Raw genomic sequence first — 238,695 nt, forward strand, 5'->3', positions numbered from 1 at the left:
CATTTTTCCCAGTCGGGGTGCACGCTGTCTGCATGCCAGTAGTCTTATACAGTAAACTCTGCATATGCTGAATGAGCCTTTAGGACAGCTCTCAGGGCTGACAGTTAGACTGATCAGTTGGGAACTTTTTACTAGTAGGTCAGTAATCAAACTTCAGCTTCATGATAATAATGACGGACCTATTTTATCACCTGGTTTAATACTGTGTACAAAACAGGACAGTTGTCCCATCCCTGTTTCCAGGAGCCAGCAGCTGCCATACCGAATGCACCAGCATAATTGCCACTGGGTTTTTTGTCAGTTTGCTGTATTGAAAGCCTCCAAAGAAAGAAGGATGGAAGGGACTTGACAAAGAAACTCCCCTGTCAAACATAAACATGATAGTTGCTATTCATGACCGAAAGATGCTAGCAGAGTAGTGTGGTGGGCTTCAGCGCGATCCGTAGACCTAAGTATTGTCCAAGGAACCATCATGTCTCTCTCATGTCTGGTAGAAGCTAAATTGCTTCTATGAGGGCCAAGGAAAATCAGATTTTGCTTCTATTATCTCAAAGAAGTGTACAGTGGGAGCTGTACTCCCCCTCTCCCGTCCCATCCCCCCACAACAACAAATGCACCCGGTCTGGCTCATCAGGCCTCTCATCTCCCCTCCCAGATCCCCCTCAAGCTTAGCCCCGTCCCTTCCTCCTTGGAGAAGTAACGGTTTTGCCCTCATTTGGAGAAGCCCTGAGCTGGCTACAGGAGCCTCAGCCTGCCCCTGTGCTTTACCTGTGCCACTGTTAAACGCAGAGCTCTCGTACCTTGTGCTAGGAAACCTCCACGCTATGCAAGCACAGACAATTCCTCTGGGCTGTAACGCAGCACCACCTGATGTCTGGCTGTGTAGGATGTCCTCTGTCAGTCCCTTTGCAAAATTTTCTTTGTAAGAGTTCATAAAGTAATTATTCCAAGATGATAGTTTTCCAGTGTCAAATGCAATTCCCATTCTGTAATGTAACATGAAATGCCATGTCTATAAAAGCAACTGTAAAAGCAACTTCTGATCGTGACTGTAAATTTATTTATAAATTCAGTTTTAAATCCCTTTGACACTTCTTCTGAAGTGATTTTTTTTTAAAATAAAGATTAAATTGCTAGAAATTTTGCTCATGTAGACTTGACCTTGAAGCAAGATTGTACAGTGGAACAAAGTCCTTTCTCTGCAGTTTACTAACTCCAAGATCTCTCAGAGGACTGCAGCAAAAGATAAAGGTATCAGATGACAAGGAGCAGGCAGGCAAATGTGCACACATATGATATTTTCTATTAGATTTTTCCTAGGTGCCCTTGATGAAAATATGGAAATGTCAAGATTCCAAGGCGGTGTGGGCTTTCCAGGACTCTGGGTCTTCTCCTATGAAGTGACTGCTAAGAGATAAGGGCACTCAAGACTTGATTAGGAAATGACCATTTAAAAACAACACTGGATGGCACCCTGCAAAAAATAACCTGCTTCAAAACTGCAATTTGCATAAAAGAGGAGCAAGAACAAGAGCTGGTTTTCAATGCCAGTGCTTTGCCAGTGCCATGCATTTTAAAATGCATGTCATAAGCATTTAAATAAAGAAACCCACTTGACTATATAACAGCTGCAGAAATTTACTTTACAGGCATGTGTTAAGAGACACTGGAAACCCTACTCCCCGTTCCTCCTCACAGTCACATTGAAGCTGGCTGCTTCTGTAGTGCACACACGTGAGACATAAGCACTTGGCTGCAGCATGTGGAAAGCTCAGGTTAAACGTTACCTAGGGTGTCTCTTCCCTGATGCGAGGTTTTCCCCTGACTTTTCTGTGCTTTTGTGAATGTTGATTGCACTTTTTTTAGACTTTTTTTATTTCTCTTATATTGAACTGCAGAATCAATTCTGAAGCTGTTTTTCTCAGCATTAGTATAAAGGCATTTTTGAAAGGAAGAGCTCAGAGGAGCCAGGGTGTGCAGAACAGCAGCTTTAACACCAAGGGATCCTTGGAGCAAAAAATCTTTGCAGAATGCTTCATTAATTAATAATGTGTAAGCATTTAATTGGTACCACTGGATAGTCAGAACATAGAAATCTCAGTCTGAGGAAGCAGATGACAGGGCATCTGTTTCAGGAACATTTTTTTCCTAGGACTATTCATATAACCTAGAGTCTGCCTCCCTATCAACAGAGCTATCTCTTCGATGCAACATCCAGAGCGCTCGCCATGCGATACAGGCTTACAACTCCACAGAGCTGTTTGTGTTCTTTGGGCTGTGGAGCAAGAAGAAACAAAATAAATCCCACCCTGGGGCCTTTTCCAGAGGCCACTGAAGGCAATGGAACAGCTCCCATTGACTTTGGACACAAACCTGCACAAACCTGAACTCTCAGAGTCAGAGGGGGAGTGCTTCATAGGGGCTGGAAGGTCTTCTCCAAATAAAAGTTTAGGCTGCTTCAAAAAGCCTGTACTAGCTAAAGGCCATGACTGTGCTCTTGAGAAATCTCTTTATTAGCTAAGGGTAAAAGTCAGCCTTGCCAAAAGCTGTTTCCAGCACATCAAGGGAGAAGGGTCACCTCCATAGATGCAGGAACATCCCTTCCCACCCTTCCTCTCACTCAATATGTGCACAGTTCAAAAGGAGACATGTACCTTCCCATCTGGAAAAAGAAGTGCCTGGCACAAATTAGGGCCGGCCACCAACAGGAACGAAAAGCCTTTAGGTAAAAGTACATTTAAGTAAATGTTTAAAATGTTCAATGTGTTAAAAATCCATGATTAAGGTACTGCTTTACTTTCCTTAGAAAAGACATATACTTCTGTATTAAGGCAAACTCCCAAAGGAAGGACCACGGGTGTGTGAACACAGCTGGACCTCCAGCATGGGAGAAGAGGATACTGATGATGCGAGAGCTGAGGGCTAGCTCTCAGAGCTACAGAGCTGAGGATGCCAGTCTAACATTTATTAGACCTAACTATTAGGTCTAATAAAGGCCTAACATCTTCCCCAAGGCACTCAATGAGACCAGGAAGGGAGCAAAAGCATAGGAAAAAAACGTGATATTGAAATTTAAAGGTGAGGGAGATGAAAGGAAAGATTCCTGCTGCCTACCAGGTGGTTGCCCGAGACTTCTCAGCTCTTCTCCTCAGAGGGAGACTCTTCCTACACAGCAGGGACAGGGCTCCTTCCTGCCTCCCTTATCTCTGTGCTCACCTGGGAGGACTCAGAGCATCACCTTGCCAGTTTGGAAGTCTGTTGAATCCAAGATCTTTTATATGATACAATTTAGGCTCAGGGACGAGGCGTATTTTGGTTAAACTGCTTTGCCAGAATATTTCCAACTAGCTCTAAACTAATCAGCCCCCTGTTTATGGAGCTGTTCTGCAAATCTGTCTCACAGCCTCTTCTTCAAACTTCTGTTGTGCCGTAGCATCGCTAACACTGTGATCCTCTCTCCCGTCACTGAACTTATACGTTCCCTTTACTATAATTACAAACTTCTCTTCCAGCCAGTTTCTTTCTTTCCCTGTGGCCCGTACGAAACCAAATTCAGCTGCGTCCTCAAATTATTCGGGTTCTTCCTCTCTTACTGAACTGCCTCAAGATTTGCAACCGCTGACTAGCTAATCCACTACTAAACTGCTGTGACCAGCAATTGCTGTGATTAGCATTAAGTGTTTCAGTTCACAGATAATATTTATCAGTAAGTTCAATGTAATAATGTACATATAAGAACCATGGCAAAAGCAGGAGCCATTAACAGTGTGGCATCCTTTGAGCAAAAGTTACCAACTTCTGGAAGTTATGCTGTTGGTAGTTATTTTGCATACTTAATACCTTATAAAGGCTTGTCACCATGGAATCAGAACATAGCCTTGCTTCAGTTTAAGAGCAAATATTATTTTCCTCAACCGCAGTTATTGCTCATTAAAATGTCCTTGCTATTGCACTTGTTCAGCCTAGCTGAGCAGGTACAACGTAGTCTCTCTGAAATGAATTGTGTAAATTCCTTGACCTCTCCTGGGAAAGGTTCAAAGGAATGTCTTTACATCAACCTCTTATTTGCCAGCCATTTTCTGCCAACCAGACAGATTAATCAGATTTCCTGTCACAAACTGCATGTATAACGTGTAAAGGAATACATAGAGTGATGCAGACTGTCTTCTTTAGCACTTAAGGCAGAAATCAGCTGGAAGCTAGCTCAAGAGAGAGCTTGAGCATACCTGCTCTCCACCTCAACCTTTTGATTATGAGCTCTCTTTTGAAGAGCAAAGCTCCCTTCCCGTCTGACACCTCTGAGCCCCCTGCTTGCTTTGGTTTCTGCTAGCCTTGCCGTGGCTTTGGCCTCCCCTTCTCTTGGGGAGCAGCCCTACTCCTGCGGCTCGCTGGCACTCAGGGAGTGAGCTCCAGTTTCCCCCTCCGGCTGTCAGGGACACAAGGTGAAATAAAGATGATTTTACATCACCTCGAAGCTGAGCCATGTCACAGCGGGGAGTGTAAAGCCCCTCGGTGAGAAGGTAAGCAGGCAGTCGAGAGCCAGAGTCCATAGCCCATTAAGCACAGGAAGACTTGCATTGTAGTCCCTGCTCCCAGGAATGGTTCCATATTTTACATTAGATTCTCATTAGACTAAAAAACAAAAACAAACCATGAAAGTTACTTTAGCTTAATCTTAAGCTACTATATGGAAACCTTTGCAACCACTCGCTATTTTTTTTCTTTCTGTTAGAAGAAAATTATAGGCCATAGGACTGTCAGTTAAATATATTTAATAGCACTAAATGCCATGTTTCAAGCAAGAGAACACCTAATAGGTAGACAGTAGAAATGCAGGGTAAAAGCATGTTTTAAGAATACTAGAGTTTTTTTAAATACACTCTTTTTTCACACAATGCCTCTCTCAGATCTTTCTCTGACTGCATTTTAAAGCAATTTACTAAAAGTTTTATCTCTGTTCCTCTTTATGTTGCATACTTCACATGTCACCAGTTCTCAACACCTGCTTAACAGTGTACTGACAGGCTGCAGGTGGCATGGTTTCAGCCTGCAGACACTTGCAAATGCAGTGGAGGGGTTAATTTAAAAATAGCAAACAGGCAAATCAAAAAATATAACCAACAAAAAATCTGTGTGAACTGTCACTGAATAACTTTTTTCACTGAGCCTCTGTTTCCTTGCTCGTGGAGTTTGGCTCAGCGGTAACTCCTTTCCAGTGATAGCAGCTGCAGCGTCTGTCGCACATGGCTAGGTCACACGTGTGTAGCCTCCCTAGCCTGCCTAATTCCCCCGTCGAGCCCTTCTTCCAGCCAGGATGACTTTTTTAAATTGATTCTTTTTTTTTTTTTTTTTTTTTAATTCAGAAGCTCTGCATGCTTTCATTCATCTGAGGATTTAAATCCATCAATCCTTTATCTGTGCTCAGGCTCAGCCCTGCTTAGGATAACCTGATGATACAGCTCTGTTTCTGGTTACACAGACTAGCCTAGTCCATAAAGGTTTCATTCAACTGCAAGTCTCTTAAAATTACCAGCTCTTGAATACTGAGGCTGGCTTTTTTTTTTTTTCCCAAGAGATGCAAAGTCGAAAAGTTGCCAGAGAATTGAATTTCCCAAAACTTTAGAGGCATCTGGATTCAGGTATTTGAAATGGGAAAGTTTCTGACGTGAATTGTGTCTTGAAGTCAATAGTATTACCTACCTCTGCTGATGTATCAGACCAATAAATGTGTCCTCTAGACTTGCTGATCAACACGACTGACTTTGAAGATTCACGTCTCAGTAGACATAAGGTTTTATAGACATGACTCACCCCACCTTCTTCTGTTGTTGTTCCTGTTCAATTGAAATGATGGCAGTCCTCCACAAATAGGGCATTTCTGAGATGTCTGGTTTTTTCACTTCTGAATCTATAGGCCAGTGATTCTTTTCTAACAATAGAAAGTTGACATTCATGTCATGTTTAAGAAAAGCAGCCAAAGGGTAAATTTAAGAGGTAGATACATAGGAGACTTGACTGATTGATAGCCTGTGCTTCTTTGCATTTAAGAAGAAACAAGTTCCCACTTACCATGAGTTGCATTCAGTTAGGTCTATCAAAAGAAGCAACAGGTTCATATTGCTGAATTTCCTGAGCTACATAGTTCATGAAAAAAGGAATGATTCTGACCTGCGGCTAACATTTGCAGTGCTCCTATGCTTGTAATTGAGATAAAGTCTTGGACGATGGCATCTGTCTAATGTAGTATTGTATTTCCTAAAAACGTTGCTGCTAGGTGCACCATTTGCTACAGAGGTGTTCAAGAAGCCTCTAGAGCAGAGCTCATCTGTCAACAGCTACTTCAGTTCCCTGAGCATCTATTATGAGAAATCATTCTGTTGTCATTTGAGCATCCTTAACAACAGGTTTTAAATTGTTCAGCTATCATTAATAATTACTTTCCTAAGATCTGACTCACCGATATTGTACATCTGGTGTTGTGATTCACTGCCCCCCCCCCCCCAAAAGAGGGTAAAGATTATGAAATATGACTCTTCTGATTGGTAACAAGCCAAGGGATTTATTCCATTATTCATCCTTTTTAGAGGTAGTCTTACAAATTAATAAAAGCAAAATGACTGAGCTAATGTCATTGTAGATTTTTTAAAGCTAAACATTTTGACGCTACTTTCACATTTTATGCTATGTTCACATGAGAAAGGAGACCATTAAACAATCATGAAGAGTCTCTTGTTTAAACCAATTGCATTTTCAGACTCTTAGCCCTAGTACAGTGATTTCTTTTAACCCTACTGAAAAAATGTTTACCTGTGTTAGAATTTTTCTGCTACCTGCAAATACCCACTCTGGCCCAGCGGTTGGAGTTTGAGCTCACGGTATAGTGCAGGAAAGCTTAAACTGGAGGCAGCTTGTGACCTGAAGTGTATCATGGAAAGGAATTATTTTCTATACACAAGTTAACTAAAGGTTTTGCAGAGCATTTTTAAGCTTCACACACCTCTACGAATCAGATAGATAAAGGGAAGCGTATGCCTACACTGCCATCACTCGTCTTGCTTCTCAAGTGTGAAAGCTCCATGCTGCCATATCTAGCCTTATCCTAACACCTGCTAATAGGACTGACAAGTAATACAGCATTGGCTAACAAAATGCTGTGAGGAACTAAGCAGCACTGTTGAAGATTGACCAGATTAATGATAGGAAAGTTTAATTTTTCAGCAAAGGAATTAAAAGCTGTCTAGCTTCTAATGATTCATTTAAATTGTGCTGAGTAATTATAATGTTCCTTTAATCCAGGCCCAGACGTTCCCTTGCTTGAGTCCCGTGACACCCACTCACATATCCCCACCTCTTCATCCTGAGCCGGCTTCATTTGCTGCCCTATTGCTCAGCAATCACGGCTAGCACTGCCATTCTCTCATTCCAGGCACTTAACAGGTCTGGATGACCATGTGGCAGATGTCACTTCTTCATACAGGATAGAGATGCACGGAGAGGCTTCCCAATACAAGGAGAAAGGCCAACCAAACATGACCTATGCATGCAGCATCGAAGTACGTTCTTCCTTTCATAAATAACAGACACAGACAGTTACAGTAATCTAAGAAACTAAATGCAACTGGGAAACATTTTCATCATCAGTCTCTGCTCTGATCCTCTTGTGTTATGATCCTCCTTGGGAGTCTTCCAGCTTAATAGAGAACTGCACACTGGTATAAGCACTTTATATAAGCACTTTACAGTGGCATCCACTTCTAGCTTCGGCTGCTATGAAACAGCTTTTGTGAGAGAGTGTTAATTGCAAGGAAAAATCTGAATAACTTCTGCTCTCTCACCTCTCTTCTGACAAAAAGGAGGAATTTTTACTGAAGGAAAGCAGACAGGTATGCCTAAGAGAAAGGCAATCATTTCCACTGTGTGCAGCCTGCCTTAGGGATATATAAAACCAACAGTGGCTATAAGAAACACGGGCAGGAGGGCCACTGCTGTCTAGGCTTGTGTGAAACATTAAAGCCGTTTTTGCGTAAGAGTTTTTCTTTGCATTCTGTCACTAACTTACTTCTCAGTGGTCTGTTTTCCTATAGACAATGCTGGGTAATCCACTGCTTCTCTAGTGTCATATGCAGTCATCTCTGGGATTTGAGAGTATGTTACTTACCATAAATCCCCATCCCTTGCTAATGACCACAGTTATGCATGGCAAGTACGTTGTGTACTTACACAGTTTGCTATGCACGATATTAGGCAGGATCCAAAGTCCAATTGATGCTAATTCCACACACCAGTAATTTCTGCAGCATCTATCAGCATCTATCCTCCAAGGATCTGTCTAAGCCCACCCACATGACCATGCAAGGCCCACAGACAACTGAATAGGGAGACAGAAAGTATCTTATTGCCTGGATAACACACCCTCCCTAGAGAGGGCACATTTTACCATCCGTTTAGAACAGCATAACCGTCTTGATTATGTCTCCTTTGTTACCAGGAAATTATGAAATTGCAGGTAGAGTCGAGGAGGGAGTTCTCCCAGTAATGAGAGAAAAGAGCCTCATCTGCACCATTTCAAGTGAGAAGAGGTGTATCCAAAAGGAGCTGCTTTACCAAAATGTAAATTAGACTGAAAACTTTGAGAAGTCCCCAGTCTCTTGGAGCAGAATTGAGTCTTAGTTCACAACTGCAGTTGTTAGCAGTGCTCATAAAACAGCAAATACCTCTTTTTAAAATAATTCTACAACACAGAGATCTACAACAGCATAAAACTTTACACCATATATCCTTTTGATTAGTCTTGGATACTGCTAGTTTTACTGAAGTAATGATGGAGCCACCTGTATTTCACTTACAGGTAGACACTATAAAAGGCAGACTGAAGAATGAATGCCAGTATGTTTGCACAGGCCAGGTCAAGATTTATTCTACTTATCATGAACATAAAACTGAATTATATAACTCAGAGGAAGGCTTCTAGAGCCTAAAGTTATAAACTGTGTGGGACGAAGGAGTACTTTGCAGCTTGAGGAGTACTCACCAGCTATGTCCTTTCTCTGTATTAGAAAGAGACATACATGGTTGTGACCCCTGTCCACTGCATCTCAGCATCCCTCTGCGGGACGGAAGGGAGCCACGGCATACCCCACCAAGTTTCATCAGTTGGCAAAGGGCACCTATACTGCAAATATAATTGCGAAATGCCTGGGTCTGTTCTTGGGAGATGCCACATCTCTCCAAGGAGATGTCACATCTCTCCAACTTCCACTGAAGTCAGCTGGAGTCAGAAAGACTCTGCAGCTTTCAGTGTTCATCCTTCCATTTTGCGAAAAGTATAATCCATCAGTATATCCTTCAAATGCAAGCATGTGTCTAGTGAAGGAGAGATGTGAGTCCAGATGCTAGTTGCCTTGTGGAGGGACTACATCATTCTATGGAAAATAACAGGGTTTGCATGTACTACTAGAGCATGAGAAAGGTTGCATATGACTGCCCAGGCATAGGATGAGTACATATTGGTTGTATGAAGACCACATTTCTGGTTACATGATTAAGAAGGGTTGCGGCATAATATCACCCCGTATTCTCATCAATAGCTGTAAGGCTGGGCTTCTGCCCTATGGGATTAGTTTCTACTGGACTGTTAAAGCCCAGTACAGGTATGTGGATCATACGCATCTTCCTCTCTTTATTTCATATAATACTGATGTAAACAGCAACTTTATGATAATGCAGACAACAGAAATTCTTTAAAAAACACAGAACAGTTCTCTCAGTAACCTTGTAAAACAAAAACGTGCAATGCAGAGCAGCACTGTAACATTTCTCCACCCATGCATCTAAAAGCCACTTCCTAAGAGCACCCTGTGAGGAGAAATTCAAGTCTCAGGATTGCTTCTGATTCTCATTCTGAAGTTATTATTCCAAGTGCAATCTCTAGCAATGAGGTAACAGAGATACTGTTGTTTCTCTATAGGAGGCCTCACAAGTAAGTGTTTGGGAATATATAAAACTGTTCTTTTGCAAAGCCAACATACTTCTAGTGTTGTTTTTGTATTTAAGATGAGTGCTAAATGACCCTGTCCTTTTCCTTATTTGGGAGAATGAAAAAATTCCAAGGATCAAATCTCAAAAGGAGGAAGGCCTTTACTTCCTTATGATCTTCCCCTCCAACTATTTCCTAGCTTTCTGTCACCAATAAAGAAAGATACAGAGGGATCATACAGATTCCAGGATGGCAAAGAGTTTAACAGGAGTATAATGAAACCAATTAATTTAGTAGGAAATGCTCTCAAGACCTAGGTGCTAAAATCTCACCACAAAACTGAAGGTTATGGAACGAGCCTCTTTTTTCACTGTCACCCCTTTGCTAGATACAAGTGATCAGACTTTTCTGTAAATGGAGAATCTATCAAACTATTGCTGTAAGCCAATTTTTTAGTATTAAGTACTTTACATTAGGAGTTCTTTTCAAATCCATGAAAAGAAGAGCAGAAGCATCTAAAACCACATTCAAAGAGCTCACATTCCTTTACCCCTACTTTTCTCCCAGTTACTCTAGTACAGGAATGGAGTCTTTCTGTAGTGAAAATACACCACTGCCTTTAAAGCTCTAGCTTTTCACCGCTATCTCTGCTGGGAGAAATATTCCCACGTGAGAGTTGAAAAATTCTCCCTAAGGTCCCAGTTTAATAGTTCAGTAATACCGTAGTCCAGGAAATTTGAGTAGGTGGCCGGAATTTTTAAAAACGTATTTTTAAACCAATGCTAGCAAATTAATCAGTGCTAATTCCTAGCCACTGGAACTTAGTTGTCTGTTACTTTGTTAACATCATCCATGGCATGATTTTGGCTACCTAGCACTCTCCCAGTGATTGATCTCCCTGAGAACAATTAGTACAGGCCAGGGACCATTCCCAGAGGCGTATGCAGCCACCCTGCTTTGGAGGGCAGGAGAGTTAAACTTAGACACAAGCCATCCCATGCAAACTGGTCTCACTGCCAGAGAGGCACGTTTAATTTACTAGTACAGATGTTGCTCCTGAGAGGCCAATAGTCCCCACCAAAGTGGAAGAAGCATCACTTTGGGATGCAACAAGGGATGTCTGTTCACATAGGCCAATGCTCAAGTATGCAGTTATGGTGCTTTCCTGGAGCAGCAGCTGTGCAGAGCAGGCTCCATCCCCAGTGTCCTTCTGTTGTCTGTAGGGGAAAATGCTTCCTCCAGGGAGTAAATCAGAGCAGGACCCTCAGCCTTTCTGATTCACCCTCTAAGGCAGCCCGTCTCCCTCCACTGACCACTGGAGAACACAAGGAGATTAGCCTCACATGGCTAAGGTTAGCCTGTACAAACACTGTAATCAAACATCATTTTTGTTTTTGGATCTGCCTTTTCCTGAATGTCATTCAATATTGAATTCCAAAGTCATCTCATTTTCCAAATGTTTTGTTAATCCTGTTGGAAAGGTCTGAAACAGCTTCTCACATTACAATTACAATGCTTAAGTTGGCTTCTGACAGAATTTATTTCCCTAAACACACTTCAGTGTATTTCTTCTGTATTGTTATTTTATGACCAGGGTTATAAATAAAATTAACAAAACCATATCACAGTGTAAAAGAATTTCTGCTACCTCCCTCTGACTCTCCATGGTGGCTGAGATCTATGATGTTCAGTCTTGCAGTATCTGAGTCACGGAAGAGGAGGAAGAGTCCAGTTGCCTCTTTAAAGGACTGATCACATTTACTCTGACAACAACACTGAATAATTTTGTCAAAATTAGTTTACATTTACACCCAAAAGCTGAAGACAGAGTATCAAGCACTGTGATACAAACCCAGATATCTTATGAACATATTTCTGTCTTTTCTTATTACATCAGTGAAAAAGGATCCTTTAGAATAAATTTATTTTGTACTAAGAAAATAAATAAAACTACTAGTCACTTTCAAGAAAAAAAATGCCATTTAGTACAGAGCTAATCCTCACCCCTTAAGAAAAAAAGGTAAAGTTAACCTTTTACCTTGTGTATGTATGTATAGGTTGATATAGGCAATGCTACATGGCATGGTGTGCCGTCGGGTGACTGCTGACAGATAACTGCCTTCCAACAGGTGCCAAGGCAGGAGGTTGCACTCACTGGCAGTGGAGACCCTCAGGTCCCTAAGGGTGTCCCCAGCAGCCTCCGAGCCTGGCTCCTGCTCCCTGCTCGGAGCACAAAGGCCGCTAGCTTTCTGCGCAGGGCTGACTTTCATCAAAGGTTGTCCTTGAAAACAATTAAGAAGCACAAAGATATTTAAGCTGGACATAAGCTGGTCATTGGGCTGTGTTATGGTTAAGCAGGTATTGTAGAAAAGTTTGTCGTTAAATTTTTAGTCTCATAGGAACAACTGAAATTGCACAGATTCTTTTTTTTTTTTTTTTGCATAATGTTTGACTGTGAAAGAGTACTGAAAAGCAAATCAGTTCTGCTTCAGACCGACAAGCTTTCTACACTTTGCCATTATAAATTATTATTACTATCACTGAGGGCACACTGTTTGAAAGAAACTTGCCTTTCTGGAACTGGCTGGTAGTTAAGAAAATCAAGCATAAAACAAAAAATCATAATTACCATTTGGTTCACAAGTCATGCTAAGTAAGAAAATAAGCTTTTGAAATCCTTCGAGACAGATTTACAAAAATAAGGCAATCTTTAGAGACATGACTGACAATTCTGCTTTTTAATCTAAAAACCTGTTTTTCAAATTTTAAATTTTCATGCAGTTAACTGTGCTCACAGAAGGTTGTTTTTGGTGAATCCTGATTAAACTATCAGTAAGGCATTTAAGCCTCTAACATACAGCACAGAGTAATTAGAGTAATTCAGCTAACATGCTTGGTTATTAATTGGGTTATCAGGTGAGCACATGTATAGCTATTAACAGTACTTGGCCTTATGCCAGTATTTTTTTTAAGAACTGTTTAAAGCCATTGATAAATACGTGTGATTCAAGTCTTACCATACTCCTGTAGTCGTGATCCCCACTTTCCTGCTGAAGACACTGTGTCATGGTCTGCCTCTGGCATAGAGGTATATCAGGGCCTTATACCAGCAGCAGGGAAATCTATTATCAAGCTAGAAATAGGCTCAGGGTAACCAGATTCCTTGACATGTATATTAGGTGCAGAAGTTCAGTTTGAGTCTTCCTTCCCCTCATAACATGCACAGACATAAATTTAAACCTACTGACACAGCTGGAATGGTTTAAATGAAAAGCCTTACAAAGTTTAAAACTGTCCCACACTGAGGTACGGTTCTCTCTCCTGGCTGTATTTACTTCCTTCTGGATCTTCACAGATCGTTTGGCTTTTCCTTCCTTCCCCAGCTGGAAACAAATGGCAAAGCTCAACTGTGGCACTATGGTGGCAGCCAGAACACACAAAGCACAAAGTCAGTCCGTTAATGTTAATTGTCTGGACACCTGGTGGCCCATGAAGAATATGCTTGGAATCTCATGGGCAATTCAAGCGATCTAGCCTGCTCCTAGTACCTTTTAATTACCAGTAGGTGCATGGAGAAGGTTTCTACAGTCACCTAGTCCATCTCCTGGCACAATAGCCATTATGAGATGCAAGCTGAAGTCAATAATATTTAATAGGAGAAAGTGTAAAAGTAAGTAGCTGACAATGAACTTCTGAGGGTCTGACTTTTCCAGCTACAGGTTGTCAGTGTACGGACGCAAGTCAAGTAGGTACAGACATTTAACGTTATTTTATCTACCACGTCTACCATAATTCTGCATCTCTGAAGGTATTTCCAAAAACAAGAACCAAAAGCAACTTTATATGGCAAGAAAACGTCATCTGGAAAAGAAGGGACATGTTTTATATTGCAGGAAAGTATACATGTGTAAAACTGTAGACATTCATTTTAAAGCAAAGTAAAACACCTGGGAAAACTAAAGCTTGCACACGATGATCAGTATGAAATCTTTTCATTTACTTCCCACTGTGTAATTTATTCATCTCACAGCATAAGGGTACATCAGAAGAAACAAGCAAAAACGTGTTTTACCAGAGTTCAATCAGTGTTGCGGAAAAAGAAAAAGCCATCTCTATCCTTTAGGCAGTCATGCTTAATTGTAAACACAGTGTAGATCCAACAGTCTTATAAAGCTGCTCACTGCAACTTTTCAGAAATAATTAGTATTGATGATATTCACAGTGATTAATTTTAAAAAAGCCAGAGGAACTGAAATGTCAGAGTGAATCCCAGCTCCCTACCATGCAGCATCTGAAAGGTGCAACAGACCAAGCACGGACCCATCACTAGGCAGGCTGCACCTCCCAGTTCACTGTGGCGATGACGGGCTGGCAGTGTCCACCATACGCTTCTCCTGCAGCCCTGTGGAGTCACCGCATTTGGTGCTCCAACATGAAAAGCTCCAACTTTCTCCAACACAGCTACCCAAGCCAGTGCTACTGATGCTGCTTTCCATTCAGTTTTTAAGCAGAGCTCAGTGACTACTTAAGGTTTAAAATACTGAATTTGAATTTGATTCCCATCTGCCGGGGAGCTGAGAGAGGTTCACAGTGTCTCACCAGACCCCCTGTTTGTCTGGAAAGCACTCCTTGATAGCATGCTTCTTCCGGCCAGTCCACTACTGACTAAACAAGGGCCTGATCTGCAGGTCTTTCTTACCAAAATGTTGGTCTATTTTCATCATGTCAGTCAACATGTTCCTGTTCAGGTAAACGAGAAGTTCAGATACCAAAGTATTCACAAAAATTTTTAAACTACATATTCACAACAAGGCCAGAACTTCTGTACAAATTACAACAGCTCTGCAGCTTCTGTTGGTGGACTTCAGGATGGCCAGTGTCCAAATGAGGCCTGAATGATGTTGGGGAAGAAGGTATGCCCTGAAGCCAGTTCTCCTTTGTTGACTATTACATGGGAGTTGGGGTATCCAGTCATCCTATTTCCTTTTTCTATCTCTAGTGTGATGAAAAGGAACACTAGGGCAGCAGAGAATAATGTCCAAAGAATTTGATTCCTCCATTTCTTTATGCCTGTGAAAAATGTTTAAAACCCTACTGCCTGAGGATAATGCTATTTTCTACCAAAAGTGCATTGCTGCTGACAATGGCAAAGCATTGAGTATTCAGTCCCCGCTTTTATCCAATTCCCTTCTGTAATCTCCCAGATAAGAGCAAGCAAAGCATTTTCCTTCATATCCCTCCTGGGAAATTAAAAGATATCCACCGTGGGATATTATGGGGTTTTAGGGAGAAAGAATGAACACTTGTTAGTGAGAAAGGAAGAAAAATCTGAGGAACCTGAGGACAGAACTGTAAAGAAAGACAGCAATGAATGAATGGCTTTGGAGAATAAGTTATTAGCCAATGCCAATGAATAGATCATTATACATATCGCCTTAGGGGACTCCACCCAGAGGAAAATTTCCAGAAATTGTCTCTGCTATTTCTGCAAAACAAGGGGGAGATATGACGCTTCTGATCCCTTTCTTTCAGGCTGGCAAGGAAAGAGGAACAAAGCACAGTAAGGACAGCTTCACACCGAAGGAAAGCAGTAGTCCATCTGGCCTGCCCAAATGTTGAGGAGGAGAGTCAGACTTTTCGGTTCAACTTCATTTCAAGGAAAGAATTTGTTTTGAAGAATCATACAAATTTGGCACCCCTTCATTTTTATTGTTGCGAGTTATTTGCAGCAGAAATAAAGAACAATGAAATAGAGAGTACATAGAGTTGCTGAAGGAATTCATTATCATAGCTAAGGAAGAACACTAGCATGTTTTAAATTTTCCACATGTGTAAGTCATTTGAAGTCCTGCATTTAATATCCATGCTGCTCACTGCCTCCCACCTGTGGCCTTGGCTGCTCAGAAGCGTTACGTGGAATTTCTCAAGGGTTAAGGTGGCTTAGAGGGGAGTGAGCGGCACGCATGCCCTGCAGATGGGAGTGCTGTTGGTACTCAGCATTGACCTGCTAATGGTATAGCGGGGACTGGAGAATGAGCAGGAAAGAAGAGGGAGGTGTCAATAAGGAAGGATGAGGGAGAATACAGGGAAAAGATATTGAGAAAGGAAGGGTGAAATGAAGAGCTGAAAAATATCAGCTGAGAAACATCACTTTCCGATTCCTTATTTTTAGCATTATCAATTGGTTTTAGTAGCAGTAGTTGTATTGCTCTGAAGTCCAAACACTTTAGCACCAATCCAGGTGGATTTCAAACCATCAGTTATGAATGTCAAACAACACTCTGATATACATAGTCTTAGTGGGGTCCTGCTAAAGGCTGCTGAAACAAGATAAAAAGGGACGTTACTCTTTATGTGCCTGACTGTGAGGATTCAAAGAGTATGTTATTGACAAAAGATTTCTATTTGGGTTGTGTAATCCTAAGACCCCTTACAGCCGTTAGTAAAATATGAGTAGATTTTTCTAAAAATTAGGTGATGGCTTTCTAATGTAACCTGAACACAACCTTTATTGACCTTATTGTAATGATATAGATGTACTCAGCACTGAATCTAGAGATTAACCATTTCCCAGATACAACACAGGTGAATGTTTCACTTACTCCCATACCATTTGTGATTGCTTCATAACTGGGGTCATGATCAAGTTACAGGAAATCAGAGAAAGTCCCAATCAATAGTGTTAATACTTGTGCTTCTAAAGAGCTAATTTCCCTACATTGAGGAAAATCAGGAACAAGCTGATTGATAATGATGAAACACCTCCAGTCGATTTGTAAGAAAGAAGAATATTAAACAATTTTAATTGGAGAGAAATAGTTTTAGATCAGTAAATCAAGATAATTTGTACCAAAGAGCCAAAAAAGAGCTGAGTGAGGTGTTAATAAACTTTCAGATATGGGTAACAATTTCAGAAGACTGTCCAGGCTGTGTTAGTACTAAAAGAAAAAAGTGAGATAACCCATTTAACTATAGCTGACATCGGTTTCAGGCAACATAAGGGCAAAGCTGGAGCAGGAGTTTATTACTAAAGAGTTAAAAGACAGGAATGCAAATGGAAAACAAGCTTTGCCAGACAAACTCGACTCCATGTTTCAATGAGATTTCACATGTGTTTGATAAAGTTACCAACGCTGTTATAATATATTCTGACAAAATCAAGATGGTGGTGGTATAAACTTGTGTTACAGAAAATGTGCCTGTAGCCCTCCGATCCCCAGCAGCAAGCCTGTCAGAGAGGGAATGAGACGGGTGTATTTTTGAATGTGTTGTGAAACTGTACTGCATATTCAGTCAGGTAGTAACTAAGGACCAGATTTAGTGTCTACCACTCTTCATGACACAGATGTTACTTGCTTTCCCACAGACGTAGGATTAAGGGAATCATGGAGTATGGAAATGGACTTTGCTGCCAAAGTTCAGGCTGACACAAGAAGCTCCTGGCAAATTCAGAAGAAAAAGAAAAAGGAGCAGGGAAGGATATGTTGAAATTACTAGTTAAAAGAGATACCTAAAGGAACAGGTTCGGTAGATAAGTGAACTGTGTGAAAGCTTTATAGACTGACAAATTTCTGTCAGCTTCATAAATCCTTCCTGTTTGACTAAAAATCCTGGCTAATAAGCAAAAATCCTAGAGGTGTGTGCACAGCTGGGGAATGAGCTTATGAATGCACAAGCAGCCAAAACCCCCGAGAGCAACGGCCCCATATGTGACTTGGACAGGGAAGCAGGGGGACACGAGGGACCTTGTGGTGCTCCCTGCAGATGGGAATCCGGAAAACCCAAATCAGTGGAGAGCTGCTGCAGCCAGCTGAATTTGAAAGAGACTTGCCAAAGATAAGATTTGAAATGCTGTCACTTTGCCAGGGAAGACACGGCTGGCCTGACTGCAAACCCAGAGGGAACTTAAAACATTTGTGAAGCTGAACTTATACCTGCATTCAGACATGCTTGTACTGCAGCAGTAATGGAGGTTTCCTACCCACCTCAGTGGGTAATTTACTCGGCTTTTGAGGTTTAGATTTAAAAAATGACTGAGGCCATTTTGCCTATACAGCCAGTTGTTCAAGGACTTGACTTCTGCCAGTATTGATCTGTGAAATATGTAACTTCCAGCTTGTATGTACATAGCCACTGAAAGTGAGACAAAAAAGTAACCTTCAGCTTCTATTTACGGTACAAATTTGCCACTGTAATCAGTAAAAGTCTGTTAAATATTAGCAAAGAGACAGCAAAGGGGGAAATAGCACGCTGGAAAAATTCTGCTTAGCTTTCAGTCAGCTGCCAAAAACTTTCTGTCTTTAACCCATGCTCTGCAAGAACCCAGCGTTCTGTTTGATATTGGCATTTTTCTCACATTATTTAAATGCCGACTTTTTGAACGTCTGCAGCAGGCTTATGGGAAACATTAGTGACAGAATAGCTTTCTGGAAAGAGTTTGCTCTATTTGGAAGGTACCAATTCGGTACAGCTATGCAGAAAATGTGATTCAAGAGAGGCACATGCATGCTTATATTTTTATTTGCAATCACAAGCCCAGCAGGGGAAGAAAAAATGGGGTTTTATTTTCCAAAACAAATTTTAGTGGAGAAGTGGGAAATACTGACTGGAACTGGTGAAAAATAGTGTTTCTGACCAGTATTGTCTTCTTGTTACCTCAGGTTCCCTCTTCTGTCTCTATGCTCCCAGCTCTTGCTTGCTACGTTAAATGTAGGCCCAGACTACAGAATGCAGAGCAGCAGTAAGTATCTTCAAACTAACTTTAAAAAGCTACTCCAGGGAGCACAGTAAACCTGTTTTGCTGAGGTCTGTGCTCCCATACTTTCAGCCTCTCTAGCAGTGGGTCACAACGGTTGCTCCCAGGAATCCCTGAGTGAGAGTAGACCTGTCCTGCTGCAATGCAGCCTGCATTGCACACAGGTCATGTCTTTCATGGCACCAATAAAAAAGACAAACTGTGTAACTGTCCCTCCAAAATTCAAGATCTGTAGAAGAGTTAAAACCAATATTGTGATATGCCTCTCTTCTCGCTCAGTTCCTCTGTTTTAGGCTTCTACTGCCTGTTTATAGAGGAGAGTGGAATTTTTCAGCAGGGAATATTCTCCATTTAGTGGGCCTCTGTGATATAACTAAATACTAATATGACAGGGGAGATTAAACCCTGGATAACGCAACCACATACCGCTGCTCATTAACTACCAGCAGCAGCACAGGAAGCAAACCAAAGCCTTACTGGCAGGTTTTTTTAATGTGCAAAATTTGACATTTAACAGCTAGGAAACACATCCTCAGGAAAAAGAAATGTTGTTAGCCAGCGTGGTCACTGGTGAGCCGGATATTAAAAGAAACTGCAAATTGCTCTAGTGCCACTGAAGTTAGCAGAGGTCTAAGAGTCTACATAAGCCACGGATCAGGTTACAGGGCCAGATCTGTCAGGTTTCCAGGCCTAACCAGTCAGCCACACTGCCCACACTCCAATTCCCCATGCTGTCCCACGGGTTTTCCCAATCTATCCGCTCATGCCTAATCCTTTGCCAGTTTGACTTTGCAGGGTGTACATTTAAATGAAATAGAGCTCAGTGCTGATAAAGGGGCTCACTGTGTCACTCTTACTGAGAAGTGGTGCCTTGGTACTGCTTGGTCTAAGTAGGGAAGTAAGGTACGGTTCAAAGAAAACACACGCAATAAATTACAGACATTAAAAGCCTCCTTAAAGAGTCATCTGAACTGATTAGGCAGATCATTGTGTTTGTTGAATGCTGAATACACAGTGAAAAGCTCATTTAACTAGAAAAAAAATGCCACATCTGAAGAATCCACGTGACTAAGAAAAACATGTCCCGAGGAGGCTGTCCCTGCTTCAGCACAAGGAAGAACATTGTGAAACCACCATCATGTGGGTGGGAGAACAAAATTCCAGCATTACTAATGGAATGTGACAGCGTATTGATCACTCACCGACAGGACCGCATAAGCTCTGCATGTGCAATTTGCTCAAAGGAGATATAAAGCAGAAATATCAGTTCTCTTACAACACACGAACTATTCTTCTGAACAGTCAATTCATCTCCTCCGTGAAACTGCCCTTTGCGGTTACAGCTGTTTAGTTTCTTCAAAAGTTCTTCATGCTCTCGGGCTTTCAAACTACAGGAACCAAGAAAAGGACTTTCCAAATCTACTATTGAACATATGTGAAAATGTGGAGTATTTACTTGAGCTCATTCCGTATATATCTGAGCTCTGCTTCTATAGCAGTGTAGATTCTTTTGTTTTTCCTAAAGCACTATGCAAGCTTTTAGCTATCTAACACCAAAACGTCAGTGAATACAGCCTAACACTGAGAAGCTCTCTGCAGTGAATTACCAATGAGTGGAGATGACTCCAAAGTAAGCCATACACCCCCAAACTTTGGAAAGTTTGACCCTATTCTACATACTAAAAATGGACTGCAAGAAACCATCTATACAACCGAAGGTCAATATTTTTAACCCCAGCACCACATTCAGCTGTAAAAACAGCCTTCACACTCCTCTGGAGAGTTATTGAGCAAGTTTAGCAGAAGACTCCTCAGAAAGGAATTGCCTTCATGGCCCACAAACTAGCTCATACAGGGGGAAAAACCTGCAGGGCATTCTTTTAAAGGGGGATCACACTGTATGCGCTCGGAACTGAGGGCAGACTGAAGAGCAGACATAAACTTGCTGCTCCTCATTATTCTGGTTTTTGTCCACATTGCAGACTTTGCTTGACCCACATGGCTCAGGCAACCAGCACTCACAGTCTGAGTTCAAACGTGAGGTGTACCAACTTCCCCCGCTTCAGAGAAAGCAAATTGCATCTAGAAATGATTGCTGTGCCTTCTGGGAGATATATGGTGAGACCGCGGCCTGCCTGTGTTTGTTTGATCCACCCAGACTGCCTAAGTGAACAAGCTTCAATAGTACTCGGTGCTCTGCATATCCTATCTGCATATCAGCAGGATACAGCAAGGCTTTTGACACTGTCTCCCATCACATCCTCCTAGGTAAGCTCAGGAAGTGTGGGCTAGATGAGTGGACGATGAGGTGGACTGAGAACTGGCTGGATGGCCGAGCTCAGAGGGTTGTGGTGAATGGCGCAGAGTCAAGTTGGAGGCAGAGGTCTGTAGCTAGTGGTGTCCCCCAGGGGTCAGTCCTGGGTCCAGTCTTGTTCAATGTATTCATCAGTGACCTGGAGGAAGGGACAGAGCGCACCCTCAGCAAGTTTGCTGATGATACTAAACTGGGGGGAGAGGCTGACACACCAGAAGGCTGTGCTGCCATTCCGAGGGACCTGGACAGGCTGGAGAGCTGGGCGGAGAGGAACCTCCTGAAGTTCAACAAAGGCAAGTGCAGGGTCCTGCACCTAGGCAGGAATAATCCCATGCACCAGTCCAGGCTGGGGGTTGACCTGCTGCAAATCAGCTCTGCAGAGAAAGACCTGGGAGTGCTGGTGGACAACAAGTTCAGCATGAGCCAGCAATGTGCCCTTGTGGCCAAGAAGGCCACTGGGATCCTGGGCTGCACTAGGAAGAGTGTTGCCAGCAGGTGGAGGGAGGTGATCTTGCCCCTCTCCTCAGCCCTGGTGAGGCCACATCTGGAGTACTGTGTCCAGTTCTGGGCTCCCCACTACAAGAGAGACATGGCACTCCTGGAGAGAGTCCAGTGGAGGGCTACAAAGATGATTAGAGGGCTGGAGCACCTCTGCTCTGAAGAAAGACTGCAAGAGCTGGGCCTGTTCAGCCTGGAGAAGAGAAGACTGAGAGAGGATCTCATCAATGTGTACAAGTATCTGAAGGGGGAGTGTCAAGAGGATGAGGCCAGACTCTTCTCCGTGGTGCCTAGCGACAGGACCAGAGGCAATGGGCACAAACGGAAACACAGGAAGTTCCATCTGAACCTGAGAAAAAAACTTCTTCACTGTGAGGGTGACAGAGCATTGGAACAGGTTGCCCAGAGAGGTGGTGGAGTCTCCTTCGCTGGAGATATTCAAAACCCGTCTGGATGTGATCCTGGGCAATATGCTCTAGAGGACCCTGCTTGAGCAGGGGGGTTGGACTAGATGATCTCCAGAGGTCCCTTCCAACCTAAACGATTCTGTGATTGTGTGATTCTGTGATATCCTTTCATGCCCAGCATTTCCAGATGGTGACTGCAAAATATTCTTATTAGTGGACATTAGAAATAGACTTTATTGGTCTAACTGTTCTCACCAAAATATATACCAAAAATAGTGACTGGGAACTTCAAGCACGGTGCTATTAAAAGCCAAAATTCGGCGCTCTAGCAAAACAGAACAACTAGTAGAGGACAATTCCTAAGTCAAACTGGAAGCATCAGTCTTGTTAACATAGACAAAAAGCCTGTGCTACCTTTCCCCCAAGCTCAGTGAAAAGAGGAAGAAATACTATTATTCCTCTCACACCTGGATCAAGCAAGCAAACATTATGCAAAGTTCATTTCATTTTGAAAAAGATCATTTTGAAAAACAACTTTTCTACAGCAGTAGAGATGATGCTTCCTATCAATATATCAGATATATATATGTACCCTGGCACACTTTGTAAGGATATAAATGTAAGCTTTGTGCTAGTCTGTTTGTATTAGGCAATTGGAACAACCGACATAATTATCAGATGCCTTTTATTTGGGTGCCTCAGGATCTGTATGCAAAATTAAGACTTGCTATTGAGATTTTCAGATTTCAGCCACAAGCGTGTGGCAATCTGGCTTTAAACCTCTAGGTAATGTGACCTCTCCGTACCTCCACAAGTACCATGATCTTTTTATGTTTGCTTTAAGTAGTACAAGTAAAGTTGTAGGAGAGGTAGTATGTGTTTTAAACCAGATGATGCAGTTAGGGAGGGGAAAAAAAAAACAAACAAGTAAGGCACATAAGTTTTTTGAAGGGAAAAGAAATACCCTCTATTTGCCTAGTGCTGAGCGCCTGCAGACTGAGTCACATCATAGTGCAGAGCATTATCTTACAGCATGGCTCAAGAAACTCAGTTGTTTGTCAGTTTTACATGACAGCTACTGAGGCCTACTGAGAAACGTTACCCCAGTCTATTAACCTCCTTTCTTTGCTTTAGCCACTGAATAACACTTTCTGTCTTGGAACAGTTTAATGAAGAGTGGGAGAGCTGAAACACAAATACCGAAAGTACGAAGTGGTGGTAATTTCACTGGGAGGAAAAGATATGCACAAATACAAATGTGCTACACTGCTAGAGCAGTTAGAGAACAAATGGAGGCAATCAAGGGTTATGCCCGCTCAAAATGTAGTCATGGCCAGCACAAATGCACTTATAAAGGGCAAGGCAAATCTTTGATTCTTTGCCAGGATTATAGGACATTATATAGCACATACTGTGATCACTCTAAGTACTTCTGATGATAAGTACTGAAGATTTCAATGGTGCAAAACTTAATTATTAAGCACTAGATATCTTCTATGTTTATAGTATGAAAAAAATCTGCTCGTATTTCATGCTACTGTTTGCTAAATTGTAGCAGTATTAATTTAACATATTCCTGTCTAGGCTGTTTTGTAAAGCTCCCTGAAATGAGAATGTTCATATTATGCTGTGATACTGCAGTGTGTGTGTGGTATTCATTACGTCAAAAGCTTCTCACTCAGGCAGTAAAACCAGTTATAGATGGCACAAGATGTCCCAATGCAGTATGGGCTCAGAGGGGATAGAAAATTGCTAGGCAATTGCTTCCTACACTGAGCAGTACCCTGGTTGCTCTGGAAAGTGAGAAGTATTGTTCACAGATTGAAATACACAGAGGAGAAAAAAGCCCTGGGCTGTCAAAGAACTTATTTATGGCTTTCCCTGGAGATCTGTGAGCTGTAAAATGTGCAGTCTAGCCATTCCTCCTGCATATACAACAAACATAAATGCTTTCTTGCAGAAACCAATGACTCAAGAAAAGGTTTGTTTGCTCTCCAAATGATTTTGGAAGTCAGAGAAGAATGCTGTTGGGGAGTTCTTGGCATGAATTCACCGCATGAAGACAACAGTGTGCAATGGAAGCTGGGAAATATTTAGAAAACTTGAAAGCAGCTTGTGTTACATTGTTCCTGTCTCAAATTGTCTGGGGATGGTTTTCACCTCTCTTAGAGGGAATAGGGTGTGTGGCTGAGGAGGGGGCAGTGGAATCTGCACGCTCCAGTCTCACTGTCCTTTGCCTTGTTTTGGTGCGGGGAGAGAACAGAGGGCAAGGAGAGGAAACTGCTGCGTGTTTGCACGCCTTAAAAATACGGAGTTGCTTTAACCAACAGGGATGTACTGTCTTATATTAATGGCTTGCAGGGGGTGCTTTTTACCTAGGCAGCGCAGGAAGTCACACATTTTAAGACAGCCAAAAATGTCTAACTAAATTAAATTTTGCTAAAATATCCTGCTTCATCAAAACTTATCCATTTTGCAAAACACAAGCTGTCGCTGTTTGGACAGGAAGGAGGGAAAAGGGTGGGGTAGGGAAAAAAGTAAAGGGGAGAGGAAGAGAAAGCACATGAGAACAGACACATACAACATTTCCCAAATAGTTCACATTTTGATGAAGAGTGACATTTTGACACCAAACTCCTGCTTGGTGAAAGTATTTGAAAGAATTTGGCTTTGTTTCATCATGTAACCAAAGGATGTTTCAAGACTTCAGTAGCTGCCACAAAATGGGATAGATGCTCTCCAAGAAGATCTAACTAGATTTGCTCCAGTGAACATCAGACACAGCCTGAATATGAGTAAGTTGATAGACATACAATTTACACCCCAGCTTACACCATGCAACAGCCTATGCAGGGCAACATATTGACAGGCTCCTTTGTACGCAGCTGTCCTGATGCAAAGAAATCATTTCAAAACCATTTTCTCATGCGTTTCCTGAAACTGCTGCTTAGAGACGCTGCAGTAACCCACCACTTTGAGTTCTTGGAAAGCTCCGACCAGCACAGGTAGTAGAAAAGCCCATTAGGGCCAAAGTAAAGAGATGAGCAAAAGGCCTACCCAGTTCACAGACACACAGAGACAGTCAGAAAGAACTTTTACACCAGCAAAAGTGCTCACAACCTTTTGACTGCTCTGGGGATGAGCTCTGGTGAACTCTGAGTGTGATCTATCATTTTCCGTGTAACTGATGTAAGCTCCATTCCTTTAAAGAATAGTTTTGTTCACATGTCTGTCTGCCCCAGTGGCTGATACTGGTGCAGCAAGTGCAGATGCATAGAGGAAGGAGAACTGTAAGTGCAACAAAGGGGACTACAGAACAGACTATCTGTACGTGGCCCTTGGCATCTCTACATGACACTGGGTAAAGGGAAAGACACTTTGGTAAAATCTAGGTCAAAAAAGTCAAAGAGAGCCAGATAAGTGCACTACTCTTTCAATGTCCTGTGCTATATAGGCTGAATGGGAGCAGGAACGTGCGTAACTAACATACGTGCAAGTATTCATCATGAACCAGCATATCACACCATTTCATTCCAAGTACATGATCTATGGGAGTCACTAGGGGTGTGTTTGCATGAGCCTGTCTCAAAGAGAGAGCCAGCCAATGCATATCTTCTGAGAAACTGGAAGCCCCATGAGCTGGTAAACACCAGGACATGTTCCCTCTCAAAATCATCACTGTCAGCTGCAAACTAGATCCAGGTCAATAACCTTCAGTGCAGTGTTAGTCTACATCGTAGTCAGACTAGGTTGGACAGCCTTGCTAAATTTGATAAATTGCTTTTCCAGGTCTGCTCTGGCATCTAATTTCCATGTTAACCCCTTGCTCACCACAGTTAAATGTTGCCTGAAACACTTGATTTGACTGAATCCTGTAGCCTCCATCCCTTATCTGTTATAATGACACGTTGTTAAACATGCAGAGACTCAGACCTAATGAAGTTATGGAGATGGGAGTGTTTCCAGGGAGTACATCTGTCTGTTTACAGAACAATAATTGGGTCACTGATATACTAACAATTAGACTGTTATGTATATCATGGACAGGCTAGTGTTCTTCAATGCATGCTCAACCTACAATCTCATTAGGTATATCTGCCGTTATGCCCAATAAGAGCTGTGCAAATCCTGGGGTAAAAAGTCTGAGCATCCTTCAAAAGTGACAAGAGAATTTGGCTTCTGCTGTGTTCACACCTTCTCATGCACTCTTCCTGGAAACAGTGAACCATCTGTTTAATTAGGTCAAAAGATGTGCAGAAGATGAAGTTTATGCTTCCACGTGCAAAGATTTTTTACATTTTATCTTTATAAGCATTCATATCAGGGATCTGGTAGTAGTTGTGCTCCTGCATATGAGTGCAAAGGACCAATATCTTTTACCTGATTAAGATTTTCAGCCCTGAGCTACAGAGCTTTCATTTTGCATTGTCAACTCTGAAAATGTAGCATCAACAAAAGTCAGGATCAAGTTTGTGTAATCATTTTGATTGATGACTATAAGTTTGTTTGCAGTTCATTGCTTCAGAAAGCACACAAAGTATCAGTGGGAGGTGTTTCTAAGGGTATGACTCAATGCTTGTAGCTGGAACTAGATACCTAAGAATGGGTTAATGCAAAATCGAACATAAAGTCTTCACCAAGGATTGAAAATCATGCTACTACTTTCAACAATGAAAAGTGTCAATAGGAAAGAAGCACAGCTATCATTAACAGTGTTCTTGCCACATATCACAGGAAAAATATTTCTCCAGGATAGCACTAGGTATGCAGGATATTCTGAGGAACCTGTTGGCAATCAGGAAACTCAGATGTTTATTTGGGTGTGGTTATTACACGGCTCAGCTCTAATATTCTCTAACATGAGCAGGAGCACACAGAGAGCATCATCCGCCTTTAACTCTTCACATACGAAATGCCACATTGACACTACTCTTTGAGATATATCTGAAAGCAAAAAGTGACATAAGCCGCCATCATCATGAGAAATTAGATGCCTAGAGGTCCATTAAGTTCTGCTCCTAATGGGTTAGTAAGCCTTTAAGAAACAAATAATAAGTCTCCACTCAACTCTTATACTTCCTGAAAAGATCAGCTGAGCAAAATGTCCTATCATCTTCACTGGCTTTCCTTCCAGCTCTTGCTTTCTAATGACCTGGCAGAATTTTTTGGCACAATTGTCTTGGCAAAATTCAGTATTTTCAAATACTTACAACAGATGCACAGTCTTTTCCGGCACATCCACATTTGCACACAGATCCCTTCCATTTTCTCTTAGGGATGGATTGTAGGCGTTATCTTTGTTCATATTTAAAGACTTAAAAGACATTCAAGTGCAACACTTGCCTAGAGGGACTCCCCATCTAAATAAATGCACAGCTTTGAATGAAGCATTGGGCATTACCATATGTTTTATGTGTATATGCCTGCTCAAGACTTCCACCTTCAGCATGGAATATTCCACTGGCTCTGTTACCTTCACCCCTACTTAGCAAATAATTCAGCAGGTAGAAACCTGCACCCTTTACAGTGAAGACTGAGTGGTCCATGTTGGTTCCTGAAGTATCTGTCTTGAGAATGTCCTCATCTGCCTAGGTTTTGAACTAAGACAATCAGACTAAATACAGTACATACTGTACTGGCTCTAAGCCATAGTAGTTCTTTCAGGTGAAATATGATAGCTAGAAAGACTTATCTGCCAAAAAATGGTCCATCTGGAATGATGTATCATCAATTCTAGTCTGCCAGTACCCACCCATATGAAATGTGTGTGTCAACCACCTCTGGATTTACTGAAAGTGGATTGCCACAGCTGTTTATAAAGGATCCACTAAAGGAAAAGCCCATTCATTAAAGTATAGCCTGAATTCATTTCAGGCTCTTTCATGCCCTGTCATGTTATGGATGTTCCTATTTCACAATCCAAGCAAGCAAAACAGAACAGTCCATCCTTTGATTTGCCAAAACATTCACATGAGCTGATGACAAACACCCATCGTGGAAGAAATAAGAGTTTTCATACGGTGCCTAAAAAAGAAATGTTCAAATGGAGGCAAGTTAATAAACAATTTTAACTATGTTGGACAAATATTTGCACTCATCAGGAAATAAAACATCTCTTTTGTTTTTCAGCTACTCATGAGAAACAACAACAAAAAAAGAGTTTATGGGAATTCAGAAACGCCACCAACTCTCTTCTTTCTTCTGAAGTTTGTAAATTGTCTGCAGCAAGTGTCCCACATACACTGTGCAAAAATGCTTATCACTGCCAAAAACAGTTGGAGTGTGGCAAGCATGTCACTCTGTGCTGCTCCCGGATCCATGCAGCAGACTGTCATCGCTCCATGTTGAGTGCCTCAGAAATGCAAGATAGTAAATAGTTAACAAGAGTACTGATGAAAGCCTAAGGTGCTTTTAGAGCCTTTTAAGAAGTGTCTACTCTCATCATGTATCTTCTTTTCCCTTTCTTAATTTCCAGATAGAATGTTCCCTGGTGGTAACAGTTTTGAGGCTTGACTTTTTAAACTCTGCACAGGATGTTTTAAACTTTCCCATCTAAGTTCAGCCAGATCTCTTAAGGGGTTCAGCCATGAGGGCATCACCTCCCTATACAATGCAGTGCAACAACGTATCTGTTGAGAGAGAATATCTGTATTACAAAGCTGTATGCAACAAATCTTTAATTTCATATATATTCCACTGCTGACCTCTCAACATTTTCCTTTAATTTTTTTTCCTTTAATTTGGCTCACAGTTTGCTAATTTGCATTTAAAAGTCATTGACAGCAAAGGAAAATAAAGCAGAAGTACAGTAAACAAATATGAGAACAGCAGAAGTGCCTTGGTACATTTTTTGGTCCTTATCTTGAAGAAGCTTTACAGCATAAATTGAGGTCAGCAGAAGGGTATTTATTAATCAGATTGGACAGTGCTACTTAAGCAAAACAACTGATCTTATATTCATTTTTACTTTGAGTCATAACAACTAATATGGAAACTTTGAAATAAACTCTGCTTGGCCTAACTCTCTCTTTGCATGGACTAAAAAACAGAGCAAAGGACTGCTCTACCACAGAGCAGCACAAAAATCAGATAAGGCATTGCAGAGACAGCAAAATTACCCAGTATTATATGTCCCTTTTGACAACATGCCCTGCTTGTGCTCCACGCTAGAGCCATTTCTGTTGACTTGCCTGCAGAAGATGATGCAGAGGATGCCTGTCTAATGTCCTCGGTCCACACGTGAGTCACAACTTGACACTCTACTCATCAATCAGCTACGGAGTTACATCATGGGAAAGGGACCACACAGTGTGGAAAAGACTGTGCGGCATAAGCAGGATGGAAAGCGCTGTCTTAACAGACTCCAGTTTGAACCTCTAACGGGAGAAGTAGTCTCAGTTTTTCAACTCAGTTCACCAGGGATAAACAAGGAAACGACTTCAACCACTTTTTTGGTAGGGATTTCAGTAATGACCTTAGGCGGGAAGCACTGCACCACAGGGAGCCTAGATCTGTTAAGGGATGGGTATGAATTTAAAACTAGAGGAAAGCAGGAAGAAAAATAGACATGAATTGCACAAACTGAATAAAGATTTTCCAGGAACAGCATCATTCTTTCTCTGTCTCTCGACACCCCTGCTGTCCCTCATCTCTTGTTTCCTTGCTATTAGGTCACCTAGAAATGGAAGCAAAGCGAGCTTACAACACTCCAGAAACCTGTACTGCTGCTGCCAGCAATGAGGTAGGAAGAAAAATGCGGTTATGTAACTTTATGAACATTTTACTTACACAGGAAATTTAATCAGTAAAGACATCGTGTACTTTAGGACTTCCTAAATAGCAGCATTATCTATAAAAGGAATGAATGCTATTACATTAATTCCCCTTCTGAAGGTGGAAGTACCTTTCATGTCCTTTGCCTCTTCTGCATGCCTATAAACACTGCAGTATTTATGGGTAATGAGCTCCAGGGCTACTGGACAGAGAATATTTTATCTGGATAGCTCTTAACCTCTTAAGCTCTTCTGAACACTGAGTGTTGATTGACTCAAGAGGTGAGTTTTAAAGCCTCCTTAAAAGTGGCAGCTCCTTTTTTACTAGTGGGTTCTCAAGTTACTAGCTGTGCTCTAGCTCTGGTAATATATCTGCTGCCTGATTTTCTATCATCTCTTGGAAAGCTCATTTGGCACCTGCAATATCCTAAAATCTTTACCCCTCCCTACTTTCACAACTAAAAATCACACAAGTCTGAAGCAACAAAGTCTTCCACTGTTTTGCTCTCAGTTGCAGCATTCTCAGCATTGCCCAGGCCCCCAACTCCGTTTAGGGCAGAGGAGAGAGGAGGCAAAGCTGTGGCCATCTGTTCTCTGGAAAGATAACTTAGCCAGGATTTAAGTCCATGCTGTTTTCTCAATCTTCTTCCCATTCAGGGGAGTCCTGGGGAAAAAAACTAAAACAAAAGCTGTAATAAGGCAATTTAATCCTGAATTAGATTCTTCTCTGAGGCTTTTCCACAGCTGGTTTCCTGGAGAGTTCCTCAGGCAGCTCCAGGTTTCTTAACATACAGGAACTGAATACCTTAGCATGTCTTATGGCACTGTGCAGGTCCCAGATGCCTATTTTACTATGAAAATTAAGGTATAGGAAAGATAGCTTGTATCACTTCATTGCTAGGCATTTTTTAAAGTATGGCCTAAACCAGCATTTTTGAACTTTCTGCACCTAAAAGACATGAACTGAGAAATGAATCTTCTGAATCTCCTTCGTTAATAAGAGTCAGTCTCCACAGACAGTGCATGTAATGTTTGAACACGAACCTTTGCCACATGCATACCCATATGTGTATAGGGGTATGCATAGAACGTAAAACTCATTTTATGTGTGCAAAATGAGTTTCAGATGGGTAAAAAAAAAAAAAAAAGTCCTTTCTTTCCTGTTCCTGATGATCTACTTTTGGCATTACATGCCTGCTGTCTTCATTTTCACAGTCAATTCCACTTGCTTATCATACATTTCTCTTCACCCAGCTCACTTTATGAGTGAAGGATATGTGAAGGATATTTACATAGACAGATGAGACTTGTTTAGCCCCTTGCATTATTAATTGGTAGATTGTTAAACATCAGGCATTACAGCTAGTTCTGTGACTGGTACCACAGTTGACGTTTTCAGGGGCTCCAGAACAAGGTAAAGGAGAGTCTCTTACTTCAGCTAAAAAGCAAGCTCTGCAGTGGGGCGCTGTAGCATTCTTCCACTCAGTCTGATCCAGAGAGGACAAATAAAATGCTCAGACCTCAGAGAGTGACAGCTGAAATGAGGAATACAATGATGTCACAGGGGACTAGAAGTTCAGCCAGGGACTGAACGGAAAAGCTGATGAACTCATGGGCAAAACCCATTCTGTCTTCATGTGAAAGTTTATGTAATTAAAAAACAAAGAAAATGCAACAGGAAAGACTAGAAAGACATTTGGACAGACTCACTCAGCAGAACTGCAGCCAATGGACTCTGCAACTTCAGTAATAATATTGGCATCCTTCAGGCCATACATCAAACGAATGGCAGTTTGTATGTAGCCTTTTTGAGATGCACTCAGTCCTTTTATCCATTTAGCACGAGTTATTACTGGTTGTCACTAGTTCATATATAACCATGTCAACAATCAATATGGATTTTATTTTACTTCCTTGAGAATTTCCCCAAAACCCAGATTTTTATTGGAAAACCGATTGGTCAAAGCCAAGAAGTTTTGGCCTAAGTCTAGCGTAACACAGTCAGATGTCCATCAGGAATTTGACTAGTTTCCTGACACTTTTCCTACTGGACACCTAAAGATATCAAAGATGTCCAAGTCTCGAACACTGGAGCATTTTACCATAATAAGCATTAACTCACATACCACCAACCCCAGGCTTTCAAGCTTCTTGCCATCAATTTGGGAGCCTAAGGGCTTCTCAGCTCCCACTTCCCTATCATTTTTTCCTTCTTTGTGCATTTTCCTTGTATAGTCCTACACAAAGCTAGCCCAGATGACCAGATCAGCTTATTTTATATTATATTTCACATGCTCAGGTCTCCTTTTCAGTTTTAGGAACAAAGTATGTTTCTAAAAATAATGGAAATGCCACAATACATGTAAAGTAGCAAGCTTTCTACTTGGGAGCAAGTTACCTCCCAAGACAGCAGAGCAGTGAAATTGAGCACTCAACTCATTTTGCCTTATGCCAGTGTAATCATTGTTACAAAGATCAGAGGAGACAAGTTCTTCTTCTCTAGATGAAAATTAATTTGTGATGGGCAATACGCTGGACAACATAAAACCACACAGTCATGTTGCGCACTCTTAAGGCAAACAAGCTCTATTTGTTAAACGTGATGTTGAAAGAAACAGATTTAGAATTAGCTGAAAGTGTTTGAAAAACACCTCGGGGTTAAAAAGAACAAGTTAATTGAATTTAACCTGTGCCATGAAAAATACAGTACCCAGCGTCCTACCAGCAGTTATACCAGCAGAAAGCCAGTAAATGAAAGCAGTACTGTGCTGAGGCACCACAGAAGAAGAACACTAAGTGAAGGTCACATAAATGATATCTACATAATTGATCATTAATCTGAAAAGATAGCAGCAGTATTCATCATCCATCTCCTTCAATGTATGCCATGAAAATAAATCAACACTTTCATGAGCTTGACGTCTCTGGAGAAGAAAATACTGTGTATTTAAATAGAGAAGTCCCACAGATTCCAATCCTACACATGTTAATGAGCTACATAGAACAAACACAAGTCTTTGAGGCCCTAAGAATAAGAATAAATAAAAGTCATGAGGGAGATCACTGGGAAAAGCAGGGATGGCTTGAACAGTCTTAATTGCTTTTAGATTACACTAGGGGGAAAGAAAAGTCCAGATTTTGATCTCGATCAAAATTTGGCAGCTTTGCCCAACTATATATTTTGTATTATTATTATTATTACTATTATTATTCCTGTTCTTGGGTGCTGATATAAAACTGAAAGAGAAGAAAAAAGGAAATAAAAGTAATGGTCCTGGAATCAAGAAGAAAGTTACTCTGTGTTACTACACTTTACTACATAGACAACTGAGACACAATAAAAATCACATCCTTAATAGGTAAGGATATGCAAAACTTTGCAAAATAGAGTGACCATAATCCTTTTGGTGATCCTTCTGAGAAAATTGTAGTAGCTCTTTTAACATCAACTGTTAAGATGTGAAACTGAAAGATACAAGCAAAAGCTCTTAATCAGGCTCCTACTGATTTGTCCAGGGCCATTAAATAAAGAATAAATACCTCAGGTAAATTTCCATTTTAGGAAGGAATATTCGTGTGAAGAAAAATCTATTGGATTTTTTTTTTTTTCAAAAACTGGCCAGTTTTGAAAACTGAGCAGCCAAAAGTCCAAGGGCAGAGTGGTGCCAGCCAGCAAAGGGGCAGGGAAATGTCATGCATGGCTACAGCACTTACCCAGGGTGAGGAAGGCCTGGAGTCTTTGCTCCCTATTAAGCCAAAGGAAGAAATGAATTCCTCTCTCCATCATCCTGGATGTTTTAAACGCAGCTTGTCAACACCTCATGAACCTGGTCTGATACCCCAGCCCTGCATTTGAGCAGTTGAACCATTTCGGAAGGATAGTTCCTGGAACTTGTTCACAGATAAGAATCCTGTGAAATAAGTACTTATCTCTGAGTAAGCATGTTAAGCTGTTCAACTTTCCTGCGCATTTCACTCATGGCTACCTTTCTGTAGATGGCTGCCATTTCCTTCCTGCACCTTGAACTCGGCATTTGGGGTGACCATGCAGGAGGTATGCCTTGCAGTGCTGAGGGGAGTATCTGAGTCCAAGCACCTCTGAGCGTCCTGGCCTGATCAGTTTGCCAATGGTGACAGAAAAAAAGATAGAGAAGATGAAGCAGGGACATAAATTCAGACATTCCTGAATTTATTTATAAATTCTAATGTTCCAGCTGCTGGACTATCCTCACCTCTGGGCCATATCGATTTTTTAAATGGAGATGAGAAACATTCCTGCCCTGACAGTCCAGGACTGTTTCTATCCAGCAATATGTTCAAAGTCTCTTCTCTCAACCATCTGGCAGCAAGATGAGCACACATGGGGTGGGAATATTAATCCATGACATTAGCTTCCTTCACCTCATCCAACTGATATAATCTCAGAGTTTACAGTATGAGGGATGGATTTTTGTGGAAAGATTAAAATCATTCAATGTGTTTAGCTTGGCCAAACAACCCCTAAAATGGGAGGTGTCTGTAAATGTTAAGTAATTTGAGGGGCATAAAAATTGAATAAGGAAATGAACTAAATAGGATAATCTAAATGGATGGAAATTGTCCTGAATAACATTTAGGTACCATAGATTTTTATACTGGACTAACACAGAGATTTTTATTGCAAAAAGCTTTATTTTCACTTAAATCTACCTTAAGGTATGCATTGCTGAAGTGAGGTGAAGTTTTCTCAGGTTCAGTAAATGTCAGGCTCACAAAGTGCATAAACAAAAGGCGAGTGTATGCTGGGGAGGAAGGCTCTTACATACCATTATTCTAAATTAATAAAGACCAAAGTTACTGCTTACATCTTTTCTATCCAAAGGCAAAATGGACTGCATTCATCCTCACTGCCACTTCACTTCCTCTCACAAAGCTGCAACACAGTGCGATCCAACCAAAGCCCAAAGGTATTCCTTTTGCCTTCACCCTGATAAAAAAACATCTTCATGAACAAGCAGCAACATCTTGTAGCTATCTCAATGCCCTATTAATATATTTTCTTTTTCACTTCTTTGATTCTGCATGCCTTTAACTTCCTGTTGTATTTGTACTGCCTAAGACCTTCAATCAGCAGTACAGGAAAGTCGAAAATAAAGCCAATATATATCCTAGGAGGCAAGAGAGTGACACTTTCAGGCACAATGATCATTCGTATTGCAGATGCATTTAGAGGGTCCAGCTGCTTCACACACAGCAATCAACTTTCCAGCTCAAACAAACTTCAGTATTAACTGTGTCATCTAAGCTTGATTCCCATTATGCTCTGTTTAGAAAACAGAGTCCATAAAAGAAGAGCTGCCTCTCTGAGACTCACTTGAAAGCTGAGGTAATCTCAGTGGAATCAACCTCTCTGTCCTGTGGTCTAAGCAGGCAATGCAGACAAAAAGACTAGGAAGAGATATGCCTCGCGTCTTCCAAAAGGACAGTGGCCCAGAGAGGAAGTGAGCCTCAGGTAGCCTGCTCCTAGGTCAATGACTTGTGCATTACCCCAGCTACCTGGATCTCCCCACCTGAACTCTTGGGCTGCCTATCCCAAGCCTTCTTTCTTTCAAACCTGCTAAAAACAATCCTGTCAGCAGGAAAGTAGGAAAGACAAATACTTCTCTCTAAAATACAGCTATAAACAAGCATTCCAGGCACAGATACATCCTCATTATGAAGAGCTTTGTGAATATACACTGAAAGAGCTTTTACAAAGATTGATCTGAAAAATCATGTTTAGTGCATCTGGAGGCCTCTCCATTGAATCTTATGCCACAACAGGCCACAGGTTTCAGTCAGTCCTCTGAATGACACACACTGCTTCGTTTATAAAGGACTGACTAATGAGGGAAGCATGCTTCCCAGGCCTTAGGAGCACATTAGCAGTAAGTTTTATATGTGGGTGCAGGTCTGGGCTGTAAGGAATATAAAAGCCTAACAGAATCAACAGTGATCTCACAATTAATTTGCTATTTATTAAAATATCCACTGATTATTTAATTGACCTATTCTAAGAATAGTCTAATACAAAGACTAACTGATTTTTCAAATGTGGATCAGACTATATTGAACACCTAGACACCTTATTCTTGTTTTTTTCTTCACCAGGGCTAACTTTGTCAAAGCAGTTTAAGCAAGCTGGATGCACAATTGCTAATGAAATTAGGAGCTAGTTACTTGGGATCTGTTAGAAATACCACTATTCTTCAAATATATCAGAAAGGTAAAACATTGTATTAAGAAAATTGGAGAGCAGCTATCTGATAGAGACTAATGCTAACAGAAGGTGATCACTTCAAGCTGCAGGCTCACATACCTGTGAATGGTTAAACTGTCCTTAGTGACAACTTCTTTTGTGCTCCCAGTTAGCTAGTTTCAAGCAGAAGTTCATGGTTCATAGGTAAAATGCAAGGAAATCTTACATAATGTTGGAAACTAGAGGATAAAACATTAGAGTCACTGAAGTACTATGGATGCCCAGTTCTCACTCCTGCAACACATGTACAAACCCTCTTCCTTCCCTTCTCTTTCCCAAGTGCGCACTCTTTCTTAGCACACATAGGCACTCCACAAGGTATACCTGTTCACACCTGCCACCATGTGTGAAGGATACACATGTCCTTCAATTGGCTTGGCAGTCCTGCATAACAGATGTTTAGATCTGAGGTTCCCAATCCATGGTGTGCATGTCACAGGGGGTAAGGAGAACTCCTCCAGACAGGACAAGCAAGGCAAGTGGCAGCAGCGGTTCTTGACAATGGCTGCATGGAGGTTTCCACAGGAGCTACTGGGTAAATCTCTCATGGTTCCCACAGGGGAATCAGGAGCTGACACAATTCATTTCCAACTCAACCATGCCTGTAATTCAAACTCAAAAGGCAGGAACTTGGCAGAATGATGTAAGGAGTCCTAGACTGGGATGGAAGAAAGGCTAGACCTGGGTTCCTGCTACCAAGCAATCAAGAAGGAAGAGGTATAGGATTGGAGGACTTATTGTAGCAGATGAGGGGGTATGATGAGAAAGGAGAGACAGAAGTAAGAACCAAGGAGTCAATCACAGCTTATGAAGGATGTGTAGAAAAAAGGAAGCTGGGAAGGGAAGATGGGTAGGAGTGGAGTCCTGGTTTGGGAAACAAGAAGGTACATGCAACCTGCCCTGAAAGCTAGCAATCACTGCTGCCTTGAGTAGTGCTTCCCAAACAACCAAGCCTGGAAACCTTATTTCCAGCAAGTTCAGCCTGGGTCAAATAAGAATAGAAAGTGAATTTCAGAACAAAGGGATCATCACAGACAACTCCCTACCCACTCTCCCCTCCCTTTTTTTTTTTTTTTTTTTTTAAATTATAGGAAGAGAAGTCGAGAGAAGGGTCCAAATCTGGAAATGTGGCTCAGCTCCCAGTCCATTTAGTGTCAGAACCAACACCCTAAATTGCGCCCACGGGACCTGTGGGAGCCAGAGCAGCTCACAGAACAGAGGTATCGCATGCTCCCTCTCCAGCATGCTGCTTACTGACATGCTGCTTTTAGATTGAAATTGGACTGCTGAAACAGTACCATGGAGGTAGCTTCCTGGTCTCTATATGCAGAGCAATCATTCATTGTAAAAAGGAAAAAAAAAAAAAAACCCACCAACAACAAATACACACAAAACACGGTTCTGTGTATCTACTGGAAATGATGCTAGGAAACAGTGGTCATGAAAAATGTGTATATATAACTTTTTTTTCCATTGACTGCTAATGGACAATATGAGGATTTGGTGTCTCTGAAGAAGAGCTGGCCCCTCATCCCACACTTAGAGGCATTTTGACCTAGTTAAGCAGACAGCTACTAGCCCTGACTTCAATAGAAATCAATACTTAATATTAAGCTCATCCACAAGCATCTGCAGAATTACTATCTGTGTCCCCATAGTTAGCTTATTCCAAAACAGTTCATAATAATGCTAGAGAACTGTGTTTGCAAGTGGTACAGCCAGTCTATCTAACTGGTAACTCCTGCGTCTCAGGATATATAATTGCAACAAACTATTGCTTAAGATTTGTTTTTCTGATTTACAGTTGTCCTGGTCATCTGCTTTCTTTTTTCCAGTTCACTGGTCCCAATTTAATTCATTAAACAGAAGCTACTTTCATTTTCTTTATGTTTACATGCATCAGTCTTGCTTTGCTCAATTGCATATATCTATTATTTATTATATGCATGTTTGGAAACGTATGAGCAATACACTCAGTAAGGAAAGAAATTACCAGCTCCAAAGGTTGTCTACAAAAGCTCCAAATGTGTTACAAAGCTCCAAATGATGTCCAACCCATTATCTGGGTTCATCAACTGAAATCTCATTAATGAACTCTATTCTAATACGCAGCCAAGTAAGCAATCTTATAACAAGATATATTCTCCCCATAACGAGAGCTGATTTTTCCTCATCTAAATCTCCATTACTTCTGTCATGTCATTTTTAAGTTATTTCCCTCTTATAGATATTTTTATGTTAAATTTCTCCAGACAGACAGGAGGACATAATGTTTGTTTGATGTCTGTTGCAAAATCTTTTATCTGGAAGGGAAATAAGCACAGAAAAGCTAGAGTAAGGTTTTGGATTACCATGCACCCAAACTATGAGTTCTACATCGCAGATTCCTTCTAATGAAGGATCAAAAACATTCCAAATTCCACAGGCAGGGATTAGCAAAATAAGATGCAGGGTCAGAAGAACTTTTTATTTGAAATTTTATTATTGCTAATAATAATAACAAAAAAATCAGAAAGGCCTTGCAGATTCTTATCAGCTGAACTGTACTCCACAGACCTGATGTAACATTACCATTCTAGAGTTTTCTCCTACCCTCACGTAGAGATTTGTTGCTCTAACACACCTACGACTCTCAGCTCTGTTTGTGTTCTTGAGATACATTTCCTGGAATCTATTTCCAGTCAGAAGTTTGTTAAAGATGTGATTGTAAAACTAAATCTGGATGAAATGCAAATTGCATTTGGCAAGTGTAGATCAAGCTAAACTAACCCAATCATTTTTCTCTAACTGTCTAAAAAAATGATCATAATTAAGCATAGTGATAAGTGGTACAAAGTCTAGCTGGAGGTCAGTCACTAGTAGTGTACTCCAGGGGTTGATAGTGGGAGTAAAGAAGAAAAACTCTTCTCAGTGGTGCCCAGTGAAAGGACAAGAGACTGTGGGCACAAACTGAAATACAAAAATTTCCATTTAAACATAAGAAAAAAAACTTTCTACTGTGCAGGTGGCCAAGCGCTGGACCAGGTTGCCCAGAGAGGTTGTGGAGTCTCCATCCCTGAAGATATTCAAAACCTGATTGGAATCAACCCTGAGCAACCTGCTCTAGGTGACCCTGCTGTGAGCAGGGGGGTTGGACCAGACTGTCTCCAGAGGTGCCTTCCCATCTCTGTGATTCTGTATAAATGCATTGGATCTAATTTAGCAAAGCATTTGATACAGAAGCACATAAGAAATTAGTGGTTCAGCTGGAGAAGATAAGAATTGCTACAATGATAAGGAACCTGTATGTGCCTGTAGACAGCACAAGAAGAGACATGTTGAGCCAGAGGAGTCTAATTCAATTCCTGATCTTTGAACAAATCTTTCATTACTATTTTTATCATTGATCTTGATAACAAAAAATAAGAATAGCATAATGAAATTAATTGCTGACAAAGTTAGGAGATACTGCTAGTACAGAGGAGGACCAGAATATCTTCAAGGAGAGACTGAGTGCCCTTGAAGAGTGGAGAAATGGAAATAGGATAAGTAATAGTACAAATACATACAAACTAATAATCATACTCTTGCCATCACCGTTGGGAAATGATCATTTGGAAACAACTGACAAAATAAAAGACCTAGATGTTTTAGCTAATCACAGAATGACCATAAAACCTATGCAAAAACAAAAATGCAATCCTGAGCAGCATAAATGCAGATGTTTCCAAAAAAAGGCAGAGATGTATTAATCTGAACAGCACTGCACAAAGGCACTACGATGCTGTGTACAATATTGTGTTCCAGTAACCTACATTCAAAAAAATCCCCTCTGCATCAAATGGGAATTGGGGTCGGGGATGGGGGGCTAAAACTAATCAGGCAAATGGAAAACTCACTTTACAAAAGCAGACGAGGAGAACTTTTAGCCTAACAAAATAAAGGCTAGAAAAAAAATGTTTAAGCTAACGAATAGTGTTGGCAAAGAACAAAGGGCTTTGAATAAATTTAATCTGGAAAACAGAAGGTCTTTAACCAGCAGATCAGCGAGGTCCTGGAAAGTTCAAAGAACTGAGAAGAAATTAAGGAGAAGATATTCACCTAGGTTTAAGATGAAGGCTGAACAGTCTGTGAAAAAGATGATGACACGATGGTCTATGGTAGCGAGGGACCAGAATCAGCAAACCAAGAGCTCCCTTTTAGCCTTCTATTTTTTTAGTTCATGCTCCCAGTTCTAACATCAGGGCTCTGGTCCAGTTCCTACCCTGGACTACAGCACAGGGGCCAGCTCTGAAATGCTATAAATTATACTAGAGACAAGATTAAGTGTATAAAGGATAAAAATCACCAAGTTCCATGTTGTTTCATCCTAGACTGGAAGAATGGATAAATTGTGCTAAGAGAAAGCAGTGAAGTAATTGCTATCTTAAAGCAAGTCTCTGTTACATATAGGTACATAGGTATATATGCGCACAGGGAGTGATCTGAGAAGCTTTTGAGTTAAGGTGACCACCCTGAGCTGAAAATACCAGTATTAATCTGTTCACTAGCTGTTCTTTCTTTCTTCTCTCTTCTCCCATTACCAGCAACAATACGATTTAATTTTTTAACTCAGCCTCAGATTGTGTGGTGGTGGTATTGCTGAATAAAATCAAGAACCATTTCTTTATTTACAGATGTAATTAAAATAAAAAATAAAAAATTAGAGATGCCCAGTTTAGAGTAGTCAGTAATATTCACAAGAGCTAAAACCGTATGGCCACCAGTGCTATGAACAGACTTGGTACTGCTCCACACTCCTCCAAAATCAGCTTCTGGGTCTCTAAGGGTAGGCAAGCAAAGGCAATGAATGCATTTGAAGGCATGGTCAGTTAGCCTTTCTTAAATTAAAGAATAACTCCAATCAATGTACAATGCTGCAGAACAAGAGAGTATGTATGACTCATATAAGCACACCCCTGTGTTCAAAGATTCAAAAGAGAAGGTTTTTTGTGCTAACAGGTTAGAAAAGCAGTCTAAGAAACATCCTGAGGGCACATGAACTAACAATTGTGTCATGACAAGTATTTTAGAAGGAAAAGAAAAGATTAACTGCCATAGTGATCTAAGAGATGATTTAGGCAATATTGCAGACAGACATATTTGTTGCTTGTGGAGTTTTTAATGATTCAAGGACAAAACGGCATGTAGTTAGACACTAGAAGTGTTAGACCCTGACATCCAGCCCTTGCTGTGTTCACCAGAAACAGCCCTGGTTGTGTCTACACTGCCGTTTTGGTTCAGAGCAGCAGTGCCGTTTTAAAGGGAACGTTCCGATCGTTCCGACTTACCATATGTCAGTTGAGTTTGCAGCATGTTTTTAGCACCTTCAAACTGGATGCTCTTAGGAGAGAGATCATCCAGCTCTCCTCCGTCCACACGGGAACCAAATTCACTCTAGTCCATAACATAGACAATAGATGGCTGAATTAGTGATCTTAAGATGACTTTCAGGGACTTTCAGATGGCCTCAAACCACATGTGAGGTGAGGATATCAGGGTGCCTGGTTAAATCTAGTCCGGAGTAAAATACCCAAACCATCAATAGTTTAGATATATTACTTGGGGATTCATCTGCCTCAGTCTACTGATCTGCTCCTTTCATACAGAATTACTTGCTGTTGTAAATATGGCCACAGAGATAAAAACATTATTTCTCCAGGTGAAGGTTATATGTTAACATCTCCATAAAGTTTTTGATTAGCATTGTGGGTTTATTAGACAGTGCTGAATAGACACTCACTTGCACCAAAATGAAGTGATAATCAATGTCCGTTCTTTCCAGCAGACATATACATGACCAAGATTCAATTAATGTGGATTACTGGTCGGACATCGGTTCACTAGCAGAAACGAGTACTAACAGAGAGCACAATGACAACACTGCTTCTTATTCCAGCAGTTGAAATAGACGTTCAGAAGAATTTCTTTGCATTTTATGATCCTGTTGCTCAGTAGATACTGTGCAGAATATGTGAAACATCATGCCTCAGAACAGCAAAAAAATATTCTCACCTCTCAGTGGTTGAGACAGCTGTAGGAATGAAAAGATCCTGTTAACAAGATTTACAGGCACCAGAGATTAGGTTTAGAGTTCCCCCATCCCAGTTTCCACAGTGTTATGACACAGCAAAGCAGATGCTCAGAAGTGTAAATTGCATTTCGGCCTTAAAAATCACCCTCAGTGTCTCTATTACAAAACTCTAATGCACGCTTCCATTTAATCTGTCTAGCACTACTCTAACTTTATGCCTAAACGTGCCCGGTTTTTCTCCCTCAACAATCAGTCTAGAATTACTCTCACTGTATTGCAGACTTGGCTTATTTTCTACTCTTGTTTCATCTTGTCCATTTTAGTTGTAGCACTGAATCATGTGGACTTTCAACCATATAATTGTTTCTCCATATACAAGGTAAGAAGCCTTACAAGCCATATAAAGTGGAACACCAAGTACCTAACACCAAAGTACTCCTGCACCAAGGTACCTGGACATACCTCCTCCTTCACAATGCGCTGCTTCCCAGCATATCTGTACCCACTCTGAGCTCTCCCTGAACCCCGACCTGCTGAAAATGAATTTACTTTACCACTGAACAAAGCCAGTATTTGCTCTGCCTGTATTTGGCCCTCAACCTCCTTCCTCTCTTCCAGACAGTTCAACCTTCTTGCCAGCATCCCCTTTTTCTCCAAAGCACTTCTCTCAGACTGCCTTAACCCAGACTCTCTCAGTCATGGACTTAGAGCATGGCTCAAAACAAACAGGACAAGACAGGCACAAACTGAAACGCAGGCAGTTCCGTCTGCACATGAGGAAAAACTTCTTTACTGTGAGAGTGACAGAGCACTAGAGCAGGTTGCCCAGAGAGGTTGTGGAGTCTCCTTCCCTGGAGATATTCCAAAGCCATCTGGACACAATCCTGTGCAATGTGCTCCAGAGGACCCTGCTAGAGCAGGGGGGTTGGACTAGATGATCTCCAGAGGTCCCTTCCATCCTCAGCCATTCTGTGATTCTGTGAAACTTCATGCTGGTATGGGGAACAACCATAACATACCTGAAATAATTACATGGCCCTGGAACATGGGGCTGGAACATGCCTAAAACCAGGACATCCAAACTGATAGCCTCTAATAAAGCCTGTAACAGATCCAGAGGCTCCTCAAGGTTTAGTAACCACTGAGTAACGTGTTGCACAATACCTCCTGGCTTCAGCACTTAGTACTGTCGTAAAAGGCATCATGCATGGGAGCTCTTCAGGTGAGGATAAAGCACCGTTGTGAGGGCAGTTGCCTTCCTGTAAGTACTCCATGCTAGGTTGCACTGGTATCTGACCCATTTGCAGTTGCTATAGAGAGAACAAAGCATAGTGAAGTATCACATCCTCTAGTTGCAACAAGATCTTGCAGAATTAAATAACTAGTGCATATTTAAAGTGGAAATACAATAAAGCAGTTATGAAAATCTGTGTCTAGTGACTGTTGGTAAACTTGAATTACCTGACAAAGCTACCATCCTTTACTAGCATTTGGCTACAGCTCTGAACTAACCAACCCCCTTAATAAGAGAAGAGAGGACACTGTGCATGGCTCTGGCACTTCTATTTTTATGCTTTCACTTTTAAAGCTAAAATACTTTTAGTTTCAATGATGTTGCAACACAAAAATGGATTAAACCAGCATTAAGCCAAAAGTCATGTATGCACATGAGAGGCAATTTCTCTCAAACCTTATAAGTTTGTCTCTCCCTCCCAGCAATGAAATTTCTACCTGTTGTAACTGTGCTGAAGCTACATCAGCTACTAATCAAAAATGCACAATGGTAAGACTGATTCTCTGACATCGCAAAGAAGAGCTCAAATACCCGCTCCTTCCAAGTGCTACTACTTGGCAATGTTTCCTGAAGACAGAAACAGTAGTACGTTAAAATCTGTTGAACAGATAGTAAAACAAACAAAATTTCCTCAGTTGAGACTCCAACCAAAGTAAACACCTTATCCATTTTCAAATGTTTTTTTTTCAATTGTTTTATTCACCCTTTCTACCAAACTATGAAATTCTAGATCCTGCCTAGGCATAGAAACATTAAATTACTGCAAGCAAATCTGTAGTCATGAGATTTTCAGCCCAATTTTGTAGGCCTGGTGATTGAAATTAATTTTGGTCAAGCATCTGATTAAAGATACTTCTACTGAAAGCTACTTGCAACGCATAACAGCACTAATTTATTGAAATTACTGCTTAGGAAACAATGCTATCTATACTCATATGTCAGTGGATGACTCTTTATTAGTCTTTTACGTGCTTAGTACATCCATTTATTTTTATTTTCATTCATTTTATGAACTTAGAAGCCTAATTCTGGTCCAGGGTTCCCAAACAGCACCCACTTGGGGAATTTAGTCTTAAACTAAACATCCAAACCCACTTCTTCCGCTGTGCCTTCAAAGTATCTTGTATTGGGGACAGCAAGGAGGAGGAAGCCAGCTAGAAGAACGCACTAAAAGATCAGGTCATATAAAGGTCATATTCTAACCACAAAATCCCGTAAACAAATGATTCAGGGTTAGCGTTCCTGAGGCTAGAGAGGGAAACTACACTAAATCACATTTTATTAACACAGACCAAGCCTTCCCCCCACACCCCGGTAAATATTGGAAGCAAACAGCTGAAGAACAAACAGGTAGGCAACGCTGCCTATATCCATCCCAGAGACAGGGGTGAGGTGGTTTGTCCTGCAGTGATGCACTGCCATCTAGTGATTCTTCTAACAGCCAACAGTTTCTTTCATGAAAAAAAAAGAAAAAGATTAAAAAAAAAAAAAAATTACACCTCCTCCAGGTAGGCAGGGGAGAGTCCGGTGGTCAGCCTGTCCCCACAGTGGGGTGTGAACAGCCTCCACCCCTCCCAGGAACCGGCTGCCCATAAGCCACTGACCTGTTGGCCAGGCTCTACGGGGCTGGGCATCCAGTGTGTAACCATGGCCTCAGCCGCCGCTTTGGGGCAAGCCAGCCAGGAGTAGCCCTCCCCAGCACCTCACCAGCTTCAGGCAAGCCAGCAAGTAACTACGCTCTGGTTTTAAAGGTCCCAGGGGCCTGCGCAAAAAGCAGCGCAGCTCTGGCAGATGTAGCTGCAGTTCGCTTAACCAGCACTTTCCTTCCCAGGGTTTAATTAGGTGCCATGGCACTAAATAGCAGTGCCCAAGAGGCAGCGACATGTCAACACGGTTAAAAGCTGGTGTCTGAGAGACCGTGAAGAAAAGCTGCAGGTCAGTGTCAGAAACAGCATTGCCACCCCAAAGCAGCTGAAAGGACCTTCTTTCCCCGCACGCCTGCTTCTCACCCGTGGCTTCGTGGGCTATGAGGGGAGCTTAAAAACATGGGCTCTTTCAAAGAGTAGAATTTGAGGTCTTATTCTTTGCTTTCTAGGCTCCTGGTCCTGGTCCCTTGGTGTGAAATTTGTTCATGTTCTCAGATTTTTTGCTGACAAGTCACAAAGACAGGTTGGTTGGTTTGTTTTTAATAGAAGCAGTGACTCAGATATTACTGCACAATTCCAAAATCTTGGAGAAAAGTATCCGATATTGCCCATGCTTCTGATTTTTACCATGAGCCTTAAATATTGGAAGATCTCTGCCTCAGCTATATATAGCAAAGAGGTATTTTATTCCAAAAGACTTATTTCACAGGTGTGGAAAATTACAGAAATGTGAAAGCTGGCTTTTTTTGTTGTTGTTGTTAATATGGAAAAGGAAAGAAGAAATTTCTAGAAACTTCTCATCATAGAAGACTTCACAAATACCGAGTTATCTCTGGATGCTGGCAGTTGTTCAAAAGCTGATTTATACCAGTCCTTGTAAACTGAGATTCAAGTGTTGGTGAGGGTGCCCTGCAGAAGCCACACATGCCCCACCCTGAATTAAGCACGGAGCTAGGTGCCAGGGAATGCCACATATTTCCATTTCTGCTTCCATCTAGCTTGAAGAAATCCTTCCCTTGGCATGCTGCGCAGCCACCCCAGGCCTGGAGACTGTGAGCAGGGTGCAGCCGTATGGTCTCCCCGCAGGCACATGACCATGTGTGTCCACTGGGGCAGCAGATGGAGACCATTACCTTTCCCTCATCAGTAAATCTACATCTCATCTTCCTTATTCCTACCTGAGAGGAAGACTAGCCAGCCAGTTTGGGATTTAGGAGTGCCAGCACACTGCCTGCCCTGCCATAGACCGTGGTGACTCTGGGTTTCCCCAGGCTTGTGAGGAACAGAAGGGCTGCCCAGCTGCCAGGGCCAAACGTACGCTCCAGCCACATCTCGCATTCACTCTGAGGTACGACCCAGAAGCACATCATTCCCTTCCTTTTCCCCTGCCCATCTTCTACCTCCATTCCCCATTCTCCATGCACTGATTTCCCTACAAAAAAAGTCCAGGGTGCCTAGGAAAGACCAAAGCAAGGGACTAGAAGGTACAAGGAGGCAAATACCCCTGCAGTACTATAGTTCAAGCTTTTATTCTGGGTTCGAGTGCTTAATCTTGAACTTAAAGTAAGTAGAGACGTGATGAGGACCAATGGCAAGGAGAGCAGATAAACTGCAAGGTTGAGTACAAGCCTTGCATGGATGGTCTCAAGGCTGCTACCTCAAGGCAGCATTTGTCTCTGAGATGAGGGAAGTTAATAATATTGTTTCATTTTACAGATGGGAAAAACGAGAACCAGAATTAAAAGCCAGTCATTCAAGTCGATAAGACAACCAAATGGCAATCGAGACCTTCAGGCACTAAGTCTGTTGCAACGCTGGCTCCTGTCTTAAATAAGTGGTACCACTGGCACATCAGGAATAGTTACCTGATGCATAAAAATATATATATAACCTGACATACCTGATATATATTTACTGAGATATATATGTGTGTATATATATATACACACACACACACACATATATGTGCATATGGAAATAATAATAATAACTTAAGGTACAGTCTGTACTTTCAACCAGTGTGTTCGTTCTTGGAATTTCAAAAATATCAAACTATCTCTTCCCTGTGGGTGTCCAGCTGTAAATAACCAAAGACGTTAAGGAGAACTGGTTCTGTCAGTCTTTGCATCCCACGGTGAAGATGTGCTCAGCATGCAGCTGGCATGGGAAGGGAGGCAGTGCACCTGGGTTAGATGTGATCGGGAGCAGCACAGGATTGTTTGTTTTATCTTTGCTCATCTGTGTCCAGCGTACTGTTCCAAATAACGCTATCCCTATCATAGCTTGTCTAATGGCACCATAAAATAAAAAAACCAGTAACAGAAATTTCTTGACAACTCCATGAACTGAAAATTACTGTTTAGAGGAGCAAACAATATCCATGTCAGCAATTTCATGATTCACACAAAAAAGACTAATTTTATGTTTGGAGATAAAAATTAATGGGAGAACACTAAAATGCTGAACATTAAACAATGTATCACCTTTCGAAACCATTAAGAATATTCAAGAATACTAGCAGTACCATTCATTATCACCTCAATAATAATGTTTCATGTCTGGAAAGTACTGAAAGTCAAAGTACTGACTAGAGCATTACTAGGACTTGCTAATATCGCACCAATGTAAATGGAGGAGGAAGGAATTCTTACAAATGCAAAGACTGTATTTGAGAAAAATGTTCCAGCAAGGCTGACATATTTTTACTGCCCGTGTGAGTATTTCAAGATTAATCCAATACTGGGGGCTTGGGGCAGGGTGGGGAGGTCCTCCCACAGAGGCGTGGTTTTCTTTCTCAACATCGTAAGGTGCTGGTGAGGAGGGAGTATACTTATGAAAGGATTGCCAGCAACAGTTCTCCTGTGTCCTTTTAGTGAGAAATCGAAACATCACAGCGTAAGTCAAATTCCTGATGCAGAACCAGATAGAAACCAGTGCACATTTTGTGTTTGAGCTAATTTTTCCTCGCTGATAGAGTGTTTACCTTTTCCCATTGCTACCATTTTTCCCTTCCCGTACCATTTCAACCAGAGGTACTTTCCTGAAAAATACATTTTATGTATTGAGCCATAGGAACAGGACTGTCATACAGAACTGGAAAAGGTCTATTGAAAACAATAGGGAAAAGACTTCTCAGAGGAACAGGTCCTAAAGGCTGCAATATATCAGACTGATCTCTGATCAGCAATGCCACGCAATTGCCAAAATGACAAATATCATACTAAGACATACATGCGGGATTGGTTTCCATGAGACACACCAAGAATTCATTTGCCCTATTCTGTACTGGCAAGGCCTCACTTGGATACTGCAGCTGGGATTGGGTACCACCTTCATGAAGGATGTGAAGAAATTCAGTGGAGAGCAGTGAGCAACAAGAGTGATCCAGAAAGTATGACACAATGAAGAATTGCGCATTGCAAAAATTATCTAGCAATACATAAAAAGCTACTGAAAAGAGGAAAGAAGGAATATGATCTTCCCAACCATCACGCATGGGAGGAAGATATAATGACCTTCATTTACAGCAAGGAGAAATCAGGCTGTATATTAGCAAAAAAACATTTTAGCAGTACAGGTAGTGACACACTGGAATAGAGTGCCTGAGTGGAGCCTCCCACCATCAGAGGCTCTAAGGACAAATTTAGTAAATATTCAAGTGTAGTTACTCTGGCCTTAAGCAGGAGCAAAGCCTACACAAGTTCATGAGGTTCTTTGAGCCTCTGATATTAAAACACCAGCCTAGAAAAAATGAGCTTCCAACTGTACACACAGAATCAAATTATAAATACAGCCTGATTTTACACACATCAGTGTAAATCAGGAGTTACTCAGCTAAAGGCAGTGGAACTATACTCCGTAAAGCCCATAAAGATGGCATTCAAGATCGTTAAGCTAATGGATTGTAACAGAACACATGGCAATTTCAATATATTTTTTGCACCCATACGAGTTTCTCTGTTCTGTTCTTTTCTATTGGTTTTTTTTAATAGTAACACTATCATCACCTCATTATCTTGGTATCTGAGTAATTAAGTAGGATGGAAAACAATATTAACCAGGAGAGAAATGAGCTAATTTGATGCACCTACACTAAGTTCAGAAACCTACTGGTGGAAGGTTTGGAGATCAATATATTCCTTAAACAACTCTGTTTAATAAAACAATTAATAAAACAATTTTTTTTAACTGGCTAATTTTGTACATAAGTGTATTCATTAAACACAGAGCCAAACGGCTTAGCTAAATCTCTGATATTCTCTGTGCCTCAGTTTTCCATATCTGTAACATACAGGTCATATTTTTCTCACCCCAGAAGTCGGCTGGATGATTAGTTCATTAACATTTGTGGGGGCTTTGCATATTCACAAGTTATGAAATTAGATTCATAGCAAATATTTCAAATCTATTTGTTGGACTTTTGATGGGAAATTGGGAGATCTGGTTTCTGGTCGTAGATCTGCACTGTCATCCAGTGTGACTGCCCTTGTGTGTCTCCCAATAGCCTCAATGGGAACAGGATCAGCTCACGCTTTCTCACTTTGTCTCCAGGACAGCTGTCTGCTGTAGACACAACTGGCACCCTCCTCTTCCTTTACTTCTGTGCATCCTGTCGTAGGGGAATTCACTTATCCTTCAGTTTCTAAAATGCTGGTCATTGCCTTTGTGCATCTGCAGGCATCTTTCATTGCATACAGCCGCATTTAAATGTAGCTTCTATTTAGTGTAAAGGGCAAGGTAGTCAGTAAAACGTCACAGGTGAGTCACAGATGCGATCACGTTAGTTTTGTTTTTTTTTTTAAGGCAATTCATGCCCGCCTTGTTGCAATTCATGACCAGCCTAGTCATCTAGTGCCCAGCAGAATACACCAATCAAATCTAGATATGACCTAAAGCAAACTATGCAGGAGCAAAGTGGATGCATGACCTGCGTAGCTGTACAAACACCACAGAGTATCAAAAGTAGGAGTTTTATTATATTTTCATAACTCTCCATGTGCGGACACTCTTATCCTGGAAATAACAAGGGCTTTTTCTCGTTTAACCCACTTTTGAAGATAAATTTTGAATGCAAGTTAACTAAGCAGGAAGAAGAATCTTGTGTGTCAGGAGCTAATAGAGGAAAGTTTATCAGGGTCAATGTGAAGACAAGGCAAGGATGAGGTGAGACATATCGGAAGCTGTGGACATCAAGGTATGAACAAATCACCTTACAGGAGTGCACATGTTTGAGTAGACTCTGAACTAGAAAGTAGGTATTTGAAAGTGTGAGGCAATGGCCCTTAATTCACCAACAGTATCTGGGACAAGGTTTCATCACTTTTAACTGTTAATGGTTTAGACGCAGGACAGTTTGACCTGTCATGGGTGAGGTTATTCATACGCCTATGGCTGATAAGATACCAAAAAAGACAACTTCCCACTGAACGCAGCAGTAATGTTATTACTTGAATGGTGCAATAACTTTGTGATTTCATGCATTACTTGGCAAATGTGTGCTTATTTTTCTATTCTAGCACAGCTCCTGATATCCCACTGTTTCTAAATATAAAACTGAAATAAGCACTCATTAACTTCAGGTTATTAACTTTGAATGCTAGATTATAGTTTCCATTGCTTATTGCCACAACAGACTATTAAAGAGGCACTCCTGCTCAGCTAAATTTAAGATTGTCTTCGTGCATAATAATATTTCTGAGACTTGCTTGACTCCAACAAGATATTTAAGCATATACTTAAATTTAAGCATGCAAGTTGCCCTCTGAAATCAGTCAGAATGTTATGTTTAAAAATAAATCTGTGCTTAACTCTGTAATCAGCTTTTTTTTTCAATACAATATAGCTGCTATAGCAACAATCAGTAGCAGAGTGCTTATGGTGAAAGGCAGCGTGTTTGGATTATTAAAGGAAGATTCAAACCTTCAGAAGTAAATTGTTTTACTAACAGCTAATGTCCTTCCTATTTGCTTAACAGACCGCAACAAGTCTTTATTAGCTCTGATAAGCATGCAGCAGGACAATGCTTCTACAACATGCTGTAACAAACAACCTAGTATTGCAGAATAAAAAGGAGAATAACTCCCTGTAAAGCAGCCTGAAGATGACTCTATTGAACAGATATTTACTCCATAAGGGAATTATCTTTGCATTGGTAAGGAAATCCTTTTCCTTCCCCTCCTCAAAACATAACACCTAATGGACTCCATTACACAAATGCTAACCAGAATCAAAGCAGATATAAGAAGGGAGGTCCACTTCACAATCGCAGATCTATAGTTTTATTGTGTATTCAGAATGTGCATTCATTTTCTGTCAAAGCCTTATAGAGCAAAGAACAGGTAAAGAATCAACTTGTCTACTAAATGCAGAGAAACTTCCGCAACTGACAAAAAGAAAAAATAGATATGTGGTAAGAAACATCAAAAGTTAAAAATACCAAATTATGTAAAAAATTAAAATATCGATGAAGATAGAATAAGGAGGAAGAAACTATTGTCTGGCCTGAGGATCACAGAAAAGTTATACAAAGTTCTGGAACTACTTTGCTGTGTCGGAAAACCTCAGACTTCCCAAATGCCTGCTTTTAGGAGATGCTCTCCAAATTGGGCCTGGACTACCTTTTGGGGAGTCCAGGAGGAAAACTCAGTTTCCCAGAGTGCCACCATGACTCTGATAACCGAAACATGGTAGGGCTTTTGCAGCTTCCAGATCCCATCTGTGCTTTCAATGACCATACCTGGTAGAAAATTGTCAGATGTCCTTCCTTCAGTCACCGTAGGGTCATCCCTACCCAGGATGCTAATATCACCTACCAGCAAGGTAGATGGGACTCGTATGCAATCTGAATACAGGTCGCTGCAAAAGACAACATTGACAGTGCCAGTCAGGTCCCATGGATGTCTTGAACCCAGTACGCTTTCATGACCTTTCAAAAAGGTGTAATACAGACATTTTGCCTGAAATTCAACTCAAACACAACTCCAATGGCATTAGGCATACCCTAAGTCTCCATGAGTATAACTGGACAAAAATGGTAAGAGCTTTCCATTGCATATTTCTTAAAGAATCAGTATTTATTCTGACAGTTTACATATAAAGGAATAGTCTTTTGTTAATCAAAGAAAATACATACGAAAATTGAAGAGTGTTAACAAGTTCTACTTCACAGTGGTTGTAAAAAGCCACTTTAACTGTCTCCTCAACTAAGTTAGTTTTGAAATGGAAACACATGGATGGAGAATTCTTTTGGTTCTGCCACCTGTTTTTGGACTTTTCACAAACAGTTGCTCATAGAATTGGTCATATCAGCCAGTCTTTTCCTATTTTCAGCCAATAAAAATATTGATTGCTTTTCCTTACGTACTTCTTTCATATTGCTATACTTCTTCAATCACAGTAACTGAACCTGCCTTACTTCAGCCAAACTGTGCTTTGTAAACCTGGTGCCTATAGTCCAATTCATTAATATTAGAGTCAGATCTTGTCATATAACTGTGAATATCATATAGCCTTCAGCTTAAAAGATACCAGGTAAAGATACCAGCCTAGCCAGAGGAAGCTGAAGAAAAGAATACAACAGAAATATTATCTACCACTAGAGTTGAAGGACTCCTGCATTTACATAGGCACAAGTTCACATCAATTGTAGGCAAATTTCCAAAGATTTGGTATTTCAATGAATATCACATCTGGATTTTCTCTATAATCAATCTAAATCTTTGGGACAAAGGTCCCTCACAGCAGCAACTTTCCTACTTGATTTCCAGTGCTTTTTTCTTTTGCTGCTCAGCACTTCAAATTTGCAGAGGCAAAGGTAAAGCAAACAGGAGCAACGTTGTGATAAAGAGCTAAGAACAAACGTTTGGGTTATCAGAGACAAAGTCTGGTTCGAAAAATTGGTGCACTTCAGGCAGCTACTTATTTCAGTACTTTAATACTTAATACTTTATGACTACTAAATATCATGAGTGTTGTTCACTGTCTTTAACGCTGGACACAGACTTCAGGGTCTGGTAAAGATCAGTGTCCTATGAGATGGAGACCAGTATCGCCTCCTTGTCCTGATGAAAGTCAAAGAGAATTCCTTGTGCCAGAAACCCTCCTTGATAGGGATGTAGGAAAGCCTCAGAACATTGTTCTTCATAAACCCTGAGTCTTCTCAAAACTAGGGAGGCCTTTCGAGCCAGACATTTTGCACATCTTAAATAGTAATATGGGACCACTATGGGAACTTATCTTCCTTTTTTCCTTTTTTTTTTTTTTTTTTTTGGCATTAGTCAGATTTTGCAGAAGCAGCACCATGCTTCATCTTTTTTAATTCATACAGTTGTTAGGTTTATACATATCTAGTATCAGTCATGTTGCATTTTTAAAATTCCAATTGCTACAAGACTGAAATACAATTTTATGCAGGAAACTGAAAAAAACTTGGTGAGAGAGGAAAGGAAAGAACTAAGAGAACTTTCCTCTCCTAGTATAAAGGACCAATCAGGTGAGTTTTCCATAAGCTGTTAACAGTTATGGTTCAAGAAGACTTCACTTTGTAGTTCAACAGCATTAAAATACGTTTTACTTAGTCCTCCTTGCTATTTATTCCCAAAGAGGCTTATAAATATTAGAATATATGCTTGCTCTAGCAAAAGTCGTGAACACAGGTAGTACTGCAAATTATTTTATTGGTAAAATTCCTCAAAGTGCCTGAGAAAAGAGATCCTGAATGGTCTTAATTCTGGAGACTATGGCAAACGGTACATTTAATAAACTGCATCCAGGCAGAAAGGAAAATTCATTTCTTGGCTCAAAAGTTTTTTAATGTTTAGAAAGGGAAGGGATCATTACAGGCAGGGGGAGTTCCTTAGCTTCCTCCCATCCCATACAAATCAGTCAGCACTACAGTCCTACACGCCCTTCTGTGTTGTTTTATATTTAGAACTTAATACAGAATAAAAAATAGCAAGTCATACACCCACTCTGCTTTAGAGAAACAAATGTGCTAGTCAACGGAAGATATAAATAATCACACGGTGACACAATGAAACGCCTCATCCGGTGGCTGCAGTGCAAACTGCTGTCCACTGTCCAGCAGAGCTGCTGAATGTACTTCATTAATCTCTTTTCCCAAGCGGTGGATTCTTTTTTTGGGAGCTAGCCCAGTTCACAGAAGAGTCATTTTTTCCCCCATCAGCCGAGATCAGTCACCAGTAACTTACCACTTTTAATCCAGCCCGGGTTCTTCACTTGTAATGGAGACTCTCCAGCAATGATACTGCGACCCGCTTGCAGGAAACACCTCCAAACTCCCTATTCATAGCCTGGGCAGGGCAGAGGAAGGCGAGAACAGGCAATCAGATTAAAAAGTGATAGGAAAAGTGTGATCTTCCTTTCCCTTAATAATCACACCAGTTTCTTCTCTCAGCTTTAGCCTTTCAAAAATATGCCAGAATCCATGCTAAAGCCATAGCCCCACATCTTGATCTAGGCACAGTAACTCCCAACTTTTATGTGCTTCTTCCCAAAATAAACTCCATAGTCCTGGGCATAGATGAATAGGCCAGAGAAAGTGAACACAACCAGTCAGTGTAGGGAAAGAGCTACTCTGGCTTCCTACTCCAAGAATCGCAAAGACATTTCTGTTAAACACTATGTTTATGTACCATTAGACAAACTGGACACACTGCCCTGGGAGCAAAACATGAAAACGAGTTTTCTGTACCCAGCTTTCCTTCTCTGCCACAAGCAATCTTTAGTGAAAAGTAAAATTTTATCAGGGACATTCACGTCCCTCTCAAAAATACTGGCACGAGGCAGAAGTGCTTATAGGCAGACACATGCAAGGATTTGGGGACCAGGAACACTTTGATGTTGAAAGCAGAGGGGACCACAGACCTTCAGAGATCTCCGGTTAAGGTGGTAGCTAAGCAGGGGCTTGGGAAATTGCAACATGAGAAGTCACTGTTTAAATTTCATTAGAGTCTTGCCATACCCACATAAAGTCTTTTGTGAGTCTAGCTCTACAAGCCTATTCAGCTTCATAGGTGCTTGCAGATACAAGTGACTGTGTCAGGGTGTTAAAATAGACTCCAATATACTTCTGTCTTCCTGGAATACCTTCTTAGCCACCCCGAGGAACAGGGACAAATTGCTAACCAGTGTAAACCAAACTGCCAAAAAGTACCAGCTGATGATCAAATTCTCTCCCTGAACGTGACTGGAGGTGCACAAGGATAAAATAAGAAAAGAAAAAAAAAAACATGCTGGGTTTATAAGGGAGGGAATGGGCATATTTACTGCTCTCCAGCCCACTTACAAAAAAAGAGCACTTGTATGGCTGGCCTGTACTCTTCTTAGGGAGCTCCTCAGAGGGGTGGAAAAAATATGAGTGCACCCCAGTACAATCCTACTGCACAGATCTGGTATGTGTGTGGACACCCGCTGGTCACAGTGGCAATACCACATTTTTATTACATCTTACCAGATACCTCAGAGCCAGCCACAAGCTGCAGGGCACTTTGCTAATCAGGCTGTTGGCTCAGTCCTGGATCAGGTTAGTGTAGTGGCTCAAAAGTTGGTGATGTCTGATGCCTTTTTGACTAGCAGCACAAAGAGAACTGGTTAGACCTAACCCTAGACAATAAAATGATTTCTGCCACCTTCACTGGCAGTTTCTGTGCACACTGAGAACGAGTGTTTTCTCTTCAATCATATCAGGGCAGAGATGGGGCCCTTCAGCAGAAATTTTTGCTGAAGAAGCACACTTAGGTTTTGTGCTAATTCTACCTGCATTTCTTCATAGCACTAAATTTGCCTCAGAACTGGGGGTGGAAGAGACAAGCCCACATAACTCCAATGCAAACATTTTACAGTAGGTAGAAGGTACCACCCTAAAAATGCTGTCGAGCCATAATTTAAAATTACACAGAGCAAGAAGAATGCCCCATTGGAAACTGTAATTTCAAGGTAATGAGGGTGTTGCTGAGGAAGAAGCGTGTGACCTTGCCCATTTTTCTTCTCTAGAATAGATGGGAAGGTGTCACAAACAGGCTGTTACAAGCAGGAGCCACTCCTCATTCCCGGACAGTGCGGTCTGCCTTACAACAATGGGACAAAGCACGGCCCCCGCCGTCAACACTTGCTTTAAGGAGCTCGCAGTCCTTTTATCATCGTGAACCTGTGGCAGGGAGACAGCGGTGCCAAACAGCAGAAATAGAAGCATGCCTTTTATCACCCCAGGCAAAGTGTGCTTCACTCCACACAATGCAGTGGCAAAAGGTTCATGGGTAGGGTGGGAAGATTCCCCTCACCTTTCATACAACTCATCACTTAGTTTTGACGTTTACAAGAAGCGTGGGGAGAGGTTTCTCATTTCCATGTGTGGCAATGTGACCCTAATCTCATAGTTCAGGACACGGTCTTTATAAAGATTACGCTGCCATGGATACATCCTGAGGAAAGGGTGCAGTACCGCTCTTTATGACCGCTGTCTAAGAACATGAACTATATTAACCTTCTAGGGGGCTTAGGGAGGGAAAGGGGGAAAATGAGACAGCCACCAATCACCACCAATCTGTGATATAGAGTCACCTTTTAAACAATACTTCGGTCACACGGTCTAATGACTGTCTCTTTACCTTTGCCCCCATCCCACTCCAGTAGATCTAAGTGGAAAGTTTAGAGCTAGAACAGCAGATTTAACCTGTGCTCGGCCAGACTTCCTATTACAATGACCCAAAGCAAACTAATCTCAATGGGCTGACTCCTCTCAGTTCTGCAAAGCTAGTCTGAACACCAGAACTGTGCTCCCCTGACCAGACCACAACTGCTGCTCGTCATAAACAGACACCCATTTGTGTTGGAAGAACAAAATGCTGCACTCAACATCCTTTCTAGGACTAGAGAGAATTTTCTTCATTCATTCTTTTACATTAGCAAAGTTTAAGGATGGAGCAGTCTCCTCAACAGACAAATAAAAGAACAGCTACTCCCATTCCTGCTTTCTCAAATGGCAGTAATGTTTGGAATGGAGATCTACAGGCTCAGAAACTAGGCCTGTAGCTAGAATATTGTTCAGGACCACATACAAAAAGGTGAGAATTCACAGTTGGTTTGTGAACACTTGGGCAACTCCCAGTTTAGATAAGGCAGCACAATCCTGATTTAGCATGCCTAGTACTCCCACTGCTCTGACCATGGAGGGCTTAGTCCATGCAAGTTCATGGCCTTTATCTTATTTTTTAAATGCAACTGGGAGAATAGCTGAGTGGTCTGTGCATGGAAAGAGAAATAATGCTGTGAGCTAATCACAAAAGTGATCTAACCTAGCTTCAAGGGACGGAACTTTTTTCAAAAGACATCAGTTCTGATAATATCCTAATAGCAGTTCCATGAGGTACAAGTCCAGCCTATAATGACTGCTTCCTTACATCAAAATATGTTAAGCTTCTATACTGCTGTCGGCACCGAAATCCAAATGAAAAATTAGTGTAGCTCAGAATACTGCTGTAGATTTGTAAGATTTTCCTGGCTCGTGCTTAGATGTCAGTCAGCAGTCTCTCTCTCTCTCTCTCTCTCTCTCTCTCTCTCTCTGTGCAGGTAACACCTTATTGCATGATTTTAGTTCTCTCAAAAGCAAGAGCCATCAACACCTGAAAAAACTTTTTTTTCTCCTCAGAGCTTCATGTGAATCTAGCTCTCACTTGTATTCTGGCTTCTTTATATCTCTGAATTGTCTTGTGGTGTAAATACCATCTAGTGGTACTTTAAGGCTTCTTTACAGTTCAGAAGTATATAAATGGACCTACATGAGCCACGCATAGTGAAATAAAAGCTATTCAGATAGGCAGCCTGAATTAACAGCAGTCTGTCCTCCCACTAATGCATAAGGAGAACTTTCTCTCTTAGTTCTCCTGTCTCAGCTCTGCTCCAGCTTATCGATACCAGACACACAACAGCCGACACATTTTACCTGGCGTTCTGGCAGTGAGAGTTTTCTAGGATTCTTGGAGAATCCATGTAAACCACTTTTCTGCCAAAGGAAGGAAGAGACGAGAATAATTTTGCCCAGGAACCTTCTGCCTCCCCCCTCCAAAGCCACTTTCTTCTTTGGCAAGTCTCTGCCTGTCCTTTAGGATATGACTGCACAAGAGAAGAAAAAACATCCTCAACTCCCTTTGAAGAAAATGTCTTGGAGGTATTAGATTATATTCTGTCCATAAGATACCTCAACAGTAAAATGAAAACATGCTTCACACTTCCAGATGTAAGATGTGTGAAGAGGTTTAATTAGCTAAAGGTGACATACTGCTTTGAAGACGGGAAGACTTCTGAATGAAGTACTAAGAACAGATAATCAGAACCTATCTTTTCTATTATAAAACATAAAAAGCAGATTGATGTTGCACAGAAAATGTATACCAGTAAAATTGTCCAATCATAGGATTATTCATCAAAGTTTTACTCAGAGCCCCAGGGATTCTTTAAAAACCTGGTATTTCCAAGTTGTATCTCAATCAGAGATAACGTTTCACAATATAGCTTTGACAGGCAATTCAATGGGACATTAGAGTAAATATTGCTAAAACACTATGACATTCTCTACAACATTCAGGGCTTACAATTTCGATATTTAAATACATTTCTGAGATTTCTGAGAACTCCCTCAAAAGTGATCTTTTTTTTTTTTAATGTCTGTCCAAGTACACAGCAGCCCAGCTACAAATGCTGTTTCTGAAGCACAGTGAATATTTTCACTAAATAATTCATATCACTGATTAACACTAGTCAAAATCGGTACCTAGGAGCAAAACAAAAAGTGAGTCTGAGTGCATGACAGCTCATTTCCAAATATTAATTAGGAGGGAAAGAAAGATTAAACATATTTAAAAACATTCTCATCTTCACGTCCAAACTCCATAAATTCCAATAACCTAGCCAAATCTCCCAAAGAACGACTAGAGATACACTTTTCCCCCCAGTGGTAAAAGACAATGTCTCTCAAACAAAGAAACACAATAATCATTGGTAAACAAAGCTTGTGCCTAACTTCACCACAGCCCATTCAGGATATATGTTTTTTACTAGCTTAGTTCTAAATCCCACTGGATTAAACCCTAGAAGGAAAAGAAAAGTGAGCCCAAGTCAGGATGACAGCAATAACAACAGGACCAAACTACCAGCTGATCAAAAGTAGATATCAATTTGTATCAGCTGAGAGGAATGTCACCTCCCTTGAACCCTTCTTCTTAAGATAAGGAAATGTTGTTATTCAAATGAGTCTACAGTGCTAAACACTACAAATAAATAGCAGTCTGTGCTTTAAAGAGCTCAGAAATCAAAATTATTTTTTCTCTGAAGCTGTATTCTCCCCAACCTCATTCACGGAAAGAAACTAGACTGGGAGGTAAGGTCTCAAAACAGAGTGAAAGTCTCTTTGGAAGCAAATGGACTAATACCTCAGTTTACCCAGCTCCAAGTAATACCTTTTCACTGAGTAAAACTGGAGAATCTCTAGCCACAGACTGACTACAAGGTTTTTTTAAAGTAATTCTTATAACTAGAAAACCAGGCTTTGGAACGAATATTTCTTTGTTAAAGCACCAAATTATGAAATTACATATCTGAATACCAATACATACATATGCATATTTTTTTAAAACATAAAGCAAAGGTTACAAAACATTTCCCCGACAAAGGATGCGGCCTGAAGCTTCTCACAGGAATCAACTGATTTAGAAGAATCTCAGAGCACTGCAACAGCAAAATCCTGTTTTAACTGACAACAAACTTGTGCACAAGGCTGTTGCAGGATGCCATTTTTAACCCTTGTGCCATATGACACAAAGCCACAAACAAGTCCAAAGACACATTTGATACTCAAAAAAATCCAAACTGGGCATTTGAAGAGGCCAAACTGACAGCTCTAAAGTAAATGATTAACCGTAGGAATATAATTATGAGCTACAGAAGTATCCTTTCCATTCTCAAACAGCATAGTTCTGTTCTGGGAGCAGAATAGCACAGGAAGGAGGTAATTTCCTAATCAAATTTCCATGACTATCTTATCATAGCTACTCAATGTCCTGTTCATGGTGAACTGGCTCCAGTATCTCCTTGGAAAAGGGTGACTGAAATATAACCATTAAGCAACAGTGAAATTATCAATTTTCAGCTAACAAGTACTCATGTGAAAACACGGATATTTTAGCACAAGCTCACAAACAGAATCCCAGATTGATGCCCAGTTATTTCCACTAAAAATATTTTGGCATTCCTCCTGAGGACAAAAGCTTGCATTTTCAGCAGGTAAACACAGTTAATTCATTCAAGCCAAGTAACTATAAACAAGTCCATTTTAAAAAATTAAGATAAGATTAAGAAATGTTTCTTTTATTTCCTTTTTTAAACAAACCCTTGCAAATGCTATTTTACAGCTGCAGAAAGTGTGACTTTTGCTTAACTTTCGTGTTGGGTCAGCCAAACTTGGAGAAAAACAAGAAATCTCTCTGTAATGCAGGGTAAACGCTCACTTTAATAGGTACTATTCCCAAAGGAGGAGAAAATTCAGTCACTAAAATGGTAGCACATTCTTTTCTTTATTAATTCAGGAGCACAGAATTAATTGGACATGTTTAGTACTTAGTGAATGAATATGTGTCCTTACTTCTCCGTAATAAATGGTCAATAATTATAACTCTCTTCTGGAACCAGGAGATAGCTCTTAGCATTGTTTTGAGAGAAGCGTTTTGCTCTTATAGCAACTTATACCAACCCCATCATTAGAGTATCTGAGCACTTCACAATGCCTCTGAAATACAGGGAAGCATTTTTATTTCATCCAGCATATAACTGCCCAAAGGCCCTCCTTGCCTACATGTCTGTTTTGCTTGGTGGTAGACTCAGAAATGCCTCTGCATCGGTTCTTGTGTAGCATCTGCCTCACACTTAGCCTTGTCCCACTGCGCCCCTCTCCTTACCTCAGCTGACCTGGGAGGTCCAGTAGATATTCCTAGAGCCAAACACAAAGACTGAGTGGTCGCAGCCACATCTCCCTCTTTCATAAAGAACGTGCTCCTGACCTATAGTGAATTCTAGGGTAAGGGACTCTTCTGCTCCCTTCTTGAGGAGCACTTCCATTTTCTAGGAAGCGATTAAAGATACCCTATGCCAGAGTGGAGCATCATAAGCCAGGCTCTGACCTGGTTAAGTCACTTCCCTAAGTGAGAGGGAGTCTGTTAGATGCACTCCACCCCCTGCCATGCTTTAGAAGACAAAATTTGCTCTTTCAAATGCCAGCCTAACTTTGTGCATCCTCATTGACCTCTGTAATCACTGCTCTCCCAAGTTATCTTAGTAAAGTTGATGCTTCAGAAGCCAAAGGACGTCACAGCAAATGGACTGAGGTCTAAGCCCCACACTAGAACTTTTTTCCAAACTATAACATTTCAATTACTCCTTCCTCTCTCTGCTCCACATCCTTTAAAAGATATCAGAAACAGATGCATGACATGAGAGCAATACTATGTACACAGGTAAAGATTTTTTACAGTTCCAGTACACTTCTGCTCATCTCTTCCAGGATCATACCGGTTCCCTTTGTTGCAATGATGCAGCGGAGCTCTTGTTGAGGTCTCCTCTGTTGATTTGGCTTTAGCTGAGCTGGCATTCTCATAGTGATCGTGCTTTTTCCCTCATGACCTCCAAATCCTTTTTAACTGCTCCTTTTCAAGAGGTGGCAGCACCACACAGTTTCACATGCAGGGTGCATAATTAACTTTCAGCTGCATTAAAATGCAGCCAATTTACCCAGCAATCCAATAACTGTGCAGGACTGTCCTCTTCATCATTATTTAGCAGTCTTCACCTAATCTACAAGCACTACCAGGGAGGATTTTATGTTTTTAAATTAACAAAGCTAGTGCATTGAGGACCCTAAGGACAAGCATCACCACTCAGGTGCAAAAATAGACCTGAGACAGATGTTGAGCAAATATCCTTCCAGACTGCCTTGAGGACAAGACCGACAAAGATCCACATCTCACAAGTCCTAAGTTCCTTTAGGATGTCATCTTCCTTTTTTTATTTTTTTTTTTCTTCTCCTACTGGAAGAGAAAAGTCTTAAAGATGAGAGATCCGACTCAACCTGTGAAGGTGAATCTTAAGGTATAGCTTTTTCACATTTAGAAATTCAAAGTTAAAGTTTTAAAACCATCCTAACTCACATTCTGGTTCTGCATACTTAAGTTAAGCAGGAAATTTTGTTTGACCCAATAAGGCAAGAGCCTGAATTCTGTTTTCATCTCTGGGAGTTAGGCAAAACAAGAAGTATTTGTAAAAGTTACAAACACTGTGGGAACAGGGATGTAATTTGATTTGAATATAAACACTAGAACTGATCCGCCTCCTCGGCAGGCTGTGCCTAGAATCTCCCTAAGCAAAACTGTTTTCAAGCATTATATAATAGTGGGATACAGATGTAAACGTGCTAAGAAAAGATCTGAAAAAAAGAACAAAATACCTATACTAACTAAGGGCTGTAAACTGTGGCAAATATATGACTACCTACCCACGTAAAGTAATCATCTCACGCCAGTGAGATAATCTTCTGGTGTTAAGTAGAACTGTACTTATTCCATCTGTAAGAAATAACAGATGGCGCAACTCTCCAGGGTTTACGTAACAGTAATTAAACAAATCCTCACAATGGCCACGTGATTTCACTCATAAACCAGGGCTGCCTACAAGAAAACCCTTTGCCGCAGGGTTGGAAAATTCCGGGTTGCCCAGCCCAGAGAGCTGCACAAGACCTACCAGCCTGCTGCCTGGGATCCACTTGCCTTATCCTTCAGCATATCCTCTTTGCTGCACACTGAGACTGAGAGCAGAAAATCTAGCAAAAAAAGCAGCCACGGTAGTGACCTTCACTGTTTACAGGAAAAATTCTTTGATTTTAACAACTTAATCTGCACAATAGGAGAGAAAGATATCCATGCACCTTGCTCTACCAGAAGTCAATCTGAATAAAGAAAATATGGGAAGCTTCCTAAAATTTAGGATATAGGGAGAATTCAGTAATCCTGCAGACAGGCCCCTGTTACAAGAAGCAGGCCTCTCATGCAAGCTGCTTTACAGGCCACCACTGCCACAAGCACCAGCTACAATCTTGAGTGCAAGGACCTGACACTGGATGCAAACATGTGCAATACAAGAATTCCCCTTTTCTATAGGCAGAAAAAGAATTCTCCTCATCAGTTAACATGCACAAACACATATACATACACATACGTGTGTGTATACAGACATAAGTAACTCTATTCATCTAAACAGCAAGATAGGAGAATAAATAAGACACTTCAACTGCACTTTAAGTAAAGATCAGAAGGAAAGAATCCATTATAGATGGAAAAATGCAGATAGAGGCAATATTTGGTATCACCACACAGGCTCTCCTCCTGCCCAAATATAAGCATCATCATTAGCGCCAGAGAACCTCCTTTACTTCTCTGAGGCTCTGGACACTACAGATGACTGAATGGGTCACTCCGGGAGATAATCCCCTGAGCCATGCTGGATGAGGAGCCACCACCTCCATACCCGTCAACCAAGAAGCTCAGCAAAGTCCTGTCCTCTCCCCACCTAGTACTCCACCTCTCTATAAAATACCTTAGCTACCTTGGGCCAGAAACACGCAGATGACACATGGACACATTTGCCTCCTAAATGTGGAAGATATATAGATATCTCGCACCTCATCTAATGCCAAGCCAAAATCAACACCTGAAAGAACAGTCAGCTCTTTAAAACTGAGTGCTTGTGGGGGAAGGAATCCTTCAAAACCTATTACTTGTGCAATATCCCATCTGCTGTTGCTGAAAACTCCTGTCCCCAAACTAATGAAGCGCTTCACAGCTTTTGGGTTCTTTGCTGCTCCAAACAGGATTTGTAAAAAAGATTTGGCAGAGTGGAGCCTACACTAATATAGCTGTTCATTTCCCTTGTAGTAAAATGAATGACTGAGAGCTAAAAAACAAAGCAAGTGTTCTGCTGCCACCACATGGTTATAAATAGAGCTGGACAGAATTTTAAGACAAAATGTTTGTGTCTTCAGAAGACACCAAATCATTAAGCCTACCATTTTTTATTTATTTATTTTCTTAGCTCATCTTCAGTTGAGGGTATTCATACCAAATCCATCAAATAACTAGTTCCCAGCCCATCCAGTAGGACTGCCCTGCAACCAAGCTGGAGAAAAAAATGTTGAGGTTCATCATGCTCTCAGATCTCAGTTCTGGGGTACATTCACCAAGAAGCCAGTAATGCCAGAACTGCTCAGCTCCCTGCTGTCAAAGAGGCAGGAAATGCAGATTTGGCTTCTGGCTCCATCCCATGGAGCTTCTTGGCCATGACACCTGGAATTGGAACTGGAAATGATTTTCTTTCTTGGGGTGTAGAGGAGCACCAGAGCAATTTTCTACTGCATTGTTTCACATATCTAATCAGTAAAAATTTTTGTCAGTCTTTTGTGTATTTTAAAAGTGCAGTTTCTTTCTCAACAGCTCTTAAGAAATACCCAAATGACTAGCTAGCCCTTCTCAGAATACAGGCATTTGTAAAACCCCATACAGCTCTGTCCACCATGAAATTCAGCTCAAAACCTGAAAAACAAATCACAGACGGCTGCTCTAAAACCTCAATAGCAACGCAGTTATCTTGGCAGGGGGTGGGGGGAGAAGGGGGAGGCAGGAAGGGGTATCTATTCAAATTTCTTTCTTTTTTCATGGAATGTGAACAAGTTTGTGAGATACTTGCGAAAAAAAAAATCTGTAAATGAATCAGGGAAAGTTTCCAGTATTTTTACATTTTTGTGACAAATATTTCCAATAGTTCGTTCTCTTAGGAGTCACTTCCAGCCTTTATTAATAGAGAATGGCATTGTCTATGCTCTAGCCAAATCATTGTTCGGGGATGTGAAAAATACTATCTTTGAGACGTAGTACCAACAAAAGGCTGTAATTTCAAAATAGTTAAAGAACAAGTCTTGTAATTATTCATCTGCATACCATAAAGCAGGTTATAATTAAAATGTTTATTGTCTCTGTATGTCATGAGAATTTCATGACTCTATAGCTTTATACAACTTAATAGATTAAAAGACACTGCCTCAGGCATTTAGTGGGCAAATGCATTAGTCCTTGTCTGATAGAGAAGTGTAAAATGGATTAGCATGTGGAACTTACTATTTATAGTGGAAATGGGATGATTCCCATTACAATATCTACCTCTCCATGTACTTGCCTCTTTGTCTCTCATAATTCACCAACCACAGATACAGTTGTATATCATCCTGTCTCCAGTCTGCCTTAGAGGGAAAGATTTTTTAGATAGGAATATTGAAAAAACTTTAGGATCTGTGAGACAATCAACTCATCTGGTTTGGGATAGGTTAGCTGTGGAGTCCACACTGAGCTTCCTGTCTAACATGAAAGGCTACATTCAACATTACCATCTGTGGAGACTGTTTTCAGCCATCACTGACACTGCTTGACCAGAGTTTAAGAAAAAGCTGGCCAAAATAGCAGTCTGTTCCAGAAAGACATTCATGGTGACTCAAATAACTGTCATTTATTTCACCTTAAAATACTTTCATTGACACACGTCAGTGCTTTATTGTGATGGTTTTGACCTCAGTGAAAAACTCATAGGAATCCTTTGCTCCCTCCCTTCCTACACCTGAGGCTTTCATCCCACCAAATGGCAAGTTCAGGTCTCTAACAAGCCAGCAGTTGGTCCACACCAATCCAGATTGTAGTCTTTGTGCCACTCGATGAACGCGGCTCACATTGCTGGACCATATAGTGGCTGCCAAGCCATATTTGACACCGTTGGCTCTCTCAATCACTTCTTCTTCTGTATCAAATGCTACCACACATGTTACAGGACCAAAGATCTCTTCTTGCATGCAACAAGATTCATCCTTGACTTCCGTAATAACTGTGGGCAGCATGAAATACCCTTTCTCGTTGCCAGCTGGGAGAGCCAAGGAATCCACTCCCTCTCCACAAAGGATCCTGGCTCCTTCAGCCTGGGCTTTCTTCACGTAGTTCCTTACCTGGGGAAGCAGCAGGAAAACGTCAGTGCTAAGACACAAACTTCTCAGATTTCATCTTTCCAACCCGGGTAAATCAACAGGACTCCAAAAATACATCCGAGTCACACTGCCTTTTCTTCCCTCCTAATGACAGAGTCATTCCCTAGCTTTTGTTGTTATATTTCTGTAAAAGTAAGGCCAGGTCTCTCTCGTTGTAAAAATGATTGTTCTCTCTCTGAATGCTTATTAGCCTAGTAGGCAAAATTATTGCCCCTTCTCTACTACTTCTACATATTCTCAAAAGGGTAGGACCCCTGGTGAAAACAGAAGTGGTTCAGAGCATCCCTTGCTTCTTCCAGGAGCTTGGGCAATTTGCCACATACTCTGGGCCATGGTTCGTTCACTCACTTTAAGGGATCAGTTATATTTTCCTATCTCATAGGAAATATAAATGTTTACATGCCACTAGGATGATGAAGCCATGAATGCTATAGAAGATCCCATTCATAAATAATTAAGGCTGTTTCCATGACTGTTACTTGAACATATAGGAGATGCTATTCATCTACTTCTGCTGTTTTGAAATCATTGTGTAGTTTCTCTCCCTATAGAAACACCACAGAGACATGACCTTTTTTTTTTCCTCCTCTTTTTCTTGTTTTTACTGCCTTTGTAAGTTGGACTCAAAAGTCCTCTGTAGCGCCGCAGAATATGAGGAACTCAAGCAGTGGGTGTTTCTCTACTGCTGTACTCCAAACTAGACCTGGAGGACTACGTTTCATATAAGCCACTAAAGCAAACTCTTATTTAGCTGTGCATTGTCTGAGCTGCCCTCTACATATATGCAATTCTGAATTCCTGCAAGCAGTGCTAAATAACTGTTTTTGCATTCCCCAGCATTTGCTAAGGAATAAGAGATAAAAATAAGAATGTTGGATTAAATTCTCTTATTAGGCAAATAGGTGACCACAGCAAATGCAATATCGAAATTCATGAAAATGCTGCTGTAATATTGGTCAGTTTAAGTTCAGGATTTAGGCTCACCTATGTTAAATTGCTTCACACCAAATAGCAAAAATTGCTGTTTGTCGTTTAAAGTTATTTTCACACATACAGTTGATTCTATCCAGAGTAATCATCTGATACCAGATCACAGGCAATGGAAACTTCACCAACAGGATACCTTATAACACCTTTGAATCATAAACCCTCAAAGCTAACTTTTGAGAATACACGGACCTTGTCCTAGACCTCTGAAATCACCTTTTGTAGCCCTCTAAAAGATGAGGTCAGCTAAACTCCATGTAATTTCACCTTTTCTAGATGCTCTTTACTTATTAGTGCTCCCACGTCAACAGTAGGATCTGAGGGGTTTCCAACCTTCCACTTCTTAGTCTCTGCTACAAACTTCTTCAGAAATTCATTATATATGCCCCTCTGAACAAAGATCCTGGAGGTGCAGAGACAGATCTCACCCTACCAAAAAACAAGAAAAACAACAGTATCTGTTCACATTACCTTATATTATTGACAATTACCAATAGCTACTTCCCAAAAATGAGACTTGTGTCCTACATTCTCAGGAGCGGGTGTCTCTAAACTTAATTCCAGTATACTAACTTGCAGCTAGAATTGTAAAACACCTACTTCCATGAGGGAATATACAGTGTTATCTATATGAGAGGCTAATGACATTTTGTTACCTTCCAATAGCCTAGGAAGAGCATATTCTTTATTATTTTGTTTCTCTGTTTCTAGGAAACTGAAGACAATTTCCTATTTTTCTACTTATGGTTTGCTGACAAGACAGGATCTTGTAAAACATACCTTGACAATTTAGGATGTGGATTCAGAGGCATGTGTGCACACATACAAACACGCACACACACCTTGCTCCTGTGGTAAGCACAGTTCAGAACGGGGAGGTACCTGGTTGGCAAAGCTGGACCTCACGGTGGCAGGGATGCATTGGTTCAAGTCAGCATCATCAAAGACGAGGGCAGGATTCTTGCCTCCCAGTTCCAGGGAAAGCTTTTTACAGTGAGGGGCACTTTTCTCTGTGATGCGCTGGGCCGTGAGCGTGCTTCCCGTGAAGGAGATCAGCGGCACATCGGGATGGCAGACGATAGCTTCTCCTGCCTTGGAGCCCATTCCAAACACCATGTTCACCACCCCATGGGGTATTCCTCATGGGAAGAAAGGCACAAAGAGACCATATACTTTTCTTTGCTCTGGGGTATTCAATTCATTGTCTTTGAAGTTATAAAGTTACTAATAGTTTTAGAGTGACAGAGATTAACGCCTAACTTATATAGTAGCTGAAATACAGGATGTTTAATAACTTTGGAGGGCATATGTTGAGAGATAAAAGCCAATTTCATTGATCAGTCACAGCTGCCTGATATCCGTCATCAGAGGTTCAGTTTTTAGTTATTCTATCTTGGGCCAAAAGCAGTTATCCTCCAAATTTTTCTTAATAGTTCCCATGAACCAAATACAACATTGATACAGCAACCGACAGCTTATTCTCGCTCTCTTATTCTACGGCGGTTCCCTGTGCTGGCACCACGGATGTAGGAAATCCTTATGGGGAACGCAGGAGTGGGGAAGGAGACACACTAGGACTTTTCACAAGACAGTGGAAAAAAATAGGGAATAGCTGGGAATGGAGAGATGGAATCGTATGAAAACAGGGACTGCATTTTTAGTTCTCCAATGCAATATTCAACTACAGTAACCATCTTTTCTCAATTCTTTGCATGCTTTCTGATTTCTACAACAAAAAGAGTGCACAGATAAGCAGGCCCACCCCAACCGCAATCCCTAAACACAAAGGGACTTACCTGCTTTACCAAAGAGCTTGCACATCATCCAAGCTGTGACAGATGTCATCTCGCTTGGCTTGGCAACTACAGTATTTCCACATGCAATGGCAGGAGCTATTTTCCAGGTCAATAAGTATAGTGGCAAATTCCAAGGACTGATTAAACCAGCTACAAAGTAAAAGCACAAAAAACAGTAGGTCAGTCTTATTGCAATAGAAAATCTGGTTCTCTAACCTCAAGCAATCATAAACCAGTTCAGATTTATGAGGGGAATTTGGCTATGGCTTTTACATCCATACAATTGTGCAAGAAATCCACAGCTAAAACTATTTCTCGTGAACAATAATTTAAAAAGATTTGTGCAAATGATCCTGAAGGTGATCAGCTATACCCTCTAAATGAGTTTTGCCACTGTTTTGGAGCAGAATCTTATATCCACAGTCTGCTTTTTAGTGTTTTCTAGGACCATGAACACAAGGCCAGCCACTCAAACGATTTAAAACCTCAGTTAGTCTGTGGTAATATCCTGTGTATACACTCTTAGCCAACAGTAACAGGTAAGGCAGTGTGAGTTAGCTCAGCCCACTCTTTCTTCTGTTGCTTTTCATAGCTTTTTTTTTTCCCAATTTAAATATTACAAGAGTATCCATAACCTACTGTGCGTATTTTCCTGGAAAATTTTAGCCAAACTGATTAATGTACAAATTGCTGTTTCCACAGATTGTTGTATCACTAAAATTTATTTAGTAACTGCCTTTGGGAATATTTTTACCTTACATATTTGTAGCAAATACTGAAACACATGCTGTGACTGACAGGTGTGACTGCTCATAAAACTCAATTTCTTGCTGTTTGACTGAGCAGATACAAGAACAGAGCTTCAGAACTCGAGTGACTTTTTTTTAAATGAGAGCAATTATACCAGAAGTACTCATGTTTTCCATTGCTCACGGAAACTGCTAAAAGGGTCCTCTAGCTTAGACAATTTTATTTTAAAAAATAATTCAAATGTGAATTTGGAATATTTATATACAATTACCTAAAATGTATAACAACATAACCAGGATTCCATCACTTCCGTTGAGCACAGTGACTTTATCTGTGAAGCAACAGCAACATCTAGTGGCTGACTTCAGTAATTCCCCAACTAAAAGACTTTCAAACATCTGTCTACATGCCAGTCAGGCTGAGAAGCCCAATTGCGTACTACTGCTGCTCCCTCAAAGCCAAAAGGGATTTAGCTATCCCAACAGAAGTGGCAGCTAAGAGTTGTGGAAGTCCCATCGATCCAAAGCAGCGACACACACTTATGTACACAGACACATATGCAAAATACAAGAGAAATGTTGAGGGTAGGAGCTACCAGGGAAAAACAGATTTTTTTTCAAGGTGAATTATCCAAGTAGCATAAATGATAGGCATATTTAGTATGAAATCCAGAGACAGTAAAAGTTAGCTTTGGAAAAGTCCCCTTTTATTGTTGAGCTCTCCTCAGGGCAGACAGCCTGCCAAGCTTTTCAGCACTTCAGAAACACCATACCAATTCCCACAGGTGTCCTAGCGGTGTAATGCAGGCAGCCCACGGCTGCCATCTCGGTGCACTCTGTCGTGTGATGAAGGATAGAGGAGGCGAAGAATCGGAAGTTGTACACTGCCCGAGGGACATCCACTGTCCTAGCAAATGTAACAGTTTTGCCTGAAACATAAACAAGCACACTGCTCTATTATCATGGGCAGAAAATAGCTCATCTGAACACCACTGTGAACCGTTCTTTAAACTTTGTGCTGAAAACTATAGCTTACAAGTTTTGAGCGAACTGTCTTGTGTTCTGTGCCCAAGTAATCCCTGGAACAGCGTAGGCATACACCACGACAACATCTTCCCTGTACTACTGTACATAACAATTGAAGTCAACATTTAGCAATTCTGAAAAGCAAGCCGTGGACTGCCACAGGAACACAAAATCAGTGACAACTTCTACAAAATTAATGTACATCAACTTGAAGCTGCACCAACAGTTCACACTATACTAAAATGCGGATCAGACTCTTACAATTCCAATAATCAGCAAAGCACTCATTTTCTCAAAATTTGAGATCAACAGTTCCAGTTTTTACCCTGATCCTTTGACTCTGCTTGTGCAAACGCTTCCAGGTCATGTTCAATCAGGTCTGCCAGTTTGTTTAGGATCTGAGATCTTTCCAATGGACTTTTTGAGGACCAAATTGGGAAGGCATCTTTGGCAGCTCTGACAGCAGCTTCCACCTAAAAAAGTGAAGGAGGGATGGTGGATATTCATGGAAAGCTTTAGAGATAGCATCAAACAATCAGCAGATCAACTGATGTTTGAGAGGTTACTAATGCAAAGCACATTGTTCAGAGGACTAGCTCTTCCGAGTTGTGACTGTTTGTAGTGTCTCCATTTCTTCTTCTCAAGACACTTTCAGCAACGTTTGTTGGGTTATGGGACAGGGTTTCTCCTCTCGATATACTGTATTTCCCTGTAACTCTTGCTTTGCTCTACTTTGCAGTAACTTGTGCGCTGCCCTCTAGGCCTGGAAGAGATGCCAGCAAGTGCTGGCACCAGCAGGCACTACCAGTCTGACCCATTCAGAAACTTATTTCTCACAGAGGGGAGTGCAGGAATCTCCTCCCAGATCGAGTGTCCAACTGCAGTCCAAACAGGCACACTCAGGTCTTGCCATATGGGACTTACTGGGCAGCAATAAAAGTAAGGGGATGGGGAAGGAGTAGACTATGCCCTGCTAACCTTTCATTTCCTCCTCTCCCCTTTTGCCCAGTTAGTTCAAGAAAGGTCTGATAATATGTTTATGGAATAACCATATCAGAAACATTTTTATTTTTTCACAGCTGGAAACCCACTAACTTCCTCATAGAAAAAAAAAAGTTCCTTTCTAAACTCTTGGACTTTAGATGTTTCTCTCACCAGATATCTAACAAAGTCTACGGATATGAAAGATTATCAGATGCGTTCATGTAGACGCATACCAGTCTTGCCAGCATTTCGCCTGAGATGTATGCAGCTTCTGCCTATTGCTGCCATGGTTCTTTAGTCTGCCCTTGCTGAACAGTGGCAGAACATCAGCACTCCTCTGAAGTAGACTAGGCTTTCACGGATTAAAGTTTACCAGAAAGTTCTCTCCCCAACAATCAGTTCTTCTAGGCTCTTAAATGAAAATTATCTGAATCTACTGATTTACATACTGTTCCTTCTAGATATTTACCAGTCTCTCAGATTACTAAAGACGGTTACTAACATCCTTCCATATTTTAATTAACTGCTCTATTTCCCTATTTTTGCTTCTTATGTATCACTTTTTAACAGCTTCCACTGTCTTAACAAATGCATCAAGGTGGGCTTTTAGTTTAAGCTGTTTTCCTACTTGGTTTCTCATCATTTTTACTCATAAATTTCTTCAGCCTCGGTAAATTTTCCCTGGCCAGTAACTAAGAGGACATTGATGTAATATAAATCAGATGATTCTGAGCTGTTACTAACGTTGTCACATCACTGGTTCCTATGCCATCACCAAATATTCCTTTCCATCAGTTCCACAAATCTGAGTTCCGAAATTGCTCCTTCACATTGTGACAGATGTCACAAAAATTACCATAAATATGGACACTCCAGTGATGTTTTTCTAAAGGGGGCACAAAAGCTCAAGTAGGTGGAAATCCTCAATTCCCCCCCCCCCCCCCCCCCCCGCACATCAGACTTTATAGTCTACCTAAAAATAAGAGCCAGAGGTGGAAGGACAGAGATACTGGTATGGAGGCCAGGGCAGGAAATAAACCAACTTGCACAAGGTCACACAGATCACTGGCCAAGCCCAGAAACCTAGGCTCTACTCTCTCAACCACAGTTCATCAACCTACAGCTCAGGTGACAAAGCCTGCAGGCCATCAGCTATTGAACAGCTGGAGCAGGGCCAAAGCCAGTCTGCAGACAGGGACTTGCAGCATGTTGAGTGAGTCAGGTATGAACGGTAGGAGCTTCTGGAGTCTGGTGCCATCCGACTTCTACACACAGCAAGAGGGAGAAGAAGCTCCTACCAGGGAGAGCTTCCCAGCTCTCAAGAGAAACTTAGTGGAACACACACCTATAATCTTGTAAAGAAAAAGAATTCAAAAGAAAAAGAAAATAATTCTATAATAATCTATACTTCCCCTACTAATTAACTTGTTCTTCCACCCTTCTGTCATTAGGTGCCATTGTGGTGCTGCTTCTCATCTGCTTTCTTCTTCACTACCTCTTCCACCTGGTGCTGCATGCTTCAGAAGGAGGCTGATGTGAGGTTAAAGCTATCTGCACTTTTACTCCTCCAGCAAGTTTGGAAGGAGAGGGAAAATGTAGCATTTTCATAGGGAGCAGAAGAGAAAATTAGTAGAGCAAGGAATGAAGTGGCAGTAGATTAATCTAAAAAAGTAAAAGGAGAGATATTTGCACAGAAGGACTCAGAGGGAAGACAAAAGTTAAACAGTTACTTAGTTTGACTAGCAGAAAAAAGCAAAGAAAGTCAAGCCATAAAGAAAACATGCATAAGAATTCAGCTATAAACTTGTGTGTCTGAAACACTTCCTCCTGCTTTCCTCCTCCTTTTGCACATGAAAGACTAGACACCAAAGAACATACAATTCAGAACTATCATAAAAGGTTGATACCAAAATACTAAAAAGCATTCTCAGGGTATTCTATTTTTCTAGTGGATGATGCAAGAGGAGCAAAATTCTTTAAAGGGAAGTTTGGCAGGCCTAATCAGCCATCACAAGCCTGTGTTTTGGAGGTAATAGTGCACCTACTTAGCCTGCTTTGGTGCTGGCTTTTTGGAGCTCAGGACATCTATCTAAGGGATAAAGTAAAACCTTGAAAAATATTGTGTTGAATTCTATCACTGAAATGGTCTGTGCAGCCGATCTAGCGTTAAATTCTGGGGTTAGCAACACATTCTGACTCATTCCTATTTTGCCTTCTACTTTCCACTGAAACCAGCCAAAAAGGCCAACAGGATGCTGAGTCTTGCTAGAAACTAGCAGCCTGAGTGCTTTGTTGAACCTAGCCCTTGATGCTTATTTTGAAATCTCTAGATATCCTCTAAGAAGTATGTGATTGTACTTCAGCATATTCCACCAGGCATCAGTGGATATCAGCTCTGCAGAGCCCTCCCTTTTTGTATGGCTGACTAAAGGTAGGAGTAAAGCCCTCACTGACTTCATGGGCATTTAAACTGGGTTCCAGATCCCATGCACACCACTAGCTTAGAAAGCTTGGGAAAAAAAGAAGTCATTATTCTTTACCTACCTGTTACTTTAGGTATATTTGGCCCAGAATGCCGGTAGCCTGCTTTTGTTAGGCTGTTCTGGCATTCTCACAGATCTCCTGTTTTAATGATTCTATGAATGAATAAGCAGGAAGATTTGCACCTGCACATCAAAGAAAAGCCTCTGCAGGCATAATTAGTATTGGAATGAACTTAACACAAATGTATTCTAACAAAACCAACCTGTTACACTTTAACCCTTGGTCATCAACATCTATCAAATATTTACCCAATTGAAATTACAGTGCAAAGGTTTCTGCTGAAAGGAGCAAAAAAAAAGCGGTCAACAAGATTGAAATGCAAGGGAAGGAAACAAGCACACACAGTAGCAGCTTGTGTAAAAAATATTTTGAAAATGAAACAATGCTGGACACTATTAGTCAACATTTTCCAAGTCTTTTGTATCATCTAACCTTTTCCAATTATTTCTGTGGGGAGCCACAGTGAATCTGAAACACTACCATAGACACATACTTTTTGGCCATTATAAAATAAGTAGCATCAATGAAACTGCAGTTCCCAAAATGAGTGACGTGTTGCCCTACCTCACTTGAGCACATATAAGGTATCTAGAGACATTCATCCTACTAGGGAGCATTGGACTAAAAAAACATTGCATGTCTGCTCCTATCAATTGATGAAGAAGACACGCTACGTTATAGAGGAACGTACGCTCATTGCAACCAATTCCTCATCTGCATTTAATATCCAACTGCTAATATCAAAACGAAAAAGGACTAGAAGGTTTTGACCATGCTTTAAGGAAGAGCCAGCAAGGCAAAATCCTTTTAAACAACAACAGCAAACAATCAAGATACTATGGTAGAACACGTTCACTTGCACACAGTGGCTCTGAGTTTGTTCACAGAAGAAATCAACCCTTTTCTCTCTTCCAGAACTGTTTTATGCTTACTGCCAATAAAAGCGTTGTGGTAATTTACTCATTTGAGCATTAAAGACTTAGGCATTTTTCTGGCCTCTCACCTTCTACTCTCTCCCACTCAAAACATCCACATTATTTGCACTTAACGTTCTCCTTTTACCTTTTTGTACATTTGGATAGTACTCACCTCTTCTTTGCCACTGTCTGGCACCCTGCAGTAGATATCTCCTGTTGACGGATTATAGGAGTCTATGTAGGAGGAACAAGGAACAAATTTGCCAGCTATAAAGTTTTCCAGCACTAAAAGAGCCTTTGAGGAAGACATTGTTAGCAGCTTGCTTTATCTACGATTTTTTTTTCCTAAGAGGCGTCAATTTAGATTAGTAGTTTTTTATGTATTTGCACTGCTGGTTTGAACTCCTCCCCCTCTCTCTCCGTCTTCCCTGCATCGCTCACTCAAAAGTGGGAAGGAACTCCAGCAACAACAGCAGAAACAAAGAGGAAAGGGAGAATAATTACTGTTTCTGTGATACCTGTTTTTTCTCAGAATTTAAGCTCAGAGGCAGAACCAGCTAAGATCTTTAAAACCAGCTCTTTTGCGTGTGTAAAGAAGGGGGGAAAATAATGGTTTGACAAAAAAATTTCTCCCTGTAGCAGTCTTCCAAGGTACAGAAGCAGAAAGTCATTTTGCCACAATTATATCACGGAATTCAATACCCTCAAGCCCAGTTAGGGACCCGCCCCTTACTATCAGACAACATATAGAAGTAGTACTTGGACTGGCATGTCTGTAGCTCACATTTACTGCTTTATCATCAATATTTTTCCTTGTATTGACAAAAATAGTGATTCTGTTAAAAAAAAAATACATTTTAAACATAACAAATTATCTTTTTCAACCAGAATGTCCCCCAAACATCAACCAATACAAAAGGCTGAGCGGCCCCTTCAGTTAAAAAATGCTCAGAAGTCGTGAAGTGCTATCCTACTTGGAACCCTTTCTGGTATGCTGCTTAAATCTAGTTTTTAAAAAGAAACCAAACAGTGACTTTCATACTTATCCTTCCATGGATGTTCCAGTGGAAATCACCTTACTATAGAGCAGCCTGCTACACGTAACTAAGTTTTGCTTTAACTTCCCAAGAACCTGAAGCACCCAGTAACACTGTTGCCTAAAAGACATATATACTCTTTAGACTATCATATATTATTCAAAGGCTGTCCATCATCTCCTTGCACTACCCATTTATTCCAAACACCACATCCATCTTAAAAGAGCAGTATTTTATGCCCAGGAGATTGTGAATATCTAAATCAGCAGCTTACCAAAAAAAAACAAAAAACAAAAAAACACAGACCACTGTCAACCCACAAAACTTCTTGTGAATCAACATGCAACTTTATTCTGCTTGAATAAAGGTGATACAGTTTTATTGCCCAACAAAAAATTTATTCATCAACCAATTGGAGCCTCTGGGTAAAGTTCAGACCAGTGCTGAAAGGTAGCGCAGCCACGTGCTGAAACCAGAATATTGGGAAATATCTCTGTCCCAAGCTACAAACCAAAAAACCATGCAACAGCTTTTCTGCAGCCACAGAATACAGTCTCAAAATTTAATGCATTCATATGTGAAAAGGGTTATTGGAGGTTCATTTTCAGAATTGTGTTCCCCTACACACAAGCAAAAAGGGTTATACTGAAGTCTTAAAATGGAAGACACATTCTTCCACTTGCAGCATTTTAGCTGTGCCCTGACTTAAAATCTACGTAAACATGTTCTCTGTGAAGGCAAGTTCAAGCGGAGCAGGTTCAACACAGCAGCTTGGCAGCATGCTGGAGTCCTACAAACACAGAAGCCTTTATGGCTGGGAAAAAAAAAAAGTATTGGGAAGTATTTAAATGCAATCTAGGGACTATAAGAAGTTGTAATAAATAGTGCATAAATCATAAGACAGCTTCAGTTTTGGCAGTAACAGTTTTCAGATATGCTCATTTGTAAGATTTGACATCAATTAATTTCAGCATAGAGCATCACTGATACTTCATGCAGTCATTGATACTTCATTGATACCTGCACGCAGTCACAGGTACAATTTACATACGTTGACCGCAGTCACAGCACAATTTACATACGTCAGGTGCATGCATGTGATGAATTGAGGCTAAGCATGTGACTGCAAAGAATTACCTCTCACTAGTGTAAGAAGAGTAGATATGGACAAGCACAAGTACATGATTTTACACTAAACATCGATCATAGCTTTCTCTGTTCTTTACTGCTCAAGGCATGGCTTTACTGCAGTTAACCTAAGTGACTGACGCTTTGGAACAGGTACTTTAGTTCTTTCCCTGCACTATAAGCTATGATCAAAATTATAGTCTTCTCCACACTACACTCATGTATATGGCTCCTAAGATACTTGTAGTCCTCTCAGTTCCTATAAAAAAACTTCAAAGCTGTAGTAAAATGTGCCTGTCCTGGGTTTATGCTGAAGATAGCAGAAGGACCCTAAAGAATTCCTCTGCTGGATAATTTAGCCTGCCGTCTTACTGAAACATGGGAAGGAGTTACAGGCTTAAGCAAGAGCAATAATCTGATTTTAGTATACATTCCAAGATTAACCTGCCAACCGGTGTTCAAAAGAGCACTAAATCTGGGTGAGAGAGATGTATATGGACAGTAGGTACACAAAGGAGTAATACATGAAAAGAGCTGAAAATTAATTCCACAGAAACAAGTCACAGGTCAGTTTCCCATCTTAGCTCACAAATTTGCATTGAAACATATGAATTATGGAAATCAATAAATGATTTAACATAATTTAGAAGTATTTAAATAACAAAAGAACAAGGAAGCAAAAATTATGCTCAGACAAAGCTATTTTATTATTATTACATTTTAAAACGTAAAATTAGCCAATGTTGGCACAGCTCCACTACACAGCAAAAGAAACTTTAAATAAACTTTGGGATAGGAAAAACAATCTTGGGAGAATACTACATGCTATATTCTGAAAGTAAATAGTTCTTTTCTCCTTGAATGCATTCAACTCAAACCTCAAAATATATTAGACCAATTAAGTTACTTTACTGAATTAACCTGCAGCAAAAAAAAAGCAAATCAAAGAAAATATGTAAACAATTTATGGCTGGAAGTAAGGTGTTTGTTTCATGATGATTTATCATCTTTTTCTCTAATTCAACTTTCTAAGCATGTTCCCATCAAGCTCTTTAAGGGGTAAATTCCACATGGAGGAATACATGGATTTTTGCAATGGGAAAGTGCAACATTAACAATTTCTTGTCAGTTGGCATCTTGTTCTGCAGTGGGAAAGACTGATGAAGAGCTCCCCAGAAGTCTAATATGATTTGACTCTTGTCATCATATTTTGCTCCCAGTTAATTGCACTTGTTCCTTCAGTTGAAGTAACTGGATTCTTAAAAGTCTGGATACCTGATTGCATTTTGGTTGGATTGTGGAAGTTCTGGCACCGCTGTCATTCTTTAATCTATAAACAAAAGTAAATTGAAAAAAACTCTGGTGAAAAAGAAAGTGCTAACGGTAAAATGGGCATAGATTTTTCAACATGATATTGTGAACTGTGGGAAAAACGTAATTCCTTCTGTTCTCAAATTCTCTGAAACAGTAATTCTGGAACAAAAGCAAGTGCTAAACAGTAATTCCCAGAGACTATTTAAAGAGTTATTTAGTCCCCAGTTCTACAAACATCAGAAATCATAGATGTAAATAAGATCCTGTTCACTTGAAGTTAAATTTAAGCATAAATGGGTGCAGGATTTAAGCCTAATTCTGGATCCTATTTAAGATCAGATAAGCTAAGAGCATTAAAGCACCGTAAGACACAGAGCCTTTGACAGACCTAGCACATTATTCCTATACACATTAGGAGAAGCCAGAAATTGTCAAGCTCTAGTTCCATTTTGACATTAAATGACTCAGCTTTGAGTCTCTGTATAAAAATATGGTTAATGTGACTAAACTTCTCTCCATCAGACCTAAAATTATGACTTAATTTCTAATTCAAAAACGATAACAAGAATTTTAAAATGACAGAAAGACCTTTGTATTTTATTATCCTAATAGAAGGCAAAACATTTGTATATACCTCCACAACCTGTGTTTCCTCCCACTGAAATAGGATCAGAAAATGCCTATAGGCATTGGTAAGAATCAAATGTACAACTACCTTTAGCATCCACATAGTAAAAACACAAACTAGCCACAGTAAAAATGGCCAACATTACCTATTTACAAACGACTTTTGATATATTTATACAGTCACATTTCAGGAAGACTAATGTATGTTAGAATCCTGAAGGATTATTTTTAACTGGAAAGACAGGAAAAAAACATTCAGAAGTTCCTTAACAAATTGAACAGAACTGTAGCAAATTTTCCTGATATCTTGCTGAAGAATTGTCTCTTTTTCAGCAGAAAAAACTCATGTTTTAAGCCAAAGGGCATAAAATCAAATAGGTCTTAATTACAAAAACTTATTGCTACATGAAAGTTAATACCATTCCTTAACAGTACATAAAGTCCATTATAAAAGCATCATACCTCTGTGATAACTCCTGCAGCAATAGTGGAACCACCATAGCGTAACATAAACCTTCCAAGCTCTTTAAAATCTTTATACAACTCTAGAGCTACAGGTCTTTGAGTTTGTAGTTCTATTAAAGCATTCTGTCCTTTAGTCAGAACCCTGCAGGGTTAAATAAGCAGAAAATCCTGTTGCTAATACAATCACGTATTAATCAAAAGAGAAAAATGAGTAAATGTAAAAATCATCCTGTAAAGCCAAAAGAAATTAAAATTACCAAGGCTGATCTCAAATATAACCTAAGCCACAAGACTGAAAACTCACTGGCCTACAGCATACCTTTTAAAAAGGCATTTGTGTTTGTTTTAAAAACTTCCAGAGAAGGGCATCCATCACAACATTTGGCAAATTGTTTCAAAATGTATTATCCCATTTAATATCTACTTTTTACGTCTAGTATAAATCCATCTTGTTTCAAACCCAGTTCCTGTGACTAAAGACGATGTGGGGTTCGTTTACTTCACCAGTTCATTATTCTGTAAAAGTCACGCTTTTTCTTCCCATTACCTTTCAGCGATAATTTTAGCTGTGCACTTTCTGGCAAAGAATCATTCTGATGATGGTATAGCTAACACTAGCAAATAACACTTCAACCCAAACACAGCTTTGAATAACTAGAAGGATGCTCCCATAGTTTAACTTAAGTGTGGGAAGAAACCAGATTCAGAGAAACCTAAATTAGTTGTTCTTCTCTGACCCGCTGTCTAGCAAAGCTTATTTTAGACCGTAACCCACTTCCAGAATTATACTAGGGATCCCATCCTATTTCAGGAAGAAAAGACATAATGTAAGAAATTTCTTTAAGTAGAGGTCTGGTAATCTGGAATTCACTCCTGATTCTGCAAATGACCTTAGGCAAGTCATTTTACTTCTTGGGTGATCATAACTTAATAAGTGGGATTAACTTTGCATAGCACTCTGAAATCTAAATGTGAAACCAATACAAAAATGAAAGCATATTTTTATGTCTTTATAAACACATTATTACTTTACAATAGAACCTACACGATTTCCACAAATTAACCAAAACTCAGCTGCCCATTCCTCATGTAATTATTAACTATTCGATACACTTACTTAGGTTTTTTCTTTGTCACTTCACCAGTGCTTTTGTGCAGGATGCTCAATAATCTTCTGATAGTAGCAGGTTCACTTACGGTTTGATAGTGTAAAAGCACCTAAAACAGTTTCATTTTTTCAGTTATTTAAACTTTCTAAAATAAACAGAAATCCTAGTTGTCAATACTTGAAAATAGTTCTTTTCAGGCTGATTTAGTAAACAAACGTTTATAAAACTTCTCACAGGAGTCTGCACGTCACATTCAATAACCTTTCCTACGACCTAATCTCTTTGTTTTCTGCAAAAACAGACACGGCAAAAAGGACATGCATTTTTTAATTACAAATACATTTTTCATTCTTAAGCATTTTGTTTGTGCCATGTCAGTATACTTCTGTAGCATGAACCAAATTTTTCAGGCGTCTTGCAATCTGGTGCACCATTACATTGAGTGCCTTCTTAATGCATAGACTACCCTGACTCTGTGGTGGAATATCATGTTCTTTGAAATTGCTTAGCTACATCACAAAAGCCAGTACAAGCACACATGAGCAGCCAGAATAGCACCTTACATCCTTTTCAAAATACAGAAGAATTAGGTATTTCAGCCAGTGGGAAAAAATAAATTTGGATGCTAAATGTGTCTTTTAAAAGGGTAAGGGGGAAAAAACCCTGAGTCACATACAATGAAAATAAGAGCTTTCAAAGAGACTCACAGGAAATCCTTTAGTAATTGGAACTTCAATATTAAAGATGAGAATCCGAGCTCTGAAACGAGTACAAACTTTAATGGGTTCCTTGGGATCACAAAATACAGAGCCAACACTGCAAGAGGGCAGAACAAAAGATACCGATGCATATCATGACATAAAACTGTTAAATCACTGCACTGAAAAAAGATAAATGCTTAGGAGCAGAGACAGCAACACTTCAATATAATTTTAAAAAAATTCAAAACACTTCACTAAAACCCATAGCCAAATTAATTCCTAGATAACATCGATGGTATTTTGTGGGTATGCATGAAGAGGTCTGTCTAGTTCAATGAACAATTACATCCATTGCTAACTAGCGTCTAAAAATGTCATTATTTCCTGGGACTTGGGTGCTTTGAAGAATTAGACTTTTGTTAGAGATTAACTGTTCCAGATCAACAGCACAAAATGCAGTGAGTTGCCCAAAACTGCAGTGCTACTGCCCACAATTCAACTGTTTGCTGGACAGGGGAACATAGGAATCAGGACTGCCAAAACTGAGGCTCTCTCATCAGTACTCACTTCCAAAAATCTCTACCTCTAATAAATCACGTCACAAGAAAGCTACTGCCAGTTACAAGTCAATAAGGCAGACTAGACACAGCTTTTTGAGAGCCGCTAATGTCCATCATCCAAAACTACAGGAAAATTAACCCCATCCAGAAAAACACGACCAAAGAGAATGAACAGCACAAACCTGTAAGTCAGATGAAATGGAATTTCAAAGACTTAAAACTTAGTACCTCTTGTTCCCCCAAGAAGACAAATGATATCAAAATAAAAAATGGATCCAAGCCTCCATTCAACAAGTAGAAGAGTGTTTATTTTCCTCACTTACCACAGAGAAACACACACCATTATGAAAAGGAAACACAGAAAAAATCCTATACTTTCCCCCAGAAAAGAGAGTATAACTTTGCAGAAACACCAAGGCAACCAGTTTTTCAAGAAGCAGCTTCAAAGCTTGATGTTTGAAGTCCAACTAAAACATACAAGAACTATCCAACTTATGAATCCAGCTACCTAGCCTAAACAACAATTGACAGACAGTAAATACACACCCCTAAAGGCTTGAGGCTATGCTTAGCATGAAACCTACATACTGAAATATACACTGAAAGCTATCTACTATATGTCTCATTGAATACATTAAAAAAGGGTCAGCAAAACATTTACAAAACAAAAATAAACTAAGTGTGCTAACCAACAGCTTCCCATCAATTAATTTATCCAATTTTAAATACTGGTATGCAATGGCAGTTGTATGGATAACTTTTGTTAGAAAGGTTTATGATTTAATAAGCTCTTCAGAAATCCTTTATTTCATTTAGCAACTAAGATCTACCTAACTAAGCAATTAAGATATCCAAGCAGAAGTCTAAAGGAAAAGTTTTTAAAGGTTACAAATGGGAGCACTAGGGCCAAATATGAACACTAACAGTATTCTTCTGAAGTTGCCGTTGTACATATAGCAGATGTTTCCAACGTTTGTACATGCAAGCCAGGTGATATGCATCACTTTGGTTTTAAATATCCTGGTAGCCAAATCATTCTTCAAGTAAACCGCTGATTGTTGAAGTGTAATAGTTATAAAGCTTTTCATTAAAAACAAACCGTTACTTAGACTGAAACTCAGTTTTGCTCACTTGATTTTGATGATATCCATGCCGGTCAAAGTGAGACTAACGTGATCTCCTGCTGCAGCCCAATCAACTGGTTCATCATGCAGTGTAATTCCTGGAAATGAGTAAGAACAGAACCTCACAGTGAAGTACCTAGGTTCTGAGCCACAAACAAACAGCTCTGTTTGGGCCATTTGTGCTTCATCAACCATTACTCATCAATTTTCAATATGAATGGGTTGAGAGTAAAAGCTTTTTAACTGAGAACACTGAGGAAGCATTTTTTTTTTCCTTGGTGAGGACTCACTATTCTCTCACCCCACCCTGCACAATAACATGGCTTTATTTAAGCCAGAAGAGGGGACTTGGCACTTGTCACACAGAGCGGATGACGGATGACGCAGTCTCGAAAATACCATAGTACTAATATCTCTGTCTGCCCCACCCATCCTTTGATGCACAAGCACGCCCTAGACCGCATCTTTCATATACTTTAATAGTATTGTGTCAACTTTCATTTACCTTAAGCTGGTTTGCTGACTCTTTCATAAAAAAGTGTAACAGATGCCTTTCGTTCACAACGACATTGTATCTATGAGAAAGCATCTTTAAAAGTAATCTTATTCTGATTTTTGATGCACTTTAAATGCTTTAAAGACAACTTGGCTGGTAGGTGAAGATAAAACTAATTACTCATGACATTGACTTAACATTCTGAGGTTTCTGGTAGACACCAAGACAGTCATTTCTCAGCAAAAATAAATAAATAAATCACTTTTTTATAAATCCCGCACACCTTTATAGGATCTGATTCTATTTCATTACAGATTGTATTTACTGATTTGCAAATCTGTTCCCAAAATCACTTGTCAAGGCATGCCAGAAAACCTCATTCAAACGTAAGCATGTTAAGCACTGCTTTTTAAACAGTGTGGATAATTACTTCATATATATGTATCATTCTCACAGAAAGATAAATGAAATTCAGCTTCTTGAAAGGAAAAACTGGAATCCTAATGTGCACACCACCTTTAGTCAATATGGTGTGATAAACTAGATTATCTCTTCTTTACATTACCTAAAAGTACGTGCTTAATGAACTAACGCTCCTAACCTCCATCGACATTTCAGCCACATGAGATGCAATACACATAAGAAAATTCACAGAACTGTATCATCAGGGGATTCTCAGACAAAATACATCTTCTTCCATGCCACTTCCCCCACTCCCACAGCTGACTACGGGGTGTGACTACAGCAGTTCGATACCCATAGTCTCGTTATTGTAATATTCCCCTACACTGTGAGTAATGTTTACAAAGGTATAATCCAGCATACTGAAGAGCTTCCCAAATTAGCACTGAACAAGCTGGTTTTCAAATCAGAACAGGACAGCTGCATCAGCACATTGCTGAACCTAGGCTAAACAGCTAGATGCATAAGTCCATTGATTTATTTTGAAGGCTTAACTGTTAATTCATTGGTCAATGTTGTAGGAAAAATTTCATCATTTTACCTTTGATTTTGTAATTTTGTATAAGAAATAAAAACACTCTGTGGTACAAAGACAGTAAGCTGAATTATGAAACAGTTAAACATTTAATATCTTAACTATTCCTCTTTCCATAAATCAAATGTATTGATAGTATTTTAAAACCAATTTTCTACTCCTTTGTAGCCGCCCAAGACAATTACATCCAAAAAGTTTGCATATTATGAAAGGTTCAATGGCAAATCTTATGAACAGCAGCACAAACTTAATTCTCAAGTTTTTGCATCTCGTTTGCAAGATTAATTTCTGAACGTTGTTCAACATCCTCACACTTCCTAATAGTGGTAACACTCCACAGCAAAGCTGAATATTAATGATTCTTGTATTGCATATTTTTCTAACTGTAAACTGTGGAGCTCAGATGTTTTCATGGATTCTTCGTGAAGTAAAGTAAAAAGTCATGAGGCTATAACATTAAGAATATTTGATGCTGTAAAAAAGATAAAAAGCACGCAACATTTCACATACTCTTCAGACATATTTATACAGACACAGTCACATCTAAAGAAATTCGTTTTATGCTTTCACATTTTATGTTTGACAGTTAGTATCAGTTTGACAATCTGTTACCATTTCAGTAACTGCTTCTAGCCCAGTATTGACCTGAGAGTAAACAAGCTTCTGAAGACTGTACCTTTTGCAGTGCAAGTTTCATTGGGAGGCATTGCCAGAAGTCGTTCACCAACCTGAATATAGCCTGCTTCTATTTTACCAGTCACACAAAATCCTGATCCTTGGTCTGTAATAAACACAGTAATAATTTCAAATAACTTCATAGTCAATTTCCCATCATGAGTTAGCCCTTCAGCAGTTTTTAATATAATAAGGCTTTTCCCCCAGTACAGAGTTCAGCATTTGCAAGTTAGCCAGCTGTGCCTCATAATGAAAATGAAACATTACATTCAAAACCTCTAGATCTTATATTTTTCAGAAGTAATATCCTTCTTTAAACAAATGTAGGTGCATGAAGAAGCATGTTTTAGTTTTTCAGTATTAGATTAAGTCTCTTATTTTCTAGCAATTTTACTTAATTCAGCTCTTTCTCATTACAACTACAGACAAAAACATTTCACAGACAGCTTACAAAAATTCTCTCACAGATGGACCCAAATTCCTATGCTCTTTACTGTTTAACTGATTCAGAATTCTGGAAGCTCCAACTGCAAACTTCTTTTACTCCTAGAAAGTCAAAGATTGATTCTGTCCTATCTAATATGAGAAGTTATTGTAATAATGGATGACTTACTATTTCCAAGTAAAAAATTTACATACATTTTTCTTCTTGAAAGTCCATACACTTAACTAATACCCTATCCATTATGTTAATGATAAATTGATTATTTTTAAAAAATGTGCAATACAGACTCGCTGTGTACTTCTAGTGCTACACACACCCACTTATATGTACACAGCTAAAAAAATGCCTCATCTCTCGTCTGCAGGTATGTTTATACAGAATCCTCTGAAGTAATTTTACCAAGACTGTCATTATCATTCCAGACAGCAAATAGACCTTTTGCTGAATATTAGAATCCAGTGATAAGCACGCATCTTAGTATTTTGTGTGTCATATTAATCTTGAGCCACATACTACCAATTCCTTCCTCTGCATTCATTACAATTATTGATGAATGCTTCCGTCTATCTAGCTGGAAAAGTATTACCAGTATACCTTATAAGCTAATTTTCATCTATAAATTCCAGCAAATGAATGACTATAGTTAATTAACATATGACATACGACATCAAAAGAATAGAAAACTGGAGAAACAGAGACATGCTAGAGAAAAAAAAACTGCAAATCACGGTACAAATACCACCTGGATATTGTGCATAGAAGAACCTGAAGCTGGCTCTGCAAGCATTTGCAGACAACCAAAGTCATTAACCAGTTGCAGCCTCCCAACCTTGCCCTGCTCTCCCCCAGAAAGAATCAAAAAATAATTCTTCTTCCTTTAACACCACCAGTTCTGGCTTGGTAAAGCAGTATGTTGTCTAGGACCTCACTTTGCCACATGCTGACTGCTTCCTGCAAAGTACAAAGTTCCTTCAGCTCCCATAGCAAATCAATGCAAGCACAAAATCTATAGGGGTAGACAGAACCAGGCCATAACAAAGGGCCTGATTTTATATCCATCTTAATACTTAGGTTCTGCCAGGACATGGGGTTTTTGTCCATGGTTTTTCGCTGCTGGACAAGGCTGTTCTAAAGTTAAGTCAAGTAATACCCTTGATTGCATTATATTGTAAGTGGAGACTGATGCAGAGGTGAAGATGCATGAATTCAGAGGGACCTCTTGGGTCAGGAGACAGTGTGATTGGAGAGAGTATTAGGAGCGCTAAGGGGTACAGCAGCTAAAATAAGGCTGAGGTAGATGAATCACATGCAAGATAACCTTAATAAAGGAAAGGCTACACAAGAGTAAGCTCAGCACTCTCACATTTTACATACTTCTATGAACAGCTCCTCCTGCGTATGCATGCAGGTCGGTATAGGGCTGAGCGTAACTGTTGCTTCATGTAATGGTACCTGCAGCTACTTCCTCTGGTGGCACCTAAGTTAGTTAAGCTTGAAGTCACAAGCTGGGGAGGGCACAAAACTGAAAAAACACATTTAAAGTGATAAACCTGATATTTGTAAATTGATTTCCCTTCCAAAGCCATTATTTATTTGTTTACTTTGGCATATCAGATCTTTTTCCCAGAGGAGGTTTGGTAAAAAATGCTCATTTTGTGAAATTAAACTCAACACAGAAATGATTATTGCAACAAAAAAGTTGTAATATTATTTTGAAAGATCTTAATCAATAGTCTCAATATAGTTTCCCACAGATCACAGGACTGAAAAAAAAAATACAGTGACAGCCTTAATGAAGGAATTAGTGGTAACACACTGGGGCAAGTTCTCACATAAGAGAGTCCTCACATAAGTTCTCATACCCAATACATAAAGTAAAATTTCTATTAAAATAGTAATTTCAAGTAACAAATATTTAATTACAAACATGCATAACATTTCAAATAAGCTCTCATGTAGCTTGCAATGTTTCTTGAGGGAGCTGCAGAAAGTTTAAAACAAGGTAAGTGTTCCAAACCTTGTTTTTATTGTTTTTTTCTAAATTAAATGTAAATGCATTTAGCTGAAAAAATATCAAATTTACCTCAAAAATCTTAATTGCTGACAGCAGTCTATTTCCTCCAGACAATGGGAATAAAAACCAATTATAGTTACTGGTTGCTGCTATTTACAAAATTAGTGCTAGAGAACAGCTAGCTACCTTTAATTACTTCCTTAGCTGCTTATAAGAGCCTCAGCACCACCACACTTTTCTTCATCCCTCCCACAAAGGTGTAATATGAAAATGGGGGAATTTATCATCACCAACAACTACAACAATGAACATAAAAGGACTAAGTCAAACTGCCTAAATCTAGGAGTGGAATATAAACGAGCTCAAAGATACACTTCGAAAAAGTTTGAGAAACGTTCATCTACAGAACAAGAACCAATTTTAAAAAGAGGAAGTCCCAAAGTCTGTCCCACAGAACTACCAACTCATTATACAGTCACCTAGCAAGCCATCTAGATTTTCTTCTTCCTCAATATCTTTTTCAGCGTGTTTCTTCAGTAGTACTACCTAAAATGTCACGAAGAACAGTGTATGAAAACTTACTATTCCTGTTCAAGTATCCTGACGCAAATAAAGCTCTTGTTTTAAAAAATCATATTTTAAATAATTTTTCAATGTACATCTGTGCATACATGTATTAAATAACAGTGCAAGGATGGTAAAAATATTATAAAAACAACCCACCTTTAAAAACATCAGCGACACACAACCTAAATGGTTTATCCACTGATCTTTGTGGTGGCTTGAAAGAATCTGCAAATAAATTGATAACATGTTTTAGAATTTCTGTACTCAATGACCATCACACAGAATCACAGAATGGCCAAGGTTGGAAGGGACATAAGGAGATCATCTAGGGCAACCCCCCTGCTCAGACAGGGTCTTCTACAGCACATTGCACAGGATCACGTCCAGACGGGTTTGGAATATCTCCAAGGAAGGAGACTCCACAACTTCTCTGGGCAACCTGTGCCAGCGCTCTGTCACCCTCACAGTCAAGAAGTTTCTCCTCAGGTTCAGATAGAACTGCCTGTGTTTCCGTTTGTGCCCATTGCCCCTTGTCCTGTCGCTGGGCACCACGGAGAAGAGGCTGGCCCCATCCTCTGGACACCCTCCCTTCAGATACCTGTACATATTGATTAGATCTCCCTTCAGTCTTCTCTTCTCCAGGCTGAACAGGCCCAGCTCTCTCAGCCTTTCTTCAGAGCAGAGGTGCTCCAGTCCCCTCATCATCTTTGTAGCCCTCCACTGGACTCTCTCCAGTAGTGCCATGTCTCTCCTGTAGTGGGGAGCCCAGAACTGGACACAGTACTCCAGGTGAGGCCTCACCAGGGCTGAGGAGAGGGGCAGGATCACCTCCCTCCACCTGCTGGCAACACTCTTCCTAATGCAGCCCAGGATACCAGTGGCCTTCTTGGCCACAAGGGCACATTGCTGGCTCATGCTTAACTTGTTGCCCACCAGCACTCCCAGGTCCTTCTCGGCAGAGCGACTTTCTAGCGGGTCAACCCCCAGCCTGGACTGGTGCATGGGATTATTCCTGCCTAGGTGCAGGACCCTGCACTTCCCTTGGCTGAACTTCAGGAGGTTCCTCTCCGCCCAACTCTCCAGCCTGTCCAGGTCCCTCTGAATGGCAGCACAGTCTTCTGGTGCGTTAGCCTCTCCCCCCAGTTTAGTATCATCAGCAAACTTGCTGAGGGTGCACTCTGTCCCTTCCTCCAGGTCATTGATGAATACATTGAACAAGACTGGACCCAGGACTGACCCCTGGGGGACACCACTAGCCACAGGCCTCCAACTAGACTCTGTGCCACTGACCACAACCCTCTGAGCTCGGCCATCCAGCCAGTTTGCGATCCACCTCACTGTCCACTCATCTAGCCCACACTTCCTGACTTTATCTATGAGGATGTGATGGGAGACAGTGTCAAAAGCCTTGCTGAAGTCCAGAAAGACAACATCCACTGCTCTGCCCTCATCTACCCAGCCAGTCATTCCGTCATAGAAGGCTATCAGATTGGTCAAGCATGATTTCCCTTGGGTGAATCCATGCTGACTACTCCTGATCACCTTCTTGTCCTCCACATGCTTAGTGATGACCTCCAGGATGAGCTGTTCCATCACCTTGCCAGGGATGGAGGTGAGGCTGACAGGCCTGTAGTTTCCTGGCTCCTCCTTCTTGCCATTTTGGAAGACTGGGGTGACGCTGGCTTTCTTCCAGTCCTCAGCCCTCTCTCCTGATCTCCAGGACCTTTCCAAGATGATCGAGAGTGGCCTAGCAATAACATCCGCCAGCTCCTTCAGCACTTGTGGGTGCATCCCATCAGGGCCCATGGACTTGTGGGTGTCAAGTTTGCCTAAACAATCTCTAACCCGATCCTCCTCAACCAAGGGAAAGTCTTCCTTTGTCCAGACTCTCTCCTTGGCCTTCTGGGTCAGGGATTCCTGAGGGCTGGCCTTAGCAGTGAACACTGAAGCACTATCTCGACAATTTCTCATTTAAGGGCAAATCAACTATACTGCATTCCAAAGTCGTTGTCTCACTTCTTCCCCAAAAGTTTTGACATGCGCATACACACAACTACAATATCATGCTAGTTTTTAAATTAGAAAAACTGCACTCACCAATTTGCTCTAACAAACACTTTCCTTTATACCACTTAGCGAGTTCATCTGACTGACCCCTTGTGACTAGATTTTCTCCACCAAGACCACTCGTTGGGATATAAGCCACATCAGACTCCTAATTAAGAAAGTAAATAGAAGTTAAACATACATTATAACAACATCTTAAGAAAAATAAGGGATGCATTTTTCAACATTATGCTTCCAAGGTATGAAAGAACAGTTAGCACATTTATATTCTCCCTTATGTATTTCCCCTTATGGAGAAGGCAAATTCTTTGGTTGATCCATCTCCATTCCGTTTATCTCTTTGCTGATCCTAGTGCTCTGCTCTTTACCAAAGCAAGGAGTCAGGTATATCTAAAAATGGTGATAACAACATTATTCACTAGAAGCTGAATTTGAGCGAGAAACTCCCACTCTGTATTTGACAGGCACATTCCAGTTTGAATTGCTAGTTCAAGCATAACAACTTCAGGAAGGCCACAACTTTTTGAAATAGATAATTTGAACTGAGGAAACATGAAAAGAACACTCAAGAACGGCAAATAAATAATATTCTTACTGGTGCATAATTCACAAAGAAACTTGCTCTGATAAAACCATCTACGGTAATTCATGTAATTCTGAACATTAAGATAGTCTGTTCTACTTTGGAGAAAACAATCCTAACAGGCTACAAAAAAGGCAAATACCCAAAAGATTTAGCAGATCTAAACAAAGAAGAGGAAACATTACCGAAGAGTGTCAAGAACTGACTGACCTTATCCAAGGCTTAATAAACACCCTACCAATAAGATGGTAATCTACTATACTACGTGCACATACCACCAGCAGGGAAGTGACACAAAATAATAACCTGGCTGAAACAATACAAAAACCTCATTCTACCCTCACCTCAAAGCCTGAGCGAAACAAAGATCTCAGAAATTTACATTACCTTAAAGCCAGCTTGCTTAAGAAATTGGCCAAGTTTGCCAATAATTTCCTGAAATCTTTCCTGTTGCCAATTGACCTAAAATAGAACAAAGATTATGAGGAAAAAAAATCTAGGTTTTTAAAAATGCAGTGTTACAGTGAGCTTGAGACCTGAACAAACAGATGCATGTCATCAAATCTACAGTTCCCGGTGGTGTTCTTTACCCACAGCACCTAAGCATATTATAAATGCCATTCTTCCAGGTATATCAACAGTTCAATGGAGTGAGACCATACCTATTAACACCTAGTGACAGAAAACATCCCAAACATTAATTTCAAAGCCCATTCGTTCATTTGGCCATGAATAGCACCTTTTTTTTTTTTAATTCACACAAAATTCAGATTTAGCAAGATCATACATGACAAAGCAATAATCTAAAATGTAGTAGTATTTAATATTGTTTACATGTTTGAAGAAAGCTCTTGGGGCCTTGATTTGGATGACCAACCTTGCAGATGCCACACAGTTAGTTGCTTCTCTGAAATCCAGAGGGACACTCACACACATAGGAGGGAGTCCCCCTGCTCATTTTAGCATCCAAACTACCCTACCATGTGCTTTGAAAATATATTGATAAAACAGAAAGAAAAATACTGTAAAGGTTAAATACGGGGAGGGGAGGGGAGGGGAGGGGAGGGGGAGAACTTTTTTTTTTTTTTTTTAAAAGCTTCACAAGTACTGATCTTTAAACTTAAGAGAGTACAATCCTGGAAGGAAATCTTTCCATTAAATAGAAAAATTAAGCTCCTACCTGGTCCATTTTATTGACTGCAACAGCTAGCTGTGTCACTCCAAGAGAACGCACTAATAATCCATGTTCTCGAGTTTGTCCACCAGTCTCAAACCCTGCTTCAAACTCTCCTCTGCTAGCATCCACAACCAAAATAGCCACATCAGCCTAGATTTAAAAAATAAAAAAAACAAAAAAAACCACACAATTAAAACTAGTTAAGAGGTGGAAATAATCCAGGGAAGTAGGTCAGTCATCAACATTTCACACAAAATGTACTTTACACCAAAGGAATACTGATATGCTTCAAATGTAATTGCAACTGCTTATTTCTATCTCCCTTTTCATGCTCACATAAGTGAGATATTATGGCATATTACATTATCTCATGCCATAAACCACAATTTTACATTAAATACTAGCCATCTCTTAGTTTAGGGAACCTACCTTCTTCAAACTACGCACCATAGATGTCCGCTACAGATTTCAAGTTAACATAAGCGGCCTATACTCCACAAGCTTAAGAACAGATATGAGAAAAATTGTTTGTTCTACCTGCTGGCCATGCTCAGGACTCTGCCTAGAAGCCTGAGTCTGGACACATTCGTACTGAGAAGCAGCAAAAATGACAGATAAACCACCTCACTGTATAGTTGGGACAATCAGCCCACTGCATATTAGATGTGGACGTTTCCATCTACTCAACGCATTGGAGCATGCCAAGCTCATGAGGCGGTAATTGTGGTTCAGACCCCAAAGCTTTCAAGAACACTAGATGGAAGGTAGAAAACCCTAACTAGCCTATTACATATTTTACCATCTAGGATAAACCTCTGCCAGGATATTAGCAGATAGGTATCAAGCTGTCTGCAGCATCGTACGAAAGCTGGCATGTAAGCATAGGAAAAAAACAGAGATTGCGCAGACAGCCTTAAACGCTGCTAATACTTCTTTCAGTTTTTCTACTTCAGTAGATAACAGCTAGTTATATCATCACCTACCATACAATGGCAACCAATATGAACAAGAAAAGCACTGGTGTTAAAAGAGAGATTCAAGATGCTCAGTTTCACAGGATGGATAAGGTGTACAGAACGGAAAGAGGAGAAAAAGCAGTGCTTTCTCCATCTGCTTATATACACACGTTTCTGGATACCAGGAGAAGAAACTCAAGAGAGCATGTTGCCTACTTCTGAATTCCCCTCACCTCATTCAGAGAGGCTGCGCAAGTGTGAGAATGGCAAAAGGATGAGGGATGAATTTCCCCACAACTCTCAACCTCAAAAGTCCACTGTGGTAAACCCCTCCCTCAAAAAAAAAAAAAAAAAAAAAAAGAGAGAGAGAGAGAGACATCTGCAATTTCCAAAATTGTAAAAACTTTACCTAAAAACTAAAATGAATTAGCCATTTATTAATGCTATGTACCAGAGGCCAGATCCTGGCCCTGATAAGGCTGATTTGCATTTTGTATAACAGCAGTTGGGGATTCACCTTGCAGTGGTGGAATTCCCACTGATACAAAGGCATCAGGGTCATTTTCACGTTTGCTTTCTTCCACCCCTTTCCTCAGAGTGCTCAGGCTACTCTAATAGGCATCAGAGGACTTGCAAAGCTCCACTGATTCCCCTAACAGATATCAGAATAGACTGGCCCTTCGCAATCCTGAGAATTGAGGGAAAACAGAGATACGACAAGTCCTATTTGGCCAGCCTCATCTTCTGTTGAGCTGATACAACTGCTGGCAGATCTTTTCTTACGCATGCTCTCTGTATTACTTACTTCAAAAGACAAATCAGTTTGAATTAAAATTGTAATGAAAACAGTATGTCAGAGTCAACATTTTCCAGTGTTCTGAAACTAGAAATCCACTTCTAATTAAAAAAATCATGAGCTTCCTGTAACATATGCTTCACAGTGTAGATGATTATACAAGCCCTACACCACAATTTGAGAACCTCTGACTCTTCTGTGGCCTAACCACTGAGCCACGAGATCTTGAATTCTTACCCAGGCTCCGCTACAGACCTAGAGTACAATTTTGGGCAAATTGGTCTTCCTATAGCATAATTTCTCTATCTGTAAAACTGATAACAATACTCATCCACCTCTGCAAGGCATATTGAGCTCTTAAGATAAAACTCTCATTTGAGACTGTGATAACAGCACACACAAAAAAACACCTCTAAGCAGTAGCTTACCGTGGGGGAGGGAGGAAAATCTTTCATTACACCAGTCTTTCTACTTCTGAGAATCAATTTCACTCTTTAAAAAAGGGTGCCTTTTTAAATGGGAAAGATATTGCTCATTTTATTTCACGTAACCAGATGGATTACTCTCTCCATTTGATTCATTTTCTGCATAAATTATATAAGTGACCTACATGAGGATGGTAAACGTCATAGTGAATTCAGTAGATAGTGCCCAGTCCTGTAGACTTTACCCATAGTTCCCAAAGCAAAAGGGGCACGTAGTCACTGCATATGCCCTATTGAGGAATATATATGCACTCTGTATGAGCTGCATCTACATGATTTGTAGTCAACCCCATACAAAATACTTGCTTAAATCTGAGAAAGTCTTGTGTTTGACCTAGGCCAACCTTTTTTCCTTTAAGTTGAAAGCCACTTAAAATCTCTACTTAAAAAAAATTTTCACAGAACTTCTTGTTGAGTAGAACTACCACATTTGAATAGCTTTAAGAACTCAACTCTTTGATTTATCTAACTGTAACTTAGTATTCAAATTACTTCCCTAGTAAGTGTGAAACTCTCCACCAAGAAGCTAACTTACCAAAAAAAAGAGAAGTGATTGCCTTTAAAAAGTTAAAAAAAAAAAAGTTTTTCTAAAAACTCATGAAAACTTCAAAGCTATGTTAGTGACATCAATGATTCTATTTCATCTTAGATTTAAAAGGAAGAAGAAAACTGTTGGTTTTCGGGTTTTTTTTTTTTGTTTTTTTAAAAGTTACACATAATAAAGCTATTGTAAAGAGAGTTATAAAAAAGCTATTGTAAAAAGAGTTTTAGAACATATCTACCTGTGCAGCTCCTGTGATCATATTTGGAATGAAGTCTTTATGGCCTGGAGCATCCATCAACGTAATTACTTTAGTCTTTGTCTCAAATTTGGTCATACCCACATCCATTGTTACTCCCCTTAAATAAAACACACATGTAACATACCATTACAACTGTTCTGAAAGCTTCATAGAAATGCAAAGAAAGGTAATGCAGTCACAAAATCACACGCATTACAGATTTAATCTCATTTGGGCTGCACCAAGAAATTGAAAGAAATCTACTTGCATGAGAAGTAGACTTCTAGAGTTATCTTTGGGTGATTCTAACTAGGAAGGAAACAAACACCTAGAATTCACAATACTAACTCCACACCAATGGACTATGGTGCACAAGCACAGCAAGAATATGAACAGAAAACTTTGCTGAGTTTTTGAATCATTATTACTTTTACTTTTAATACTTTGTTCCTCAGAAATAGGCACCATGCAGTAGCAGAAGCATAGCCAAGAATAAATAAAAACAGAAGGTAGGGGACTACAGGAATAAGGTAACAATATTTGCAAAGATCCACGTTTAGAACTACTTATTTTCAAGAAGGGATCACAGCTTTTTGACTCAGTTCCACATCACACTAACAACCATGTTTTCTGCGTGGCACAAAGTATAGATTCACCTGATCAAATGCAGACATCTATCATGCACGTGTCTGTATCTGAGCTAGTCTTCTGCATCTCCATTTATAGCCAGTGAAGAAAAGCAGGCACTTTTAAGGTGCAAAACTTTTCATTTTACCATAGACACTTAAAATATTCCACTTCAAATGACAAGAAACATTTACAGATGGTTCCAGAAAACTTTATACAAAATTCCAGTAAGGAGAAAATAAAAACAAGCAAAAATATAAATTCAGAATCCTTTTTTCCTTAATAATTACAAATTATCTTCAGAAGAAAGGTGGGGTACCTAAACGCGTAACTCCTTTGGATACTAAAAAGTCCCTAAGGGATAATAATTTCATGCTCATTACAATTTTTCACAAAGCTTACCTTCTGTTAATATTTTTTTTTTCCCCACAAGCACTAAGTATTTGTCTGTCGCTGGTTTCACATATTAACTACACCTTATCACAGGTAGCTTGTGTTAATAAAATAACATGTACTTAATTGGGTGCTTAATTATTCTATTTCAGACCTGTGAAAAGAACTGAACTTCAAATCTTGTCCATTTTACACCAAGCTACATCTACTGGTATAATAAAAATAGTTACATCTCCCCATCAGTTTTTCCTCTTTAACATCCTTAGACTATGTGGTTACAACAACACTACTACTGCAATACCATAAAGCCTTATCTTGATGTAAGGCCACTCCTAAATTTTTGTGTTTAGTTGCTTCTGGATTGTTCTCCCCCTTGCTCTGCAAACACAGGTTTGTATGTTCATGGCATAAATGAAAGTAATGGCACATGCAAAAGTTTAGTTATAAACATGGACTCTGCAAAATTGCATCTGCCTTTAAAAGCAGCAGTAAAAAGTTACACTCTCTACAGGCACTGCCTCACTCCATGTTCTTCACCATCACTTGACATTGCCAAGGTTATCTTCAACCAGAGAGCTTATATGCTATGAAAATGTGGGTGATGAGAGATTGTAAAAAAATTATATTTTTCCCTATGGCAAACATACACAAAACATACACAAGATAAAGAATTAGAAATACGATGGTAAGACAGAAGAAAATGTGTGTGGTTTTTTATTATTTTGTGAACAAAGAATGTCATGTCTGTAAGTATATATGATTTTCTTAAAAGTCCTAGAGCATTTTTTTGAAAGAGCTTCACTGCATCCCCCCTTATATACTTCTTCAGTATGATACAAGTTAATTTTAAATTTGCTATTTCAAGTGAATAAGTTACAGGCAGTGATCAAAGAGTACCAATATAGTTAATTTATTAGGAATAGATTTGATATTTAATGTAATGTAAGTCACACGTGACAAATCCAAATTTCACAGTGCTCAGTTTACAATCCTGACACTCCTCATACAAAGGATGTAACCAAGTATTTTTATTTTTATTTTTTTTTAAATAGAGAGATAATCCACCAGAAAGAAGCTTGGCAGCAATGAATCAGTAAGACAGCTTTAAATGTACTAACCTGGGTACTGGAAGTATTCTATTTTGCAGCGCTACACTGCAGTCTCCAGCACAGAAACATTCAGAGAAATACTCAACTTCTGAATTACATTCTTATAACCAAACCAGGATACTACTTTTTTGGATAATATATGCTTATATACATTAATATTAAAATATTTGCTAATAAGTAATAAAGCAAATATAATTAAACATTTAGCATACTTCTACCAAAGCATGATTAGTAGAATTATATTTACTAACAAATGCTCTTCTTTCAAAAAAAAAATTTTCTTCCATTAAAAGGTAATATTTTTACCTTTCTCTCTCTTCCCCAGTTTCATCCAAGACCCATGCATAGGCAAATGAAGCTTTGCCAGCCTTCTTAGATTCCTGCTCATACTTGTGCATAGTTCTTTTGTTCACATTTCCCAAAAGGTAGAGCAGATGACCCATTAAAGTACTTTTACCTGCATCAACATGTCCTAAGGAGGGAAACAACATTGTATTAATCTTACTAATTTACAGATTTTAGACAGAGTGCGACCTGAAATATACTGAAAATCACATGTACTAAAAGTGCTTATTCAAACCACAGAATTTTATAATCATATAAGGTAGAGATGCAGAGAGATGGTTTATTGAAATAGGCAATCAGTGTGACAGTCACATACACCTCCAAATTCATACTAAAAAAAAGTTGCAAGAATGAAACCAACTCAAATTGCATTTTACTCTACTTTCAAGACTCAATCTCATATTCCACTCAATGAAGTCTGAATGTGACTCTCTCCAAAGAATAATGGTCAAGTAGACGTGCTTGAGAACAGTATGAGATCTCTCTTCCCTAAACAGAAGACAGTTTTGTATCACTTCCAGATTCAATCAACAGTTTTTAATCCCTACACTTGCCTAAAATGTAATTACGTAATTAACAGTATTACCTATTACCACCAAATTAAGCAGTTGCTTTCCTCCTTGTCGCTTCTCCAGCTCTGCTTTCACATCTATCTGTGGTTTTGTCTTGCTTGACTTTTTCACTGGAGTAGGCACCACATTTTGCTCTTCTGAAACTTGCACTACTTGGGGTGAAAGAGCAGATTTTGAGGCTGTCTCAGGTACCCCAGAAGTTACACTGGCATCTTCAGTTAACAGTACTTTCTGAGATGTGTTAACGTGGCCATTTTCTTCAGTAATACCACTAGGAAAAACAAAGAAAACATACAGAATAGAAATGTCACAGAAGCTGAACAAATACAGGAGAAAAAAAGGGGAGTTTTCTCTCTACTATCATGAAAGTCCCAGACAGAAAGTATTTCATAAGTAACAACAAGCCTATTAAGGTGCAAATGATAAGCGACTGCACACAAACTACACAGGTACCAGGCTCTGAACTTTTGTCTGAAAAGTGCTGTGTACAAAAGCAAGATAAGAAAGAATCCTGTATAATACATGAAATTCAGATAAACAAGAGCTTCTCACAGACCCTTCTTCTAACAGGGGAAAAGGATAGTTGTAAAGAACAGCTACAGAGAACTGGTCCTCTCTGAAGTAAGAGGCCCATATCAACTTGGAAATATCAATCCTAAAACAGCCTTCATTTACCCTAGAAGTAATGCAGCTGAATGTGGTGATGTTCTATTGTGAGAACACCAGCAATATAGTATAAAGAATAGATACTAAGCATATCTGCGTTGCAATTTAGGGTGCAGTGTTTATACAGAGCTATAACAGGCATGTTATGCTCATCAGGACAGAAAATTTCTTTTATGCATAAAGTAATAAGGCATCTAGGACTAAGGAGATTTGGATTTCCCAAATCATCTCCACTTCCACCTCATTCTACCACAGATCTTCTGTACTAATCCTAACACCGAATAATCCTAAACATATTATTCTCTTACACTCCCTCTCACTCTTTCCCTCTGATTTTTAAATGAGGGTATTTTCCTAATTCACAAAAACGTTCTGAGAATAGACATGTGATACAACTGTTCATCTGTTGTGGCAAAGGTGACCATTAAAAGCAAACATCTCCAACATCTCCACAGAGGAAAAGCTTTCTTGCTGGCTGCCAGACCTCCAAGGTAAGGCATTAATGTACACAGCAAGACAGGAACAGAAGTAGTCATTACTGGCATAACAACATTATGCTATAGCACACTTAAATATACAAACCATTGACCATTACAGTATTTTGAGAATCCCTACAAAATATAATATCTAAAACTTTTTCCAATAAGAGGAGGTTCCTTCCTTGGAAAATTGGAAATCCCTTCCAACTGCAGCACCACTGTGCTATGGCCTTCTTTCCATGAAACTCATTCAAGCAGCCTCTTACTTAAGTGCTACAAAAGGAAACAGAATTGTCTTCTGTCCACAGAGAATTTTTCTGCCTCCACTTTTCATTAACTTACCAGAGTTTACTTCCCAGTTTTCCTCTCTAGCTTTTATAATCAAAGCTACTTATTTTGATACTTCAGAATTTCATGTCATAACATCTCTGCTTTTACTTGATAACATTATGAAACATTACTTCTCATTTTCTATCTGTTTCAGTCCTAGTAGGAGTATTTCCTTTGTTTTGGTCCCTTCCCATTACACATGCTTCAAGAAACAATACAGCTCAAGCACGTTAGTCTAACAAACAAAGAAATTTAATTGTTATGATCTGAAAACTTAAAACCTAGGAAACTGTCAGACCAAATACAAAATTAGCCCGTTATTGCAGCAGTAAGCAACGCTGGTGATTTAATAGGTCTCATTTTTTTCCTCAATTTCAGAGCCTATCTAAATATTTAGTACTGTAGAAGCATGATGCGTTGCTGACTGCTCCACCCTTCTCATAAGACCCAGAGTCAAGCTTTTGCTTGACTGTCAGCAAGACCCCAAAGCAGAAATGCGAGTATCTGTTTTTGGACTGCAGTTCCACAACCCAAGACTGGCTCTTTCATCAAGGTTGGATACAAAACTCATCTCTCCCAAATTAGTAAAGCATATAGCTTAGTTTGTGCCAACCATGCTGGTTCTGCACAATCAATAGACAACGCTAGATAAAATCCATTCACAAAAGGTAAACCTATCAACACTTTCAAAATCATTTGAAGGAATGAATTAGTTGATATCAAAATGACTGCACCGAGTTACAAAATCATTGATGCTAGGAAAGCAGCCTTATTGCATCATCAAATACAGCCCTAGGCAAGCTCCAGTAGACAAAGTAAATTCCCTTTAAAGAAGTTACATTTTATTTCCTATACTCCAAAAATTAATGGCTCATCATCACTGTAGATGTAATAACACATGAACCATTCCACAAAAAGAATTAGTTATTTTTGCTTTTACAGAAAACTTAAGTACCTTCCTATTATAATGAACATAAGTCTCTAGTTTTAAACTTCTTTAAACAGCGTATTAAGTTTAAGCTGAAAACCTATTCTGGAATTGTGCAAGAATTATCTTCTCCAGTATCTCTTTAGAGGCATTTTATTTCATAGAAACTGAATGAAAACAATCAAGGTAACAGAAAGCAAATATGCACAGAACTGCAGTGACAAACTTTTCTACATATTCTAACAACATATTTAAAAGCATCTGAATGATATAAAATACACTAGACCAGTTTGGCCTGAAGCCACGTATTGAGAGTCATATGTATTTACAGTTTATTTGCATTAGACATCTTCTATCAAGATTAAGACTCTCTTCCGTTCTTCCAAGTCACTTTTGTCAGATAAATTTCAGTTCAGTGTTAGTATAACATCTGTCACTTTCACACTGAAGTATTATGACTACTGCTAATATGCGAAAGTCATACCATAATGCAGATACAATATTTTACACTGGTATCAAAAGTTTTTCCTTGAAATTCTGATATTTTGAGTTCTAGAAAGAAGTATTTGTATAATGATATTTGTATTTCTATAGTGATATCAAAACAGCCTTTGTAGTAGGTAATCAAGTTCTCACTCCTTTTCAATGTCTGCAGTATTTCCCAAACCAAATGTTCACAACCCGCCTCGCCCCCCCCACCACCCCCCCAAAAAAAAAACACCTTTGAAAAGACATTAGATGAAACTGGAATTAATGTAAACCAAAAACCTAACTCATGGTTTCTACAGCTTTCTAAAACCCATTCAAAGACTGCCACATCAAGCCTTTCAAAAGACAAAAAGCTATCTTGAAAGATAGACCATAAGTAAGCTTCTAAATTCTATTTGCTTGGATAGGTAATGATTTTTTCCTAGTCTTAGATTTTCTTGCAAGTCAAAGTATGCTTCAATAAGGATTCCAAAAAGCAGGACGGATGTGGAGTTGCAGAATCCACACAGATTACAGCATCTCTGCGAATCAAGGTTATTGCCAGATAAAGTAACTGTTCTCTCACTTGGGAGTAACTTTTATTGTGAATACCACCATTTACGGCTGCCAAGTAGTTTCTATTTTGGGCAACGCAAAGAAAAAGTGCTAGATACACTAGTGAAACAATGACTGAAACCTAAGTCTAGCAATCATAATATTAGGCCTCACCACTATTTCAAGGGTACAACATCTGAAAAGCTGCATTGCTCCATTTAGAGTTTCCCAGGTTTCAAGTACTACCTCATTTTGGAAGCCTAAAAAAAGTCTGTGCCATGATAAAGCAAGACTTGCTGTTTCACAGCAGAAACATCAACATTATGGAGAGAATATATGACCTATTCATAGATCCTCTCTGATGAGACGATTCAACTTTTTTGTGAGCCATATTAGGGGAAAGAGAGGGAGTGTACTGGTAAGTACAATTATACAATTGTACTCTCTTCTAGAGAGTACAATTCATCTCTCTTCTAGATAGGAAAACTGGCTGGTGAAACACACAATTCAGGTCTCGCAAAAGGATACATAGAGAGATCTAGCAATAAGACCCTGACAGTTATGTAACCCTCATGGCAACCAGATGAGTAATTTATTGAATAGCTTGGTAACAAGTCAGAGAAGTTCAAAAGGATGTTAAGGAGCTTCATCTTCAAGAGTTGGTGAAAAATGAATGACATTGAAAATAGTTTTCAGTAAATCTTTTCCACTAAGATTTTTCAAAATTACTCAATGCTACTGAAAAATTTGCCAGAAGATAGAGCATACAGGAGAGCATGCTAGTACCTACTATGTTTCTACTGTACTTCCTAATCAACTTTTTTCTTTATAAGAGAACTCATAAGTGGAACTGCCACGCTCCACTGTCTTAGTGAGCATGTTCTATTAGCCAGCATTTGTGCCTAGCACGTCTGCCAAGTCACTGCTAGCTGCTGCTGCACTGCCACTGAATTCATCAACTCCTGACTTCTCTGAAAAGACAGAATTATTAAGCACCTTGTATGCGCTTTGAGGTCAGGTACCAAGAAAGCTTGACCACCAGCTACTCAGTCACAAGAGGACAAAAAAGCTTACCGTTGCTTTTTGTTAGCAAATCAGAAAAGACATACAAAAGTCTGGCAACGACCAAGACTTTGTCAGAACAAGAACTGCCATATCAGACACTTCCTACGTTCTGTCTTGCTGACAAGGATAAGAGTAAATTCAGTAGAGTATTATGGTTACATCACCATTTTCTGGGAGCACCAGGAGACAGAGGAATAAAGCATATCCTGTTAAAAGACATGTTAAAAGTCACTCATCCTCACACGAGTGTGCTCACTGCAGTTCACGCTAGCATGCATTCAAAGAAGAACCTGAAAAGTTTATCTGCTGAAGACTAACTGCATAACTTAGCTTTTAAACATTATTTTCAAGCTTCTAGTCTGCATGCTTAGAGAATTATTTTTATACAACTGACTCTTTCGGAGTACTTACAGTCATTACAGAAATGTCTACATTTATTTCCCCTTTCAAAATTATTAATTCCACAATATTGGTCAGGCTGGTTAAAATAATCACCATTTTTTGCTAATATCTTTTCCTGTCTTCCTTCATGACTAAACAGGAAGAAGAAGCCTGGTCATTAATTTTGCTAGAGTATCAGAAAAACAGTTTGTCAGAGTCGAACAAACCACATTTTCCATAGACAACCCTATTAAGGATATCCAGCATCGGCATCAAAGGCAATCAATGCTCACAGCAACTCATGACACCTAATAATCCATTCACATTTTAAGTAAGATCCACAAAAGGAAGGGTCATGCCTCATTACAAGATTGAATTGTACAGATCGTACAGCTAGTCAAAGAAGGTTTATTTTTGTTTTTAAAACAGTGACCTAGCATTAACATTGCCCATGAATCTCATATTCTTCTTTTACAAACTGTCCCACTTCATTTCCACCTAGCCTGAAGCTAACATCAACTCCCATGACAACTCCTCTTCCATAATTTTCCACTCATCTTACCCCTCTAAATCTACTCCCGCATGTGGCTAACATGACATTGGCTATCATCATGCTGTTCACGTCACACCACCCTCCTCCTGTACTTTTTCCCTATTTTATCTATTCCAACTGAAAATTGTATAGGATAAGGACTGCTGCTATGTTCATCCAATTTCTAGAGCAACAGGGGCTTGGCAATAGCACTAAGGGAGTCTAGCTACCTTTACAACAATGAGGATTCATACTCAGAGCGAATACTAGCAAGTCCTCAAGAGTTAATCTTGTCTGTCACAGAAAACCATATGTCACTAAAATGGAAGCAAGCACAATGTGAACTATACGACAGGGTCCCTGAAGAGAAGCAGAGTGACTGAGAATCGTGTTAGAACCAACCATTTTTCTCAAAGACTAAGTTATCACCCTAGTCTATCTGGGAATTACAATAGCCTTCAGATGGGGAAGTATTCTTCTTACTTCCTCCTTCCCTAAGGAGTAGGCACATATACACAAGATGCAATTTTTTTTTTTTTAATATTTTTAAATGGTGATTAATACAGCCAAAAAATTCTATCACTACCATCCTCACTGCACTTTTGAAGGCCTAGCCTACACATCCTTTTCGCTCATCTGAGATTCCTTTTTATGAACTTTTATTCAAATATTTTTATTCCACGGAGAACCCCGTGATAAACTCCACCTTATAAAAGATTTAACAGAAACATTAGGGATGAAATTTCAGGAATTTAGTGATCAAGTCCTGTTGTCCCTTCCAGAGTCACTAATGGAAGGAAGAGAACGGGGAATCTACGTTCCCTCTTACACACCACAACTCTCAAATAGCACGGAAGGCAGATTCTGAAAGGCTGAGGAACTTCTCATTTGGAGTTTATTCCATCTAAATAGCTAAGAGACATCACTTTCATTCAGCAATTGCATTTAGCAGGTTTAAGGAAATAAACATCAGCCTCACACCTATTAAATGTACTTAGATACTAAGTAGATATAACTGCTTACCTTCCACAAAGCTTCATCAAGGATGCACAAAACACAGTAAAATAAAGACCACTAAACCCTCTTACTCCTAAAAATGCTTTCCAGATCATAACTGCAACTATTGTGGGACTAGATGGGGAAGTATGCACTGTCTATGCTTGCTAATCTTTTCTCTGTGGATGAACTCTGGAATTTTGACACAGACATGCCGGCTATTACAAGACTGGGTTCAAAACAAAGAAGCACATCCAAGTAAGAAAAATCCATTAGCTGTTATGAGTAGAAACAGTCTAATCCAGAAGAAAGAGGGTGTATGAGCCACAGAATGCCTCATGTAATGGTGTTTTACAGAATGTATCCCCAGCACTCTTGAGCTGTCCTTTTTTATTTCTCTAACCACTCACTGTTGGCTACTGGTGAAGGTAGACCCTCATCTAGCATGTCTTTTCTTATCCTCTTACAAGATACACCATAAACTTGGAACTGTTGAGTAGTATTTCTAATTTTCCCCCAACCATCCTATTTTAGCCAAAGCATAGGGAGGATCAATTTCTTCTCTACAACAGTTTTACCCTGGACACCTGTTAAAGTTAATAAAAGCTGTAGAGGAAAGCAAAATTTAGCCTTAAGTGATCATTTTCCCCGTAAATTATTCTTAAATGTATTACTTCCTTTGAAGAACAAGCAATTACAGTTAAGATTTATTGATTTCATAATTCCACTTAGAGAACTAAATTTAAAATAAACGAACCCCAAGAAAGTTCAGTATTCTATGAAGCGGATGTTTAAACAATCTGACTAGCTGATATCTTTCTGCACTATTCATAGTGAAAGGATTTGTTAAACTCAAAACGTGAGGTACCATCTTCTGAAAGTAATTATGAGTCAAACAAGAAGCTGAGATGGTTAGCTCTGGAGAGTGACACTAAAACTGCTGTAAAAATAGAAAAAAAGAAGAAGAAAACTTGCTACAGGTGCATCAGTCTGAAAGAAGAGCTGCTGATGTACCTTGATGTATGAGGCCTTGGCTTACCATGGAACTTCAAATCCCATAGATTGTTTCTTCCCAGACACTGTCATTTTGGTAACTTTTGGCACAATTTCAGATTCCATTCTGGCTGACTGGGAATCCCTTGATTTTCCTAGTAATAGACAAAAAGCGAGTTTGAACTTAAGGTTGTGACTAAATATAAAATTTAACAAGTTACATTACTTCTCTTCAACCCAATGATACCAGTCTGTGATAATGGTGAACACTCAGAGTTAGTTTTAATACTTGCCCTTATTACATATTTATTCAAATTGATCTACAAACATTTATTGTGAAGTCTCATCTGTTTCTCCAATCATTCAGATGAAGGCTACACTATTTGACAGCAGTTCTGTAGAATGCCAGTAGCACTTCATGCAAGATAAGGAAGATGAAGAAAGGTTTTGCATCCGCTCACTAGCCGATTAGGTTAATTTATTTAGAGTTTTGCTTGTGCCTTAACATTGCTGAGCCTTTAGGCTACTCCATGGTAAAACGTCCAGCTCAGGTACTGCTAACAGAGCTAAGCGTGGGCTACCAACCTCCCCTTGAAAGCTGGGAACAAATAGTTGTCTCATACTGAATTATGTCAAAGTAACCAAGCAATTCCCAAGCTGGCTAATAGAAAGGCAATTTCGAAGTAATTATCAGAGTTTAATAACTTAATTCCCTTACAGGTACAAATTTTTATTGCACATTAAATGAAAATACAGTTACAGTAAGGTACAGTAAGGTTCTTTTTTTTTTTTTTTTTTTTTTGAAATTACATTCAACAGACCTAATAGTGCAGTTTCTGGAAATCTGTAAAAAAGTGATTTACCCAGGGGTGGGGGAGGGCGTGAGCAGATAAACTAGCTCTTATCTTTCCACAATTCCCTCTTTAATATGTTATGATCCCTCCTCCATTTAAGAAAAAAAACTTCCAGCTTTACAGTATGAATGACAACAACTTTGCCTTGTGTTCTAAATGATGATATGTACACAGGACCGCAAAACAGAATAATCTGAATTCAGAATTAAAATTGCAATTTTTAAGCATTCTTTACCTATAATGTTTCTAAAAAGAAAATTGAAAAAATGCAGCTACTCTTCAAATCATGCAGCAATTACGATAGTCATAGTCAAGTGAACATTTATGTTGAATACCAAATTAATATTTTAAGTGTTTTACATTACTAAGGGAAGATGAGCTGTTGCAGTCATTTGATCCTACTCATGTAGGCTAACTCCTTGTTGTGATCTAAAATATGAGAGCTATACCTTAAAAACCACATAATGATATTGCTAGACAGGTTATGTATAAAGTTGTGGTAAAGACTGTTGAAGATATGTTTCAGGTAAGGAAACAGAATACCACAGACAGGTCTATAATAGACAGCACACCAGAACAGGTTTTTTTGCTGTTGTCTTTTTTTTTTTTTTTTAAAAAGAATCTCACAATACATTGAAATACTGTTACTGAACTGACTAGTCTTCATCTTCCTCATTTGTCTCATCTACTGTTTCTCATTTTATTTGTAAGCCACCTGGAGATCCATGGAAGAAATAATCTGTATGGCTATTTTTAACAATTGCATACAAAGTACGCTGTAAATAAAGAATGAAAGTAACAAAAAATATAAGGCAATAGCACAAATCATGTTTTACAAAATCACAGATTATGTAACTGACAAATAGTAAGGATTAAAAAAATTCAGGTCATGGGACAAGGACCACCAGTCAAATATAAAGCTTTCACTTCATGTTCAAGCTCCTATACAGGTCACCTACAGCATTCCTTGACTGAGGAGTTAATCATTTGAGTTGCATTACAAATTACACTGTTTTTGTTGCCAACTTGGCTCGTTTCTTTTCACTTCAGTTCTAACAACTTGCAAGCAGCCATCTCCTTCAGCTGCTAGTTAAACATGAATGCTTTAGATGTCGTTTGAAAGCTAAATTATAGATAATTCTCTGAAAATGTGCTGTTTGAAATCTGGCTGCTTGAAACTAAAAATGACAAAAACAATCATGAAATTGAAATGAGATTAGCTGAAAGAAACCAAGATAACAATTGGTATCATATAACTTGGAATCTACTAGCAATATTTCACAGAATCACAGAATGGCCAAGGTTGGAAGGGACATAAGGAGATCATCTAGGGCAACCCCCCTGCTCAGACAGGGTCTTCTACAGCACATTGCACAGGATCACGTCCAGACGGGTTTGGAATATCTCCAAGGAAGGAGACTCCACAACTTCTCTGGGCAACCTGTGCCAGCGCTCTGTCACCCTCACAGTCAAGAAGTTTCTCCTCAGGTTCAGATAGAACTGCCTGTGTTTCTGTTTGTGCCCATTGCCCCTTGTCCTGTCGCTGGGCACCACGGAGAAGAGGCTGGCCCCATCCTCTGGACACCCTCCCTTCAGATACTTGTACATATTGATTAGATCTCCCTTCAGTCTTCTCTTCTCTAGGCTGAACAGGCCCAGCTCTCTCAGCCTTTCTTCAGAGCAGAGGTGCTCCAGTCCCCTCATCATCTTTGTAGCCCTCCGCTGGACTCTCTCCAGGAGTGCCACGTCTCTCCTGTACTGGGGAGCCCATAATTGGGCACAATTTGTTACATAGGATCCAAAATCAAAAGCTACAGGTTTTGCAAAACACATTTTCTCTAAATGAACTTCAGCTTCACTTTATACAGAAACCATTGAGAGTTAAATGTACAAGGAGACTGAAATACATTCAACGAATCAAGTATTTGACATCTGTTCAAAGGAAGGCCAAATAATCATCTTCAAAAGTGTTACACTTCTCACTTTCTAAATAGAATCTGTAAGAACAGACAATTCATTAAAACTACATCACTGAGACAGAAACATTTATTTCTGTAGTATGCAGGGCTTGAAAAACAAACAGAAAACAAAAAAACCCTTGAAGCCCAGAACATTCACACTACGTAACACAAAACAGTGCAGAAATCTAAACCTAGAGATTAGAAAAATAGTAAAAGTTGTCAGAAGGTGCAAAAAATAAAATTACATAAAGCTCAAGACAAAATAAAATTGTCCACTGACAGCGCTGAGTGGTTTTGTTTGTTTGTTTTTAAGCACTAACACTTCAATACAGGTGGAGCAGAGGGCAGACCAGGAACATAAAACGGCAAACCCAATCACTAGAAGACACCCCCAGAATGGTAGCATTCAAGTAGATGCAAAGACAACACAAGAATTATTAGTAAACCTACTGACAGAAGGAAGGGCCTAACAGCACTTTCTGACTTCTGTGTTTTTTATAACCAAATGCAATGAAATCAAGCAACGCTTGAGATAAGGATCAAGCCTGTTTTTTGAAGAACTTTGTGCACTGAAGACAACATTACAGATTATCAATATTATCAACATAAGACAAGAAAATGTTATTCCATATAAATAAAGTCTTCGGATTCACAATCCTTTTCAAAGGCAAGACGGTATGAGGGACAGAAGCCCAGAAAGAGAGTGTACTTTAATCCATAGGGCACTGCAGAGAATCGCACAATAAATTCTTATCTGCTTTAGCAGACAAGACCAAAACTATTTAACACCTAACAGATCAAACGCAAATCCTTAAATTGTACCTCAGAACCCAAAGGAAATCACAGCACAGTAGTGGCACAATTCTTAACAGAAATACTTCTTAATCATCAAATATGCTATGCTATGGCAACTAAAGTGTGTTGTACCCCTGGAAAAAACCTGGTAGCAGTAAACCCAATATGATTAGGACAAGAGCAGCTGTGAGAATACCAGCTTCTGAAGGGAAAGGTTAAGCTTTTTGTGAAGAAAGTCTTTATAAACATCCTTCAGACCTATTGCCATTTGGGCACTCTTAGGTACAAACCTAAGTAACTAAATAACAGCATGTTTCCTAAATTAATGGAATATATGAAATAAAGATGCAACTGTCAGTATGCCTCTTTGTTTTTAATAAACTCTTCATACCTTTCTTTGATTGCCTCCTAAGCAAGCCCCAACGCCTCCTTGCTACATTTTGCTGTGCCAAGCATTACAAAAAGCAAACATAAGAGAGGATCACATACATATAAAATACACTAATTTGCCAATAGTGTCAAATTCCAGAGCAACAGATTTTACTGAAAAGGAGATTCCATCAAAATGCTGTCAATTAACTAACTTAATACTAGAAAAATTAAAGAAAGGTTCCATCTGTGAAAATAAAAAGCATACATTTGTAAATTATAAAAATGCAAATTCTTGTTGGTATGAGTTATCACAGTTCAAAATGCTTAAAATCCAAACTTCTAGCCCATCCTATTTCAAACACAGTAGTTTCCAGATAGATACTTACTATTGAGACTATATTGACATCAGTGTAGCTGGACTACAGCATATTTTATCTACAAGATAACCACTACTACAAAACAAAATATCCACTGGTACACTTTCCTCATTATTACATTAGGATGAGTCTAATATCAAAGGGAATAAATAGACCTGTGTTGACTTTACTCCAGTAGAACTACGGCAGTACCTGACAATTTGACAGTCAAGGAACTTTTCCCCTTATTAACCTTCTCTTTGTTTGCTTTTACCTTTCCTGTGACTGCCCTTTGGTCTTCCGATTGAACAGCTTTTTGATTTGGTCAAACATCATCACAAAACTGTACCAGCTCTAACTCCAATATTCTTACAACTACAATCGTAAATTCTGACAAGCCAAAGAAAATATTTGCAAAATACTTGGAAAATTGGAAGTTTCATGCAGACATACATGCACAGGAAGCAAGCAAAACATACGAACTGTGCTTAAAAATGAACACCCAGGGAAACTGTTTTCAAGCTAGAATGGCAGAAATATATGGATACAGTTAACCATATTCCTTTACCATAAGCAAGTCCCTATCTCATTCTGAATTTCCTTTGTAAAAATGGTTTTAAGGATTACCTGCAAAAACTTTTACCAAAATAAATATATATGTGCATACGTATGTGTGTGTCTGTGTCTGTGTCTGTGTCTGTGTGTGTGTGTGTGTGTGTATATAGGTCTCTTTATTACACATAACAGGCTTAAAATATTCTCTTCATGTTTTTATACACACACACATATATACACACACACACTCTTTGAAAACAACAGATAGGTAAAAATTGATCTTTCCTCTAATGGTGTTGGAGCTAGGAGATATAGCTATTTTTTCAGTGCTCAGAACAGTCAATCACTAGTCAGTTTTGTTCCCAGGTAGTTTAGAGGTATATACAAATAACAGGAGTCTGCTGAATAACGACCATCTCAGGTAACAAATTTTGATACCAAGTAAAGTAAAGAGCAAAAAGGGGGGTTGCTGGTATATTTGGAGAAACATGTACTAGTACTGAGTATTCATATCCACTCTGGCTTAGTTCAGATGGCTACATCTTTCAACAAGAAAATCAAAATGCCACTGTTTTCCATTCATGCCCTTAACACAGCAAATTCTCATATATCTCCTTCCAATTTGTATTTCTCTTGGCAAATTGTATAATGGCACTGCTCAACTTCACCATTACATAGAGAGGCTGCTTCTGACAAGACAAACCAGAATTTTTATCATGCCAGAGTTCAACATGCAAAATAAGAAGGGAAAAATATCAAGGTTTTAGGCATGTCTCAAATCTATGCTTTCTCAGATGGCAAATTCACTTTAAGTCCCATCTACTCTCTACAGGCCACCTTTCTGCAGTTAAAAAAAAATCTTGCTGTTTTTGGTTTGTTTGGGGAGGCGGGGGGAGTTACTTTATTTCAGCAACTCTTTTTCAGTACATTTCCAAACAGCTGCATTGCTACAACTGGGAGGGTAGGAAAGCACCAAGGGATAGATAGGAACCTCTGAACCTAGTTTTGCCAGGGAAAGACAGCGTATCAAAAAAAGGCACCCACACAAAATAACTACTAGCAGTGTATTAGCACTAGCAAAGCAGTGCATCTCCAAGGGAATTATGTGCTAAGTATCTGTAGCCAGTTTGCAGTCTCAGATTGTTCAGGCAGATCAAAGAAACTGTAACATAACACAAAATCTGCAGATAGTTATTAGCTCCTTTAGTTCTACTGATAACCAAAAATTTCCACTGACAGACAATTCTGTACTGAAAACTAAACATTCCTAAGAATATGAATTCAATGGGCATTCATTTCTGTGACAAAGACTAATACATATTCTAATACTAGTGATAATCCAATTATCTTTCTGTACAGCACAATCTCATTGTTGGAATGACAGTCTGATTTTTCAGTACAAAGTCTTTTTCCAATACATTTTTATAGCATTGTTTAATTGTAAAAATTTGTATTTAACACTAATACTTACCCTCAAACTAAAAGCTCTATTTAATAAGCTTCCTAATGAATTGCAGTAAACTGCATTATTGTATATCCAGTCAAGACAAATCACAGTTAAAAGCAAAATAATCAAAACAACAACAACAAACTATAAAACAACCTTATGGGGGGTGAGTTAGGAGCTATGTAAACCAGCACCACCATGAAAAATGTACACTTGTAACCACGCCTCTTGATCGAGAAAACATTGTTTGCGTCCCTTGCTCTGCTAAACACTTTCTATATAACCACAAGCAAGTCACTTACACCTTTGTCTACCCATTATGCAGCAACATCGACCAACTGAATAGAAGATAAAAGACGGGGCACTCGTTTTGTCTTTATACCACTGTGTCATGAGCTTGTTCCAAAGCATGTTTTGTGACTCTGTTATTAAAAAACATACTCTATGTTTTGCTTACACTACTGGCAGTGTTCAACTGTTGACTGTATTAGTAATAATGGAAACAGACAAGACAGTTCTGGATGAAAAGCAGATTTAATAACAAAAGCCTATGTCAAGATAATACTTCCCTTGCTATGTACTGTACTGTCATTTAAAAGTAATTTTAAGGCGTTAAACTTGAGAAAGTCTCTCAAATATGGACAATGCATGAGATAACAGATGTGGAGATGCCAGCCTGTTCGTGCTCAGAAGCATGTATCTATCACCTGTTTGCCCACATGTATGGTAAACATTTTTACATTAACATCGAATTACATACATCCATCATTGTAACCAGCTCTTTTGACATGTTGACCAAAACCTATCCAGCTGACATGCTTCAAACTGTTTACATCCTTCCATATTTGCCATAAAACTCAAGAGCTCCTAACCTAAACAAAACCTTTAATCCTCCTTAATAACAGTACAGTAGTATCTTTCCCCTTCAAAATTTCACAGCACACAGGAAAAAGAGTAACACTACGATATATGAAGTATGTCGAATTAAAGGGAAATACAGTATTGAATGTGATAATTTTTTCATATAATTTAACCAAATTATTTGAAACTGTCCACAGAGCACCGGGATGTTCAGTGGCATTTACCTGTAGTAGAAACTCACAGCATACAAATATCTTGGCAAGACACTCTCATAGTACAGAGAATTAGTAATATCGACGCATATCAGTGCTGGGAATATAGTTTAGAAGTTCAGGATTCTCATCCACATGCTATCACCACAGAACTTAGAGCATTCCAAATTTCCTGAATTCACAGTTTGCTAACCTCTAAAAGATTCTGCCTACATGTAACTTGCAATGTACTCATCCCTATATCCCAGCATTGATAAAAATAAAAGCTTAGTGGCAGTCTGCTGCACACATGAGAAATAAGAAGTAAGTTCAAAACAAAAAAATCTCTTTTCATGTAAATATATACAGCAGGACAGGATAACGGGGAAAGAAAAACTTAAATTACTTTTAAAAGCCTCTGTCATTCTTTTATTATCCCAGAAACATCAGCAGCTCTCTAAAGAGCACCTCAGATAGCAAAGAAACAACACTTAGCTCTAATCAATATGCTAATTTCAAAAAAAAAAAAAACAAACTATTATTCTCTTTATTTAAATTCTACCAACTCAAAAAACTTATTTTTAGGAAGAAACAAGACAACCAAATATATTATTAGGAACTGCGCCATTCAATTAATGCTACTGAATATCCAGTACTTTTAAATGTAACATAACAGTCCAAAGTAAAAAGGCAGCATGCTAAGTCACCTCCATCGTATTGAGACACAATCACTCAAAAGATATTATTAAAAACAATTCCCCAAACAAGAACATTGAACTTTTTCTTTTTAAAAGAAAGGTTATTTCCTCATAGAAACCACAGTCAGGGGTTTTCCAGGTAACTCTGTCTTGTTATAAGTATTACCTTCTCTGTAAAGTTTCAGGTGGTGAATATCTTTTTCATGAAAATGGGAGTGTGCAGTTTCACTGAAAAAATGCTGGAAATAAAAACATTTACTTGCACCTGATTGTAAGTTTTTTTTTTTTTTTAAAGGTTTTGCTAAATTGAGGTGATACAGCAGACTAATGAGTGGTTTTACTGAGTATCACCAACATGGGCCAAATCCTCTTGTGGAACACAAACACCACGACAATTACCACTCCAAGACTGGAGTTCCAAAAAAAAGTTTCCTTCACCATAACCAGCTGCAAAAACTGAATATGCAGTAGGCACAGTCAGAAGGGCCAGCAGCCTAGCCTGTTACAGTTAGCCAGCACTTTTCGTTGCTTGCATGGCTTTGCTTTCGACACTTCTAACGTTTGGTAAGTTAGTCCACACGTTCATTTGTCCAAGTGATATGCCTATCTGAGGCTGAATTTTCTTTTTTCAGAAAGAGAGAATAGGAAAATTGCCATCAGAATGGTTCATTTTCAAAAATGGAACCTGGAAACAATATAATTTGCATAAATTAAATCCTTCTAGTGAACTTTCCACCTTCTGAGAATCCGCCCAAATTTGGCCTTAGAAAACAGTCTGCATATGCTCATATGACTTCCTAAAATTTAACAGTTAAATTCCCAAAACACTTCATTGATATTAAGTATGTAGCTTCTGCACAGACTTGGGGGTTAGGTTTTGCAAGAGCAGCTACTCTTGGCCAGGCTGCACTAAGTCCTGTTACCTAAACTGAGAGCAGATCCTACTTTTCCTGTGGTCTCAGTAATTTCTTAGTGCATCAGAAAATTGAAGGTGAGAATCTGCCTGGGGTAAACGAAAAGTAAACAAGACTGGGGGGCAAGGAGGGGTGGTATGCAGGGGCACAAACTGGATGCTTGATTCAAACACAACTAAATAAGAAAGTGAAGTGAGAAGAGAAAGATACTGGAAGCTAGCAAGAAGAAACCAACATTAAAGTAAATGTTGGCAAGGAGTAAGACAAACAGATTAGAGCAAGGACAGACAAAGACTACAGGAACCAATAAAGCAGAGAAGACAGGACGAGAGGAAAAAAACCTTGATCATATCAGTCAGACCAACACATGAAGCCTGGGGAAAAAAACACATGGAAGGAAAAGCAGAGAGCAAGAGGACCCATACTAAAGTAACAAATTATCACAGAAGCTAAACATGAGCAAAGGAAGTAGAAGAGTATCAGAGCTGAAGATGAATGCAGACTATGGGTGGAAGAAAGTGAACAGGCAAAAAAAAAATCATGGTCAATGACTGGAAAATAGAGAGGAAATTTGGAATGGCTAAGCAAGGAGTTTGGAATAATAAAGTGGAAAAAAATGGAACTGCAATGAAAACTTTGGAGTAACATGATGGAATGTTGTGTTTAGGGCACAAATAGGAACTAAATGAAAAATTCAGAACATAAGTAAATAAATTAGGGAATAGGCTTGTCAATGACGAGGAGATGAGAAAGACAGAGGTACTGACATGAGCTCAACTTGAAGTGGAAGGGGTAGAATGAGTTATAACTAGGCAACAGCACATTTTCTTTCCTGTCTAGAATTTAGCCCAAGTTTTCACAGTCTTACCATTCTTGCCATTAACATTTCCTCTCCAACCAAAGCCAGATGAGGTAGAAAATAGTAGTCGGCTACTGCAACTTTTTCTCGCTCTTGTTAGCTGAAGCAAAGACTTTTCAACGGAACTGTTTAGGCCATCAGGGCTTTTTTTTTTTTTTTTTTTTTTTTAAATCAATCTAATTATATGTATTCAAGTACTCAAACATTACAGAATTAAGGTTGCCTATGAAACCCAATTTTCTCTATGACCCTTTATTATAACCGTTGCATTGAGTGGTGATCTTCTAATGAGCTACCAGCATTTCCTGTTTTCTCATTTAATACTCCAATCCCATTTCTCTATCATTACATAGTAGCCAGTCCTTCCATCTAGAATACCAAAAAGTTCATTTTTTCATGGATTTTTCTTTTCTACTCATCACTACAGTATCCGCAGGCTTTACAATCATCTTATTTTCACCAGTTTATCTTCTCACATAAAGTAAAGACATTGTGATAAAAAAAATACTAATTTGGGATATCTGATATCCTACAAGAACATCATGTCTCAGAATAGCATAATACTTTTTTACATCAAATTTCTTACTGACCTCTGTTACAGTTGTAAGCATTCAGTTCCTGAGCAAATTATACTTTGTTACATCTCAATTTCTGCTTAATATGACACTCCAGTCAGCAACTATCTTTAAGAATTTATATTGAAACAATATATGTCAATAAAGGAACTCATATCTTAGCTTTATATATATACCACTTGTATGGTCTATCCACAAACATGGACAGTCTGTTACATTCACAGTCAATATATTAGAGGAAAGAAAGATACTGTTACTGGAGTAAAACTCTCATTTCACAATTTCCAGTTTCATCACAGCAACACCTAGTGCGAAAGAACGGAGGTCTACTGTACAGAAAGATGGACTGTGGGGTGTTTGTTTTCTTCTAGAGATTACACAAATATCAGCTGTCCCCCTTTGATGTTTCCGATACGTAATAATTTAAAGGTCCAATAGGAATACAGAACAATCAAAACAGTGACTTTCTCATCCGTCAATTTTGTGCCAAGAATGTCCCTGTGGTATTTCTCATGCCTACTGCTTATAGTTAATGGACTAAAATCCAATCTTTCACATAATCATAATTCAGTATAACTCATTTGGTAACTACTGAAACCTTATTTGTGGGAGGTGTACCTTGCGCTACTCTCTAGCAATGCCAACAATGTCCCTTCTCAATCCGTTACTAAGTTATGATTTGTTGTAAAAATAACTTAGGTATTAGACACGTGCAGTCGTTCTGTAACAGTGCCCTTACTCTCCCACAGACGTACAACCGTGAGTCGTTGGTGGTGTTTTCTAATTCAACGAATTTTTCTTAAATGACTGTGAATTGTCTTTCACTGAGATTTAGAAAAAGCTCAGTCTGATATTGCTGAAGTGCAACTTCCTACCATAAATGGTCATGTAAAGAGCAGAGTCAGCACCGAGTGCAGGATCGCCCTAAAAAGATATATCCATTAACTAGTCATTTAATTGAATGCAAATTAACAGAATTTCTGTTAAGACTTTGGCCCAAAATGAGTATGTAAAACTGAAAGTACAATATGTACATTCTATTACAATTCTATTCAACTTCCAAAAATAACAGACAGCAATTTCGGGTTTAATCTTTAACTGGTATTATAATGCCAGAGGATGGTGCTATTTGCCTGCACACCATCCAGGTAATTTAGAAACAAAAACACGAGTTTTATACGCATACTGACCTTAACTATGCAAGCATATTCCAAGCATATATGCAGACTGTATTACAGGAGTGCAAGGCATTTTCAGCTTCCTAATCCGCAAATTCTACTTAAGTACCAAAATCTTTCAGTAAGAAAGATTTAAAGCAAATTTAAAGTAAAAAGGACAGTGAACAATAAAAGCATACTAGCTGTTAATAAACAAAAAGTAAAATCATCTCGGATCTGTTCAACTCTTCCAAATTTATTAAATAAAGTTTCTTTAGAAACACAATGAGGTGGCCGTTCACAGTTGCAGAAGAGTAAATGCATTTACTAGTCCTACACAAATAAGTATGTTGAAGCTGTAAGTAAACAGCCAGTAATTTCAGCTTTTATATGTTCAGGAAAATTGTATTTTGCCAGCTTCTAGTGTAGTGAGAACCCTAATGTAAGATTAGTTTAAACCTCATTTAATTTAATTTAGGTGCTCTGAATTCTCAACTCCCCCACTCTGCTTGTGACACTTTAACCACTCTAGACCCTGACTGGGTCTGAGAGCTAACATCTGTGGGGGAATTCATCAGTGTTTTCTTAAAGACAGCCAAATTTGACAGTTTTTACTTCCACATATTCACTTTTCTGTTTCTCTGCAAGGTAGCTCTCTCTAAAAAATACATTGATCTGATGCTCCTCTATGTTTTCCATGATTTAAAGAATGACAGTAGACTGCAATGTCACAGCATAGGTATTTCAGAGCGGAAGATTTGTGACTTCAGAGGACCAAAAGAATAACCTAATCATACGTCAAGAATTCATTAACCACCGAGAGCAGTGTCAGGTCTTATCATATAAGGCATTATTGCAAAGAACCAGTAATCTTCATGAACAGATGGGAGTATGGTTAGAAAAGGTTAAGGTCAAGCAGTACAGTAATAATTGAAAACACTACATACAGATATATATAAAATGTGTGTGTTTATAAAAGCAATGTATTTAATGTATTTAATCATAAAAACAGGAATCATACACAAGCACAAGGGAGAGAGGCTCGCTAACTGGCATTGACTTTGCATTGTCTGCTTGCAAGGTTATGCTAATTTAACAGCAAAGTCTCAGCAGCGCCCGCCCCCACCCCCACTTTTAGCTTGTGTATTTTTCTTTAAAAAGACAAAGATAAACATACTCTACTTACATATTTTATAAAGAGCCAGCAAGAGACTCCAATTTTGAAAGCTTTACCTATAATGAAGATGAAAGGAAATGACAGTATGCATTAGAATTTCATTAGCGGTGAAGACAGAGATGGTAGGAATGGTGGTATGGTTTTGGCCAACAGAAATGGTCTTGATGAGAAGGGAGCACATTATATGGAATATAAGTTCATACTTCGGGGTTTTACTTCGTATCATTACAAAACTGTCTTCTTAATTATCCTCACCACCCCTCCCACCCACGAGACATAGAAAGAGGCATCTTCCCAAGCCATTATTTAAGGCATTTCTCTGGAATCTGGTAAAACTAGGCATAAAAAGTCCTTACCATATCTGATAAGCACTCTTGACATTTTTTTTTTTTTGTGCATGCATGCTTTAGTAAACTATCATCTTCCAATAAAGAATTATTTCACCATAGACTCCTAACAACCACCTCTGTGTGGAAAGTTCAGTGTTTGTTCATATTAATAACTTAAAGTAGACTGATGCTGCATTTTTGATACAAATTTTTAAATGCTAATTAAATTGCTCAGTCCATAATCATACTAGAGACATGAAGAACTCCAAATAACTGTGTTAGGCTTCAGTTAACACAGAAAATTGCTGTTGTAGAGAAAGGTAACTATGGCACAGCAAAGACCGATAAAGTTACAGAATCGTGTCTATATGAACCAAAAGTATTCCTACAAAAACCAGCAATATCAAAGACGACAGCAACTCTCTATATTGCAAACTATGCTTGGATACAGAAATGCAAACAAAAAGTACTTACTGACAAATAACTGTGATACGATGAAAGCTATTACACTATTATAAATCCCAACATAAAAATTAAAGACACCAAATTAACTAGAGACAGTGATTGTCCAAGTTATTGCAAAATATAGTTAGAAGTGAAGTATGTTCAGTTCATGTCCTTCTTTGCCATGAGCGATTTTAATAAATTGAGGAAACTGCCAGGGAAAAAGTTGGCAGTATTTACCAGAGCGAAAATAATTACACTGGGAGATATGGTCAAATGAAGACAAAACCAGTAAAAGGCAAAACTGATATTCTAAAAGATTGCCTACTTTGCAAAAAACGACAGTGTTATATGCAAGGCCTCTAGCTTATTATATTCAGTGCATAAACAATGCCTTACAATCTGGATGAAAAAAAGCCTCCAAAGAAACAAGAATGAGCAGTGAAAAACAAACTACAGTAGCACACATGACAGGGCTCTCACAACTAAGGTAGTCTCACAGAATAGAGCGTCCTTGCATGCACCCCCAAAACAGTAGGAATTCTTTTCAGAGCAAGTATTCATAGTTGGGCATATGGATTCCTTTTACTTACATAGCTACCTACTGTAAACAGAATTTTTAAAGAAAAAACAACATACCTGCTCACATGAACTAATAATACAGCTGATGAAATGTAAATAGCATTTCTTATGTAGCTTATACAGCTCACACTATAGAACTGCCAGATCTACCACCTGACAAGCCCCTGATTAAGTACAGTGGAAAGAGCTGTACTACAAAAGTAATGACAGAGTAAAAGTATTTTAGATATGATATTTGACAGCGTTTTACAAAACAACATAGCTCAGAGGTGACACTATAACTTGAAATTCCTGCCTCTTTTACTTGTTCCAACAGATCTCTTAAATAGTCAAATCTTAAAAATTATTGGAAATGCACAACTCTGGAAAAAGCTAAAAAATAGAGTTGATTTTTTAAAGTTCTGAATCTTAAACAGTTCTTAATACACTCATGTAAAAGGTATTTTGCAATTGTTATGAAGCGAAAAACGTTGAAACAGGATCAGCTTTTTATCATGCTTAATGTATCAAAAAGAGTAGAAGTTAAGAAAGGATATGTGAGAAATGAAAAGAATTAAACATGCATTGTTCTCATTTGCACATGTAAATCAGGTAAAGTTAAACATTTCACACAAAATCCAATCAAATGAAATTTGCTGAGTGAATCGACACCTTTTACAGTATTTGTTTTACTAGGCTTAAGTTGAAAATAATGAAGCGAAACATACATTTATCCAGCTAAACAAAACAACTAATGAGGTACTTCCCTCCCCCCCAAAAAAATGACAGAATGATATTGATCAAGCATCTGCTCTACCCCTTAACTATCCCATGGTTTTACATTAAGAGGAGGTGTTTTATACTGTTAGATCAATGTTACATTATTCCTCAACTACAAAATATTAAGTAGATTTAAAAAAAAAATTAATAGAAATTTCAGCAAAGCTACCCTAAAAAAATTTTAAAATTTTCTTTTCCTACATGCAACTCAACTTAAAAATTAAAAAGAAATGAGATTTACAAATGATTTATTTGAAGATGAGACAGTTTAAGTAGTCTGTGATGACACTCAACATCAACTCAACCAAAGATAACACTAGGAGAAAATCCTTAAGACTAGCTAAATTCTGTTTCAACATGCACCACATCACGATACCAAAGGTCAGAGGTATAGCATCAGAAAAGAAGCTTTTACACTATGCCCATAACCTTCCACTTCCAGTACTACAGTGTACATTCTACACTGTGCTATTATTCAGGGATGCGCTCCCTCTATTTCTACATTAGGAACCACTTCTCAAGTCAGAACCTTTTCCCAACATTATCCAAAGGGTCTTGCACCTTTCCTTAATGCTATTTGCCACTTGTGGTGGAACAGCTGGGGCGGGGGGGCGGGGGGGGAAATGAGGCTAAAGTCTCATCATGTTCACATCTACCAGCTTTTATTAGACCATCTGTATCAGTTGGGGACCTGAGGATGGGTTATTCCTTATGTTTCAGCTCTCCACAGGAAGAGCCCTTAATACGGTCCTCATCATGGTAGCAAATTGCATTTTTATTCCATCTTACTACTGGAGTTTAAAGTTCAAACCACAGCTTTTCTGATCTAGGCAGCTACATCACACTAGTAGCTCCTTGCAGCTAAACTTTACAGATAATCTTGTGTTGTAAAGAACTTTTCCTGTACACACCTCCTTAAACCCTAGCAATTCCTACCATTCAAGAAAGAGTATAATCCAGTTTTGTCCTCAATACTACACCAAAGAAAGTTCAATAAACCAAACACACCTACTGAACAGCAACCACCTTTAACCAAAGTCCTAAAGATATCATTAAATATCATTAAACAAATCTCTAGGAGGACCACCAATGGAGGTCTACATAACAAGGGCCACATAACAAGGAGGACCACGTTCTCAAAGCGTGGCTTGACAGGCAAGCTGTTAGATAAAGCAGTTTGAAACAATCAAGGCATACTTTACTGCCACATTATTTTCCTCTAATTAGTTTTTGCTAATTTTTCAGTTCTCTTGTCTGTCAAGTCAATAGGTTTCAACATCTACTTTAGCTATTTATTTTAAATCTAATTTTAGAATTTAAGGCAGCCTGCTCATTTCCAAAATAAACAGAATTAGCTTGCCACTCTGCTATTTTGCCCTCTATATAGAGAGCATATCTGAAAGGTAAAATGCCTTGGAAGGCAGAGGAAGCAATGGCTATTAAAAAATAACAAGAATATTGGGAAAGAAAAGCTTCAGCGTTCTTTGTTATATAAAACCATTAGTGGCAACACATTTACAAAGGATCTTTGAAACCTGGGTGTGAAACTGCTAAAGATCTTTGAATCTAACTTGCAAAACATAAACCCAAACTGCATCAATGCAGCAGGCTCATTAAGCGTACTGAAATTATCTACATTCCAGAACTTCTACAGTATTGAAAACAATATATTAGAAGTAAAAAGGCACACAGAGTTCACATATCTATTACTATAACTATAGTGACAAATCTATTCAAAAAAAGCTAAGAAGGCAGTTTTCATGGATCACCATTGTTTTTACAAGCAGCTACAACAGATTATGGAGAAGGAAGACATCATTCCAAAAGAAACACACTACCGAAGCTACCAGAAACAATGGACATCGTTAGGGATTTGGTGAATCTAACATTAACTAGATGATTAAGCTGACTGTAATGGCTTTCACTAACAGATATGAAGCTCTAGTATTAAGCTCTGGTTGCACGTATAGGGGAAACTGTTGCAAGGAGAAGTGGAGATAACAGGCAACCCACAAGATAAAAGTAGCTTCTTCACATATATGGCACCAGATATTTGAGAAACAAAAGATGCACACAAAATGCCAGTCCTGCATTAAAAAGTTAGAAAAAGTTTATAAGAACCGCTCTATTCTTCATCATAACTCTATGCAAATGAATACATTCTTTAAGTCTACCCTTTGAATTGAAGCTTGTTCTGCATTATGTACATTATTTATCTACATTTTTTCTCTGAGAATTTAACTAATTCTTCCAGTTTCCTATAAACGTAAGAAATCTGGCTCAAACCAAAATACCTGAATTCCAGAGTTACCAAAGATGAACTTGCCTAATTAAGTCTACAAAAAAATGACTCACCATACCCTGAACGAATAAGGAAGCCTCAAATCTAGAAAACAACACCCTGTGCATAGATGTGAAACACAGCATTAGAAGCTGTGTTCTTCGTTGTTAAAACTACCTAGAGCAGCAAACTGATTTATAAAAGGCCATGTATCTACTAAGACTAGAAAAAGACTGGACATAGTAAAATACAAAATAGTTTTAAGTAAGCTTTGTAGAGTTATATCAGATAAAAGCCAGAAAGAAATGGTTCATTTGTCAATCTCAAGAAATACACCTCACCTCTAACTTGACTTCAGAGAGGTAGCTGCGCAGACTCAAGTACATTTTTAATGTTTTCTTCTTCCCCACTGAAGAGGAAGAAGAATAAGACACTTCACAAAGCAGCAACTGCCTGAACAGAGAGTATCCCCAACCTTACAACACTTAAGGAGAAACAGCATTAAAAGCGTGTAAGTCAAATAACGTTTTTGCCCGAAAAATGTTTACTTAAAAAAATGTTTTAGCTTTCTTCACTGTTTGCAACTATATTTTAAGTGGCAATTTTCCTCCTTTTTTCAACTTAAAAATTCAGTAGCACTTTGTGTATGCTCAGTTTCATCATTTCACCCAGTTGATAAGCAAAGTTAGTCATTTTCCTGTTTATGTGGGCCAACAACAGGGAAGAGGAAAACATTAGAAAAATAGGAAAATGTGATTATAAAACCACAAGAAGTGGTAGCAAGCACTCAGGCAGGAGGAGTAACAAAAACAACTTCAATTCATATTTTGAAATCAGTTAGATATAAAATTTCCATTTATACTGAGTTTTTAAATGCAGTGAAGATACAAGTTATTCCCTGCCTCTACTAGCTGGTCATCACCGGTTCAGCAAGCCCAGATACGTCCCATATTAAAGTTACTGGCAATCCAGGTTTTCCAAAACTTTTCGCATTTTAACCAATGAACACCTACCAAGGCTCTAACAGTAAACTTGGAATTTATGTTTAATGGCCATAAAGATACACATTTCAAATGTCACAGGTATAACAGAGTAAGTGAGGAATCTGGGACTTAGAGCTATCTACTCTGTGGACTGAAATGCTAGTTTTATGAAGGAATAACATAAGAAAGCTGAGATGATAAAAAATTGTTATTTTGTCACCCAAGAGTAAACTGATCTGGGTGCAAGAAGAGGCACAGAAGTAATGAGTGGGTGGCATTTCTGTTGCTACATCATATGTGATAAAATAAAAGAGCATGCAACTAATATATTTTATAACAATGTTGAACCATATAGAATACAAAACTTAACGATACAGTGAAACTGTCCAGAAGAGAGTAAACAGACAAGGTGAGTTCTGTTAATGTAAGTTTTACAGAGGAGGAACAATTGTATTTGTACTGAGAGATGCCTAGCATGAATGAATATCGTAAATTCCATGTGTTAAGTTTGCATTTTTCTATCTTACTGGATTTTAGATTTTAACTTAATTTCTGAATGTTTACATCAATTTTCTAAGCTATATGTTCTATTAGTATTCCAGCTCCTTTGCCATTGGTAGCTGGCATATTCTAAATTTTCTCTTGCTCACACATTCTTGGATTTGATATTCCTCTACATCTGATGTCTACATTTCTTACTAGCTTCTAAAGCTGAAATGTACTTGTGTACAACTGTGTAATACTACAGTCTCTGTCAACATCCTTATAATTATAACATCTGCATCTGATAGCTTTGAGTAGGCAGGCGCAAACTGTAGGTAAAAGTTTCAGCTTTTAAATTGACACAACAGCTCCACAGCAGCAATCACTTTTCCTTAAGAACGCTAAATGGTACAAGCTTGCAAATAGCTGGTCCAGTCTCCAGAGAACAGTATCTAACCTCAGAAAATGAATAGATAAAATGCCCACTTTCTGCCTTAAGCTGCTTTTAAGTGAAACGATCTCTACAGCAAGTCTAAGTGAACATGTGCTTCCTACTAGGCAGGGTTTTGGCTGGGATTGGGGAAGATAAAGAGGACATTCATTATTTGAGAACTCAGTCTACCAGTTTAGTAATTCAGAAAAACATCAACTTCTCTCACAGATAAAACCCACAAAAGACTGGTATGTAGATGACCTGAGAAAAATACTACAAAATGAAATGATTAAATAAGCTTATTATGAGAAGTCTTGCTACAATCTTAATTATAGGTGTATTTCTTTATTTACCATATGGTTCTCTTAAGAGAATGCACATAATTCTACAATTATCTTGGAATAGATAGTTCAGAGCTTGGAAATCTTATGATGAAAAGAACTTCTTCCTTCATTTCCCTTGGAATTGTTTAACGTCCTCTATCCATTATAATATGAATTCCTCCTAGCACCTTGCATAATACTTCAGTAATTATTCAAAATGCTGATATTGAACCAGGGCTAGATTGACTGGTGCTCTGAGCACTGTTTTTACCCAAGCATGAGAAAGTCAAATACTATGAAAACTAAATATTTAACATCTAGATGTTTTGAAATATTGAAAATGGGCATTTAACTCTGGCTGTAACTCTTGAATTAAGCAACTTCAGTCACTCGGTTTATCCAGAGAAAAGGAAATGCAAGGATGGAAGCAGTAAAAGCTTCCTTTTCTTACAGCGTCTATTTTTTTTATCAGTTTTCCAATGAACATCTTAAGGGAAGAAAGCTGCTCTTCAATACCCATGGTGAATCTTGATGTGGTTAAATTATTTTCCTGACCTACAGACAACTCTCACGTTAGCAAAAAATGATTCACATACATAAGAATCTCCCATACGTACACATGGTAGAAAAAGGTATGCCTTACCAAAACCAGAACTGAAGAGTAGTATGTTACCTTGGACACCTTTGATTTAACAGCATTTAAAAGAAACATGACTCCAACCATTCCTTCCTGGCACTCCAGCAATCATATTTGAAAATTTAGTAAATTCTTCCATTATCTTCTAAAGACACACAGGAAACTAAATGATAGCCGATCTTTATCATGACTTGAACGGACTGAGATAGAAGGTCACTGTAAGCACGGGAAGCAGAGCACCTGTTTTCCCAGGATCTCCAGTTCTTGTGGAAACCCTTGAGGAAGCTCTAAAAAGGATATAATCATTTTTTGTTTTATCTAAGCTCTCTTAGCTTCCAAGCCAAACACCCAACATACGTGATACAGTTACCTATGAAAATGATTGACCTACTTTATATTGCTTTATATTCTTTGTTTGAAAAGTAAACTATATTAGTGCAAAAGGACCATAAAAGAAAACTCGGAAAAAGCCTGGAGTGTCACTTTTTCCAGTGTAGGTGTACAATATGTATGAGGAGAATCTCAAAAAGATATCTCAAAGGATTTTAAAAAGCTTTTCATTGCTGATGACACATTTTTCCCTGAAATAAGCCACTTCCTTTCTAAAACCCACACAGTACCTCAGCATCAAGATTCAGTAACTTCTCAAAGTCTGTGTATATATTTTTCTTACATAAAACACCAAAGTCTTAAATTCTCATTACTTTCCATGATTTAAGATATAACTAAATCACCAGTCTTGTCAGATTTCAAACATTTCCATTCAGTAAAGAACACATTCTCTCTGGCACAGACTGAATTTATGCCATATCTGAAAAGCATTAAGCACAATGGGCTTTCAGCACTACAGCGGGCATGTGAGAACTGTCATGTTACTGAATAATTAGCATAGCCAATAAAAGGTGGGGAAAAAAATTCTTCTGAGTTATCTGAGTGCAAATAACTGATTTTCAGACTCACAAAAATCAAAGCACTACAACCCAGTACGGTAACTAGAACTAAAATAAGTGGATTGCTAGGCTAATGAATATATATTGTACATCACCATTAAACTTCAGAATGCTTTCTCCTCCAGGATTTCTTTGGAATCCTAAAAACAATATCCAAAAATATTAGTTTGTGAGTTCTTTTTCCCGTCAGGCTCCCCACTTCAGCTGTCCATTACAATAAAACAGAATTGCCAAAAGTTATCTGTTAAAGCATACTCATCTGAATTTTGATACTGTGCACTAGGAAACATTGGCTACCACACAATCTTCTTCTAATATAAAAAGACAAAAGACCAAAATGTATTCGTTCATGGATTAAGAAACCTGCATCACCACAAACCAAAAGCAAATCCAGCTGCATTCAACTGAGTAAAGAGAAATAGCCAGTTACATGAACTCACATCTAGGCTAACATGTTGTGGAAATATTCATGAGGTTTTTGTTCGTTCGTCATGTAAAAACAAGGTGAAGGGAGGTATTTATACAGGAGAGGCAAAAACAGAATTCTGTAAAATTGAAAGATAAACAGCATTAACAAAATGCAGTCCAAGCATCTGCTCACGGGTAGTATTCTGTAAAACCTCTCAGACTGTCTTCATAAATACCTGAAAAACTTGAATACATGCATTATTAGTAAAAATCATAAACGAACAACAAATGCCAACAAATAAATATCTACTCCTCTATTACAGCTGCAAAGAAACAGCATAGAACAACAAACATTCAGAAAACCGGACTTGAGCTTCTGACACCAGCGCTCTATCTGTAACATAAATTAGCCGTTGCCCCCACAAAGATAGTTCAACTATGAAAATGACTTAAAAAAAAAAATCCTTGTTACCCCAACAACTATTAAACTGAACATGCTCTGTTCACAGTACTTTTTTTCCTGCAAGGACTGCACATTTATAGAGATCTGACCTCCTTCTTGCTTATGCATCACTAAAACCAAAAATCTTAGTGTCATAAAGTGGTTAACAATTCCGTTAAAGGTGCCTGAAAATGGAATAGAATCTAGCTCACTCACCAGTATCTGTATTTGTTCTATAAAACTAACGAGTAAAAAGAAATGAAAATGTAATCTAGCTAGAAAAAGCAAGTCGAAATGAAATGAATACTTGCAGAATGCAGATCCTTTTGACCAAGAGGGTACCATTTTTAAATAAGCATTTTTCAGAAGTATGACTTTTAAAAAGATTTCTCAGAGAAGCCATAAATAACAGCTAAATTCCATCCAAAACAAAATCTATTTGCCTTGCTTATCCAATTATAGTGAAAGCAAACATACTACAGCAATGCAGTCCAAATTGCAATCTCTAAACATCACCAGTATCTGTTGTCGAGACAAAGGTGAAGGACACCTGAGCAACGCTACGTACATGAAGAAACATAACATAAACCAAAACAAGCTACCAGTTAAGTTTCAAAATTTCATTCTTTGATTGTATGGACAGAGGAGACTCAAACTAGCCACTTTAAATATTAAAATAACCTCTATCTTCATCGACTATTAATTCCATACATTGACAAGATAATGAATAAATACTTCACCAGTAAAATTGTTCTTTTTCATCATCTATATTATCCACACTCTCATTTCGAAAAGAGCAAAAAAAGTAAGACAATTTTCACTATGTCTTTATAAGTCTGAAATTCTTAAATTATTCATGAATTCTCCTTTACAATGTATAATTGTAATCTTTGCAGTTCTAGTCATCTTCTGCTCATTTTATCGCCAGAAAGATCTAGAGAAGGGCAATGAGTTACTTCCTAAGGTAATCCTACCATGACTAAGCATCCAAACCAACTACAGATTTTTTGACCAGGACACCATTGGTATATCTAAGAAGCCACAGATTACTGTTTTTAACAAGCGTGCAGTGTAACGTTTCCACAAACCAGATGAAGACCGCTTTCATGGCCCCACAACTACCAGAAACTTATCAATCACTGCATAAAAACCATTCTTCTCAACAATCACCAAAAAAATCACAAACTGTAAATAGCTTTTAATTTCTGTTAAAATAGCTACTTTAACAAACATTAGTCTGGACACAAAAGCAACTGGCAATACAGCAATATTAATTTAAAAGCCCATTCCTATTGAATTGCCCCATTAAGATAGCGTTTGGAAAGAACAACAGACCTTGCTGCAAGAAACGTTCATCATTTGGCTTTTTGTTTTTGCCTCCCCTGTCCCCCCCCAGCTCCTCTTCCTTCCCCATAGAAGGAAGGCCCTATGAGGTCAAAACCATTAGCACACAGAGTAGTATATGTGTCTCGAACTAATGAACATTGCCTCATCATCTAAGCAGAAGCTTGGACATAATGAAATGATTCTGAGAACTGTCTGAACAGTTCAATGAGAAATTATTCATACAGGTATTTTTGAATAAAAATCAATAACCAGGTATGTCAACTTTTAATATCGTGTGCCTCTAAATTTGAGGCATAGATTCCTCATAACATTCTCTGCTTTTCTCAACAAAAAAAAAAAAGTGGCTTTTGCCTGAAAGAGAAAAATGGAAGAGACATTTATAAACACTTTTAAAACAATCAGCTATAGTAGCTCTTGAAATGATCAATTTTTTACTGTAGCAAAGAGCTTGAGAATTAGTACTAGACAGTTAATTGTTTCTTATTTCACTGATACGCTGTCCTTTTTAAGGCTCTAATAAATCTTATAAACTCTATCGAAGGATCTGTAAACACTTCTAGCCAAAAGTAAACTGGAACCCTGATGTAGTATTGGAAGACAGTGGCAGATGCCAGTTTTTGCCTTACTTCCTCCAAAGGAATCTTCCACAGAAGAGAGAAGTATGCCTGTGTAAATCTATCCAAGAATTGGAGTCTGCTCGCACAACAGAAGCAATCATTATAGTCCATTCAGTCACCATTCTGTTGTATAAGTTAAAAAGAAACTGTAATTAAATCAGGCCTTTAAAAATATACATTTTATTTAGGTACATAAAGCAACATCCGCAAGACAATTTTATATTAAATATATTCTGCAGTCACTTAAAAATTATGTACAATATAAATTTAATGTACAAAATACCTTGAGGGTATACAGTCTGAGCACTAGAAGTAATATGTCTATGTAGTTTAATATCTTCCTTTGTACATACACATGCGGACACAGACACAAGTACTTTGACAATATTAATATATGAATTCTAAAGCAAATAGAGCTAACCCCTATTAAACACAAAGATATACACTAACTGCAAAATGGGAAAAAGTCATTGTTTTAAGCACAAAAATAGACAGATTTAGTTAACAAAAACTTTAACATTCATTAGGCAGAAGCACTTCAGTGCAAAGACCATATACACAGATCTTATACAAAAACACCATATACCATAATATTATGCAGCAATCTTGGAAAAATTAAAACTGCCACTGATCACACAAATCTCATTCTCATCAAGGAAATTAACATACCTGTTTCATTTAAAAAAGCAGATACAGTAACACATTACCTTTTGTTTGTAAAACCAAAACTGTGAAATTCTCCACACATTGAAATCACCCCTGTTGAAAATTAATTGGAATTCAGGCTTATCCATCACTTACGTACTTTTGCAGTCTTCAGCCTGCAGGTTTGTACTAATTCAAGGTTTACTTCAGGATTCAGGACTGCACATTGAAGAAAATCCCTCCCCCCTCCCCCCCAACAATGCCATCAAATATTTATATAGGAAAATCCAGCTACCTAACAAGACCCAAAGTTGTTTGTTAAGAGACCGATCCTCCAGTAAAATCCATGCAAAACATACTATGCTGATGACCTCTGGCTTCAGCCGCTTGTTCAACACTTTATCTACATGAATCCCATGGCAAAACACAGTTCCAAATAGTACTTGTATATACTTTCCAATTGCATTCACAGGATATAATTTAGGTGTATGTTCAGCATTTGGCTCTAAAATTGTTAGACGCGCTAAGAAGTTTTGGGCCAAGAAGAACAGTCAGGGGAATGAGAAAACAGACCAAAACAATGAAAAAGTTAAATAAGAAGAATACAAGAAAAGATTTGGGAGGGAAAAAAAGCTATTCCATGAAAATTTAAAAGAAGTTTGTATTAGAAATCTCTGTCTCCAGAAACATTAAGGAGGGCCCCAAGAGTATTTGGAACATAAGAAAATCAAAACATCTAACAGCATAGCAAGGCAGGACTGTTATCAAACTTTGCACTTTAACAAATCAGAATTTCGCTACCAGAAGAATACACCTCATTTTGAAAAACTAAGCATTAATTTTATACACTCCAAATAGGACCTCTCATCTAGATGGGGAAAAACAGACTTGCGCTTTTAAGCGGAGGAAAGTTCGTACTTAGACCAACTGCAGAAAATGGGTTGCTGAAAATTATTACGTATTGTTCAAAAAGTAGAACTAGCTATGAAGACTTATTAATTATACAACCAATATACAATCAGTATCAGCCAGACTTCCCCAAAGTTCCATATTCTCTCAAATCTTAAACAGGAATATGACATTCTATCCGAGAAGGCTTGAGAAACTACTTGGATACTGGTTTATGGAGGAAAGGGAGGTCCTCAGGCAAAGGGAGAAGTAAATCAATTCTGCTCTTGAACTCATCAGAACACAGTATGTACATCAGACTATATTTACACTTCAATCTTTTAAGGCACTTAAAATATGCAAGAATACGGATGGCTAGATTTAAAAATATGTCATCTAGAACATAAACACTGCAACACTGTCATTATACAAAACTTTTATTAGTAAGGATAAGAAACATGAAGTCCATTCAAGAGGTCCGAGGTCAACCTACTATAAAAAACTAAAAGTCTATGCTATTCATAGTCCTTAAATGAGACTACAGCGAAGTGTCAACCAGACAAACAAGCACAACGTACAGAACAGGAAATTTGTACCTGAGAGCACTGGAACATGTTTTGTTTTTATTTAAAAATAAAATCATAGTGCAACCTGAAGTCAGGAATAAATCTAAGCTTCTGTCACTTTTTGACACACCATGCTGAACTAAAATGAGATTTAAAATCGAACCTGCTGCTCCATATTAGCTGCCAACTTTAGGATGGATAAACATATGGCAATATATGAACAAATGTATTCCTTTACTTTACTGCACATCATGGAAATTGGAGACATTGAAGGTTTATTAAAAATAATTAACATGTACTAACACTTAAGTTGAAACATTCATGCAGTTACTATTTTGCCTAACTAGAGGCAGAATCTGGTAAGTGTCAACTAAAAAATTAAGTCTAAAATGGCCTGACTCTGATCTTCAATCTCAAGTTTCAAAGCAAGAGTCACAGACGTCAACAATAGAAGAGAATACATTTCCATTACTAAGGGAGCTTTCTCCAAAATAGACGAGACAAAGACAAAGAGCACCTCAGCTTTGCCTGAAATTGTTTTCTTTTCCCATTAAGCAAAGACTCTCATGCCAAAACTGAAAGAATTGTTATGTCAACGCTTCTCTGGAGTCTCCAGACTCCAGAATAAATCACAGAATCCTACTGAAATTTCTCGTAAAACATATGTTACACGGAACACCTACAAAACAGGTGTTCTAAAATTCTCAACATCCCATTTTGACACCTGACAGCAAAGTGAAGGGTTGGGAACACACAATTTTAGCTAAGTGCTGCCCGGCGAATTTGGTCCTATCAAAAGCTATACACATCCTATCGCAAGCACAACATTAAAAACTGAGGTTAGTGAGGCTTTTAAAAATTGAAGGTAATTGTGTGCAACACTGTAATCATAATAAGCACAAAAGAGAACAGTGACATCAAGTGAACACATCAACTTTGAGACTGATAGTTTAACATCAGATCTTACCAGGAAATTTAGCTTTAAGAATAATTAATAAAATAAATCTTTAACATAAACAGAGCTTCCCTCTCCCCAAAATATACACCAGATAGTAAAACTAATGATTTTTAAAAATAAAAATTCCGTGTTCTTCCCAATGAAGTGTATTTTGAACACTAAGAAAGGTGTTTAAAGTCTACTGGTGTTTATAGAAGTTTATACAAGCAATTTCTATATACTGATGTTCAAGACTTTATAAAAGTTAAAAATGTTAAATTGTCAGTGAAAATTAGGCAAAAATAAAGAAATCCAGTGCAGCAGCTTAAAAGTTCACATACAAATTTGTTACCAAACAGTAAGAACTGGCTTATGGATAATTAAAAAAATAAACAATTTTAATTCTGGACTATAAATAGATCCCATATAAAATTTATTTCTTAAATTTTTTAAGATACCAAGATATAAACACTGATTCTTTCCCATGCTTTGTACTACTCTCTTGTAAAGGCTCTTTTTTGGTTAGCTTTCACAATATCATCAGGAGATGCTGATTTGAAGTCAAACGGTGTTATGGCTATTACAGGACCGATTTCCTTGGGTTTTACTTCTTGCACTTGTCTACTGTATAAGAAAGTTTTATGCATAGCAACCGTGCGCCGCTTGTAACCTTTCGGAGGATAACGGAGACACAAGGTTAAAGCAAAAGGTGAAGGTCTTGCACGCAGTGCCTTCATCCACGAAAGGGATAAATCATGCCTCTTGGGAATAAGCCCTCTTTTTGGTTTTTTATTTGTTTTAGCAAAAATAGAACATTTCCCTTGCTTCACATTTAAAAGTTTAGTTTCTGGCATTAAGGTGTTTGATTGTCCTACTACATTTTGTTCTGCTGATACATCTGCTTTTTTCATAATACCACTTAAGTCAATGTTTGTTCTTTTAGAGGGCCTCATCTCAGTTGCACTGAGCATGGAGAAGTCGTTTCCGTGTTGAGTTTTATCTACTTCAATAGTCTCTGCAATTAAATCTGACAGTGACAAATTCTCAACTTCCTTTACTGGAGAAACTTTGGAGAGGGCCAGAGAAGACAAAGATCCTGTTAGCTCTGGCATCGCACCTGAAGTCTGAGGTTGACTTACTAGTTGTGAGGTTCCCAATTTCACATCTGGAAGACTTGCTGTTGACTGAGTATAAAGATCAGCCAAAGAATAACATCGACTTGCACTGCTTCCCTGATGCTCCTGAAGCAAGTCTGCCAGTGATGTACTTCCAGACTTTGACACCGGCAAAGCAGCCATCTCTAAAGAGGGGCTTTCTTGTTTTCTACCTTGTACAAGTGAAGAAAAATTTTCAAGAAGTTCATTCTTTCTACTTACAGTATGACTGACTTCATTATCAAGAGCCAATTTTCCTAAAGCACTCGTTAAACAAGGAGGACTATGAGAATTTGCATTACTATCACAGTCAGAAGTACTTGAAGAAACAAAAGGCATGCTGTCCTCAAGACTCAGAGACTCACAAATCACATTCTGCATCAGCAAGGATTTTAAGTCCTGTGTTTCCTTGCGTTCTGGCTTCTTAAAAGAAGAACTTCCAGATTTGTTACTTCCTATACTAAAGTAAGCGTTTTCACTGTCAAGAATCAAACTTACTGCGTTAGCACTTTCTGGTAGTTGAAACTCTGCCTGTTTATTCAGAGGTTCATATAATGATCCTTTAACCAAACCATCACAGAAAGAAGATGACAGAACAAGTGAAGAGGATTTCAATTTTTTCTTTTCAGATAAAGGTATATTGGATGTTTTAGCATTAAGGAGCATTTTGTCATTTGTAACTAAAGAGTAACCACTTTTGGCTCTCAGGTTTCCAAGCCTAGATGTGTTGGTGTTGTCAGCAACATTTTCTGATGCACAAGAGACATTGTCTGTATTAATAAATATTTCTGGACAATAAAGTAAGTCTCCTTACCTTACAATAGCCAGTAATTTTCAGATGGAAGCATGGTCACAACGAAATATCCATTTTTTTTTTAAAGTAGACAGCAGCAGCAAAATCAAGAAGAAACAGGGAAAGGCATTTAATTACTAAATGTTACTGAAAGATACGCATTATTCTACAATTACAGAATCACAGAATAGTTGAGGGTGGAAAGGACCTCTGAAGATCATCTGGTCCAACCTCCCTGCTGAAGCAAGGTCAGCCAGAGGAGGTTGCCCAGGACCCTGTCCAGTAGGGCTTTGAATATCTCCAGGATAGAGACTCCACTGTCTCTCTGGGCAACATGTTCCACTGTTCAATTAAATGATGGATATCTACTCAAATACCATGGAAGTTTAAAAAAAAAAAAAAAATCAGCAAAGAAATGCCAGTACAGATTACCAAGGTTTACATATGAATCAAAACAAGAAATTTACTGTATAAACACTATCAAAAAAGGAGAGGTATCAGGGGGAGGAAGGGGGAAGGAGGGGTCTCGGCTCACCAAAGAAACAATAGAAGTGCATAAAGCTTTAAAACATGTTGACCAAATTCTGGGACATGCATTTACACAGCTGAAGTCACATTTCAGAAGACTTTTAGAAGAAATTTACTGTGAACTGCAGACGGTTGCTTACAGTTTGCATTTAAGATGAGATTAAGGTTTTATTCTGACTTCCAGCTCAAGAAAAACTGCTTCCTTTAAATGTTTTTAGAACACAAGCATTTAGAAATAGAATAAGATGGTCCTACTTAATTTTCTCATAAATGACTAATGCAACGAGCATCTTCACAGCTTTTAAAGCCGAAATTCAACTGTACATAGAAATGAATCATCCTGAAGCCAAACATAATTAAATAGAAGTGTACCTTTTGTCATCTTTCCTATAATCACGGCGTCCTCATTCTTGGTCTTCATATTTTGCTTACTGTCTTGTGAGAGCACAAGATCCAAAGCCTTCTGTACATCAAATTGACTATCCAGTACTGCTTGCACCATTGTTCGCTCTGGTACGGACTCTCCCAAAACTTCTCTCATTTGATCAAGGCATGAATTAAGACGGGCTAAAAGAGATATATTACTGTTATAAGCTACAAAAAAAAAATGTTTTAATAAAGTGGTCTAACCACTAACACCATATATCTGATAACAGAAACTGGAGAGAAATATCATGTCAGGAGATAAAACCTTTATAAAGTAATTTCAATTTCACATCTTTCCATAATAGGCTTTACCCCCAAAACCTGGAGAACATTGGATTCATTTAAAATATTGCTATATGGAACATATCATTAACTACCATAAATTGATCACTAAAGTCTCAACAACGAAATAATATGATGCTGTAAAATTAACTAGCTTTACTGCTGAGAAGCGGTGCAAGTCATCTCTTTAAAATTTTTTTGAATGATTTAGTAATTCAATGTGGAATTCAATTTAACAGCAAAATTTAAGTGTTTTCCGATGCTATAATTAACATCCAAAGTAAACAGCACTTTTTCAGGCCTCACGTCTTAACAACAGAAAAACTCTAAATATTAGTGACTCTGGATCAACACTAGCTCCCAAATTACCTGCAGTCTTTACCTCTCCTAGAACTGTAATACATTTTTGAGGTCATAAAATCCATTTTTCTTTGTAGCAGGTTTCTGTAATCCTATCAAAAACATTATTGAATGTAAATGGAAATGAAAATTTCAAAAATCTTAGACAATCAAATCCTACCATGAAGATATATACCAAAATTGTTTTCAGAATTTGAGCAAAGCTTACTTAAGGAAAAAGAGATTACACTAAAAATAAGCTCTCAATAGTTTTGATAAAGAAGTTTTCTCAAACATCTTTCATTTTTCGATTTAAGTCTTGTGAGATAAACAGTAAATTAATGCTTAATTTCTCTTCAATTGTCCCTCTGACAACCTCTTTTTTTAAAGCAAATATTTATACAGTTCAGTAAATAAACTTCCTTATCTTAAAGTAGCCAGGAAGAACTAGTATAAATCTTGACTAAGATTGGTTTCTCAATATTCTTGACTTTTCACACAGCCAGAGACTGAAAATTCACCAGGCTGCCATTCACGGAAGTAGGGTCCTGATCAGACATATAAATGCTACAACAGAAGAGAAGAAACCCCCCTTGAATGTCAGTTTCTGACAGTTCAGATTTCAGGAAGGTTACTCAACGCCACAAAGACAGATTCTTTATTTGAAAACTTTGTCAATGATGGTAAGTTTTAAAGAATGTTGCTAAGTGACTTCAATACCAATTCCCACTTCCACAAAGTTACTTAAACCAGCACCCTCGGTCCATACCCAAACAGCAAGTGAATTTTCCCCAGACATTTCCTCTGCAAAACAAGTCCTGGCAGAGCATACCACAGAATGAGCTGGTCAGCCATTTTATTATCCAGCACTCAGTATGAACACACTTGTCAAACTCTTTGCAGCTAGATTGATTACAGTCAATAATTTTGTATTAATGGTCAGCTCTGCCACACTGTTTCCCAATAACCTGCAACTATACTGAACAAAGCACATATGTTGGCACCACTGCCATTAAGACAGCTTTTGCAGCAGATATGGTTGTCTTTAGGTTTCTCTTCTATCTTTCCAAGTCCAGAATACAACTTTCCTTCTTGTTCCAATACCATTTAACTCCTTAAATAGCTGGTGGATCTTGTCAAAAGCATTCTGAAAACCCGGTATGCTATAATACAGTCGTATTTACCACCTGCTTGCTGACTCTTTCAAATCGGCTTCTGCAGCACTATTTCCTGCTACAAAAACATGTGGATTACACTGCAATTTATCACGTTTTTTACGTGTCTACGCATTGTCATAGCTTCTACCAATACACTAGATACTGAATCTAGAATTGTGTGCTGTTTCAGAACTTCCTGAAAGTTCTAAATATTAAATTTGATTCGTCTATTTTATTGCCTAGTCATTCAGCAACATACTTTATTCTGTGCTTATTAACATGGTAACAATAATCCTGATTCTTCCCACAAAAATCACAAACTAAGTTAGCTATTACTACTTAGGAAAGAGAGTTGGGCATCTTCTTCATGAAGTATGTAATCAAGCAGTCAGTCAGTAAGTTTAAAAAACAAGTATTATCCCCTCCATATAGAATTCAGCTTGTAATATGGAATTCATGGCTGCACGACTGAATGGAAACCAAAGTCTAATGGGTTCAAAACAGGATTAGACAAGATTGTAAAGGATACAGTTATCCAGAGCTACTGAGTAGTGACTCAAGGAAGCGTCTGACTTTGGAACCCTGACAAACACTGCCAAGAACTGCCATAACCTGGAAGGCCTTACAGCCAAAAAATCATTATTCAAATACTCTGTTTCTTATACTCTTCCTGAGGCATCCATTTGTGGAGTCAGGTTATTGAGCTACACGGACACCTGTTCTAAGCCTGTACACAGGTGTTCTTATGTTTGAATTTCTTATCACATCTCATTTCCAGAGAGAAACTCAGAACATATTCCAGACTGTGCAAGCAAAATGAAGTAATATACGAAGAGGTAGTTAACAGCTTGAAGAGTCATTACTGAAGAGGTGTTTCTTAGAGTACTCCACCAACTATACTCATGGTGTTGTTCTAGTATGAGATTTCAAAACGGTGAGCAGTTTAAGTCAGTCAAGTAACAAACACTAATTTAAGACTATTTCAGTAAGTCTTTACAATGTAAGAGAAAATGCTCTCAGGAGAATTATTACTCTTCTGTAGTTACCTTTATCAACTCCAGCCAACTGATGATTGGTTGTAAAGTAACCAGCAGTATCTTCTGTACCCTCATAGCCATATTCCTCTTCTAAAGGCTCAGCAAATGCTGGTTTGTCTCGTCTTGAGTAGATAAATTGAGCTGCTACATTAGGAAAAAAACAAAGTATTAAATACATTTCTAATATTTTCCTTCCTTTAAAAACAAAAGCTATCTACAGACAAAAAGTTAGGATGCTAGCCTGTTGCAATGATTTGGGGGTTGGGAGTGGGAAGCAGGAAGGGATAACATCACTGTATAGTGACGGCGACCTGAAGACCGCACAGAGCATATAACACTTCACGACAGAATATTAATACCAGTAGGTCATCACTAGAGTGAAAACACCACAGGCTGAGCAATATCCTTGTATGTTTGTAGTCAGGTTAAATTCAGCTGGGCTGAGCCACTCCACTTAACGTCTGACCTGAACACACAGCGTCACTATTTGTGCACCTGCTTCATAACGTTCCAAATGACCATCCGTTATCCACGGTAACACACTTGCATGACTAAAGACACAGATAGTTACGTAACGTGTCTTTCAAAAGCACAAAGATCCCGAGCGCTACTTAACCAACTTTAACAGGAGTTAGAAAGCTAGGCACTTTTGAAAGTTGCACTAGCTGCCTTTAGATAGTACTTTCCTCTAGAAATAAATAATAATTTTATTGCAGTTCTTCAACCTAAAAATCTCTCTGCGCTACTTAGTCAGCTGTGCATCAGTTAATATTTTAGTTATTTTCCTCATCAGCAAACTGAAGTGGTATGTATATATTCTTCCAGGTTAATCAAAGTAGGAATCAATGGACAATGCCAATATGTAATCATTTGAACTAACCTGTTGACGGAGAAATGCAGTAATCATCTTCTACTGATTGGCCATACACATCATCATCTTCAAAATCTAAGAAGTAGAGAGAGTAAGATTAATCCATGCAAATTTTAAATACTTAGAAAGCCAAAGGATGTTTTCTATGTAAGGTTTTAAGAAAGTTATTATGTATCTGCAGTATTCCAGAAGTGTTTATTTACCTAGGTAAGAAATTCTAGGTTACAATAATAGAACTTAAAGGTTCAATAATCTACTCACTATGAAAGCAGAAAAAGTTCAAGAGTTGCAATGTTTCACCATCCTCCTTCAGCATCTCCTTTGGAGACCTCCCTCACAATCCAAACCCAACTTTTTCCAGTCCATCCATGGACCTGTACTTCTCTTGATATTTCCACTTGATCTCTCAATACTCTTAAGCACAGACAGTTCAATTACAAACTTTACTCTACCAGTAAAGATCACCATTTCTGCTCCATACCTGTCTACCCCTCAACTTTTCTTTCTGATCTACCTTCAAGGCCAGCTACATGAACTCAAGTTCAACAAGGCAAAAAGCCATTCATAATGCCCTCTGCCTACGTCAAATTGCTTCAGGCAAAAAGGAAGAATCTTATCCGGTTACTTAAATATAGCCATCATCTTTCCTCAATTCAAAAAGAAAAAACACAGCATCTTGACAAAATGACTTGTCAAATCTACGCTGTAGACGTCAATAATCAATTGCCAAAGAATAAATATGTACTTTTCCCTAGTAGGCAGAACTTTGATAATGCTACATAATAAAGTTTTGCTTTTGGCCTTTACTTTTAAAATCCATTTCCTATTTCTTTAAAGCTGTCACAGTATTTAATTTACTAGCTCTCCAGACCATTCTGGTCTGCTTTTCTTAATTTCAGTTTTTTCTTTTGTCTTTATGATTTCTTTGCATGTCATGCCTGAAATGTAAACAAAGACGGTACCTGTAGTCTCTCTTTTTTCTTCTTCTGTATGCTGCAGCTTTTCCTTTTTATTCCCTCATACAAGGCTTGTCCTCCTCTGACTAACAGATATTGTCACACCTGGCCTTTAAGTTCACCATAACCTTATACTACTACTTTTATGAGAATAAGAATTTTCTGAATTTCAGGAAAGAAAGAAATGAAGATGTTACCTTTAAAAGGTAACTCTCCAACAATTGCTGTCTACTGAATTGAAATTTTTCTTTTTTTTTTTCCCTGAATAAATAAGATTTAAAATGTCTTCATTGTCATAGTAACAACTAAATCCTCAGTAGAAAACAGTTTTTGGTCTTCTTTAAATGAATCACAATCTATGCACAAAGAAATGGACAAAGAACCGTAAGCCAAGACTTTTTGATTTTTTTTCTAATGACACTCATCTCCCGGTTCAATTTTCCATCTGTAAAATGGTAAAATATTACGGCCACTGATTAAAATAACAACATTTTGGATATGTGAGAGCTATAAAAACTTATTTAGCTAAGGGCACTACTATTAGGAATCACAATTACAAAGTAAATTATTCTCAATTAAAAAGTTATTCTAATATTATATCACCCTTAAAAATAATTTATTATGATGTTATGCAAACCTTGAAAATAAATTTACACATTTGTACTAATAATGAAAAATAAAAAAAAAAATCAAATATTTTTAAAGATGCTATTGCGATCTCACAAATACTCTTGGTGATCTCACAAATAATATACACTGTTATTTTAGAAGAATCAGAGGAACGAGTAGCTAAAATGCTAAAAAAAAGCCACACTCTGATATCCACTTTTAGACCACAGAACTGGGATGTTACAAACACTGCATCCATCTACAAAAAGCTCAGACTTAGCTGAGAAATGAAAGCTTCATTTGTCTCTCAATGTGAAATGAGAAAAATCAAAGTAAACTTGACTCTCTAATCCACTGTAATTTACCAAGAATAGTCTATAAAAAACAGTGACTAAAAGGACTGACACATTGTATGAGAAGTTTAGTGAAAGACCAGAGACCCAGGAAACTACTGTGGAAATTAAGTATGGGGGGCAAAAAGTATCCTAGATTGGGGGGGAAATCAACCTACTTTTTGACCATGTTGAAATGAATACATTGCCTCCTGGTTCCATAGGAGAATCACTTACTCTAGAAAGCAGTCTAAAGAAGATCAGCACAACTTTTTCAGGTAAGGACACCTTTCGCAGTTTGGCCAGGACTTGGAGAGCATCAAGAACTCCAGGAGGACTTTAGTGCACGGTTAAGAGAGTAACGAGTGAAATCAGAGCAAGTCTTTTGTCAACGCACATCATTTGAATCACTTGTACATCTCATACAATTTTAATTTCTAGACTAAGAAAAAGATTAATCTCTAAAAACTGTTCAGCTTGCAGCAACCATAAAAATAATTATTAGGTAATGGTACAAATCACAGATTAGAAAACAGAGAAGCGTTCCGCAATATCAACATCTACATCATGCCCTCAAGTGGAATACCATACTCAGTTCTGATCATACTGTCTGGAGGAGACAACAGAAACAGAATAATGTCAAATGTCAACAGAATAATGTCAAATGAAGCCCACAAAGAACTAAGATCTCAGAAGCCTTCCTATGGAAGGAGACCAAAAATAGTGCAAATATTTACTTTAGGAAGGAAAAAACTGAGCCAGACAAAGCAATACAGAATCAGAAGCGGCATTACAAGAACATCTGGCATTATATTAAATAAAAAAGAAGGCAAAAGTGGTTTTTGATAGACCTCATTTTGAACAGAAATTTTATTACAGAAGTGTAAAGAACACACATACACATCAAGGTTAACACAAAGTTTAATGCAATAATAGTTTCAGACAGCAACAGCAATTTAATACTCAAATGGTTGCAGCAAGATACTATGCATCTCAGCAATCTCAATAAAAAGTTTCTGATGAGTGTACAAGCGTTGAAATGAATTCTACAGGTTGGGCACTCAACTTCACAGTGGATAGAGGACATTCAGTTAAAATTGGCATTTCCGCCAACAGAGCAAATCTCAAGAGGGTGAAAGAATCAAGCAGTAAAATCCCCAAGCCAGTCTTAATACTGGCTGTATTAAGTAAACTTGCACGACCAAACTTGCAAGGTAGGCCAACTCCACAGATGCAACAAATGGTTTGCATGCGTTCAACTTATTCCCAAATAAGCTGTGAGAACACGGTGTACAACCCAGTTCGTGCAATTACAATACACGTACACACTTTGCACCTGTCCACTCAAGAGCAAAAGGCCAGAAGCAGACAGAAGTACATCTCTTATTTTTTATCCAACCTGACAAAGCCAGTCAACAAAATACCTGCACCCATACTAAAGGGTTCTTTAAAATCGTAGTACCAGCTAGAAATGCATTCATTTTTCCACATCCCAAGCCAGCACAAATAAAATATTTTCAAAAAAGGGGCAATTAACAGTTTGCCTAAGTTAATGGCACAGTGCACTAAAGAAAGCTGCAGCGGTGCATGTATTAGGTCAGTTCGTATTCAAGAGCTCGTTCATTCCATGTAAGCTTAAGTAAAATAAGACAGCAACATGTCTGAAAAACAGGTTTTTCACTAGACACCGACCTCCATCCTCAAGAGCTACATTCCTTCTATAAGGAATGGCCGTTGCCTCTTACCCATATCACAGCTAAACATCAGCAACAACCTGCTAAAGCGAGAGCGGGATCACAACCGCTTAAAAGACTAAAGAGGGACAGGACCCTTTTGCACTGGGGCTAGCTTTCCAGTCGTTCCCCCCCCCCCCAAAGGATCCCACCTCAGCAGCTTAAGGCAACGTGGGCAAACCCCGCCGCGCCTTCGCCGGGGCGCCAGGGCCGCGTCTCCCCCGGGCGGGGCGGGGCCTAGCGCCGCCGCTCGTCCAACCCCCGCCGAGCGGAGGGAGAGCGCTGCCTCGCTCCCCTCCCACCGCCGCCCGCGGCCTCCTCCCGCCCCGCGGCCGCGCATCCCGGCGGAGCTGGAAGGGCCCAGAGGCGGCGGCGAGGGGAAGGGGAGAGAGGCGGGTCGGGAGGGAGGGAGGAAGGGAAGGTGGCTGGGAAGGACTGCTAAGCGGGGGAGGGGTCCGAGGCGGGGGGCGGCTGTCGCAGCTCTGCTTTCTCTACCTTCGTCGTAGTTATAGCCTCGGACGTTCCTGTGCCGGGACATGATGGCGGCGGCTGCGTCGCTCCCCCGCGGTGGCGCTGGCACCGGCGGACCTAGGGCGCCATGTTGGTGTTCGCCGGGGCCTCGCGAGATGCTCGTGCGCAGGCGCGCGGCGCCCCGCTTTCCGCCCTCGGTGCGCCGGTGCGCAGGCGCGGCGGTGCCCGCCGGCCCGACTGCTTCCTGATTGACGGGTCAAGGCGGGCGGCGCCAGGCGGGCCCGGCGCGGGGCTTCTCGCGCCCGGACTGGCTCCGCCCCTCGAGCGGGGCCGGGGGGGGAGGGGGGGCAGCGGCCACGTCACGAGCGCGGGCTCGAGACGCGCCGTTGGCTACGTCAGCGGGGCTGGGCCCCGGCCGCCTGGTGTTGGCTTAGTGCGGCTGCGCGAGCGCCTGAGGGGCTTTGGAGTGAGGCGCGTTGTCGGCGGTGGGTCTAAAACGCGGCTCAGCTTTGATGTGGCTTGTTGGTGGCAGTGCCCGTTGCTATCTGATGGCTGTCTGGTGGCCGAGTTAAAATGAGTTGGCGGTGTTCGTTGGCATATTTCTGTTTGTGGTGTCGAACAGCAAAGCCTTGACGTAGTAGGCTCCTTGGAGGCCTTGATTTGATTTCGTTGGCTCACCTCCAGCTGTAGGCACCCTTTAAAACTGAGTCTCAGCCTGCACGTGCTGTTGCGATCTCTAGGGATCGGGTAATCAAGGAATGTGCTGACAACTCTGTCTCACTGGGTCTGAGAGAGAGGAGAGCGAGCGGAGAAGACGCTAAGCTTCAGTGGCAGAGAGAGGGGGGAGAGGATCCAGCTCCCCGTTCCCAGGCTGCACAGGGCTCCCAGGCGGTGGCCTGTGTAAAGGCCCCAGCCGCTGAGTTCCAGCTCTGACAAGCTCGGTTGCTTCAAACTCAGCTGGTCGTCAGATACCTGAGGATCATCTGTTTTCTCAGGAGCTTCTGGGCAAATCATCTTGTTACTATTTCTAAAGCAGATGTCTTCATCTTCTAGTCAAGACCTTAAATTTTATTTCACTTGCTTTTCCAACTTTTTGTCCTGTCTTGACAAAACCACAAATCAGTCTCCTCCACCTGCCTGCATAACCTGGGTGTCCTCCGATATCCCACCTTCTAGCCACATACCCCTACAAATCCGCATACCCAGGTTTTCTAACCAGCACGTAACTACTGTCTCATCCTGGCCCACGTGCCGGAACTGCCAATACCTGCGACTCCACATCTTTCCTGGTCACTGCCAGAGGCAGGGTATGTTAAACATAAGCCAAAGTTTATGTTCATATACAAATTGTATGCAAATGTGCAGGTAGTTTCCTTATGTTATTTGCATATTTCTAATTAATTTGTACAGAACAGCACATACAGCTGCACAAACCTACCATCTATACAATGGCTTTCACGTGGTGCTACCTATTAAAATAGACTTGGAAAATAAGCTTTCTAATTAACACTGGTATACTGTTGACCTTTAGTGACCCAGTGTTCTCTACAGAGGTTTGACGGACATTGTGTTGATCTTTATCTGTCCCGATCTCTTGATATAGGTCAAAGATACATAAAGTGAAGAATAGTGTCATATATTATGATTCAAAATTACAGACTGCTGTTGTATGGTCAGTTACGTATTGTAAACATTTTCTGAGAAGTCTTGAATGTTTCCAAATCCTGTTTTTAAAGTGTTAAACTGTTGACAAAAAATTTCCAAAACCTTTTGTAAGAGGGGTGATTCCCTGCAGAAATTTGTGACGTTTCTAAATTGCTGTTTCCCATTGCTGCTGTCAGCAGAAGTGAGTAAGTAAATGAGCAAATTGATAAGTTCAGAATAAGTTCACAATAGGAACATTTGTAGAAAATTCTAAAATGTGATGCCAAACAGGTCACTGTTTGTGTAACAGCATGTAGTGCTAAGCAGTATGCTGGGCAGCATAGCACACCTCTAAATTCAAAAGCTCATTCCAGCATGTACTGCTTCCAGTTGTGCCTTTACTGACGTAACTTAAGATACTGTAGCACTACACCCTCACTGCTTCCTGCCAATCTGCCTCTAACAGCTTTGGGCTGGCAATGGCACTTTCTGGCTTTTCCGGCCCCCAGAATTACTTAGTTCCCAATCATTTTTCAAATGTTAAAATCTCCAGAAAATCTGAATCCTGCAAATATAGTATATTTTCTCTTTCAAGCAGTGGCATTTCTCCTTTCAAACCTGATCATCATACTGCAAATAGGTTTCTTTTATACTTACTAATCATGCTTTTAATACAAATCATCAGCTGCTCATAATTTTTTTTTCACATTTGAATTTTATGTTCAGATTCACTAACTTATCAGTCCTTGATTTTCAATGACTGTGACCTTGGCAGATATGACCCACAATTCATTTTATTTGATATTCAAATATAGCACTGTTTTCAAGATTTAAGAATTAGTACTTAAAAAAAAAAGAAAAGAAAAATAATAGTAATAAAAATATAAAGATGGTCTCAGCCCTGGTAGGAGACAATACACATCTCTGCATGACATTAACAGTAAACTTGGAAGGCTGCTATTTTTCTTAGTTTAAAGCATATCTTCAAAGAGTCATAAATACACTGTGATAATTCCTTTGGCCCTGCTAACTCTGCGATCTGTATAAATATTTTTGGGAAGGTGACCAGTTAACAAAGTGTTTAAGAAATAATAAGCTTTGGTTCCCAAGCTCTGCTTATAGCTCAGTATAGCTATAAGCTATTAGCTATAAGCTATATAATAGCTATTTTTTAATGAAAGCAAAGTTCATGAAAGGTATTTATCTGATAGCAAAGCAGCCTAAGTATTACTTTCAGCAGCAACTGAAGCTCTGTCAGAGAACCATGTCAGCCTGCCTCCAACAGTTCTACCCTAGGAATAACTAAATAGGTCACTTCTGCTGGAAAATACCATGATTGCTTCCTTCTTGCCCACTGAGATTACAAGTTGCTTTAAGATGTGTTCATTAGGAAGTGGACTAAGACCACCAGTCTCAATCCAGGTGTCGGAGGGTAATAATGAGTAAAGCTGTCATTGACAGACTTGATCTATAAGCAGTTAGCAGTACTGGTAGTCTGCCTTTTTATCAGTCCCTTGAGTGTTCCCAGCACTACTAATGTTTTGAAAACAGAAAGAATCAGTTAATAAAATATTTCATAAAAATTTATTTTAGCTAAGCAGAAAATCTCTTGGATGGTGTTGTTTCTTCTTAACGTGAAGTTACCGAGCTGTTTAGTAGTTTTACAGTTCTATAGGTAAAAAGCATTATCTACTTCAATATTGTTTCCTTTTAAACCACAGTTAAACGGGACACGGTTTGGAAAAAACAGCACAATTCCAGATGTCATACCTCACTATGCAGTGTGTGAGTTAAGTTTTAAAATATAGATATTATCAATGTCACTAAGTACTTTTCCAGCTGATAAATGATCTGACTAGATCAAAAGAACTGCAGCCAATAAGTAAATGTCTATTTTTATTTCAAATGACACCATCTAGATCAGAAGCTGATGAAGAGTCAGAAAGCAAAGAGTATTAATAAATGATCATTTTGTACATATGGTAAATAGCAAGTTTCTGCAATTTTCCACATTATGAATGAGACTGTTTAATATATTTATTATTTGCTTGAGAACGGGGAATCTGCAGAACAGCAAATTGTGCACGTGAGTTAGAATGAGTTATATTAGTCAAGACCCTATACAATTTCAATGGGATCCAGCTAAGCTAGATGAATAAGGCATATAATGGCAATTTGATCTGAGAAAGTTGTGTATTCAGATAGTTTAATATGGATCATTTGCGTTCATCACAGTTTATAAAGTCACTGTTTCAATTTGAGCAGCCTCAGCTATGTCTGTCCTTTAGCTGTTTCTACTCTGGAACGAGCCAAAATGTCATCCGGAAAGGGAAACTCAGTCACTAGGTACAAGGATGGAGACCTTTGGCCCACACGACTGCAAGAGTCCAAATTCAAGCGCAGTTACCAAGAACAGTGGAGATATAGCCACTGTGAACCACGCACTGAAAATCTCTGATCAGTTGTTTTTGCCATTGAATGCAATTAAAAAATTAAGATATGGTGTAATTAAAAGAGTAATCTGGCAATAATATTGTGCCATTACTTATGTCAGCACTGTGCCCTTCCTGGAACAATGCATTTGGTTCTAATTGGTCTATAAAGTGTGCTATTGATATGGGGTGAGAGATGAGTGATGAGAATCATTAGGGACCTCGAAAATTTATTACATGAAGAAAGATTAAAAGGATTAAGACTTTGTCTTACCAAGGAGATGAATAAAATGCAACATGACCAAAATATATGCTATGAATGGTTCAGAAAGAGCCATTACTTTTTTTCCTCATAAGAAAAGAAGTAATTCCTTGAACCTGAATGGAGGAAAATTTTAAACTGATAAAAGTAAACAGTTTTAATTCAGCACAGAATTAGATTCACTGCCAGAAGAAATGACTGAGGCCACTGAACTTAGCAGGATTCAAACCCTTTAGGTACTTGTGTAGATGACAAGAATACTTAAACTTGATTACAGTAAATATTTAAAGTTTGTGTAAAAGTTCTGAAAGGGATAAAAATCTCCATGTTAAAGATTCAATTCACTTTTAATTATTACAGATGACTGACAGGATAAATTAGTGGGAGCTACAGACATAAGGAAGAGGCAATTAAAACATAAGGCTGTCATTTTGACTCGGGTAAATATGATGCACATATCCATGCTAAAGCATATTATAATGACTCACATACATATGTAAAAGCAGCATTCTGTTGTGTATGATTGTGTACGTTACTTTAGCAAGCACTAAAACTAAGCTAAAAATTTTTGTCGTGGATCCTAGCAAACAGCAAACTGTATGTCCTCACCAACATGTCTGTGATGCAGTGTATTCCTGTAGGGACCCAGTCAAGCTTTCAGTAAAGCCAGTGGAATCTTATTCTATTACTTCAGTAGAAAAAAAAAAAACTTAGATTCTGGAAGATATCCTTTAAGAAGCATTACGCAAGCACCCACAGGCTTAAATCAAGTTACGATGAGTACAGTTTGAAAAATCCCTCACCTATCTGGATAAAGTCATTGCTCACATAAATCTCAATGGGACATTTCCCTACCAATCTATTCGTGCAAATCTTGATTTAAAAAATACACTAATGCTTTCAGGGGAGAGGGGCTTGGTTTGGTGGGAAGGCAGCTTATTAAACTCTAGAGCATTAGCTTGTAATTACTCTGGTTTTGTTTTCTCTGTTTTGCACTTTTAAATTTTGGGGACCTGCCATTGGCAATCCCAGCTATATATGCTGGGCAGAACAGACTGAATGTGTTGTCAAGGAAACTCCATATACTAGTCTCTCTGAGACTTTATTTTTGCACTTTCTTAGTTATCGCCCTAAAGAAAAGCTGTCCGAGAAGAAAAAAAGTTTGCCTAACATATGGAAACATAATAAAGACTTCTGGCAGAAGAAGAAATTCAGATTTTCAGAAGAAATACTATTTGATATTCATATATGACTTGTGGCTCTGGCGAACTCATTGAATCTGTATCCATGTCATTTGAAGTGCAGACTCACACAATGGCTCTAGGCAAGTCCTAGGATATCCTGAAAGATATGTGGTACTTATTAGCCTCATACCGATACATCCTTCCTGGCAGCGTGAATTGACAAGCACGCCAGGGCTCGCACAATCTGCTGCCCTCTGCTATGCCATTCTGGGGAGTGGGTGGTATTATCAGGTACCAACATGGCAGGCTGTAAAGCTGTCTGCAGTTTTTAAGGAGCCTGAGCTTTGGCTACGTTTACATCATGTAGAAGGGTCAAATGACAGGCATCTTAACGGCAGTAATGGCACAGCCACTGAGTCAAGGAAACCCTAAATACTCCCCTCTTTTGGAGATCTGCCGCATGCAGGGTTTTACTGAATCACACTTATTTGCACATGAGACTCATAACTGAACCCGTAGAATTAGGGTGTATCAGGCTGAAAAGAGATACATGGTATTATGAAGTGTGATGGGGAGCATCATTAGATAAATAAGATATGTGGCTTCATTCAGACTGATACTATACTTCAGTCTTTGACTAGAGTATTTGTTTTCTTCAAAAAAATCTTTATTTTAAAGGGGTAATTCTACAAGAAATTAGCAAGCCCCCTTTTCTCTCTCTCAATTAATTCTCATTTACTGTAGACTTTGACACAGCAGACATTGCTAATTCATCCTGCAATCACAGGAAACAATGCACTTCAGATGTTCTTTTATTTTGCTTTCCTTGTTTTGTGATCTGGTTATGTTTTATACGTCTTAGACTCAAATGGTGTAGTCCCGGAGCATAAAAGAGTGACACTAGCAGGGAATGGAAACTTGGCCTAATCTTGCACACTATCCTTTTAGTTTAGTTTTGGTTACTGTATCTGATAACCAGGAACTACTTAACAAGATGCTAATTTACTATCTAGTTTGCTTCACATGTTCACATGTTCGAAGTGTAAAATTCTATCAGTCGCTATTAGAACGAATGTCCTATCTTCCGTGGGCTAATCTTGTATGGCAGATGCACTTTCTTAAATTTATAAATCTACTTAAAAACCAATCTGATAAAATTGTATGCCTGCAAAATGATGATTCACTTATATCAATGTACTTGTCACTCAGACCTTTAGAAAATACTTATAATACCACAGAGTTGGGTGGGTGCTGAAAATATGCAAGACCTTGATAATAGGAAAACATTAGCCACAAAGTGTAAAGGAGAAACACTAATTAAAAAAAAAAAAGTCAAAAGTTTCCTAGCCTGCACATTTTATATTACAAAAAGGAACATGTAAACTTTTGATCCTATGATGCTGCAACAACTACCTTGTATTTTACCTGGAAATATCTTACTCACCTCCTTCTTTCTTATTTATAAGATTATAAGATTTTCTTATCTGTATCATTTACAAAAAGAAACAAGACCTAGCCTTTATGAATGAATATTTTAATACTGGCGTCAAGAGCTTAACTGAGGTAGCTGTTCCAGTTAAACATTGTTCTACCTCCCAGAGTCAATCCCCTATTCTTAAAAGGCCACTATCCCACTTTCTAAGCCATCTCTGACTGTAGATTAATTACATACAAATTTCACTTAATACAATTAAAATTATAATTTGCTTTATGTGAATTTATTGCTGATTGGAGATGCGCTGAACTTCCATCTTGCATTCAAGCCTACGTATTTTTTATGTTTGTGTTTGCGTAGGGAATTCCCTGAAAGGCACAGCAGCGTTGCAGTTGTTAAATTCAGTTAGCGTTGAAGTCACTTTCCCCAAAACATGCACGAACACAATGGAAGAATGGTTCTTCCTATCCCTCTATTACACAGAAAACAATCTCCCACAACAGTTCATGCTGAATGTGTACCGTGTACCGATCATTCTTGCAGATAACCTCTGAAGAGACTACCGCATTTGAGTCCTAGTAACAACTACCTGTTTGAACCGAGCAACAAAGTCTCTTTCTCCTTTGTACTCATGGAATTCAAGAATTAAGGTCATTTTCTTTCTACATGCAGTAATCTGAGTAGATTTTTTCACAAACTTCTGTAGAAACAAGGCTTATGGAAAAAGCAGTTCTATGTTCCTTCAATTCTCATAAAATTCAATGGGAAGATACAAGAGAGGGACTCAAATTAGTGCTGACACAGATGGAAAAACATGAAAAACTGAACCATTACACCTTCTTCATGCACACAGTTTCCAATTAGCCATAGCATGTGCTCTCTTGTGCCCAGCGACAGTGTCACAGAGATATGGCGAGAGCTACGGTTACTGCCATGAAGGGTAGTTAGGGGACAACAAAGGCAGTGCAGAAGAATCCAGGTCTCATCACTTTGCTGTTTGCTGAATGGCTTGTTTTATTTGGCAGAAACTGTTACTGGTGTCTTAAGTATTTAATATATCTAGTCACAGTCTATCCCCATTAGTTAAGTTGATGGTAGGACATTCAGGAGATAATGAAATGACTTCTATTCTGTGTTTAATAATTGATACTCAGCAGTATTAAGCATGGATGAATTAAATCAGTATAATTTATTTGGCAAGGCAGGTAAAAGTGACTTCAGTGAAATTTAATCAGGAATGGATTTAACCCCATCGCCGTAAATTTTAGCGTCTACTGGCCCTTCAAAAACCGTATTCTGGTGAAACCTCAGATGGATGCATCAGTGCTTTGCTGGTTTTCAGGCCATAACTGCGAGATCATAATGTACAGTTATGATGCAATGCCAGCATTCCATCTTGGTCACTTAACTTTGTTAAAAGAAAGTTTGCAATGACTGGAAATGTTACAAGCAGGATCAGTATTCTAATTCAGCTACGCTCATGTGAAAATTTACATTTTACTCTTAGTAAATACCACAGCAGAAGTGCACTAATACACTGCATCTAAAAGATTCCAGTCTTCTTTTTTTATACTAATTCATTTAGGGCCTGGTCCCAAGCTTACCAAAGTGCGTACAGAAAATTGCATTGGCTTTAATGAATCAATTTCACATTAACCGTACCAACAACACATACAAAGGGGAGAATTTTGGTGGAATAAAACTGCAAAACTGCACATCAGGTTCCACCGGAGGAATTTGTTTTAGGGAGACACCCTATCACTGCTAGAGGAACCATGAGCTGAGTGACAAAAGATAATAATAGGTATTGCAAATTTCTTATCTGTGTTCTCAGGCAGTGAGAAAATGTCAATGGATGTTATCTGTGAAAACACAAGATCGAGTTAGAAAAAAAAAGTGAAACAAACCAAAGAGGAGGCAAGTAACTGAGCAGACTGCCCCTTTGAGGTCTGCCCGGTCTGGGAGAGGAGCTCTGGGACCAGCCAGTCCTGGCAATTGCTTGGCCAGCCGGGGAAGGCATCGAGTGAGTCCTGCTAAGGACCGGGAACTCAGCTGGATCGGTCGGCTCCTGCCTGCGGGGGCCCTGGTAGGTAGTTTTAGTCAGGGGAAATAACCCTGTGTTGTGCTGCTTAGTAAAGTTTGCATTTGAGATAATAAACTGTGCCTGAGGGAAGGGCCTTAAAGAGGCTTGGGTGTGGTACCGGATTTTTTTCCCTAGCTGGTGAGGGAGCCTGCCACTTTACCAAAATAGAGAGGCTTAGCAAATACCGTGTGCTTGTCCAAGTCTTCCTTTGCGGGAAAGACACGAAGCTTTCCAGTATTTTAAAGCAGACGTGACACATTATCTCTGAGTGCACCTCAAGGAAAATGATCACTTCTCAAACAAAAAAGAAAAAGAAGATTGTTTGTGATCCGTTGATTTGAATTTTTAGAAGCAGAACTTCTTTTATGTTGAAAGGTAACTCGTCCTTAACCAGAGAGAATGCTTGTCTCAGGTCATAAGCCCTTTGGAACGAGGATCATCAGGTTTTCCCCTGAATTTGTACCTGAGTACAGATGGGCTCACAAAAGCAGCACTGGTAGAACAGTGGCATCTCAAATATTAATATAAACACACATGTATTTATGACCACAAAAGGCTGTCAATACATTGTATTGCAAGTCCAATTCTAATCTTACAGTATTTTGCATTTGTACTAGTTATATAACTTATGTAAGTTCCCAAAATAAATTACTGTTGTTTACATGAGACTCAGACCTTGATTAATGCATATGCAGGCACAGATTAATTATAGTTTCACAGGATTTAAAGTTTCCATTTCATAATCTGGATGCAAGCAGCATGATCTTTTTAAGAAACTTCTGCTTGGATATTGACCTAGGAAAACTGATTTTCCTGTCCTTTACCTCATGCAGTCATTTTGAGCAGAAACCAAAGCTTTGTGCACAATAGCAGAAAAGCACATTACTTACCAATGTAAGGTAAAGAAGCCTTATTTACTGACACTGGTTACCATCTACTCCCAGGTACTATAACGAGCCCTTTGGGGGATATTTTCTATTGAAAATAACTTGGGGAGGATCGAACAAATGAGAATGGATGGCAAAACTGTATCCCTGAAAAAGGTATATAAATCAAGAAAGAAAAATAATAATTGAGGGAGGTCTAAATGGTTGCGTATTTTTTCTTCAAAAATGACAAAATGTGTAAAATTGCGTCTACATTCAATCTTACCCAACTTGATCACTAGTCTTTATGCTATCTTGTCTCTTTTTTTTTTTTTTTTGAGAGCTAGACTTGTCTCTTACAGTGCTCTATAGCAGTAGGAAAAGGTAAAACTTGAACAGATTTTTAGTATTGTTTAAATTTGATCTCTTTGCATCACCAAGATTGAAGGGAAAGTTACACTATTTTAGCTAGTGAATGGGTGAAAGTGTTGCTTAAATGTAACAAGTTTTATTTCTGTGAGAATGCTCAAACAAACAATCTATTCAAGGTATAAGTAGATGTGATTATTTATAGTCTAAGCCTAATACAAACCTAACACACTTAACTGCGTGAACAGTAAATACTTTGTGAGGTTAAGAAAGTGAAAATAGTGTTGTTTGCAAGCACTGCCACATGGTGTGCAGCATTTGCTGAGAAAGATAACACGACATCTCCGAATCCTTACAAGATACATATTCTTATATAAGATATATATTCTTGTTATTTAAAGGTGTCACCGAAATTTAGCATTATTGTAAGACTCGCATAAAATTCAATGGAGTCTGATCCTTACCTGTCATGTAAAATACTGGACCAATACAGAGTTTATATTGGGAGAGGTGAAATAAATCCTTCCTATTCCCACACCCTGAATAAGCACTTTCACCCCGTTTAAGAACGTTCCAAAAATAACAGGAAGCAGGCAGGTAATAGGTACTATCTGGCCTAACATTATAATTGCAGCCCCAGGGAAGGAGGGAATAATGGATTCTTCTATATTCATTTTCCCCATGACTGAATCTTCAAGGAAAAGGGACATTTGTAATAATAAAGATTCCAAATCTTTAAATAATTGCCTTTTTAAAGTCAACTGATTAAATCATTAGTTAAAAATCAATCATTTCTACCAGTTCTATACAGTACGTATGTAGCCTGTGTTTGCTTACTATTCTGTTTCCCTGCTTGTCCTGAGCAGAGGGATAAATGTTTAATGAAAAATAAAATACAAAGAGATTTATATAACCATAGCTCAGCAGATCAGTAGAGCAAAGTGGCTATATATATTTTCTTCTGCATGTGGAGTTCTCTTGTCAGAGTGTGCAAATGTTAGCTTGTAACTACCATTTACTAGGCTTTCTGCCAGTAGGAGTTAGAAGTCATCAACAGGGAGAAGGACCCTGCTTTGTTAAGGGCTGTAAAGACATTTTCTGGAGGCAATGACAGCCTGACTGCACTATTCACTCTTTGTAATGCATTGTACTGTCTGAAGACGTAAAATCCATCTTCTCTGAATATAACCAGCTACAGGTACATTCCCAAATTTTGAATAGCTCTTACATTAGTGAAGTTTGCTCCTTTAGCTGGCAATTTCCTGCTGTTTGTCAGTGCCCTTGGCTTCACCTTTAACAGCTGTGGTGAACCCCGGCTCCATGTTACCTGTTTATAGTTGCTCAGCAGCCTCTCATGAGCTAAACTTAGCCCAGAAAACCAGGAAGTGAAGCCAGAGCATACCTTTTCAAGTGGTAAGGTGGTTGGAGGCAGAACAAAAATGTCGCTGCGGCTCACTGACAGAAGAGTCAAACTGGATCACAGGAAGAATCACGGGTCAGACGCGGGGCTTCGTATGCCTGTGTGTAAGAAACAGGGAGCCATGGGGATGGTCTGCGTGCAGCTATTTAAAATCATACTCTGAACTGTGCAATCACAACTTATGACGTTCCCTTCTGATAAAGAATTACAGCTAAACCACCATAAATCAGAACAAATTAGCTGCAAATGTACCTTAAGAAACATTTTTCTTAGCTATTTGATTCATTGCTGTGAGAATTCACGTAATTTCTCAAAGAGTCTCCCCATTCATTAGTGTAAATTTGTTCTGCTGAAGACTGAATGCTTGGTTGTGCAATTTTAGTGTGACGATTCTTGGGGCGTTTGTACATCACCAACAATAAGGGCTCTATGCTCATCAAATACATGGCCTGCAGATGATCAGAGAATATGTTTCAACCCTCACCTCACATTATCTTCTTAAACTTGTCTGGGCTGAGGAAACTTGTTTTTGCTGTTCCCTATGGGCCTCCCACTGAGAAACAAAAATGAGATGATTTCAGTGTTTCCATCCCTGCTCTCACAACCCACCTGATTCTGAAAAATCGAAAGTTCTACCCTCAGTAAAAAAAACAGAATAAAACAGTGATCTCCACAAAAGCCAGAAAACACTTACAAAAAGATGAGTTAAATAACTGGTCTTAATTGTGTGATATGTTTAACTAGAAATATGGCACTTCTTTATGCTTCATTCAACAGCCATTTAAGACTGTGAGACTTTTTTCTGGTAACATCAGTGAGAGTTGGAAGAGATTATTTTATGTCCATTTATGACCCACACCTAGCTTCCCACTGATTTTCTACTTAGTTCCTGCATTCAGTAATAATAAAACTATCTTTAAACGTCAGGTAGCTACCATCTGTACATATTTTTTTCCTCAAGGTTGTTATTCCTTTCCGACAAGCTTTCTTTTCTGCCTTGGCCAGGAATTCTGATCCTTTTCAGACCACTGTTATCACATAATCTGACCACCTATTTGAATTACCTGAATCAAGTTTTATTTGAATTAGTGCAAGGCTTTTAGCCGTATCTCACACCATAAGCATTTCAAAGGCAGACAAAAAGGTCAAGACTGGCACCCAAAAATTCCTGGCCGCTCTGTTCTGTCTTCTTTCCTAAGACAGGTCTTTCATGCTGCTTCAGTACTACTAATTAAGACAGATCAGAGACTGTTCTTTGGCCCAGAAGACAAGGGACGTGACATAGCTTTAATCCAGGTACTAAACTGCACCTTCCCCCCTCCCCCACACTTCCAGAGTAATTTTATCCAAATCTCCTAATGGGAATGGCTCATGAAATATACCCTGCCATTAGTGATGCTCACACATTTTTCAGGGTAGTCCTAGTTAGCCGGGGCCAGAAACATGCTAGGAAGTGTGCTAAAACTGTAAAAGTATTGGCTATTGCAGAACGGTGCGTTAGAGTGAGCCCTGGCCCTGTTTAATTTACAAGTATAAAAATAGCTCCATGACCTTTATCTAAGCTTGCAGTCGTTCTTCTCTTAGGTTTCTCCATCTGCAATTTGCTTCTTTGTCATTTATGCAACTCTCTGTGTACATACTCCCTTCTCTCCTCCCTTCTATTTGTCTGGACTACTGTTTGTCTAATAAACTTGTCTAATACACAGAGTCTGGGTGCCTCAGGACCTCCAAGATGATTACTCTTACAGTTTCAACCTACATCCTGATTCTTGCATATACTGTTTCTTCTTTATCCCCTAAATAAAAATGTGATGTGAAAGCTGTCCTTGAAAGTAGGCTAGCTGCTAGCTGAAAGCGGTGGGATGAAGCAGTTACCTTACCTATGGAAATCTGGCTCTCAGTTCAGAGAAGATGGGCAGGTGGTAGCAGTCTTCGCTGAAGGTAGGTTGGCTTTACTTCAAGTGAAAACAGTGTATAAGGGAAAAGTCACAACTTTGATGCATACAATCATGAGATCATGGTAAATGTCATAAATCCACAAAATAGTACAGAAGTCTTCATAAAACTGTGAGATTTGGAAATTCTGAGGACTTGCAGAAAGATGAATAATTCTGAAGGAGACAAACTGGTCACAACTCTCTACAGCTGTCTTCTGAAACTGTCTTAAAATGAACTATATTTCTGGACTGTGATGGAGACGTCAAGATTTACCTTGTAGATGACCTTCCAGTATGAGTTTGAATATAGCGTTAATGCTTATGGCACTGAATTTTCTTCATAGGTTCAGGTTGGCAGCAGGAACTATCCATTGTTCACATTCATTTTCGAGGATAATAGGAAGTATTTGAAAGTTTTATCTAGACATCAAAGCACCTCTTGTTTTTCATCACTATTTCTCATGGTTTAGGGGGGTGGGGAATGGCAGTATCTATCTTTCAAATAGTGTTGTATATTCCAGTAAAAACTAAGGATGTATGGAAACCCAACCCTACAAGCTGAGGTAGCTGAACACTGAGAGGCACCTACTGATACCATCCTAGGTTTATCTGGCTGCTTGAGGAAGAAGGAGGGAGCTCTTGACAGTTGCTATCCAATCATAACTCTGTCATGCTGATGGTAAGTCCTCTTCTCAGGTAGGCAGAAGCTGTCACAGGAAAGAGGATGTCCACAGCCCTCAAATGAGGAGCAGCTCCAAGCGAAAAGACCCATAGCGGATAACAATGCGGACAGAGCTGATCCCAGCCTAAAACCACTCCACAGTCAACCCAAGGTAGGACTGTAATGTGCTAAAGAGATTGCAGCCATAGTTTGGGGGGAAAAGATAAGAAATAGGGGTCATGGCACGTCAGGAGATGGCTAGGGCCTCAAATTACCTTAACTGAGGCAACTAACCTCCTTGCTTAAAATGTATTCCTTTTTGCTAGCTAATAACTAGCTTCTTTAAAGCTAATTACTTTTATTTTCAAGGCCCTATACTGGACTTGTGGGTCTCATACAAAGTCAAATATGATTCACATTACTTTAGAGACTACTTCAACCATATATGCAGGTGCTATCACAACACTGTTGGATGTCACCCTCTGCAAGATGTGCCTTTCTCAAAACCACAGTCTGCTTCTGTGGTTGTTGTTTTAGAAGAAGTCCTTCAGCTGGTGTTATCACATGATGACACAAAGTGTGGGAAATGAGACAACCAACAGGTGCTAAAAGACCTTGAATACTAGAAGTAAGAAAAAAAAGAGAAAAGAAAGACTGAAGTCAGCCAAGGGGATACAAAAACACCAAAAGTTTTGAAAACTATTTTCAAGGTAAAAAGAATTCAAGCCAAGAGATGTATAGGTCATTCTGGTTAGACCAGAGAAAAAACACTATATGAGAAGACAGTATTTATAACCTGTATTCATGTGATTGTAAAATTTGCTTTCTCTATTTTTTCGGTTGTTTTTAGGATTACACAGAAAATACATTATTTTCTACTTTTTATTTGGAAGGTTTTGCTTGCAACAGTAAAGTCATGTAACACCGTTGCTGCTGCTGCTGCTGCTGCTGCTGTTGCTGTGTCAGTGAAAACATAATTTCACGGCCTGAATTTCAGGGCAACTGTAGGGGATGTGCCAAATGCAGTCCTGGAATTCTTGAAAAGTTGGGGAAATACTGTAAGTCAGATGTCATAAATCTTCTCTGTTTATTTTTTAGCCTGGTTTCCTAGGGAAATGATTTTATTAGATTGTGCTATTTTTCTGGAGGTCTATCTGTCCCTTCCTTTGTATGTGTCCTGGCCAGTATGTTCTGAATTTATTGGCCAGTTTCTACAAATTTCAAAGTGTGGTAATAAGTATCTCAGTGATAATTATGATCCTAAATCTTTCATGGAACTCAGCTGCTAGGTAGAATACTGTCCCAAAATAGCACTCCAATAGAGCAAAAGGCAAGGGGAACTCAGCAACTGCACTAAACATTTGCCTAGCTGGCCAGTCAACGTAGTGCAGCCACCACAGCTTGCCACCAAGCACATCGATATCTCCAGGTCAACGACAATGCCAGTGACTCCTTCCCAACCAAGGTGCTGAGGGAATTACTGTTGAGCAGGTGCTGTTGTAGCGGAAAGAGTTAGGGAACAAAGGATTCAAACTTGTAGAAAGCCAGCAATTCCTCTGCTTATGGCATCACACAATTAATTGAACATATGGAAACTCTTTGCAATCACCAAAAATATTCAGCATCGAGTAGGCTTTTCAGTAAACATGTGCGTGAAGAATTACCCCAAATACATCTTTAAATGCTATTAAATATGTACAAAAAGACTAAGGAATATTTTGGATGTATTTATGCATCTATTCCAAACATTCAAGACTTATTTGAATATACAAATATAGAATACTGAGCACTTAAATACTTCAGGTGTAACACAGGCATCCAGAAAATTTGATTATCTTTTCAATTTGATTAACATTATCAGTTTTCTCCAAAGACTACTAACAAAAAATCTCAAGTTAAATTTAAAAAGAACAGCTGTCCCAGAAGCATTTATATATATATATTTATATATAGGTATATTTACCAAAGCAGCACTTTCAAAATTAGTATAAGACAAAATTTTACTTAATTAATTGAAAGAATTTATGTTTCAAAGCAAAGACTGATAACAAAAAGGTATCTTCTGAAACAAAGGCTGAAACAAACTTTCAGTCCAAGACATTGTTTTTTTATTGCTATCATCAGTGGGGCACATGGCCCATCGTGGCTTCTCTGCCAACTCTTTTTTTTATGAGTCAGCAGGGGATCAAAAGTCTGTCAAACAACAGAAAGGAGATAACACATTCTCAGACCACACTGTTTCATACATGCCTCCACAGCTTTATTCTAATACGCGAGAAGAAGAGAATCAAAATGACTGCTTCCTCAAATCCAGCCACGTGCCACTCAGTGCAAGACCCGGTGAGACAGACAAGAGGGCAAAACTGTCTGAAAACCAGATTAGTATTAGCAAAGACTGTGGGGAGTCAGCTTGGTCAGCAGGTTAGCATGTGCTCCCAGCTGGGCCACCCTGCAGAGACCACTGTGGTGCCGCAGGAGCTATTTGCCAAGATGCTTTTATTTCACCTACGGTAAACCCTTGGATTTCACTTCAAGAATGCCAGGAGGGAGAAGTTGGAGGCAGCTACTAGAAAAGCTACATTACAGCTTTAATCTTATTGATATTAAATTGAGCTTGCATAAAGGATCAGGCCCTATATGTAAAAGAAGGTATTGTACTGGTGAAGATTGTTTCCCTCAGATCAAGAAGCCAGAAATGAATTACTTTAAAATGAAGTAGTTACTTTAAAATTAATCAACAATGAATTTATTTAAAAATATCCACAGCAACTTTAAAAATACTTCTTTAAATTTTAGTTTCTAAAGTAATAAATGTCCAGAGAAACTCTCCGGCACATTTATTTCATATATTCATATCTTCCAGGTGCATAAATTCCAGTTACACATATTCACATCTTCCAACTGCAGTTATAAGGAACAACATTTATAAATCATTTATTAGGTACAGTTCTGCACTAATAGTTTAAAAAATGAAAAACTCCAAAGATAAGTATATCATGTACAATGTAGAAAGTAAGATAAAAAAGCAGCCAAATGAAAAATCATCTTTAAAATCAGTAATAAGAGTCTCTTCCCCAGAGATTGAGTACAGTCAAAATAGAAAATTCTACCAATTAATTAACAGGTGTTATTGAAAACACGGTGGAGTGGTTTTAGGCTAATATCCTGAAGGAAGTAGCATGGTACCACACTAAATCATGCATTATAGGAAAATGAAATCCTACCCACCTAGCTGCTGCTGAACCTCTAAGAACTGTCACTGCACAGGTGCTTCACATGGCAGGAGTTAAGAAGGATGTCTGGGACACAACTGCATTCCTTTACTTAAAGGTCTTTAAGTAAACTGATCCAACAGACAGCTAAAAGCATCCTGGCAGTGTCAGAGGCAGTAATGTCAATGCATAATAATGCTGCTGCAGTCTACACAAGGACCCACATCTCAAGCCCAGTAAAGTCAAACGTGAGTCACTTCACTGGCCTCAACGGTCTCCGGATTAGATGCAGGTTGCATGAGGCAAAGAGCTGCACTAACGGTCTGTGAAGGGAAGAAGCCCACAGTGCATCTTACAGCAATCAGCAAGAGTGCTTCTTGGGTACCAACACATAGATTTCTCTCCTAAATCACTGTAATCCAAAGGTGAGTTCAGCTGTCTTTGTTTTGACTATTCAGAGCTTATAAAGGGGTACACAATATTCCTTTATAATTTATAATTTAATCATGCAGAATAGTCTGACAACCTGAACCATATGAACCACTGTAAAAGTCTCAAGACTAAGTAATAACCTGAATAGCTGAAAGTAAAAAAAAAAAAAAAAGAAACACTAAAAGGTATTCTTTGAGAAAAATACCTGCTTCATATATGAAAACTCTGACCACAGTATGACTCATTGCAAGTGACTTTTGATGATTCATTGCCTTTTTTTTTCACTCTGATAATAATCTCTACTTATTTCCAAAAACATTACTTCAAACAAATGGCTTGGGCAGCTTTCCCTATCAAAAGCCTATAATTCAGTTTTATTCTTTCTGACCCCCAAATCAGCCATATTAGTGGGCTGTAGTAGGTTAAGATTGCTCATGTTTCTTCCTCCTTGTATCCTGAGAGGCCATTCCTAGTGTGATCCTTAAGATCTTGACTACTCCAATTCAAACTGTAATTTGCACCGCCAATTCTGCTGGCGGTGGTCATCTTCCAGGAGCTGGACCAAGGCAACAGAGCTCATGCTGGTAGTCCTCTGGAATACCATCTGGTTGTATCTTCTGGGTACTAACATGGTGTCTGTTTGAGCCAGTGACTCATACGTTATTTATGCAGGAATGTTTAATCACTTACTTACACCAGTATCATTACACACATAAAAATAGATCAGTGGACGTTCTTTCAGGTATGAGAACGTTTCTTCCAGTCAAGCATGAATCCCTTTCCAAATGACATAATATAAACTGAAAAAAAAATTGTTTTTCCATCTCAGAAAAAGACAGTTGTGGGTTGTTTTAGTCGAGCTAAATCAAAGTAAATTCACAGTTTCAGCAATGCCCATGTAGACAGAGTTTAGCAATGAAATACTCAGCCCTATTATTACTAGCCCTATTAACAACACAGTTTCCACACTGTTCTGTCCTAAACCTTTTTTTGTCACTTTCTCTGAGTTTAGGCATGGTAAAAACAGCAGTCTCAAAGTATCCAGGCAAATTTTGCAGGGCCACGGGTTTGAAAATTGCCGTTATACGGTTTTGGAATAGCTTTGAATAATTTTGGAAAGTCATTCCTCAGGCTTAATCTCCTTTGCAGATAAGTTATTTGAGTAAAATACATGATATACGTCTAAGTTTAGACAGCAGCAACAATTTCTTCAGTCTATTCAGTCTACTGCATCTTATTACACAGAAGCAGTGTGAAAATTCTGGGGGGAAAGCACCAATAGCAGATAATTCTTCCAGTAATTCTGCTCCAAGTCTTTGTTCTTCTCCAACACATACATCAGTGATTGCAACCGCATGAAAAAAAGGCTTAGTTGAGTCTTGGGTTATTTGTTGAACACTGTGTTGAGACATAGTTGCTGACCATTTGGACCCTCCTATATCCATATCGAAGAGATCAACTAATCCATTGTCAGCCTGGTGTGAGCTAATCTCTTTGACTTTACAAAGGACCGCTTACACATCACTTACCAAGTCTCAGCTGGGAGCCAGTAAAAGCTTTGTCCTAAATTGCTCCTTAGAAAAGTACTTCAGAGCATGAGCAGGTCATAGGAATGCAAGACTAAACTGCAAGAACATTCAGACTGGGTCAGACTTAAGACTGATCTAGCTCAGTATTCAGCATCTGCATTGGCTCCCAGCAAAAATAAGAAGGGGAGAACAGGAGCAGGTACTAAGCGATGCTGGTATGCATCAGCAGTCAACAGCAGCAGTCTGGGATCTCTTAATCTGAAAAATCCTGATGGACATATCCTATATTGATTTGTCTGACCTGTTACAATTCAGTTATACTTTGGCCTTCCTGCTATCACGTGGCATGGGTTTTGCTGCAATACACATGTGCATCAGATGGAAAAAATATTGCCCTTCAGGTTTCCCCCCAAGCCTACTGCCTTATAATTTTATGGGGTGCCTCAAGTCCTTGTGTTCTAAGAAACAGACAGAAAAGCCAAGAAAAGCTTTTCATGAAAGTAAAAATAGTTTATTGTGTCATGTTTAAGTACTAAACGTTATTGTTTACTTATAAATCAATATAATTGTGCAAGTTCTTACTGCATTTTTGGTTTTAATGCATGTGGAGCTGGCAGCTTACTCCATTTCAGTTACAGTATGAAGAGCTACGCTTTTCTGATTCCTATGGGGACATCTGTTCATCAGCACACAGGGTGGCCAATATCCCTTTAGGTAAAGATCAGCTAGTTCCTCTGTTCTACACACTTGGGAAGAATAACCTTGCTTATAAAATGTAACAAATGTTTCCTGGCCTCTAGCCAATATATTTTTGATCCTTTCTTGATCTTCATTTTCACTAATCCTTTTCTTTTTGTATTCCTGCCTTTTGCTGACATGCCAAAATTCTGTCAGTTTTGTTTCCTCTTTCAAAAAACGTATTTTTGTTAAGTTGAATTAAGCATTCTACCCTGTTGCCAAGAGCAAATTAAGTCCCCCCCACGCTGCAATCAAATTTCGTAAACTGTCCGGGCAATTAGCTCTAATATGTGGTTGCTGTAACTCTTAATTTTCCCCTTTCAAGGGTTTTCATTTTCCTCTATCTTTGTCTCTGAACAGAAGATGTGGCATTCCTTCTCTTCCCTCTGGTTGTGGCCTTTTAGTTCCCCAGCATCTAGCAACCATCCACTGATCTTTCGCCAAACCTCACTTTTAATCTATAACCCAAAGGTATTTGAAGTAACAAATTGTTCATTCTTCAACCAGAAAGCTGAGCTGGTGGACCAGCCTGCTGGAACTGGAACCAAACTTGAAGAACAGACTTCTGAAGAGCTCTCCCAAGCAACACATTTAAACACTTCATATGCACACAGAGATATTTCCCATGACAACTGAAAACTGGCACAGTTCACCAACATAACAACAGAAGCCTTTCAGATCAGAAGCTATTTTCTGTGCATTTGTTGTCAGGGCTTTGATTCCAACAGGTTCAAGGAAAACAAAATAAGAGCACAGAATTATTCCAAGTAGATTGAAAGGGAAAGGCCTCATTTGAGAAAGTTCATAACAAAATCCTGCCTATTGTAATGCAGTGGAATAGCCCAGCTCTAGCTTAATCTTCTAGGAACGCTTCTGCATTCCCACAACTAAATTAGCCTATTGCAGGCTTTTCTCTCCTGGTGGCCTTCTGTGAAGAGTTTTTCCTTATGCCCTTCCCCAAACCCTTCAAATTGATGCACATGTGGGATGCATAAGACAAGGAATACAACTTCTCTCTGCTAGCCATACCAAGCACTCTGAGATGAGGAAGGATGTAATCAGAGCCAGGATAGCAGTTGTTTCAGTTCCAATAAAAAGTCATCTTGTATCAAAAAAAAAAAATACTGGATGGTTTCCCAATGTCAACTAGATTAGGATCAGCTAATTTGTTCATAAGGTATTTGACAGTTTGAACATCACTCAGTCAACCACCATCCCTCTCCTTCCTTTACATCCCTGTTTATTTTGGCAAACTTAAATAGTGCATAGGATAAAGCTGTGTTATGATAACAATTGTAGTGCTATTCTAGACATAACATTAGAAGTCAGAGAAAAGCTGCTTGGACTCCATCACAAAGGGTATCTGTACAAGTTTACAAATTACAGTCACTGACCAGCCACACTGCAAATGTTCTAATGAAGCAACAACTGGTTTTAACACATAAAACCTGTAATTACATGAAATATCCTTTTGTTAAAAAAATTACTTCTATCTGCAGCTGCGTACAGATGTGTTTTCCTGCTTCATATACTTCCCATTGCTGATTGCCAGTCCCTGTCTATGCACTACTCCTTTAAATTCCAAGATGTGGTAAGTTTTAGCGTTCATCTCCTCCCCCGTTTTATTTCTACTCTCCTCTGCAACATTCCTTCAGCTGCCTTTTCCTTAATTTTCTCTTGTCCCTTTAAGTGATTCAGAAGGGAGTGCAGCTGAGTGTCAGATGCGTAGCCCTCATCTATTTTCATTAGGGCTTAGGCATTAACTGCCCTTTAGTGTTTTGAAAATCCCCTCATGAACTGTAACATATTAATAACTTAGTCTCTATTTGAAATTAAGGTGGCCACAGCAGTATTCAAAAATTCAAAGCTAGTCTTCTTGCTGGCTTGTCTGATAATCCTGTTGCAGCCAATTCTCCTGCTCCTCCAAGGCACTTAAAATAATCTGCACGCGGTGTGGCCAAGAGCAAGACTCATAGTATGCATCTCCAGAGACTAGATGGAGAGATCCTGGGAGAGGAAGTGGTGACAGCTGGGACATGAAGCAACTTTTCCTTCACGTGCTCCACCACTGCCCTGTGGAAAGGGTGGGAAGGGGCTTGGAGCAAGGTCATAGCAGAGCTTGGAAACGTGTGCGTCTGGAGCTCCTCTTCTTTCTGCACTAGGCTTTCTGGAGTACTTAGCAATTCAAACACCAACACAGACTCATATCGCATAATCTTACTGTAGCAGCCACATGTGAACTGCTCACAACTTCATGCAGTTTGAGAACGATATGTTAACCACCTTTCTGTGTTGTAGTCAGTATCACAGCTGTAGCGCTTATAATCATAGTGCCTCTAAGAAAAAGCCAATCTGATAGCCTGTGAATTCCTACAAAGCCTAAAATTTCACAGTAACGCTCAGCTCCCCAGTGTCCTCTTTTTCATGAGCCTCCCCTACTCCTCTCTCCTCATGTTTTCCATCCAGCAAACCTGATTCACACTCTCCTCTATCCCATGCATTTCAGCTTCTTAATCCGCCTTGATCCTCACTCCCAATAAGAGTGACTTCTTTTTTATTAATGTTATCAAAAGGATGAATTAAAATTAATGTGAGTCTTGTAATTCAGGTGCATTGCTGAAGTAAGAAGTCAAGCCAGTCAAAACAGCAAATGAAACTCGCTCAAAGGCATATCACAAGAGCTTTTGAAAGAAAGCATAGTCTCTTTAAAAATGCCTGGGGTCCTAGACAGAAGAGAGAAAGGTGCATGATCATGCACGAAGCAGTAAGCATTCACAGAAGCTATTTGTGAAGCACGTGATATTTTCCAAATATTTTAGGCCGGTTGTATGCTTAAGGTAACCCTTATCATGACATAGCTATGGTATTCCTTTGTCAAACCTATAACTGTGATCTTCCAGTGAAAAAAATAATAGATTTTATGTACTCTTAACACTATTTTTCCTAAAAATATCAATCGCTTTATTTTTCCTGTAATTTCATTATATTAAAAGACAAAGATTGAAGACAGAGGAAGTTTATGTGATGTTTCTGAGGTAGTTCATAATGCCACATAACAGATAGTTACTGAATTGTTGGTTTCCAGCTCTGAGTCAGATGAAGAGGTCACTTTTTGAACAATGATCATAATCTGTTTCCCATTTGCTTTACTTCTCATTGCTTTGGAAATGTTATTTTTAAGTCTTTATTTTTGCAGGTCTAAGTAATAATTAAAATTATATCTCTTGGCCTTTGAGTTAGGATTTCCACAGTTACAGCAAGCACTTTTGAAAGGCATATTACTTTGTAAGCATTATTTCCAAGCATGATCATGTGAAGAAAAATCAGAAAACCTCTGGCAGAAAACAGCTTTAAATTCTCATAGGGCATAAAAGGCAAGAAAAAACGTTGCTATGACTGTATAAGAAAGAAGAGGAAAACAAGGTATAGATCGATTGCTTATGGTAAGAGAGTAAACATGCCTAAACACACACACACACAAAATTTCGACCGGCCACTTGAAAGGAAATATTTTTTAACAAGGACAGAAGAGTGTAGGATACAGCACAGAAATAGCAGGTTAAAAAACATTCAGTTAAGTGAGATGTGCTCTAGCTGGCTGAGCTAGGTGAAATTTACTCTAGATTAAGGAACTAGCCAAAATAATTTCCCAAATACTAGCCTTTTAGAACCTGAGGAGGACAAAGGAAGCTCTAGTAAACAGAAAAGGGCAGATACTTTTAAAGAGGGAGAAGAAGATGCAAAGCTGCAGAACATTATAGACCAGTCAGTCCACAAAGACTCTGGAACAAATTACTGGACAATCCTTTTTAAGTGCCTTAAGATAACAAAGTGATAAAAACAGGCAACAAGGGTTTGTCAAGAATAGCTCACTTCAAACCAGTCTAATTTATTTTTTTGATAGGTAGCAGACCTAGCAGATAAGGGAGAAGCAGAAAACGTATTATATTTTGACTGCAGTACAGTTTTGACATTGTCCGCACGGCTTTCTCATATGGAAGCAGAACCTAAATAAAATTGCTATCCAGCAGATACATTTGGCTGAAAAATAAGTGTCAGATGTAGCTATCAGTAATTCCCTGCTGAACTAAGAAGGTATCTCAAGTAGATTACTCCATGGGTCTTCTGAATCCAGTTATATTTAATATTTCCATAATGACTTGCACAGTACAAGAGAAATAATACTTAGAAAACTTGTGGGCAGCTGAAAGTGAAAAGGATCACAGTTTACACTAATTTTGTTAAATGGGAAGAATGGTCCAAATGTAGTGAGCTGAAAGGCAAGAAAGAAATTTGCAAAATGCTACACTTGGGAGAAACGCCACAAATGCAGAAGGGGCAACTGGCTGGCCAAAAGTCAGCATGGCAGACAAAGAACTGGAGTGGCTCGCAAACTGGATGAGAGACAATAATACCACATGGCTAGGAAAAAAAAGCAAATCTTGATTTACTCTGTGCTAGGGAGCTTTCTGACAGTGGTCGACCTGTGTCCACACCGTTGAGTCCCCCAGAGTCACAGTATCCTGGTGACATCCACATTGCATACCAGATGTATTCTGCTTCTCAACCCTTTTTCAAATACTGGGAGCCATCTTGGTTCTCCTGTTAAATAAGAGGTTGAAGGATATTGCCGGTATCATGAACAAAAAATGCAGAGTTTTGGAAAAGACATATTTTATTGTGAAGTTGAAAATGCTACAGGTCTGATTCAAAGACCACTGAAGCTAATACAAGCGATACTGTGCTGGTATTAAGGCAGGTGATAACATCTCTTGGACATATTGTGGAAGATTTTAGTCACTTCACTAGCAGAGCAACTGAAGTATTTTAAGAAGAGGCTGGACAATAACTGGACTATTACACTTGATTTTACCTCAGTGGTGATAGTCTCTTGGGGGTGGCTCCATGCTTCCATGATTAACTTATGCTCAGGTAATTTAAATGCAGCAGTGTGGAGGCTCAGCAAGGGAAAATGAGCTATAGCTCCACTTGAAAAAAATAAGCTTACCTGATTTATCAGAGGTTATGATCTGGCCCCAACTGTTATTACGTTAATCTGTATTATTTGAATGCATTTTTGGTGCTATTTTAATTGGGGGGAGGAAGGTTGAATTTTATCGCAGTCTTTTAAAAAAGAGAAAAGGAAAGAAAATATAGTTCTCACTTACACAGCATCTTTATTGAAAAAAAAACACATCAATAGAGTTGTTTTTGGCTTTTGTTTTAACCTGCCATTTGTACGTATCGCATACTCAGGCCTTTATATCACAGAGCAAAATACACTGAAATAAAGTGTAGATGCAGGATTTCCACTAGTCACTGAACCAGATCCATAGCTTTTCTTAACTTCACAGTCAAATCATCTTTAGCTCTGAATCTCCTTATTTTCCTATCACAGACTGCACAGAGACGGACTAGGCTTATTCATGGAAACCAAGGTACAAAAAGGATTGATCAAACATATCAAACTGAAATAGCAAGCTAAAGGTTTCTGCATCCAGGGCTCAAAAGCCCGCTCAAACAAAACAGCACTACATCTCAGCTGAGTATAAAACTTCCCCAACTGCAAGATATTTGCTCTGTGTTCAAGGATGGATAAACTGAATCTTAAAAATTAGTCTCATGTTCTATTTGGCCCAAAGCCAAGGCAACCAAACAGAATAAGAGAAGCTAGATTAACTTCCAGGCTGAGTATTGTGGGGACTCGGCCTCTGTGGATATCACTTCAGTAAATGTTATTTATTTTTCATAGCAATCACAGCTTGTAGGTGCAAGAACAGAATAAAAGAGAGGAAAAAGAAAGCAATATTTACAGTTGATCTTTTTTTCACTTAATTCTCACATACACAAGTGATTCATTTTTACCAACAGGGAAAGTAAGGGCATCCCTTTCATGAGTCAGATTCTTTCTTGTGGATTTCTGTTTTCAGTGGTTTTTTTTTCTTGATTTTGCTTTTAAATTTGTGTGACAGTGATAAAGCTTAGCAGTTTAAAAAGACGACCACCAAATATGCTTCCGCTTCTTCATATTATTCTTAATATTTTGAACTAACCTACAGTGCAGGACTTCTTGTTGCTAGTAACAGTTTGAAGTGTGGGGTTCAGTTCACTCTTAAGCTTAACTGTCTAAAGTTATGGAAGCTAGCAAATAAGCATCTGGTTCATCTCTGGTCAACAGAGCCACAGAACTTCATCAAAGAAGGCCGTATGTTTAATAGATCAATAGACAAGCAGATCTGAAGACTTACCTTTAGTCCCTAAAGTTTGAAAGTGCTGATCATCTCTTCTGAAAAAAATTGCAACAAATGTTATAAATATTAACTTAAAGTTCACAATTCAGCCCTAATGTAACTCATTTGGGCCTCCCGAATCATACCAGAAATTATTCAGCCATATAGAGGTAAGGCTGAAAGGGCTCAAAAGTATTCACTGATTTTGCATGCTTCTGTTTACGGTTGTCTGGCTTTAAACACTTACCAGCAGGTGTCTAAATTAGGCTAGCTAAAAAAAGAAGAACCCAAAAATGTGGGGGACTTTTTAGAAAAGATTTCCCCAAGTGACTTGTTCAAGGATTTTGAGAGAGCCAGTGATCAGTTCAGAAAAGGAAACCAATGGCCTGATCCAAAATTTACTGCAGGATATGGTAGACTTGTTTAACTCTCAGGTCTCTGGAACTGACAATCACAACTGTGTAATATAATGTACAGGGTTCTGGGGCAAAGAGAGATGGTCATTTTCATATTGAAACTATATATTGCTTTTCTATGCACCTGGCTAGATACTTAGTATACAGACCTTGTCTTCTCTAAAAAGGAAAAGGCAAAAAAAAAAAAATAGTAGAGCCTGTTTTTAATCCAGTTTATTCATCTTCTATGTTATAATCCTGAAAATATGGAAAGTATAAGCTTTAATCTTTCTCACCTAGCCAGGGAGTGCCTAGGAACCTACCATAATCATTTTGACTGGTATCAAAAAAGCATACCTAGCCTTTTTGAGCTTTCTTGGATTTTTTGGAGCTAAAAAAGATCCTGAAAATTAGTATCACTTGGATATCAGCCCTTCAAGTATTCTGATGCCAGTCTTCAACCTCACCTTCATCCTGCTCAAAGATATATTTCATAAGGTTTAAAAACTCAAAACAGCATGAACTTTTAATATTTATTATGTATTATTTCACCTTTTTATTTATAAGGATTTGTTAAAATTCTTACTCCCTCCTCACTGGCTAACATGGGTTAAAAACTACAATTGTCTTGTCTTCCTCAAGATTTTATCAAAGATTAATTAACATGGGCTGAAATGCATCCCTTTTCCCAATAAAAGAAAGGCTGTGTTTTTTTAAGCTATCACCAGGAGAGTCAGGATATGAAAATAAAAGATTTTAAAGATACAGACAGAAGGACAGTTCTGCAGAAGTTAGACTCACCACTCACTAGTGGCAGAGTGCAAACAGAGGTAAGAGAGGAGTCAAATACACCTGTGAAAAAGGAAGTGTGGAGAATAGTTCATTAAAGAAACACCAGGGAAACGTGCAAGTTTGTAAAACACTCTTGGATTGTTTAATTCCTATATTCTCCCAGCCATCTTGTTGCAAAAAAATGGATAATATTTGGCTGCCTTTAGTCATCAGGGGCAAGATTTAATCAAGGGCAAGTTTAACAAATGTTCTGACTCTTTTTACAAAGGTTTAAGTAGAAGAAAACTTCAAGACCTTGGTTATTACATGTATTTAACTAAGCGCAGAATTTGGCCTAACATTTATCTTTGCAAGAGAAAAAGTATTTATTTACTTTCATGAAAACTTTACTCAAGCAGGATAATACATGACTTACAATCACAGGGTGAAATCCAGTAACTACATGTAGGAAAGGCAGAAAAATACTATCATCCCCATTCCTAGACGGGGAACTGAGATAAAGAGTAACTGAAGGTTAGGTACAAAAAAGGACATAGTCATGGGGTTGAGTACCTAACTCCTATGCTGTGTCTACATTAGCAACTGGAGTAGCTCAACAAGAATGGAGTTGTTGCATGAAAAGGTCGATGCAGCATGCCCACCCTGCAAGCATTTCAGCAGGTTTTAACTGAGACTAGCTGCAGTCTGGTGCCACATCCTTGAAGCTCATTAGCCACAGCAGGACGTCCAGTGTGCTCCTAGTGTGCCCTTCCAGCCTAGTTCCCCCTGAAAAAAATCCACTTTGTGCACTCCCAGGCCACTCTGCACCATGAACCCAAGTGGAGTAGGTGGGGATAGACGACTAGGGGATTCACTTCAAAAGCACACCCTCAATCTACACTAAAGACACTACGGTAGAAACGCTTGTGATTACACAGCAGTGGAAGAGAGACCCTCCTGCTGGGTCCCAGCTGCCCCGTAAAGAACAGGGCCCTCTAAGGGACTCGCGGGAAACCAGCAGCCAATGCAAGACGCCATCTGGAGCTCACCAGGTAAAAAAGGCTGAGGTCAAGAAGCATAACTCCAATTTCTCTCCTTACCATGCTGCCACAGGCTTATGTACCTGACTGTGGACTTCAGGAAGGTATTTTTCAGCAATCAGGATATACAGCCTGAAGTGTAGATAAATGCCTTATGCCTCTAAAACCCAAACATACGGGTAAGGCATCATGCTTTAATTTCAATGCACAACTGCCAGAGAAAGCAATGCCTAAGAGCCATTTAGTGGTCATCAAAACACATAGGCCAGGAACGGGCCTCAAATTCAGTTTTTCCAAAGCTTGAAGGAGTGCTTTAGGCATGGGGTTACCAAATAAAAATCTCTCCAAAGCAGCAACAGGCACTCCCGGTGTGAGATGCAGTCTGGTGGGCAGGCAGCGCATGAGCATACCAGCCAGACCAAATCCCTGTTGGGAGGTAGGTGGAGAAGCGCCAAAGATTTTTTTGTTCCAGGCAAGCTTAGGCATGAGCACGGTACTGAGCTGTTCAGTCATGTCCGCACTGAAACTTCTTTTTCTTTTTTTTTGGTTTTTTGTTTTTTTAAGCACAGGGCAGGCAGAAAAAAAATGTTAGAAGCAGGGCTTTGGGGACCATGATTTTTAAAGTGAGTATTTATTCCTGCCTAAGTAACATTTTAGGGACTTGCACCCTCTTTTGGATAGCGTTTTAAGTAATTTGCCTGAGGTCACTTCAGACGTTTGTGGTAGAGCAGGGAAATATATCTTCATCCCCAGAGGCTCTGGCTAACACCATAACCACATGAACCTCCTTCCTCTTTTGTCCTTCCTCCCAGCTAGTCAACATCAGCTTAAATTCAGATAGCAAGTACATTTGTTGATTACAGAGAGCTAGGACCCCAAGAAGCATCACAATAAGACAGCTCTTATTGAGAGAGAGATACTTTGATCATAAGAGAAAAATCTATGTGGCATATAACACGCTGCATATACCACAGTGGTCTATGAAGTATGAAGCAGTCATGGCAGTATGAAATAAGAAACGTCTCTGGAGGCACAAAGGGAAAGGAGATGGTAAGGTAAAAAGAAAAGATAAGAAGGATATATATTTATTCACAAGCAAAGCAAAATAAACTTCCCAACTGTAATTGTGTTTCACTCAATGGAAAAACTTCCATTGACTTCAGTGAGACAACTTGTTGACCAGGCATGTATATGACTAGAGAATGTGGGACACCTCTGTGAGACTTAGAATTGTCACCCCATATGAGACTCTGAGATTGCACCATCATGTTTCATCCCAAATCAGGATGAAAATTTAAATATTAGGGTTTTTTTTCCCCAAATTGAAGTACACGCTAAATACTTATTTTGATTAACTCAAACTATTTATTTTAAGCCTTCAGATTTTGGCTCACATGATGATAGAAAAAGTTAAAGCATGTAATACATATATATCTAGTACAATATCCATATGCAGATTAGGAAAATTGAAATAATAAAACATTTGATAATTTCTTGCAAAATTTTGACAAAATCAGTACATTAACGTAAAAATGTTTTTATATAATTGATCAAGCAGTTGAGGATTTACACCAAATTTTCCCTTTTTTATCAGCTGTAATTGCATGAACAGGAATTTAAATTGCAAAATATAAATCTGGAATTTCCAAAAGTCAGAAGGGTTTCCCTAGTTCAAAATCTTACTGCTCCTGTTGAAAGAGCCTTGCTAATTAGTTTTAATAGAACTGTGACATCACCTGTTACCTTTCACAAGCTTTAGATCAGGCCTTGTGTCTTTCATCACTGTAATAATCTAAAGAGATGGAAATTAATAAAAAATGGGTAATAGATTTTTTCTTAAGCATGTTCTGTCTTGTTGTTTAGTTCACTTTATTCTAGCAATTTAATCATAATAGTTTATTTACTGGTATAACTAAAATAACAATAATAATGAAAGATGCATTAAAATTCATGGAATATTTTTCTCTGTACTTATAATAAGCTTGTCAACAATTTATGTTTTCTAATTACAGTGATAGAGGAACAAGTTGCATGTTTTCATTGCACACACAGAAGTAGCAATGTATGTATGACTTGCTATCAAATCTTGTGACCATTTTCTCATGGTATGTTTACATATTTACTGCAAGAGCTCACTGAATTATTCATTCTCCATTCTGTCCCTTATACTAATCAGCCTTAAAAAAAAAAAAAAAAAAAAAGATAGTATCTCACCAAAACAAAACAGAATGAGATGTGGCCTTCTTTTTGTTCCAGCTGTCTAGGTTTTATATCAGGCTTGCGGCATCCAAGCTTCTACAAGAAGGAAAAAGGTCACGTTTTTACCGTGTTGTATCCTGGGCTGCTGGCCGAGTTTGCTCCTGTTGCATCACTTTGCTGTGAAGAGCTGCGCATTCAGTCATAGGTGTAACAGGTTACACTGATCACTGTGTTTAGACAGCAGAGAAATTTAATGCCGTAGCCTTTGGAAGTGATGTTCGTTATCCTAGAGATGCATTAACGTGCATTTATTTTAAAAAGCTGCAGGTATAATTAAGGGAGTGATAAAACATCTGCTGAGAAACTTCCTAGTAAGAAGAAATAAGAAACTTTTTAGCTTCTTCTGTCAGGGCTGGGGTAAGATCCAAGTGAAACGAGATTCAAGCTTCTCCTTGAAAAATGGGTTAAGGACAAGAGCAGTCTGTGTGATAGAGTGCCTATCCCACACCATTCGAGTGTAGGTTGCAAGGGGAAGAGTACTGGGCTGGTACTGCTTTATGGCCATAGTGTTAGGATGGGAATAAGAGGGTAAGAGGAATGAAAACAAGAGACAGGAATAATGTCTGATCTCATAGGCACCACATGAAAAACGAGAGGAAAACGGTGTTGATAATTATCTTAACGCCAGTTAAAAAGAAATCGCGTTTCCAAATGTGGGGCAAAGAGTCAAAATATTAGGATCTGCTGTATAACACAAATCCCAAAATGGTTCTGTGGAAATATCAAAACAACTATATCAAAACACAAAATTTTACAAGATGTTAGGGTACACAAAGTTGTTGTAATTCTTTCTAAGCTTAAACAGAAGGCACATATGATATTGCAATTAATGTAAAAGTTCTAAAGATAAAAATATAAATGAAATAAAAATGAAATAGCATGAGAAAACTGAAATAACATACAGAAGCTGAAATTGTATGTTCCAGCAATATTCAAACTAGTTAGAAATTAGATAAAGTATCTTATAAGATATTTCTGTTTTGATAGGATAAGATAGTATACAGTTGTAAGGTTTTTTTCCTGTGAATCATCTGTATTCTAAAATAATAAAAAATAAATGCCGGTCCTGCTTACAGGCAACACTTCACTACTAAAATGCAACAACATGTAACAATTCTTACTTTGAGGGCAAAGCAAGCTCTCTTGAGAAGAGCGGGTGAAAGCATTCAGAGAAAAGACCACGCTGTAGCAAACAGCTTAAGGTAGACTCTCCTCCGCTAAATGTTTCCTTATATAGGGCTATCTGTGTCCCTCCAGAACCCCATTATCAGTTAGTTGTGGTGTGTGAGTTCATAAGATTTCATCCCTGTGTAGTAACCTGCAGGGTCTTAATTCCTGTTTTCTCACCGCAGCTCAAAAATCTGAAGAAAAGGACACCGGGTAGGAAGTCGCTTACAATCGTCCTGCTATATTTTATGAGATTAAATGAGGGGGATTTCCCATCAAGGTCAGAGAGAAAGCACACCTGTAAAGGCTGAACATCAGCAATAATTTGGCATAGCCTGTTTCCTGTTCTGAAACTTGCTGGAACGTTTTTCACTTTTTTTAAACTCTCTTTTGTGTACAGCTGAAAAACGATATAAAATTTTAAAGCTACGAAGCTGTACTTTCCTACCCGCTCAGGTCTTAACATGACTGGACTATTTTTGTTTTAGATAAACTGTAGAAGTGCTTTTATACCTCTCTACCTCTTTACCTTCCAGTCTTACTCCGTGATTTATTTTCTCTCATTCATTCTTTCTCTCCTCCCTTGCTCTCTCATGTGTCATGGTGTTGATGCTCTTTAAAAACCGTCACACCCTCTGTGCTGTACTACTGGAACAGTTTTGACTTTTCTTGTATTCGGATCGCTTATGTGGATGTCATTCTGTTGATAGAAGCCCAGAGTGCAAAAAGGAGATAAACGCCATTTCTCTTTTATGAAATAACGGTTGGACAAGAGTTGACCAAAGCACATTCTGAAAGGGCCTGATCTAATATCCTTTGCAATCAATGGAAGTCCTTTAACTGACTTCAGTAGGTTGCAGATAAGGAGCCACCTAAATATTATTACTATTATAATTCATAAATGAGGCTCTGAATATTGTCATGTGATATGTTTTGTAAAAATAAAAACAAATATAGGAGAATATGTTACTGTTTGCTCTTTATAGTGAATACTTTTTTTATCCAAATTTTTGCTTACTTTGTTTTCTTTTTGGCTTTTACGTGTCAGATGCTTGTTAGAAATTCTGCCTGTGTTTTGAGATCTCTCAAATCTCATTAGAAAGATCAGAATATTAAAAATGAATGAGGACAATTTTTCTAACGAATAGTTCAGGCATTTGCGGTGATTAAGTGTTAAAGAAAAAACAGTTTGGAACAATTTAGATGAAAAAGAAGTGCCACTTATTTAATCGGGTTTCACTTGTATGGGTGTCTCTGATACCATTATCCTGCATGTTGTGTTGTGTTCCAGGAAGAAACAGACCTGAATATCTGATATAAAACCCAAGCTGAACTTTCTCAGGCCAAAGATGTTGAAGGCTTAAAAAAGACATAAATATTGCTCCCCTTTTAGAAAATTGCCTAGATTCTCTTCAGTAAAAATCTGTAGTGATCAGAAAAGTCACAACAGCTGTCTCTGCCCCTGTTGACCTCAACGGGGTGGAAAGAAGGAAGTGGAGCAGGAGAAACTGTTCTGCAAGAAAACTAGCTCTCAGAGATTTTTTTTGCTTCAGTAACTTTCCATCTGATTTATATCACCATAGTTGCAGTGACTTTCATGAACTTTAATGGATTAATTTTTACAACGTCCTCTAAGGAAGAGAAATTTTATTACCCCTTGTACCAGTCCCTAAGCTGGACACACTGAAGCTAAACGATTTGCTTTGGGTCACGCGACAGGTCTATGGCGGCTCACAGTCCTCTTCTCTTACACTCTTAGTCTGGCGAGTGACTTCAGCATCTTCAAGACTATGCTTGAGCACTTGCAGAAGTTATAGCTGTATGATTTGCAGCTCTGGAAATCATCCTGTCTAAGACTGACCTTCGTGCATTTTGTTCTGGGCTTTGTCCTACTCTCATTTGGATTAGAAAATTCCTGTTGACTCTACTATAAACAGAAGCAGACACATGACATCACGAAAGAAGTCTGTAAAGGGACTAAGAAATAAATTCAGGATGGCATCTGAGCCTTAATTCCATCTGTCTAAATTGATATATATGCTTATATATGCACATATATACATATGTGCACATATTTTTCTATCTGTTCTAACAACCTGTTCCTTAAACCACTTTAATCTTTCACCTCCTCTCTGCCACTTATTACATAGCCTCACCCAGCATCTCTGAAACTGCCCTACTAAGATTATTGGAGCTTTTAAAATTATTTTTTGTGCGCCCAAACCTCAGTACAGGAGTGAAGCAACTAATCAGTGAAAGTAAGCTTAAGTCCGCAACTTGTTATCCCTACATCCCATGCTGTCTCACAGTACTATGGCTTGTAGGTTTTATTATTAAATTAATAAGAGAAGTGGGTCTAAGTAAAGAATTTGACTGATTTTAAATTATATTACTTATATATCACCAGTGAGGCCTTGTCTATACTAAAAGTTACCTAATTTTAAAACTACACCTTCAGTTAAGCTGATGCAATAGAATTAATTTAAATACTATGGGATCTAAATCTATTTCATATAACTTTTATCCCAAACTGATAGCTAAGCTAAATTACTACAAGTTAGGCTGGATCAAAGTAAGGTGATTTACACCACGTTTGTACTGTTTTCACTGACTTGTTTTCTAGCGTTGTTTCAAGCTAAATAGCTTTGACTTTGGTAAAGCAAAAACTTAACTCTGGTCTTAGTCCGCTGGAGCACTGAAATATTGGCAAAGTTATAGAATAATCAGAATGGAAGGAATTCTCACACATAGCTATCAAGTTGTAACACAAGGGTGGTGAAAGGCAGGGCAGATCCCTTAATCTGTAATGGGTTAGGAAGTGGAGAACATGGCTTTGCCGACGAGAGCTTTCCTAATCAAGGAGAAAGAAAAAAATGAAAGCCTTCGAAAGTCTCAGGAAACTTAACTGTAACTTTATGTCCAAATGAATCTCTATGAGATGGTAATACACCAAAGGGAGACTCTACAAAGTACTTGCCAAGTTGTAACTCTACGACTTTGAGAATGATTAAATTCGAGATGTCCTTGTAATTGGTATTCCTGAAAAGGATTGATGGATGGCTCTCTAGTCATACACCACTGGCACCGTAAAGAACACCACTGCGATGACCCTAAGAAATAAGAAGTCGGTCATTGACAAAGTACTTGGGGCAGACGTTACAGAAGTATTTCCAACCAATGAAAGGATGCAGAAAATGCAAGCGTATGCAATCAGAGCGAGTAGGCAGTACTTACAGAGTGATCTCGGTCACAAACGTGCTAGAAACGCAAAACATAGGAAATGCTAAGGGAAAGGTCATTTTTCAGTCGTGCGCTGAACAAAAGGCATTAAGAAGGAACACGCAGAGCCATTCTTCTTCGTCTCTATTACTTGTGCGGATAACTGATGAAGCCTAGAAAGTGGATTTCCTAATTCATGGCAAGTCTATGAGCTTCAAAACAGGCCTGGTGTTTCTATTGTCAGGGCTGGTATACAATGGTCTTCATTACCGATCCAGGCTGAAACGCGCTAATGTTATCCAAGATAGCTCAGTGGGAGAACCAGACACGAAAGGGCAGTTTACAGATGAGACAACACACAATGACTGTTTGTCAAGACCTTGTGTATAGGAAGGTCATAGGTTAACAATCTGTTGAGCTGTAACATTATAACAACAGAAGTGATACAGAAGTTTGAAGGGACCATTTAAAGAATGTGAGTCTCTTGAACTGTGAGCCAAGAAGAATAAAAAGCTGGAGAGGCAATTCCTTATAGCAGTGATGCAGAGTGGCATCAACTCTCATTTCTCAGCAAGGTCTGGAAGTACTAGCCAAGGGATCAAAGTACAGCAATAACAGAACCTGCAGGGTGAAACAACACAGCGTACATGTAGATCAAAAACAAACTGAAAAAAAGCAGAGACGACAGCAACGTGTTCAGCTAACCACTCTCCCAAAGCCGTCAGGCAGTTAGATATGTTCCCCCAAGATGTGATATTTCAAGAGAACTTGCGCATACCTTACTTCTTGCTAATAGTGCTTGTTTTCAGATTTCTCCATTTGGCCAATACTTTTAATTTTGAAGTTACTCTTTTTGTATTGGCAGTATTTGCCAAGCTTTTCAGCAAAGGAGGCCAATTCAGGAGGGCTGACTGTACTCAGTACAGTTCTCAGGCATGTGCTTGATTAAAATGAGGTCAGGGAGGTTTGAGTGTTTCCTTAAGGTTATTAGGCGCAAAAATATTTCCTTGAATCAGGGTCTACATCACCATTACTAATTCAGAGAGAGCAGGAGATAACTGCAAGCGGAGAATATCTTCCTCGTGCAAAGGGAAGTAGCTTGTGTTTTTCATGCTCTTCTCCTCTGAAATGACACAAGATGAAGACACGTACTCTACAAATGAATCTTCTGGGAGTTTCACTGTTGTCTACAGCAATGCTGAGGTCATTCTCCGCAGTCAGCTTATCTGTATCATAAAGGAAAGGAATACAGAATGGTGGGTCTTTTCTAATACCCTGCAAGAAGATGATAGCTTAATGTACTCCACAGCCTAAACATTTTTCTTATAACACAGAGTATCCCCTTTCTTTCCTCTCACATGTGAAATCATGTAAAGCGTGTGGGACCAATTCTTTTCACAAGATTTCTGCTAATAGAATACTGGGGTCAAATACTCCAAAGTCATGTGCAACATTGCCCCATGGAAAGCTTTCATAACAATCAGTGTACCAACGTGCCATCCAATTACAGAAACACAACCCTAAATACATTTATTTTGCGGAAGAAAGCAAAGCCATTGTTCTTCGGGAAAAAGTTGTAACAAAGGAAATCACATTTGGCTGACCAAAACCTTGCAGAGTAAATAGTCAAAAAATACTTTACCTTTCTAAACAGCAGTTAATCACTAAATACAAGCTAAATTCATATTCATCTATAGGGTTAGGGTAATCCCTAAAACCTGGAGAGGAAACTGAAAATAGTACACAGGATGGCCCTGAGGGTTTTAGAAACTGTTGAAAAGAACCACAGTATTTCCATAGTTGCCTGGAACAAGTGAAAAAAAAGCCTGAGAATCGCTGAATTCTGACATATTACTAAGGCAGCACAAAAGGGGTGATTTTCTGATAATGCCACCTTTGTCTGAGGAACGCTGGGAGAAGAGTGGATATCAGTCTTTGTGCACTAGATGGAGAGAAATAGCCACCTGGGCTAGAATATTGCACAAAATACTTATTAACTGTACGGATGCCAAGTACAACTAAAGTGTCACTGGAAAGGTTAAGAGTTTTCTTACTGGGGAATTCCAGAGGAAATATTATTTAAAAAAAAAAAAAAAGAGAGAGAGAAAGAACTACAGTTTATAGGGCAAGGTTTCAAAGCTTTGCTGGCAAGATATATTTTCTACCACATTATCACCAGCCCTCAATATTCTCAAGCAAAGGCAGAGACTGGAAGAAATGTGCAGACAAGATGATCCTTCCTTGGCACAGTTACTTACAGATCATCCCCTATTATGTCAGCTAAATAAAACAGACTTCACAGAAAAGCACCTGCCATCTCAGTGACCAATGTTTGAAAAAAAACTATTTGCAGAAGATAGAAGTTGTACAGACTTTATTATGACAATGTCCAGTTGCCTCTGAACCTTTATAAGACATGGAGCATTTGCATGCGGAGCAAAGATGGACAGTATCTGCAAAAATCACAGGAAAATGTGTCTCAGCAAAATCATGCGAGTACTTTTCTACAGAAAATGCTGAAGCATTAACAGGAGTACCTAGCATCACACATTTAAACAGAAACAGCAACATTGCTTCAATCGCTCACAAGGCAAGCAGAGGTATTTGAGGTAAAAAAAAAATCACATGATTTGCCACAGAGCCAAACTCCAGTAAAGACTGCTAGTGTGAAATGTACAAAAATGGTTACTGCATGTTTCAGCAAAATATGTTTTTTATCCCTTGCAGCCGCATAGTCAAAGGAGCCTGTGAACAGGTGAACTAATTGCGAACTGACAGAAGATTTCTTCCCAACTTTAAAGCAGCCTGAAGCAACAGCTCTAAGCAGAGTAATGAGCTCATGACATTCATTTGGCTAAGGCTGAAAACTAGAAATGGACAATATGATATCAAACGTTGACATTGCTCGCTATTGCACCATTTATATTAGAAATATTTAAAATGTTTCTCCGGACTCCTCAACAACTAGGAGTCTTTTTTCTAACCAAGAATAAAAGCCTTCCATAAGGGCACTTAGCTGGTGTGTGGCCACAGCAAACTTTTAGTTCCTCACTCTGAGAACTGAGTCCTCCTATCCAGTTATATTTGGGCAGAGGCTGGGGGTATAAACAGCCATTGGCCTCCTCATCAAATTAAAGCAACATCTGCCAAGTGATAGATCAGTAGGGACAGACACTTTATTTATTCATATGCACCCCCCAGCAGTTTAGCTGGTTCCCTGATTGTCTTCTTTAAGATGAGTGAGCTGCCACCGCTTGCCCTATATTTCTACTCACTAACTACTACAGATCCATTTCACTTTACCATTCTCAGAACTTTTAAAGGTACTTTTACTGCCTCTCTGTTAGTGACCAATTTAAAGATAAGTAGATACTTACTCAGGAAGATGGACTTGTTCTGTAATTTTGCTTATGTAAAGTAGGTATATTTAAAAAAAAAAAAACACTCCCTAGAGAGACTGCCATCATACCTGAATTTCTAACTGAGAAAAGGGAATATCCCTGAAAACTCTAGTTTACCTAAAATCAGAATAAACGCTTTTAGTGAACGTTCCATATGAAAACATAAAGGGATTGCAAGTGAACAAAACAATGAACTGAGTATAATAAAGATAGTATACTCGTGCTTTATTTTTAAGAGACAGAGTAGTAAATACTTTATTGCAGACTTAAGACTAATAGGTGACTAAGTAAAGGAAGCTTTTTCCCAATAATAATGTTGCATGGCAAGTCACAGTCACTTGACCAATTTTCACAGGAAGAAATGGAAGAAATATCCAACTTTGACCTAAATGTATAGCTATGGCCAGAAAAGCTGTATCTGGCTGTATCTGATCCTTATCGAGAAATAATAACCTCATTAAACTGAAGTCCAAACAAGTGCCCCTACAGCAAGTTCACCTCAGAAAAGTTAAGCACTCTTGATGCTCAGTTTCTGTAGCATCTCCAAAAATAACTGAGGAATCAGAACCCAACTGCTGACCTGGTGGTACAACGGGCAGACGATGGTCCGGCTCCCTTTTCGCAGCTCTGAACACTTTACAGTGCTGACAACACTAGAGTTGTTTTTGTCAATATACTATCCAGATATGACTCAGAAGACATATGGAGAATAGATATGTATAGTACTAAGATTCAATTTTTAAAGTCACTTTTCTGTTCATAACCACACTTTAAAAACAAAAAAACAAAAAAAAAAGTGCTAAACTGACAAAACCTGACACTAGCACTTGTCTGAATTGTTAGCTGGTCATCTCTCCCCTCCTGTAACTTCAGTGGGGGTGGGACAGGGGAGAAGGGCTTCAGGTAGAACTCTGAAAAACTTCCGTTTTGGGAAGACTTTTAGGTGAACAAACCTGACCACTCTCTATTTTACACAATCACAAATTGTAAGATAAGGGGAGCTGTACATATAACCCAAATATATTTTTTACCCTTAAAAAAGAAAGAAAGAAAAGAAGAAAACAAATAGGTAAGATTTCAGTGTGCTATGGGGACTTTTTCATCACAACACTTCTGGGAAGTAACATGTCCTATAAATAGAAGAATATGCTTTGCACTTGTGAAGCACATCTTGGAAGCTATATGCATAATATGGCCATTTGTTGCGTGATCTATAATCCATACTAGAAAGCAACAGTAGATGGCCTACTTTTCACAGAAAGTGAGAGCTAGAGAAAACCACATTGTGCCATAGGGAGGGGAAGCACACACATAGTCTTCATTATTAATTGGCATACACAAAAAGAGCGAGCAGAAACAAGACTAGTAAAAGAAAGAAGGGAATTCTCCCCGGAAACATATGGGAAGCACAAAACAGAAGTAATAAAACATTAAAGAATAGGGATACAAACACGACCCTGTCCAGAAAGTGCAATCGTTATTAATGAGTATAACGAAAGCACTGGAAGTGTGAATACAAAAGTTAATGGCTTCTTTCATGTGTGTGAGTTAGTGCACAGCAACAGTCTAAGGTATCTAAATAAGAAATGTAAGGAGGAGTCTTCCAAGTATCGTTTTCTATATAACTAATCAGTCTTCACTGAAGGGAGAAGTAAAGGAAAGCACAGAAAATTCCAGTTTGACACCTGTCTTTTAAAGCTGTTTTCATTTTCACAATTTATCTTTGTAGTTCCTACACAACAGAGCTACAAAAAACCAAGCATTTTCAGCAAGTCAGTCTTGCACTAGACGTGGTTTTTGATTCACCTATGTCACTGGTTTTCTGGAGAAACCCCATCTTTAAATTAGCTAGGAAGGCCCAAATCCCTAAAGATAAATAAGCACGTAGGCTTTATTTAGGTGCCCATGTATCTTTAGGAATCTGGGGATAAGGCTTTTCAATACTTTTGACCATCCTTTTTCTTTTCAGTTGAGCCCTCAAACCACAAGCTTCTGAATGTTGTCAATCAATATTTACTCAGGAAATATTATTGCAGGCGCTCTAAGCATTTACAACACTGGAAAACCAGTGAATGTAAATGAATGCAGATGCAATGTTACATGCAATTTGAAAAGTTATTGCCGAAAAACATACTGTGAATGTGCTTTCAAACACACTACACAACCTTTGTTGGAATTAATGCTCAATAATAACATAGTGACTGTTTTGAAGTTGTCTAAGTAAGAGCAATCAGCTATTAACTACCTAGTCCACCTATTTAATTCCTTCGTCTTACTTGTACCTAGATCAAGCAAACTTCTTTCAGAACTAGTGATGTGAGATAGGAATAGCTTAATTGAATTAAATGGAAATGTTTATGGGCACAAAGACGACTGGAACAAACACAATAGTATTTGTATACACAATGTTACTGAAAGCATAATTTGACAAGCTCTTAAACAGCGGTGGATAACGAGGGTTGCAAGCTATAAAATGGAGGTGATTAATTCTGTCTTGGCCTGAAAAAATTGCTTTTCCTGCCAATCTTTTGCCATCTCCTGCCGACTAATACAGAAAGGGGTGACATAGGGCCTGAGGTTGTAAAACAAATATAGTGAGAAATGAAAAGCTTTACCATCTAGCCTACGTTAGGCTACCAAAGTGGTAGGGTAAGTGTGAAGCAAAATACAAAAAGAAGAGAGGAACTGATTGCACTTCACAGTATTCAGTTAGTCCAATGTTTGCAGAAAGTTTGACAGGAGGAGGATTACAAGTCAATAAAACATTGCATTATAGTAAAATGATAGTGGGATATAGGGTTTTGTGTGTGAAGTGTTACATATCCATGACAGGATGGGGTTAATAGCAGGTTACCCTACAAAAAGAGAGAGAATACCATGGGTAAGTTAGGACCATAGAGGGACGCACACCTCCTTTACATATCTTCCAGTGCAAGAAGAAATTCATTAATGTTATAGACAATGGGCTTGACAAGACAAGAGGCTGTCCGTCCTCTCATTTAAAGCAGTGTAAATCGAGTATATTTCTTTCCAATGTAGCAAAGTCAACAGAACAACAGGGGGGAAAGCCTGCTGTCAGGGGAGAGTCAGGCGTCTCCAGGGCTGTGCGAGTGAAAAAAACGGGTAAACTTAAGCAGTGGGCATCTGTGAGACTCTGATATGTTCTGCATTGCACAAGTAAGTGACTCAACTCATTTACACGTGCTTACCCCCAACTACGCTGCTGTGGCTTATAGGTTAAACGCTGCTTTCCATCACAGCAGGGTAAACCGGAGAACCTCAGAACCACCGACAGAATTACTTTGCACTTACCAAAATGCATTTACCAAAATGCAAAAGCAAAAACGGGCGAAAAAAAGCAGGCCGAATTCTCTGTCGTCCCAGTGCAAAGGTGCAACTCTGTCAGAGGACACGTTTAAAAGCAGCTACCGAACAAAGCCTCTGTGCTTGCCAGCCGAGCATACATTATAGTAACCACACCCTTCTAGGTAAACCATGTACACAGAGCAAATCACTTCTTTTGTGAATAGGGTTTACTTTATCATTTTGAAAGGCATATTGCTATTTCTTGACATATTAGTATGCTTAAATGAATCGCTTGAGAAAATAAACTTATTTACCTGTGTTTACATTTATTTGTCCTATTCTCTATTATTAATCAAATTTGACTAATATTTTTATCACATCAGGTTTTAAATAAATAAATAAATACCACAATTGCCTTTGAAATACTAGCTGCTAGCAATAAAATACAGGCAAGAAAACATATAGTTTCCTGTATTACGACAGTAGGTGAAAGAGCTGTATAGGCAACAAGTGCTTCTTAGTGTTAGCACTGTGCTTTACAAAGAAAAAAGAAAAAAAAAAAGTCATTCTGTGTGATGATGTGTGTTTTTAAGTGGAAGTGGATTCGTTTGCACAGGGGGCCCTGTGCTTGCAGCACCGTCAGCCCACTGTGTTTGGGCAGCCCCAAACCGTCGCGCAGTTCTGCTGAGGTCTAAGGAACTGGCCCCAGGCCTGATTTTGTACCTCTTATACGGTGCTGTTTCAGAACAAATGAAATAACAGCTTTTGTACAACATATGTTCGATTCCTATGGCACTCTATTTCTGCAGTTGGAAAGCCTCAGGCATTGCTCTCCTTCCAAGTCAGGCACAAACAAAGAGGGTTTACCACAAAAAAAGAACCTCTGCTGAAAAGTGGAAGGTTTACCTTTGCTCCTTCACTCAAGGTCCTAATTTCATCCAGTTACGTCCCTTCCCTTCGCTCTAATATTATACATCTATAACCTACAGTTCTCTCCCAATAGCTGCATAAAGCATTCTGCTCCCTGCTGAGTTTCCCTTACCCTTGCAACCAACAGGATCGTCTAAGAGTGTGCCGTCAGGAAAGTCTAGATCTTGTACCAGAAAGGAAATAGCTCTCTCATTCTGTGGTTTATCCTTTTCATATAAAATTTCAATTGGTTCAGTCTAACCTTATCACTGGATTCTTATTACTGCCTGACCTGAGCTAAGGCCAACTGTACTTAAAAAAAATAAATAAATAATGCACTCAGTGGGTAAGCCTGAATCATTACTGTCTCATTCTAGTTTTATACCAGAACGTGCTGTGGATTTCCAGTGTAGTTGCTCTGGTATAATAACAGGATAACACAGTGGTATAGCGGGCTCTAAAGCTGCACACAGTGAAACCGGGAATACCTGTCAACAGGGGTACAAAGCTTAAAATCTAGGCTAGGCCACCCGCAGAGCTGGAGCAGGAGAGGCAGCAGAGCTCCTCGTTCCCTTTTTAAACATATGGATGCACTGCAAAGCGCGACTGGGAGCGGGAATCTAGGCCAGCGATAGTACAGGAGAGATCACGGCCAATGCAATTATCTGCATCCTTCAGCCAGGAAGGGCTCTGCCTAGCTTGGCGGGGGGATCTTGTTTCCAGCTTCCGAGACAGTTTCCTCTCAGCTCACGGCCCTTTCTCTGGATTTCCAGCCTGGTTGCAAGCATGCACGTAGGTACGTTGCTGCGGAGGCGGCCGAAACTCCCGCTGACCCACAGTTCGCCACCCATTTCGGCCCCAACAACTCCCGTGCCACGTCCACTTTTGGCAGGGCGGCTGGAGGCCATTCACACCGCTGTGCTTGCTCGCAGAGTCCCTGCGCACATGCAAACCTGGGTGGGGACGCCCGCGCCACCTCTGCCGCAGGTACCCATCAGGAAGTCAGAGCTCAGTCACTGCGCTTGCACTCCCAACACACTTTACTGGAACAGCCGCGTTGATGCAGATCCTTAGACATAATCTATGTCCACAGGAAAGGGAAGCTGGCTGAATGCATGTCACTGAGTGACTTGATCTATGATACAGCCAGAGTTAAACCCCAGTCTCGTACCTCCCTCCCCAGAGACTTTAATCTTACCTTCTTTCATGAAAAACTATGTTAGGGAGTCCACGTTAAAGGAAAAAGTACATTTGCATTTTGCTTCAAATGTGTTAGCAACGTTTTTTGGAAACATTTCTGGCCAAAATACCAAAAAATATTTGCTTTTCAATGATAAAAACACTACAACTGCATTTGAAACTTTGCAGTCCCGAGTCTAAAAGTGAAACTAAAAAAGTGAAAGTTGCTTATTGATTTTCGTTGTACAGGCTGAGAGAAATGCAGAAAGTAAACAAAAAGCACATATATTAACAAGCATTTATAAAAATTCTTGTAGTATTCTAAGCTGCCATCGGACCAGTGGGAAAGACAGGTGGCTGTTTATAGCATAAGTGATCACATTTATAAAAAAAACGTGTAAGATCACACATGTTATAAGATACTGATTTGACAGCATTCCTTTAAGGTTCTGTAACAAACTCAGAAAATGTAGGAACAACACATACTTAAAGATTGTTGCTGGGATTTTCCAAAGCCTGAGAAGAGGTTATGCAACTACCTCCTATCCATGTGGAAAATCCCAGGGTAAGGGCTTACTACTACTCTTCTCCCAGACAAATTTTCTTTACGATACATCTGGTCATGCCTGGCTGAGGTTGGCAGTACACAGCCCAAATCATGCCAGCTAAACAGTGGATCGCAACAGCAAAATATTAAGGATGAACACAACACGTCCTGGGTTTGCTGTTTAACTATGATAATTTTTGACATTTTCTAAACATGCTTTTAACTCCATTTTGAGGTTTGTGTTTGCAGTGGTGGTGCCGGAAAACAAGTAATTCAGTGTGTATTTACCATTTATATAATTACTTTTATTAAATCGCTTATATAATTTGTGGAAGTAAAAGATCACCAGAACATGTAGTTATACTGTTTACAATTACTCTGTCAGGTAGTGCAATTACTATAAATAGGCTCAGAGACATCACTAATTAATGAAGTTGGAAAGGTAATGTAAGAAGAGGTCTGCTACTGCACATCTAGGGCATATGATCAGATGTAAAAGGGTGGTTTCTTTTTCTTTAGGGCTTTAGGAGGGATACATTAAAAAGAACCCTCACACCCCAGATTGCCTCAAGCTACACATGCTCAGAAAATAAAAGAAAATACAAGAGTTGTGGGTCGTGTTAGCTAAATTTTAAACATTAAGAATGAAGCAAGACCAGCAGTGTGCATGCACACACCTTACTGATTTTAGTGGCTTTTATGTATGCAGACGAGGGGAAAACTGATCTTTAAATCAGGGGAGAAAGTGTTTTTTCCCTATTTATTTTAAACACAGTAAAGCCATGTCTTATTTGTGATTTCATGTCTTTTTATGAACCAAATGTCTTTTTTTTATATTCTGGGAAGAAAAAAGTATTTATTCAAAGTCACTGGAGAAGAAATGTAGTCTTGCACGCAACCTTCAGAAGAAAATTGTGCATATTAACAGTTCTCTTGAGAGCAATAATAGACATTCTTTGCATTTATTTCAGCAAATTTACATCCAAATCGGGAAGATGGCGGATTTGTCTCAGTTAACATTGAAATATTTGCAAAAATCAACAAGGGAAAATGTTTCCCACAGAAGCAGGAAGAGATACAACCTTGCACGCTTCAGATCATACTTCTGTGGGAAATGGTAGGCAGCATGACCATGCCACTTCACCGAATTGTGCATTTTCAGTCACAGAAAGTAGCAGAGATATTCTCCGTAAGTAGAAGGTACTTGTGACAGCAGATCTGATGAATCCTTTCATACCCTTACAGCTGTGTTGACTACAGGCCCAGCTTCAGGCCTATTTACATAAGCCATACCGGCTGAGTGGCACTCAGAAGTCACTCTTGATTTAAACAGCTTTCTGCAAAGAATTCAGGATTAGATCCTAGCAGAGCTCTAGCAGCATCATTCCCGTCATCAGCAATGAAAGAAACATTTCCCAAACAAAACTCCACTCTTGTGGATTTGTCTTAGTTTTGATTTTGCTTGATCAACGTTCTTTTCCAAATGAAGGGAATAAAGCATCCACAACAACCAGCAAGAGTGCCTAGGTACCGGATGGACACCTAGATGTGTTTTGTTAGGTGCCAACATAGTTTTTGTGTATTCTTTGTGGCCCTCTGACTTTCTTTATTCCCTAAATACACCTTTACCAGAAAAAAAAAACAAAAACAAAAACCAAACCTCCAAAATCCAAGGGATCTGTGTAGCGTTGCTCCCTGCTGATACCAGTGCACGCTTTAGAGTAGACTGGGTTTAACACTGAGCTGGATGCATCTTTGGTTTTCCAGTTCTCCCCCGTCATTACCATCACTAAAGCACTCCCTTCCTAGCAGAGTATTTCAGCACGTTTCCCAAAGACGAGGACCCTTTTGGCTGCGCCAAGCTCCCGCACGCTGCGCTGCACCTGCCCACCCGGCGCAGCGGATCCAATTTTACAGGTGGGCGAATAGCGGCAGGGGCGACCGGACGGCAGCTCCCGCCGGAGGCCCCGGTGCGGCACAGCGGGACTGGCGTAAACCCTCGAGCTCATTTGGGATAACGCGAAGCCCCCACGCAGAGAGGCTGGGGGGGGGGGGGGCGGCCCCGGCTGAGCGCCCGCACGGCCGCAGCGCGTTACGAGACCCACGACGGCGCGGAGGGGGGACGGTGCCCGCGCAGCGCCCCGCGCCCGCCCCGACCCAGGCGGGCAGCGGCGCCCGCGCACCTTGCGCGGGCCGCGGCGCTCGGCGGCGCCCACGGCCGCCGTCCGGCCCGCTCCGCGCCGCCACCTCGGGGCGGCCCCGGCGGCGGGAGGCTCTGCCCCGCCCCGGCCCGGCCCGGCGGCGGCGGCGGCGGCCCCTTGAAGAGCCGCGAGCCTTTGAGGAACCGCTGCAAAGCCCCGATGTTTCAAACTGCAGCCTAGCCCTGGGAGCTTTGCATGTTTCGCCATTTTTTCACGTCCTGACTCATTTCTGTATCAAAAATTGTGCTCTTTGGAGCTCATCGGACACCCACCGCCTCTCCCGAGGCGGCGGCGGCGACAGGCACCATCCACGTCCTGCCCGCACCAAGGGGAACTAGAGTAAAAATCCCCCGCCGGACGGCAGCGCTCACTCACTCCAGCACGGGGCAGCGAGCTCCCGCCGCCCCCGCTGCCTTTATTTTATTTTATTTTGCTTTACTTTACTTTAATTTTTCCCTCCCTGGAGGTTGCCGTCCCCGCAGCCAGCGCTGCAGCAGGTGCACGGGCCGCCAGGGCCGCCCCCCCGGGCTGCGGGAGGCACCGCCGAGCCCGGCGGCGCTGCCGAGCCGGGGACGGGCACCCCTCGCCCGCCCCCCCCGGGGGGAGTCCACAGCGGCGCTACCCCCCTCCCCAGTCGCCCCCGTCGGGCGCGCCTCCGTCGTTTGTGTGCCCGTGTGTGTGCCGGAGGGGGGGGTGTTGAGCCCGACGGGCGACCCCCCCCCCACCTCCGACAGCCTCATCACTTGTAGCCTTCACACCACCGCGGGGAAAGGGGGGTCGCGCCTGGCCGCGCCGTCGAGGGGCTGCGGCGCGGCGGGCGCTGCCGGGCGGGGAGGCTTCGCCGCCGCGGGCCGAGCTGGGCCGGGCCGGGCCGGGCCGGGCCGCGGCGGCCGCGCTGCCCCGCGCTGCTCCGCGCCGCCCCGCGCCCCGCCGCCGCGGCACGGGGCCGCCGCGCGGCGCCAGGCGCCTGCGCACTGCAGGGGCGCCAGATTTGGCGGGAGGGGGAGTGTCCAAAAGCCCTTTGTTTGATGGCATCTCTGTTTACAGAGTTTACTCTTTAATCTCAACCTGTTTCCTCCTCCTCCTCCTGCTGCTCCTCAAAACTTCAGTGCGCGGCGGCGGAGCGCCTCGGCGCAGCCCGGAGCAGGGCGCGGCGGCCGGCGCGGCGGCCCCCGACCTGCCCCCCTGCCACCTCCCCCAGCGGCCGGTGCGAGGATGGCCCGGAGACCCCGGCACAGGTAACGCCGGGGGTGGCGGGCGGCCGCCCCGCCGGCGGCGGGGTCTTTGCGCGCAAGGGGGTCTGCCGGCCCCGCGCCGCGCCGCGCCGCGCCCGCCCGACGGGCGCTGGGAAGGGGCCGGGGGAAGGAGCCGGAGCCGGGCTCGGCAGAGGGACTGCGGCGCGGCGCTCCGGCCGCTGCCCCTCACCTGGGCCACTGCGCCCCCCGCCCCGAAAGACGCGGCGGAGCGATCCCGCTTAGGCCGAGGGCCGGCAGCCCCGCGGCTCCTGCCGCGCTGCCCCCGCGGGGCCCTGCACGCGTGGCGGAGCGGGGGGCCGCGCTGCCCGCCTGGACGTGCGCGCCGCGCCGCGGGGCTGCGCGCCGGGCAGCTGTAAGGCAGGAAAATGTCGGACCGGCGCGGCGGCAGGTAGCGCCGTCGCGGCTCATTCATTCATTGCCGGCGGGGGTGGGATGTCAGGTGGGCGGCGGGCAGGGAGCGCGCCGGGCTTTGGGGCTGGATTTCTTCTCTCCTTTTTCTTTTCCCTTTTTTTTTTCTTTCCCTCTGGCTCCTCTGCCTGCACGACGGCGGCTCTCCCGCGCTCCCCTCTGCTCCTACAGCTGTGCCCTGCGAGGCTTTGCTTTTTCGGGCAGCCGCCGCTCGGCACATGCCGGAGCGCGGCGGCTCGGCGGGCGGCTCGGCGGGCGGCTCGGCGGGCCGCGGCTCCGACGGGGCGCCCGGCCGGAGCTGTCACCGCCGCCCACCGGAGGAGCCGCGGCCGTCCGCGCCGGGGGCGGCGGCGGGCGGGACGGGACGGGGCGGGCGGCAGCGCCTCGTGGCCGCCGCCGCTGGCGGTGCTGCCGGGCGGGCGCACAGTGCGCGGTTGTTGTCTAATTAGCTGGGGACGGCGGGTCGGACACGTGGAGAGGCTTTTTTTTTCTCTCTCTCTCTTTCTCTTTGCAGCCCGGCATCCTGCCCTCTTCCCCACCCCTTCTGCTGGGCTTGTGACAGGGGAAAGAGTCCCGCTGCCGGTTTTCGCTGCCTGGCTGGGGGCCGCGCTTGGCGGGCCGGGGCGCAGGGCACCGCGGGGAGAAACAGGGGTTTGCAGGGCGGCGGGAGGCGGAGGGCGGCGGGGTGAGCGCCGGGCCGTACTTTCGGAGTGTGTGTGTGTTGGGGGGGGGGTGTTACCGGGACTGGCTATGAATCACTCGCCCTGTCTCTCCCGGCGGAGAGGGACGGCGCTGCCTGCCTCGCGGGCGCCTCCCGGAGGGGCCCAGCGGGCGGCGGCGGCGCTGCGCCGGGAGCCGCGCTCGGCGGCAGGGGCGGCGCGGCGGCTCGGCGGATGCCGCCTGTCCCGCGGGGCGCGGAGCGGCGCGGGGCCGCCGGCGGGGCCGCCCCGGCGGGCGGGCGGGGCGCGGCGCGGCGGGAGCGGGCTCGGCCCCGCGGGGCTGGTGCCCGAATTCCTTCAATCACGGTAGCAGCAGCGAGTCATTTCCTCTCCGCCGCCCCCCCCCCCCTTTTTTTTTTTTCTCCTGTTCTTTATTTCTTTCTTTTTATCCCCCTCCCCGTATCGTTGCACAAGTCGGTTGCCCTGACAAAAAGTGCCGCGTTGCTGCGGCGGGAGAGCGCTGAAACGGCGCCGGTAGCCCCCGGCGAGCGAGGCCGTAACCCTTTGCCTCGCTCGGGCGCCGCGCCCTGCTGGGCCGCTCCAGGGAGAGATTTCGGGGACGGGGGGCGAGGTGGAAAATAGTTTTAGAGCAGTGCCGAGGGGGCCCCGTTTGGTAAAGAAGCTATCAAGCGTCCTAAAATCCCGAGGCCCTTCTCTCCTGCTGGAGAGCGCAGGTAATACACTGGGATTTGCTCAGTTCTCCAGTGCCACAGCAAGGCCTTGGTTATTTAAATAAATTATTTACATCACGGGCATTGCATTTAGATCATTTTAACCTGTTCATCGCTAGTGCTCTCTGCCTGTTTCGGGGCAGCGTTTCTTTGATGTGCCTATAATATTTCACGGCACAGGAAACGTCACTGTTGGATGCATACCTAGTGCTTTTACTATCAGCGAAACCAATTTTCAAAATGATACTTGGAAACTGAGCCACAAAACTTTGTTTGGCATGAGGGTAGTCACACAGCTGTCTCCGCGTGTCACTTAGAAGAGCGCCTCTGCTCCGAGCAGCAGCAGAGGGATGGAGCTGAACCCATCCCAGTAGGAGAGTATGAGCTTTGCTCATGTGAGTAGCTCCGCTGAAGCCTGGGAGACCACAGCTGCCAAAAAGGAGCGCCTGCTTGGCATGCTGCATTGGGTCTTCAGCCACTGCTAATGCCAAAAGGTTGCATGGGGCTGGGCACAGGGAGTGACACGTGAGGCCAGGCAAGCCCTAGGACTGAGGCATAGTGGTGGCAGGTTGAGGATGGAGGTGATGGGTTTGTTGGGTGAGACCAGGGGCCACCCGGCAGTGGCTCAAGCAAGGCCGTGCACGTCGTTGCAGGTTCTGAAAAACTTCTTACTTGTAGCATGTTTTTCAGGATGCGTGCCAAAGGTCAGAAAATGGGGCTGAACATTTAAGGTGTGATCAGCCCGGTATACTTTAAAAGAAGATATGTTTAACAGCTTGCCTTTGGAGGTGTTTGCATCTTGGCTAGCAGTCTCTGTGCTTCATGCAGCTTAATTGAAAAAGAGATCCCCGGAAAACAGGTTCACAGGAAAAACAATGCCTAATAATTAACTGGTGTATGGTGAAGTTGGTTGTTTTATTACCAGAAAAACCCTTTCCATTTGAATGTTTTACTCATAATTTAACACCTTCAGTTATATCACAGTTATTAGTCTCACACATTGCCATTGTCTCTTTTCTAGCGCTGTGGTTATTGTCTCTTAGCTAAAGTTTCAATGTTTTTATCTTAAAGTTGGAAATAAAATATTACCCACCAGAAAGACAGGTCCTGTTGCAGAACACGCAGTCTGAATTTTAGTTAACTGGACAGAGCAAGTGCTATCTGTGAAAAACAGTAGTAGATCCTTTTTTGCCCAGAGATAGCCTCTGGGGAAATCCCTTAGTCATGTATGAGGTGAGTAGCAGAGTACTTCAAAAACCGTATGAGGTATTCAGAAATGGAGTAGAGGTAAATAAAGAGGTAATCAAGCCATGAGTTAGAAAAGTGTGTCGTATAAAATGGCTCAATCATTTATTTGTTAGTTATAGGTTATTAAATACACTTGTCGTCAACCCTTGGCTGCCTAGACCTGTGAATGTCAAGCACATTTTATATTAAAGTTTATTGCACGTTAATGCTACCACTCTACTGGCTTTACTTAATTGTAGAAACTTCCGCCTTTACATATTGGGATCATAAACATATTCTCTAACAAGGCTGTTACTGGTTAGCTTTTTGTATTTATACACAGTCTGTCTTGTTTGGGAGCGGTATAGCTATTAAATATACAAAACCAGTATTTTTCAAAATGTATGGCATGAGTTAAAGATTGCGGGTATGCACTTGTGTAATGGACGCAGCCTCTTGTTCTCTTCATTGTCCCAAACATTGTATTTTAATTTGAAACCTTCATTGGTTGAAAGTTTGCCAAATGTGTAATTCACCACTGATCTAACAGTATGAGCAGGTCTAAACATGCACAGTAATAAGAAGGTTGCCAGCCCTTTGCTTGTATCTGTGGATACCAAAAACAGCAGAACCAGTTCAGAATACTAGAACAACAGAATGCAGAACAAAATCTTGTTGTGCAAGTTTTAAAACTTTTATCTGTATAACCTTTGTAAAGATTGTAGTGCTTTTTGTGCGCTTTGTAATTGAGCAGCTCGAGCGCTCATGTTCCGCTCTGTGTCTCGTTGTGTTTCCTTCTGCAGTATATATAGTAGTGATGACGATGAAGAAGATGTTGAGATGTACGATCACGATTATGATGGTCTGCTTCCTAAAGTTGGAAAACGTCATTTAGGAAAAACCAGGTGGACCCGTGAAGAGGTAAATATGAGTTCATTCATCACCTTCTGTAGAGCGTGTGAAAAGACATCATGGATCAAATTCTTATCTACCCACTGATTTCAGGGACAATCCCTTTATACGAATAAGGACAACATTTTTGACCTATTAGCTACATTTAATGTTTTTATTTAACTTTGAGAAGCATTCTTTTCTTTTAAATAAAATGCATAAAGAGCAATTTTTATGTCCACTGAGGTCTGCGTTACAGATACTTGAGTCTCTGTGTGATCCCAGTTGGAGAAACAGATTAAGAGTCACCTGCAGTAGTGTTTGGTTGTTACTGCTGCCTCTTTTTGTTTGAAAATGGTTGCTATGTGAGAACTGACGTGTGTTCAGTGTCCCACAGCAGCAAACTGTGGCAGGAACTGCTGCAGCCCTTTTGTGCCATTTGAAATTTGCACTTCTAATTGCAGCATTATGATTCTGAATGGAAATAAATTAAAAGCTAGAAGAAAGAAATCCAACAGTATCAAAATTGAGCATTCAAGATGTATTTCGCTTTTGAAGGTCAAAACACATTTTTAGTCACAGTACCCTTCTGTTGACTTTCCAGATAAATTCTGGTATCAGCTCTTCTGCCAGGTGGATATCCTGTGGCCATTTAATTGCTTTAAGTTTATTGTGAAGTATATAAATACAATTATTAAATTATGTTTTGACTTTCTCCTCTCTACCAACTTATATTGATATATAAACAGTGGCAGGTCACCTCTTTTTCTTTTTTTTTTTTTTTTAATCATAGGCTGCTCTTACAGGGATGGATGTGGTTCTGATACAGCCTGGGAGGAAGGGATGGCTGTGTAGCCCAGTGGCCACTTTGCTGTCACATGAACTGGGGGCATATTGGGAGGCGCCAAGCCGGGAAGGGGAGGGGTGTTGCCCTCCCCTTATCTGTTGGGGCAGTTCTCTCTTGTGTTAACGCCATCTCGATCCTTCCCAAGTACGATTAGTTGCTTTTGTCTTTAGGGCCTATATTACGGGCCTTATCATTAAAAATAGCGGTGCAAATTTCTTGTTGTGGCGAGTATGCAGAACTCCTTCACAGTGATCAGTAGCGAAAAGGAGCCGTTAGTTTAATCGTACGTTCATAGTAAGCTGATAGGGAATAAGCAAATTACTGGGACTTCCATTACTTGCAAGACATTTGAAGTTCAAGACTCTTGATTTTTAGAGGTCCCAAGACAGCTGGGTGCCTGAGTGTTACTGAATTTCACTGTTAGCCAGATGCCTGGCATCTCGATATCCATGCACTACTGTAAATCCAGTGCAAGAACAACACATGGATTGCTTTAAGCGGCAAAATGGGAATGTGTAAGTTGAGTCACACAGAGGCACAGAAAAAGTCAGTCTTTCTCCTACAGCAAAGTTAAAGAACCTGCCAAGATCCACAGGAGAAGGAAAAATCTCCTGATTTAGGCAATTAAAAGCATAAGAAGACTACAGACTCCCCCTCCTTAATCTCAGGCCATGACCCCACAAAGAAGCAAATACATAAAAAACTAGTAGTAGAGATTTTTTTGGGGGGGGGGATCTCTTTCATTTGCGTTATAAGAGATTGCAATATCAGTTATGTTTGTTTTTCTTAATGATTTAGGATGAGAAACTGAAGAAGCTTGTGGAACAGAACGGCACAGAAGACTGGAAAGTCATTGCCAATTTCCTTCCTGTAGGTGGATATTGGTTTCTGTTTCCAGTTCTAGTGACAACTCTTTATCAGGGGTTTCCAAGTAAAGGAAAGGGGAGTGGTTGTTTCATAGTTATATTTTCGTGGAAGATATAAAACCTCCACAGATGGAGACCTCAGAAATTTAGTTAGAGTATTGTGGAGGCCTTACCTTAATTTTCCTTTCACTTCTCAGGAAGGGTTGAAAAACATCAAACAAACAAAAATGGGGGGTGCAGGGGTGTTGCACAGTAGATGAGGTAGATATAACACTAAAACAAAATATCTCAGCACAGAGCAAAAATAGCTTTGATGGACTGTAAGTGCAATTCATAAAATAATATTTTGGGCTCTTCACTTGTTGTAGAAATACTGCATGCGCAAGCTGGTTTTAAATGATAGCTCTCGTGCCAAATGGTGAAGGTTCAGTTTGTGTACTTTTGGTGATACAGTCATAACTGCAGAAATGATGGAAATACTCTCTAGTTCAGTGACCGTCTTGATAGTTGAGCACCTCCTTTTCAGACCTACTGAATCGCTCCCGTATAGTTTAATAATAGTAGCTGACAGTGAAATTCATGGGAAGCAAGTGTACCTAGACTGGAGCGGTATCACTAGATGTTCATCTTTTTAAAGAATGATTTACTTTGCATATCTTACATTTCGTTAGAATCGGACAGATGTTCAGTGCCAGCACCGATGGCAGAAGGTATTAAACCCAGAACTTATCAAAGGCCCGTGGACTAAAGAGGAGGATCAAAGGGTAAGCAGTTTTCCATTTCCATACCTTAATAGTGGATTTCATGAATTGGGACGCTTGAGGTTTCAGTGATGTCGATGCTAACGTGGCCTGAGGCAGGACTGATCCTATATCAGTGCTAAGTATTTATACAGTGCTTTCTAAGTGCTCTGCACAAATTAATTAATGTTGATTTGCAACACTGTGATGTAGAAGTGCAGTCTGGAGATGTCTTTACTATTACTAGACTTTTCCTTTTGGGGAAAAATATAAAGGGGAAATGGGAAGCCTTATCTATGTATTAGCTCTACTGTGGTGATTTTGAGAAATGCCATTGAAAATATTGCTCCACCACAGAAAAATTGCATTGATTCATTATGCATCATTAAATACAGGCAGTTTTTATGTCCTTCTTTGAAGGTAATAGAACTCGTGCAGAAATACGGTCCAAAGCGCTGGTCTGTCATTGCTAAGCATTTGAAGGGAAGGATTGGAAAACAGTGCAGGGAGAGGTGGCACAACCATTTGAATCCAGAAGTGAAGAAAACCTCCTGGACAGAAGAGGAAGATAGAATTATTTACCAGGCACACAAGAGACTGGGAAACAGATGGGCAGAAATTGCAAAGTTGCTGCCTGGACGGTAATGACATATACCTTTAGCTCTTAAATAGGAAAGAAGGAAAAGGCTGCAGGCCTGAGCAGTCTGTTTCAGTTGCCTGGGGCTGCACAGTGTAAATGAAAAAATTTTGGACTCAAATCCTGGAAAGTCAGTGACATCAGGGTGCGTTTTTCCCAGTGGGGAGCTGTACGGTTTGGTCAGTAGATGGAACAATATGCTATTTTTACATGCTTTAATGTTTGCCATAGGTAAAAAAAACAATAGCTAGAGCAAGACCATAGCATTTTCCTATATATGTGTGTAATCTTATTTGTGCTTGAAATAACAGAAAAATTTTAAATTCATTGAACAGGGAAGGATCAGGCTCTACAAGTGGGACAGAGTTAATATTCAGTTGAGGGTATATCTTCAACCTGAAATCCAGTCAGTTTATTCAGAAGGATTTAACAGAAGGTTGCTTCAGCATTTGTAATTGCTCCTGAGGCAGTCAGACAATTTTGACCTGTTAAAAATCCATATATAAGATAGGAGAAATAGACTTCCTCAAACTCCAGTCCTGGAAACATTTTATCTCATTCAAAGTTTAAGCACAACTTGCATATGAATTCAGAGATTCAGTGTCTTACTCAGTCTATAGTAAAAGTGAGTCAACATAAAGTGTAATCAAGCACATAATGTAAACAAATGTTTTCCCTTCTTGTTTTTATTCTTATTATTTGGTGAAACATCTTCAAGATCCAAATGCAACGCCTGAGATTATGATATACTCTTAAGTGGGCGTTCCGTAAGTTTCCTTGGCCTTCTGGAAGAAAACAAGAAATGGATCTGCTGCTGGGGAAGTTTTCCTGTAGCTTCCACACATCACAAATATTTCTTTCAACAATATTGTGTGATGATGAGGTTTTTCAAATAGAGGAGTTGTTTCTAAGTGTGCTCTTACAATCTCACAAACTTGTTAAGTTTTTATAAGCTTTTTCTGACTCATATTTGAGAATTTGAATTTCAGTTTTTCTGCAGCTGAGAAAAATCATAACAGTTTTGTTTACTGTGCTTGTGTGTATAGCATGATGCTATCATTGTCTAGGTAGCCCATTGGAAAGTTGTTTGGAAGTTAGCCTTTTCACAGCTGTTTTCTGCGGTCTGTCTTTCCAGCAAGGAGATACAAGAAAGTTCCACTGAAATATTGAGATTTACAAATATGACGTAGGCAGTGCTTAGGGTAGTCTCAAAGAAGGACTTAGCCGTCACTGTCACCTCATCTCATGGGAATGAGGTGAAGCCAAAGTTCTTAATTTCTTAACGGTCTGAGAACTTAAGACAAGTGTTACAGAAGTGTTGTGTTTCCACAGCACGCGGGTTAGGTTGCTCCAAAAATCATTGAAATTATAGTAGCCCAGCTGTCTTTTTCCCTATCTTTTATAGCGAATGTCTTTCTTGAGAAGTGGAGCGTAGCCTTTTCAAAGGTAGGGGCAGGCGGAAGGTCAGAGAAGAGCACTAGGTTTTGATCAGAAACACCCGCAGCAGTTCCCTGTCAGTTGATTTCAGTCTGAATTTAAAATTCTTATTTGCAAAACTCTTTAAGTATGTGTGTTCCTGTTGTAGAACTGATAATGCCATCAAGAACCACTGGAATTCTACCATGCGCCGGAAGGTCGAGCAGGAGGGCTATCTGCAGGAGTCTTCCAAAGGCAACCTGTCTTCAGCAGCTGCCGGCTTTCAGAAGAGCAGTCACTTGATGGGCTTTGCTCACAATCCGCCTTCTGCGCAGCTCCCAATAGCCGGCCAGCCCCCTATGAGCAACGACTATCCCTATTACCACATCTCTGAGCCACAAAACGTAAGCGCCTGGAAGTGTTTCTTTCTGTTTGGCTTTGGGGAATAGATATAAGTTAGACACGTTGGATCTGAGGAAGGATGCAAGGTCTTTTTGCCAGCCTGGTGGATGGGGGTGAAAAAGTTAGTAAGCCCTTTGGGTCGCTCTTCAGCAGGGCTCGTATGTCTTTGGTGTCAGGCAAGGACTTCTTTGACTAAGGCCGCGATGAATGCATGTACGTTTCAGTTTGGTTGCTGGCATTGTAGTGATGAAATGGGATTCAGCGTTTTTAACATCTTATAAGGGGAAATAACAACTCAGCAATGAAAATGTATTTATTGAGTACTGTTTCTTATAGCGGTTAATTTTATCCTTGTTGAAAATCAGTTGAATCTGGGTAATTCTGTATTCTATGTCAAAATCCTCCCCCGTTCGCGTTAGCAATATTCTGTTTGTGGGTTGTCGTCAGAATCAAGTAAACAAGTATTGTTTTTAATCTGATTCCTTTTCTATTAATGATTAATAATGAAACAGGCTACTGCTTTAAACAGTTGCATTGTCGAGTTTTAGATTATAATAAAATGCATCTTTTGTATTTTCACTTCAATTTAGAAAATTGTACAACTGCATCTATAAATTATTCATCTTTTCTCATTCAGGAAGGATAGATACTTCATATATGAATTTTACTTTCTTCCGCGTGGCTTGCTGTCATATTCCTAAAAACATTTTAGTTTTCTCTTAGACGTTCTTGTTTTCTTGCTATTTCATCTCCGTAGATTATAAATGTTAAGTACCTAAACCCAAATTTATCTTTAACCCAAATGCACAATGCAGGACAGTTAATGTGATAGAAATAATAACTTTTAGTGTCTTCTGCTTTTTGGCCTAGGTCCCTGGCCAGATCCCATATCCAGTAGCACTGCATGTAAATATTCTCAATGTTCCTCAGCCAGCTGCTGCAGCCATTCAGGTAGATAACTTGAACCTCATTTCAAGATCCAATTTGTTAAACGTTTGATATACAAGTCAAAATGTGGACATCTTACACTGAAGAAACATGTTAATGTAATAAGCGTGACGAGAGAAAATGGGGAAGGTGGGGGAGTTCTAACATGGCTAATAATTGCTTCTTCTGAAGTGAACTTAAGACACGATAGTTGACTTCTGGTGTGCTAGCTTTCACTTTCTCCATCTCAAATGTCTGTACTGATATTCAGCAGGGACTTTGATAGTGGAAAACACAATTGACGTTTGTTTCATCTTTGAGTCTAATTTGGCTATTATAACCACAGGACGGCAAGCCATAAGCATTTTAGTTGCTACATCCTATCAGACCTTTATCTTTTCTTTTCCCTTAACTCTTAATTTCAGAGACACTATAATGATGAAGACCCTGAGAAAGAAAAACGAATAAAGGAATTAGAGTTGCTACTAATGTCGACTGAGAATGAACTGAAAGGGCAGCAGGCATTACCAGTAAGACTGTCACTGTGTGCTTGGATGGAGGGATAGCAGCATTACCCCAGTGCTTGTCTTTTTAACTTTTTACTCCCCCTTTGCCTTTGATACTAATCAAGGCTCTATATTTCCATTTTAAAAGGATGAAACATAGCACATATATAGTCCGCATTTGCTTGGTGAATTCTTTTGTAAGAAACTGTTAAACAATTTGCAGTTATTTTACTTTTGAAAAGTGGGAGCAGGGCTGGGCTCTGTTATGTTATGTAATATTGGAAATTGGAAACACGATGGTGATACTAAAATGAAAAATCCCACAGATCTTAAAACAATGGGATCTGCATTCCTGAAAGTGTGCAATGGTTCATATGATGAAAATGTAGTGCCTGTACATCAGATTTTTCTTCTCTGTTGTATTCTTTTCTTCAGCTGAGTATTACACACTTTGTAAGCTTCAGACTTGGTGCATGTTTGACAGTTTGTTTTACTTCTCTGAATAATGTTAGATCCTTCATAACTGCATGTGTGAAACAAATGCTGGCTATTACTGATTTCTTACACTTCGTTGCGTATGCCATTGGATGTTAAAATGTGAAAACCCTTACGTAATTACTTAACACCATCACCAAAGCCACGGACGCCCAAATCGTCTTTGAAGATAGGTGATAGCCAGCAGATTCTTTTTTTGGGTAATATTTAAATTAATAGTAAAACAACTGCATGCATGGTACGTTAGTTTGGCCACTTTTTAACTTTAGTTAATGTTTTGCAATTTCTTCTGTTGCATGATCACACTGGAAAGAAACTTCTGTTAATTTGTTCTTCTGCTTTCCTAACCATGTTGATTTGACAGCCTCTTCATTGCATTGGTGTAAGCTGTAGCATTAGACAGGGACAGAAGAAGAAAAGGAGATAAGCAAACAAAAGCAACTCTAACTCTTAAACTCTTTAGCCTACTACAGTGCTGAGCGCTCAGTAGGGAACTCCTGCCGTTTCTTGCTTCTCACAGAAAATGACTTACAGTCACTTTTTGAGCTTTTTGGAGTAACACGATATGACTTGCTTGTATATGAGTAGTGATACGTGCTCATAATCGTGGAAATCAATAGTGAGGTAACTTTGGGATAACATATACAATGCTGCTATTACTTAAAATGAGATCTTGCCCTGATGAAAGGAAACATCTTGACAATTGTTTCATAGGCATAAGTTTTTAGATGATGATGCAACTACTTTTATCTTTCCTCCAGTGGCATCTGACACCTTGTGCAATTTCATTGCTAAGTTCCTTCTGCCTTTCCCCCCCCCCTTTCTTTTTTTTTTTCCTTCTTCCTTTAGACACAGAACCACACATCAAACTACCCAGGCTGGCACAGCACCGCAATTGCTGACAATGCCAGGACGAGTGGTGACAGTGCACCTGTTTCCTGTTTGGGGGAACATCACCACTGTACTCCCTCTCCACCAGTGGATCACGGTTGCTTACCTGAGGAAAGTGCATCCCCTGCGAGGTGCATGATTGTCCACCAGAGCAACATCCTGGACAATGTTAAGAATCTCTTAGAATTTGCAGAAACACTCCAGTTAATAGACTCCGTAAGTAGAACCGTCGCCTCAGGTCAATTTGCGTGTGGTCAAGGACTAAGGGGAAAGGAGCTGGGAGAGTCCTAAACCTGTTTCTTTTTTCTGAGTAGCTTCTAATTGCTACAAGAGCTGAAGCTTGCCTTCTGAAATAACAACACACGGTTGTTCGTAAATGAAGCCCTCGAGTGTGGATGCGTATGCTCTTTGTGGGTTTCTCCCTTTCCTGCTGCATCTCGGTATGGGAGTGTGATTTTTAGCATAGTGCAAAATAGGAGTTTGAAACAGTTTCTTAATACATTAAATCTGCTTACAGTCAAATCAGAGACACCAACAAACATTTTAAACAATTGAATAATACTTACTTGTATCTGAAGTGATACGTGCTGTAGGTTTATGTGAGGCTGTTGATACATCTGCATTGTTTTCTGAACGTTTTCCTTGTGGCAGCGGTAGCTGCTTCTCAAAGTTTCAGGAGCTTGCCTGGCATAGCTAAAGAACTGGAAACACAGTATTTAAATACCACATAGCTGACTGGCGTTGACATTGGCATTTCTTCATTATGGTCTCTCAGACGCTACATGTAACAGAAGTAGCGCCTTGAAATACGTTTGTTGGTGGCACCTTACTTCAGCAGCAATGGCATGTGCTTTGTGCGGGGCCACATCCCGTTCAGCATGTCCTGAACAGTCGTGCTGGTTAGAAGGAGACGGACTTAGATTAGAGTCCGGTGCACACATTCCTCTGTAACGAAAGGCTCTCTCTTCATACCGAGCAGCTACTACCAGTGAAGTAGTAAGGACATCATTTGACTCATTGTAGGAACTCAGTTGCCAGCAACACTGGGATGTTAGACAGTTCAGTATACTAAAGGTATACATTAAAATCACAAATAAGCATTCACAGTATTACTCAAATAAACAGGGTCACGCTGCCTTGAATTGGGAAAGACTTTGTTTTTGTTGTTGGTTACTGGCATATCTTAGCGCTGTATTTTCATGAGGTGGCACTATACACTGTCTTATAGCTCCGTGCCTCCCACGTTGTTTCAGGATCCTTCATCATGGGGTGATCTCAGCAGTTTTGAATTCTTTGAAGACACAGATACTTCGGCTAGCAAAGCTCCCTCAGGCAAAGCCGCGCAGCTTCAGCAAAGAGGGGCCAATGCTTGTAGACCTCACGGACACCCCATCACAAACTTGAGCAAAATCATGTCGAGTCAGGGCTCTCCCGGCTCACCAAAGTCCTTATGTGCCTCACAGTGCAGCGCAGCTCCGTGGGTCCTTCTTCGCAAAAGGAGAGGGCACTCCAGCCCCTTAGCCAGTGGCCACAGTAGCACCTTGGTACTAGCTGACGTCAGCAGCTCAACTCCTAAGCGCTCCCCTGTCAAAAGCCTGCCCTTCTCTCCCTCGCAGGTAGATCAAGACTTCTGCACAGATGTTACTAATTCTCAAAAGTCACCGCAGTGTTAACAATCTAGAAACTAATCCTTTGGAACAAATGACTAATTACCGTTGCGCTTGCTGATTTCACTCTGTGTTTGAATCTTCTCGCTGCTCTTAAGTCTTCACTGCTGAGTTTAGATGATCAGCAAGCTAACTGTTGATTCTCTCTTTTTTTTAAATTCATCTGTGGGTTTTTTTTTTTTCATTTGGATCATTTTTGTAGGGGAATGTGATTGCTTGCTTTGCTCTTGCTGTTAACTTCTTCAACTACTAGAATTTAACATTTCTGACCATTTGTAATACTTTCCATCTCTGTCCACTTACAGTATGATTCATTGACCTAGAAAACCCCAAACTGCATTTAAATAGCAGTCAGGTTGTGAGACAAACTGACAACAACCGGCAAATTCAAATCATGGCTCTCCATCCTTAACTCAAGCTGTGCGGGGTGGGGTGGAATAGGAATGAAGAGAAAATTGGCCTGTTAAAATTGTCTCATCTGCACTTTGGAATTCGTACCGTTTGTTGCTTTGTTTCACAGCTGTAGCACTATTTAAACATGTTCTGTTTTTTTGGTTGCCCGTGTTATTTCTGTTGGTTTAGTCTTTGGTTTGACTTTGATCCTTAAAGTCAGAAAAACACTATTTCATTGAAGGTTATTAAAAGATTGCATGTAATGGTCTCCCGCTGTATCTCCACTTAGGTGTTTTAATCATATATTATTTATCCAGTGAAATCTATATTTTTATACATGCCGTGCTTTTGAAAAGTTAATTTTAATCTCATTCAAGTAAGTCCAGAATGTAATAGCTCTTATAGTCAGTCTTTATCAGAATAAAGGATACAGCTATACTCACAGATTTGCAGGCATTAGAAATGGAAACAATAGTTTAGGCTACTAAGTGGAATTCCTGCAAAAGTAATTTCCCCCCCTAATGCCACTGCCTCCTTTCCAGTCAGAGATTTCCATTCCAGCGCACTCCATGCAGCCATCGGGGCCACAGTTCTCATCTTACGCTGTGAAAATGGAGCGCTTCGTTTGGACGGTGATGACAGGAAATTTATTTTCCGTTCATAAACACTTTATTTACTGCTTTAAAAGTACCTAGATTCTCCTGATAACTTTCATGGAATTTAGCCCCATTTCCTGTGGGTTTATTCCTGAAACATCCCTTCTTCATTTTCACTCAGGTCTTACATGGGCATGCTGCTCTTAAAATTAATTGCAGTTAATTTGCAGAATACCCAAATCAGGCTTTTAAGATTTGGCTCTTTAAGCGGTGGAGAATGTTTCTCTTTGGAAGGGAGTATCATTTTGTTTATAAGTTCCCTTTCTGAAGATGCTAGGTTTTGCTTCCTGCATGCGTCAAGCAAACTGTTTGTTGGATTTTTTTTTTGCCACACAGTCAGGTACCCTCCATGCACACACCTGTATTATAGGTTCAGGAGAATCACTTATGTCAGTGAGAAGGAAGTGGTTTCCTTCATTCAATAAAGTCAACTTAAAAATCAGCCTGGATGTAATCTGGATGTTCCTACTGATTTTCTCTTTCCCTATTTACAGTTCTTAAACACGTCAACCAGTCACGAAAACCTGAGCCTGGACAACCCCGCTTTAACTTCCACCCCCGTGTGCGGCCATAAGATGGCTGTTACCACACCGTTCCACAGGGACCAGGCTTTCAAAACGCAGAAGGAAAATCATTTGTAAGTCTCTTACAACATTGTGTTGTCCGACTCGTGAGGGTTTGTTTTTTCAGTTTTGGGCACAACCAAAACAAAATGCTGCCTGACTGTGTGTTTCCTGCAGGGTTGTTTGCTAGTACATTCACATCTTTGTTAGTTCAGAGTAATACTTCCATTTTATAAGTAGCAGGGTAGCTTATTAATAAGGAATAATTGTGCATGTAGACTCGACATTTTCTTGGATACAACCATTCTGCCTTATAATAGTTAAATAGATATTTTTCCGCGAAACCGAGGCGGCTACTTAAAAATGCGTTATATGATTGCAGGAAGTCATTTACCAAAGTCTTAGAGCAGTCATTGTCTGTATGCATATATTTTTGCAAGGGGTTAATATTTCCAAACACATTCCTTTAAAGTTTTTCTGCCTCTTTTCAAAGTTTCAGAACTCCAGCAATCAAGAGGTCGATATTAGAGAGCTCTCCAAGAACACCCACTCCATTCAAAAACGCACTTGCAGCTCAGGAAATCAAATATGGTCCTTTGAAGATGTTGGTAAGAAGGAAACAATGATAAAAGTTGCTTTGATATTAGTGCAGAGGGATGTTCTGGGACTCATATATGACGTTTCTTCCTTTCAGCCTCAAACTCCGACTCATCTGGTAGAAGATCTGCAGGACGTTATCAAGCAGGAGTCTGAAGAATCTGCAATCGTGGCTGGGCTACATGAAAGTGGACCCCCTTTGCTGAAGAAAATCAAACAAGAGGTAAATTGCAAACTTACCTGAGGCAATTTAATTCAGCACTCTTTGCTGAGAAACTTATACCAATGCCTTTTCTGTTAAATAGCAGTGTCTATTTTTCTTTCATGTGAGCCCCAAGATCTTTGCCGGTTCTGTATAGTGTACTAGGAATGCCTAATTCATCTCCCATTGATTTCCATAGAAGTCTTTCTGCTGTTTTCAGCAGGGGTTTGCTTGGGCTGTTCTAATGCAGTTTTCATTTGAAACTTAAAAAGAAAAAAAATTAGACAGGAATTTGGATTGAATCCTTCTAATATTGGTGAAAACTATAGAAGAATCCCACAGGGACCAAGCTACATGGAGTGACTTAGAAACCTGAGCATTTGAGGACATTGCATTATATTGCTTTGTCACTAAAATTCCAAAAATACATATGTTCTCCATCGCTTTTAGGGGATTAAACTCTTGAATACTGACAGAGCGCTGAGTGCAAGTATTCAAAGTTTTATTAGATAAGGTTCTTTTGAGAACCTTGAACATTTTTTCTGCAAAGAGCAAGGTTGCTGTGAAAGATTACACTGTAAATCTGTGTCATGCCCAACTGTGAAGAATATTTATTCAGCCTGTTAAAAAGTGGACAGGTAGATCTCCTCCTGATCAGTTAGATACTGCGTTTTATCATGGTGCCTTTCCTGCTTCCAGGTGGAGTCTCCAACAGATAAAGCTGGACATTTCTTTTGCTCAAACCACTGGGAAGGAGAACACCTGAACACTCAGCTCTTTACACATGCATCTACTGTGGAAGATGTGCCAGTAAGTTCAAGTTTCCACACCACCAAATGATTTTTCAGTTTTACATCCCTGTCCAGTTCTTAAATGCAACAGAGAGAATAGTTTATGTTTGACTTTCCTAACAAGAAGGCATTATTCACTATTTACATACTGTTTTTCTATACTCAGCAGATAAGAGGCAAAATCTTTCTCTTAATTACATTGTTGTAAGGCCTATAGAAGGTAGCAGGAAGTTGCAGCCATTGCACAGCCCATCATAGTTTTTGCGAAAAGCGTGCACTTAGAGGACATCTGCACCTGCATATAAAAATGACCAGGTCATGGAGTTAAAACTGTTAAAGAAAAAGGAACTCTGTATTGTTTTGTGCAGAGGAGCCCCAGCATGTGCATGGTTGCCTTTGCTTCCCTGGGACTGCTCAGCGTTGTTATTGTTACTCTTGTGCTTAGGAGTTCAGTTTCTTTTCTTGTTTCGTTGAGCTATTGAAAGCTGTTCTTTTCTTCTTTTTTTTTGTTCAGAATCTTCTTACTAGCTCCATTTTAAAGATGCCAGTGTCAGAAGAGGACGGTAGTTTTCACAAGACATTTGCGGTACCTAGGAACAGGCCACTATCTCATCCACTGCAGGTAACCATTCTTTGATAAACATGCGTTCTGTAGATGGTTAATGCTTTCTGACGGACTGATCTTAAGTTTTCAAGTACGGAAGAATGAAACGTTAAGGTGAATAGCCTGTAGTTCAGGACCTTGCTTCACCCGCATAGCGTGAGGACACTGTGGCTACAGCTGTGTCAGGAAATTAAATGGGGCTAAGGCCCAGGCGTGGGCTATGGTAACTCAGTTGACTCCAGGGGTGAACTGGTGGGATAGTCCCTGGCGCGCATTTGCCTAGGCCAACCATTATTCCCCAAAACAATTCCCAGGCATGGCGCAGGAATTAATATGGGCCAGAGGCCTTTTCCTATAGACTTCTTGGATGCAGCTGTCCTGTTTTGGAGAGCAGGAGAGTTTGAGAGCGTGGCTCCGGCCAGAACATGTCAGTTGGCCTCGGGCTCGAGAGCAGACTCTGGCAGCGGCTGGTTTGATGGTACAGATGTAGCTGGTGTTACCAGCCAGCAGCTGTCAAACCGAGTGCTGCAGCAGAGGGAGACAGCCAAGCTGGTCTTCCCTGGAGCTCAGAGTAAGATCGTGCCAGAAAGAGTCATTTATCATCTGAAACGGTCCTGTAATGCTTATGCCCAGTTTTATGTCTCAGGATCTCTTAACCAAATTAGATGTGTGATTGTTTTAATGCAGCCATTCGGTTGACTTTGAGGTAATTGAGCGTTTTCAAGTGTTAACAAACATATACATTTGCCGTACTTTTTAGTAAATAAATAGCTAGTATAGAGGGCCTGATCCAAAGCCCACTGAAGTAATTAGCAGCCTTTTTGTCAAATCCTGTGGATTTTAGATCAGGCCCGTTGCAGGTCATTTGGAGAGTGAAATACAGTGTAGGTTAATTGTCTTTCCATTGGAACCCTTATTTTTGAAGTAGATGAATAAGTAATTTTTTATCCTTTCTCCATGTGGGCAAATTGAGGCAAAGAAAGAGCATCATTCCTTACAGTGAGTCGGCGTCACAGAGTCACTCCATAGTTTCTGACTTTTGGACAGATAGTCCCCAGGGCTAAACCTTTCTTTCCTCCCTCTTTCCAGAATTTACATTAGGAGGAATGTTGGTTATTTACAGTAAAAGAAAATGAATAAAGTCTGGTTTTGGTTAAGTATCTCTAGTCTGCCGTTATAAAGCAGTATATTAAAATATTACACATGTCCCTATTTTTGCATTTTGAACTTCAGTAGCATTTGCTGATGTTAGTAGCAGAGCTGTGTGAGAACTGTAATTTTTATTTCATAGGAATTCCACAATTTCATCACCTGTTTCCCCTTTGAAATACGAATGAAATAGCCCGAAATTAAAAAGTAATTTCAGATGACATGTTATAGAATTTGCAATCGAGTAGGTTCATATTTTGTGTTACCAGACCACGTGATTGAAAACTAGCTCTGGAGAGCCTGGCATCAACATCCATGTCTCCCCTGTGTATGGGGATATCTGGACCAAAAACTCACACTCCCTACTGCTTGTTTGCTCTTTTCGGCCGCGTGAATCACGTTTCTTAGCTGCATTGTGGCACACGGCTAAGAGGAAGGTTTGAAGATTCGCTCTCCCCAGGGGGGAGAGGCAGTCCCCCCCAGGGGGGTTAGGGCAGTCACTCGCGGCATGAATTCAAAGCCTCTCTTGGTGGAGGAGCTCCGGGTGCTCGCACGCTCGGCATGGTGGCCCCGCCGGCGTGCTGATGCCTGGGCATAGCCAGCGGGCAAACTCCAGCAGGTCCGTAGGTGCAGTGCAAAATTTTATAGTGACTAACCAGAATTGCATTGTGGCTTATCCCGTTAATGGTAGTTGCCTGCATTCTGCTTATAGTAAAAATGAAGTGTTTGAGGTGCCTGTAAAATAGGATATTTTGATCTCTGGCATAACAATGTTAGGTTTCCTACTATCTAGAAATAATTCTACGAGCTGCCGCAAACAAAAAGGCTTGTTTAACCTTCTCGTCCAGTTTGTGCTGATTCTGGTCAGGAAGTTTACGCAGTCAGTTCGTGGGCCATTCTGGATCCCATTCTTCAGTCCTTGCTCAGGAAAAACCTTTATAATTTTGCTTGAAGTTGAAAGTCAGTTATTCTCATTGCTTGTATAAAGAGGACTTTTCCTTAAGTAGGAACTGAGTAAAAAATGACTTCCCAGCTTGTCTCAGTGCTTAGCATCTGTTAGACTGAAAGAAAAAGCAGTAGTAAAAAGTCTCAAAATGATTATTTGATGTGCAGCATCTTGGTGTACTAGTACGAAGGTCGAAGGTAAAACTGTTCTCTCTGCTGGTCAAGAAATGTTGAGTGCCTCAGCTGAAATGTAACTGTAAATGAAGAATGCAGCTAGAGGTTTCTGTAATTGTGGCATAGGTATCTTTCTTCAGAATGAAATGCAGATGTTTTATAACAGTGCAGTATTGCATGTTGATCATTGCGCGGTCTGAATTGGACTTGGGTCCAATGCCATAGGTGAAATCCGTTTCATCTCCAGGAAAGTTTGCTTGACCTCACGTGAGAGGAGCGTTTGGCCCCGGCTGCTCTGAAAGCGTATAGGGTAAACGTACGGGTCTGCTTCATGGCAGCAGGAGTGTGCTGCTGCCGCTTGCCCAGCGCTTCTCCCCGGCCCTGCGGTGGGAGCACGCGTGTACAGTGAGGACAGGCTGTCTCTGGAGGCGGGGAGCTTGGAAATGTTAGCATTCGTACCTGATTTTCCCTTTCTGCCCGGTTTGCAGATTGTTATCGTCCCAAGCTCACTAGTGCATCATTTGTTTTGTTGCATATACACACAAACACAGAGCTGTATCCATTGAATCCAAGCAGGTAGAAATGAAACACTGTGGAACTCATCTGGGTGAAATATAGTTGTAACTACATGTGTTTACATTGCTGCTGTTAATATTTTGGGCTTAATCCAATAGTTGTTACCTAGGCAAATTTTCACTGACTTCAGTCCAAGTAAGGATTGTAGAGCTTTTTGCACCTTGAGATGTGTGTGTGGAGAGGGAAGAAAGAGAGAGAGAGCGCTCCAAACTTTTTTTTACATATGCTTGGTACAAAGTTCCTAAAATTACGTTTGCTTTTAAATTTAAACTTATGTAAGAGGGAAGTAGTACTTTATCAGTGTGCAATATTTTTCATTGCTTTAATGATTTGCGCTGCGCTTACTTAAAGAAAAAGATACTTGGCTGGTGTTAAACTCAGCAAAGTGTCTGAGTACTTGCCCTTTTGGTGTTCACCTCCAAAATAGGCAAGAGTAACAAATATTCAGAGCAACCTCAAAGGATTTTTTTTTCACTGCAATTTGGACCTTCACGCAGCTTGGCAAATGATAGTTGATGATCATATCAGATAGCATGACACAAATCACCGTCACTTAGGAGGAAGAGCATGTCACATAGCTGAGCTCCAGATCGGGGCTGGAAGGCGATTGTGGCAGCTGCAGGTTGTTGACTTCCCATGTAGGCAGACACGGCCTGACGTGAACGGAGGCAGCCAAGCCATCCCTCCTGTTCATGCAGTCTCAAGGACATGGCATCTGCAGCTGGGTGCCACCCGCGCTGCGTCCTGGGAAGAAGGAGGGTCCCCGTGCTTGGACGCATGCTGGAGATGGGTCTGCAGCATGGACCTCCAGCCGGTGCCCCTGCCTCCTGCGCATTGCTGAGTCTTGTCTCAAGCTGTCTGCGTTTGGCGTGCGAGGCCAGGTAGCTAGTTGCAGCTGCACTGGCGATGTGGTAGTATCAGTGTTGCGCTAGAGGAATGAGAGAAAAAAGTCCCATTAAACTCAAGAGGAGTTTGGACTTCATCTACATTTGGTCTTTGTGTTAAGTCCCTGCAAAACGCCACATGTAAAAGTGACTTTGTATGTGTAGGATCATCCTGATCAGCTGTGAAGGCTGAGCCCGCATTTTTGTCCTGCGTGGCAAGTGTCATGGTTGGGCATTGGGTATTCTTAGCAGCAGACTTAAGGGATGTCTCACCGTGCCCGTGCGTTTGCCACGGTAATCTTACACCTCATTGCATAGATCCCAAATAGTTTTGCTTTGTATTGGTGGAGATGGTGACAGCCAACATCCTATATTGTTGTCACTCAAACAAAACCCCATTTCGCTGCAGGGCAAGTTTGGCCTCAGTAGAAACTTCGAAAGATTAAGATTTTGGGATAATGTATGAAGCCCTTATTGAGGCAGACTGATTATCTGTATTGAGCATTTGCTTGAGTAGTGCCTGATAAGAGGTGGTTGAGTAAAAACTATATTTTTGGCCTTTCCTGTGTAAAAGTCTATGTTGTATTGGCCCTATAGTCTATATTCTATAGCCAATCAAATAAGTAACAGTATATAAAACAAACTATCCTAACATGTACATCTTAGCAGATAGAAAAGTAGGCTAAATCATAGACCGTCCACCTAACCCTGCAGGCTATCAAAAGACACCGTGAAATGGAACCTTTTAAGAAAATAGCACTGTTTTGATATCTCCTTCTCCCAGTAACAAAGGAAATAACATAAGGTAAAAGCCCTGCAAGCTAAAGAGAGTGTTCTTAAACCCTTAGCTCCTGTCACTTTCCATTTTTTAACCACAGACTGACACGTTTCAGCTCGAATTTCCTGACTTTCAGTGGTTTGTGTAACCATCTTCATTTTCTTTAAAGAGCAAGTTTAAAGGATTTTAAAACAAACTCTTACCCGGTTAACTTTTTCAAGAGTGTGAGCTGACATTAACCTTAATTTTCTCTATTTTAAACAGTAAAATGCAGAGTTTGGTTTGCAGCTGTAAGACAAAATGGAGAGGCGAGGCAGCCTGCCCCCCTGCAGCAGCAGCCTTTGGGAGGAGCCTGTCCCTGGTTTTCCTCCACAGCTTTTTGGGGGCAAGATTACCAAGTCTCATATTCTTCTTTGCTTAATCAAGGGGAGGGGGGAAACACAGCGCACTGAAGCCTGGGGAGCTTAAGACTTGCGCAGCAGGGAAAGGCAGCGGTGAGGTTTTCCCTCGCTCGCGTTACCACTTCTCTCTCCAGCGGCCGAGCTGTGCACGAGCTGGGCTTTGCACGGTTGTGGGAAGCAGGAGGAGGCTGGAAGTTTAAGGTCAGTCATCACCCGTTCTCCTCCCCGAATAGTGGAATTTGGGTTGCTGCCTGGAGTAGATGATAGTCTCTCAGCTTTCAAAGGCTGCAGTTGAAGAAAAGTGGCAGTGTGACAGTCAGCCACTTACAGCAGTGTGTTCTGGCCCATGAATAGAAAAATTACTTAGGGACAAGACTAGCAAAGGTACTGAATATCCTAATGTGAGTTGCGGGTGCTCAGCCTATTTCCATATCTCTCCCATTAATCTTACTTGGAAAGCTCATACATCTCAAATGGGAGTTGTTTGTGAGTGAGAGCTGCACGGTTAAGTTCTTAAAAGCACTACCAAATGCCTTGTTCTAACAAGGGTGGGTAATGCAGGAACTTTCTTAAGCCCTGCAGACAGCACATAAAAAGGCAGTCCATGCTCTGAGTGCAGAAGGACTAGTTCTGTTGGAAAAGCACCTTTCCACGGTCTTTTCTTTCCTTACTCTTGTCTGTTTTCTCTAGATGGTCCAAGTTTTTATTTAAAGTGCTTTAACTGGATATCCCAGTTACAGCCTTGACAGTTTGTTTACAGTTCACATCTGCCTGAGGGCAGTTGAAGGCACGTTACAGGATAAGTGAGGTAGTTTTGTTGCCAGCAGAAGGATGTGCTAGTGGGATTACTGGTGTAAAAAAAAAAAAAAGAAAACCACTGCGGAGAATGGCATAGCTGGAATTGTACCGTGGGTCTGGAATTTTATGCTGTGGGAAGTCATTAGCTTACCTACCCTCAAATTTAACTTACAGAGAAAGAAAAGAACCCTCTGTGCATGGAAGAGAAAAATGTAGGTATGGAAATACCCGCAGTAGAAGGTTTAAATTCTTTTAGTTAACAGCTAAACTAAGAGTGGACTCCTGCTGTCTGAGCCAATAAGAGCCATACATGGGATGAATCCTACTGTGGAGATCCCTTTCTTTCCCCACTGGCTGGGGATTTGGGTGCCAAAGTGAACATCTTTATGCCTAGATTGCTGCAGTTAGTGGAATGAATCCACTGAATCAATAAAAACATGCCCATCAGTTTCAGTTGAGTTTTAGGTCAGGCCTTATGTCTCCTAATTACAAAGCTTTTGTGTTTCCATCCATTGATTTGCGGAGTTAGACTTTCAAACGAGGGCTGTAAGATGGGGGACATAATGAGCGTTCTTAAAATGGAGCATTTTAATATTTGGTTCTGAACTGTTTTCCTGCTTTTTGCTTGACTTTCTTCATGCTCCTTTTCCCTTTTGATATGCTTGGTAAGCTCTGCTTTCTGCAGGGTGCTGTGACACTTTTCTGTAACAGAGCCCCGTCAATACTTGCTGAGATGTTGGCATGGAAAGGGGCATTGTGCTTCTCAGCCTGCAATTTGCTTTTCCCTGTTTGCTAAGTGATTCCTCAGAGTTGTGTGCTCAGACCCGGAAACATGCTCTGCCTGGGTCGTGAGACCCAGCACTCCGTGCCAAGAGTGGAAGTAAAATTTCTCGAGTTCAGATGACTTTCACACGTGCCTCCAGTGCTGTGCTGTGGAGCTGGCAAGGCTAAGGCATTGTGCTTTGTTAAGTGTTTGCTGCTGAAAGCCAAGACTTTAGAAAGAAAATGTTTATTAAAAATACCTCGTTTAAATGTTATCTGAGTTCCAGAGGACAAATTTGAAACTTTATTGGTAGTGATACAACTACTTTGAGTCCAATTCTGCATTCTTTACTGGAGCAAAACTTCTACCAACTTCAGTGAGACAAAAAAGTCATCTCTTTCCATAAATTATCATAGGAGAAAGAAGAACAACTGTAATGTATGTCTTGGAAAATAATACAAGAGTGAAAATTCTGTCGAGTGGATTCTCCCACAGTGTCTCTACAGCAAAATTTGAATAAGTTGATTTAAAGAGCCTCACGTTTCGGATCTAGTAGATTCTCATGTAGTTTCCTGTGTCCACTCCACTCTGCTTCCCTGGGGCACTGGGGACATCCGACACCAAAGAGAGGGCAGAGGGTTACTGTGTGAGCAGGATTCTGCTGTTCTGACATCAGGTTAAATGAAGACCAGGCTTTAAGTGGAATGAGTGACATGTAGCAGCCTGCTGAGATGTTGGAGATATCAGGATACAGATTGTTTTTTCTTTTTTAAACACGTGGCTGTTAATACAAAGAGTCCAGTGTAGATGCTAAGCGTTATGGCTCGTTTATGAAATCAGGACACTCTTTGCCTGAATTTAGTTTCATTTTTTAAAAATTGACATAGTGTAACAGATGGACTTTTGCTCGCGTGTTTTCAGCTATTTAGGGTGCTGCTGAACTCGCTTTTCTAGAACAATGCATTGAAGCTTTGGAAGATCACAGGGAAATACTGGACACATTTTTGTCTTTTGAAATGATGGATGTTCTGGAATTGCCACCTGCTTCTGAGGTGTATAGACCAAATTTGACTTCTAAGTAAAACCGATGGCATTGTACCAGAGATTAATTTGGTCCCTGACGCCAGTGCCTCTAAAATAATAGGGTAAAATATTCACAGGTGCCTACATCCCGCTGAGGATCAATAGGAGACTGTAGGTTCCCAGCTGACCTAGGTGCCTTTGAAAAAGTTACCCTGGAAGCTGTTTAACCAAAACACGAAAGAGGCTGTGGCACATCACATGCATGTCTGCGGCATGCGAAAAGTATGTCACACCTGCTCTTTGGCTGCGGCGCGTACCCCAGGCTGAGCCACAGCGCGAGGTGTACAGCCAGACCAGGTTGAACCCAAGTAGGAAAAAGGTCTATAGTTTGTTTGTTCACTTCACAGATGCTGCTGTCCCACAAAAATCTGCAGAAGCTATCTGTTTGAGGCCTGACCCTGTTCTCCTTCCCCACAGGGAGCTCCTCCTGAAACTCGGCAGGAGTTTCATCTGCAAAAAGGCATCAAGAGCAGAGACATGTAGAGCTTGTGCATAGAGAAAAGAAAGCAGTGCATAGGGAAGGACAGCAAATGTTTGCAGAGGACTAACGTGCTTGCCCTCGTCCTCAGTCACTCTGCTTACATGCTCATTGGGTCAGTCTCCTTTAGACTGCAAACCTTCCAGGGCAGCGAGAGTTTGTACCAGCACCTTGACTGAGGTGTAGCTTTGAAAAATTATCTATATTTAATATGTCGTCCAGCCTTTTACTATGTCTATGTCTCAGCTAACACTGTTTCTCATCAGCACAATGTTCTCTCTGCAGTTAGGCTAGAGAATAACATAAGGCTCCTCTCATACTGTTGGCAACTAGAAGGAGCAGCGTAAAGAGCCGTGGCTAAGTGGCCCACTGGCCGCCCACGCCAGGGCAGTTCTCCTCTTAGCAGACAGTTTGCAGTCAAGTAATTATGTTTCATCTAGTGTCCTGGATGCGGGGAAGGCTTTGGCCATCTGCTTGAGTAATACAGATCTTACATTGCAAAGTTGATCCTTGTCAAAAGCAGAGGAAGACAGAGATGGGTTTCTCCTGGCTTGTGTTTGCTGATGGATCTTGGGCTTAGACCTTCCTAATCTTCAAAAATACTGTGATCCTCTTCTTGGCAGACAGCTTGCGGTTGAACACAGTTGTGCTTAGCTTTTTGGAATGCAGGCCATTCATACCATTAGCTCTGTCTAAGGATACGGTTTTTATTCTGAGTTTAGTGAGCATCTTGATGTGGAAGAACAGACCTACTGAGTAACTGAAAGAGTTCAAGAGAAAAAAAGTCTGTGTAAGTGTGTGTACTGGTAAATTCCAGGAGCTTTGAAGCTTCAGTACTGTTCATAGCTCAAGGCAATGAGAAACATTTCACTTGTGTAGTGAGTAAATAAATACAGTGTGCACGGCCCTCTCTGCAGATAGGTTTATCTCATTTTAACATTATACTAAATGGTGTCTCTAACCTCCATAAATACCACAAGAAGTGAAATGGCTTGCGTGATAATTAAAATGTTGTTTCTGCTGAGAGTTTCCCCCCTGCTTGTCTTCTCTTTTGCCAGAGGAGCTCTGCTGATGGGCATGTGCTAATCGCCGCACACAGGTGAAAGCCGCTTCGAGCAGGGGCCTTGTTGTTCACTGTGGTCAGGCTGTCAAGATTGTCAAGTCTGTTTAGGGAACGCAGAGGCAGAGCAGCTGTATTTCTAGAGTGAAGGCTCAGCAATAATTTGTGTCTGGTTATAGCACTGAACATCATAAGTGAGGGTTTTAACCTGTCTGTGGCCTGTTGACTATAAAGTCCACCTGCGAATAAATTCTCTTTTTAGCCCTTTGGTGGAAAGGCAAGGCTATAAACATGGCCTTGTAGAGTAAAAAGCACTCTGAACGGGAGCTCAGGCGATCTGAATCCCGGCTCTTCTGGTGTGCTGTCGTGCAGGCCCCCTGGTCTTCCCGTGCCTCAGGTCACTAGCGGGAATAGCGGGGGTAATGTTTTTTCTCTCCTGTCTGTTGTGTTTAGACTTAAATTTCTTTGGAGATGGGACAACATCCCATTGGGTGTTCAGGCAACACTTACAGCGGGGCCCAGCTGCAGCTGGGCGCATTCAGGGGCTCACAAGGCAGAAATAAATCCCATGATATTCACCCCAAATATCTCTACCTGTTTTTAACGCAGCATCTGAACAACGCTTGGGAGTCGGCGTCCTGTGGCAAGATAGAGGATCAGATGGCCCTTACTGATCAGGCACGCAAGTACATGACCGCATTCCCAACCCGGACTCTGGTGATGTAAAAGGGTCTACGGAGAAGCATTATGGTTTTCAGAACACTTCACCTTCACTGGGAAATTACTGTTCCTCTGCATGAAAACTTTTCATGGATGGGAGAAGAGCCTATCTTTGTTGTGGTACAACAGTTGGGAGCAGCACGAAGTGCATTTAGTCACTGAGCATATATATTCTTGTTGGATTTCACCCAACTTAAGAGGTTTTTTTTTTTTTTTAATAAATGATACTTGCCTAAATTATTAGGTATTAAGTTTTAATCACTTATTAATGATCTTAAATGCAGACTTAAAATAAAGGTAATTTTTTTGTACTTTTTGAGATCAAGCAGACCTAATACACCAGTATTGCTACGTCAGTGATGTGCTATCTAGGGGTGGGGTTTTGTTTGTTTCTTTTTTATTTTTTTTTATAATAAAAGAGCAGGTACTCAAACAGATTTATTTTAAATCACTGAACAAAATGCATTGGTGTAAAATACTGAAGTGAAAAGCATTACTACAAACGCTAGTCTGTGCAAAAGGGGAACCAGATCAAGATCGTGAATGCTCAAACATCCATGCCGCTTGAAATACTCTTTCGTTCTGTTATGGTTCTAGACCATTATACATTGTGTGTTTCTGTTTTTTTTTTTGGGGGGGGGGAGGGATTTTTTAATTAGCTTGCTTTAAAAAAATATTACTGTATGAAACATAGATTTATGAGAAAAATTATATTTTTATTCAGTAATTTAATTCTGTAAATGCCAAATGAATACTGTGTTTTGCTGCTACAGACCTTAGCGTGTAGACATGCTGCTAGTGTAAAAGGAGCAGTAGAGCTTTATATGGAAAGACAACAAATGTTGATGTTAGCTAATTTGACTATGCACTAGCATTTCAGACCTTTTTATTTTAATTTTTTTACATCATTTATATTTTTTCCCTTTTTTTTATAAGCAATATTTTTGAACACTGTTCCTGGGAGATTTATTTTTGTCTGGATGTGTTGTTTTGTTTCTCATTGGTTTGTAACAGCATGTATTGCACCTTCACATGTTTGGGAGAACACTGTCTTGTTCATGTTGTCTGTTTTGTTCCTTGTCTAGCTGATTGTTCCCTAACTTGGGTCTTGTGCACCGAATCAGGTTCTTAGAAATATATGGTTCTTTGTACTGCCATACCAAATCTTTATCGATATGGCAAAACACTGATTTTATTTTATTTTTTTATTGTTTTTTAATAACAGCCTCTGACTTTGCTGCCTTAATAGCATTTGGTGCAGCTTCATCTGCACTTAATTTTTTATACGACATTGTACTGCCTTGTAGATAAATAAAGTGTGTTCTTTTTTACTTAAACTCGCATGGCCTCCTGATCTTGTTTATCTATCTATCTTTAATGTTTTGGCAGTGGTGTTGCAGGCGACAATCAAGCCAAGAATTTTTTTCCAGCAGGCTCAGATAAGTGAGGTATAGAATTTTGCATGCTTATTAGTCACCTCAGCATCCTCAATTCTCATTGATTATTTTGGGAGTTGAAGGAGCACAGCAATGGTTGATATTTAGCACACTGTGGACTCGAGCCATGATCTGCAGTGACACCAAAGAGCAAGTCAGCTTCTGCTGATGAACAACTTTAATGCGTCTTCTGTGGGAAAACGGTGTTCTCCGACCATACTGTCAAATTTCTTTTGTCCCATCTAAGGCCATCCGATCAGGAACCAACTGAGTAAGAGCAAAATATTCTGGAGCTCCTGTACTGTAGGACAGACTTTTCCCATTTGCCTTAAGAAACCTGAGATGAGAACATAATGTGAAACATCGATGAGTCCCCCTGCACAGTGAATGATGGTGCAGACCTGCAGAGCCTCCCATAGTGGTAGTGCTGAAGACACTCAGCCCCCGGAGAGTTAGAGAGTAAAAGCAATTGGCTTCTTAAAAAGATAATGACACAACTTGCCAGAAAAAATATAGCTTGAAAATGCATCCTTTGCTGAAACGTTAAGTTGCTGCAGTTATGCCAAAGCAGCGCTGATGTTCTTGAGAGCAGCTTTCAGCCCTATGAAGGAAACAATTCATCATAAATCGAGGTCAGTCCAAATAACTCTCTGAAGGCCAGTGGTGAGGGCGAGGGCAGTGCAAAAGCCCTGTAGCCTTTCAGGAGAGAGACCTTGCAGTTGCGGTACCATGGTAGATAGACTAATAATACTCTTTGAGGAGCCCGCTGGAGGTTTTCCCCAGGGTCCGGGAGGGCCACGTCAGAATGGGACTGTGGCACTGCTGCTGTTGGGCCCCTGGAGGATTTTTTTGCAGCATCCCAAGGAGTGTCACCCTTTTGGAAAGGAGCTCCAGAGCTGTCAGGGCATCCGAGGGCTGCTGAGAGGAGTGAAGAGGGAGAGATGGAGGAATGGTTTCCCACCTCCTGTGGCCACCCCTTACTTAGGGCACTTGGCAGTGGCTCGCGGACCCATTGGCTGCTTCTCCACAGGCAGCACAGTGCTCCCAGCCCACGCCATGTGCTTGCTCTTGTGCCACGTGCCAAAAAGGAGATCTTTCCAACCTCTACATGGTCCTCTTTGGGGTGCTTCTCAGTCCCAGCTGTCAGCGCAAGCAGGGGCTGGTGCCTGCAGCAGCCGCCTCCGCTGTCAGGGTCAGAGGGGAGGCAGCCCCGAGGGAGTTTCAGAGCGCTTATCTCAAGCAGGACCCAGGAGCCAGGACTGGATTACAGAAAACAGGAAGTCTGTGGGAGCACTTGTGTGCGTGTAAAGGTTGTAGGCTTAAGCCATAAAAATGCTTGTGCAAGATGCGAGACAGGACTGCAGGATTTCATGGTATGCAACCTGGAAAGAGGGAAAGTTCTGTCTTTGAGGCATGCCACAGCTTAAGCAATGTGTTGCAGCTTAAAAGAAAGAAAAAAAAAAAGGGAAAAAAGAAATGCCAAACTTTCAACAGGTCTCAGAGGCAAAGCTCTTGCCTTGCAGTGCTCTCTGCCTGTAACTGCACAAAGCACGGCTGGTTTGAAGCAGATAGATAGGTATCTAGCGTGCAGTGCAGAGCTGTGCCGGGAAATAGGCAGGCTCACCCTGCAGGTGCCAGTGTAAGGAGCTTTTTTTTCTTTTTCATTTACCTTTAGTTGCTTTAAAACCCATGTTATCATGCAAACCATTTTAATAGGTGTCTTCTTGATGGGCATGCTTAACAGGTAATACACAGGAAAATGTTTCTTTTCCCCTCTTCTCATTGCATTGAAAATGCAAAACACTCGGTAGATTAGGCCTGCTTTGCATATGGTTCTGCATGCATGTGGCTCTCAGCATGAACGAAGCAAGAGGCTTTGTCTGAATGCGGTAGCTCAGGAACCTGATCATTTTTTCCCACCAATACTAAGTTTCCTTTGCAACAAAATGCCACCACCTCCTACATGTCTTTCTCACGCAAATAACCCCGTATGACCATATTCTATTTATAGTCTAAAATATGCATCTTTCCGAGGGCCAAGAGCAGTCCTTCGTGTCTGTCTAAATTCTATCTATCTATCATCTCAAGTGTAGGGCAGGCAAGACCTACCCTCCAACAGGTCAAAGTAAATGGTCTCGGCAAGCGTTATTTGGCCTTGCGCTGGCCCTTTGTGCAGGTGTATATCTAGCTCAGACCCATTTAAGGCCAGAGTAACCTAACAAAATGAAGGAAAAACAGGTTCAGTCAAGTTTTTAATGGAGAGCAGATATTTGGCTCAAATTCTTATTGACCTTTTTCTTCACTGTATTTATAACTTAATAATGTTGTCAGTGGGAATTCCTTTGATTTCTGAAAAGAATTTAAATTATTATTTCAGCATGTGCCACTAATTAAAAGTGAAGAGGCAAAGGAGCCAGTGAAAAAATAAAAGTACCAGAGTGTGAGGTGTTTCTCAGCTAGACTATATAATTCTCTAGCTCTCCTCAGCATATTGTTCCTGAATAAAACATAGGCTGTATGGAGAGACCCAGGGGTTCAAATCCCACAAGTCCTAGCTCTCTGACAGCTATGAGCCTAAACAGAAAAAGAGCCAGATCTTGGACTGTTTTTGGATAAAACATTACAGATCAAATTAAAGAGTCAGACTTTGTAGTTAGGAGCTAAAATAGCAAGTTTGCTGTAGATAAAGCACAGAGTGCAGCACTGAATGGTCTTTCAAAAAAGCCAGAAGAAAAGGTTTATTCTTAGCATTCGCGATCTTGATCCTTAGCCAATCCAGCTATGCCAACTGCTACCAACCCTCCCTCAGCCCATGCAGTCAGTCACACAAGCAGAGGATGTTTTGTGAGGCTGTGATAACGGCATCACCATCTTCACTTTCTCTTACTCCTGCCATGTCTTATTTCTACAACACCCCTGATTTGGGATAGGGGTGATGACAAAGGTTGGAAAGGAAATTTGTCCCTAGAAAACTCTTTAAAACATATAAAAAACAAAAAAAACCCAAAATGAAAAAGAACCTATTAAAATATTTCAATTTGGGAAAGCAGTAATGATTTTGAGGCATTCTGTTCTGCATCCTGCTTGGCATCCTGCTTGCATTTGCTACTACAGGTGGAGTCAGTTGATACCCCAGACATTGCCAGGATCAATGCAGTAGCATTTCACCTGGGTGGCCAAAAAAAAAAAAAAGCGCTGGCTGCATCTTTCAATCATTAGCATAATGTCTTAATTTGAACAGAAGCCGTCATTCCTGACCAATTGCACTTTCTTTGCCTCTTTTCTTTGAATTTGACTTAGATGTCTCAGAAGTGTTCACTGAAGACCCTGAAAGCAGCATAAACTCATCTGCAACTTTCCTCTCTTGGTGCCTGTCTGTTGAGGGTAAGATAATGAAGATCGCTCAAAAAGGTCCAAATTCTGCCTCAAGGCATGTTTGCAAGCTGGCACTGCTTATACAACTCATTGTTAAAAAATGTAAGATATATCCACTCAGTTATTATTTGTCCATACTTTGTGATTTTTTTTTTCAGTCCCTCTTGTTGTATGACATTTCTACAAAGCATTACTCTTCTGAGTATCAGAAGAGTTGCTGAATTATTTTCTTTCTTTTTTAGTGAGTCTCTGCTTCTCAAACTGGGTGGATTCACACCTAGAGACTTGTTTGGCTTACACCTAAGGACATTTCATTTAATTTCATTTCAAGCTCTTATTACTTGATGAAGTCACTAGTCATCACTGTAGATCCAAAATTCACTCTAGGTACACATCTGTCAGATAATGTTCACAAACAGCGAAGAAGAAAGTTTCAAGAGACTCTCCACAAACAGATTTCTACACTAACCATTGCCATCAGCGCTGTATCTCCCGGTTGCTGCCGGCCCAGCTGTGAGGCTGCCTCGGGAGCCCCGATAAAGGCAGAATCTTGAAAGGGTGAATGCAGGTGTGCTTTAATATGTGCCTGTATCTCTATTTACTGCCACTAATGTTTCATCAACTCTCTCATCAGTACATATCAATATAAGAGTTATCTAAACTTGAAGGGATGCAGTAGCAATGTAGGCTATGGGTTTTTCAGTATCTCTGCTCCTAATAGCTCTAGTTGGAGACCTCAGAAGCGCTGCTTCAGCCTTCCTGTGCTAGATAGACAGAGGTGCATGCTGTGCTACGCGCACACACTACTGGCACTGAAATGCAAACCTTCACAGGGCAGTTAGCTCTTACTTTCCCAGCTAATGCTTGCTGTACATTTCACGGGCATTCAGGATTTTGACCCAAACCCTGCTGAAAATCAAGTGAAAAACGTAGTTGGTTTCAGTGACCTCAGAGTGGCTCCGACCATACTTTGTGAAGGTGGAGAATATTAATAATTCATTACCCAGGGCTGACCCAGTCTGGCTGCGCGGCACTCAGGAAAGGCACCCATGCATTCATGCACTTACTATGGTGTTTCTGTTAGTCCCTGGGCCCCCAGGTTAGGGACTTGCCTTCACTGAAATGCAAAGGCAGGTTGTAACTGTCCTCTAGTCAAGTCCCACCAGTGCATGAAACCCTTGAACTGGGGCGTGAGTTGACTCATGCTGGGAGGCCCATCGGGAGGCACAGGCAGAATCGTGTCACCCGGGGAGCCCAGCTCCACCGCTGCAGCCCCCGGTGCCTTCTCAGCGAGCCTCCCGCATGCCCACGGGGGAGGCAACTTCTCCCGCTGGCCCCGCAGAGACCCCCAAAGCGGCTCAGCTAGCACTAGGGAACAATGAGTCACAGGGAGATGTCTGGAGTTAACACCAAGTGAGGCACACCCATAACTTTCTCTACCCAAAGAGGTTAGAGCAATCCTTTCCTTGCCAATCTCTGATCTGTGGCCACATCCTTTAACAGAAAACCCATAACAAATATAATCACAACTCGAACGGCGATAATCAACAGACCTGCTGTGGCAGACACAGCGCTTCATGACCACTCTAAAAGCCAGTGTTTTCTAGCTCAGATTTTCATCACATCCAATTGGCAAAACTACTGTTTGGATGTCCAAAAAAGCCCCACCGTGACAAGAAAGGAGTGAACCTGACGCACCTGCCCCACAATTTTGCCACAGGCATCATAAAGCAGCATACTCACTTGATGATTAAAATAAGCTTCCAGATTTTTTTTTTCCTATTGTTAAGTTGTCACTTCTAAGGTTTGCTATGCTGTCTGTCTGACATCCAAAAATACCTGTTACCATCCTCTCTGGCAGTGGATCAATGGAGCAACTAGCTTTTTTATATGACGGCTTGAATGGCTAGAATGTGAAATTTAAAATGATACCTTGATTTGCCTTCCTAACTGTCAGAATGGTACAAGCTCTTCTTCCTTCCTCCTTAACACCCATAACTGACTTTTTTTCAAGGGATTTCCAATAACAGAAATCAACTTTTGTTTAAAAGAAAGGAAGTTGTCCAGAATGCTCTGAAGTTCCAAATCTCTTGTGTATTCTCTTGAAGTTGATGCTGATGGTGTTAAAACTTCAGCCTTTTTACACTAAAAGTAGGTTTTTGCACCCTAATCCAAACTTCCTAGCAGAACCAAACTTATGGGAAGAAGGAGAGCTTGATGTTTACATACCTAGGTTTGGACTTAGTAAGCTTTCTATTAGCTGCCCACATGGGTTGGCATAGGACGGCTTAACCTAGCTCTGGAGCAATGTTCAGGTATTACAGCAACGAGGATATTATGAGGAGCTGCATATAGAATAACACAATAGAGCAGCACTATGTGTTACCCTTGTAGTTTCCGAGTCTATTCTCAGATATTACTGTTGAAGTATATTTGGCTCTCCTGAGGAAGATTGCAGGCTTTGGAGAACTGCAGTAAGTCAGCAAAGGAGAAGCACTAACTTGCCCCAGAAGGTGATGATTTTCCTTCGTATTTAGTTATGTAAGTGTGTAAATATAAGTGTATGTGTGTATATATACACACTCTTGTATATCTATACAGCTATATATTTATATAGCTATATATCTACTTACTTCTACTATTAAAAGCAATAAGGACATTTTGCCAAAGAGGTTCAAATCCCAACAGCAGACAGAATCTATCACAGGTTGTATATAGACTCTTGGCCAGTAGGACAAAAATTATAAAGGAAAAAAAAAAAAAGACGTCTGTAATAAAAAGAGAAAATGATCCAAACAAGAGGCTGCTGTGAGAACATTTGCTGTGATGAGAACTGAAACTGCAAGTCACTGGTTTTCATTGAAAGCAATGCAACCAAGAGTTTGAAATCAGTCATGTCCCCTAACTGATGAGTTGTCTGAAATGTGGCATCTTCCAGAACACATGGATCTTGAGATCTCTCAGCTTCCTCATTTGTGATCACAGATTTCTGTGAAATGATATTTCATTATTAAAATGAAATTAACAATAGTAATAATGATGATAATGATATCAGGAAAATTTAAAAAAAGACACACACACTGAAATTGTCCAAATCGTTTTCTTCTCCTTAGTGGATACATGGATCAGGTTTTTTAACATTTGTGTTGCAAGTGATTTCACACAAAGACATTTACATTTGAAGTTAGGCTGGCAGAGGTTTGTCCAGATACACTACATTTTAGAGTGGACTGGACTTAATTTCACAATCCTGTTTTAACCTAATTCTTGCATGCCTGATGCAAGAGGTTCCAGTGGAGTCAATGGGAGTAATCATGTGAATAAGACAAGCAGAATTTGGCCTGAAAATCCCTCCTACCCTTGTTTGTAGGTCAAGGTTGGTCTGCTTGGGGAAAGCACAATGCAGTGCCAACAGTGAATGGCCTTTACATAGTCCATTTCCGAGAGATCTAATGATACTATCAAACCACCAGCACTGTATGCACATAATGAAAAGTGACAATGCATTCATTTGTGAAGGATATAAGACAGCCATGGTAGTTAGCAGGACATTTGCATAATCACATTAACTTTAAGGACCTACTTTAAAATTGACCTAACAAAGCTACTCATTGTTGGAAGCCACAGCTGTCCATGCTGATCTGACAACATGCTTGGGCGACTTGTGTTGCAGCCATCTTCTTCAGGAGGATTTAGAAAAGTTTGACTGAGAAAATCATGGAGTACGAGGCATCCTGCAAATGTCTGGCATCCTATAGAGGTTCTGCTATTTGGGAATCCATGGGTTTCAAAACTCCAGAATTGCAGCATTTTCATTGTGATTGATGTGATCTAATACATAGCTCTCTCTATTTTTCACAAATGTTCATCAAGATTGCATGAAAAACACACACAGACTAGTTATTAACTGTTAAGAACAGTACAAAATATGGATAGTCTAAGCCCTGACTATTTTAGGTTTGCATGAGTTACAGCTAAGATAGATAGATACAAAAAAAAAATCAGAGTCTGTACTCCAGACAGAACATTGCAGCCGCATGTTGCTGTAACACTCAGGGGAGAGTGGATCATTTTTGTCTTAATATGTGCCTTCCACAATAGTTCTTCCACATAAAATTGGTGATATTCAGCCAAATATGTATCTGGCAAGTATTATTTAAGAGAAAAATATTTACTCAGATTATCAATGCATTTCCTATTAGTTGACCATATGCTAAGTTCTGATGAAAAACCAGACTCTTACTAGCTAAGATTTCGTCTTCTTGCTCTTGCTCATTTTAAAAAGGTAGGCTTGTTCACCTTGAAAAACATAATATTTGTTTTCAGTATTTTCAGGATTTTCAGTCAAGCAAAGTGGTTCAGGATTAGCTGCAAGGAACTCGAAGTTTCAGTTAGAGTGTGTCTTCTTTGAATAACACTAACCACAGGTAAGAGAATGACTAGAATACACATTCTAGACTGGAAAACAGATAAAGAGAACAGTCGAAGAAAAAAAAGTTTTAGCAAAAACGGTTTAGCCCCTTCTGAGAATGAGGTTGAGAAAAACTCTTTGCCCTAGTAGGCCTAGTTAGTATAGATGTTAGCATTAACCCATGAACTTTAACTGGATTTTGTTTTAAATTGCATATATCAATGATTAATAAGTTTTGGTATCCAAAACAATTTGGTCTCCATGCTGGCATTCGATCAGAAACCATGACACCCTGTTAAACTACTTTTACATCCCTTTTAATTAAGAACCCATTGCTTCCATGTCGTGCATCAGGGACTTGAAATTTTGCAAGGGAGTATCTTTTGCAAGGGAGTATCTTTTGCTATTACTCCCATGAAGATTCACACAAATTTGACCAAGTCAACCTCTGAAAATTTCATTTGGCACAGGAGCGATAGAGCCTCACTACAGTTTAGCAGGTCCCCTGGCAAGCAGCATCCTCCCTTTCAGGTTGAGGAGCTGCAGCAGTTCTGTGAGCATGCTGCTGCGCCGTGGGGAGCCGATGCAGCATCGCCCAGCAGGTCGGCCTCATTTCTCAGCTTCTGGATGTTCCACCTGCCATCTCTTGCTGAGCACAGAGGAGAAGGAAATTTCTGACACAAATGCAAAGGCATGCAGTGCAAAGTGGGTACAAAAACAAGCTGAAAGCAATGGTAGCCACTGCTGAGGATCCACATGTACATATGGGCATGAGTGTGTGCATGCACATAAATGTGACTATGTAATTAAGAGTAGTATTATAATGCATATACAGAAAAGTGGGGAGTGAGAGGAGGGTGAATTAATCTCACCGAGAACCTCAGTGCTGGCTCCCCTAACTTTGAAGTAGTGCACTCCCAAGCCTTAATGATCTTTTAATTTATACTCTAAAGGATAATTTTCCTTTTAGTTATTCAAAAAAGATGGGCAACGTGTTACATCAACACTTTACATTCAAATAAAGATAAGTAATTGAAAAGATGCAAAAGGCTTTAATGAAAAGATATGCAGAATGTACTTCTGAGCTAAGTACAGGTAAAGTTAACAAGTACATTAATACAGGCAAAGCTTCATTACCCACAATGTTATTTTTATTTTAGGCACTTAGCACTTCATGAAGATCAGCATTCTTTCCTGCATATTTCTAACAAAACTTATTGCTGGAATAGCTTAATATCCTTACAAGAGAAATGCAGATAGACCAAAGATACAAATGGAATCTGGGAAACTCTCCTTCAGAAACTTCTATTTGGGGATGTTTTAACATTGAAAGAAAATACAGCTTCATGTCATTTAGACTCACAAACATTCATTTTCCATGCCAAAGAAAGTCTCGGAGGTGAATGCTGTTGAAAAGGAAAGTACAAGAGTTGTGCAGTGCTGGCTTCTGACAGCCAAAATCAATCTTTGGCAAGGTAAATGACATTACACCTTCGTTTTATCTTATTTTAGGTGTCCCAAGAATGTTGGCAGTCCCATCTTTATTTTACCTCAATATCAAGATCCATTAGGTAATTCTTACTTTTGGAAAACAGTATTAAGTTGCTCATACACTCCCATGGATCTGGATATTCCTGAATGCAGTTCTATTGTAATGAGTTAACTAGATATTTCATTATACACAATGTCTTGCAGATGTTCGTGCTAACTTGATGGGACCCAGGATTGAATGGACATTTTTCAGGATGGCAAGAAATACGCAAGGATCCTGGGGATTTCAATCTAGAGAAAAATTTCATGTTTTCATAGGAGATAAAAAATGTAGAGTATAAAGGGATGAGGAACTAGGGAATCCATCAACTTGCTCAGTAAGCAAAGTACCAAACCCCTCCCTGCCATCAGACATGTCCGGTACCTCCTGTCTATCAAGAATACATCTGCATTCACACTACAAAACGTATGCAATCAGATGCTGTTCCCAGCATGCCATCACATACAAACTCATACAACGTGATTAACTCTAACTAAAAATACAGTTTTACCAAGTGAAAGGCTATCGACAAAACAGCATAGCATTTAACTCAACCCTTCTCCACTAACTTGGCTCATCCGAAGTTTGCATGCCTAAAGAAAAAATTCTCTTCAGAAAGTCACATTTGCCTTTTGGGACCAGTTGTTTTGAGGTTAAAAGGTTGCACACTGGTATAAGGGATCACAATTCATTTACTTCAGTTACCAATATTGGCTAACAAAGTAGAGTATTTCAGGTCTCAGCTCCACTATTTTACACAGACTATTAATATCACCGACATGGAATGTGTGTGTGTGTGTGCGTTGGGAGGACAATTTGAAATAATGTCACATGCAATTTCACAACAATATAAAATAGCCTATTTACAAATAGCACCTATTAAAAAAGTACAGACTATAACTGTTACAGTAAATTAAACCTGTCTGTAAGGCAGTGAATAACTAGTACATCTGGACAGAAAGTAAGGTATATGGATATCATTGTAACTGCTTTGTGTAACCCCCCCCCCCCCGCCCCAAACCAAAGAGAGAGAACAAATAATTTGTCTTAATGACACCAATATTCTGCCAGAGTCAAATAAAACTGAAGAGTGGGGATAGAAAGTGCAGAAACCCATTCATGCATCATGCATGTAAGTGCTCATCATCTATGATGAAAAAACTGACTTGTTTATAACAAAGCAAGGCAAGGTTTACAGCCAGTTACAGCCAGAGCAATGTTTTTATTAGATCAACAGATATAGCTTCTTAGACCGATAGCTTCTTAGCTTTTCTCTGTAGTAGATAGCCGAATCGCACTTGCATCTCTACAGTCACAGCTACAACAGCACTCATTAACTACATGAGACACATGGGAGAAAAGTGTTGTCCCATGACTACATAGGAAACTAGTGTTGTAAAATGAGCACTGACAAGCCCCTCCTACACAAAGTTACATGTGGCCACAACAGTTCGTGTTAGAATGTGCAAACACCACCAAATGCATAGGAGCACTTAGCCAGATAAGGTCCTTGGTCCAGCTATTATTATATTTTGCCTTATGCACACCTGTAGAGATAGATGTGACCCACCTCTACACTAGCTAAGTATGTTCTGTAGAGGTGGAGGAAAGGGAAAGGAGTTCTTTCTCTGGAGTACTACATGTCTTGAAATGTGAGATTTTGTTAACCTTTCTTAACATCTTTTTTTTTTTTTTTTTTTTTTTTGTGGTCAGTTACCAGTGTTCTGTACATAAATACACTGCTAGACAGACTAGCACTGGAAGGTAATAGGAAGCTCAAAATAAAATTAAAAAAAAAAAACCCAACTACCTCTTCCAAAGCCCCCGCATTTTTCATTGCAATGTACATGTGAGCTATTTTCAGCTGTTGTAACTCGTTGATCTCCATTTAGCGACTTCTGTATTTTTTCTTCTTTTTATGACACTTTGACGGCGTGGGGTTATAAAGCAGTGATGTAAAACAACAATCTTAGAAAACAACCTAAATTAAGCATCTGTTCATACCATTCTAAAAAAAAAAAGAGGGAAAAAAGCAGATGTCCTTGTGTCTATTAGCATTTTCAAAGCCCACATAGGCAGTACAGAGCTTAGAGTGCAGTTTAACTTTTCCACTGGATGTTTTGGGTTTTTTCCCCTGCTAAAGTTCCTCTTATGGAGACTGTTGTCCTGCAAGTCTTATATTTCACTCACATTCAAATATCTCAGCTCTAACACTGCTATGAGGCTATTGGTTTTTTTTTTCTTTCTATTACAACTGCAGTTAAAGATATCAAGGAAAGTCTTATTGTATGATACAATGTAACGCAAGCTCAGAAAGTTCCCATTGTGTCAAGCAGAATCCTCTGTTACAAGATTTATTTAAGAGTATTGTATTGTCATGAGAATAGTCCCTTCAAAGAGTCTGCGTGCTATCTGCTGCTCCGCTATGGGCAATGAAGGTACCTTCACGGGCAGGTGAGGCTATTTATTTTCATCACACACTAGTGCATTATGACATAAATCTATAGGGTGTCTGTGAGAACTTCTTTTGTGAGGATACATCAAGCTGTACAGTTAGTGCTCCAGTGCAGTTCTTTGCCTTACATGGGATTATTGGAACAAACATAACAGTTCTTCTGTTAAGGAAATACACTAATGATACTGCGTGGCATGTATTATAAGGTGGCTGTTTGTCCCTTCTGCGTACAGTTGCTCAGTTTGGGATTCCTTCCATGCATTCATTGTGTCTTTCAAAAGAAACAGAAAAAAAGAAAGAAGGAAGGGAGAGAGAAATCTCAAGCTATTTCCTTTGAGTCGAGAACCCCACACAGAAGCGAGGCACGCGCAGCCTGTTGCCTGTTTTGTGCTTTGCCATGTTATGTAGCAATATAATAACTTTGATCCCCTGGGAGGTGAAGCGGAAGTTGGTCTTCGCCATTAATTTTTTTTATAGATAGCAAAGTCCATCCTTCCACCTGCATCCAAAGCACTGAGGCAGCTGGCAGAACAAAGCACCAGAGAAAAATAGCTGACCAGAATCTATCTGAAGTTGCCAGTATACAGGTGCAGTCTTGTTTTTCATCTCAGTTACAGCAGTCCCTAGTGACTGTCAATGTTTTACTGAGACTAATTAACCCTTTTTTGCCTAGGATGGACTAGAAACAAGAAAACAACAAATAAAAAAAAAATCCAAGTCAAAATGACATAAGTAAAGACACAGAATGATCACATCTAGTCGAAAACTGTGCTGCAAATTAAAAGCCTGCTTCAAAGCAAAAAAGAAACAGCAAAAGTATAAGGAAAACTTTTGCATCTTGGACTGGCTGAGGGTGTTCCAAGTGTTAGCATGTTACTTCTAACACCTGAATGAGCTGGTAAAGATAAACAGAGAAATCACCTACTGCTGAAGCACAGCCTACTCTTGAGCGTAAAGGAGCAGTTGTTAAACAAGGAATAGTAAAATTAAACAATCAACTTGGATAAGCACTGTAGACAGGAAGTCAGGAAATATAAACAACTGAAAATAAAGATAAGAATTTGAGGACAGATAAGAATTCCCAAAGCTCCAGTTTGGTCCGAGACGTCAACATTAAACATTCCTTCGGATCTTCAAGGAGAAGTAGCCAAGGATCCTGTGATTTTTTAACTTTCTTGCTCAAAAAAGGCACGAAGAAAACCAGATGATCTGTGCAAAAATCAGGATTATTCTCTATGATGCAGTTTCCAAAGTGCTACTTCTCTGTCTGGTTGTTCAAATCCTTAACTATGGGCTTCTATTACTCCCTTGGGAAGATTATTCCAATCTTAAGATTTTTCCATTTACATGTAGCCTAAGTTTTGCTTCTCGTTTTCATCTCATTCCTGCTGTTTATACTTCCTCCATTAAATAGAAAATGTCCATCATTGCTATTTATGTTTCAAATATTTGCCTCCTTTTCACATCCTCTCTAGCTAAATGGCTGTCATTAAGCCCAAGTATATTTAGTTCTCTCTAATTCTCTGCAAAGTCAGCCCTGAATCGCTCCTTTGCTTGCTTCTGAGTCTCTCCAGTGTTCCAGGTGCAGCTTCAGCATGATCACAGAGAACGAAAGAGTCTTGCCTGTCTCCACAGTCATCTGATACCTCAACATGGTCATCTCAAAATCATCTCAAAATGCACTGTTCTTTTTTTTTTTTTCCTGCTCTGATCACATGATGAGCACATGTGTAACTTCACTACGAGAGAAGTTTCTTCCCTTACAGAAAGTATATTTGGTCCAGATTTCTTTTTCCTCCAACATCAATTTTTCCACAACAGCTTAGTTTATGATTTAACCACATTTCTGTTTTCTCACAAATATTAACACAGTGACAGCTTCCTATCCACAATGAAAAGCCAAGCAATAGCAAGACCAAACAGGGAGGCAGCATTTGGGCCTCTTCTAACCTTCACTCTGTAGTGTGGCCAAGTTAGGAGGATGAAGACAAAAACAAGGGAGATATTCTCTGCCTTGTCTGTATTTTCTACCAAGCGCCCCACTGTCATGGTGTCTGTGCCTCGGCCTCCCAAGTGCAAAGCTCTGGTACTCTTTTCTGGCTGTGGCAGGACCCAACCCCAGCCCCACCAAAGCCTCTGTAGCTGTAAATAAAGCAAACCTGGTAAACAGAGAGTAAAGCATTGGACACGGACGTAAAGGATAAAGCAGGCTGCAAGAAGGCAAACTGTGTGGTAATGCTAGCAGAGGATGAGTTCAGCTCTAGCATCAGAGCTGCTGCACATGAGCTAATTCATTTCAAACTAGTCAGGCAAACATATCCTGCCAAGCTAGAGTTTAGGATACCTCTGCGGCAGTTGTATCCTTGGCCCTCAGCAAAACCGCCCACTCAGCTTCCCATCAGCGGCGGCAAGGAAAGCGCTGCCTCTGGACCTGGGACATGGACACCTGCCACCCTGGAAAGCAGGGCCCTGACGCAATTCCTTGGCAATCTTTGCCTGTGCTTCCTTTAGACTCATTCACGCTGCTGTGCCAGTTATGTCTCCTCTATCCCTCATTTTGAAGGATGCCATACACAGACCCAGTGAAAGGAAAACCACTTCCCTTGCCAAGACAGTTTGACAGCAATCTTGGACATTTTACTGGCTATAAAAACAGAAAACACAGTCGGCAGGCATTTCAACAGCTCACTAGTATTTATCCCCATGTTTTTGGGCAGGATCAAGCTCAAGAACCATTCCTGTATTCGATTTGTTTAACCTCTTCTTCAGTATCTTCAGTGGTGGATATGCTACAGTTTCTTGAGGCAACCTTCTTCAGACTTCTCTGTCCTTAACAGGACAGTTTCTCAAAGTCTTACCTGAAACTTCCTTCCTGTGATTTAAGCCCAATCTTTTTTTTTTTTTAATTGGCAAAAGGCATGAAGAGTAGTTTGTTATTTTCCTCTTTGTGGCAATGTAAATAATTAACATTAATAAATAATCATCTATCTAATGAAATGGAATGAGATTTAGAAATATTAGTCATTAGAAATCTTTAGCTGAAGGGCAGAACAGCTTAGTAATGCAGTATGACAAAATGTATTCTCTGGTTGTGAAGGGCTCTTACCTCTAACATTTCAGGATTTAACTGGATTCACAATTAAATTGAAATTCCATAGTAAAAGGAATTCTGAGCTTGCAAAATTACTTCCTCCCATTCATAAATCATATCACTTTGCATATATTTGAGTGGTCAAACATCTATTTAGTCCCTGGAATGATTTGTTCTTTCATTAATGGAGACTAGATGAAAGCCACAGATAACAGCTCATAGTGACTGAACATAAAGTAAAACTCCTTTATTGTACAGGATCTGCAGCCCTAGCACCATGGCAATAATCTAATGATGCCAAAACTTGGATGACCTTCAAATGCCTCAGAACAATAGGTGCTGTCAACATGACCTATACAAGGTACCAGCAACTGAGAAACCTGAATCTGAAGGTACACTCTCTTTCATTATGGACGGCACGTAAATACAAAATCTTTAGAGGCACTGAGGAAATGCTAAGCTAGCAGAAAGCTAGACTAGGGGCCAGGGTCATTTAGGCCAAAAGTATTTAGTCTCCTCATTCTTATTTAGAGCCTCCAAAATCAGGTTGCCATTGAAGCCTCTGATAAAACTCGCACAGAAGTGAACCAGAGCCTTTGTTAAAATATCACAGAGTAGTGAAGCCAAGCAGCTCCCACTGGCTTCAGCAGGACTTGAGCAGCAATGAAACATGTAAATATTTATGCTTTAAGTACTTCCACATTCTAAAGTTAATAGGAGCTCAGCCTGGGTAAGGGCTGTGGGGTGCAAGTTAATCACTAAGGCTGCCCCAGCACTTCAGTGCAGACTGCAGAGGAGCCTTAATCCGGGCCAAATGTGCAGTTCACTACGGACAATAAAAGATGGTGACTGAGGGCACCGAGCTGTACATCAATCCCTTTAGAAGGAATGTCTGGCTTCTGCCATTTCCCACCAAACATCAAATTATTTTAATGGCTGGTTAGCTTGTTCAAATCCATACATACTTAGTGCAGTGTAAAACTAAAATACAGCTGAGGCAAACATATTTTGCTTGCAGGCAAAAAATGGTCTCCCAGACTAATACGTGGAATTGTTTTGGCACTTTTAGGTGTTTTTGGGAACTGGAAAGGGTGGAGAGAATAACCCAACCAAAATGTGGCACAGTTAATTTCCTGACTATTATTTCCCTCCTTTCCCCAAATGATTGCATTACAGACTACATTATTTCCTGAATAGAAATAGTGTTAATTCTAAGTTGTGGAGAAGGAATACATCCATAAAGAAAAAATGTGAGATCATGACAAACTGTTCACTGACTCAAATCATAGAAGAAGAAGAGTGGACATGAAAAAAGGCCTAATTCTCCAAGAACGGAACATTTGCAGTTGGACTGAGGTATTTATTTTAAGGTAAACACACTGCTTAATGAACTGGAGGTACATCGATCAGGACCTGCCAGGAATCCTCTCCTCCCCTATTATAGTATTAGGCTGCATATACGTCAAAGTCCTAAGTGGTTACAGGCTTTATTAGTCCTGTTTCTGCCCAAAGATTCTTCCATTCCTTAATGAGAGAGCACTGGAACTGCGGCACGACCTTCACGTCTTTTCATGTTGCATTATTATTTCACACACTGGGTGACTGTAAAATAAGCACTATCTCCTCAGCTGCTTTTTCATGTATTGGTTTTGTTATGAAATCGGCACTCCATTCCCTATGGTAAGTAGGCATTCCCATCCGTGGGGGGACAACAACGCGTGTCCTTTCCTTGCCAGCTTATCCAGCATTTATCTTCTCTCTCTGTTTTGATGGTAATTATTACTTATGAATGCAAGAAACCCGAGGGGAAAAGTAACCTCTCTTTCCTTGCCATGGAACAAACTTCAAGGCTTTGAGTTTTTCTGGCCAGACTCCCATCCCAGATTTTTGGAGCTCCAGTAGAGCTTGCTCTACAGTCTGTTCCTGCTGCCAGGGGAAGATTGTGTTGTGATAAGTTAGGGTCTCCAACTACAGCTAAATAAACCACCTTTACAGAGAAAGGGCTTTCTCAGACCTTTTTCATCGCATGTCTGCTATTGCCAGCCCCCAAAATAAAAGCATCAGAAATGCCTATCCAAGCCATAAGACTGGAAACGGTGAGTTTGCAAAAGCAGGCAATCAACCCCCAAAACTTAGTTCCACTATGTATATAGACTATATGCTGGCTACTTATCAGGTCATACAGGCGTGTGGCAGCAAACTTTCAAGATTCTGCTATATAAGGGCTGGAGGATACGCTGTCAGGGCGTTCATATACAGATTAGCTCTCAGGCTCTCTCCAGGAGAAACATTAGTATCCCCAGCTTAAGACAGGGAAATTGAGGCGGAGGTTCAATTTACCCCAGGCCATGCCATTAATCATCGGAACAGCATGATTAAAACTGAATAGCCATGGGCTCATGAGTTCTGGAGTAAGATTCAGGGTAAGGATTTTGCTCCAGTTAGAGATTTATGGCAGAGAAGGTAATGAATAAAACACTTTCGCTGACATTTTTCTTAAAGAACAGCTGTTAAGCACCAACACCAACCAAGTAGGTCTTTCAGATGCTATTTTAGAGGAAGAAAAAGGCAACCAGTAATAGTGTGTATAACACAGAAAGAAAAGAAATATATGACCATGAAATGTAAATGGTCCCAGAAACACATTTTTTTGCTCTGTCACACTGCCATCAGATAAAACTGAGCCTATCCATAAGGGAGGGGTGAAAAAAGAATAGCCATGCTTCGTAACAAAATCACTTACACAAAGACTGTAAGGAGCAGAGGGCTATCTATCTAACCCGTTCTCTCTATAAAAACCTACACATATAAACCTGTATGTGTTTAAGTACCACTATCATGTCTCCTATTACTTTTCTCTTTTCTAGACTAACAAATTCAATTCTTTGAACTTTCCTCCCAGGTCGATAAATCTCTTGTTATTCCTGCTGCTGTTCTTCGGACCCTCTTCAGTTTGTCTACAGGGTTCAGTATGTGGTGCTCAGAACTGGAACAAACTATTCCTGCTGAAGCTTCACCCAGGTTCAACTTGGGAAGAAGTAATCCTTGCCTGGGACACATTTCCCTCCTATTAATGTCAACACTGGAACGAGATACTGTTGGTGGGGGGGAGTCGTAGGGCAGTGTTGATTTTCACTTAGTGATCATTTAAATTGCGCTGACATTTTTCTGCCGCAAAACTGACAAAGCATTTTGTATTTTGCCTTTGGTTTCTCCTTCCTCTACTTTGCCCAAATCTTACTGGCTGCTACCTTACTGACTTGCACCACTTCACCTATTTCCAAAATCCTTTTTAATTCTGATCACGTCCTGCAAAAAGCCTGCAAACTCCTGATGTCATGCACGAGTTTTATAAATACTACTACATCGTCCAAATTGTTAGTGGAAGTAGTGAATAGAAGCGACAGAGAACTGACCTCAGGGACCTTACTTGCAGCATCTCCCTAGTATGATAACTGAGCTTTGGCAACTGTTCTTTGAATGCAGCTTTTCTTTCTTAGTTATGCATCAACTTCTGATGATAGTTTCACCTAGACCATATTTCCTTACTTTTTTATTAAAAATATCATGTGCAATAGTATCAAATGTCTTACCAAAATCAAAACTTTTCGGACCCAGCCTTATTCACTTAGCCCAGCTATGCTGCCAAAGAAGCAAATTCCTTAAACTATACAATGCCAGTGTTTTTCCTACAAGGATTTTTCCTAAAAAAACCTCTCAATGTCATCAACGTTTTCTGTGATATTTTATTTACTATTTTTTCTAGATTTATTCTAAAATCGCTGCTGATATTTTTCTTAAATAAATACTGATAAAACTACTTAGGATCATGAATCAGGTCAATGACCGTTTCAACAACAGCTTCAGTTTCAGGGATTAAAAACGGAGGTAAAAATATTGTGAAAAAGTCATGAAAAATAGACCCAGATTAAATCCAGCAAAATGGAAACAAAAGTCACCATTTCAGCTTGTTTTGTGGAAGCATTTTCCTGGTTTTCAGACAGCACTAAGATTCTAGATCACAGTTTTAAACTTAATTTGGCCAAACACTTTTCATACTAGGGCAGATACTTCATCACCTTAGGGTAGAAGCAGCACGAAACAGTCTCATTCACACCTTTCTAGTCAAAGACAGCTGTAAGGACAGTGATAAATAACTAGCCAACCAGCCTAAACAAAAAAATCCAACCTTCAAA

The 238,695-nt window shown here is 40.0% G+C and overlaps 3 protein-coding genes and 3 long non-coding RNA genes across 12 annotated transcripts; 2 read left to right on the forward strand and 4 right to left on the reverse strand.

Moving 5' to 3' along the window:
- Window positions 1-43,221: 43,221 nt before the first annotated feature.
- On the reverse strand, window positions 43,222-54,292 carry LOC138066574 (uncharacterized). The gene is made up of 3 exons (XR_011139886.1): window positions 54,201-54,292; window positions 51,728-51,846; window positions 43,222-43,361 (listed from the first exon to the last, which is right to left on the reverse strand). It is a non-coding gene; the product is annotated as an uncharacterized lncRNA (long non-coding RNA).
- A 10,757-nt stretch (window positions 54,293-65,049) lies between these two features.
- On the reverse strand, window positions 65,050-75,585 carry ALDH8A1 (aldehyde dehydrogenase 8 family member A1). Of its 2 annotated transcripts, XM_009688859.2 has the most exons (7): window positions 75,306-75,585; window positions 71,014-71,161; window positions 70,436-70,591; window positions 68,914-69,063; window positions 68,000-68,256; window positions 67,385-67,546; window positions 65,050-66,091 (listed from the first exon to the last, which is right to left on the reverse strand). In XM_009688859.2, exons 1-7 carry the CDS (start codon window positions 75,441-75,443, stop codon window positions 65,639-65,641), a joined length of 1,464 nt encoding a protein of 487 aa, XP_009687154.1. In that variant the 5' UTR covers window positions 75,444-75,585; the 3' UTR covers window positions 65,050-65,638. The 2 variants fall into 2 exon arrangements, with proteins under 2 accessions (XP_009687154.1, XP_009687155.1); XM_009688860.2 differs by lacking the exon at window positions 67,385-67,546 and having other exon boundaries at window positions 75,306-75,584.
- A 2,396-nt stretch (window positions 75,586-77,981) lies between these two features.
- Window positions 77,982-143,517, reverse strand: HBS1L (HBS1 like translational GTPase). 2 transcript variants are annotated; one of them, XM_068938379.1, is made up of 18 exons: window positions 143,216-143,515; window positions 139,100-139,165; window positions 138,229-138,363; window positions 135,351-135,545; window positions 105,724-105,832; window positions 98,299-98,555; window positions 97,674-97,839; window positions 95,239-95,356; window positions 92,223-92,369; window positions 91,430-91,504; window positions 90,490-90,607; window positions 88,549-88,617; window positions 85,368-85,472; window positions 83,206-83,296; window positions 81,521-81,629; window positions 80,822-80,922; window positions 79,702-79,846; window positions 77,982-78,628 (listed from the first exon to the last, which is right to left on the reverse strand). In XM_068938379.1, the coding sequence occupies exons 1-18, from the start codon at window positions 143,256-143,258 to the stop codon at window positions 78,617-78,619; spliced, it is 2,061 nt and encodes a 686-aa protein (XP_068794480.1). In that variant the 5' UTR covers window positions 143,259-143,515; the 3' UTR covers window positions 77,982-78,616. The 2 variants fall into 2 exon arrangements, with proteins under 2 accessions (XP_068794480.1, XP_068794481.1); XM_068938380.1 differs by lacking the exons at window positions 77,982-78,628; window positions 79,702-79,846; window positions 80,822-80,922; ... (9 more) ...; window positions 98,299-98,555; window positions 105,724-105,832 and adding an exon at window positions 131,420-134,466 and having other exon boundaries at window positions 143,216-143,517.
- Window positions 108,231-129,583, reverse strand: LOC138066751 (uncharacterized). Its single transcript, XR_011140217.1, has 3 exons — window positions 129,477-129,583; window positions 118,459-118,505; window positions 108,231-108,284 (listed from the first exon to the last, which is right to left on the reverse strand). It is a non-coding gene; the product is annotated as an uncharacterized lncRNA (long non-coding RNA).
- Window positions 143,518-151,983: 8,466 nt separating the features above from the next.
- LOC138066752 (uncharacterized) lies at window positions 151,984-166,350 on the forward strand. The gene is made up of 5 exons (XR_011140218.1): window positions 151,984-152,234; window positions 157,520-157,656; window positions 158,378-158,542; window positions 164,895-164,986; window positions 166,004-166,350. It is a non-coding gene; the product is annotated as an uncharacterized lncRNA (long non-coding RNA).
- Window positions 166,351-191,103: 24,753 nt separating this feature from the next.
- MYB (MYB proto-oncogene, transcription factor) lies at window positions 191,104-219,537 on the forward strand. Of its 5 annotated transcripts, none has more exons than XM_068938381.1 (16): window positions 191,104-191,257; window positions 195,104-195,221; window positions 196,837-196,908; window positions 197,576-197,668; window positions 198,065-198,285; window positions 199,867-200,101; window positions 200,970-201,050; window positions 201,452-201,556; window positions 202,877-203,134; window positions 204,172-204,534; window positions 206,129-206,271; window positions 206,691-206,805; window positions 206,892-207,017; window positions 207,696-207,806; window positions 208,302-208,409; window positions 218,090-219,537. In XM_068938381.1, the coding sequence occupies exons 1-16, from the start codon at window positions 191,235-191,237 to the stop codon at window positions 218,204-218,206; spliced, it is 2,289 nt and encodes a 762-aa protein (XP_068794482.1). In that variant the 5' UTR covers window positions 191,104-191,234; the 3' UTR covers window positions 218,207-219,537. The 5 variants fall into 5 exon arrangements, with proteins under 5 accessions (XP_068794482.1, XP_068794484.1, XP_068794485.1 ...); XM_068938383.1 differs by having other exon boundaries at window positions 204,382-204,534; XM_068938382.1 differs by lacking the exon at window positions 191,104-191,257 and adding an exon at window positions 191,626-191,663.
- Window positions 219,538-238,695: the final 19,158 nt, after the last annotated feature.

This window comes from Struthio camelus, chromosome 3 (genome assembly GCF_040807025.1).
Source record: "Struthio camelus isolate bStrCam1 chromosome 3, bStrCam1.hap1, whole genome shotgun sequence".
NCBI lineage: Eukaryota > Metazoa > Chordata > Aves > Struthioniformes > Struthionidae > Struthio > Struthio camelus.

Bases quoted from the DNA above. Each gene is read 5' to 3' on its own strand.
- MYB (XM_068938381.1), top strand. From the start codon at position 191,235: ATGGCCCGGAGACCCCGGCACAG. The intron at 191,258-195,103 runs GTAACGCCGGGG...TTCCTTCTGCAG, and splicing joins GCCCGGAGACCCCGGCACAG to TATATATAGTAGTGATGACG. The intron at 206,272-206,690 runs GTAAGTCTCTTA...CTCTTTTCAAAG, and splicing joins ACGCAGAAGGAAAATCATTT to TTTCAGAACTCCAGCAATCA.
- ALDH8A1 (XM_009688859.2), bottom strand. From the start codon at position 75,443: ATGTCTTCCTCAAAGGCTCTTTTAGTGCTGGAAAACTTTATAGCTGGC. The intron at 70,592-71,013 runs GTAAAAACTGGA...TTTATGTTTCAG, and splicing joins AGCAGAGTCAAAGGATCAGG to GCAAAACTGTTACATTTGCT. The intron at 66,092-67,384 runs GTGAAATTACAT...CTGCTTCCCCAG, and splicing joins GTAAAGAGCATCTAGAAAAG to GTAAGGAACTACGTGAAGAA.
- HBS1L (XM_068938379.1), bottom strand. From the start codon at position 143,258: ATGTCCCGGCACAGGAACGTCCGAGGCTATAACTACGACGAAG. The intron at 95,357-97,673 runs GTAAAAATATTA...GTTTTATTTAAG, and splicing joins ACTGGGGAAGAGAGAGAAAG to GGGAGTAACAATGGATGTGG. The intron at 79,847-80,821 runs GTAAGTGTATCG...TTAACCCTGCAG, and splicing joins GTGACAAAGAAAAAACCTAA to GGTTCTGACTAAAGGACAGA.